Source organism: Molossus molossus, unplaced genomic scaffold (genome assembly GCF_014108415.1).
Source record: "Molossus molossus isolate mMolMol1 unplaced genomic scaffold, mMolMol1.p scaffold_m16_p_8, whole genome shotgun sequence".
Taxonomy (NCBI): domain Eukaryota; kingdom Metazoa; phylum Chordata; class Mammalia; order Chiroptera; family Molossidae; genus Molossus; species Molossus molossus.
This window is the reverse complement of record NW_023425402.1, coordinates 96,236,873-96,525,230: the sequence shown is the minus strand read 5'-3', so window position 1 is coordinate 96,525,230 and position 288,358 is coordinate 96,236,873. Positions and strand designations below refer to the sequence as shown.

The window sequence follows — 288,358 nt, the reverse complement described above, 5'->3', positions numbered from 1 at the left end:
GGAAGGTAGATTTGAGCACCATGGGAAAGCAGACTTTTCTCATAGCAGCCCAGTCAAGCCTAGGAACCAGACCCCATGAAGCGGATTGAATAGCGTCCATGCTACAACACATTTGTGTCCACCTTAAACCTCAGACTTCAGCCTTACTTGGAAATAAGTTAGTTACAGATGTAATTAGTTACAGAGCTCAATGGTGAAGTCAGCAGAGAAAAAGGAGAGCTAACTGGATGCAGAGGCATACAGGGAAGAAGGTCACATGAAGACGAGGTGGAGGTTGGAGGTATCCAGCCACAAACCAAGAACTGCCTGGAGCCCTCAGAGGCTGAAAGAGGCAAGAAAGGCATCTTCTCTAGAGCTTTCAGAGGGAGTGTGGCCCTGCTGACACCTTGGTTTCTGACCTCTGGTCTCCAGAACGAAGAGAATAGATTTCTAGAATTCAAGTGACCCAGATTGTGGTAATTTGTTATGACAGACTCTGAAACTAGTACACTCAGGTGAGGTGACAAGACCAGGTAAAGTCTAGAAAAAGAGGGGACACTCTTGAACCCCTTAGTGGTGAAGTCCCTGGTCAAACAGGAGAGCTCTGTCCAAGACTCGTGTTCTGGCTCCTTCTCTAGGGTTAGTGGCACTTTTTTTAGTTGTCTTTATAAGTCACAAGTCTTAAGCTGAGTGGTGCCTTTAGTGATCTCATCCAGGAGGTTAATGTAAATTTCTGAATGCTTACCTCTTGCATGAATTTGAAAGATACTCATGAGAGACCTTTAGACTAGGCACCAGGCACAGAGATTGTCGCATGGTGTTTTAGCAAAAGTATGCTGGTTTTCCTATTAATTTTGGTAAAGTGTTTCAATGTGGCCTTTGGGAAGAAGTAAAAGGGAAATCTCTGGTGGATTTTTCTCTTTACCAAACTGGGCTATGAAATGTTAATTTTGAGGTCCACTAGCCTCTTCTGATTATTTCTGACAAGGTATACCAGTTGGCAGGAACAAAAGCCCAATCTTCCACTGAATGAATTTCCATGCAATTGTAATAAGTTGGAGAGAAGAATGCCTATGTAGGAATTCCCACTTCTCTGCAATGTTCTTCCCTTTTTTCATAGTAAATTCCCAAACAAGACCAGATATATACTTTGTCTTGATTAACAATTCAAGCAATATGAGATTTCAGAAAATTCTGATGTCCGTATTTAGGGTTCATCACCTTTAAAAAAAAATCTTAGTAATAGACATTGCTTACAGTGTAACAGGGAACAATAAAAATCGTAACTGCCACGGTGGTCACTGATGCCCATTGGATCCTGCTGCTGGTAGTTTATTTACGGCTGTGCTATAAACTTAAGCAGAACACAGGGAAGTGGCTATTGCTTTTTAGTTATTAGGCATCAGCACAAAAGGGTTAGGAGCTTTTGGGGCATTATTCATTGACAACAATCTGTAGCTTGCTGCGAACAATGCTGCATCCTGTGCAAATATAGCAAGAGTGCCTTCATAAATAATGCCAGAAACACGAGCCGTGCCAAGGCAGATAGAATATACTGATGGCAGGTTGATGTGTTAGGCCCCTGGGTTTGCTTGCTTGTGCCTGCTGACTTACCTTAGGCAAGTGAAGAGAACTGCCTTAGCTCAAAGCAGGCTTTGCAGTCCATCATTCTGCCCCTCTGCCCCATCTCCTTTTTGAAAAGCAAAACAGAAGTTTAGATTGTAATCATATTTGTAAGAATTTGAAGTCTTGGTTGCACAGAATTGCTTCTTTGCCTCAATGATCTCCTTCGCATCTTTGAGGAGAGGGGTACAGGACTGGAGGCAAACACTTGTAAGTTTGTATCTTGCTGTCGCTCTGAGTGTGAAATATTCCATTCCTTCATTCAGATTCTGAGGAGTTATTTTTTTCCTTTATAATAAAAACAAACCCATCTTCATCCCTAAAGACATATAGATCCGTCTAATCATTATGCAATTGGGTCGATGCTCACTGAATTTTATTTTCTTAACAGTGATGTTGTCCTTATTTTGGTGACGAGAATGGAATGTATTTTCTCTTCTTGTAGGTACCTCCTACCAGCAACAGAAACGGGTTTGGAGCCTTTCTAGAGATGTCAATGTTTTCTTATTTTCAGGCTGTTTACATGCAGAGAAGGTAGTAGTCTGAACTTTTTGTTCAATTTATGCAAAATAGTGTTATTCACACCCTCAGGCCACAGCCCTGAGCTGGGAAAATGAGAGATAAATATACTTACAGGAATTTCTCTCTGAAACGTGACCATGTTTGAAAGAGAAGAGGTTTCATGGGATTATCCAGGACAAAGGTGATTTGTTTCTGGAATCATACCAAATGACAATGTGGCAAGCAGAATAATGGCCCTCACAAGAACTCATATCCTAATCCCTGGAACCTGTAAATATATTATAGGTTACAAGGCAAAATAAATTTGCAGATGTAGTTAAAAAAGGATGTTTAGATGAGATTATTCTGGATTATCCAGGCAGGTCCACTGCAGTCACAGATCCATGTCCATGACAGAAGGAAGCAGGAGAATAGCGGTCAGACTGACATAGCAGGATGAAGGCTCAGCTGGCCACCTATGGCTTTGGGGATGTCAGTGGGGCCAGGAACTGGGGAATGCAGGCTGTCTCCACAAGCTGCAAAAGGCAAGGTAACAGATTCTCCCCTAGAATCTCCAGAATAAATGCAGCTCTCCCAATACCTTGATTTCAGCTCCATGAGCCTCATGTTAGATTTCTGACCTCCAGAGCTATAAAGTAATAATTGTGTTGTTTTAAGTCACCAAGTTTGTAGAAATTTTTTATAGCAGTGGTAGGAAACTAATACAGAATACACAGTAGATAATTCATACTGATGCCTTCATAAGAAAGTGTTAAAGTGTCACTCATTCAATTACATTAAGAAAACACTTATAAGAAATATTTACTGAATGGCTACTATATACCAAGCATTTTCCTTTGGCGTTAATGGTACACCAGTGAATGATATGTCATCATTTATTTATTCTCAAAATACTTATTTAATGGCTGATATTTGCCAGGCACTGTTCAGGGGGACACAGGATGAGAAGAGACAGCCAAGATTCCTGCCCTCACATAGCTTACACTCTTCTAGAGAAGAAAGCTGATAAGAGCAAGTAATCAGATCACTACGAGTTGTGTTAAGTGCTGTGGAGAGAATTAAAACAGGGTAGCTGATAAAGATTAACTGGAGAAAAACTTCCTTTTGTCAGGTGGACAGGGAATGTCTCTGAGAAAGAGGTGACATCGAAGCTGAGACCTAAAGGGTAAGAATGTGGCAGTCTTGATATGCTTGGATGTGGCACTGAGGGTGTTTAAGGCAAAGGATGGGCAAAATCCTCGAGACAGACACAAGCTTAGCAAGTGTGAATCACTGAACCAGGCATGTGAACAGAGTGGTGTGAACGGAGAGAAGGGGGTGAAGAGACCTCACTCAGGGCTTTCTGGGTCATGATAAAGAATTTGGATTTTATTCTAAGGGAAATGGGAAGCCAATGAAGGCCTTTCAGCACTGAGTGGCATGAACTAATGAATGTTATAGTTTATTGGATGACCTTAAAATAATTAAAGTGCTTTATGGAATTATTCAAATGTTGAACCTAAAGTGAATTTAGAGATTAGATAGTTCAATTTTCCTTTTTTTTAAAAAAAATTTTTTCTTCATGATTTACCTCTTAGGGTATTATTAATTTTTGAATTAATTGAGGTCGTATAGCTTGATTCTTTTTAGTGGAAACTGGTGCCCATTGGTTAATTCACTTGTTTGGAACACAAATCTGTGTCTTGTCTCTAGTTCATACATTTTCCACTGTGCTACCTACACACATCATTACTAATTTTTCTTCAGTATCCGCTCTCTCTTTTCTTCTTCCTTCTAAGTGAGATCACTCAACAACCAAGATCTACTGTATAGATAAGAAAGAACTTACAACTAGTGGAACTAGACTCTGGCATTGAAAAGAAAGGCTTTATGAGAAGTAGACCCTCTAGTGGGTTCTTCTTTGTGATCTTATACTTATGAATGGCTCATTCTAGGTCATTCATATTGTTTTATGAAACAAGCTATTTTTAGTAGCAGACTGCATAACCTTTTGATTTTTTTCTTTTAATTTGCCAAAGAGAGAAAAGGAAAACACTGAAAATTGGATGGTTGGCAGTTGCTAGGCACCAAGCAGACATGCAGGAAGTGGCAAAGAAACACAAGGGGATTTAAAAATAACCATTTTAATCTTTAATCACAATTCTGATGGAGCAGACTACGTTATCTGATTACTAGGGTCTCCAAACAGACATTTAACAAGAGACATGGCATACTGTTTTTGAATGTGCTGTGCTCTATCAGTTGTGTCTACCTGATACAGTTATTTTTCCTTCTAATATGTTTGTCAGGTTCCCTAAAATTTACTTTTATAATTTTCAGGTTTATTAGTTGGAGGGATAGAGAGTTGTTTGCAAAGCAAAGTAAGATTGGTGCCATTTAAATTTCAGTGGAGCCAGCAGGTGGGCTCAGTGGGTTGAGTGACGTCCCATCGACTGAGAGGTCCCGGTTCAATTTCCGGTTAGGGCACATTACCAGGTTGCGGGCTCTGTCCCCAGATGTGGGCATGCAGGAGGCAGCTGAGCAATGTTGCTCTCTCACGTTGATGCTCCTGTCTCTCTCTTCCTTCCTCTCTCTCTAAAAAAATGAATAAAAATATATTAAAATAAGTAAATAAATAAATGTCAGTGGAATCGGCTTGAATATTTTCCTAAAGAAACCCTTGTAATCTGGGTAAATTCTCTTTTTGATGATCCCTGGTGTTTTTTGCTACCTCATGTAGAGCTTCATGCTGAGAGGCACAACCTCTCCCCTAAATTCTAGTAATCTCTGTCCCAAATAATGCAGCTTTGTGCACTGAACTTTGTAGCAAGAACTACAATAATAAATGAGATAGACCTAATTCTACTAGAAAGAACAATGACCTGATAGTGTTACTTTGCAAAAACAGTTACTTTGCTGATGACACAAGGCAGAATTACGCTTGAAAGAAAGTACAGCTTCCAAAGACTGAGTGCTTGGGTTTGAATCTCGCTCTGCCATTTACAAGCTGTGTGACCTTACACAAGTCACTGATCTTTGTTTCTATTTCCTCTTCTTTAAGGCAAAAAAATAGTAACTAGCTCATTGCTATTAAGATGGTTAAAAGAGATAATGTTTGCAAAGCTTTTAGAAAAATGTTTGTCCTAGTAAATATTATGTAAGTTATTTGCTAAAGGAAGAAGCACATGCAAATAATCTCTCATTGGTCCTAGTAATTTGTTCACCTTTTTCTCCCATATTATTACAGTTCCCCTAGAAAAAGGAGCTATTTAATTATTTTCAAAAGTCAGGCTTTATGAATAAAGAAGTAAACATCTCATTTCTATGTATAGCAAGTTGTTCTTTACTTTGCACAGTTCCCAGATGCATGAATTTCAGTTCCTGTGGTTTAGTTAACACTGGTCCTTCAACAGCACCGTTCAAATTTTCGTCACCATTGCACATTAACTGAGACCGTACAATGCACACTTCCCGAGAGCTCTTCAGTCCACAGTCACTACATCAATAACAGATGCTGTCGTGTATCACATCTCTTCTCTTAAAATGTGTTGGTGACTGGCCCTGCATTTCTGTTATTTAGCATGTAGTGTGTTGCTTCCTTGTCTCCCAGTCACAGACTCCTATGACATTTGACACAAATGGATAATCAACAGAGGAATCGGTCAGCAAAGAAGAAAGTATCACGGAGGGACAAATGATAGCAAACTGAACGGACATAAATGGAGCTAGAGAAGAGACAGCCGACTGCGGGAATGCCGACATTAGCAGTTGAGAGACTGTGGAAGTGTAGCCAGAGGAACTTAGTGAAGGTGAACTTATTTACATAGATTGGGCAAGTGGTGGAGATAAAAAAGATAAAACTGCTCTAGAACAAGTGACTTCACACTGAGAGAACTCTCAGAGATAGTTTAAAGTAGTGAAAGCACAAAGGGTAACATGCTTGAAGCGGATCAAAACTTAGAAAGCACCATGACAATGCCCACAGCATGTGATCTTTCCATTTCTTGAGCTACACAACGACAAAGGGAAGGCAAGTACTGTTCAAACTACTCTTGTTGGAAATACAGAGAAATTGAATTTTCAATGGTTCTAATATTCTAAACTACACTGTACTAAGTAAATATTATTCTCTTTTTAATGTTTCCTAGGCATTTGTTAACTACAATAAAATAATTTTTAAAGTTTCAACAAACATTTTAAAAGATCATGATACAGTTGTAATTTTCCCCATCCCTTATTAGGATCACTTTGTGTGATCTCAGCTGGCTTGGTCATTGTACGGCCCTGCACTGTTGTGCACAGTGAAGATTCCATATGCCATTTTGGAGGCAGTGCCAATCCAATAAGAGAGGTGGAAAAAAATCACCTGAGCAAAATGACGATGCTGGTTGGGCAGGAACATTGAAAACAATAAAGGTTTTATTCAAACATAACAAATTATTTTATCCTTGAGATGTTTTTGACCCAATATTTAATCACCATTAAAAACAATGTCACAAAACTTTATTTATGTCGATTACTCAGAAACAAGGATTCTCTAAATAGATCAAAGCACCTGGTGTCTGCATTCTCATTTCCTAGCCCTGCATTTTTCACAGGGAAGGAGTGAAAGGCATCTTTTCTTTTTCCTTCAGCAGTTCAGGAGAGCGTATCATTTGACATAAATTATACGCTCAATATAGAACTTGAATTGTGTAAGATCCCACACTAAAGGGCACTGAATGTCAACGTTCATCAGAAATAAGAGACAAAGCAGTATGGTCATTTTATCCAACTTAAGAAAGAACACACTTCTACTGTTTTAAGATGAAAAAGAGGCCTAATTAGTTTGGTCCTCAATTTGCCATCAATGACGAACATTTAAACATAATAAAATCTAATTGAAAACTTGTAGTACAAAATTTTTGCACATTTTAAGGATTGCTCATGTACCAGCATTCTCAAGAATATTGCTTCTTGATTCAGGATCATGTAATACTAACTCTGCCCTTATCAAATTGAATCCCAGCCAAAGAGAGACTTCTTCTACATTTTTTGGAATGGAGGCTATTTGTGCATCCTCTGCTAAGAGAGAAAGAGGTAGTAGGAGAGTTATAAGAAGATCTTCATGATTATCACCCTTCCAGCTGTCAGCCAATGGTCAGCGAAATTTAGAAGAATCAGGAACGCTAAATAGCTGAGGTTTCACAGCTCTGGTTATTGACTACAGCTGCCTCACATTCTCTTTTCCTGATTCTTCATTCCAGCCACTTTGGCTTCATGCTACTTGATTTCTTAAAAGTCACTTAAAAATTTCCAGAGTATTCTACATTCTAAAACATAGGAAACACTATGGTTGCAAATAGTTCTCAATCATAACTCTTTTATTTCTAACCAGAGGAAGAAAAATGCAATGAAATATATTTTATCATCAATTTAATAGGCAAAGCTCAAAAGGTAGACATCATGTCTTGTTAGTGGTGATATAGGAAAACAATCTCCCTTAATATTTTGCTTTGAGGAGTATAAATTGATGTATATGTGTATGTAAGAGTATAAACCTGGGAAAAAAATCAATTTAGCAATATCCATCAAAAGTCAAAATGAGGATCCTTTAGCCATTAATTCTACTTCTTGGACTTATCTAGCATATTGAACATGTATGAAATGAGGTATGTACAAAAATTTCCACTGCAGAATCATTTGTAATCTTAAGCAACTAAAAATACCATGTAACAAGATGTTAAAAATGACATTTTTACTAAGTTGCCAATAAAATAAGTTTTAAATTCTCAGTCTTAAGATAGATTAATGATTTTGTGACTCTTGGATCTATCAGCCTGGTTCAGAATGAAGAAGAAAGGGTCAGAGTTTGGAGAGGCTCTATAAGGGCATTATTTCTAAGAGGGAGAAGAAAAGATATGATAGCACTCTAAGTTGGGTACTCTGGAGAGAACTCCTCAGAAATGTGTTCCTTGACGTTGAATGTTGAAGATAACTTGGTGTGTGGTCTTGCTCAAGAGAGCTCAGGTGCTCTGTAGTAGTACAGTAAAGTGGCTGAGCTGGGATCAGCTAGCATTCCATTTGTCAGACCAAGCAAGGCATGAGTATTGCCTATGGACAGATGTGGCCTACTGGATAGTGGGTGTAGTAGGCAGAGTAATGGCATCTTAAAGATATCTGTGTCCTAATCCTTGGTGCCCATGAATATGTTGTTACATGACAAGAGAACTATAGCTGTAGATAGATTATTTTGGATTATTCTGGGCCCAGTGTAGTAGAGAGTGTGCTGAAATATAATGTCTCTGTCAAAAGAGAGTGCATGTTTGGAGTATGCATGGGTGTGTGCTACTCAGATGATTATCACCTTCCTCTACCAGGACTGGTGTTAGAACTCAGAAAGAAGAGGGAGCAACAGCATACTCCCACACAGCTTGTTGTGAGTAAAAGGCATTCAACACTTCAGCAAGGTGACTTGCTTGTGTCAAGGAAACAGGGCAAGAAAGCAGCAAGTGACATCAGAGTAGTCAGTATCAGGAGCAGGAGAAGATATGGTGACCTGAACAATGCGCCACAGCCCATGGCAGGATAAGAGGAGGCTTTGGTGGCAGGCTAGGACTACGACACTGTGGACAGAAGCAATAGAGGAGAAGAAAGAACATGAGAGCCGGGATGGAACTGACAAAGGACACCGTTGCCCAAATCCAAACAAAATCAAGAAATTAATCCTTCCACAGATGCAAAAATTTAGGGGACTTTGGGGCTGATGGAAGACAGCGTGTAGATAGATAGCCTTCTGAAATTTTGCTGGAGGAGACTGAGTTAGAAAAATGTGTTTTAAACAATAATCTGAGCCCTCTTTAGCTTTCATTTAGTGTGATTTGGGAAAATATAGGTAAAATAACATTAGAACCAACCCACAATTTATAAATCTAACTCCTGCTTTACTTCTGTCTTCTCTAGCAGCAAGAATAATTTTCACATTAGGAAAAGTTGAGTCATTGTGGTTAAAAAATATATCAAATAACAATATAGGTGAAGAGATTATTACAGCATATTCATCACATAATGAAGAAATTGCTGATGTGATTATGAAGCCTTTATAAATTACCTATAATTATGGAAAGTAAAGACAGCTCCTCTTTCTTTTCTTTTTTAAGTTTTCTAAGAGGAAAAAGTCTATTCTGGGGTCATATATGTGATTTAAATGCTTAATACACTTTCAAAGAGGATTGTGAGGATGTTTTTTTAGATCAAAAAGAGCTAACAGATTCACCAAGAATATATAATGTGATCTGATACGATTGAGTAGAGTATGTTTGTTAAAGTTTAAATTTCTTCATAAGTGAGATGGTGAAATGTGACTTTAATCATAGTAATAGAGTGAGTACCCTCAAACTAAGTATATGGCCTGTGCTTTTGAACTTTTTTATCTACAACTTGAATGAAGACAAAGTCATTCAATTTATCCAATTTTTGAATAATATAAAAATAGGATTCTGAATAGGGTGACATGATGGGTTAAAAATAATAAAATGCAATGCAACAGAAGTAAATATAATAATGGTATACATATATACAACAACAATGCAAAGCATAGATTTTGGTAACTTTACTGTAATTAAAATTAATGTAAGATTTTAGGTGGCTAGTACAAATTAGAATGGGTGTGGATGATAAAAAGGCATAAAAAATTTTGTTTCATATACATGATAGTGCCCACAACTAGGAAAGTAAAGGCTCAATGTTCTCTGAAAAAAGTGGACAATATCAAAATATTGGATTCAGTTTTGTTTTTTTCTCAAATTCAACCAAGACATGGACACATTAAGGAATACTTATTGAAAAATGGCCAGAATCAGAACAATGAACCAAAAAAAAAAAAAAAAGAAAATTATGATAATGCACAGTAGCTGCACTTACATTATTTGAAAGCTGGTCACAAGGAAGAATGATTAGATTTGTTCTCTAGACTTTCGATTGCGAAAATTACAACATGGTAGTTAGTTGATGACTAAGACCTGAGGTGGTGAGAGATGAGACTGGATGAGTCCAAGACATCAAGAGTTAAGCCATGTTAAGGAGGGTAGATGATGAGAAAACATAAAGGGCTGTAAGCAATGCAGAAACAAAAACAAGTGTTTATTTTTTGGAGATCTCTTGGGCTGCACTGGCCAAGCAGAGGCTGCCATTCAAAGGACATGTTGTGGAGAGAGAGCCCTCAAATAGTGGGGTTCTGGAGAGGGTAACCTTCAAGACTTTAAATTTTAACTACAAATGTATAACTTTGGAGAATATTGAAAGGCTCCTTAATTGCTTTTCCAAAATTATCTTGTGGTCACAGTTGCTCTTATAATTAACAAAACAACAGTTTATATTTCCTTGAGAAAATTTCAAAACTTGTTATCTAGAAATAGTTCACAGAAATACAGTGAATGAGAAAAAGAGACACTTTTATAAATTTTGAAATGGAATCTAATTAGCAAGGAAAATTAAGCATAAAACAGTTCAAAATTGGCTTGCTGGAGACAATCTTTTGTTTCTGAAGCTCTAGAAAATAAGGCTACACATACATAGAAAAAAATTGGGATTGAGATATTGTTACTACCATTATCCCTATCAACAAAAACAATACAATTCCCCAAGTTGTCATGAGCGCTACCAATATGGTATATATATATATATATATATATATATATATATTTTTTTTTTCTTTCAAGTAGATAACAAAATTTAAAGAATGGTGGATTCAGACTATCCAAGGTCATGTTCCTGGCAAAGTATGAGTCTGTTTATTACTTTCTGTGAGGAAGACTTAATAGGAGAGACTGAAAGACTAAAATTTGTTAACGAGGTCCTACACTTCATTTCTCAATGAGAATCACATCCCTTGTTGGCTGAACTTAACCTCATTTTCTTTATTAGCTTTATTATTGATATCAATAAGTGCCTGCATGTGTGTGATATTTCTAAGCACTTATTTTATAGCAAGATACTGAATTAGCCAAAATTTTTATGCCCTATTGAACTAGCAAGTGGAGATAGAAAGGCATGACAGAATGAAGACAAGATTAATAGAAGGTTCAATTGAATGAAGTCATGGTAAAACATGGTTTCTCTGGAATTCGTCTGAGTGTGGAAACACCTTCATTCTGGTATTTACAAAGCTATGTGACTTAGTATGAATTAACCTTTCTGTGGGACTTTTTTTTTTTTTTTTAATCAAATCAGCTATTAAGAATCTCATAGAATTGTTAAAAGGTTTAAGAAAGTTGAAATAAGTCACGTAGGTGTGCCTGATATATATTAGGTTGTCAAATACTATTAGATAGTAGTCCTGGCTCTGATTCAACTAGTTATTTTGGAGATCAAGATTATTAACGTGCCTAGATTTAGTTTCTTCAACTGTAAGATTAAGGTGTTAAACTAGATGCTGGCATATGATCTCTTTAGTTAATATGATCATTATTTCCTTTTATTACTTTCATTTATCAGTTATATATTGATTTTCTATTATGCACACGGAAGTATTCTTTGCATTAATGGGTTATATGGCTATATTTACCTTCAAGAGTTTACAAAATATAGCCCTGGCTGGTTTGGCTCAATGGTTAGAGTGTCGGCCTGCAGACCAGAGAGTCCCGGGTTTGGTTCCCACTAAGGGCACATACCTTGGTTGCAGTTTGTCCCCGGCCCAGGTTGGGGTCGTGTGGGTGGCAGCCACTCGATGTGTCTCTCTCAAGTCAATGTCTCTCTCTCTCTCTTCCTCCATCTCTCCCTCCCACTCTATCTGAAGGTAAATGCAAAAAAAAAAAAATGTTCTCGGGTGAGGATAAAAAAAAAGTTTATAAAATATAAAGAAGATAAGACATAGAGATGTAACCCCAATACAGGCTCCATGAGGCAACTTGATTTCACTGCACACGTGTATAAGGTTCATAGAAAGAAAAAGAGTAGAAAATAAGGGAGAGGAATATTTGGGCAGAGGTAATACAGAGAGCAAAATGATGAAGGTGAAAAAGAATAAAAATTATTTAGGAATGAAACATATACCGATATAATGCGGTTGAAGGTTTCTGCAGTAAGAGTAGAAGACCAGGTGGAAGGGAAGCTGTGCTTCATTGTACAGCATGTCGAATGCCTGCCTGAGAAGCATGGATTATTTTGTAAGCAGAAAGAAGCTGTTGAAAATTTCCGAGTAATATCATTGTCCTGCTAAGAGAAGAGAGAGGAGAAAGCTGAAGCAAACAGTATAAGAGCTTAGATAAGAGGTAGTGAAAACCAATCTTTGACATCCTAGGTACTGGCATCCTTCCCATGAACTTTCTTGACATTGGTCGTTTTTTTAGATTTCTACTCAATACTGGTTCCTGTTCACACCCATCCTTCTCTCCTTTGACGTTCCAGTTGGGTAGGTCTTCTTTCCAAAGACCTGAACTTTACATAACTCTATTTCCCTTTATGATGCTCTGAAGAATTGGAAAAACTGGCTGCATGAATCTTTGCTGCTGCAACTGTTTCTCCCTCTCATGGTGTACATGAGGAAACCCTCCCCTCTACCGGACGTGTGCTCTATCCAGCCACCTATAATTCTGCTTAGGTGCTAATTCAAGTGAATGCAGACTTTTTTCTACCGGAGGGTTTTGCTTTGAAACATGCTTTGCTCTTCTACCCTGGAGAACTCAGTTGGGCAATGTAGAAAGCCCAAGATCTTTTCTTTTACTTAAAGCCTTATGCATAACTAAGTAGTTTGTCACCTCTGGTCCTTTAACTACTACCAGATCTCTAGGGCTGAAGGTATAGAGCAACAAAAGGGAATACCTTGCTTCAAATCTTACCAAATTAAGAGAATGCATAGGCAGAAACGGAGATTTGGTAATTTCCTGATTCTTTCCTCCCAAAGGTTTCACTGAACAAGGGTTTACTGGGCATTGCTGCAAAGGGCTCTTTTAGGTTCTTGGTGGAATTTTCATATCTGTATTTCCTGAGGAGGTTAGAGTGACAGGTCAGGTAAATGGAACAAATAACACTCTGTAAAGAGCATGAAATTTGGAATCACAGAGGCCTGTCTGGATTCAGATTTTAGATTTACTATTTACCTGGTAGCAAACACTTCTTTAGACCTCTGTGTTCTTATCTGTAAATGGGCACAACACCTGACAGTATTGTTTTGAAAACTCAATATTTTTCCTGACCCTTGGTGCTTCTGGTTGATTTGTTAGCAATTTAAACTTGTGGCAATCTGTTAACAGTAGTTTTGATAATATCTTAAAATATATTCTCTGTAATAGTGAAATTATCTTATTCTTTATTTAAAGTGCTTCAAGCATCTTACCCTTTAGAATGTTTTGGAAATCAAAACATTGCAGTGATTACCTGCTATAACCCATCTTCTGCCTGGTGACCGACCCGTTCTTTAGGAGCTATCTCCTTAGGCATGCCTTTTGTCTGACTTCTCTCCCTACCCCTGGTACAGTCAATCAGTACTCTGTGAACTGCCTCATGATAGTATAATCATGTGTGACATGTCTACCTCTCTTCCCAACTGAGAACTCCTTCTGAGATGTCCAATAACCATTGATTCTTCTTCTTGGGCCCCTTATGTCCTCATCTCTCACACTATGCATCAGCACCCTTTGGCTTCCAAGGTCTCCTCTACAACAGCCCCCATTAGCCCTAACCTTCTAGAAGGTTCTCCATACTTTTGATCAGTCTACATTCATCTCCCTTAACGTTTCTGTCTGGTGACTCAATCCTAACAGCTAAACTATGTAAGCAGCACCCAGCTAATCCAATTAAATGATTTATTTTAGAATGTTATCAGGCAGGGGTTTGAAATGTTTGTTATATGTATGATATGATAATATACTAATATTTGCCTTAAAATGTCACTACTGGAGTCTATACCAGATGTTGGACCTGACTAAGGAGACTTTCTATCTTAAATATCATCATATGATATAGGGCAAGCACTGAGCCAAATTACCTCAGATTAAATTGTCCCTTTTTATTTGTATCACTTTAGACAAGCTATTTAACTTCTCTGTGCTTCATATATAAAGTGAGTTTTATCATATATACAGTGGGGGTAACAAAAGAAGTTAGTTCCTGTGGTTGTCCTGATATTTAATCAAATTAACACACAGAATGTTATAACAAAAGTACCTAACATAGCCTGGCCAGTGTGGCTCAGTGGATTGAGCATCATCCCATGGACTGAGAGGTCCCAGTTCCATTCATGGTCAGCGTACAGCCTGGGTTGCAGGCTCAATCCCTGGTAGAGGGCATGCAGGGGGCAGGCGATTGATGTTTCTTTCTCACATCAATGTTTCTATCTCTCCCATGCTCTCTCTCTCTAAAAAATCAATAAAAACATATAAAATAAGTACATAACATATGATAGGCCCTATATAACTCTAAAGTCTATGCTACTGCTTGCACACAAGCCTCCTAACTATAGAGTGGTAATTTGCTATACTGAGAGATTTAAGAAAATATTTTTCTAAACCCACTATTCCATAACCATGGATTTTGTGGGACAGAGAACTGGAAAGGGAATGTATTTACATAATCCCATTTCCTACAACATACATACACAGACTGGGTGTTGGTTTGAAAGAACACTGACAGAAGTTAGATGATGAATGAGAATGTCTTGATTCCACCACTTACAATTAGCAATACAAACATAAAGTCTTAGAGTTGCACTGTACCTAGAAAAAATTTTAAAAACCTGCTTGTTGAGTTCACAGGATGTTGTGGATTCTTTCACAAATTGTAAAGCACATTGCAAATAGGAAGTGTTCTATCATTAGACTGTAGTTTTTCCAGGGGAGCGACAGCTCTTACCACAGTGTCTGTCAGATGATAAATGCTCACTAGCTTTGTGCAATATGAATTCTTAAGGAGAGGACATTTGCACCAGGCCAGGAAAATATTTAAAATTTATAAGAACTTGATGTGAATAGTAAAACAGAAATGTTAAGATTTTATGCATTCTTTGTTTCCATGATGTTTGAAAAGAGTTATTTTTCAAGCATGGCAATGTTTTTATTTTTTATTTATTTTTGGTACATGCCCCTAACAGGGACCAAACCCGGGACTCTCTGGTCCACAGGCTGGCTCTCCAACCACTGAGCCAAACCGGCCAGGGCAAGCATGGGCAATGTTTTTAGGGGAGCTTTTGCTTACAGTATTACCTTTAGTAATTTCCTAGAGTCTCATAAGCACCTGTCCTTGTACCCTTGTGGCAGACTGTGATCTCGTCCACCATTGCAGTGTCCAAGAGAAAGCAAGGCTTGGCACATGCTTGCTGAATAAATGAATAACTAGGTGAGTGAATATTTTCTATATTCAGCCAACTGTATGAACTCTTGAAGTAGTCAGATCTACCTTTCATCTCCTAACTATTCATTTTGTAAGAAATTTTTTTGTCTTGATTTTTGTGTAAAGAATTCTAGCATAGAAACAGAAAATCTTTCCTTAGTGTGGTTGCCATGAAAATTATTTTATATCAGTTGTTTATGTTAAATTCACAATGTTAATTATTGCTTTTTCCACTGCAGTTTGTTTACTGCTGCAAAATCACAGCTTATCAAATTCTTGTCTACCTAAGCTCCTTGATATTGCTCACCAGAGAAACACAGAGGATTAGATGCTACCTCAGAGACATGTATACATGAACCTTGGTAAATTGAGGAGAAAAAAAATCATTAGTCAAATTTCATGTTGAGAGTAAAAAAATGAAAGTATGGATGACATCAAACACGTTTGATTTAATCAGTACTGGTTATTTTCAAATTCAGTAGATAAATTCATTTTCCTAAAATCAACAGAAAATCTAGTAAATGCACAATACATATTCGTCAACTGTTTCCCATTATAAATGCACTTGAACCTAGTTTCATGTTTTAAAGTTGTGGGAGAGAGCCTCCTGGTTCTTACCTAAAATAATTTTCATGCACAGATATTTGGTACAAAATTTTGAAATGTCATGTCAGACCAAGAACATGCCATAAATAGAAGTAATATTTATCTTCTCAGACAGGTAAGTTCTTATTAGTACCCCCTGCCCCACATAAGGTTCATTCTGAGCTTAGAAATTACACTCTGCATTAGCATATATATTTTTAATCTTAATACATAGAAAATGTGATTAGGTTTGTGACTGCTGTCCTTGGCACCTTCCCTGAGGCTTCCTCTGGGCACTGTGTCTTTTTTTCCAGTTCAAAGAATTATACCAGGCCATTGCAGGATTTTCCTGTTTCTGTCACTGAACTTTCTGCCCTTTAGTCCAAATAGCTTTTAGGAGATCAAGATTCCAAAATCTCTATTTGTGCCAGTCCCATGTTCAAAAATTGCTATGGACTCTACAGCTGTTTATGGAATAAAATCCAAACTCCCTCACTTGGAACTGAAGTTGCTTCATGGTTGTGACATTATCTATGTTTTAAATCCCAGCCCTAAACATCTCTGAAGCGAACCTGTTGGTGTCGTCCAGTTGTACTCACTGTCCCATGAGCATACATGTCCTTGCTTCATAACATTTCATGTCATTTCTCCAAATTAGAGTGACCCTTTCCACTCCCATTGAAATTCTTTAAAGGTAAGTTTAACTCTCAGGTGCCCTGCAGCTCTGTTCCTGATCGTAACACCGAGAAGAAATCTCTCTTTCCTAAGAACCTTGTTCTTCCATAAGAACCTGCCATCTGTCTTAGTGGAAATGATTCTCATTTTCTTGTACTCTCATTGTTGAGAAGTGTTGCCTATTCTTCTATTCTTAAAGAATGTATGTGTGACTTAGATTATTTCTTCTTTAAACATTTGATAATATTTTGTGAAGCCATCCGGAACTGCAGTTTTTGTTTTGTTATTGTGGTAAGATTTTTTTTTTCAAATATATGTTAAATTATTTATTTTAGATAGAAAAGAAGGCAGAGAGAGATAGAAACATTGATGTGAGAGAGAAACATTGATCAGCTGCCTCCTGCACACCCCCTGCTGGGGATCGAGCCCGCCACCTGGGCATGTGCCCTGACTGGGAATCAACCGGGACCTCGCAGTCTATGGGACTGATGCTCAATCCCCTGAGCCACACTGGCCAGGTTTGTGGTAAGATTTTAAATTAAGGATTCAATTTTGGTAATAGATTAGTGTTATTTGCGTTTCCTATCTTCTTGTACTGGCTTTGGAAATTTGTGTTTTTCAAGGAATAAACCCATTTCATCTAAAGTATCAACTTATTGGTATAAATCTGTTCTCTTAGTGTGCTTCTCTTTTGAATTGTTTATTGTTCTGCTTTTAAGTTCACTGATCTTTTTTTCTGTACCATCTGAGTGGCTCCTAAGCTCATCCCGTAAATTTTCTATTTCAGATATTGCATTTTCAACTCCAGAAATTCCATTTTGTTCTTTTTCTTCTTTAATAGGCTCAATTTCTCTTCTCATTTTGTGCACGATTTTCTAAATCCTTGAATATATTTATAATAGCTGTTAAAATCTTGTCTATTGATCCCATCACCTCAGTAAATTCTGGGCCTACTTCTATTGATTGCTTTTTCTTATAGTTATGCATCATATTTCCCTGCTTCTTTAAGTGTATAGTAATTTTTATTAGATACTGGACATTTTGAATGTTTATTGTTGACACTCTGTTTTATTGTCTTCTTTTAAAAAATATTAAGTTTTGGTCAGAAAGCTACTTATTTTGGAATCAGCTTGATTTTTTGAGTGTTGGCTTTTAAGCTTGGTTAAGGCTGTTCTCGATTATCTTTTACTTTCCAGCTAAATTAAGCCTTCTCCTAAGTCATGGTCTTCCTCTGATCTCTACCGAATATTTGGAGTGTTCATTGAGGTCTCTTCACTCTTCACACTGAGTTGAAATTTGAACCTAGTCCAACTCTGTGGAAGCTCTAATAGTTGGTGAATTTATAGTCCCCTGTAGTTATCTTGACTTTGTGAAATGTCCCTAGGCATCAGCAACTTTGTATGACACCAAAGTTTTAACAATAGTTCTGTGCAGGTTTCTAAAGCTCTTATTCCATATACTCCCTTCTCTCTCTTACTGTTTTGCTATTTCAAATATCTCAACTGTTCCAAACTCTGATTAGTGAGATCTCTGTTCTTTGCATGAATTCCTCTTCCTGCTTCTGTCTCTGATAGAAAGCCTGGGTCATCACAGGGATCATCTTTTTTATACATATTGACGTCTAGTTGTATACAGCAGAAGACTAGTCTAGTATCAGTTGTTTCATAATAGCCAAAAGTAAGACTTCGTATTCCCCAAGTACCATTATTTTAATCAGAATTTTGAAACAGCTTTCTTCTAGAAATGTAATTTCTGAATCAATATTTACATTAGCATATGTGAACACTTCTTTATTTTTAAATAAACTTATTCTTTTGAATGAGTTATTTCTCTGTAATTTCTAGAATTGATGAGTTGATCTCTTCATAAGATTGGTGCATATTAAATTTTACTGGTCATAGCCTGTGCAACCCACCATACTAATTTGCTCTGGCAAAGTTTACCAATGACATAATTATAGGCAAAGACAATGTTATCATTTAGTACTCATCTTATTTAATTTGGAAATTATTTTTTGCCTTCCCTCTGAATCATGACTCTCTCTTGGTAGTCTTCCTTCCTATTTAAACATTCTCCTTTGCTAATTTTTCTTCTTCTAATGATAGCTTAACTGTTTGTGTTCTCCAGGGCTCTGATATTGGGACTTTTTCTTCTAAATAGGCTCTTTCAGAGCAAGCTCATTACTCTCTGGGTTTCAACAATCACCTACGCTGATGACTCACAAATCCAATGTGTTTATCCATCTCAGGCCTCTCTCTCCTGAGCATGTGACTTACATGTTGCAAATGTCTGCCACTGAGATATGTCTCAGGTACTTCACAATATAATCAAAACTGGCCTGATCATCGTTCACAAGCCTACCTTTACATCTGCCTTCCTCATTTTATGAAGCTGTTCTAGCCAAAAAGCTAAGAGTCACCCTAACTTGTGTCTTTCTTTCAATGCTGATGTCTAATCATCACTAAGTCCTATAAATCATGTCTTCTTAAATTTCTACTTCTCTAGTCTTCATTAAGGCCCTTCTCATCCCTCATCTTGACTATCTATAGCAAAGGTCTCCTAATAGATATTTGTCTGCAGTTTCATACCCTCTTATGACACCCCACAACTGCTGTCATTAGGAATATCTAAAAAAATGTGAATATCTAAGGACAATGTGATACTTCCCTGCTCAAAATGTATCAGTTTCCCCTTCTAACTCTGGAAAAGGAACAAGATCCAAGTTCCAGGGTATGACTCAGAAAGCCAACTCCATTCTATTTCCCATTTATGTCCCTCTTCCTATGCTGCAGAGAAACCAAGATAATCACCGTAAATGGCAGGTTGTTTCACATCTCCATTCATGGCTATTCTCTGCCTAAAATATTCTTAACATTTCTTTAATTTTCTTCTTTTTACTCTACATACGCATAGTACTGGCACACAGTAGGAATGTCAGGTGAACAAATGAGAGAATACATGGTACAGTAGAATTAACATGAACATTCAGAATAGGCATTGATATCTAAAATTTGCTTTTGTTTACCGATATGTGAACATAAATATTGTAACATTCTTAAATTTTGTTAGAATTTTAATAGTAGTTCCACTTGCTTAGTCTCAATTTGACCCAATAACATTTTTTTTGACAATTCAAATAAATTTAGAAAGAAATTATTCACCTACTGTAAAATATCATTCTGTTATATTTATTTGGTTTTAGAGCAGAGGAGGCAATGGTATGGAATCTTTTACCGTATATTGCTTTTTATAATACACATGAATCACTGCTTCTAACAAACACTTTGCCATCTCTGGTTTATTTACAGTTTCTGTGATCATTCTGGAGCATTTGCTTTCCATTATTTTGGAATTAAAGAAATGCAAAATCTGCACTTATGGTATGAGTGCTTGCTTCCACAGTAACCAAACTGGTAATTTATAACTTTATTCAAAAAATTTGGCAGAGAATTTGATCAGAGGAAATGAAAGAACATGTCAAACATAAAATCTTTTTTTCCCCCATCTTTCTTTTTTTCTTCATTTATTTATAGTCATACTGTTCACTTTCTCAGAAATGTTTTCAGAATAAATGTCTGTCACTCCTGACATAAAGCTTAAGCCCTTCTTTTCAGAAGCTGTAACATATGCTAGAAAGAAAAACTGGTTTAAATAACCAAATAATTTTTAATTAAAGACTTCGCTCTTGCTGAGCCACAGATTAAGCATAAAGGAAAATCTAAAAGGGGAAAACATATAGAGGACCAACAATATTAAGGAATATTAATACTCATTATCAGAGAGCAGGTAAATGGAAACTAACTGCAAACAGGTCATTTGCTCAGTCAGTTCTTGCTAGGAACATATCGGCTATTCAAAGATTCAACGTAAAGAGAAATGTACTCTCAGGGTCGGTTTGAGCCATCTGGACAATCACTGATGCGCCCTCAGCACACTGGTTAATTATAGTTAAAGCTGGTTCAATAAATGTAGAGGAAGACAGAGAACAAGGGTGAGAGAAAGAGAAACAGGAAAACACTCACCTCCTATTAGTTATATAAAAAAGATATTTAACTGAGCATTTGGCTTCCGTCTGCAGTTGTGTGAAGGGAAGGAAAAGAAATTAAGAGATTCTGGCATGGAGATCATTCCATCACATTAGCTGAACTATAAATTGGGTATGAAATGATGATTGCTGCTAAGCTACGACACTCAATAGGGACTTCAGGAAGAAATTGGAGAAACTGTGAGGTGGACCTTTAGGGCAAATACTGTGAACTTGAAAAGAAGAAGGGAAAGAAAGCAGAGGACCAGTCTCCTTCCTTTGAAATTGTGTTGATTTTTCAGAGGCACGTACACAGTAACAGCAGGGCACTTTCTAAAATGAATAAAAAGACAACTTCTTATGGTGGGTTGACTTACCACCTGATGAGCCATACAATTCTATATTAAAAATAAATAAAAATCATGATAGTAAATCAGATTCAGTGTTTTGGTTCTCAGGCTTTTTTTTTTAATCCTCACCTGAGGAAATTTTTTCATTTTTTGTTCAAATAGAGTGGGAGGGAGAGACAGGAAGACAGAGAGAGAGAGAAACATCGACGTGAAAGGGACACATCGAGTGGCTGCCATCTGCATGACCCAACCAGGGCCGGGGACAAACTGCAACCGGGGTACGTGCCCTTAGCGGGAACCGAACCCTGGTCTCTCTGGACCGCAGGCCGATTCTCTAACCGCTGAGCCAAACCAGCCGGGCAGCCTTTTTTTTTTTTTTTTTTTTTTTTTTAACCAATCACCAGATTTCTTCATTGGGATAATATTTTTAAAAACTCACTTCAAGTAAAAGGAAATATAAAATACAGTAACACAACAACGAGGCTGTCACCTTGGCAGTAGTCACCTCCTTGATGAGAACATGTCTCCAACCATGCATGACCCTCCCCTTGCTTTCCCTTTCAAACTAGATTCACTGTAAATCTCAGTGGGATATAACCTCCAGCCTCAAGAGTAACTCTCACACTAACTCGTTAATTGACCATCCAATAGATTTTATTAATGATCATGATAGTTGCAAATCCTTTGCTTTTAGAAGGGAATGAGATAAAAATACAAGGAGGAAGCTATGAGACTAACCGACTATGATACGGCCCTTGAGCCGTGGGGACGTTCAGTATCAGTTCATACTACATGAACTTAAATGATTATAAAATTAAAGATAAAATTCTGAGGTCTAAAAAGAAAGCTAATATTTTATAATAATATATTATTGTATAGTTTCTGAAGTGCTTTTAGAACATTGATATTTTATGTTAATATATTATTTTATAATTTCTGAAACATTTTCACAATCCATAGATCACTGATCTTTATAACACTCCAGTGATATGGGCAGAGTCATTATTTATTCTACTTTATAGATGAAGTAACTGGAACTCAGAGATAAAATGATTTATCAATGGTTTCAAAACTTGCAAACTGAGATTTGGATGCAGGCCTTAAAATTCCCAGTCCCAGATACCTTCCCGGCCCTGGGCAGTATAAGACAGGCTACCAGGATAGATTCACACAGAAATTAGAGTTTTACTGTGAATTCCCTAAAATGGCACTGCTAAGGTACTTAGAGTCTAAATGGCTCATTTTAGTACGTTTGGTTTATGTGTTCATTTCTGTTTAGCCAACCCAATTTTCTTTAAAGCTCAAATTGCAGCCTACATAACAACATAAGTTGTAGTGAATTAAATTATTATTAATAATTATTACTAATTGATGACATCTGGAAAGTATCATCTGAGAGGCAGAAATGCTTTATCTCCATTAAATATAGAATCACTCAAAAGCAAACAAACAGTTCCCCAAATATTTCTGAACATTTTCAGTATCATTTAGTGCATCCTTGATGTGAAAGGGGTTTTTCCAACATGAGTAAATGGCTATCTCAACAAAAGGGTAAATTCTGCTTTAGCTGGTAAAATCCAACTTCTTGGCATATTGTAGACACTCAGCAGTAAATCAATGTTGAATAAATTAAAAAATAAGTGATAAAGTAGCCAAAGCCATTGAAATTGCTTCCTAAACCATCATTAAGAGTTTTGCTCTTTTCTAATAAAGTAATTTACTCTATCTTTAATATATCAGAATTCAGTACATTAAAGAAACTGTGTGTATGTGTATTGCAGAATAGGTCAGTAGAGCAAATGAAAGATGCAAATAATTCATGTTATTGTGAGAATATTGGTTATTGTGAAATTGTATGTAATATAAATAACTACCAAAACATATGACAACCTAAATAACTTGAGAACAGATTATCTAGAAATTCTTTTACTTGTAGTAAATAGGATAATGGCAAATCATGGACGTTTACAAAGTGATGTCACAACATTGTGTTTTTCTCTGACCAAGCACTTCTAAAGAATGAGACACATTCAACCAATATCATTGGCCAACAGGGGTGAAGCAGGCTGGGGAGGGGATAAGAATGGGGGATGTGCTTGATTCTGATTTGCACCTCTTCCCTGAATCCTCTCGCTGAGAATTACTTTGCCTATATTTTACTATATTCAAAATTATAGATGTGCAAATGGAAAATTTTGCTTCATTAAATTCTGGGCTACAATATCTGTTACAATTTTATAACAAACATGTTAGTTAATCATCGTGCATTTTGAAATATTTGCATACATATACTATATGTGAAGAAATTCCACTTGTATCTTTATTAGTGGAAACTAAAACCACCTGGAACGGAATCCTAGCCCTTTCACTTACAACTGTGTGATCTTGAGGAAATCACAGAACCTTCCTGTTTCTGTATCCAGAAAAATTGCCATAGTTACACATCTCATATAGTTCTTAAAACGTTCAGTGAGAGCCTGGCCAGTGTGGCTCAGTGGTTGAACGTCAACCCCTGCACCAAGAGGTCACCAGTTTGATTCTGGGTCAGGGCACATGCCCAGGTTGTGGGCCAAATCCCCACTGGGGGCCATGTAGGAGGCAGCCAATCGATGTTCTCTCTCACTGATGTTTCTATCTCTCTCTCCCTCTCCCATCTTCTCTCTCTAAAATCAATAAAGAAGAAAAAAGTTCAGTGAGAAAACAGAGTTCTTGGTATAATAACTGACATACAGTACTTGCTCAATAAAATGTCCAATGAAGTACTTGCTCTGTCCCTTATCTCAGTCAATCGCCCATATTTTAGTAACCCTGATTCAGCAGGCGATTTAGTTATTGTATTTCTGCAGTTTGTTTACTTTTGAAAACCTGGACGGGGGCTGGAGTTTCCTGAACAGAGCTGGGCCACAACTTCTGTACTCTAATAGGGTCACAGAGGGTCACAAGGTGGCCACCATTGAGAGTAAGATCAGAGGTCACCACTCCCAGGCCCCAGCCCGGTCTGCTCTGCACGTTCTCATTGCTATCTTGTCCATATTTTGCTGACCTTTGGTATTATTACTTTTTCTCTTTGCACATATTCTCTCTGAAAACAAGCAGGCTCTCAATCCAAGACATTTCCCTTCCATTAGTTATTTTTTGCATGTGAGAGGCATGCTATTTTGACCATTTTCATATTAATAGGCCACTTGGGACATGGGCACTTGTGAAGGACTAAATTAGCCTTTGCTTTAGTGGGAAAGAAGAGAGAATTTAATTCCCTTGCTCACCTCGCCATCTATTAGAAGGAAATATATGTCAGGATCAAGTTTTCAGAATTTTGTTTAATATCCTTGCTCTGAGTCAAGCATCACTTTTCTAAAATTGAACTTGTTTCTTGGTTCTTCCCCGAAGCCCAGGTCTACTCTCAATCTCAAACAACAGGTCATTGGAAAATTGCTCCTGTTGTGTCAATTTGGATTTTTCTTTAACCTTAGAATTTAGCTTTTGTGCTTGTTTATCCAATTATCTGTCTTGTCTTCCCTTCCCTGAAAAAAGTGGCGTGGTCTGATGGATGTCCAACTTAAGGCAAGGGCAGAAAACATTGATTCGAGTCTACTCCTTGGCTGTTGGGATATGGAGAAGTTACGGCCTTGTTCTAAGCCTCATGGTCCGTGGCTATAATAAGGAGAGTGATTTTAATATAATGTCTTCCTTTTAAACGTCCACTTTCACTAGAGTCTAAATGCAAGGGTCATTCTGTCTGGGACTGTGTGACTCTGGATACTCTTCGTGTGACTGGTGTTTGAAACACGCCAGGTTCGTGGTGATTAGCCTTCAGATACTGCCCGCAGTACCACTTAGTGGCAGCCCTAGGGCCCTGGAGAGAAGGTGGCAGCTGTGTCTGTCCTCCTGGTTCACGCTTCAGTGAGGGCCCCAGGGCTAATCTGACCACCAGGCTCATAAGCAGTAAAGTTCTATGTTTAGATTGTTGGTTCTGGATCACTTCGAAAGATAAAATAGGAATTTAGTTGTTTGGATAATATTACGACTTGGCATTCCAGAGCATAGAAGAGGAGATAAAATTCTCATTTTTAGAATTTTTATTATAAAGTGGCAATAACCATCTTGAGATTGTTCTAGGTGCCAAACTGATTAAGGAAACAACCAGTTATAAGCAATGTATAAAGACTTACACCTATTATAGCCAACCTTTAATTCTCTTTATCTCAAAATGACCTCTTTCCCAGGACTTTGATATGAATCTTACTCCCCTGCGAGGAAAAAAGAAATCTTCATCTTTATTCTGCTTTGTAAGGAATTTCTTTCCCCTTTCTGTGTTTATCACCCTATCATTTTAAAAATCAGCTTAGCAGAGCGACTGTGACCTTTCCAACAGAAACCGAACATCTTCCTTTTTATCAACGGGATGTTGTGGCCTTTGGCATTAAATTACCCAAGGTGATATATTTACTCATTTTAACTTCTTAAAACAGACTCTCCCAAACCCACCTAAATGACAGAACAGAAACAACTTCAAATCTAAGCTGAATCTGCTTAGGGAATTTTGACTGTTCCTATCAGATCACTCATGTTACAGTAAATTTCATGTCTGTTGTCAGCAAATACATGCGTCTCAGTGAGACAGAAGAGGACCTTAGTGAACTAGGAGCCAGCAGCCCTGGCATTCCATTCAACGGTGCAGAAACACAGGCACTAATAAAGCGGCTTTGGAACTGTCTTTCTGGGAATATCTGTGTGCTGCAGAAGGCTCGTTCTTTCTGCAGAATCTTCTGTGCTTTCCTGTGAGACAGCTATTGAAGCAGGACCTGCTGTGCTCTTGTGTTTTAATCACTTGTGCAGCAACACAGGGTAATATTATTGTATCATCCAGCCAGCTGACAAGAAGAGATTAAACATTATTTCAATAGCAATACATTAGAACTCCAAATGAGCCCATGGAACTGGGGTGACCTCCAGTGAACCTCTGCTATATGACTCAGAAGCAAGATGCAGCCAAGTTGTGGCCAAGATGGATTTGGAGAAAAGGCAAATCTCGACTTTTCTGCCTCACTGAATTCAGCATACGCCACTGACCCAGAGCTATTCAACACAAAGAGAAAACTACCAGAGTCTCTTAAAACAAGGTTACTGAAAGGACATTTATTTTAAATGAAAAGAATTACTGCTCATAGTGATTTAAAATCCTAATGGTCACCGTGGGTCCCTCCTGAATGCCACATCTCTTGTTGACCACTTACTGTGTGGGTCCCAACTGAAATGGAAACCCAAGGAAAAGGGCCACCTTGAAATCTTTTGTCCTTTGTTTTCTTCCAAGTGGCAGATCGTATTTTTGTCATTTCAGTTCAAGTCTGCCAATTTGCATTAGCATATTATCCGCCTGGTTACCAAGAAAATGTGCCCAAAGAAAAAAAAATCAGAGCGTGTTCATGGTCATTAGGTTTGTATCATGAGCATGAATCAGCAGTTTTGAACGGCACAGCTGGGGAAGAAACAGGCCCGCCAGCCAGCAGAGCAGGAAGGAAAATTCTTCACTGCCTGGCAAGCTTTGCCACATCCTTGGTGCATTGCATCCGCTCCTTATACCTCCCGGAGGGGGTGGGAAACCCATGGTGCAGACGCTCCTCATTCCCGCAGATCTGCTTCCTCCTGTCTCCTTCGCCAAATATTGTACTGACCAACTGCAAGGACAAAAAATACATTTGACAGTAGTTATGTATGAATCTTTGTATTTGAAAGAAACAAAAATGAAGGCAAACGAAGAAGGTGAAAATTCATTTACAGCATTCTGATTTGCTTTGGACATTTCATGTCACTCGGCAGTTGAAAGCAGGACACATAGTATGGCTGATTTATGCCTTGCACAATAAATGCACAAGATAGGCAGAATGGTTTGAAACTCCTGCAATGCCTGCAGTAATATAGATTATTGACAATCTGTTTTATTCCCTCACAAAACACCCTTTAAATCTCATTTATTAGATGGAGGGACCAAGGGCCACAAGCGGTTCGAGTGACTTTTCCAAAACGAGAGGAGTTACCTGATGGAAAGCCGAGTCTTGAACCCAATAACTCGTGATTTTTCAGAGCTTTCTCCTCATCCCACCACAGGGGACGAGGCTATTAGTCAAAAACTCTACCGACTACTTGTCAGCACTTCGGGCTGAGGCTTTGGGCTGCTACAACTTTGCATCTCTAGGAGAGTCTGTGATCAGGAATACAATACCTTTTGATCCCATCATCAGTCATGAACCTCTTAGCTTTTTAATTCATCAGACTGTTTTCTCAGGAGTCAAAGTTAAGAGCATTTCCCCCTAGGAGTAACTAAAGGAGATGGGGAGGGCTAGAGCAGAAATAGTGTGATAGTGAGGAGCTGGGCATGGGAGGCATATGGATGCAAGACCCTGAGTGTTCACAAGAGGGGTGGGAGGGGAGGTAAATTGGCAATGCTTAAGACCTTCTTTTCACATCTTCCCAGGACAGCCTTCTGTCTCTGTTCTGTGTGGGGTGTCATTCTTTTGTGACTGTCCCAGTCGGTTCTCTAATGCTAACAACTCCATGCCGATGGGATCACTTTGATGGCTTTGTACAAAGTCAGAATGTTATTATTAATGAATTTTTGTTGATTTTCTGAATGCATTGGGTATAAAGTTTTTTGCATTATGGTTTCTTAGAGCAGTGGTAATTCTGATTTATTTTTAATCAGGGCGCCTCTTTGAAGGATGAGCACAAACCACTAACAGGCACCACTGTCAATCTGTGTATTGAAAATTGCCTTTCTTATGTTTCTTTTTAATTTTAGAAAAAATATTAATATATATTGAAGATGTCTATAGAATTATCAGAATATCCTCTCAGCCCTCTTAGGAATGAAGAGATAGAAAATATTGTGAAGCTAAATCACATTGCCTTTATCTTAGCACTAGCAGCAAAGCAACTTTATAAAATGAGATTATAAATTATTGAAAATTCTCTTATAGACAGAAAAATATAAATAAAAGTCACCCAGAGGAAAAAAAATTATCATCATGATTTGTGTGCATTTTTAAATGATTACTAAAGTAGAAATAGAAACCAAAATATTTGTTTAGATGATTATTTGTTTAATAAATCATTTTGTCAAAAATAATTTAATAGTAACTACAACAGCTTTTATTGAAGTCCAACGTAAAATTTAATAACTGGTATACCACACTGTAGGATTCATTATCATACATTTCATCAAATTTACTTGTAGCACCCACGTTTGCTTGGTCAGGTGTGCTGGGCGGGGCAAAAATATGAAATTAGATTATATAGTTGTTGCTTCTCATTCATTAAAGCTCTTCTCTCTCAGGTCATCCAGCTAAGAAAGTATGGGCAGATTCACCAGTTTGAAGTGAGCTGTAAATGAATCCCGGGCTAGAGGGAGCCCTGCCTGAATGTGAAGTCATGTGACAAGCAATCGAATGTTTCCAGTTTGAATGTTGGGTGTTCTCATCTATAAAACAGAGCTATTAATAATATCAACCTCTTAGGGTTAGAATGAGAGTAGAATGCCAGAATGTGTATAAAAGCCCTTTATAAATGCAGAAGGGTATGCAAATTTCAGCTCTCTTTTCTAAATAGAGGATAGAGAGGCCATGGTGGTGTTTGTAATCTACTCTGTTCTGATGGAAGTACCATATTGGTCCAGACATGAAAAAATTCTCCGCATGAAGATTGATTTATATATTCAATGGGTATGCATGATCATATACATATCTGTGGAACCATAGCAAAATCCTTTTACGTATGTGGCAGCTACTAAAAAAATCAGAAAATCTGGGCTACTGTTCACTTTATTCCACAAAGTAGCTGTGTAACATTGAGTAAGTCACATAACTATTCTAGGCCTTATTTTTCTTATTTGTGAAACATAACATTGTATTGGAGCATATCACAAGTTGTAAAACTATGAAACTAAAAGAAATGTGATGAGTTGACCTTCTAAAATTCAAAAGATGGCTTATTTAATATAGCTGAAGGCCTGATAATAATCAGAAGAAAGTAATTTAATTCAGCTTTAATTTTTTAAAAAATCATCATTTTCAAATAAAGAATGTGATCCTTCCAGAGGAAAGGAAAAAGCCAAAAAGGGACCGGCCCCTTGCTATGCAAGTCCTATGGAAGACGTACATTTTGCCCGAAGAGACAAACATTGCACTCAAACAGCATTGAGTATCTTGGGAATATTTACCTTGGTGAAGAGGATGAGAACAAAGTGATCTAGAATTTATCCTTGAGAAACAATTAGCACTTGAAAAGGAATGGATTCTGCAGTTAGGAAACATTAGACAAAATTTAAACGTAGAAAAGGCAAGTGCGATTAAGTGTCATGATATGTGCCTTGTGTCTCACAGTTCTGTTGGCTGAATTCAGCATCTCCCTTGGAAGTCCACCTTATTTCCTGTTCCTCAGCTGCAGCTGAGCATGAGAGAAGTCAAGTAGAAAGACGAGCATCAACCCGAGACATGGAGATGTAGGAAGAGCAGTCATTAACAACCCAGTTATAAGATGAACTTGGAGACAAAGTCTTAGAGACAAAGGCCTAACGTTGAAAGGAGTTCTGGTAATGTTCATCTTGTGTCGACCGAGGTGGCCATCCACGCAGAACTCCACACCATCCTTGTCTCTCCTCTCTGAATCATTGGAAAAGTACAATATTCTATTTTGTCTTGTTTAAATTTTTGTTTTTATTTTTATTTTCCAGTGGAAAGAGGAATAATAAAAGGTAGGAAAGAAAAAAGTAGTAAATAATTTAGGAAGAATGTAGAGGCTAGAAATAGACTTTGTGGAAAGAATATCATATGATATGTTTACAAGAAGGCAAATTTTGTTGCAAGGGAAATGAGGAACAAATCAATATGAAGTAAGGAGGTGCCAAATCATAGGACAGAAGAGAGACAGAATCATTTTTTTGGACTTGTCAAAAAAACTCCATTGTACTCTGTGCCAAGGTCTTAAGAGTCAGAACATTTATTTATGTTTGCTCCTCAGAGCACTGTAACTGCTTACTTCCAGCATTCACCTCTCCCTACAGCATTGCTTTATTTCTAAAACAATTATCATACCTACTGCACAGATGATATTATAATTGTGCATACTTTCTTAAAAGAACCAACTTCTTGTTTACTCCAATCTTGTTTATCTTACTAGCATTGACTTTGAGATTTTTCCAAACTCTTGGCGACACCATGTACAAAACCACAGTGTACAGTGTACTTAATGTCAATGCACTTGCTGCCAGAATGATTAAGAGTTAAAAGAAACTGCACACAAAGGGCCAACATAGGAGCAAATCTCCAAGTTGCTTTACTTGAGAAGTACACCGCAGATAAATGGATGGTATTCTTCTCTACAAGTGTAAATGGATGAGGTACTTCATTATCAGACTGTCTTGTACTTCAGGAGGTCTGCATCCAACGATAGCTCTAAATGTACATAAATGACTCAGGCTCTGTAAACCAGAGAGAATGACAGGACAGAGAGAGATCAGTCAATATCTTAGATAGTTAATACCAAGAGGATGGAAGTAAAAAATGAACGGGACTATCTATATTCAGAACTGGATTTAAAAAAGAACATTAGTAAGAAAATAAACACTGGAAATTCAGAGTGTACGTGTTCAAGAGGAAGCCAACTTGGCAGAAATGGTGTCATAAAGTAATTTCTCTACATTTGTTATTGGTATTACTACACTTTTTTATTGAAAATTCTCCTGAAGGAGGTAAACTATGTATCTTAACATCAAATGGTAAACAGTTACTAATAATCATGTTTTCTTGTGCATAGACAGACTGAAGTTATTCTTGCTTAAGCAAAATACTTTGCAGGAAACAGTATCTTCCAAATATCCTTAGCTTCCTAAAGTAAATTGATGTAAAAAATAAAGAATTTACTGCTAAAAATCCCATATTTAATAGCAAGGTTTGTAGTTTTATCTTATTCACTCAAGAAATTTTACTTTTCTTGTGTGTTGGAAGGGTTTTTAGTCCTTGGGACCCAAGACCCTCCAAGAAAATCTTACATTTTAGCTCCCCGCCCCCCATCAACAAACTATTTTTTACAGACCTTAAACATATAGCTGTTCTATTTGTAATTTAAATGTAATTAGTTTTTAGCTACATTTTGAAGATGATCATTGAGTAACATCTTCCCTAGGGACCCTCAGCAGCTAAACACTATTGATGTTTTTCAGTAGTCTGACCCAGATATCTGGTGACCCTCTAAAACTTGGGCTGATTGTTCTCTGACTGGCTGGTTATACCCAATACACTCAGGATACACCTCACTGGCCGCAGAAGAAAGAGAACCCATTGTGCTAATTCCAGCCCAGCCTCAGGCGACGGGGCACACACTCAATGCCTTACTGCTTTTAGCACCACTAAATTCCTGCCCATTCTCAGCCAGATAAAAGTGAACTCTGAGTTCTCAAGGACCCATGAGTGTCCAAAAAATTCCACTCTCTCTTCTCAAATGTAAACATCAGAATCTTCCTGGGAGAGGTGAGAGACTTGAACACTTTCTTTTTGGCTAAGAAACTTTCTCTCTCTGGCGGTGTACAGGTGGCAACCGATATTGCGTGTGTTTTATACATTCCTTGTTGGGTCTGAGTCTCTGTGTGAAGGGCCAATTGTTTAGGAAAAATATAACCTGTTCTAGATCTATTTATTGAACCAGATCAAAGTTCTTAATTAAAACAATATACAAGAAAATATTTCTGATTTCTATAGGGAAAATAGGTCTTCTGTTCGAACCGAAATACTCTATCTACTTTGAGACACCAAAAAGATTTTATTTCACCTTTCACCATCTCCAAACCTTCCTGTTTATACTCCAAAATATATGTTGATTGAATAAAAAGTAAACTTTAAAATATCTTGTTTTTCTATCACCTTTTTCTTCTGATGGAGGGCAATTACTTCATGTTTGACTCACTCACTTTATCTTTCAATGTGGGATTCCATCCATATCGGTTGTTGTAAAATCTCCCAAGGTTATCAGCAGAGCCCAGCTTTAGAAGATGCTTCCTTGGCTTAATAAAAAGGAGGAAAACAATCTGTGCTTAGGTGTTTAATTCTCTTTTCACAGTGTACTTCTTTCAAAGATTTTGAAGTGGAGATAGGGGACTTGGCAAAATAATTATTAAATCTTTAAAAAGTCTTGCCCATGGAAATAAAATTGCAATAAAAGCGTGACATGAAACACCGAGGGGTAGAAGAGAGGAGGGTGTGGTATGAGGAGACTGAAAGGTGGCATCCTCGAGTCTCCATCAGTACCTGTAGTCGCCAGCCGCTTAAAGTAATCACATCCGCTAAGGACCATGAGTGGGTTTACTATGCAAATGCTACTTCATGTCAATCCCCAACCCTTCCAAGCATATGGCTACCTTAAAGCCCGTACCATGTAGAAATTCTTGTACTGTATAGCTTTTGCATTTCTTTTTCTATGTTGTTATCAAGTCATGATAAATCTTGAATTCAAGCATTTATAAGTGGGTTCACTAGTTAGTAAGCACTGACTGATGCACTTACCATCTTAAGTGCATTATTAAGCACTAACCACAGGCCAGACTTTGTTAAGGACCTTGTGCGCATTATGTCACTTGTTTCTCACAGCAGCACTTGCGTGGAGTAGATATGATTATCTCTCCCATTTAATAGCTGAGAAAACTGAATCTCAGCATAAATAACTTGCTGCAAGTCACACGGTGAGGGGCAGAGCGAAGAGGCTAGCACAGGCTGGCTGATCCTTTGTACCCACCATGTAATACTGTCCGAATGGTAAGGAGATATTTGAGTTTGTAGAGTCTGTACACAGTTGGATGGCTTCTGGGAAACAAAATATGAAAATAGCTTAGCTTGTGCAGGGCAGAAAAAAATGTTTATTTCGTTTCCTAGGATGTAGGCTGGTGACAAAAAGTAGACCCTGGAGAACAGAAGCACTTGGTTTCAGATAACATATCTGCATGAAATATTCAGCTTTGCTGCAGCTTTCTGTGCGCACACGATCAGAGGAAGGAGCGAGCTGGCAAGAGCTCAGGCTGGGCATGAACACACTTCTACTCTGGTGCTGTTGAAGGCCCAAGACGTTATCCTCTGTTGGGATCCACATGCGGGTCCGGGAGCACACAGCTTCTTCGGGGCCATTGCTGGTGTGTGCATGATGTCCGTCAGGCCTGGGCTCTGGGTTGGTGTGAATCGATGTGGGTTAGTTTCATATAGCTAATGTGCTAAAGCACCACTCAAATGCAAGGAAACTGAGCTCTCAAGGCGAGCTAAATGCTGGCCCTGGGAGCTCAGTACCGTTGCTGTTGTTTGGATAGTAGGTGTGTTTATTTGCCCCGTGTTATCTGGGCAAGTGCCAAGGTCCAGGCCTCTGGCTTAAGACACGGAGGGAGTCAAAAGGAAATTACCAAAGGGCTGGCTCCCGCTAATGGTTTCTGCCAGCAGATTTTCCATCATTCTAAACATAAAGAGGAGGGGGAAGAGCCAAATTCATTTTGCAACTGGAGTTCTTTGGGTGTTCAGTCCCTTTGTAATATACTGTTAATGCGATTAAAATGGAGGCATTTAGACTTAAACGGTTGTCGGAATACATTAGAGAGATCAAAATTGGCAGGGTTTAGGTTTTGAAGAACTCCATTCTGTCAGCTCTCTCTGAAACGTAATCACTCCAATATCAAGCTGCTTTTTTCCCCTTTCACCGTAGGAAGTTTGGCAGAGAGCGAAATCAACAGGGTCACGGCTCTGCGGACGCACCCGCTGTGTTTGGGCAGAGGAGCGGTGGCGTGTCTGGCTGGAAGCAGGCCTCTTTCGGAGGCTGGGGGGAAGCAGCTGTGCACTACTTGAAGCCTGAAGCGGGGGTCCGAAAGGTGTGTGTGTGCGTGTGCGCGTGCATGTGTGCGTGCGTGCATCTGTGTGCCCGTAAGGACATGTAAACAGAATCCAAAGCCAGGTTAGTGAAACAGATTTTTTATGCAATCTGCTTTTAGACCTTTTCCACTGGTCTTTCAAAAATAAGAAGCAGCAAAAATTCAAATAGAAAATGACTTTAAGTAAACATGTGATGCACACTCACAGAGGGAGAGAGCGTGCCAAGAAGGAGAATGCGAGAGGGGCAGCTCTGTGTCGTTCACGTGTTCAGAGTGACATTTCGGTTGCCTGAGAAGCAGGCAGGAAGCGTACAGTGTGCCATGTCTTTAGGGTCTGACATGTCTTGGGAGGTTCTGGGTAGCTCAGAGCAAAATCTCTGAAGAAGGCAAATTTGAATGTTTATTTATACCCCGAACTTTTGGGTTTTTCTTGGTTTGCCTGTGTATCCTCAGGCTCCTTCAATCTAGTGGGAAAGGGCTGGAAAATAGGGGATTGACTCATTAGTCTATGAATTAATGAGTCTCTGGACTAGCTACTTCCCAAAGAACACATCTCCTGCTTATCCAAACACACACACACGCACACTCAGATTACCCACTATTCTATATGTGTGTGTCTCCCAGATAGAAAATAACATTTATTTCAGGGTGTTTTAAAGATTTCCTTGCAAGTTACCCAAACTTGGCTTGGGAGGGCTGGGCTAAAAATGCCCTCGATTCAAAATGTCTTTTGCCCTGGCCGGTTTGGTTCAGTGGTTAGAGCGTTGGTCTGCGGTCCATAGAGACCGGGGTTCGGTTCCCGCTAAGGGCATGTACCTCGGTTGCAGTTTGTCTGCGGCCCTGGTTGGGTTGTGAGGGTGGCAGCCACTCGATGTGTCCCTTTCACATCGATGTTTCTCTTTCTCTCTCCCTCTCCCACTCTATCTGAACAAAATATCTAAAAAAAAAGAATTCTCAAAATGTCTTTTGAATGATGCCCTGCTAGTCATGAAAATCAGCTTTAACTCACGGGCCTGGGCAGTACTAAGAAAGAATCAGGAAGTGGCTTTAATGAAAACCCAGTTTGGGGACCAGGAGAAATGTAATACACTGTGTCTTTTCTCTGAGGTCATGACTCTGTCCTCAAACACGTTACAGCAAATAGTATCTAGGGGTGGGAAGCACCATGTGTAAAATACCCACTGGGAGGAGAGTTTTGGTTTACACTGCTGCTGCATCTGCCACAGAAGAAGATGGGGTGTTAGTTCCTATGATGTGAGGTTGGGCTTTTTACAAGATCAGACAAAAGGCAGAATGGGCTTGGGTCTGTGGACCAGGTTCCTTCCATTTGAGGCCTCTATGCTGTCTAGTTTGGGACTTCAGACAGGTCACTTCCCCTCCTCAGGATTCTTAGCTGTACAATGAGGATGAACATATCAACCTCCAGACCACTGTGGTTGAGAAGAACAAAGAAGATCCTGAGATGTCAAGGTAGTCTGGAATGAACCAAGTGCTGATAAATGGAAGCCATGCTGTTAGGGAGTCATACCGAGGAGAACTGGATGCAAGTGCAAGGCACACTTTCTCCTGGCAAGGGGGAGGCCACCAGAGGAAGAGGCCCCTGGAAAGGCAGGAGGGCTGGCTGCCATCACTGAAGGCCTGTGGCCTGAGAGAGCGCTAAAGGCCTTGTTCCTGTCTCCCAGGTGCCCACTTGGTTTGAGTGCCTTCAAGGTCAATTTGAGTTGAACATCCAGTTTGCTGTTGTGTGTTGATGTCACCGTTGCTGAGAAACTTGTATTTTCCCCAGCGATTATTTGATACACTTTTCTATAGAGTCCGAGTTCCTGATCTCTCCTCCCTTTTAGTGCTAATGTAATAAAAACAAAATTATTTCATTGTGACTTAAAGCCCCGGTTGATTCCCCAGTTGACTCTCATTGTGAAACTGACCCCCAGACCCACACTGAAGTCTGTTGTGGGGGGCACATCCTAACTAGAGCACAGGACTGCAGAGTACCGTGGGAGAACTTTGAAAAAAGGAGAATTAATTCCTGTTAGACCTTACTAGCACAGGACAAGAAAGGTGCTCTCAGACCTCGGATACTAAAAGAAACAAGACTCTACCATGGGGGAATGACCCTCAGTGTTTTTTTCTAAGAAGCGACCAGCTTTTCAAATTCCTTGCTTGCTCAGTCCTCTATCTAGATAGTAGTCTTTCTATAAATAGCTTATCGCATTACATTCCTGTTTATTCTCTTTCTCTTTGGTTTTGTACTTCCTCCTTGCTTACTGTGCATAGATTCCTAGGCTCCAGGGCAGCTTGACGTGTTCACCCTTTGGCGTAAGCAGAGCGTAGGTGAGAGGGAAGAGGATGAGGGCAGTGATTCCCACCCTATACCCACAAACACAATGTCCTACATACTACCTGTCCCAGTGGCCCCGAGGGCCCAAATAAATGACAATTTTGTAAAAAGTGTGATTAAATTATTTAAAAACTATGAATGATCTAGGTAAATTATAAAACCTAATAAAAATATACTAAATACAGACACGGTATATGTGCATGTGTATATACATATGTAAGTGTGTGTGTATGTGTATGTGTGTGTGTGTGTATTCTGTAATTATGAATACATCAGAAACTTTAAACAAAGGGTAGGGAAAACAATGAGTGCCATCTCGTGGAGAGACCTACCACTACATTTTCTAAATCGTCTCTACTTCAGACTTTTTGAGAGCCAAACCAATATTCCTTGGAGTATAAAACATTTCTTTCTACCTTTCCAAATTGTTCATCCAAATTATAATGTGTTCACTACGTAAACAATGTCATGGCTCAATGTGCCAGCATACACCTTAGGGAATGAACTGTGTTCTTAGAAATGGGTATTGTGTTGCCCCGGCCAGTTTGGCTCAGCAGGTTAGAGTGTTGGCCCACGGACCAGAGAGTCCCGGGTTTGGTTCCCGCTAAGGACATGTACCTTGGTTGCATTTGGTCCCTGGCCCTGGTTAGGATCGCGTAGATGGCAACCACTTGATGTGTCTCTCTCACATTGATGTTTCTCTCTCTTCCTCCCCCTCTCCCTCTCACTCTATCTGAAGATAAATGCAAAAATGTCCTCAGGTGAGGATAAAAGAAAAAAGAGAAATGGGCATTGTGGGGAGTCAGTAGAAAATACATTCACTACTGACTCCAGCTCAGGCAACATTCTTAAAAGTTGGAACAATTAATGGTAATTATGATAAGTTCTAGGACTCACAGTGTTTTCCTGATGATGCTGTCTTGTGAGCAGGTCATGTTGCAGCCACCATTCCACACACTGCAGTCCTATCACATTGTTTCTACTCTGTCCATGCACAAACGCTCAGTTGATGGTAAGACAAACATTTTTGCTTTCTCTCAATAAACTGGCATCACAATCTACTAGCGCATCTGCATGGATAGTCTTAGAAGTGGGAAAAATGCACTCTTGGGTCAGTTGCCTGAGATACACAGGCACATGCCTATTCCTACTCTCTTGCATCTAGATAGGCCAAAGAAAATGCACTTCTTCCTAGTGCAAGTGTCACATGCAAAAGAAAGTGAACTTACTTCTTCCTAGTGCAAAGGTGACTTGGGTTATAGGTTCTTCTTTATGGGCTGAAGGGGGTGAGAATCTATAGAGAAATGGGGATTCTGCTAAATGTTACATGAAGACAATGAATTAATAGGAACTCATCACTCAGCAAAGGGGAAAGAGGTATTTTTGTAGGGAATGGGAAAGGGTAGCCACATCAGAGTTTTTGACACTGAAGATAAAAAGGGCACTAATAGTAAGAGTAGCTTTTGTGCATCTTTTCATTTACTCATTCAGCAAATATTACGGAGTGAGTACTGTGTGCCTAGTCTGCCCTACAGGTACTGCAAGTGACCAAACAGACAAGAATTGACAAAACTCCCTACCCTCAGGGGCTTGCATCCTAGTAGGAAATACAGACAACAAATAGGTAAAATGCATTATTTGTTAGAGGATGGTAAGAAGGAAGGAAGGAGAAAAATAAAGCAGGGAAGGTGAAGAGGGAACATTGAAGGGAACAAGGTTGCAGTTTTATAAAAGGTGTCAGGAGAGGCCTCATTGAAAGTGTATCATCTGAGTCACAACTAGGAGGAATAAAAAGAACAGGCTTTGCAGATCCAGGCAGAAGGCACAGCAGAGCGACGATGCTGAGGCAAGCCGGTGCCCGGCAGGTCAAACCCAGATTTGCAAGTGCCAGGTGCTGGCTTAGGTTTCCACATTGTATCTCATTCTACTCCCTCCATAAGACAAAGAGGTGGCATCTGATATAAACCCCATTTTACAAATGTGGAAGCCAGCACAGCAGGGGGTAATCCAATGTGCCCAAATTGGTAAGTGGTGGCCTTAGGTCGGGACGTTTTCACACACTGAACCTGGCCACCGATCACATGCACATTAGAGAGGGAGCCGCGGCGGGCTCGGAGGAAAGACCGTTGTTAGGGATAAAGCCCGGAAATACCTAGGGATGTCTATTCTCAAGTTAGCAAGAACAAATCGGTACTTTTCCTACAGACTGTGCTCCTTTCACGAGTCTAGATATAAAATGTCAGTACATAATCACATCTGATTTTTCATATTTTGTGTTTAATGAGATATTATAAATAAAGTGAATGTTGTAACAGCATATGGACCCATCAGGTACCAACCCAGTGGTGGTCCACCCGAGTTCATGCAGAGTTCTTGCAGAGAAGGGATGAGGAAAGCAAAGTAATTGTGTGCCCGCCGCATTCCGGAGGAATTGGCTCTTGCCCTGCTACATCACTGGTTTGGGTATTCGATTTATATTCAAGAGCTCACATCACAAGCCCTTTGGCATCAGGGACAGGCAGCGCAGCCACCCTAACCAAGCACTGCCTGCAGCTCGTCCTGTCTCCCGGGAGGGATTTCTTTCTCCCAGGCCTGGGAGCAATATGAAAAGGGTAATGTTGAAGTAGACCATTCATTTCATGTTGGGACTCCCTCGTAAAGACTGCATTCACACGCCTCTTGTTCTAGGCCAGGCCAGGGCTGAGACCGGCTTCCCCTGGTGAGCGGGACCAACGCAAATTAGAACTGCGTGAACGTGGGTGAGGGCATGTTTTCCCATTATCTTTTAGAAAGAACATTGGCCATGGAATGATGTTCTCATTCCTTGATAGTGTCACCTGGCTGGTCATTAAGGGTGCCTGGGGGCTCTCCTGCTGGCAGAGTTACAAGCAAAGCTTCACAGGTGAGAATCGATTCTAGGCTGAAGTCTCTCTGAGAAGATCTAATAACCTTCTTGAAATCCCAGTTCAATATTTAAAACGGCAATGGAAAGTAATTTTGGAACCTAATTTATAGTCTTCATGCTTTAAATTTGTTCTCTTCTATTTTTGAAAATAACTAATAGTTAAAATGTTTGAAGTTAATTCATTGGTTGCTTGAAAACCATTAAGTTGTCCTAAGGAATCTGATTTCACCTCAACATGAGGTTGAAAAATCACATTTTATTTCCTCTGGGTTTTTTTTTTTTTTTTGGTTAATCCTCACCCAAGGATATTTTCCCCTTGATTTTCTTAGAGAGAGAGAGAGACACATTGGTTGTCTCCCTCATGACCCTGATCAGGGCCTGGGATTGAACCTGCAACTCAGGTACATGCCCTTGACCTAAATCAAACCAGTGATCCTTTGGTCCACATGCTAATGCTCTAATGACTGAGCCAAACCAGGCAGGGCTGGTCTCTGTTTTTAAAAGTGATCTCTGTTATATATATCCTGTTCCTTCTGGCTTCTCCCCACCCCCCTTTGGTTCTCATCTAATTGGCTCCTTTCTAACTCTTAAAAAGAAGCCCTCATTATTTAAAGAATGAATACCATTTAAAGGCTTGTGCAGAATTTTAGCAGGAAGATTCTATCATACGTGTACGTATAACCAAATGGGACGGGAGCTGCTTTAGAGACGGGACTTCCAAAACGGCCATTGGTGGCACCTTCCCCAGACTGAAGTAGCTGCTTCTGCCTCCCCTTCTGGGGGTCATGCCTTCCTGCCTTACTCCTGGGGCCTTGCTCTCCTCAGCGTCTTTCTCTTCTTCCTTCCTCAAAATGTTCAGATAATAGTACTAATGCCAGCTGCCACTGAGCATGTTTGACAAACGCTTTCTATTGTTAACCCTTATAAAAACACGTTTTAGCATTGAAGGAAAGAAATGGAGAGAGATCAAGAGATTCGTGCAATTTCCACAACTACCTAATGGTAGAGCTAGAAAAGAAACCCACATTGGGCCGACCCTGAAGGCTCTTTCCTCCAGGCTGGGGGCCCGTCTGTGCCTGGGTGATAGCCTTCTCTAGGGCCACTGGCGTTTACTCATGAACCCATTCAAACAGTTAAAGACAGATGCCAACGCCTGACTTCCAGACACTGGAGAGGAAGGGTTTAGACAGTCCCCTGATGCAGCGGATTTCCGTAATTCAGGTCAGTTCAACTGGCATCAGTGTTCGTACATGTTCAACCAGCACATTTATCTGCTAAGGTCTGTGAGAGTCTCTGGGAACAATAACACAATTGTCATAAAACACATTTCCCTTTTTCTCTTCCCAAATAATCTACTCCTCTTTTCTGGAAAGTTCAAGTTGTAGAGCAGTGTCCTCAGGACCCAGTTCTTCTATTTTACATTAAAAGTAATTCTCATCGTGCCTCGGCAGAGTCCTCTGGTATTAGTCACCAGGGATATCTACAGTTTTCATTCCATACGTAACATTGGCTGCATTCTGAAAGTCTGCATTACGTCTGTTTTATCATTTAGAAAATAGTAAGCATCTGACAGATAGTATTTTGTATGCCTGGTATTAAGCTTATATGGGAATAAAGGACAAGAAAGAATCTAAAATTTATCACCAAATTAACCAGTAGAAGCTTGCAAAGGGTCACAAAAAACACACCGTGTCTTTAACTTGGCAAAACGAATCCCTTTTCCATGGACCCTGAGGCAGTGACTGAGACAATTTTCTTGACCTTCAACTTTTTAATTATTTTTAACCCAAACGAGACATATCCAATTTCTTTACCTGCTCCCTGTATGATTGTTAGGCTCTGCACCTTTTCTGTGGCTCCCCAGTGTGTAGCTTACTTTTATATTATCCTTCTTAAAATGTCATGTTCAGAGTTAAAGATGGTATCTCAGCTAGGGGCCCCCAAGGCAAAAGTTCACGATTTCTTTGATCTGAAAACCAGCTTCTGTGTTGGGGTAGATGATGTTTATCTGTTTAGCAGTTCTCTCAAAAAACTGGTTTATATTGAGCTAACACATAGATCTTCTCCTCAGAAAGTCCTTTAAAACAGGTCCTTCTCTATTCTTAAAATTATAATAAATCAAAATGTTAAAAAATGCATATATTTAAAAATCCTCAAAAATAGACATTTCTACTTATGCAGATGAAACTTTATCTTGTTGTTATCAATATATCTTCTTAGCCTTTCGAGATGTTTTTGAATGTTGGTGGTGGTGTGGAGAGGGGAACAGGGATAATGGTACTGATGAGGCAAAAGTAGTCATAAAATAAAGAAAAAGAAACAAAATTAGTCATGTGATGAAAAAGGTTAAAGTTAAATGACAGGCACATAGGGGGTCATTCTACTATTCTATTTTTGCATGTGCTTGAAAATTTCCAAAATAAAAGGTAGAAGGAAAATTGCCCATGAATTATCTTCTTGTTTTTATTTATCCTTAGCAATCTTATCTAACAATACAGCAGAAAATTTGCCCATTGTTCTACTAAAATCAAAATACATGTCAAAAACATTCCTCTCAGTTAATTGTCTGGTAAATTTGTCAGATTTCCTCAGAAATTGAAATTGAGCATTAACAATTAAACAAAAAAGAAACTTTAAAAATTACCAGGCTTTCCATTAGTTTTTTTCCAATTTTGGCCATTACTTTGTTATAACATAACAATACTGCCTTGCTATTCTGTCGCTACCATTGCATCGAAATCAGTCATTTGTGTATATTTTGGTACTTTAGTTATTAGCCGAGTTCAGTCAAAGTATAGATGGCCTAGGGCATCCATCTGTGAGAGCTAAATGTCACTGGTGCAAATACATCAATGGGAAAGTAAGGAGAAGAAATCAGTTTTACCAGAATTGCTCTTGGGAAAGGAACAGAAAGCATTTCTCTGATAAGACTCCAGGGATGAGAGTAGAGTCTTGCAAGACTCATGCTGAGGTTACAAAATGGAATATCCAACCTGATTCTGAGGACAGTGAGTCTGGTAAGGGCAAGGCATATGTTTGCAGAGGGATTGGTAACAACATCTGGGATCTGGACTGAATCACTCAGGCCGTTCAGCACAGCTAGGAGCAGCCTCCTTAGCTTCACTCCACAGAACATCCAAACTCTCTCCTTAACACATGTTGAACACACATTTTTAAACCATCATTTTGAAGGGGCAATAAATTATTATGTCAGCCCTGGGCCTCAGGACTTAATTTTTAAAAATTAAAATTATAACCAAAGTATTTGAAAGTAGAATACTTTGCTGTCACTTTCCTAAAGGTTTACTTCTCAGAATGATTTAGCCTAACTTTGCTTCTGAATGGAACGCTCCATGATCAGACTCAGACTGTATTAACCATTCAATTTTCAAAGACATAGGAGGGGATGATGCTCACCTAAGAAGTGAAATGCCAGGGGAGGTGGGCTGAGCAGTTTAGGAACACTGTCAACACCCCCAGGGCAGAGAGAGACTCTGCCTCAGAGGACTCTCCAACCCCATGCAGCCAAAGTAGCTTCAAGGACTGTTTTCACAATTTTCCGTGATCACTGTAGACAAAATTGCTGCTATACAGAGAACATCAAATTCAGCTTACCAGGTGGAGGGTAAGAGAAGGGCAAATATAGTCAGGAAGTCAGGACAGTGAGGGATTCTTTTTTTTTTTTTTTTGGTGTGTATGTGTTTTGTTTTTTTAATCTTCCAGAAGGCAGAAATGTGAAAGACATGGCCTTGATGGACCTCTGCATCTTTCTCATCAAGCTTTTGAAAGTGAGCCTCCTCTTGTTAAATAGGAAAGGGTTAGTATTTAATAGTTAATGAAGACAAGGATATCGGAACAGATAAGAGCCCCCTTCTACTGGCTGCATTTGGACACTCCCAAATCCTCTTATCTTGTCCTAGAAAGTCTGCTGTTTGTGAGATATTGTTTTCAGCAGAAGGAAGACAGAGCATATACATAGACCCACTATCTTTCTGAAAAAATACTACAGCAGAATAAGTGAAGAGATGATGCTTTGCAATTTTATGGGGTGCTGCAACAATATACTGTATTTCCCCACCTATATCAAATCCTCTGGTAGCTAAACTTAAAATATTTACACCATTGTGGACATATTGTAAGATTCAGAACCTTTGCTATTTACCGAGCTGCTCTGTGATCTATATTGTATTATACCCAACTGGCTTGTAGTACTCATATGAAGAACTCTTCTGAGCCCAGTGAACCCCAGGAGGGAATGGAGAGGGGTGAAGCTTTTTCTTATGGAGGTATTCAGCTAACATGCCTTTGGGTTCATGGTTATTTCAGTTCAGATGGTGAAAAAGAGTACCTTGCCCGTGTTCAAAATGTTCCCTCCCTTTTATGTCACTTCTCTTGGGACAACTCGACCACAACCTCTCCAACTCCCAAGAAAGCACCATCAACACAAGTCATGATTAATTTCTTCCATGGAAGTTTTATCCATCGCTACCTGACCATATCCCCTCATTTACTGGGAACAAATGTAACAATTGACTTCTGCCCCTATTGCTTTAGTGACTGTTAAAAATGTAAGTTCCTTTTCCTCCATTCTTCTGTGCTTTTCTTCCTATTACCCAACTTTTTCCTTCTCCCCAAACTTGCTTTGGTGCACGTTCTTATCCTACATCCACAACTCCCTATGCCCTCAGCCTCTGTAATGGATAGACCCATCACATTCTCACTGTAGCTGGTTCTTGACTCACCTGAAGACGCCGTTTCCCCCAAGTGGAGATGTCCCAATCTCCCAACTCCAGGAACTGGGCAGCACACTCCTCCCCCTTATAACTGCCTACAAGGTAGGAGTCCTCTCTCTCATGTGAAAATCCTTACTCTTCTGAGACTTGGGACATCCAACTAAATCACCACATCTCCTCATCTCACTCCTTTACCAAATTCCTAGGTCTGCCCCTCATCCTTACCTGGCTTACAGCTTTATTCTCCTCCTGAAGCCTCATCACCATTATGGGATACTCTCTTGTTCACATGGATTACCCATGCAACACCCTGAGCAACTGGAAATTCTATCTTCTCAGATCCAATGACCTTCACCTTTCCCCACCTCAGCTCCTACTTCTTATTGTCCACACCCACAACGACCCTTCTCTGATCATGCTTCTTTGTGTTTTCAGCCTTCTCAACCCATGGGGTCCGCAGCTTCTGTTCTTCCACCTCATTAATAGCTTCAGTCGCTCCCTTATTCTTATTTCTGTCCACCAACCTCCTCCCACCTTCACTGCTTTTCCATCCAACTTAGACCCCAGGGTACATTACTTCAGTCACTCCAGTTCAGTGTTCTAGTCTGCCTGCCCTCCTATTTCACTTGCCAAGCTAAATCCCAGCCTTGGATTAGCCTACTTATAGATCTTTTCAGTTCTTGCCTCTCACAACTGACGATTCTGGTGAATGTTACACAGCTGAGTGTATTCGTGCCACTCAAATCGTATGGCCTCCAACCCACTCTGGTCTTTTCAGTAGTTGCCCTAAATATTGTCTCTCTGTTCTCTGATTTCAGGATAGGCCACATCTGCTTCTAGTGAGCATTTTGGGGGCTGTGAAATGAGTCCATCTGGCATGATGTCAGTTTCTTCTACTCTTCATGATATGGGCCCCTTTACAATTTTCTTCACGAAGGGTGGAAGGAACTGACAATCATGCCGGATGGACTGATAAACAGGGAAGGCTGGGTCATCTTATCAGAAATGAGAAAACTAGAATGACACATAAGCGCAAGATCACTGACTTGACGGCATATTTTTGCTTCACAGGAAAGTTTTGGAAGAGAAACACCATCCTATTTAATACTTTTATTTCCTTTGTAACCCAGAAAACACATTCGAATAAACATTTCTTAATCTAATCCAACGATTTGGCATTTCTAACAATACATGGTACATATCAGAATGCAAAGAGACGACCAGCATTTCTCTTTTAAACAAAACGCGCCATCCTTATTTTATTGCTGCAGTTTTTAGGCAACATTGGCCATCTTAAATTAGAGCTGAGTCACTCATAGAAGAGCTATAAGACATCATTGTCTGCCTCCAAACTCTTGCATGCCAAATCCCTCACTTTGCTTCCAGAGTTACTTTTCCGAAACACAAGTCAGTTTAAGGCAATTTTCTCCTCAAAACATAAGTGGCTTCCCACTGCCTTGGGAGTAAATTTCTAGCACAGTGTTCCAAACTCCCCATAATGTAGCACCTTTCTGCTTCTCCTGGTTCATCACCCAGAGCCTCTCTGGATTAATCATTAACCTCCCTCCAGAGTTGGCTCAGGCTGTTCCTGAAGCTTGTTTTGCCCTTCCCCATTGCTCTGCATTTGCAGATCCTCACTCTACTGCACCCTCTCCCTGAATCCCTATTAACAAGCTGACACGGAGTCCTCCATCCTTTGTGGACCTCATCAAAGTCTGTCACACTCAGCGGCTGCATCTGCCGTATGTGGTAGCTATTTGCACTCTCATCTGATTGTCACTACATTATAACCAGCTTATTTACTATTTTCTTGAATTTCCGACAGTGGTTTTCAAACCTTAGCAAGTATCAGAATTACCTGGTGGGCTAGGTAAAACACAGATTGCTGGGACCCAGAGTTTTTGATTCAGTAGTTCAGAGACCCAAGAATCTACATTTCTAATAGGTTCCCAGGTGATATTGCTGCTGCTGATCAGGGAACTCCTGCAATGTAGGGTCTAGCATAATGTCTTAAACATAGTAAGCTCAACAAATACCGCAGAATTAGATAGGTGATACAGCCATACTTATTGATTGAAAATCCATGTGTTTCATTAAGGCTTTTAGCAGTGTGTCTAAGAATATAAATACTATGGTTTTCATTTAAGAATATGTAGGAGAGCGCAGCCGGTGTGGCTCAGTGGATTGCGCATCGTCCCATGAACTGAAGGGTCTGGGTTGGATTCCCGGTCAGGTCAGGGCACATGCCAGGTTTGGGGCCTCGATCCCCAGTTGGGGGCGTGCAAGAGACAGCGGATGGATGTTTCTCACATCGATGTTTCTATTTCTCTCCCCTTTCCACTCTCTCTAAAAAATCAATAAAAACACATTAAAAAAATATGTAGGAGAAATGGAGTTTAGATAACCTCTAAATGTTTACAAGTTTATTATTAAGTGTTGTCCAAGCAGTTCTGATATGTACTGGGATCTTGAAGGTGGGTGACTGAAGCACGTGGCGAATAAAGTTCTGTCTACAGGAAACTGGAAGGAAAGGGAACAGCAGCTTCCCCTCAGGACTCACGTCAACCTATGTCATTCTCGCTACACACACAAGTGGGTGACCAGAAAGGTCACGGAGCAAGGACACGGCCGCACTGCAGCTCCCTCTGCTTCGGCCTCCGTGCTCACACGCTCCTTCTGGCTCCTTCTCAGAAGCAATCGCATTTTCTGTGAGACAAAATGACAGAATATTATTATTACGAACAAAATACTAAGTTCAAGCCCAAGACGACAACCAAAAAAAAAAAAAAATCCCAATTTATTTTAAGTGGATTGTTGTCATGAACAGGGGACAAATATATGACACCAAGCAAGCGCTGTCTGTTTCTCAGGGGTCCCTAGACACTACTCATTTCATGCTTCCTAAGCCATGACATTGAATGTTGGCCTTCTCTATTTGCCTGGTCAGGTCTAAGGCTCAGTCGTATTAACCTTTTTTTTTCTTTAAATGTACACATGGCTTTATTTTTCTCTTTGGGAAAATGGAAGAGATTAGAGTTGCTGCCACCCAGAGGTCAGAATAAGTCAATGAAACTGATAAGTTATCAGAGAATGAATCTGTAGCTGAATGTAGGAAATAAGGTTTAGAAGAGAATTAGAGTTTCTAAACATCATTTATCTGCTCTAAGAGATTAAAAAAAAAAAAAAAAAACAGATCTAAGCCTCTAGACAGTCAACTGGGTTATTTCTGGGTCCAGACAACCTTCTAGAGTGGAGGTGGTGTAGGGCAGAGGCCATGAGGATGGAGGGAGGCTGTCGTCCCTGGACCAAGAACCTCGGCATCATCTAGGAGGAGCATGTTAGAAATATAGGTTTTCAGGTTTTATACCAACAATGTACTGAAGGAGAAATTCTGGGGCTGGTGCCCAGAAATCTTAATTTTAACCAGCTCTCTAGGTGATTATAATGTAGGCTAAGTTTAGAATCATTGCTCTTGTTTAGTTATCAGTAAATTAGGCTACCCTCCAAACTTTAATGCTCTTTTCCATGACTGTCCCCAAATCACAAACAAGCGGTGTTTTGTGCCGAACCGTACATTTTCCAAAGTTGTTTTTGACATTCAAGAGTCTTAATTTTTGGAGAGATTTTAGAAAATGCAAAAGCTTGGGGTTTTTTTTGTTTTGTTTTTGCTTGTATGTTGTTGTTTTTTAATTTGAAAATGTTGTTTTGTATTGAGTGTACATTTGAGAACAAACATTTAAATCATAATGTAGAATAAGGCCTTACTATAGAAGTTTAAAGTTGAAAGGTCACCTAAAATATCAGATCTAATGCTTATTTTAGGGTTGAAAAAAGAGGCTTAGATGGTTGAGTCCCTGGGGTCCCAGAGCACTGTTCATCCTGTTTTCTGTATCTGCCTGCCATGAAGCACCCCACTTTCGCTGGGTTTGTGCATAAGAAAGAATATTCAATGATGATGATGATATAATAATAATAATAGTGTTTTTTTTATCTACCTTGGTCATCATTTACCTTACCTTATCAAACAATACCTAGGTATAAAGTCTCTGTTCAGTAATTCAGAATGTCTCTCTCTTTGGATCTCTTTAAGTTTGTAATTTTTATTTAATTTTATAAATATTTTGAATTCTTGAACTATCTTTGGAGACTCTAGTCACATTTTAGGATCCTATTCTGGAAATATTCTCTTCACCCCATATACACACCACATCCATCCATATCATATGATTCTGTATCCAATTGCAGAATTCCCCCATGAACCCTCAGGGCTTCCAGAAAGCCTAAGTCAGAGTTTCTGCTTTAAGCATTTCTTATTCAACACCAGGGATGAAGAAATGGTTCTTTTCAGCTAAAGACCTTCTTTAGAAAACTTTTCAATTCTCCATGAATCTCATAAAAATAACTGCTATCTTGTTTCCCTCAGCTTCACCTCCGAAGCCCCAAACTGAGCCCTGCGTTTGCAGGAAGCCAACGCAGGGTCAAAGAGGCAGGTCCTCCAGTTTGCCCTTTGTAGACTGTCTGTTTCCTTCTGCACAAGAACTCCTGCCATGAACCCCACACTGGCACTGTCAATATTATTGGAGGATGGGGCAAGTTCTGGAGGCAATTTTATTATGCCTCACTACACCAGAGATAAGCTGAGCATTCAGCCCACTGCTGCATGCTGGACATACAGATGCAGAAGAAATTTTATGCACTTTTGGAAAGCATGCTTATTTTAGGGTTTTGTTTATAAATGAGTCACTTGAGCTTTTTCTTTCTTGCTTGCTTTCTCCTTTGTGGTTCTGTCTCCAGGAATAATAAGATTTCCTACTAGCCACCACAGAGACTAGATTAGTTTAAAATGTGTTCTAGTAAAGAAGCTCATCCCATGGAAGTGCCAAGGGGCATGTCATAACAAATTTACAGTTTGCACAATAAACAAACAACCGAAGAGGCCGCAGGAAGGGCTGGAGGTGAGCACAGAGGATGCCCTGGAGCCGGGAAACCCGAGCGGATCACAGAGCCATAAACATCAAGAGGACAGTTAGAGAGCCAACAACCTCTGTCATGTACACAGACACTGGAGTAGAAACACCCTTGTTAGGATGGCCCAGGTAGAAACATGAAAGTCTTACTTAGGTATAGTTATTCTAGAGTTCCTTAACACAGATTGATTGCTTGAGCTCGTAAACCACACATCCAAAAAGAAAGGTTCATCATGGATCCAGACAGCTGAGCTGGGGTGGGTTAATGAACAAGCGAGCTGACTGTGGAGTTAGGCTGAGGGAAGCACACGGATGGGTTGCTCCATTGGATCAGGTCAACGACAGAGGCAGGAGGACTTAAGAGTTCTGATGGGTGGGTAGGACTCCATAATTCAGATCTATTTATTTTTCCTAACATGCTTGCAATTTTCTGAAACTTTTTTTTTTTTAAAGAAGTTTCCATTGAAAACCATTATTTATTATTTCAACCATTATTAACTAGGTTGAAAAAAAATTTTGTCCTAGTTGAAATCCTTTTGTGGAATGTTCAGAATGACCTGGCAGGTAATGAGTCACTATGCAAAATGGGATTCTAAATAAACAGTATTTTGAACTATGCAAATAATTTAAAAATCTTATTTAAAGCTGGTAGGTCATTTTTATTAAAGGGTATCCTTTTAGATTGAACTATCATCTAGAAAAATGGCACAGGTTTCATAGCAGGTCAGCTTTACTACCTATGTTTGGAGTAACGATAACTCATGTGTTCATTATTCATTACAATTGTACATGCACCATTTTAATCTTCATTATCCTCTCTAGACATTGGCTAATTTACCTGCAGCAGGGGTCCTGAGCGTGCAGTGTTGTTCTGTGTTGGGGCAGGCAGAGAAATAGCGCGAGTTGAAAGGCCTTGATTCTCCAAGATCCCATTTCTGAACCTTAGTCTGGCTAAAATATGAAAGACAAAAAAAGTGAAAAGTTTGATTGGAAAGTGTTGCTGGTGTTTACTGACCCAAGAAGGTTTAAATGAAGTAGGCACCTGGAAACAATGAAGAGCTCCATTTGCATTTCCACTTTAATGCTCCAATGATAATGTCGGGATCTTTGCTGCCTGTGGAAAGCACCAAGTGGTCCCCCATATCCTTCCTTCTAGGGCCGTGGTTCTCAACCTTCCTAATGCTGCCACCCTTTAATACAGTTTCTCAGTTGTATGTGGGCGTATCTGCATGTGGGCGGACCCGCCTGGAGACAGAGGAGCGGTGTTTTGGTTTCTAAGACCATGGAAAATATGTGTTTTCCGACAGTCTTAGGCGACCCCTGTGAAAGGGTCGTTCAACCCCCAAAGGATCACGACCCACAGGTTGAGAACCGCTGCTCTACGTAGACAGAGGCAGCTTGGTTTTCCTGAGAACACCCCATCTCTTTCTACTTCAGTCCTAATGAGACCTCCTCAAAGTGAACATTCTCACCCTCAGGCAAGTTCAGGTTGCTCTCTTCCCTCTCTGGCTCTCTCTCTCCTTCTTCTCTCCAGCAAACTACCTTTAGTCCTTCTTCTCACCCACCCTGCAGGCATGCGCGTCTCTCTCCTCTAATGCATTCAGAATAACAGAGCAACTGGATAGCTTTCTAGCATCCAGGACCAGTAAAACTTCACTACCTTCTCTCAGTGTTCTATTTTTGTACATTTTTATTTGGTTTGCCTAAAAGTGCTACTGATGATATTAACTAGAAGTTGATTTTGGAGGATCTGGTGGAGCCATAGGTAGGATGTTAAGGTTGTGTCACCCTTGAATCCCATGGACCCAAGTCTTTCTTCAGGAGTCTTCCTGTATTGGCTAATTCTGGTTCAGGGTACATGATCTTGAGTAGGTTGTGGAGGTTTGCATGGTTCCACCACTTACTAATTATGTAATATTGGAAAGCTGGCAAATTGTTTTGTTTCTTTAAGTTTTAGTTTCCTCATCTATAAAATGGGAGTAATCTTGGTGATAGAGGAGGCAGTTAGACAGACATGAACAGAGCAGGGATGATAGGCCAGGTACAGAAGGTCGCCTAGCAAGGGGCAAAACTGGGAAGACAAGGATTGTAGGGTGGAACCTTGCCCCAGGGTGACCTTTTCTCCCCTAGCATATTGCTGGGCATGCTATTCAGGCCCTTCCGTGACCTTCCCTTTTGTAGCATGTCACTAGTCATGTGGTAGACCCCCTTAGTGGAGAAACAAGGGGGGCAAAGAAAAGCCTCATATGACTTCCATACAAGCCCTTGCATGACCACTTCCTTGAGCATTAAGCCCTCAAGACAGTGAGGGTCTGACTTGCATCAAATAATCTTAGGAACAAATCCTCAGGTCTGTTAACTACAAAGACAGTTTTGGTCCCACTAGAGATAACATCTAGACCTCAATTGTGTTTCAGCTTTAGGCCCAGAAAAGCAGGAAAGCCAGGCAGTGCAATACCATGGCTGACATCAGGACCAGCTGCCATGACTAATGATCCTCTACCCAGGTGCCAACCAATCAGTTGAGACCATGGCCTTGAAAGAACACATCTGAAAATCTGATGAATATTCTATTGGGATCCTCCCCTGAGACCTCCAGATAAAACCCCCTTAAGAGAAAGAGCCAGTGCACTCTCTCTCTCTCTTTCTTGAGCATGCCCACACATTTCCTCCCCCTTTTTCCCCTCAAAGTGCATGCCTTTGCTTTCTTTCTCCTAAGCTCCAAAGGCCCTCCTTTAGCCTCTGTAACTTGTTTCCTGAGCCCATGCAGCCCCGCTGGCTCACTTCTTTCACCACTCTCTTCTTCTACCTCTGTGACTTTCTAAATAAACTTTTGCTTGTATTTGAGTCTTGGCTCTGATTTCTTTCTTAGCCAAAACTCAAGGACTGAGGTCTAATATCTTAAATAACACTTAGCTCATACCATCTATTAAACAATTGAAAACCATTATTTATTATTTCATAGCGATAATAATTTGATAATTAAATATAGTAAAAGAAACTGAATCTTTTTATCAGACTAACGAATTCCTTTGAAATTTGTGAAAAAAATGCCCACAATTTGTTATATTTTCTACTCTTAGGAAGCTATGACCATCCTTAAGAACAAAAAATGACTTCTCTATTGGTACCTGAACTATTTGAATGTCATTAAAATGGCAAACCAGCATCTCTCCAAATGTATGCTACCTCTGCCCATTCTTCCTTTCTTTTCTGAAATTCTCCTTCAAAACACTACTGACAATTCCCTACATGTTCCCTCCAATCTTTCAAAGTCATCTCTGGCTTACCCTAGGCTTTGTCAGCACTGTCTTTCTGCCATTTCCTTATAGTCCAAGTAACTTGTAGGAGCTAGAAGTAGATACAAAGGGAACAGGTCTTCCCAACAGGAGATTGTAACAATGATTAGAAGGGGAGAGCGTGCTGAAGGGAGACACAGTTCACTTTGATCCCCGCTGGGGAGAAAAGATCTTCAAAAGACTTAAATTTAGTTTAATTCTCCATGGTTTCCTTGCTTTTCCTCTTAGGAACAATTCTTGCCTGAGTTATTCCTCTTGAGATGGGGTCAGCAAAGAGGTACAGCAGTGGTGAGATTTTATTAACTCGGGCATGGCCCTGTCCACAGGGCAGAAAACTTTCAAAACTAGGTGGTTGGAAAAAAGAGATATGAGATCTGGGAGGGGAGGGGAGGTGGCAGGGGTATCGACAGGCCACAGGAAACCAAGTGGAGTCAACTCCAAGTGGCATCTTTCAGAGCAGTGCAGACACCACAGGGACTCTGTCCTTTTTCACAAGTTGTGCGGACTGTCCTGTAACAAGCTGGCAGAGTAGCCTACTGGGAAATCTTTTGTATTCTCTTCCATTCCGAAGCAGAATATAGACATCAGCATTGTTGGTGTCAACTTCAAAGCAGGAGCAGGTCGTGTGTGAACTGAGATGGAAGCTCCGCAGTCTGACCCCTGGAGTCGGACAGTATGAAAGAAAAGACTGGTTAGGAAGGTGGGTTGTTTCCAGAATGAGCCCTGTTTGGAGGAGCATTTTGGCAATACAATTTGAATAAAATATATTTAATGTTTACAACTGAATGTTTTAACTACTGAGAAATTGTAAGAGATCTTGTAATTGAGACACAGCCAAGAGACCTAACTTAATTTAATCATTAACAAGAGTGGTAATGGCATGGAGAGTCTGTGGAAGAGCATCCTTGTTTAGGGGATATGTACTCCCAACTCTTTACAGGGAAGTGTCATGATATCTACAACTTACTTACTTTATGTATTTGTTCATTTTGGTATGTGCGCCTAGCGGGAACTGAACCTGGGACTCTGGTCCACAGGCCGAAGCTCCAACTGCTGAGCCAAACTGGCCAGGGCAATATCTACAACGTACTTTAAAATATACCATATATATGCCACACTCACATATATATATATACATATGCACACTCATTTAATGTGTATATATGTGTGTCTATCTCCTTATATACACATAAATATGAGTCTCTTTCTTGTTATATATACACACATATATATCTATATACTTTATTGTATATATCTATATTTCATATAATATATATGTATATGTGTATACACACACACACACACACACACACATAGCATGCAAATGGGACAAGTGTTAAATATCAGTGAATATAAGTAAAAAGTATATGAGTATTTATTGTGCCACTCTTTCGAAATTTTTAAAATGCTTGCTGTGTAAATAATTTAAAGTAAAATACCTAACATCACATCAACTACCATGTCTATGCTTCTTTTATGTTGATTACCTTTTCTTCTTTCTTCCTTTTTCCTGTACTAGGTTTGTTCACTTTCCCCCTCATTATGGCTATTTAAATCTACCTTGGGTCTAGTTACATTGCCCTAAAAAAAAAGTAGTTTCTGAAAAAGCATAAAGCACAAAAGGGCAGAGTGTTGTAAAAGAGCCAGGAGTGGTGATAATTGGCAGCTCTGCAAGGTTGACCTGCTCTCCAAAAGGTGCAGCACGTGGCCCTGCATGGTAAGTGTTTTGCAGAATCAAGAGGAAGGAATCAGTAGTTCACACAACAAAAACCAATGCCCAGAATATTAATATGGCTCAAATACCAAAATAGAGTAAACGTTTTTATTTCAGAGTGCTGATTTAGTAATGCAAATACCAAGATTATCTTTTCTGAGAGCTTTCGTCCCCAAGGTAGCAGGTTTTAATGTCTGTGGAATGATGAACATTTATTTGGAAGTTGCCTCAGGGGCCTGAATTATGTGCACAGTTAATTATATACCATTGAAAAGTATTTCTGCCAAAATTGCTGGTCAATGTGATGAGTAGCCAGTTTGATGTTTAGGATAAAGACCTCAGGGTTCTGGAATATTTTTCTCTTTTTCTGTGCCTGCTTCATAAACTTAAAGCTGGGAGGGATATAGGAAGGAGACAGGAGAAGATGCTGGTCCGGGTGCCCCTTTTGGGCCATTGTTCTCTTCAATCTCACTTCTTCTCTTGGTGATTGTAAAATGAGTCCTTTTCCAATCCTATAATTGATCCTCAAAGCTCTCCTATAGAAAAGAGGGAGTGGCAAGCTATTTATCATCCCAACTTCTAAAATGAGAAAACTGGAGGTCTCAGAAGGAAATGATTTTCTAAAATTATGCAATAAAAACTCAGTTTATCCTTCTACTTTGTTTTTTCACTCCATGTATATGAAGCACTAAATGAAATATAGGAATCTTCAAGGAAAACAAGTTTTCAAGACATAGTTTCTGCTAATTAACAACAATATAAGGTGTGTGTGTGTGTGTGTGTGTGTGTGTGTGTGTATGGTGTGAAATCGCTATGCAAAACTTTTGCCCACATGCAAGCCGTGATTATTTAATTCGTCGAAGATATCATCATTATCTTCTACTTCATTATTCTCTATTCTTCAGAGTTCTCAGGAATTGAGAAGGGAAAAGAATAGTGATTTACAGTTTTGGAAACTGATAAGCAAGTTTCGAGTGAAAGCCATCATCCTGAAGATTTTTAAAGACATGGTTGGGTAAGAAGCAGGCACGCGCATTCAAATGGAAGATGTAGCATGAGCGATGAGGATGAGAAAGAGCGTGACAAATACAACGCTCTGATGGTAGAAGAATGGTAAAGTAACAGGAAACATGGCCTCAGGGCCAATGTCAGATGTGGAAGGGAGAGACGTCCAGAACCTGGGAGGAAATAAAGCCCATCCTGCTGGGTTTGAATGGGATTCGGGAAGCAATGAAGAACAACTGTAGGATTCTAAAAAAAGAAAATATTGTGACAAAGCAGTGCTTGGGGAGATGAAGTCTTTTCAAGTGTTTTGAATAGATTGTGGACCATTGAAACCAGAAGAGGTTTTTAACATAGAGCAGATTCATGGAAATAAAGATCTCGCTTTGATTAGCAATGTCAAGACTGAGACTGGATGTTTAGAGAACACAGCTGGGGCATATTCTCAAGAAGTAAGGCTTTGCTAGATGTTAGTTTGTGGGGACAAAAGAAGGCAAATGAACGTAAAATCAGAAAAGACTCCCACTGGGGGCCTGGGAAGAACAATGCACTTCTGTATGACTCCAATGTGTTCGATGAGACTGGAAACGAGGTATGAATAAAAACAGATCTGTTAGGATTTTGTCACCCTGTTATCATTGGAAAACTGATCACTGGCTCCTGCTCTCTGGTTCTCTATCTTCCCAGAGTTGTTGTGAAAGAAACTTTCTCCATCTCAGAGCTGCAGGCTCCCAGGGTCCTGTTTGGGCCTCCTGTTCTGGGGCAGGACAAAGCCAGGGCTGGGCAGTGATTGGCAGCTTGCTGAGCCACACAGTTTAGGTATTGCTCCTGTTTTCTGTTGTTTTGTTTTGGAGAATTTCTAACAGGGATGGGCCTAGAGATTATTAGGTAAGTGAAATAAGCCAGTCAGAGAAAGACAAACACCACATGATCTCACTTCCATGTGGAATCTAAGGAACAAAATAAACCAATGAATAAAATAGATCCACAGACATGGAAGCAGGGAACAGACTGACAGATCTCAGAGGGACGGAGGGACGAGATTAATCAAAGACTGTATATGCATATATGCATAGGCCATGGACAGAGACAACAGATAGGTGAAGGCCTGGGGTGGGATGGGAGATGGGTGGAGGGGGGGAAATGGGGGAAAATGGGGGACATCTATAATACTCTCAACAATAAAATAAAATTAAAAGATAATAATAACAGGGAACGTTAAAAGGCCTCCCTGATGTAACCTCTGCATTATCGGCTCTTACCCTCTCCTCGCGAAGACAGAACCGAGTCCCCTGTGTGTGAGGTACAGTCACCCATATTTGTACTCAGGAAGGTGCAGGGGATGCTGGGACTACCAAGAACTGCTGTCCCTCAGTGGCACTCACAACCTCAACATGAGCTCTTACAGTCTTTTCTCCCTGCTGCTCAGTGTTCTGGGAAGAAAGACATTCTAGAGTCGTAAAAATTTTTCTTTTTCTTTTTATGATATTCTGTTAGCAGAATATCCAAACAGGGCTCCCTCTACCGTCATATCATACACGAATCATGAAAATGACTGTTAGTGTTTTATATAAGTCCATCGGAGCCTGGGCCGGGGAACAAATCTGTGACATGCAGTAACCCCTGTACCTGTACAGAATCTTTGGAAGTAAAAAGATGCTTGCTCATTTAACCATGTTTATATAGCTCTTATTATGTGCCATGCTCTTTCCAGAGCTGTGTTTAATTCTTATAACAATCCTATGAGGTAGATATGACCATTATCATCCTCCTCATTGTTTTTAGGTGTGGAAACTGAGAAAGTAACTTGCTCTACATGAAACACCTAATAGGGGGGGAACCTGGGGTTCATTTCCAAACAGGTGGTGCCAGATGATTGGTGTTTCCACCCTTACGCTATAGTGTCTCTTGAAGTGAAGAAGGAGATGCTTGTATCTCAGCTGACGCTATCTATGTACAGACTAAATCCTGTAACTTGTAAAGTTGGAAAGAAGTGTCACACATTGAAAGACAGCAGGGCCTCTGTGCTATCCCCACCTTCCCCCATGCTAGCCCACTCTCACATTTTATCTGGCCGAGGTGCTGGGGGAGCTGAGGCATTACGGCTATTTCTACAGGTTCCCAAACCATGGGTAAGCGCTAACACCCAAGGGCCTGCCCCATGACCTTATCCTCCTCTCTTATATAATAAGCCTGGGCTCCTTGGCTTTTTGTGGACGCAAGGAAGAGTCCTAAGATATAAGGGGAGTTTAAGAAGGGTCATTGTCCATTATGGTCTCCCTGTCATATTATCTTTGCTTACTAAATTGATTACTAAGTCAATCCCAAAGGTAGCTGGAATAAATAATTTAGCTAAGCTGTTTATCTTGGCAGGGACTGGCATGCCAGGACACCAGAGTGATAATTGATTGAGTGACTTTGGAGTCACTTGCCCAAATCCAGTTTAACCAGTAGCTCTCCATTCATACAATTAAAAAAAGAAAAAAAAGTAGTGGTAGGAGGTGGCGCTGGTGCTTCTTCCCTGAGCAGAAAGAAGGCTGTGAGCCGAGCAGTTCCCAGGAGGTGTCTCTGGATACGGCAAGCCCTCGGACCTACGTTCCAAAGCACCTCCAGTCAAGTCAGTCTATGTGCTCACTGCACCCCAAACTGATTTTACGTTTTGTTAGGAATTTTACTCGTTGCTTTATGCCTGCTCTGCCATTGGTCGTGTCAACTCCCTCACTTCAGTGGACTCAATCCTTCCTCTCCTTGAAAACTCAACCGCTATTGCCCAGGACATCTTCCATGCCTACTTTAGCTGGAGGTGACTGCTATCTGATCATGTGCTTCCGAGATATTTCAATTTACATATCATTTATTTGGTATTCACTACTTACTGCTTTCCATAGTCTACTCATGAACCCATATCTCTTCTTCCCAGCTATACTGTATGCTATTTGAGGCTACATAATGTGTGACTCAATAAAGGCCTGTTAATTGAGAGTCTTCTTTATTATAATCTCTGAGAAGTCACTGGGGTCTTGGTTATGTTTTGTAAATCAATATCCTGAAGAGCTGCCCCATTCTCCTGAGATACAAGTGTTATAGAAGTAGATGAAGGAAAAACCCAAGAATAGAACCCTATCTATTAACCAGGGGAAAGGATGACATAATGATTAAGGGAAGAGGTATCAGAGGAAGCTCTGACAAACAGATGCAACGACCTTGATTGCCTACTTTTAGAGCAATAAGGATATCAGACCCCTAGAATCCAATCCATTCCAAATAAAGTCACCAAAAAAAAAAAAAAAAAAAAAAGGAGCTAGATGGGTGGATTATCAGAACTCTTCTCCACTAAGATGATGCCATCCTACAAACAAATATAAAGAAGGAAATTCATGAACTAGAATATCAATTTAAAATCTAAGGGGAAACCAATCGTTATCTTAGTTTGACCTTTAGCACATAGTCTACTGCAGACTAAGCTTCATTATAGAAGCACATTCCACAATATGCTTGTAGTGAGAAACAGAATCTAATCAGAGCTGACAGCAGCTCTAAGCTTCAGCAGAACTAACAGCCTGAGCAAGAACCTGGCTTGGTGGGAATGCAAAAGGAAAATATGGTGGACCCATAAGAAGACAATGCTCAGGGTAACTCACAGAGTGGCTGGGCAGGCACCGAGGAGCTGTGGATTAGATTGGCAATGGTTAAAAGGCTAATTAGCTCACTGCATTGGCAGTAGGAGCTAAGTAAATGCTCTTTTTGAAGCCAATCAACAAAAACGCAAATGAGAACAGAAGTAGCTAAAATATATGAACTCAAATGAGAGAAATCGCAAGAGAAAGAAAGGGGTAAGAAAATAATCCTTTGAATTAAAAGGATTAACATTAAAATATTCTGCTCCTTCCCTAAGTATCCTAGGAAACAATTTTTGAACTGTGGAGCACACGTGCTAGTAAAACCATTAAATTCTGTGGTTTATTTTACATCATTACATTTGCTATGAAAAGAAGATAGGAGTCTTATAGCCATTGCACAAAGAGGAAGATATAAAACTATAAAAAGATGAAACAACTTCCTCACAGCTAGGCAATTAGTCAGCATGGGTCCAAGTTTTGGAATATAGATCTCTTGACACCAACTCTGGAAAATGCTTTCCAACTCTAAAACCCTATAAAAACAGAGAGAATAATTACCAATAAAGCCCGATTGCCCTTCACACAGTAAGCACGTTACTCATCATGTTGAATTGACTGTACATAGAGAATTATATTTATGTTCTTTTTCTCTTCATTTTAATAGTTACCCAGAGGGAAACTCTGGGTAGCATCTGTATGTGATATAAATTAAAAAGCTTCTCCATTTTTATACCCATATGTAACCACTTTTGTGGGTTTTTTCCTAGAGATAATCCATGTAATAATAACCTTGTATGTGCAAATAGATTTATATTTGCACATCATTTGCATTTTGGTTTTATAACTAAACTTATACCATATAAACTTTTATATAGTTTTCTGCCTTATTTTTTTAGATGCCATATAATATTTTATTGTACAAATTTATAAGTTAGATACATATTTAATAGCTCTATACTGATGCCCATTTAAATCAATTCCATTAAAACATTTTTTTTATATTACCAACAGTGCTTCAATTAATAGTTTTGTTCAACAGCATTTTTCACGAGTGGGAGTATATCAGTAGAATGATTTCCTAAAATTGAAATTTACTGGGTGAATGAACGTGGTGCATCTATAATTTTGATGGATAAGACCAAATTGCTCTCTACCAACTTATATTAACAACAAAAGATGAGAATGCTGGGTTTCTCATACTCTGGTCAATGAACATATTATTTAAAATTAACAAAATTATTGCCAATTATCTCAATTATTTTACTTTTTATTTCTCTTACTTTGAATGAGAATGGGCATCTTATATATATATATAGGTTACTTTTATGTTTTTTCTTGAACAGCTAACATCAGTTTTAAAATGTATTTGTGTGTTTTTTAACATAATAAATATTTAAATTAATAAAAATTTAATAGTATTTCAAATGGATTCATAATTTATATCTTGGTAATATAAATTGTTACATTTGCACTTGACTGTTCATAATTTTCTCTGGGTCTCTTAATTTTTCTCTTTTGAAAGTGGAGCAGGGTGTGTATGTGACATGGATTATCACAAAGGTGGCTTTTATCAGCATATCACTATGTGAATCCTTTGGCAAACATATATATCGGTCCCTTTGCTATCTGTCTCTAAATGCAGAAATATTCCCGAGTACAGTCTATCTGGGTACATTAAACAATAAATGACAGGGTTGGCCTCAATGAGGAAAAATGGCAGAATAAAGCTGAGAGTTATCCATTTCCTTTTCTTTTGAAAGGATTGTAAAAAAAATTAATAGACTCTTTCTCTTGTGAGGAACACATTTTGCAAATTCTTTTTTTTTTTTTATCCTCACCCGAGGACATTTTTTTTTTTTTTCATTTTTTGTTCAGATAGAGTGGGAGGGAGAGAAAGGAAAAGAGAGAGAGAGAGAGAGACATCGGCGTGAAAGGAACACATCGAGTGGTTGCCACCCGCACAACCCAACCAAGGCCGGGGACAAACGGCAACTGAGGCACATGCTCCAAGCGGGAACCTAACCCAGGTCTCTCCGGACCGCAGGCCGATGCTCTAACCGCTGAGCCAAACCGGCCAGGGCTGCAAATTCTTTATGTGACTTCAACTCATGATTAAATTCATCTTCCCCATTTTATCTTAGAGATTCTTCTCTAGTTTCAGGAATGGAAGGAGATAAGCTATCTGAATCTTTTTGGAGGTTCTTGAGATCAGTATAAGAAACCCGTGTCAAGGGAGATGGCTTCTTACCAGAAAAGGGACTGACTTCATATTTTAATGCAAGATGTCTGACCTATCAGTGAAAACATCCCATGTGAGACCTGCTGGTGAGTGATTGACGCCCTCCCTCACATCTGCTGAAAACCTCCCGGGGTTTGTGCAGACTACATTGCTCTAATCTTATTTCCATGAAAACGCCGGTAGAGAGTGATAGCCTATGTCTGGCAACACTCATCTGTGTCACATGACTTAACAAGGCAGATCAGAGGTGGGCAAAGGAACTGTGCTGGTCTCTGTTGTCAATTGTCTTGACAGAAAAATGAGTCATTAAAAAAGGACATCTGAAATTATAGACCTAATTTAGTTCTTGTGTATTAACCAGCAATTCAATAAAACCTGAGAGCAATCTTCATGCACCTGAAGTAGCTGAGTGTAACTGGTTTAAAACTCTGTTTAGTTTAGTTCCAAGAAAAGTCAGAGACCTGCTGATTCCTCTCTCTTTCTTTAAAACATATTGTCTGCACACCGGGAAAACCTTCAGTACTGGCTACATGGCGACAGCATTTTACTACCTTCTCAACCTTTTTCCTTTGGGCACAATTTTGGAAGAAGAAATAAGCTAAGAGTCTTTTGTTTCCTGATTTGAGGAATTGGTTTTTAGTCTTTGAAATGTTTTATTAAAATTTTCAATTTTTAAACTTTTGATATCACTGTAGGAAAAGGAAATTTGCTTAAAAAGCCACCCATTCAGCTCTAGTTATATCCCTCTATTGTCTCCATGAACACTGCTGATGAAATTACTATTGTGTGTGAAAACAATTAGGAAAATACTTAACAAGCAGAGAGATTTAAAAAAAAAAAAAATCTAAATGCCTGCATATTTTAAAGTAACTCTACTGACTATTTTAGCTTTCATACACTTATTGTTTCATTTTTTAAAGAATATATCAGTAATACTTTTAGATCTAAAAGCAAGAGTGTATCAGTAATAATTTTAGATCTAAAGGTTAAAATCAAATTGAGGAAGCAAGGAGAATACTTTGTGATTCTTTCAGTAGAATGCCTTTTATACAAATATATTTTTGAAAAATAAAGAACCATGCAAATCATGTGGAATTATACTCTAAATTTATGCTGCGTACTCCCAAGCCTGTTATCCAACTGAATCTGTATAATCTAAACCAGCCCTCCCTGCCTAGCACTAGAAGGCTTTTTGTTATACCAAAGTTACCCCATCCCTTTTCATGAGCTTCTCCTTGGGAAACTTGGTAATTTAGAATACAAGTAATTAAACTTCAAATGCCAAAGTTCTTCAGTTTCTTGCTTCCCTGAAGCCTCCGGGATTTTTATGCAAACAAATACACCTTCTCTTTAGGATTTGGGGAGGGCAGCCTTCATCGCTGTTCTGTTCTTCCCCCAGGACTATGATCATCTCTGCAGCTTACATAGGCACAATCAAAAGGGGCTTCAGATAACCCTGGGCAGAGCCAGGAACATCTGCCCCAAGGTACCCCGACACAGAAGAGGAGGGTACGCTTATGAAAGGGTGCTCTCCCACTCAACACCTGGTAGCACCAGGCGTTCCTCTGCTTTGTGCAAATTCTAAAAGTCAAGGGTAGAATTATCCCCGGGTCATGTTTTTGCTCTAGCTCCTGTTATTTGTTGTGACCTTGGGCAAATCCCTGAATTTCTCTGTAGGAATGGACAAGGAATTTTCAAACTTCTCTGTGGAATACATCAGAAGTTTTGAAAGTTTGTTTTAAGCCTCAGGATCTTTTTATTCACCTAAAGTTTTACAAACAGAAACTTGACCATGATAGTCCCAGGTGTTACTGAACTATAACTTTATTTTCTAAACCTAAATTTAAATGCATGACTCTGAACTCTCAAATTGTTTTATGTAGAATACTTAATTCAATCAATTCCATTTAAATTTAATAAGATTTGATGACTTCTCAGTTACTCGGGGTTGAAAATTCAGACATATTCAAGGCCACTTACATTTTCCTACTTCCTCCTCTGGAGAAGAACATGGCGAAAGTCAATGTGGTAACAGTGAACGGATACAGCGTTTCAGAGAGAAGGAAGGACGCTTCGTAGTTTCTCATTTGTATCCCAGCTCTGGAAAATGTTCCAGGATTTGTTCATAGGGCCAACTTCCCCTCCGGACACACATTCTCAGCTCACTCTTTTCTGTTCCTGGACTCACCACACTTTCCCACCTTATCTATTGCCACTTACAAGGCTTTTTCGAACAGAATTGAGCCCAGTCTTCATTCCCCCTAAGTGCTGTGATGGTTAATTTTACATGTCAACTTGACGGGCCATCAGTGGGGGTGGAGGCCCAAATTAAACATCATCATTTCTGAGTTTGTCTTTAAGGGTGTTTCTGGGTGAGTTTAGCATTTAAGTTGGTGGACTCAGTCGAGGAGATTGTCCTCCCCAATGGGAGCTGACCTCAACCAACCTATTGAGGACCTGAATGGTACAAAAGGCAGAGAAAGGAAATATTTGACCTTTTTACCTCCCTGACTCATTACTTGAGCTGAGACATCTCATGTCATGTTCTCTGGCCTTTGGATGGGGATTTGCACCGTTGGCTTCTCTGGTCCTCAGAACTCTGGTCTCAGACCTAGACTGAGTTACACCACTGGCTTCCGTAGGTCTCTAGCTCACAGAGGGCAGGTCATGGAACGCCCAGCCTCCATAATCGTATGAGCCAATTCCACCTAATAAATACATCTCCTTATATAATATATATTTATTTTATTTATAAATATATAAACCTCACATAAAATATATAAATATCTCTACATATGGGGATTTATATATTTATCCATATATAGAGTTCATATATATCTATATCTATGTATTTATATCCTATTGGTTCTGTTTCTCTGGAGAACGCTGATAAAGTGGATCAAGACTAGAAAGACCCAGCCCTTCCCCATTCCACTCTCCAATGATCCTAGCCTTAGTTTCCTCTCTGAGCCTTAATTTCCTCATTGGTAAAACAAAGAAGTTAGATGATCTCAAAGCATCTCCCACTTCTGAAAGTCTGTGACTGATGACTTCTGAACGCTCAGTGTCTTGGGCATCCCCAAGCCCTTCAGATCCACCCCTATAAACTCCTCTAATGAATATTAGCACAGACATAACCATGACCATTTCTGCAATTTGCTAGCAGTTCACGCAGCCCAAGCACACTGGGCTTGCTGTTACTTGTAACCTGTTCTAGTGCTCTCTGGACAGGACGCTCTGCCCTCCACTCTAAAATCAGCAATGGGAGGTGTTTCAGAGCCGCAGTGTAACGACCTGGATTTAAGAATGAAAGTAAGAGCATGGGAAGTCAGCCAAGAGAGACTCAGGTATGAGTTCCTGCTCTGAAGCCGACGCCCCCAAGAGCTCTTGGTTCAGTCACTTAAGTCTCCTGCGCCTCATTCTTACCACTTGTAAACTGGACAGAACAGTACCTGCAGTACCTCCATCATCGGATTGTTGTGAGGTGCTGAACCCCCAGAGCTGACCAGACCATGCTCTCTAGCATCCATTTAATCTGATGTATCACTTAGCACATAATAGAAAATGTAAATTATTTATTATTGATAGCAATCATTTTTAGAATCTTTAACACCTTCAATTACACTATTTGCTCCTTCTTGAAGGCCTTTTTCTTCAGTGCATAATTATCCCGCAAAATCCTAACATTTTTGTAGAAAATGAGGGAATGTTTGGGCTCCTATGACTCAGACAGTGCTATCACACCTATTTTTATTGTGGTTATTTTTTTGTGTAATATTTTTCTACTACACATCATCTCCTGGGTGTTACCAGACTGCATCCTATATGTTTTCATGCAGTCCCAAAGCAGCTGCCTACAACACTTCACATATAGAACGCAATACATAATTGATAAAGAATTAATGAAAACAGACCCAGGAGCTCAGAAATCATTTTTTTTTTTTTTTGGAATTTTGGCTTGTTGGGTTCAGGCAGGGCAGAGGGCATTTTCGGACTTGCCTAAATTGGGAGTTATGTACCTGATGTCATTAAACCAATAGCCTCATTGCCCCAGAGTCCATTTCTTTTCTGAGTATGTCTAGTGGGCTGAAAGCAAAAATCTTTATAATAGGACTAGACAGTCTAATAGCCCCTTGGGAAATAAAAGCACTTCTTGAAGGTTATTTTTTTTTTCTGAATAAAAGCAGTCTATGCCTAGAACAACTAGAAAATGTATAGCAACTAGAAAAATATTATTCTGTTCCCCTGAAGTTGTAATAATGATAGGTGACATTTATTGAATTTTTGTCATCTGCCATATCATCAGATGCAATATTTCATTTAAGCGTCACAACAACTGTGTTGTAGGAATCACCATTATCCTAATTTTACGGATGTGGATGAAAAGGGGCCACATATAAAAACCTGCCAAGCTCAGGGGAGCCCTCTTTGGAGGCCTTACAAACTCAGACACCTAAAGTAACCGCAAAGGATGGTCTGAAATTAAAATTTTTTAACAAAAAACGATATGATTGTAACTAACTAGTTAATAACAGAAAAGAAGAAAAGGGATGCTCAGATGTTATAGGCATGTTCCTTGCGAAACACGCAGGGAGGGACCGCACAAAGGGAACAGTCAGTCACACCTGGGAACACAGATCATCTTCAGAATGGGTGTGGCCATGGCAAGGGGTTGAAGATCTGGGATATATAATCCCCTAAACAAAGAAGTTCACTCTCTTGGTTCCTCTTGGCACTGTGGGCTCTTGGCTCACACTGGCTTCCTGGGCTCTCCCGTGTGGTCCACGGCCACACAGACCCCCACGTGCAGTGGACTGATGGACTGTGCTGGACCTGACTCCAGTGGAACAGAAACTCTGGACACTGGCTCTGATTTTAGCCCTAATAAAAACCCAGTGCACTTCTTCTATGACTGGACTAAAGAAAACGGGACTCTGGAAACCCAGGGGCATAATTCCATGAAAAAAGGCTTTCTAACATATCTCATCGTCCCGTGGGGGCCTCCAGAAACGCTTATTCCAGTGGTACCCCAAGAACCTTGCTCCCTCTAGCAATAAGGAAAGATAAGTCACGTTTTTCTCCAATAACAAAAGCAGTTTATGGCAGGTAGTCATGTCCTCGGCTAGCGTTTTCCCCAACAGAAGTCAATCTTAAATTAAGCCTGTCCCTGACCTTTTGCATCTACCATAATATACCTTTGGAATGTCAGGAGGACTTCTCTGTCACCAGACCCCTCAGGGCACGGCCAGTGCACCAGGCAGAGACCGCAAATCCTCTCATTGCTGTTATTATCATCATAACTCGTCACTGTCAACTATTCTGTACCCACCTATGTAAAAGATGTGTTTATCATTTTACTTTTTAAAATATATATTTTTATTGTTGACAGTATTGCAGATGTACCCACCCCACCCAATTTGCCCCCCTCCACCAGTCGCTGCCCTACCCCAGGCCTTCACCACACTATTGTATATGCCCATGGGCTATGCATATATGCATATATGTTCTTTGGTTAATCTCTTCCAGTCCCCATCACCTGCCTCCCCTCTGAGGTCTGTCAGTATGTTCCATGCATCCATGCCTGTGGATCTATTTTGTTCATCAGTTTATTGTGTTCATTGGATTTCACTTATATGTGAAATCATGTGATATTTGTCTTTCTCTGACTGACTTATTTCACTCAGCATAATATTCTCCAGGTCCACCTATGCTGTCACAAAGGGTAAGATCCTCTTTTTGATAGCTGCATAGTATTCCATTGTGTAAATGTACAACAGCTTTTGTATCCACTCATCTCCTGATGGGCACTGGGACTGTTTCCAGATCTTAGCTATTAATGATGCAATGAACATAGGGATGCATATATTCATTTTATTTTTTATCCAATCCCAGAGGTTTCCCCACTCTGTTTTCTCCCACATCTCTAATCTGTTACCAAAGGATTTCATGTAACCCACTTATATTGTCTCTTTTGATTGTAATGTATAAAATAAGATGCAAAACTGCCCTTCTCTGGAGCATTTTTTCTCAATCCTTTGAGATTTTTCTTCGGGGCAATCATTGACAGTTTTGCTCAAATAAACTCACAAAAATTTTTTATAGGTTTGAATGTTTCCTACATTGGCAGAGATGAGGAATTTTTCAGTTGCTCAGGGTGATACAAGTAACATGACAAAATAGATAATTTGGCTATAACTAGAGTTCTCTATCTGGACATAAACATTTAAGAAATTTAAAAAAATTAGTTGTTTCCCTATTCTGGGACTCTTACCCTTTTGTCTCCAAGGTATCTGAATACGAAAATGGATAGTTTTCAAGGTCACTGTGCAGTCTCTGTTCATTAGCCTTGAGCAGCTTATTATTTCGTGTTCTCTCCCTCTCCACTGTCTTCTCTCTTCCTGTCTGGTTATCTTTGGAAAGAAAGATGAAAATAAACTTGGTTTCCCACAGTTGTTATCAGTGGTCGCTAGAGGTCTTTTCCAATGCTCAAGAAAAATAGGTCCCCATGTTCTACCAGGGATTTTCTGCACATGACTCAGGCATCAGCAGCAGTCACAGCCCAAGCAGCAAGGATACCTGTTGTGGGCTGCTCCACCCACAGAGGATGGGGGCTCCTGACTGCCTGTGCCCACTGGGGAAGCTGAGAGGCAGTGCTGATCAAGGCAGGTGCTGGAGGGCAGAGAGGAAGAGAGGGCTGCGGTGGAGGGGCTGCACGTGACAGGAGAGCGAAGGCCCTTCTTCCCCATCACCGCGCACTTTCTATTCAAAGGACCTGCAGACTGTGAATTCCTGTTGATGAAAGTGACATCCACATGGCATAGAAAGCATAAGTAGCTGTTGAATCTTCCACAAGAGGACCTCACTGTGACTCAATGACCTTTAATCCATCACACCCTGAAAAACTGCTCCCGTCTTGTTCTATCACCTAACCCAGCCCCAACAAGTGCAGCGTGTCTATTGTCCAGACAACTCTGGAGAATCACTTAAATTACAATTGATTTTTCTTTTTACCATTACCTGACAGCTCCATCTGTTATCTATAAAAGATACTGATTTTTGTGCATTTCATGCATTTTATAGACATGGGCAGCACTGGGCATTTTCCTGGTTATGCCTCTCTCCATCATTTTTTTTCTCTCAGTCCAGTTCCTAGGCAGCTATTTCTTGCTTCTAATAACACAGGCGAGGCACACGATATCGATCCGACTGCAGCATAGAACCTCCTGAAATACTGAAAGCCAGTGACCTCATATTGCACTGTACAGTACAATTTAGGATAGCCTTAGCAAAAAGAGTGAGTCAAGTGTTTCATAAGACACGAAACTATAAAAAAGAGTGTTCTTCATGTTCTTCAGCGTTTTCTCTTGCTATTATCCAGTCAGGTCATATTTTATTGGTGCTCATTACCAAGGTAGAGAGTGATAAGTGTGGAAACCATGGAAACATATTATGGTCAAATTGATGTTGCTTCGAAACCCATGCTGTGGAACACTACATATTATCCATTAAGGTGCCTCCTGGACTTTCATCAGGAGGGCTTTTTACATGCTCATTCTAAGTTCAAGTTCAGCCACAAACTCACTGGGAGACGGAGCGTGTCTCCGAAGCAAAAGGTGGTGCAAGTCATCGGGCTTTGTTCAGAACTAAAGAAAGGATCAGCAAATTGCACATCATCCCACTTTTATTCGATTGAATACCTTGAGTTACAAGAAATGTTTAAATATTCCTAAATGTTTAAGACCTGTACAACATGCTCGCTCTCGCTCTCTCTCTCTCTCTCTCTCTCCCAATAATTTGGCTCCACTCTTTAAATCTTCAAATAAAAATCTGCATTAGCAATGTCATTGTAGCCATGAAAATGTGACATTTCAACCCTGGCTCAGTTGTTGGAGCATCATCCGTGCACCAAAAGGTTGCGGGTTTGACTGCTGGTCAGGGCACATACCTAGGCTGTGGGTTTGTTCCCTGGTCAAGGTGTGTACAGGAGGCAGCCAACTGATGTTTCCTTCTCACATCTATGTTTCTCTCTCTCTCTCTGACCTTTTCCTGTCTCTCTCAAATCAATAAACATATTCTCAAATCAGGATAAGAAAAAGTCAAAACAAAAAAGAAAATGTTGCATTTTAATATTCTATATCTAAAAATAAATAAATCTGTCAATCATGAAACTGTACAAATTCCCCAAACTTATGAACACATAAAGCCACACCCCACCTCAGAGTGTCACTCAAACAGATTAGATCAAGTATTTCTCCTTCTATATATAATCCTGAAAGTTACATTTATTTTTTAACTTAATATACAAAATTAAAATGTAGCTTTCAGTGTTTCTCAACCTTCCTAATGCCACAACCCTTTAATATACTTCCTCATGTTGTGGTGACCCCAACCATAAAATTATTTTTGTTGCTACTTCATAACTGTAATTTTGCTACTGTTATGTCTTAGGTGACCCCTGTGAAAGGGTCGTTTGGCCTCCAAAGGGGTCACGACCCACGGGTTGAGAACTGCTGGCTTAAATAAACACAAACTTTCAGGTAGTTTACATATAAATGATGGTTTTAAAATTTTTGATTGCTATTTTTGTCAAGATCAATGATACAAGATTTCTGCAATGTAAGTGAGCAACAGTGGGAATTTTCAAAGACATCATCAAATGTCTATTGGCTGGGGACAAGCTACTTTTATTCAGGTGATGCCATCTCAGTGGGACACAGCAAAGCAAGAACTGACTAGTTGGCTAATGCACAAGTCCCACTGAGCGTTTCTACTCCTTCCTCCTCATCCTATCTTGTAAACTGTGCCGATCTTCTGTGATTACAGCAAATCAGTAATCAGGAGGATGATTCGTCTGGGGATAGGAACCCTACTATGTGGCCAAAGTTTGAATTACTCATTTAAATCATGTTTATGTAAGTGTAGTTGAAACGCAACAAACTTTTTCATTTTTTTTTTTTTGTATTTTAATAACATGTTTCTTTTAAGAATAGTTACAGAGCCCTGGCCCGTTTGGTTCAGCGGTTGAGCATCGGCCCGAGGACCAATAAGTTGCGCGTTTCATTCCGATCAAGGGCACGTATCTCGGCTGCAATTCGTCCCCAGACGTGGTTGGAGTTGCTCTGGAGGCAACCACTTGATGTGTCCCTTTCACGTCGATGTTTCTCTCTCTCTCTTCCTCTTTCTCCCTCTCACTCTATCTGAACAAAAAATGGAAAAATGTCCTCGGGTGAGGATAAAAAAAAAATGTTACAGAAGGAATACATGTTCAGTACAAATAACTTAAAATATAGAAACATCATAGAGAAGAAACAATGGTTACCCATAATCCAGCGCTGATATGAAATCAATTACTGTTTACTATTTTGCTGTTTACTATGTTTTTCATTTGTTTACATATTATTTTTCAAAAATAATACCCTTACATCCTGCATTTAATTACTTGGCTTTATTTTGTGCATATATTTTCTTATCAGAAAGTATTTTCAGTAACATTTTAAATGACTAGAACTCTATAGTTAATATATAACACATTATATAATCCCCTACTTAGACAATATTTAGATTTCTTCAAATTGTCCCTTTTATAAATTAGGCTGATGGGATATATCTAAACTTTGATTCCATCTTTAATTATTTAATTAGAATGAATCCCCAAAGCCACTAGGTAAAAATGTATGAACATTTTAAAAACTTAGGAAATCTATTTTTCAGTGAAATGTTAATTTCAATTCACTTACTCTTCAGCAATGAATGAAAGTGCTCAATGCCCAACAACCAAGCCAACCTTAGGAGTCATAAATCTTTTTATCTTTGTGAATCTCACTATTTTTCCACTTCACATTTCTTTATTATTAATGATCTTTAACATGTTTTCATAAGTTTGATGTTTTTTAAACAATCACCTGTATAAATGCTTGTTTATGCCTTTTGCTTTTTAAAATATGTAGACGTTTATTTTTTCCTTATAGGTTTGTAGGAGGTTTCCATTTGTTCACCATTGTCTGACACATACACCTCAGTTTGTCACTTGCCCTTTATGTCTGTTGTATTCTATGGGGTACAGAAATCTTCATTCTAACCCATTATATCTCATCTGTGTTCCTTTGAAATGTCTACCTTCTGTTTTATTCTTCCAGAGGCCTTTGTGAACCTAAGGTTTATGTTCATATTTTCTGGTAGTTCTTTTTATAGTTCTTTTTGCACTTTGTTTTAAATCCATTTTAAATGTATTTTGCTATATAATAAAAGGCAGTGCTTTCTATCGTATTTTGCATTATAGTGCACATAGAAAATGGTTATTTGCACTGCATTCTGTGGTAAACATGAGGCTGGTGTTGCAGAGTTTATCAGCACCCTAATCACTAAAAGGATCACATCCCAGCTCATCTGTAATGCACTCCCAATATATCATTGACACGTGTGTTCTAGTATAAAGAATGGAAACACAAAACCCTTTAAATAATAATTAACAAATCATCCAAGCTAATGAATAATTCATCATTTCCTCCACTCATTCAAAATGTCATCTTAATTACATACCAAAAAAATTCTATACTTGGGTCTGTTTCTGGTGTTTGTATTGTTTCATTGATCTGAATACCTATTGCGACACTGATACCATACTGTTTCTCATTTTGAAGCTGTGTAATATGTTTAAATCTTGGGCAATGCAAATCATGTTGATCACTTGTTCTGATTTTTTTTACCCCATGAACACAGTGGCAGTTTTTCCCATTTTTATGTGTGTAGACAGTGTAACTGAATCATGGTCAATGCTGAATTTTAAATTTTGATTATTTGAATGTTGGTAAACATGTTCTTTCTGATGGATGCAGATCTTCTAAGCAATCTATAATTTACTTTGTCACTAGGCTCACCTTTAAAAGGTAGAAGAAAAAAAACTACCATTGTGGACTTAAGGCTTAGCAACTGGGAAGAAATGCAAGGTGAATGAAATAGTAAAAAACTTTGGGAGAAAGTAACTATGTCATTTTTGGGCTTATGCTAAACCAGGAGAGAAATACAGAGAATAAATAACACAATCCACAGACTGACTGCAGCTTTTGCAAAGTAAATACAGCTCAAAAGGAACATTCTAGTAATAAAATCTTGGAAGACATAGACAATAAGGCAGTTTAAGAAACTAGTGCAGTAGGAGAGGGCTCAGTGTCCACTTTTAGAAGGATTTGTTCTGAAAAAGGAAGAACCAGTGAGTAAAGAACCAATGTTTGCAGACCTATAAGGAAGGGGCAGTGTCTAAAAAGACAAAAGCATGGCTCTATTTTATTTATTTTCATAACTCCAGCACCTACTATAATTCTATGGTCACCACATTTCTTTGACTGATTCTACAGTTTGGAGAAATTTTATTGCAGATTCTTATAATAACTTGTTGATGTAATATCAGCATCACTGTTGATGATATATGATGAAACATGGAGAATGAGTGAGGTGTCAAAAGATGCAAAAAATATTATGGCAGAGATATTTAGTTGCCTACTCCAATGGCTAGTCTTCTTTCTTTTTTAGTAGCATGACTCTGATCCCGTTTAGGGGGCAATGGATCCAATGAAAAGCATGCATTTCCCAGCTTCTCTTATGGTTTATTGTGACCATGTGACTATATTTTCTGGTCAATTGAATATAAGAGCTGATGTTCATCTAATTTCTGGGTTGACTGAGATCAATGACCTGGAAATGGTGGCCCTTTGGTTTCTTCGCTGTTTTAACTACTGTAATGAAGCCTTCTTAGACCATGCCATAGTCCACAGGAGGAAAACAATATGCTGAGAATAGTGAAAAATGAAAGATTGAAGCCTAGCTCCTTGATGGCTCTATGGTGCCATCATACCCAACCCTGAACTGTCTACCTCTGGACTTCTTTTATTTCAGAGAAAAAACAAACTTTTGATTAAGATTATGTTATTTTGGAGGATCTGCTATGCAGCTGAGCTTAATCCTAACTGATAAAATTTCCAGAGACCATAAATAAATTTTAGAGAATAGAAATAAATTCTAGTGCATACATTCCAGAAAAAATCTTTAAAAAAGAATTTTGTAAGGCATCTGGGATTTGCTTTAAAACAAATCTAAGGAGGAGGAAAACTGGGTGAGAATAAAGGCGGAATAAGATTGATCACAAATTGGTATGTTTGATTTGCAGCTGGCTGTAGACTAATGGGGCATTCATTACGCTATTACATGGACGCTTGTACATGTTTGACATTTTTTCATAATAAAAAGTAAGAGTTAAAAACAATGTCCCAATTTAAACTCAAATAATTTGCTAACAAAAATAGTATTTCCAATTGAAATGTATTAATGCAGATCTTTAAAAAAGAAACTCACCAAGAAAATAAAAAGAACTTCTTAGGAAAAGACTAATTGAATTTAAGCACAGGTCCTTTATTTGATTTGTAGCAGAACTAAGGAGCAGATATGGGACTCCAGAAGCTACCTCCAGTGCTCTATTCTACGGCTGACGTTCAGGCAAAGGCTCTGATGTCAAAGGCAGCACAGTGTTTCCTGGATCTGTTCGAGGAGAACCAATGAACTAAAGTTATACAAAGGTATAGATTTTGACTCAAAATAACAAAAACATTTCCTACAAATGAGGCTATTAATCAGCATAATGGGCGTCTGTTTAGATTTCAGACAGCCCAGGACTAGAGGGCCCCTGATAGGTATGTTGTGAAGTGAATTTCTATATCAGCTTGGAGGCCCAGGAGGTGACCTTGAAGCTCCCTTCCTATTGGATGATGCCATAATCCTACCATGAGATGATCCTGTTTGTGTTGACACGTAACTCAGAGCTCTTGCTGGCATGCACCACCAGCAGCATTAGAACCTGACTTGAAATAAAAGCACTTGATTTTCAGATACAAACTGCTACTGTTCTTCACAAACTAAAAACTTAACAAATCGTTGATGCTAAATAATTATAGTTTTAGTGGTTTGAGCTTTAATATATATATTGAATTCCTAGAAACTTCAAGGTGCTTAGATTCTAGAGCATAAAGGAGACCCAGGTGCTGGTCCGCATGCCCAGGGCCCAGGTGGGTTGGTCCCTCTGAGCCCTGCCTCCCCTCTCCCTGAGCCGCCCATGAACTCTGCCTTTGAACTCCTTTTCCTGCACGGAAACCTGCTCTGGACAAAGTTCTAATACCCACCTCATACAGCCAGGAGTGAACTAAAACACATCCCCATTCCCATCCATTGTTCTTTAAGCTTCAATTCTAATCATAATAAAGGAGTTCTTCCTCTGAGAAAAAGAAGTCCCAGTGTCAATAAAAAGTGAAGCAAGGGTTGAGGTGCATGTTCTGCTGCCTCAGGTTGAAGTGACGGACCACCCAGGACCTCAGACTATAGTCTCTCTCTCTCTGACATGAATCCTAACTCCCTTTTACATGGAATATATGTATCTAATTCTAATAGCCCCCACATTTCAAGAGATGGGTATAAACACCAGATGGACATTACAAGGAAATTGAACTGCTCTGCAGTGAGTGAGATACGGAAAGGCCTTTTCCCAAACCAGCAGCAGACAAAATTGTAACAGTAAGTTGTGTTTGAAATAAAGTGGTTCATAGGTCAGAGGTGACGTTGCCTTTTGTAAAGCGTGAAATTGTTCCTTCTGTTGGGCAGAATGAGTTTGGAAAAAAGAAAAAAAAAGAGCATGAATCGTTTCCTGTCTATTTATTATGGTATGATCTGCCTCAACTCACAATTCACAAATATCTACCTCTACCTATATCTGCAAATACAGCAATATAATTCTTCAAAAGGCTACATGTTTAATATGTTTTCATGCTTCGTCCAGAGCATGTCTGGTTCACCCTGCGGGTAAATTGCCCCTAGTGCTAGAATTGTATATGGTTGACTTGAGGCACCTGCTCGATTCCCACCATGACAGATGAAAGTGTTCTGCATCCATTATTCGATGATCATACTTCAGACCATATATTAGTGTGCCCTGGACACTGTCTCCCAGCTCACCCTTCCATTTTTCCTGATCATTTCAGCACCTGACTCACAATTTTGTTTCTTATGTCACCTCTGCCAACATCCTTGGTGTCCCAGTGAAGTTCATGACCATTCTGGTACCTTACCATTTAACATCTAACACCTTGCACTCAAGTTTTTGTAAATATATTTTTATTGTCCTGTACACTGTAACTAGAACCAAGTTTCTATTTCCCATACAGAGACGGTAATAGTGTGCTGCAAATTATGGGAGTTTAACCAGTATCTGCTGTGACCCAAAGAGTGGCAGGGACAGCTTTTATCTTGGATTCATCCTTCTCATCATCCCCATCACCTTTATCCTCTCCAGAGCCTAGCATCTAGTAGAAGAGGGCTTTTAAAACCTAAGTAGGCTGACAAGGAGATGTACTTTTATTTTAGGAAAAATCTTGAGAAAACTGGCAGGAAGCTAATCTTAGTGCAAAATGGCTTCTCATTCCTTTGTCTTTCCTCCATAGACAAGAGCACAATGAGGGACCCGCTCTCCTTGCTAATAATCTCCGGGCTTTCCAAGGTCTCTGTGCAGCGGTGGATCAAACCTCTCGTAATTCACCCCAGGGGCAGAGGCAAGTGGAGGCAGCAGTGACTGTTATTTATATACTTAATCATTTTGATCCTTAAGTGGTGACCAGAAGGGCAGGGACTGCAGGGAAGGGTTCACAGGATGAAGAGTTGGGGTGCTCTCTGTCCAACAATGGAGCTCATGACCATAGGAGCTGGGCATCAGGTCAGAATAAGTAAGATTAGTTGTTTCCAAATGATCATCATATTGTGAGCTTTAAATGTATTGTTAGACATTATTAAAGGTTCTCTAAGATTCCACAGAAACATTTAGTCAGTTAACAGTTAAATCTTTATGTCCCAAAGCAAGTGGTGAATGTTGGGATTATTATGTTTATGAATAGCATGATCTCGAGGTCTAGGTGAAGTGCAACTTTGTGTGAAGAAGGACTGGGAAAGGAAAAGGAGACATTTCCAGAAGAAGGTGCCAAAGCAGGGCTCTGGGCCAATCTGTTGAAAGCCAATTTACTAAAATTAACTTCATGAATGACCAATTTCTTAATTTATTGAGGGGCTTGACCATAAATTTTTCTGCCTCTCCTTGCTCCTACCTCTGAACTTGCCCCTGCCTCTAACAAAACCAGCCTAGGCAAACCATCAAGACAGGACAGGACAGATGAAACTTTTAAAAACAGCTTTCCAATTTTGCAATTTGGGGCACTTGGCAAATTATTTTTCAGTAAATTTGTGGTTCAGTAAATTGACTTGTCTCCCCAAAGCAGAGTTATCTCCTAATTGTCTCTTTCCTAGCACAAACTCCTGTCTCATTCACATTCCATTAAAATGAGGAGGGATGACATCTGTGAAGACATGCACACCCAATTACACACATATGCACATCACAAAATGACATGTGCATACCTGTAAGCACACACAGTTATGGAGTTTGAGTCACAAGGTGAAGGAAGACTTCTCAAAAGTCACCTCTTTCTCCACGCTACAATGTTACCTTATTACATTGGGACCAAGAATCACTAGAATCCTCCTGTTTAGTCTTTCTGACCATGGTGGGTCTTTCAGTGATTAAAGCTGAATAACCAAATTTAAGAATGATTCCCACTTGGATCCCCATGCACAGTTCCTCTCTAATTTTCTTGGCTGTGAATCTCTCCTAGTAAGGCTCCTGATTCCTATAAAAGCATTAATTTATTCAAGAGTCAATGTTTCATCAAATCTCAAATACCTTAAATGCCAGCGCATCTCACTGCATGTACCTTGTTTCTTTGGCTGCTACACACTCTTATCTTTTGTTGCTTACATCAGAATCTAAGCCTGTTGGAAAAGTCCTTAAAGGATATCTGAGACATCCAAAAAAAAAGACAGTGGAATACAAGTTAGAATAACAACAAAATATTATTTGCAACCTATAAAACTGGCAAAGCGTAAAAAAAGGAGTTATACTGGTGCTGGCTCATAATTGATGGTGAAAATGCAAACGGGCACCATGCTTCTGGAAGGGCATTTGCAAACACACATTGAGTATCTTAAAATATCTGTTGATCTCGGCCTTGGCTGGGTAGCTCATTTGGTCAGAGTATTGTCCTGAATGACAAGGTTGCGGGTTCGATCCCTAGTTAGGGCACATACAAGAATCAACCAAGAAATGCATAAATAAGTGAAACTACAAATCTCTCTCCTCTCTCTCTCTCAAATGAATAAATACATTTAAAAAAATCTGTTGATCTTCAATTTCTCTTCTAGGATTTTCCCAAAAGAAATACAAATATATAGAAAGATTATTATCCCAGTGATGTCCCCCACTGTGAAAAAATAGAAATAGCTTTAATGTCCATCCTTATGTAATTAACTGAATATATTTGCTACATTTATATGACACATAATTAGAGACCCTATTCAGGCATTAAAAATTATTACAATATATTAAGTGAGAAAAACAATAGATTTTTAAACCAGTATTTATAATATTATAAAATTTTTTTTAGCCCAGCATATGTAACATTAGGAAAAAAACCCATTAGTTCATTCACTAAATTACATAACAATCATAGCTAAACTAAAGGATTATGGGTGAATTTTATCCTGTTTTTTACAGATCTATATTTTCCAAATTTTCTACAGTTAATATGTCTTCACTGAAGTAAACGTGGTTTGGACTATTTTCTTATTTAAAAAAAAAATCATGATTTTCCTTACAGCATAAGAAAGAAAAGGGATGGTAAAAACAATAAAACAAACAAAAAACAGCCTTTCACCCTACCAGAAAAAACTCCACGCTACCTTTTCTCTCCCTTTTAACCAGTATCCTTCTTTAGAGTGTGGTATCAGAAAAGATGAATACAATTGGGGAAAAATGATAAAACCACACACACACACACACACACACACCCCTTAAAATGCAACTGATTTCGAAATAATAAAATCAAACAATAAATAGTTTCAGTTCATTCTCTAAACTCAAGCTCTGGTAAGTCTGTCGTGTCTGGAGGGACTGATTTCCTCCCTTGCAGAGACGAGCCGCAGTGGAGGCTGCAGCCAGGTGTGCTGCCAGGTGCCGGCCGCTGCCGCAGGATGGGGCACGCAGAGCGGGACAGACAGCTCCACGGCAGGCCCCTCGTCCAGGGGGGCACCCAGGGACGGCTCGGAAAGGGGGCCTATGACACCCAGTCTATTCGGTCTCAAAAGTCAGGGCAGCGCCTTTTGGAAAACAAACAGGCGCAGCGAGCTCGCGTCACCCGGCCCACAGGCCGCGGACGGCTGTACGCAGCAGCAAGTCAACCAGAAGAACTACGGAGCCGTTGCCAGGGTTTCACGGGAAGGACGCAGAGTCCTAATGGCTTGTCCTCCCCTCTGGGGAAACGGGCCACTTGGGCCCTAGATGTGCCTCTTCCCGACTCAGCCTGCGTCAGCACCCGGGCTGGGCGGTCACCGGGCCGGAGCATGCGCCCTGGGCGTTGCATAATCATCCCGGCCGCCTCTCCCCGCGCGCTTGTCGTAGGCTCCCCCTGCTGGACAAACGGGAGAACACCGCTTTCGCCGACATCTGCTCCTTGCCCCAAGCTTTCTCCACTTGCTACAGTGTTTTCTCACTAGGCCACCAGCAGAAGGAAATTTTCTGCAGAGCAAGGGAAGCGATGAAACTTAACACTGCAGCACAAAACATTTACTGGAGCATCACAGTAGACAGTTTCCGTGGGAGGAAGGGCTCATTCTTTGCAGTTTCCCCACATTGCTCCAACTCTTGCTTTAAGCCTGTACACTGAAGGATGGAGAGGCCAGGCAGAGAGGGAGCCAACGTGAAGGGGCCGAGTCTGTAGCCTTCTCTAGCCTTGAAGTCCACAGCAAAGTATCCTAGAAGCAGAAAGACCCTCAGACCACGGGCATGCCCCTCACTTCTTTGTCTGCCCTTACTCCAGTCTTGACAAATTGCCTGCCACTTGTATAGAACTGCAGTGATCTCCCTTGGAGTGCAACCTGTTGCTCTCACCTAGCCATAAAATACCACAGGTATTCAGTCTGACCTCCAAATCGTCTCCTTCCAAGTTTTATAACTCCTGAGCTTGGGTGGGCTGCAGCATCACAACTCTCATACCACTGTGCACTGCCACTAGAGAAGGTGGCATCCTTACTGTTCAGCTGAGAAAAAGTCAGCAACACTTTTCACCTTCTCCTTGCTCAGCTTGTGGCAGATGTGACAGGTCTCTCACCTGAGCTGTGGCCTGGCTGAGCAGAGATTCAGGGGTGAGCAGTGCTGTGCAGGCAAAGAATGTGGGCCCCAGAGTAGTCTCTCTGGATCTTTGAGGGAATCCTTGCCGTTTAGTTTTGGTCCAAGCTATTTGTGCTCTTGTCTTCTCATGGTTCTCCATCCTGACTGCACTTTAGAATCACCTGGGGAGCCGTTAAAAACCAGTGATGCTCAGGCTCTGTCCCAGAACAATTAAATCAGAACTTCTGGGCAGTGCAGACAGAACATGTGCATTTTTAAAAAGGATTCTCAGATTACTATAAGGATAATCCAATAATTAGAACCACTGTTCTAGTTTTTATCCCCCCAGTGTGTAGGACATGACCTTATGCAAAATAGGAACTCAGCAATGTCTGATGGATGAATGAATGAATGAATGAATGAGGTCTGGGAAAGGCAAAAATGGATGTAGGCTCCTTTATGGCAAGTAGGCTAAAACATTGTAATAAATGAATTAAGGGATAGCTAATGCAATAAGGCAGACCCCAAACTAGAGGTGGCAAGCTGCAAGGGTAGACTTAGGGAGATGGGCAGATGGCCAACGCTGATGGAAAAAGGCCACCAGCAACCTGTGTTTGTTGTTGGCATTGGTCTATAAAATTCTCCCTTCCTTGAGGGTAGAATTGGTGGGTAAAAAAGAGAAGACGCAGGACAGAGAGATGGGGAGAGGTGAAGAATTTGAAGTTATCTGATTAGGAAGAAGGGATGACCTGCTGCCTGGGTTTCAGAAAGGCAGTCAGCAGGAGGCCTTGCTGAGCACACAGAGCATGTGGAACTTGGGGTGCTCTGGGGTGATTGAAGCAGAGAACAAAGGTGCCATATGTTTAGAGGAGGCAGGACACAAATCCATCAAAGAGTCTCAGGAACAAGAATACACATTCAGAAAGTCCAGGCAAGTCCAATCTCCTGCCCAAACTAAAAGGTGAACTCCTTGAGTCCAGGAGTAGTATCTTCCAGAAAGTCTCTGTTTGCCCACGTATGTGGGACTGGACTAGCTTCTCGAGTGAGTACAAGCAATAGGTGAACAGACCAAAAAATTAAGGACAGAACTAAAAATAAATGGGCTTGTAAATGGTAAAAATTCCTGCAATGAAGAGTGCAACCAGAAGTAAGGGAAGCAAAATACCCATAAAGTCTCAGTGGATTAACAAAAAGTGTTTATTTCTTGCTCCTCCACAATCCACTGCAGGTCAGATGGCTCTCCATGGCTATCATCTTCCACCTGTGACTCAGAGAACCAAGCTGCTTGGGTCTTACAGCTCTGAAGGTTTAATGCGTGGCCTCCACACTTACTGCAGCAGGGAAACAAAGGCTGTGAAGTCACAAAGGGGCTGCTTTCTGCTCCAGCATGGAAGTGACACCCCCATCACATCGACGCATGTCCATTTGTTACATCTGCCCGGAGGCTGGGAAGCATGGTCTTCCAGATGGATACCTAGGCAGGAGAGGAGATTGGGTATTGGTGAGCACTAATGAAATCTATTACACATACTTTAATAAAAGTAATTTTTAATTTTTTTTTTTTATCCTCACTTGAGGACATTTTTCCATTTTTTGTTCAGGTAGAATGGGAGGGAGAGAGAGAAACATCGACGTGAAAGGGACACATCGAGTGGCTGCCACCCGCACGACCAGCCATGGCTGGGGACAAACTGCAACCGAGGTACGTGCAGGAAACGAACCCGGGTCTCTCTGGACCCCAGGTCGACGCTCTAACCGCTGAGCCAAACCAGCCAGGGCAGTGATTTAAAATTTTTTTTGCCTTTATTGATTTTAGAGCAAGAGGAAGTGAGAGGGCAAGAGAGACAGAAACATCGATGAGAGAGAACATCGATTGGCTGCCTCCTGCATGCCCCTAGTGGGGATCAGGCCCACAACCTGGGCATGTGTCCTGACCGGGAATCGAACCTGCGACCTCTTGGTGCGTGGGCCAACGCTCAACTGCTGAGCCACACCGGCCAGACAAAAAAGTTAATTTTTAGATATATCTAATATAAACTACACGTTGTAAGCACAGTAGAAAAAATATTGACTATTGCTCGTGATAATTTAATGATGGATGAATCCTATTTAAGCAAGACAAAGAATTCAACTACCATTAAAAAAAATTACAAATTTAATTACAAAATATGTTAAAATGTTTGTATATTAATGAACACCATAAACAAAGTAAAATTTAAACAAATTAAAATGTAATAAAATATTAATGTCCTTAATGTATAAATAATCTCTAATAAATGGATAATGAAAAAAAAAAACAGAAAAATTGAGAAAAGATACTTGTAGGATATTTATAGAAAACATACTTGAAGAGTATTTATAGAAGTGGCAATCAAATTGACAATGATGCTTATACCGATTAGTAATTAGTAAAGCATTTTACCTATCTCAACTACAGAATTTGTTTAAATTGGTTTGATTCACATACTATTGGAGGGAATGTAAATTACACTAACATTTTGGGAATAATCTGATATGATGTATTAAATTTTTACATATGTCTGTCCTTTAACTCGGCAATTTTATATCAGGGAATCTACATAAAGTTAGTTTAAACTTTGTAATAGTATAGAAAATAAGTGCTAACTTTAATATCTATTAATAAGGAACTGGTTAAACAACTCAGAGTCTATTCATTATGTGCAATTCTGTAAGCCACCAAAACTATACATTTTCTTCACAAAATTATTGTTTAATTACTAATTTTTCACCATAAAGTCTTTTGAAAATTTATACTACATTTTGGGTGACTACTTTTTAAGAACATATTTTTATTGATTTTTAAGGAGAGGGGAGAGGGAGAGAGATAGAAACATCAATGTGAGAGGGAAACATGGAGTGGCTGCCTGTAGCACACCCCCACCAGGGATCGAGCCTGAAACCAGGCATGTGCCCTGACCAGGAATCGAACCAGCGACCTCTCAGTGCACCGGATGATGCCCAGCCAACTGAGCCACACCAGCCAGGGCTGGGTGACTGGTTTTTTGTTGTTGTTGTTTTTTGTTTGTTTGTTTGTAGTAATAATGCTTTCCCCTATAATCATAGAAAATAAATATAATCTAAAAAATATTTGACTTTATAATTTTAGATAAGGTCACATTCCACATTTACTCAACACATCAAATTCCATGCAGAGAAAATATGTGAGGCACATTTGAATCGTTGTTAGATTTTTCCTTTATGTGGACACACAGACCAAGAGGAATAAAGAAGCAGCAACTTCTATGACTCACGGTCTTTCATGCATACACACTCCTCTTTCTAAATGTTTCCACCCACTCTTGTGTTTAGTCTTCAGTTTCAAGTCCACTCTGATTTAAGTTAACCATGGGCACCCGAATGGCTCAAAAATCGACAAAGCAAATGTTGCAGAAACAAAAGTGAGAGAAACTTTAATCATGGAGCAAAGGAAAGAGGATCGAAGAGGGAGAGAGAACTAAAGAGTCTGCAACCTTGAAGGTAGTTCCCTCTACTAATATATGATATAGAGCGCCTGGCTGACAGCAAGTTACCTGCGCTTTGTCACACTCCCTTCCAACACCTCCCTGCACGGCCCCTCCACCTCACATTCACTACTCTGCCTCCTCAGTGAGTCCACGACCTTTATGACATGATTACATTGCCTGCTTTTCCTCAAATTGCTTCTTATTGCTTATACACACTTGGTTTTATTGCCAATTAATCTATTTTTTCTCTGTAAAAATCATTTTGATATCTTAGATTGGGTTGAAAGGAATCATAGTCTTACCCATTAAAATGGATATAAATATCTGTTTTCAATTTAATGACTTCACACTTAGTCTCACAGTTTCAGTTATGAATTAGAGTTGTTAAGCAGGACATGAGGGTATTGACAAAGTTTATGCATAATGGTGTGCAAGGCTGTCTGTGATTGGTGAGTGAACAAAACAAGTTGCTGAATATTATATGTTATGACCTAATTTTTGTGAAAATTATCTGGAATGACCTGGATTAACAGTATTAATCGTGATGATGTTTGGGCTTATATAGCCCAGCATGCTCCTTACTAGTTCTAAGACTGAGACACAGTGCTAAGGATCACATCCCAGCGCCATAACTTGTTAACTGTAAAACTTTGGACAACATAACCCTCTACTCCTTGCCTCACCTTCTTTTTTTTTTTTTAACCTGAATATCAGAGATAATAATTATTCTATTTCACAGCATGGTTGTGACAATTAAATGAAATAGTTAACTACTAGACACAGGAAATAACCTACACATTGCAGCTATTGCTATTTTTTATATAAATCTGTAGTGTTCAAGTGTTTTTGTTGTTGTTGTTAATCTTCAGCCAAGGATAGTTTCCATTGATTGTTTTAGAGAGTGGAAGGGGGGAAGGGAGAGAGAGAGAGAGAGAGAGAGAGAGAGAGAGAGAGAGAGAGAGAGAGAGAGAGAAACATCAGAAACGTCCATGTGAGAGAGACACATGATTGGTTGTCTCCTGCATGAACCTGCAACCCAGGTACCTGACCTTTTCCAGGAATCGAACCTCAGACCCTTTGGTCCACAGGCTGATGCTCTAACTGCTGAGTCAAACTGGCCAAGGCATCAAGTTTTTTTTTTTTAATTAATTCTCATTCGAGGATTTGTTTTTACTGATTTTACAGAAAGGGGAAGGAGGAAGAGAAAGAGAGAGGTATTGATGTGAGAGAAACATCAATCAGCTGCCTCCCATACACACCCTGACCAGGAATGGAACTTTTAACCCAGGTATGTGCATTGATGGAATTGAACAGGCAACCTTTTGGTGCACAGGATGACACTCCAACCAAATGAGCCACAGCTAGAGCCAGGGCTTTAGTTTATTTTTAAATGAACATGTATTAACTTTGCAAAAATAAATTAAAGTAAATGTATAATGTGTGCTGAGCTTTTGGATTAAGTTTTCCTATACCACATCTGACTGCTCTTTCCTTGAACATTTGAATAAATGTAGATTTGAATAAATTTGAATAAATGTTTACATGAACCAACCATGGATCTCTGGGTCTGGTGCCAGTTTTATTCCACACTCCTGCTGCTGCCTGATAGCTCTGGACTTCTAGGGAAAGTAGGTCTTTTCATTTTGAGTACTGTAATTTAAAAAGATAATATTCAAATTTAAAAAGGAATATATTTTCTCTTCACAAAAGGTATAAAATATGAACCATTTATTAATTCTTGCTTCTGTCTCTTGTTTTTGTTTTTACTTTTTGAGGGGAGAAAAGTCTTGATAATGAGAACATTTTAATATGAAAACCCAAGTTCATGGTTTCTATTCATCTGCTGTCCAGGAGGACTGATAACGGGTTGGGCAAGGAAGTTGGGGAGCTTTTGGAACTGTGATGGCAAAACTGTCCACTGCCACACCAGAGACAGAGGGACCTTACAGGTAAATTAATGAGGGTTAAGGGAAAGCAACATGACACTAACTAGACTTAGGCGATCAAGCCTGTGACAACATCCTTTGCTAGTTGGTCCATATATGAAATACTCAAAGAGCATGGAGCAAACAGGCCTTCTTTCCCTTGAAATACACACAATGCACATCTCCTAACAGTTATGAGGAGGAGGAAGGATAGAAGATGAACATTAAGGGAAGAATGTAAAAAAAATGAGGGAAGAACATTGAATCACTGCAGATTCATAAAGTTGTAGCTTTTATTTCCTGCTTTGTTGGTGAAAATATTTACACAATGGACTTTAATTTCAGTGGGAATTGAAGTAATCAGTTTGCAACATCAAACTTTCTTCCCCATGGCCTTCACTGGATTTTGGCTCTCACCAATAGGGGTTATTCTGGGGGCTCCATTACTCAGTGTAGTAGCTGAGTCTTGGGAATCATTTCACACTTGAACAGATCTTTAAATGTAGATTCAAGTTATCTCATAATTGACTTGTCTCCACTCTGTTGTAACACACAAAATTCCAGCCCAAATAAAGTAGGACAAAAGGGAAAAGTCACTTGGAAAGTAACACTAATGAAGTAGCTCTACTTTCTCTTTGAAAGCTGGGATTCATGTACTGATTTCAAATAACAGGATACATTTCATGTCCCTGGGGTATGGGGAATATAGGCATGTGTGTTGAAAATAAAAAAAAAAAAAATTAGTTCTTCATTTGAGCTTTTAAGAAAGTCTCAGCATTTTAGATGGTTCTTTATCCTGGTCATTATGTATTGTCACCACCACCCCAGTTACTGAGCTCTTGCTTGGACACTGTACTAGTCACTGCTTGTGACAGCAGATGATACTACCAGTGTCAACTTTGTCCTTGTTAACCCCCTTCATACACAGAAAGAAAGCAAGAAAAAATTGCTAGTCAGGACAACTCTAAAAACCCCCTAACCCCAACCCCCTCAAGGACACAGCCTTCTGCTGTATCATAATGTCATATCCAGGATATTGACATGGCAAAATCCCCCAATCTCATTCAGACTTCTATAGTTTTGTTTGTATTCATTTGTGTGTGTGTGTGTATGCATATTATTTCATTACCTGGAAGATGTGCGCATCCACTACCAAAGTCCAGATGCTGAGCACTTCCAAACCAAGAGGGTGCTTTGTGTTGCCCTCTTATAACAAAGCCAAGCTCCCCTCTCCAAACCCTGACACCCATGGGTCTGCCCTCCATTTCTGAAGTTTTGTCATTTCAACGGTGTTTTATAAATGGAATCATACAGTCTGTAACCTTTTGGGGTTGGCTTTTTTCACTGAATATAATTTCCTGGAGAGTTACCCCTGTTATTGCGTGTATGACTAGTATATTCCTTTTTATTGCTGTGTTGTATTCCATGATGTACATCTACCACCATTTATCTGCTGAAGTACATTTAGGCTGATTTCATTTTTTTGTCTACTGTGAACATTCACGTAAAACTTTTTGGGTGAATCTAAGTTTTCATTTTCTGGGATAAATGTCCTGTCTAAGAGTTCAGTTGCTGGGTCATATGATTACATGTTTAGTTATTTTTAAGGAACTGCCAAATTGTTTACCAGAGTGTGCACTATTTTTCAGTACCACCAGCAATATATGAGTGATCTAACTTCTTCTTATCCTCACTGACATTTGATGCTGTCAATATATATAAATTTAATTTTAACCATTCTGATAAGTATGTGGTGATGTCTCATTGCAGTTTTATTTTGAACTGACCCAACTGCAAATGATGTTAAACATCTTTTGTGGTACTAATTTGCTATCTCTCTCTCCTTTTTGGTGACATCTCTTCATGTCATTTGCCCATGTTCTCATTGTATTGTTCATTTCCTTCCTTCCTTTTTCCATTCCTTTTTTTCTTTTCTTTTTCCTTTGTGCTTATAGATATTTTGTTGTTCTGGCACCATTTTGTTGCAAAACTATCCTTTCTCCACTGACGTCATTTTTCATTTTGTTCAGAAATCCATCAGACATATTTGTGCATATCTATTTTTAGGTTCCCTGCTCTGTTCTCTTGATCTATTGTCTATCATCCTGTCAATTCCATGTCATTTTGACTAGAATAGCTAGAAAGTTAGCATTAATATTGGATAGAGCCATTCTTCCTTTGTCAATATTGTTTTAGTTATCCTAGGACTTGTGTCCTAGAGAATTTGGGACCATGGGACAAAGACTCCTCCTCGACCGGGTCCCTCCTGACAGCCCCAGTGATCTGCCTCCATATCTCGGTGAAAAAGGGGAGCAGGTCCGGCAAAGAAGAATAATGCTTCCTGTAGCTGCTTATCTGTGACGGGGCTCTGAACTTACCATCCTGGCCAGCGTCAGCTCGCCTGATGTTCTCAGGACTCCCATTCTGACCAGGAGAATAATGACCCTACCTCGACTGGCTCCCTTTGCTAGTTTGGTGATCAGAAGACAATGGGCCCGGCTGGTGTGGCTCAGTGGTTGAGCATGGACCCATGAGCCGAGAGGTCACCAGTTTGATTCCCAGTCAGGGCACATGCCCAGGTTGTGGGCCCAATCCCCAGTGTAGGGCATAGCAGGAGGCGGCCAATCGATGTTCTCTCTCATGAATATTTCTATCCCTCTCTCCTTTTCCCTTCCTTTCTCTCTAAAATCAATAAAGAAAAAAATTAAAAAAAAATAAAACAATGGATCTGGGTGTGGAAGGAGGATTTCCTGCTGCTGGGCTGTTTCTCCAGCCCCGGGACTCCAAACCAGTTCATCTTCTTACCACTCCTATGAGTTCTCCTTTGGTTGTCTGGGGCATCGTTTCCAGAGTTTGTAGTTGTGCTTAATGAGGAGAAACAAGGACAAAACTAGAAGTAAGGGTCTATCAGATAGATATTTTAAAAAAACAAATAGATAAACAACTGATTATTGAAACAAGAAGATACTGGTATAACAAGAACAGCCCCTGACTCTTTATGCAGAATGGAACAGAAATTTCAGAGCCTGGAAAATGTTTGCCACAACCCCAGTTAACCAATGCCCTTGCACTTTATTAAAATGCTTAAACTTTTTTCTTTCTTTTTTCCCCCTTTGACAAAAATAGGGTCTGGGCTACGTTCCAATTTGAGTAAGAATACTGATCTTCCAAATTCCCTTGTCAGTGTAAATCACAGGCCGTTCTCTTCTTGTTCTGTCTTTAACTAGTGGCTGTGCACCCTGAGATAGATGTTGTGTTCTACTGAGAGCTTCCTGGAGATGAAACACCTCTCGATTAATTATCCCGCCAGATTTACAACAACACCAGAGCCTGTAGCGCTGTGTGCTTGAGTCAGCACTCTGTGTGTTCTCCCTAATTGAACCTCTCTTATTTCCTTTGCCCTTGTTTTTGTTTCTAATACTTCTATGAAAATAAAGAGATCTGCTTGTTGAATAAAACATCATGTGGACATTTCCAAGTGCAACATTTGGGTAAGTGTGCTAACTCCTGCCAACAAATCTATACACACCTCACCACTTGACCCTCCCATACGATAGTTCTACTGCAGAAAGAGTCTCCACTTTTACTTCTCAACCGAACACCTTTCAGTTGAATCTTTTTGCTCTTACTTCCTTAATGACTTCTTTCCCAGAGCTCTGACAGCGTGCACTATTTTCTATTTAAGCGACATTCTATTTTTCCCCCAGAAGACAGAATCTTACAAACAGGATTAGAAAGTGTTCAAAATTCACAAGATGTCCAATTCGATCTTTTTTTTTTTTTTTTTATCCTCACCCGAGGATATTTTTCCATTTTTTGTACAGATAGAGTGGGAGGGAGAGAGAGGAAGGGAGAGAGAGAGAGAAACATCGATGTGAAGGGACACATCGAGTGGCTGCCACCCGCACGACCAACCAGGGCCGGGGACAAACTGCAACCGAAGTACATGCCCTTAGCGGGAACCGAACCCGGGTCTCTCCGGACCGCAGGCCGACGCTCTAACCGCTGAGCCAAACTGGCCAGGGTCAATTCGATCTTTTTAAGGAGGACAAATTTAAACCAAACAATTTACATTGTATTTAAAAACTTCTGAGAATTAACTTTCATGTTACCTTTTGCAGATAGATTATAATATTTAGTAGTTTGATTTGCAAGTCGATTTCTCCAAGTTTATTAGGTATTAACTAAGCAGGTCTCCAAAGGAAAAAAATCATTTTTACTAGAACAAAATATTTTACCATTTTACTTTCCCTCATGCAAATTGAAAACAGAAAATAAGTTTCTAGAGCAATAGTCATTAGAATGTTATGGGATATCTATATATCTATATATCTATATCTATATCTATATCTATATCTATCTATCTATCTATCTATCTATCTATCTATATATATATATATAATATATAATAACAGAAGGCTCAGGTGTCAGTCACTTAAAGCCCACCCCAAGCTCCGAATTAATATCCTCTGCTTAGAGTATAGGTAATTTTCTCTAAGAACTCCCAAAGTGTCTTGTCTAAATTTCAAAATTTCTCAAATAGAAACTAAGTCAGGAAGTAGAATCCAAAATGAGGTTTGAGTGTATCAATTATGATTCTTTGGTTATCTATCACAGAAACAAAACCTAGCTAACTTAGGGTGGGAAAGTCACTGATGACATAGTTGAGTAACTCAAGGTTTGAAGAAAAGTCCTACTGGAAAGGGTAAGTAAGGACAATGCTAATGGGATAAAGAATCTCTTTGAGATGCTCACAGTGATTCGGCTTCAGCTTTTTTGTTGCTGCTACCAAAAAACAGTAGAGGGGATTCAGGGCAGGCAGAACCAGAAATGTCCACTATAGAATCCATGGACTTCGGGGAAGGTGATGATTGTGGTGACAATCATTCTCTTGCTTATTATGTCAACACACAACATATCTGTATGAATTTCGAGGAACCAGAATACAAACACTAGTCAACTTCCCAAAACGATATACTTTCAGCCACTTTAGATGTGGCCAACGCATATAACAGAGAAGAAGAAACTCTCGGAGGACAGAACCGGGGGTCATGGAGACCAAGTGCACAGAGAGGTCCTATAGTACAAAATCAGACCTGATTAAGCATCTTCCCCATCTCGGTGGGGATCCTGGAATTGCTATGAAGCAGTGTCTCCTGCTGGTCTCCTTTCTGCAGGAAAGTGTGTTTTGATTATTCTCTGATCTACAACTGTTTATTGAATTTTTGGGGGGGAAATGGACAAAAAACAAAGGGATGTTTTGACCAAAGACACCAGTAAAAGATACACACTGCCATAAGTTTGTAACATTCTCACTTTAATTGCATGGATATGATCTCCCTGTTTGCTTTAAAGGGGTGTATAAATTAAGATCCTACTTGGAAAATGAAGCTGTCTCAACTAGACGATGACACATGTCTTCTGTGAACATTGCAAAATACCATTGTTAACAACCAGCCATCTGGTATTATCACAGTCTCTCAAGGGTGTGAATCTTTTTGTTTTGTAAGCTCTGTAAACGGTATTTTACAATATTTTCACTTGAAGGACAATCTGATGCATTTTTGAAAATTATCATAAGCTTTTATGCAGACCCATTTTTCCATCAGCCTAATAGCCCCCAAAATATAAATAGTTTAGTTTATTCTACTGAGAGACTACTCTATGAGGTTTCGAGTTATGACCTGTGGGCAATTAAAATGCATCATATATGTCAATTATGATATAGTCCTTGCACTTAAAGAGAAGGTAACAGAGAAATAAAATCTTTATAGAAAGTATTCTAAATGGTCTTAATACGACAAACTAGTCAAACAGCAATGGCACAGCTGAAGTAATAAAGGTTAGCCAAATTTGAAGCATTCAGGGTACTTGAGGCCAGTGGTTATTGAAATCTGCAAATGATATATGAGCACCTCATGATGAATTTTAACCTTCTTTCAAGAATTCTTTCTTTTTGTCTTTATGGAGCCAGAGGTGACTTTAATGTTGATAAATGAAAAAACCAACAAGCAAACAAACAAACAAACAAAAAAAACCCCAAGAACAAATATGAGGAGACTATATAAATCATAATTGGAAAGCAGCTTTGAGTTCAAGTTGACTGTTCTAAAAACTATTTTCATGGAGTCTTATTTTAATAGTTTAATTTCTTGAGATGATTTGCTATGGGGAAGATAGTCCTTAGAAAAATGTTAATATTATTTGCCAAAGCTTGTTTTCCAGACATCATATGCAGACTTGGCGTATGCTACTCCAGAAGTAACTTGGTTAAGACTGGACCAAATTTCAGGAGAAATACATAAACATTCCTTGAGGAAAGAGATACATAGCAACAATTTTGTATCCTACTTTTATTAATCAATGGAATAGTTTTTGGTCAGGTTATTATATCTAATATGATTTTGGTCATTTGAACAAGTTGAAACTAATCTTTCTGGTGAAAACAGCATGTAAATTTTTTTTTCAAACCTTTAAGATGTTATAGAGATGTTAACTCTATATTTTAGCCCAATTTCACCAACAAGGTATAATCATGATTTATATTATTTAGCCATTTAAATATTAACTGATCAGTCTTTACTACATAACATATTAATCGGGAATCTTTTCCACAAAGGCAAATACCATTTTTATTAGGTTTCATTGTATTTGTCTAAATATATCAACCACCTACAGTGGAATAAAAGAGACATCCATATGCTATTTGAATTGTTGATTCTGAAATAAAAAGTTTGATAAACATTGAAAATAAAGAGTGTCATTATATTATATACCAGATGAAAAGGGTTTTACAGATTAGGTAAGTGAAGTTTTAAAATGAATAAAATGTGTTAAAAATGACTTTCGTTATTGTGTGGTGATGCTGCTATCTATGCCCATATCAAACCAAGGATGTTTAACCTAAATTTGAAGTTCACGCAATGCCTTCAGCATGCAATGAAACTATTCCATGAAAACACACCTGTGGTTGAAAACGATTTTATCTAAATTAAGACAAATAAAAGCTGTTTTATAATTTACTAGGCAAAAAATAACAACAGCTTGAAACCAAAGTTCCTTCATAATGTTAATTTCAGAAATGTTCTGTAGGGGTCATTGGAAACTTTCCTTAATCTGGCATAAATAATCCCATCTGGGATATGGCCAAAGTTGGGGGTTAGGAGGGGGATCGTGGTACACACGGTTTCTTTTCTGAGGCAAATTTCAATACCACATGGCTCTTTTTGCCACGTCTCCCTCTATTTTTCTAGAGGTAGTGGATGCAAAAGTTTCTCTTGAATGAGAGAGAGACACAAGGAAAATGTCAGCATATTATAATACTATACATCTTTTTAATGTGTGAAAATAATCTAAATATTTCAGGGGCACTCAGAGACCAGAATTCAGTTAAAGTTCACTGAAGTTGTCAGCAAATCTGATTCATTTAACTGGACTTTCCTTTGTTAACATTTCACAAAGCACTTAGTAGACCCTTTGATTTTGCAAGAGGGACAGCCACAATCTGTTCTCCAGTGGAGGTGTTGGGGGCACTGAGGAATTAAATTTCTCTTATAATGATGTTTCATTACCACCAGAGTTGCACCTGGGGATTATTACTATGGACTCAGAGGCAGGTCTGGGACTGCAGAAGAGGAAAACTACGTTCTCTGCTCTTACAGGAGGCCTGAGAAAGAAGGTGTTGACCTTGAAGTACTGGTGAGGTGGGGAGTGGATGTAAAGAGGTAGATGATAGGAGACTGAGGAGAAAGAAACTGAATGGAAGGCCATACACTCTCCTTTATAGGTATACTCTGGCTAGTTCAGTCAGCACAGTGGAGGATATTTTATATCTGTGTATTCTAAGAGAGTTATTTATAACTGGGATCCACAGACATTACAATGTTCAGCTTCTCAGCAATCTCTACTATTCTTTTACATTGGGATGATCTCAGTGGGGACAGTGCCACCGCTCTAGAATATGTAGATACTATGAGTGGGCATTTTGGGCTGTCCCAATAATGGGAGAGAACTTCTGCTATTTAAAGGTTGAAGGTCAGCTGTGGCACATATAGTCAATGGAGTACTACGCAGTTATAAAAAAGAAAGATCTCTTATTCTTTGAGATGACATGGAGGGACCTGGCGAGTGTTATCCTAAGTAAAACAAGCCAATCAGAGAAAGACAAATATCACATAATCTCACTTATTTATGGATATAATGAATAAAACAAGCTGATGAACAAAATAGACCCAGAGACATAGAAGTAGAGTACAGACTGACAAACATCAAATGAGGGGGGTAGAGGGGAGGAAAGAGATAAACCACAGAACTTATATGCATGCATGCGTAACCATGGACACAGACAACACTGCCGGGGGGTTGCGGGATTGGGAGAAGGGTGTCAACGGGAGAAAAAAAGAAGAAATATCTGTAACAAAAAATAAAAATAAATAAATAAATGCATGGTGCACTTTAAAAAATAAAGGTTGAAGGTCAAGAATGTTAGACATCCCCTCGTTTTTGAAAGAGTCACATGCAATAAAGAATTATTTGCTATATGATTTGAATGGACCATTATTCTTGTAGTCTAAAAGCAAGCCAATGATCCAAGAGACCAACTCTTTCAGAAACATAAAACTAGAGTGTTTTTTGCAGTTTCAAAGTTCACTGAATATTTCAGAAATGCAACCACTGTGTACAATAAAGGCAGACTAAACATTGTTATCTTAAAAATTTACCAAGGGTTGTTTAACATTTTGAAAATGTATCACTAATGGCAACCCCATTCTAAATATGTGAGTCACAGTTACAAACCACCTGTAAATTAGTCTGCATTTGACTGGTTTAGATTCTCCATGTAAGGAAGATCATGCAGTATTTGTCTTACTATGTCTGACATAATATCTTCCAGATTCACGTTTTACAAATGACAAGATTTTCTTCTTTTTTTTTATGGCTGAACAATATTTTATTCTCTCTCTCCCTCTCTTTCTCATATAAAGTAAAATGGAACAACTTGAACTTTCAGAAACTGAGGATATCTGTATATCATTTCATTATAACAGCAAGATACATTTACAGATGAATTCTATCTAACTTGAAGAGATATACCAGTGTAATACTTTAAGCTCTTGACACACACATACACACACACACACACACACATTTTCAAGTATATAGCCTATATGGCAAATATCTACAAAGTAAATATTCATCAATGAAGAACTAGTTGACACTTGGAAGAAGGGAGATCAATGGACCAGCTTTGAGATGCTCCAGTTAACCAGGAGCCCGCTGGACAGTGTCCGACCCACGATTTTGGGAGCTTCCTTGATTCAGTGCCTAAAATTCATGTTGGAAGTGTAGCAAATATTCATTTTGGCTGAATGCCAAATGGCCTAGTGTTAAAATAAATATTGGGTCAAGCCAAATATAACTAATTTAGAATGACCTTCTAGAGCAGGTTGTTTTCTTTAAAAACTCACAGCCTGAATGAAATTAAGTAGCAAAATAAAAATGTGATTTATGAAGCGTATTTTGTTAATGTCATTAATACTAATAAACTAATATTTTTGCAAAGACTATAAAAAAAGAACTAGTTGAATAAATTGTGATATATTAATACTATGAAATTTTACACAGCAAGTAAAAAAGTAAACTGCTTTTGACTCAGATTTTGTATTTTTTGGTGAGAAAAATGAAGCATAAATAATGAAATGACTTTTTGTAAAACAAGCTGTAATATTATATAAAACACTGATATATTATTATATGAGGTATGTGAAAAATTGGAAACATGCTTATTAGGTTACCAGGTATTATAGAGGGGCTGGGAGATCATAGGGTTGTGAAGGAAAGTGTTGACAAAGTAATAGAGCAACACGTGCATGTGTTTGCATATTTTATTAAGTAAAATCACATATACATATGTATGAGAAATTAACTTTAAAACAATAACAATGTACATAAATGTAAAAAGTAAAAATCACCTACCACAGTGAAATAGCTTTGACTGGTTAAAAAGTACTATGGGAAGTTTCATCTGAGAAAGTCGTGAATTGGGTGTGCTTTTTGGGAAACTCAGTTTCCTTCTATGTGCCTCAGTTATCCACTCGTATTTTTCTAAAACCAGCATACAAGGACATGTTCTCTGTCTTACAAAAGATACGATTCGGGTACACGTGACGATGTGTGTGTGTGATCGCGTGCGCTGTGCCTGGGTTATCGTGACTCACTGATACGATGCAGAGTTCTAACCCTTTTGGTGGGCTTAACCCACAATAGTTCTTGCCCAATGAGGGAGGTTTATTGACATTCAGCTTTTTAAGAAAAACACAAGTCTGAAACATATTTTTTAATATTTTGAAGTCTTTAAAGTTAGAGACAACATTTTCCCTAAGAACAATAGCTATTTCTCTCATTGTTGAATTTTTCAAAGGCAATTCTGTTGGCTCATTTATGATCCTGTTTCAGTATTCACTAAAAATGGAGCAGTTCAGAGCGAGACACGTTTTACGACATTCTGTGTATTTGAGGCATTTTTATTAAGACTGGAAAAATTTAAACTCAAATGACTACCAAGAAAGCTTTCTGCAGAAAACTAACGAACGAACATTAAAATACAGAAACTATGGCTAAGGTAGGACAACTATTTTTTTAACTTCCTATTTTTCTCATCAACAGGCCAAGCCAGAGATAATGGAACATGGGTCTTCCTTCTTCAGAGGGAGGGTGGTATTGGGCATCCCCTGGTCACTTTTTCTTTCCTTTCTTCTTCTTCTCTTTGTCGGAGGCGGAGCTCTTCTCCAGCTCGGCCCGCGCGGCCTCCTCGGCAGCCAGGGCCTCCAGCCGCAGGCGCTCGGCGTCCAGCAGCTTGTTCCTGTACTCCTCCCGGACAGCGAAGATCTTCTGGCGCGCGTCATCCAAGGAGTCCTGTTTCGAAACACAAACTCAGCAAGTAAGGGCCACCGATAAAGTCTCACGTCCCAGAGAAAAGAAGGAAACAAACAACTGCAAGAACTGTATCCTTTCCTCTTGCCAGCAGATCCATGCGGGGTGGGGGGAGATTACTGAAGTCGGGGTCTCAAATGTGTATCAAGACATACAACATGAGGCAGCAACAAAGGGTACATGAGATTTTAACAGAATAACAAATAAAAACGTCAACAGGAGGAAAATAAAGACAAAGGTTAAGAATGAAACAGGCAGGAATGTGGCAGAGCAACTCCCTGCTTTCTATGAGTTCAGATATAAAATGTATCAAATGTACATGCCATGTGTCTCATCACCAGTTTTCACACATGTTCTAGTTCTGACAAAATATATCTGAGTTGCGTTTCCAGATAATATCACCGACACCATTGGTTATCTTCGATATCGTCAGTTTGGCTTTCATTCTTACATTCATCAAAGACACCAGTGGCCTATATGTAGCTAAATCCGAGATCATTTCTGGCTCCTATTTTGACTTAACTGTACTCTTTCCTCCTGAATCAGCTGCCTTCACTTGGTTTCTTGGACATCATACTCTCTTTACTTTCCTTTCACTTCACTACCTGTTCCTTGTCAGCCACTTTTGCTGATTTCTCTTTTTCTCCTTCATCTATGAATGTGAAAGTGGTCACACCTCAGATCTTAGGTCTCATTCACTGAAAATCATCTAACCCTATGGCTTTAAAGTCCATTTATAAACCGATGCCCCCCACCCCTGCCCTTTATTTTTTAAATCTTTAGTCCAGATCTCCCTCCCAAATTCTAGAATCACACATCTAACTTCAATTCAATTATACACGACTGTCTGATAAATAAAAATGTCTGTTTTGATATAATAAATATGGTATATCAAACAAATGTCCCAAATTGAAATCCTTCCCTTCCCTTCCAACCCATCAGGAAATCCCGTTGATTCTGCTTTGAAAATGCATACAGAATCCAAGTGCTGCTCACCACCTGCACCGTAGCACCTCAGCATGAAGCACAGTTGTTTCTCACGTGCTCAGTGAAACAGTCTCCTCGCAGATCTTTTTCACCCATGACCCCGGGCTTCTGTTTTTATCTGTTTTCCACACTATATCCAGAGCAATCCTTTTAAAACTTGTCAAATTATGTCACTCCTCTGCTGTTTGGAACCCTGTCATGCTCCATGTTTCCCTTATAATAAAGGCTAATGTTTTCGTGGTGGCCTTTACAGTCCTACACGATGACCTTCCCTGTGCCATGACCCCATTATTCTCTGACCTCTTCTCCGGTCACTTACCTCGGTCACTGCTCCTACGGCACAGGCGCCCCACTGTGCTTCCTCTCGTGCACCAAGTACATCCCGTCTCTTCTGAGTCACTGTGCTCCGATCCCATCTACTCTGTTTTTCTCAACACGTATCCCTCTCTATCCTATTACACAATGAACGTACGCATTGTGTTTATATTTAAGCATCTATTTCCTCACTAGAATATAAACCTCACAGGGCAGGGAGGCATTTATCTCTTTTGCTCATGCTGAGGAGAGTCCCCGGCACAAAACTGCCCGGAAATATTTGTTCAGTGAATCAACTGTGGAAGTGAAAAGTGTCCGAAGACTAGAAACAGGTAAACATTAAACTATTTAAAATAAATATTTTTTAAAAAGAAGAAGAATTTTCAAAAGTACAGACTTGGACACTTAATGTCAGTTCCAGGCAACATTCTAGAAACAAATTATGAAATGACTTCTCAACAGATGCTTACAAAGAAGGCAGTGATTACTGTCGATGGAGGTTGCTAGGAGGCCATGGCTTGCTACTTCCCCTTGGGTTTCAGATAGTAGGGCCGCAATTATGGTTCGGTGTGTGGATTGTTTACTGTTTCAAAAGGATATAACGAGAGAGTAAGGACTAATGAATGGATGCTGGCTGGAAGAAAAGTTTCTAGAAATGTTTTGTCTTTATCGCTAAATTCTTCAAGAAATTTTCCATAGTTTTGCAACTTGAATGACTTTGGTTGAGATGGCGAAACAGCTGGACGTTTGATGAGAGAAAAATGCTGTATCTACCATAACAAAATCGACTTCTCTGAACTATTCGTACAAGTACAGAACGACAGTAGTGACATAGATCAAAAAAAATAGAGACGGAGCCGTCGTAAGGGTTCCATGTAAAGTGAATTTAATGTATGTCAGTAATCCCTGAGGACGGGTGCGTTCTCCTCCCATCGCACGAGAACATGTCGCTGCTGATGTTTCTTTCCTATGGCCAGCCGGTTTGGGCTGCCTCAAGCCTGTCAATGCCACCTTCATCCAGCTGTTTTCCAACCTCACAAACATTCTGTTGTCTTCTCTCCCTTTCTTCCCACTTTGTGGACTGATCCCCAATGCTGCACTGTTGAGGGATTTGGGGGAGTGACTGGAATTAGTGTGTACTATAATCATTTTGCCATCTTTTCTGAGAAGCTGGGAACTAAATGTTTTCAAGATGTCTTTCTACCCAGGTACTGTGTGATCTGACATCTTTTGAACAGTGCAAAGGAATGTGTCGGCTGTGATCCATGTATGCACTTTGAGACTCACCCGCATGTCCGAATACATCTCCAGGACTTTATCCTGTAACTTAACCCGTTCTTCTTGGTCAATGTCTCGAATGCTAAGAATTCTGGCCCTATACTGTCGAAACTGATGAATCTCCTCTGCCTTCTGCATTGCCTGCTGCTGATTCAGTTCAGCCGTTTGCAGCAGAGGCTCAGTGTTTGTTTTCCTTGAGATGGAAACATCAAAAGAGATACTTAATAAACAGTGATGAAAAGAATTAAATCCAATTAAATTAGAATTTTAAAAAAGAGACAAATCATTTGGGAACTCCAGAACGAACTTTATAACTCAAATAATTTAATATCATATCAACAGTATGAGAGTCTGAATAAAATTAAAATCAAATATTAGGAATAGAAAGAATAAACCACTATTTTTATATGGGCTATGATTCATCCATTGAATCATTGATATTTTGGAAAAATGTTTTAAAGAAAATATTGGTATAACTAGATGCACCATTTGATAAGATGTTCGTGGAACTGGTGTTTGGAGCTGTGAGCTTGTTTTGCAGGTCTTCTTTTTAAATTTAAGACGCTGAATGATTTTGAAAATGTTTCCAGAGTTATACAGATGCTTGAGTAGCTAGCTTCCTATTAATACTATTGTCTGGTTCTTAAGAAAACTGAATCTACCTGAATAATGGCAGCAGGCACAGTGAGAATTTTCTGTAATTCAACTCACCTTAATCAAGCTACACAATAAATCTTCACAGAAAACACTGAAATACTTTTATGATTGACTTAACACTTGCTAAATCTGAGATGTAAAATCATGTACTTCTAAATATTTAACTACACTGAAAACATATTTAAAATTTCACTTGTTTAACAAATGCCCATTAGCAGCATATCCAAAAGTCCATGAGCACAGATGTCTACATTAATCACGTCTACTAAAACTTACCGTACATATTGAGTTAAATCTACACCTTCTAGTGCTTTTCGAATAAGTCGTGGAGACATTTCCAAAATTGTTTGGGATCGTGAACTTGGCCCTGTTAAAAAAAAAAAGAAGAAGAAGAAGAAAGAAAGGAAAAAAAAAAGTCTTAAGCTTCCAAAAAAATCAGCAACTAACTAAATGACTGTTATATCTCATTTTAATGAAAGATAATATTTTCTGTTAAGAAAACAACCATTGATTTGGACTTGCCTTATTTAATGTATTTATTATGACTTAAAATATATTTATGTTTTATATTTATCTTTTGGTGTTACTATACTTATAGTTAAATGAAAGAGATGACAAAATGAATAGAGTCTGTAAGACACCTAACAAAATGGTATTCTAATTATAGTTAAATGAAGGCAGAAACAAAGAGCGGTCATGTGTAAGTTATGAAGCTACATTATAAACAATTAAATAACCCAATATTTAAAGAACTTGGTCTATATGTGAGAACTATACTAAGCACTATAGGGTTGGAATATAAAAATATTTAAGATACAGTATTCTACCATCAAAAGCTTTTAGTCCATGGAGTAGGCGACATGTAATAGAGAAACAATGAATATCAAATTAGCAGGAGTTTTTTACTCCACAGACCCATATGAAACCACAAGGACAGATTTACAAAAGATTTTAGAATCTAAGATACTAGCCATTCAGTCTTTCTTTTTTTTTTCTTTCTTTTTTTTAATCCTCACCCGAGGACATTTTTCCATTTTTTGCACAGATAGAGTGGGAGGGAGAGAGAGGAAGAGAGAGAGAGGGAAACATCGATGTGAAAGGGACACATCGAGTGGCTGCCACCCGCACGACCAACCAGGGCCGGGGACAAACTGCAACCGAGGTACATGCCCTTAGCGGGAACCGAACCCGGGTCTCTCCGGACCGCAGGTGGATGCTCTAACCGCTGAGTCAAACCGGCCAGGGCACCATTCAGTCTTTCTAGGCCATTTGGTAAACATGTAATTATTAATTATTTTAAAATTATGTTGACATACAATATTATATTACTAGTTTCAGATGTACCACATAGTGATTTAACATTTATATACTTTACAAAATTATCAGCACAATAAGTCACCCATCTGACACCATACATAGTCATGATATGATTGACTGTATGCTTCTGTAACTTATTTTATAACTGGAAGTTTGTACCTTCTAATCCTAATCACCTTTTTGCCCATCCCCTCCCCATGCCATTTGCCTCTGCCAACCATCAGTTTGTTCTTTGTTATCTATCTGTTTTGTTATATTTGTTCATTTCTTTTGTTTTTGTTTTTTAGATTCCATATATGAGTGAAATCATATGGTATTTGTCTTTCTCTGCCTGACTTACTTTACTTAGCATAATACCCTCTAGGTCCAGCCATATTGTTGCAAAGGGCAAGATTTTCTTTTTTATGGCTGAGTAATATTCCATCTTTCTAGACCATTTAGTCTCATTTAAAAAAATTACTGAAGTATAATTTACATACCATAAAAATTTCCCATTTAAAAAATATAATTCAATACTTTTTAATAAAATTACAGAGTTGTGCAACCAGCACCGAAATCTGATTTCAAACCATTTCTATTACCCAAATGAAGTCCCTTCTGCCTTTTACCGTTGTTCCCCATTTCCTGCCCCAGGCAACCGGGTATCTACTTTCTGTTTATAGATGTGCCTTTCTTGGACATTTTATGTAAGTAGAAATGGTAAACTTACGTTTAACTTTTCAAGAAACTGTCAGATTGTAGTGTTTTGATTATTGTTGGCTTCATAATAAATTCTGAAATCACAAAGTAAAATCCTCCCCCTTGGTTATTTATCAAAATTATTTTGGTCATTCTGGGCCTTTTACATTTTCATATAAGTTTGGATTAGAAATCAGTTTATCAAATTGTGTAAAACTTCTACTAGGATTTTGATAGGGATTACACTAAATTTGTAGATAAATTTGTAGAGAATTGAATCTGAATACACAATATTACTATATTGAGTCTTCTAGTCTGAAAGTCTGAAGCATGCACTACCTCTCTATTTAGATCTTTGGAAAATTTTTTTCAGTGATGTTTTGTAGATTTCAGTATATAATTCATTTTTATTAAAGTAATTTCCATGTATTTATTAGTGATGCTAGTGTGAAAGAAACTGTCTTAGTTTTATTTGTGATTGCTCATTGATAATATGTAGAAATAAAAGAAATTTTTGTGTATTAATTTTGTGTCATGTGACCTCACTAAACTCATTAGTTGTATACTATATTCTTGGTTCTTTTTCCCCAATCCCTTAGGATTTTCAGTATACAGGATCAATTTACCTGAGAATACAGTTTTACTTCTTTCTTTCTAACGTGGGTGTGTTTTATTTCTTTTCCTTATTGAAATGGTTAGAACCTCCTTTAAAGTACTGAATGTAAGTGGTTAGAGTAGACATCCTGCTTTGTGCTTGACCCTAGGTTGAAATCACTATGGTCATTTTGTTACCCAGATCTCCCTGTTCAACTGTTGACTGATTGGTTGCCTGCCTTGACCAGCATCACAGTACCCAGACAGACACAGATTCTCCCCTAGAGCCTCCAGGAGACAGGCAGCCCTGCCAACATCTAAATTTTAGAATTTCTTTCCCACAGAACTGTAAGAAATTAGTATTGTTTTAAGTTACTAAGTTTGTGGTTGTTATAGCAGCAAGAGAAAACTAATACAATTAAGAAAATGTATTAGTTGTTCTTTTTTGTTGTTAATCCTCTCCCGAGGATATTTTTCCATTCACTTTTAGATAGAGTGGAAGGGAAGGGAGGGAGGAGGAGAGAGAGAGAGAGAAACATAGATGAAAGAAATACATCGATTGATTGCCTCTCACATGATCCTAACCAGGGCAGGGGATCAAACTTGTAACCTAGGTATGTACATGCCCTTGACTGGGAATCAAATTCGTGACCCTTTGATCTGCAGGCTTTAACCACTGAGCAAAATTGGCAAGGGCTGTTTTTATTTTTAATAAATATTTTTCATTTAGTTGTATGCCTTCAGTGTTTCAAATAGTTTAGTCTTTTTTCTTCTTCTTATCACTGCTTTTTGGGGAGAGGGTATGTCAAGTCTTCACTCCATCATTTAAGAAGTCTCACCCCCCCCCACACACACTGACTAACCTTGATTTTTAACATGTAGTTATAATAGTCTCCAAAAATATTGCAAAGTGCCTAATTTTTAACATCATGTTAAGTGATTATTCAAAAATATAATTTAACATAAACCTTTAAAAATACAAAAAATAACATGCAAATTAATTTTTCTTTTAAAAAAATACATGAAGTCATGATACACATGAGAAAATAGAACATAGTAATACAAATCCCAACTCTGCTCCATTATCAAAACACGAATTCAATCACACTTTTCATTTTATAACATTAAATAAAATACCCCTGAAGTATTAAAAATTTTATTCTATGACTCTTAGAAACCAGCAGCCAGTAACTTTTCTTTTTGCATCATGGTTACAATGGGACCTTAAGTTTCTATTGTACATTTGCTTTTCTCATGAACATAATCTACTATGCTGGGTATATTTTTGGCATTTTTACTTGAATTGTTTCTATAACATACCAACTGCAGACTTTGGCTGGAAAGAAAATATTTTTCTAATTAATTCAATGTTTGTGTTTTTCTTTCTTCTTCTTCTTCTTCTTTTTTTTTTTTTTTTTTTTTACATCCAGTCAAATAATATATATTTAAACACAGAGGGTGGAAAAAGGGTGGAGAAATCATGTTCATCTAGAAAACTCTGTTTTATCCAAACAGGGTTTGAGTGTAGTATTACGGTCTTGGGCCTCCAAACAGTGTGGCTTGGTGTGTGTGTGTGTGTGTGTGTGTGTGTGTGTGTGTGCGCGCGCGCATGCGCATGCCATCCTCCAACTGCAAACTGGTCCTCTATGGGATAAGTTCTGAAAGTGACAGCATGCACTTAATATTATTTTTACAGCAATTGGTCATCACTGGGTTATTATTATTATTATTATTTTGTATTTTATAAAGTTTCAGTTTGCATCAGACTGGGAGAGAACTTCTTTCATCACAGTTAGCATGAGAATTACTATTTAAAAGATGTGGCAAAGCTGCATAGTATTCCATTGTGTAAATGTACCTCAACTTTTTTATCCACTCAGCTACTGATAGACACTTGGGCTGTTTCCAGATCTTAGCAATTATAAATAGTGCTGCTATGAACATGGGGGTACACATATTCTTTCTGATTGGTGTTTCGGGCTTCTTAGGATATATTCTCAGAAGTGGGATCACTGGGTCAAACAGCAGTTCCATTTTTAATTTTTTGAAGAGACTCCATATTGTTTTCCATAGTGGCTGAACCAGTCTGCATTCCCACCAGCAGTACTAGAGTCCCCTTTTTCTCCACACCCTCACCAAGCGCTTGTTGTTTGTTGATTTATTGATGTTAGCCATTCTGGCAGGTTTGAGGTGATACCCTATTGTAGTTTTAATTTGCATCTCTGTGATGATTAGTGACATTGAGCATTTTTCATGTCTCTTAGCCATCTATGTGTCCTCTTTGGAGAAGTCTCTATTTAGGTCCTTTGCCCATTTTTAATTGGATTGTTTGTTTCCCAGTTGTTGAGTTGCATGAGTTCTTTATATATTTTTGAAATTGACCCCTTGTCAGATGTATAAAAAGATGGGGTACATTTACAAAATGGAATACTATGCAGCTATAAAAACGAAAGATATGCCCTGGCCAGTTTGGCTCAGTGGTTATAGCATCAGCCTGCGGTCCAGAGAGACCTGGCTTTGATTCCCTCTAGGGGCGTGTACCTCGGTTACAGTTTGTACACGGCCCTGGTTGGGTCGTGTGGGTGGCAGCTACTTGATGTGTCCCTTTCATATCGATGTTTCTCTCTCTCTCTCTCTTTCCCACTCTATCTGAACAAAATAGCAACAAAAATGTCCTTGGGTGAGGATAAAAAAAGAAAAAAAGGATATCTTACCCTTTGAGACAGCATGGATGGACCTGTACATTATTATGCTAAGTGAAATAAGCCAGTCAGAGAAAGATAAACATGACATGATCTCACTTGTATGTAATCAAATGAACCATATGAATACATGCATAACCCATGGACACAAGCAATAGTGTGGTGAACACCAGGGGTGGGGCAGGAGCTGGCTGGAGAATGGGACACATCTGTAATGCTGCCAATAACAAAAATAAATTAAAAAGAAAAAAAAAAAAGACATGCTGAAGAACAGTTTGACTGATTATACAGCCTGGGGAAAAGATGTTGGACTAAAGACAATGATCATCTCCAACCTCTGGAAGAGGCACTCTCCAGAGGCCCCCAGAAATAAAAGGGAAGTTGAAAGCAATGCTTGGAGTCTGGGCCTTGGTGATGGCTCGGAGTGGAAGCAGAACGCTTGGGAGGGAAATTCCTAGTGGTATTGTTTACATGACCTCTCGTATTATGAAGTAAGTTGTTCTAAGTTACGTACTTTAAGAAAATAGGAAGTAGCAAGAATAAGGTCAGTTTGGAGGAGTCACAAATATTGATGGGGAGGTAGAGGCCGCACCCCGTGAGGTCCCAGGGGGTCTCTGATCTCTTACAGGCAATGCATTTCTAGGGACGAGGGCCAATTTGTGGTGCACCCACAGCAGAGGTGGGAGTAACGCGGCGGGTTCCAGACCACAGCGGACAATTGGACCCACGTCTCAAGCAGGGTTGGTTCCTTCCGCAACCCGAGGAACAGGGCCATGTGCAGAGGGTTAGGCTGTATGGTGACCACACAGCAACATGCCTCTTATTGGAGGGAGGGGGAGCCACTTTTTCTTGATGGTGTATAAATAAACGTATCATTTTATATTAAATTAAAATTATAATACCACATATTTAAGAATGTTTTTGAAAAAGTTTTGCTTGAGGACAGGCTGCTTTGGTCCTCCCTTCCTGCTTTCTCTTACCTTTCTCCCTGTTTGCTGACCCCTCCACCCCACCCCAAAGCACTCTCCTTTACCAGTATGCAAACTTGAAGGCAAAGGTCTGAAGACTAGTTGCCAAGAGTGTGAGGGAATGAGAAGCAGGAGAGCCTAGTCTGGGACAGAAATAAACTCACACCCTGACTGAGGGGTCACAGTCCTAGGCTGCTGTGGTTGCATCGCGTTTTCTCAACTGAAACAGTGCCTTGTTAGCGTGTAAGTCAACAATTTGGTACCAGAATTTAATTTAATTTTTATTTTACAGATCTTTAAATGTGGGGGAAAGTTTATATTTGATTAGAGATCACAGTATGTAGAATAAAAAGCATGAGGGTTTGAGTGCTGATTCAGCCCAAACTCCATCAGCTTCCTCTCCTTGGTGAGTCATCATTTATCAGGTCCCGAGTTTCCGAGGCAGAGATACCACATGCACCCTTTCTAGTCCACAGAGGCTCAACCGAGACAAATGCAAAAGCACTCTGTCAACTGAGCATGAATGTGAAATGATGTTTTACTGCTACTACCATGTGTATTACCTATTGAATGAGTGCTTACTTTCATAATACTGGTTCAAAAAATATCAGTATCTCTTTTTAGTATAGTAAAAGAGCCCTTTGAATTTTCCTCTCCACAGTGGAAATCACCCAAGGACATGTCTTAGTCAGAAACTGTTTTTAATTTTAAAATTCTCATACTGGTTTAGCCATTTTGAAAAGAGAACCGTTGTTGGCATTTCTGAGGCTGCTTCCTTCCAAAACATTCGTCTCTCCTGCCTGGGTTCTGAACAAGCAGAGAACGAGAGTGAGAGTTTACTACTGACGTAGGTGTAATGGGAGGATGTAGCCCGATGGGCATGATCACAGGACCCTGGAACTGGCTGGCCGGTCAGCACCCCACTCGCAAGTAGTGCTTCCAACTCAGGAAGGGGCAGTGAACTTGGGCTCCCCACGGGCAGGCCTATTTATTCTTTCCTAAGGTGCCAATCAGATGACATACCAAGCTCTGTTAGTGGCAGAAAATCTAACAGTTGCTTCGGAAAAGTCCTCCCCCTGGAAGCCAGGACTGTGCAGACATTTCTCTGTAACACCTTCCACGAAGGGCTTAGGTTCGGTTTAGTGAATAAATGCAAGTCTGTACTGCACGAAAACGCACTAGGTCAGCATGGACTGTATGCCACTGAAAACGGCTCTCTCCCAACCTTTCGGAAACAAAATATTTAAAATTTGTTACAAAAGGTAAAGAAGAAAATCTAGCATGTAGCTCACTATAGATAAAACAAAAAGAATCTGTGTTTAGTGACGATGTATATGTGATCATTGCAATTTTACTTTTAGTATAATTACACAAATGATACCTTCTACTTACAAAACAAAAACTTGTCCCCTTTTATCTTTAGGGTGTGTTTAATAATCAGATTCTTGAGAAGACCATCACTCTGATAAGCCAAATGAAGACTGATGAATCCAGGAGACAAATTTTTCTATGGTATAACCCTCGATGTCCCATTTTTTTAAAAGTTAGTATATTTCAGAGTATGTATTTATCTTACCCACGAGAGCGATACTCACTGATATTTTCCTTCCGATAGGTCTGTTCATGGTCCTCCTTCCCTCTGCTCTCACTGCTTACCGATTTGGTCAGATCCTTTAAGGTCTTGGTCGTGTGCCACTTCGTCCACAGCATAGTCCCCGACGGTGTTTCCTCTTTGATCTCCACATTCCCAGAACTCTTTTTTTCTGGCTCTTTTGCAGCTGTTTCTGTTACAACATGGCATGTGCATTACTGGAAAAACTTGCGTTCTAGGAAATCACATGCAAAAGGTAACAGAGCACGGGGCTGCAGCCCAACACCTGTGAGCTTTGCAACGTCTAACCAGAGAACTAGCAAAAACAGTCATTGCTCCCTCAGCGGATGGCGTGGATGACCCGGGCAGCCAGCCAGTGGGTCTGGACGTGGCCTCAGGGTATAAAAAGGTCACATAAAAATTGAAGCTGTTTGGAGGTGAGACGGTACAAAAGGAAAGGGGGTTTCGGAACCACTGGGCTGCTGACCCTGCGGCCCTGGTGGCAATGCAGCCGGCCCCACGTGAGAGCTGCGAACACATGGGGCCTGTGTGCAAACACCTGTTTAAAACTGTCTGAAAACACAGCTGGAAAGGAATCTTGTAAAGCTGCAAAGCTGGAAGAATTTTTCTTACAGCTGTAATTCTCCTCCCACTGTTCCAGATCTCCATGCTTAGGAACAACAGGAAAACCTCCCACAACCTCCACAGTATGTGGACATTTTCCTCTACTGACCAGTTGCACATGTTTTCTTTGGTGTTATATTCTACTTTGAATGAAATAGGTTAGTGCTTAAGAGTATGGGGAAATGTTAAAACAAAGAGGGAGACATTCGGTAGTCAATGTTGGTTCTTTAAAAATATTATTAAAATTGATGCAACCCTAGAGCAAGACTGATTGGAAGAAAAAAGTTGTAATAAAACATTTTCTAGGAAGTTTAACTTAGATAAAATAAACACATGTTTTGTAAAACACAACTTACTAACCTTGAGGCAAGAAGAAATAGAACAGGTAAATATACTGTGTGAGTTTATCTGGACTGCTACAGTACTTTCCTAAATAGTTTCTCCATTTCTATTCTTTTCCCCTTTAAAATCTTACCCTTACAAGTCACCAGGGATCTGCAATGTGAATTTGATCATGACAATACACTTTTTTAAGCCCCTGACCTCCCAGCCCTGCTTAGCTTAAGCAATGATCACAAATGATGGGAAGAAATCTTCCTCATAGGTATTTTGTTTTAAGGTCAGTGTTTAAATAACTTGAATTTGAATATCTTTAAGCCTGTGCTTGTGCTCCTCAAATTTTCCACTCACATCATCTTCTTTGCCATACAGTGTATGAGTTCAAATATATAAAGTTCAAGAACAGGCAAAATTAATTCGTGGTGATAGGAGTCAGACTGGTAGTTACTTTGAGGAAGGAAATGAGGAGGACTTCAGGGATGCATTAGGTGTTTTATACCTTGACCTGAATTTTCTACATATGTGAAACTTCATGAAGCTGTGGATTTGAGATTTGTACCTTTATTGCATGAACTTTGGATGATTCCCCTGAGCCCTGCTCCTTACTAGGTCTTGTCCTTGGTTTCGGAAGAATTCCAGTTTGTAGCACAGAATCCTGCTAATCAGTTTACTGAGAACTCCCCACACCCTAGGTATCCAATCAAGTTCTCTTTCTCCCATCCTTGATATTCAATCAAGTTCCTCTTCCTTGACCCTTGATACCAAAGGAAGCTCCTCTGAGTTATTTGTTCTCCACTTCCGGCCTATTGGTTGTAAATGCCCACTTGTCCCTGTGGTATTCAGAGTTGAATTTAATCTCTCTCCCAATTACAACAGCCTTGACTCCTACTGCAATAGTCTTAAAGTTTTCCTTGTCATTTTTAACAAGTATCCAGTGCAATACTTTTTCTTTTACATATAACTTAATACATTTTTTTTTCATGAGGATAGACAGGAAGGTGTGGGATGGAGAGAGGGAGAGAAACATGAATGTGAGGGAGAAACATCCATCATCAATCAGTTGTCTCCGATATAAGCCCCTGACAGAGGATTGAACCCACAACCTAGGTATGTACCCTGACTGGGAATCAAACTTACAACCTTTTGGTGTATGGGATGGTGCTCCGACCAAGTAAGTCCCTGGGTCAGGGCTAACTTAATACATTTTTAAAATAATAATAATAAAACCTAAAGTTTAAAGAACAAGAATTATATTCTATCCACCTTTTATTTCTAATATTATTTAACTCAAGTTGAGGAGTGAGTACTTTAGGAATTAGAAATATTTTAAATCCCAATGTTGTCACTTTTTAGGTCTGTGTGCCTTAGGAAGAATAAGATGACCTTCTGAGCGTTGGTCTCTTTAGCTGTAAAATGGGAATAGAATGTCTGTATCATAGTTGTGGTAGGTTAAAGTGAGATAATATTCATGAAGCATTTTGAACAGAGCACCTCCCAGGATAACAGGATTAGGGTGATATTTACTGTTTAGATTGTTTATGAGAAGTTAAGAGACATTATTTTCATAACAATAATTGGATTATTTTCCTGAAGCTGTAAAAGTAGAGAAGTGTGTTCTGGGATGGGAACGAGGCGCCTAGTACTGGTGAGCAGACCCGGGGATGATGAGGAGTTCTGTCGGCCTGCTGGGTCTGCCCCTGCTATCTGGTGAACTGAGCAACTACTGAGCACATTACTCTGGGCTTTTGTCCTTATTTGTAAGTTGAAAATAATATTATATATTAATGAGTTGTATGAGTATTAAATAAAATCATTAGTATTTCACAGTCCCATGTCCAAGGCAATCACCCCATAAATGTGGTGAACTTTATTACCATGATCCTATCGCCATTATTCATTTTTATGGTTATTAGGGAGGGGCCAGATTTATAGTAGGACATTGCCTTCAAGTTTGCATACTGCTACCTTCTAGCCAGGTCACAATCTTATTCCTGGTTTTACTGCGTATTAAATGGAGAAAATCGTATCTACTTGATGGAAAAAGTAACTGTATACTTGGTGGAAAAAAAAAAAAGGAGATCTATTTTTTATAGGATTGTATGTGACTTTTTACAACCCTTAAGAAAGTAGATTCTGAAATGTTTTCTCTTTACCCAGCGTGACGTGCTGACTGTCATGTAGGAGGAGCAAGTGCGCCGAGGCAGCTGGGGTGGGTTTACCAACCTTCCTCCGCTGCCCTTGACTGGCTTTCTGAACTGGGCACAGGCACGCTCTCGGCGTCCGGGGTTTTCTTAAGGAACTGGCTGAGGTAATGCAGACGGGCCTGGGAGGCCTACGGAACAAACATTGTCAACAAACAGCACGGACAACATCTGAATGGTACTAATAACAAAAATATTAAAAAACCCAGGAAAATGTGAATGAATCAGGCAGTTGGAACCAGGCCAGCATGTATTCATTATCAAATAAACTCAAATTCTAAACCATCCATGTTTGGGACAGCAATTTTGAGAACTAAGGAAGGGCATCCCAAAATTGATGCCCTTAAATCGCGTTTTCATCCACCTCAGTCACCCTGCCTGAGGACATGAAACACAAATAAATAATACTGTTTCACTATGGCAATAATTCCTTCTTTTTTTTTTTTTTTCTTTATTGATTTGAGAGAGAGAGGGAAAGGGAGAGGGAGAGAGAGATAGAAACATCTATGAGAGAGAACATTGGCCGCCTGCTGCATGCCCCCCACTGGGGACTGCGCCCAACAACCTGGGCATGTGCCCTAACCAGGAATCGAACCAGTGACCTCTTGGTGCACGGGTTGATGCTGAACCACTGAGCCACACTGGCTGGGCAGCAATGATTCTTATATAAAATATAGGGGGAGGGAGACATGAGATATACAGGGGTAGGCAAAAGGAGCTTTACAGTTTGGAGTACATGAAACAGAGTTTATTCTTGTATTATTATTTATTAATTATTGTATTATTTATTTATATTGCAACTGTAACTCTACCTGTGCCCAGCCCTGTATGTACTGTATCACAGAGGGCAGCATGTGCTTTTTTATCCATAAGGCTGTTCAAAGTACACGAAAGCACATATAAAGCAGTTTCAGGCTGTCTTAGCTGGGAGCATTAAGGGTAGACAGCGTTAAGCCCAGGCTATGCAAAAGAATGAGGTAACCCACAGTTTGGGTCAATAAATGGCACTATTATGTGCTTTGCTTTTGCAAGTCATCATGGTATCAGGAGGGAAACATTTCACAACGTGTCCAAATGTGGTCTTAACATCTAGTCCATGTCCAAGAAAGTGCCAGATACAGTTCCTAAAGGAAAGACTGTGTGGTTTCACCAACACGGCTCCTCCTTCCAACCATGCCTGGGGATGAGAAGGAAAAGAACGACTTTCCAAACTCAAGTGACCTTGATGGCTCTTCCTGGCTCTGCTGTCTCCCAGGCTTGCTTCATGGCTCGGATCTCATCGGCTCGTTCTGTATCTTTCTTCACTTCTAGGGAGTCGGCGTCATTGTGTTCAGTGACCAACCTCAAAATCCAGTAGGGTTTATTTGGGTCTCCTTGTTGGGATTGCACAGTGGATATCTAAGAAAACAAAATAAAAACCTTTGGGTCAGATACTTTCCTCCTTTCAAAAGGGTTCAGATGTAACCATATGATCCATAATTTCCCTATTAAGTAGTACTAAAGAGAAATAAACACATTTATTCACAAAAGCCCTGGGCAAGAACATTCATTATGGCCTTTTTCACAGTAGTTGTTTTTTAAAAAGAAACAATATAAATGTCTATTGATTGGTGAATAGACAAATTTTAATATGCCGTATTATCAAATACTACTTAACATTAAAAAGTAATAAACTACTGATGTACACCACAGTGCAACTGAATCTAATAGATAGACATGATACTGAGATAAAGTTGAAGCTAAAAGAATACTTCTTGTGTGACATTATAGATCAGGCAAAGCTGCTGCCTGGGGATGAAGCATGAGGATGACAAAATCCACTGCAAAGAGGTTGGAGGTAATTTCTCAGTACATGAAAATTGTCTATAATCTGTATATCGATAGAGATGTGGGTTACATGGTGAATGCACTTTTCAAAACTCATTGAATTATATATTTAAGATAGTTGCATTTCACTTTATGCAAAATTTTCCTAAAAACATTTTGATAAATTAGTTTATTAAAAACTTTTCAGGGATCAAGTTTTGATCAGGGAAGAAAACACTATGAAAAACTAAGGGAAGGCCCCAGCTTTATGAGAATATATGGATTAAGTTAAGCTTATCTATTTTAAATTGCAAAAAAAAAAAAAAACACAAAGAAACCCAAAAATCAAAATTATAGTTAGGCTCATAACATCTCTTCAGAAAAATGAGGGCAGGAAGAGTTTTACTTGATATATATTCATTTTGAAAGTTAACATTTTGATGTTTCACAAGGTCATTTTCATGGGCCTTAGTCTGGGAGCACAATGACATAGGACTTGGAAGTGTCCAGATAAGTGAGGTCTGATTGGGAGAGAGGCTTGAATCTGATGTGGTTCTTAATGAGTTTTAGGTAAGAGAACACCATGAAGGACTAAGGGGCGGCTCCAGCCTTATGAGAATGTATGGATTCAGTTAAGCTTATCTATTTTAAATTACAATAGTTCCTTTTTTTGTTAATGAAAGGAATATTTTCTCAATGAATTCAAATGATTAATTTTATAAGAGTGAATGAAAAACTGGAGCAACATATAGAAAAGTTAACATATACCATTATCTTGAAGTTTCAAGGGGAAAAAAGTGGTTGATTGGAACATCACTAATGTTTTTGAACCAAACAATGTTGAAACTAGCAAATTTTGAATAGAAAATTGTATCTGATTCTTTCCTGTTTCAAATGAAATCATCCCGTGATAGACAAACCTTTTTTTTCCCCACATCCGTTTAGATGATATTGCAGGAAAAGGAGGCATTTGGGTTGTAGAACATAGATAGTGAAAACATAATGCAAATTTAAGAAGAAATTAGCTTTTCCATATGAAATAAAATCAATGATCACATAAATTCAACGTGATTATAATGACTAAAGCAAAAATACAAAGTATAATATGATAATTTTCAGTTTACTGTTTGGTACATATCTTAATACATTTTAAAACACTGAACAACATAATACCAATTATCTACTAAAACCAACTAGCAAAATATCAAGATTTCTGAAGCTAAGTTAATTTTTAATGTCATAAAAACTTAATTTCCATATGAATGTTGTAGCCAAGCATATACTTTGTGCTGTGCAAAATGGTCCAAGATTCCCAGAATTCATGAGAATTTCAATGTTAACTCATGCTGAATCCCATAACTCCTCATTAAGTTTGATGGACCAGGACTTTGGAAATAATGGAAGGCTGTCATATATGTCAGTTTTTAGTTTTATTCAATCATTAATACATTGAAGAATTGTTATTTCTTGGCTTAATATTTATCCAAGTCTCCCCCCGCCCCCCCCCCCCCCCCATTTCTTTCTATACACTTCAACTTTTCAACTGCAGCTGATCCAGCTTTTCATTTTGACTTTCATCTACAGGTATGTTTTCAATATTATAGGAATGTATCTAAAATAGTTGTTAGGAGACTCTTTCCGTATCTGTAGCACTGTTGATAACATTAGACAGTTTGATTTCAGGCATGTGTATGTCATGGTGTTTCTTAATTCATTCTTATAATGTCCAATGCCCAGGTATACTATGCACTGTAATGGGATACCTGGCCAAAGACATTTAAGTCATTCACTGCTAATCTTGAGGAAGATCATTTCCCAAACAGGCTACTCTGCAAAGTAGCCTGGAGCAGCAGATGAGACGCTAATGGCCTGCTGCATCTTATAACAACAGTCTCCCACATGGTAAGAGTTAGTGCCAGGAAAACAATCATAGTTCCTGAGCACAAAAGCTGTGGCATTCCCTCTGTTTTTCATGGTACTTACTGCAGCTACTTGAAGATGTGGGGGATTTCTTGCTCTTTTGATCATTACTGTGTTTGACTGTCATACAATGCCTGACTCCAGCTCGTTTTGACTGTTCCGACTGTGACATTTTGTGAAAACTCATCTGATCCTACTTTTCTATAGAATTCCTCACATTTATCCAAGAGCACAGGAAACAGTCCCAACAGGGAGCTCGTATGGGCCCTGTGCTGGTACCACAAATGCAATGAAAGAGCGATGAACAGGCTTCTGAGTGAGTCCCACTCCTTTTGGCTGAGTCTGAAGAGCGACCACACACCTTGTTCCTACACCATTAATTGCTCTCCCTTTCACCAGACTCATGCAGCCAATTAAGGCCAACAGTCTCTAACTGTGTCTGAAGAGTGCCATCCTTAATTTGTCTCAATTATAGTAAGTATGGAATAATTCTTTGCTTGGCAGCCCCTCCTTTTCCCTCAGAAAATTCTAGAAGATGGAAAGTCAGTTTTTCAACCCTACTGATGCAGAGCTTTGGGTCATTTGTTCTTGATACTTGAACTAGTGCCCAAGTTCTATCCTCAGTACTCACCCTGGAAATCTTTCCTGGTTGAAGAGAAAAAAGCTTCTTCCCCTCTGTGTGTCTCTTTGCTTACGGTGACTCAGCCTTCACGGCCACTTGCTGTTCTGCCAGACTCTTCTGACCGAGTCATACTTCAGTGTGGAGTCAGGTCCACCAACTTCACCCCCCACGGACGCTTGTGTGCCTTTGGTGGGAGGAGCAAGTTCGCAGTGCCCCTTGTTTAATGGAAACTGCAAGAGCCTGGGATGACTCCCTGGCCCTGCGGCTTGTCTTCCGGGCACAGGGAAGGCCCACAGGTGTGCTGCCCATCAGTCGGGATGCTCAGCTCAGCGGAAGAGCACTTCCCTGCTCCACGGTTTCTACCGCCAATCTCTCATTGGTTCTGGAAATGTTCTTTTCCGTGAGACATTCCCCCCCCCACATTTGAAGTGTGAATTAATATGATTTGGTAAAGAGCAGAATGATTGTCCCCATTTTGCAGTCCAACTGTTTGTGTGACAAAAAGGGGTGTGTTTACTATAGCTTCATCTTTACCGATAGTGTGACTTCTCTTTCCTGGAAAACCTGTTTCTTCTGATTTAACACTAATTGTTTCAGAGATATGATGGTTTGTTTAACAACTCTCTGTTTCAACTAGCCATGATCTGATACCATTTAAAAATATATATATTTGAGAACTAGGCTTAAGTTGAGCTAAACGTAGTCACTTCACTCTGATTGCCACAAACAGCCTTTGAAACAAAGGTCACAGTACTTTTAAACAGGAGGTGAATGCTCACTTCTGTAAATCCCGGGAAAGCAGAAGCACTAAATTTCAAAATCCCAGTGTGTGTGTCATCGTTGCGTGGAGAGTTTCTGTGCCTCTTCCAGTGTGGGCTTCACTTTCCATCCTTTTACATCTTGTTTTGCTTGTATGACATCCTTTCGTAGACTGACTTACATCCAATAATGTGTAGGTGAGCACAAGAAAAACTCGCTTCTCTGCTTCCCCAGAAGACTTTGGCACTGTGGGATGTCGGCTGCCACATGTCAGCATCAGTGCCTTGCCTCTTCCTGGCCTTGACGTGGACGGGGTGGGCGGGGGGCGGGGCAGCATCAGCTGGGCTTCCAGCACAGAGGAGTGGCAGCCTCAGGGTTAATCCAGCTGGTAACCGGGGAGATGGCCTTAATTTGTTCTTGCTTCTTCTCATCCACTTTGGATCTTGTTTGTTTCCTAGATGCCTCCATATTTGTCCTTGTCTTCCTTTCTTTTGATCTGCACCTGGTTCACCTTGCACTCTTTCACCTGGACTACTGCAGTACCTCCTGAATGGCTTCCCCATCTCTATTCTTTTCTGCTTTAAATTCATACCCTTACAACTCATCAGGGATATGCAACGTAAGTCTGACCACGGCAATACACTTTTTAAACCCCCGGCCTCCCAGCCCTGCTTAGCTTAAGCAATGATCACAAATGATGGAAAGAAATCTTCCTCATAGGTATTTTGTACAGAGGTCAGCGTTTTTAAATAGTTTGAATTTGAACAGCTTGAAGCCTCTGCTTGCACTCCTCAAATTTGCCTCCCACATCTTCTTACCCCTCATCATTATAATGATCTAACTGGCGCAGAAGGAATTGGGATTCAGGATCCCTGGGTTATAGATAGAGTTCCAGCTTCTAATGGGGCTTAAAGGCTCTCCTCCATCTGATATCTACTTAGTCCTCCAGCCTCATATCTCATACCTTAACAATAAAAAAAAACATTGTGTTAGACTTTGCCTCAGCGTGTCCTTACTCACTGACGCGGTTCAGGACCCTGCTTCTCTAGGAAGAAGCTAGAATAGGTACCTATCCTTCCTACCACTGCACATTCGATCTCTAACTGAAACTCTTTACCTTCAGTGTCCTCCATTAGACAGCACTTTTTTTTTTTTTTTGAGAATAGGACCTGTATAATATTAATATCAGAAACCGAAGTCTTCCAAACAGTGTCTTACATATTAAAAGCTAATTGAATGCCTTTTGATACTAAATTAGGGAAGGCTGCTTGCAAAAGGTGTCCAAGGAATATCTACCTATAAGCTGTCTAGAGGGCCACTGGAGACGAGGTGAATTTTGTCACGAATTTGTCCCCAGGAGAGATGGGCACGCAGGGACCCAAGGAACCTACATTTATGAAGTGATTCCAGTAAGAAAAAACACCACACCCACCTGAGACTCAAAGCGAGGTGCTTGCTTTTCTCTGGCTGCCTTTTCTTTCTCAGAAGACTTTTCTTTGCCTTTCCGTACTGTTTTGGATGTTCCTGAAGATTTTTGCCCCTCACTAATAGCGTGGGAATCCGGGCTTCCCAAGGAAATAAATTCCTCATGTTTTTCACCATGAGCTAGAGAGACATAAAATGGAAACCAGCGAGTCATAATATAACAATAAAATCATGTCATGTAGAAACAAGGGAAGCAACTCAAGAAAAAGTGGTTAGTCTAAGGCATTTGCATTTCTTTTGTCTTTTTTTAAACAAGCAAACAAACAAATTGATCTTTTATAAAAATCTGTGACTCTCTTTTATACAATTGAGAAATAATTCACATACTATAAACTCACCATTGAAGTGTATAAATCAGTGGGTCCTAGAATATTCATAAGGCTATGTAAACATCTTTACTATGTAATTAGTTTCTAATGTGGATATTTTCAGTTCATTTTCTTGCCTTATTGTCTTGACTAGTATCTCCAGAACAATATTCAATTGATTCATCTCTGCTTTAATATTTATTATTACCTTTCTTCTGCTTACTTTGGGCTTAGTTTGTTTTATTTTGTCTAGTTTTCTAATTATTTAAGGAAGCTTAAGTTACTGAGTTGAGATCATTGTTCTTTTCAAATGTAGGCATTTATAGCTACAAACTTCCCTCAGCATTGGTATTGCTGCATTTCATAAATTTTGGTATTTTTTATTCATCTCTAAATATTTTTAAATTTTCTTATGGTGCATTTTATTTTTTCATGTGGATACAAGTTACTGCCTAGTGTTCTTTTATTTCAGCATGAAGGACTTTAGTATTTCTCATAAGACAGGATTATTAGTGACAATTTTCCTGTTTTTGCTTTTCTGGGAATGAGACTTTGAAAGAGACGGTTCCATTCTACTCTTTCTGGTGGCTGCCAACCCGCATCAGGAATACAGGCTGTTTGTTTTCAAGGCTACTGCTGAGTGGAGACTAAGGGATGGAACTGGGGCACATTAAAATGTCATAAAACTCACTGTTCTTAAAGAGATTTGGCTGTTTATTTCTTTGTTTTAAATAAAGTTTTTGTGAATTTCCAGAGCTCTGAAAAAGTCAATTCTGATGATTTCTGCCAATTTTGTTTGTTTGTTTGTTTTCATGGTGGAGTTGGTTTTTGGAGTCCTTATGCTGCCATTTCCATTGTTCTCCTGGATTTGTGTTCTCATTTGAACCATCTGAGTTATCCCTGCATCGTTTCTGTCTGGGGCAGAGTCCTAACTGAATGGAGAATTCACATAGACCAGGTCTCTCACAGTTGCCTGGAGAGACCTTGTTGCAAAAGCATGCAATTACACAAAGCTCTGTGGAGGTAGGCGAGATGCCGTGCTAAGCAGCTCAGCTTGAGTGTGATGAGTAGAACAAAAATAAATAAATAAATAAACAAACAAACCACCAAAATAAAATAAGGTTATTATAATAAGAGGAGGACGAGGCATAGAGGTAGAGATGATAAGCCATTGAAGATAAATCAAGAGAGGAAGTACAAAGATTTTTATAGAAAGACACAAGGTAAAATCGCGTTTTATTAGATAACAGGTTTCAGAGGACACATTTTTTCCTTTGCATTTTGGCATCCTTTGTCAACCCCAAACTTTGAGATTGAAGAAACACTGTGCGGGCATAAATGGGAGCCTGTGTGTTTCAGTCTCCTCGTATTGTCCATGTTACCTAAAGATGGTGTGGCACCAGCTGTGTCATCCTCAGCCCAACATGGAATAGCTGGGTTTCCTCTGGTCTCAGTGGCCACAGCCACCACCTCAGCTTCTTGCCCAAGTAAAATTCAGGTCCCAGAAATTTCAGTGCTAGCAAAGTCGGGAGTTAACTATATCGTAGAGTTCCGCTTGTGGCCAGTGCCAGATAAAAGAATCTCATAAAAACGGGGGTAGAAGAACTCATTCTTTTCACCTTGTGCTGCCAGATAACTGAGTTACCCGTAATGCTAAGCTTGCAGTGATCACAATTTCAGTGAACAAAAGAATCACCTAGGAAGCTATAAAATGTAAATATTGAAGCCCTAACCCCCGAGATTCCAACTCCTCTAGTCTGATATGGGCCCAGGAATATGCAACTTTTATAAACTACCTCAAGTGTTTCTGATTCAAGTGGCCTGTGGACCAGACTTTGAGAAACACTGCTTTAAGAAATGGGTACGATTCTCTCTCTTGTTAGAAACAAGTATTGCAAAAGGATGGGCTAAAGGGAAGAATACTGATGATTCGGAATCCAGTGAGGCTGAAGGCCCCTTCACAAGACTCGTTCTGTTCTCAACTGTCAGTCTGCATCAAAATTATAGGAAGGCTTGTTAAAAAAACGATTTCTGCCCTGGCCGGTTTGGCTCAGCGGTTAGAGCGTCGGCCTGCGGTCCTGAGAGACCCGGGTTCGGTTCCCGCTAAGGGCATGTACCTCGGTTGCAGTTTGTCCCCGGCCCTGGTCGGTTGTGTGGGTGGCAGCCACTCAATGTGTCCTTTCACATCGATGTTTCTCTCTCTCTCTCTGTTCCTCTCTCTCCCTCCCACTCTACCTGAACAAAAAATGGAAAAATGTCCTCGGGTGAGGATAAAAAAAAAACAGATTTCTGAGCACCACCCTAACATTTGTGATTTGGTAGGTCTGAGATGGAGCCCCAAAATTTGTATTCTAACAAGTTTCCAGGTGGTGCTGAGGCTGCTGGTCCAAGGACCACATTTAGAAAACCACTGGTTTCCATTTAGAAGTTATAATTACCTTTTCCTAACATGAGGGTTTTTTTGCCTTATGTTTTATTGATTCTTTCTAACACCTAAATATCTAAGTGGCAGGGGGGCAAATAATTTTTGTTGAATCCCTACTATGTTTCTTTCTCTTTTATTTCTGAAAGCATCCAGTAGAGCAACTTCAGAGAGGTTATGTAATTCTCCCAATTCATAAGAGTTGAATCAGCATTCAGATACAAGTTTAAAGGACATGTTCATTCCTTTCAAAAAGTCTTGTAAGTCACCCATGAGCAAAGTAAAATAGTAATTGTAAATAGCCCGGATTTTATCATTTACTTGGTGCCAGTTATTAGGAACTTTCAACTGGGGGCAAATCTTCCTGCCTGACTGCGAAGGGACTGACTGTAAGCACCATGCTTTTGCAAGGGGCAACTTGCTTTTCTGCCCACATGCCCAGATGCAGGCAAATAGTCAAATGACTTGGAGGTTGAACCCTTGATCAGCCAATGCATAGGTTAACTTTGGCAGGTTTATGTCATTCTTAGAGTTTGTTTCCTCTGCTTGAAGGAAAAACTAACACCATGCCCACAGGGGTTAACATAATCAATTTAGAGCATTTAAAATAGGGTCATACATGATATACCCTGGGTTTTTAAGATGCTAAAAAATGGCAGATAAAACGGAATCTCAAGCTGCCCCATTAGGTATTCCTGGAGCTTTCTTCTTGCCACCCATAGGTCTTAGTGTCTGAGGCATACACGTAGGTGTCCTAGATCCCATTCAAAGACCATATTTTAATATTCAAGTTTGCATAGGTGAGCACCTCCTAGAGTGCTTGGAACATACCAGTTGTATACCACCCTCTTTTCTTACATTGTTAATATATAGACTAAAATAATTTCCATATTTTAGTGGCATGCAGTGTGGTGATCTTTTCTCCCATAAATTACAGTTTGCCAAAGGCCAGAATATCATTATTTACTGCATTTTAAATTCCTAGTTTCACCTGAACTCATAGCATGCAATCACTATCAGATAGTTTAACTTCTGTATGTAAAGCTTTATAGGGAATCCGCATGTGTTGGGAGTATGTATCAGTAAGAATTAAAAATTATGAAGCATGTGACCTGTATATTCACGTAATTAGAAGAGCTGTAAAGGAAATGACCCTTGGAATAAACAAATATACCTCTTGCAGAGGGCATGCTCAGGGAGCATTTATTAATAAAATGAGCTTGAAAAGGTCTTTAGCATTATGCCTTCTGCTATCCCCCTACATTATCTTACACAAATCCAGAATACAGTAGACGGAATTCTCCAGTGAATAATAAAACTTATTACAGAAATATAATTTTGATTGTATTATTATAATTCAATGCTTAAATTTCCATGTCCAGGAACTAAGAACTGGTTGGTATTTGAACATTAATATAATTTCTGAACTAGTATACTAATTTAGATAAAGTATATATTTACCAACTACAATTACATCTGATAAATAGAAACAGGAATAGACATATAAAAATTACGTTTCTTCAAAGACTTTGAATAGAGAATGGCGACAAAGTTTATATGTGTTTTTGCAAAACCACTAATAACATAAAAGCAGATAATACCACTAGATACAGTACTACCAGCTCAAGATCCTCTAATTCCTATTTCCTTAAGTGAGAGCTGTCTCAGTGAGCAATTTCTATTATAATGTAGGTCTAGAAATGTAACTAAAGGTGGCACTGTTGTCTCATGTTAACCAGAGGCCAAGCTACCTAAAAATTCATATTTATGACACAGCTATGCTAAGTTGAATGTGCGTAGTTGTATTTCAGGCCTTACTTTTTTTTGTTAATCCTCGCCCGAGGATATTTTTTCCACTGATTTTTAGAAAGAGTAGAAGGAGGGAAGAAGAGAAAGAGAGAGAAACGTCGATATGAGAGAGACACATCGATTGATTGCCTGCTGCATGCAGGGGCAAACTTGCAACCCAGGTACATGCTCTTGACTGGAAATCAAACCTGCAACCCTTTGGTGCATGGGTGGACGCTCTAACCACTGAGCAACACCAGTCAGGTCCAAGCCTTACTTTTTTATCGTGAGTTATAAAAGTGTAAATTTAAAAAAAAATAATTATGTATCTTACTTTTCATAAAAGGTAATTGTTGAATTTAAATGAGTCAAGTGGGCCAACATTTCCATTGACTTCAGGATGTATCTATAATTTTCAATTGGGTCACCAATATACTGAAGTGAACAAAACACCTGCCCAATTTCTTCTTGATATGAATATTTATAATTAAAAATTGAGCTAAGTTATGGTCAGAAGAAATAAGCAACTTAATTTTTCTAAAATATATCATACCCTTAAAATGAAAGTTTGTAGTTTCTGAGTTATAAATATAATTTCTCATAGAAATTGAAATATTGACATGTTTTAACTCAAACAAATTAGCTACCCCAAAATTCACTTTTATCAACATATTACCAACATTATTCTAAATATTACCAACAATATTCAAAAGTTGCTCAGTTTTCAGAAAGATTGGCCTACATATTCTTTCAAGTATAAAATTTTCCTAGTTTATTTTATTTTATATTTTTGGTACGTGCCCCTAGCAGGAACCGAACCCGGGACGCTCTGGTCCACAGGCCGATGCTCCAACCGCTGAGCCAAACCGGCCAGGCCTCCTAGTTTATTTTAAACACAATTCAATTCTCAATTTCTTTGCTTGCTGTTTTCAGCAACAAATGTATTACGCAATGCAAGGTGTGATTTAATTTTAGCAGCTACTCATTTACTCATAATATTGTCAAATGTGATGTCAAAAAAGAAAATAATTATTTCTGTAGACATGTTTTCTAGTTAGAAAATAAAATAATAACACCACTTTTTAGTGTTACTAGATTCTAGAAAATTTATATAAACTGTCTTGAACCTTCACAACAACCTTAAAAGATAGGAATTATTATTCTAATTTTACAGGAGATCAATAACCTTGGTTTAGGTAGCCAAACCTTGAGTAGTTTAGTTGCTACATTATATTTCTTTATTTAATATTGACTTTCTTTTAAAAACTTAATTTATATTAATTTTGTACCATTATCTAATTCTGTTGTAATACTGTTCTATTTCAGGAATTATACCCCTGTGTTAATTTCAGTTATCAATATTTTTCTTTGGTTTTCCTCTAGAATTTTTAACATTTATTCAATTACATACCTAAATGTGTTAAATATGTAGTTTGATATAGTGGTTTGTTTACTGGAAATCTGTCTGTGTTGAATAACTTGAAGTTGAGAAACTTAAAATATCCCAAGGAAAAATACAACAAGATCATTTATACAAACTTTTATATTCACTAAAAAAAATAAACAGCTCTTTAAATAAAGATATTTATTGAGGATACAATGAAGATCTGAAATGGGTCTTACTGTAAATTTCTTTTTTCCTGTTCAAAAGCCCTAGCTGAATAGAAAATTCCCATTCAAAATTCTAGCTCTGCTAGAAACTAGCTGTGTGACCATGGACAAGTTACTAAACAGTCTGTGCCCCAGTATTCTCATCTGTAAAGTGATGACACTGATAGTGTCTACCTCATAGGTGTATCGTGAGGAATAATGGTGTCGATATATGTAAAGCCCTTAGAAGGCATCTGGAGTAAATGTTAGCAGCTACTACCAGCACCAGCATCTCACCATGGCAATATTCGAGCTACAAAGTTTCTGAAGAGGTTGCATGGTACCGTGGAAAGGTTCTGGGCTTTGGAAGCAGTCAGACTCAGGTAAAAGCCTTTAATCTGCTCCTTTCCAGATGTGCAAATTTAGGCAAATTATTTACAGCATCAAAGCTTTCTTTTTTGATATGTAAAATGAGGATATAATAACTGCCTCCCAGAATTTTTTGTGAGAATTGAGAATAATGTATAAAAAGTACTTAGTAGAATAAGAAGCACCTATTAACATAAAAAGAAATAATCACGATAGTTAAACTTCTTGGTCTCTCTACTTTTCTTTTTTTTTTTATCCTCACCCGAGGACATTTTCCCATTTTTTTTGTTCAGGTAGAGTGGGAGGGAGAGAGGGAACAGAGAGAGAGAGAGAAACATCGATGTGAAAGGAACACATCAGTGACTGCCACCCGCACGACCGACCAGGGCCTGGGACAAACTGCAACCGAGGTACATGCCCTTAGCGGGAACCGAACCCGGGTCTCTTAGGACCGCAGACCGACGATCTAACCGCTGAGCCAAACCGGCCAGGGCTCTACTTTTCTTTTTGTTTACGAAATAGTACATAGTTTATTTTTTATTTTAAAAGTATCTATGTGTTCATTTAAAACATCTGATTTACACATCATAAATTTTAATTTTGTTTTTAGATAGTGAAACATATAAATGGTTAAATTACTTATAATCCTAGCACCCAAAAATGATCACTTTAACATTTTTGGGAAATACTCTTTCATGTATTTTTTCCACTTTGTATTGTCTCATTATCAGAAGTTTAAATAAGCTGTTCTACTGCCATTGTCTTTTTTAAAATTCTCTTTTTTTTTTTCTTTTTAAAAAATATTTATTTTTCAATTAAAGTTGACATAGAGCCCTGGCCAGTTTGACTCAGCAGTTAGAGCATCGGCCTGCGGTCCGGAGAGACCCGGGTTCGGTTCCCGCTAAGGGCATGTACCTCTGTTGCAGTTTGTCCCCAGCCCTGGTTGGTTGTGCGGGAGGCAGCACCTCGATGTGCCTCTTTCATGTCAATGTTTCTCTCTCTCTCTCTTTCTCTCTCTCTCTCTCTCTCTCTCTCTCTCTCTCTTTCTCTCTCTCCCTCCCACTCTATCTGTGCAAAAAATGGAAAAATGTCCTCGGGTGAGGATAAAAAAAAAAAAAAGTTGATATAGAATGTTATATGTACAGCCCAGTGATTAGACATTTATATAACTTACAAAGTGATCACCCCAATAAATACAGTGCCCATTTGACACCATACATAGTTATTACAATATTATTGACTATAGTCCCTGTGCTGTACTTTGCATCCCCCTGACTGTTCTGTAACTACCAATTTGTATTTCTTAATCCCTTTTTCACCCATCCCCCTAATGCCTCTCCCGTCTGGCAACCATCAAAATATTCTTGGTATCTATGAGTCTGTTTCGGTTCTGCTTGTTTATTTTGTTTTTAAGATTCCACATTTAAGTAAAATCATATGGTATTTATCTTTTTCTGACTTAATTTACTCAGCACAGTTCTTGCTACGTTTATCTATGTTGTTGCAGATGGCAAGATTGGTTTTTTCTCATGACTGAGTTATATTCCATTAGATATATTCATCACTTCTTTATCCATTCATCTGTTGATGGACCCTAAGGTTGCTTCCATATCTTGGGTATTGTAAATAATGCTGCAATGAATATACCGATGTCTATGTCTTTTTTTATTTAATGTTTTGGGTTTCTTCAGATGAATATCCAGAAGTGAAATTGCTGGGTCCTCCTTTGTCTGTTGTTACAGCTTTTGTTTTATAGGCTATTGTGTTTAGTATAAGTATTGTTATCCCAGATTTTTTGTTCCCATTTTTTTTTTTTTTTTTTTATCCTCACCCGAGGACATTTTTCCATTTTTTGTTCAGGTAGAGTGGGAGGGAAAGAGAGGAACAGAGAGAGAGATAGAAACATCGATGTGAAGGGACACATCGAGTGGCTGCCACCCGCACGACCGACCAGGGCCGGGGACAAACTGCAACCGAGGTACGCGCCCTTAGCGGGAACCGAACCCGGGTCTCTCAGGACCGCAGGCCGACGCTCTAACCGCTGAGCCAAACCGGCCAGGGCTGTTCCCATTTTTATGACAAATCATTTTCTATACTTTACTTTCAGTCTATGTGTGTCTTTCAATCTGGAGTTTCTTGTATACAGCATATGTAAGGGTCTTGTTTTCTTATCCATTCACCCTCCCTATGTCTTTTGATTGGAGCATTTAACTCATTGGCATTTAAAATAATTGTTGATAGATATATATTTAGTCATTTTATTATTCAAAATTTTAATCTTTTTTTAAAATTTCTTTTTCTTCTTAAAGAAGACCCTTTAACCTTTCTTGTAATACTGATTTGGTGGTGATGAACTCCGTTAACTTTTTGTAGTTTGGGAAGCTTTCTCTGTCCTTGAAATCTAAATGGTAGCTTAGCTGAGTAGAGTAATCTTAGCTGTAGGTCCTTGCTTTTCATCACTTTGAATATTTCATGGCAATCTGTTTTGGCCTGTAAAGTTTCTGTTGACACACACTCATATATTTCTGAAGAAGAGTAGCAATTTGAGTTGTCAATGTCTAACAGTATTTGAAGTTCTAATATTAGGAATAATGAATTTTTGTGAACTAAGCATGGGAAAACATTTCTGAATTTTTCTTTCCTACCATTCCTGACCTAGAAAGAGAAGGGGAATGACCTTGAATAGTCAGACACATACATAAAGTTTTCTTTGTTGCATTGTTTCTCATGTTTCTCTGATAGAAATCAGTTAATTTTTGGCCACACTGGATGCCTGGTGGATGATCTTGTAAGTGAGGTATGTCCAAAACAAATTCTTGGGTATCTTCTGAGATTCATTCTCATCACCAAGTCAAAGGTTCATTACCCATGCTTGGTATTCTTCAAGACTTCATTGTACAAACTATTTTATACCTTTCTTCCCCATTTCAAAGTGGCATTTCTTCTTTTTTGAAATATCCCCAATTTACATAATTTTATATAATTCATACAGCTTACATATATTGAGAGCATATTTCTAATTATGAATAAAATTTTAAAAATGTCAAAATATGCATTTAACTAGACTTAGTGGTATTTTAAGGTATTTTGCACCTTTTTTAGACATTACATGTTTACTTTGGAGGGTTGAGAAGAAAACAACTTATTCAGTATTCTAGCAGCATTGTGCTGTATGGTCCTCTTTTCCTGAAAAGCTTAAATGTTACTACACATATTTCTTCCTTTATCATTGCATGTTCTTGCATCTTGTTGGAAAATTATTTAAAAACAATTTTCTCTGGGAACAAGATCTCCAATTGAATTTCATAAGACTGTTTCTGTAGGGTTTTTTTTCATGATTTATGCTGTGATTATTTATTCTTGATCATGTGAAATCTGAGTTCACATTTGTAGCTGTTAAGAACAAGAATAGCATGATTATTTTTAGTTTATTGAGACAGGCATAATGAAATATTGTAATATAGAAATCAGAAGTGTAAAGAACCTCAGATAACTCCTAAAAGTGTCCACATAGGTAAAAGCGGGGTTTGATTCTCACTCTCTAATCTATTAAAATCCCTGCTACCCAGAAATGTAATGTAAAATATAGTAGTATTATGAATTTTCTCTGGATACAAAAAAGAAATAAGAATTGCTTTGCTGAACACATATCATATACCCACGCCCAGAAAACTGTATATTTTCTCTGTTATTTTGATTTATTTCTATAATTGTGAATAATTTATATGCACATAGATATTTAGCATAAAATATTTATTCCAACTATTAAGAGCATACTATCCACTGCTTTACAGGAGGAGAACACAGAACCACTAACTAGTCTTCACCATCCATTATTTCAAGCAGATTTTAATTGTCTTATATAGAAAAAAGAGATCTAGATTTTTTTTTTGGCACAGTATAAGCTAATATATTTTGATTTGGACAACAGAGGAAGTGGAGGTAAGATAATGACTAATTTAGGGGAGACCAACAGTGACAGCCAGACAGGAAAAGACTACATAGAGAAAGAAAAAATGGTAATGTATAAAGAGGAAAATAAAAACAATAGATTTTCCCCCTTTATTTTCCATTAGAACTTTCTGAGTGTTGGTGGTCAGTTTCAAAATAATTAAAGAACATATATTCATAGCTATAGGTAATCCTTAAGGCAGAGTTAGCGAGAAGTAGGTGGGCTCAGAAAGCCTTTGTGGCCAAGGACACAGAGAAGACAGTGCTCCGAGTATCCGCAGGAAGCACGCCACGGGGCACTGAGAACCTAAGCCAACCGCCTTTGCAACCACAGCGGGGAGATGAATATATTCAGGCTCAGAGGTGGCCTGTAAGTTTTCTACTTCTGTGACATTCATTCATACAATAATTGGATTCTCTTCCGGTAGACAAGAATTCTAGATTGAAGTGCTGCCCACTATATTTCAGATTTTCAGTGGTTGTTGGGCAGCAGGGTTGTTGGCTTTGGGAGGAGAGGTTGAGGCAGAATGAAGAGATATTTCAGCAAAGTATATATTCCATGAGTTTATCTAGAGAATGTGCAAAAGGCTACCTGCCTTGAGGTTTTTAAGTAAATCACCAGTAAGTATTAGGACAACCACTAATTCAAAAACACAAATTTTGAGCCCCTAAGCACACCTGCCCTGGATTATACACAAACATATGTGAATTGCAAAGAGGTGGTGACTATGAGGCTCGGTGTTTCTACCACTTTCTCCACATGTGTTATGACAAGTCAGCGAGACAATCAGAGATGCACAGCCATATTGTAAATGAGAGGAGTGCTTTATTCTCTGGCGGGCTGCAGGGACAGCATTACCCAAATCAGCAGCCCTGATTGTTCTTACAAGTCTGCTTTTAAAGACAGAAACCACATTCCCTTTTGGCTCCCCCTCAGGGAACTGCTACAATAGTGGTTGCAAAAGTGGTTATTACAGAAGCCAAGATAAGCATTAGTCACTGGGTTCATGATTTTCAGTTCCTGATACTCAGAAACTGCAAGATACATCCCATTACCTAGGTCAACCATAACCTTAGGCAAAGTTCCTTTACTTCTAGGGGTAGTCAACCTATTATTGGAAAAATACCAAAGAAGGTCCACTGCTGATAAAAATGAAGTCACTTAGTCGCCTTAGCCAAGGGGCCTAGATAAGAATGGAGTTGCTTAGCCATCTTAGCTAAAGGGGCCTAGCACACATGTATCCATGTTAGACATTTTTTTTTCTTTATTGATTTTTAGAGAGAAAGGAAGGAATAGGGAGAGAGAGAGAAATGGAAACATCAGTTAGGGAACATCAATTGGCCTCCTCCTGCATGCCCCCCACTGGGAATTAGGCCCACAACCTGGGCATGTGCCCTGACCAGGAATCAAATTGGCGAATTCTTGGTGCTCAATCCACTGAGCCACACCAGCCGGGCCACCATTAGAATTTAAACACTCCTGCTGTCTCTCACAGTTTCTGTCTGGTTCTGGAGATGTAACAATGAGGCTGAGGCGGCCAGAATCCCTGTCACAATGAGAGGGTACAGTGAAGGAGGCAGACAAGCTAAGGATTTCCAGAGTGTTCTATGGACTCACATTCAACACATTCCAAGGAAAATGCAGACTCTTAGTGTTATTTACTCTTAAAAATTATTTTTTTGAGTTTAACTCCCACACTAGAATCTGTCACTTCTAATAAAGTTTTAGCTCAATAATAATAGTTGTCTCCTAAGTTTGCTAATAAACAAACCTCTATTAACTCTTTAAATAAGGAGACCCATGCAGAGAGTACAAGCAAGCAAATACATAAACAGAATTTTTGGCAATTAGTGAATGAGGGCAACAAGTACAAGAATAGCTTACATGTGTGATTTCATTCACCCATTCAACAAATACTTTGGAGCAATCACAGTTTTGTGTAGTCTGCACTATGGATAATGCATGAGATCAAACAAGCAAGAATTGACACGACTCTCTGCCCTTAAGGGGCTGGCATTTTTAGTAGGGAATGCAGACAATAAAGAAAAGCATATCATCTGTTAGAGGATGATCAGAACTAAGAATCTGTGTCTTCTCTGATGTAGGATATATAGGCATTAATAATTCTGGAATATAACAAAGTAAGCTTTGATGGTGGTTATTGTGGTATTTGGATTGAGGATTATAGAGTCCAAAAAAAATGGAGGTCTTTACATTTTTGTGTTAGGTTGCTCTATGTTTTTTTTCATGGCTTGATAGCTCATTTCTCTTTAGATATGAATAATATTCCATTGTTTGTATGTATCACAGTATATTTATCCATTCACCCAGTGAAGGACATCTTAGTTATTTCCAAGTTTTGAAACTTGTGAATAAGGCTGCTATAAATATCCATGTAAAGGTTTGTCTGTGGACATAGTTTTCAATGCTTTTTGTCAAGTTTTATTGAGATGTAATAGAAATATAACACTGCATTAGCTTAAGGTGTACAACATAATGATACGATATATGTATATACAGTGAAATGATTTCCACAATTAGTTTAGTTTACAGCCACCACCTCACATAGTTATAAATTATTTTCTTGTGATGAGAAATTTTAAGATCTACTCTCTTAGTAACTTTAAAATATATAATACGGTATTGTTAACCATAATCACCATGCTATACATTACATCCCCGGGACTTACTCACCTTCTAACTTGAAGTCTGTAACTTTGGACCACCTTCAGGCATTTTCTTTACTCTCTTGCTGCTTCTCTGGCAACCACCCATCAGTTCTATATTTCCATGAGTTCTGTTTTTTTTCAGATTCCACATATAAATTAGACCATACAGCTTTTGTTGTACTCTGTCTGATTTATTTCACTTAGCATAATGTCCTTAAGGTATATTCTTGTTGCAAAGAGAAAGAGCAGATTTTCCTTCTTGTGGATGAATAATATTCCATTGTGTATATACACCACAATTTCTTTATTCATTCATCATTGATGGAGACCTAGGTTGTTTCCATGTCCTGGCTGTTGTAAATGATGCTGCAGTGAACATGAGGGTGCAGTTATTTCTATGAGTGATTTCATTTCCTTCTAATTTATACCCAGAAGTGAAATTGCTAGATCATATGGTAGTTGTACTTTTTTTTTTTTTTTTTTTGAGGAAACTCCATATTGTTTTCCACAGTGGCTACACCAATATACATTCTATCAACAGTGCACAAAAGTTACATTTTCTTCACATCCTTGCCAACATGTTTTTTATTATAGCCATTGTCACAGGTAGGAGGTAATGTTTCACTGTGGTTTTAATTTGCATTTCTCTGATGACTAGTGATGTTGAGTACCTTTTCATGTACTTGTTGGCCATTTGTATGTCTTTGGAAAGATGTCTATTCAGTTTTTCTATCCATTTTCAATCAGATTTATTTTCCATAGAGTTTTATGAGTTCTTTATATATTTTGGATACGAAGTCTTTTCAGATAGATAATTCACAAATATTTCCTCCCATTCCATGAGTTGGTTTTTCACTGTGATGGTGGTTTCCTTTGCTGTGGAACAGTGTTTTAGTTTGATATAGTCCCACTTATTTATTTTTCTTTTTCTTTTGGTGTCAATAAAAAAAAAATATTGCCAAAGCCAATGTTGAGGAGCTTATCCCCTGTGTTTTCTTCCAGGGTTTTTATGGTTTCCAGTCTTAGGAATCAACTCTTTAATCCATTTTGAGTTGAAAATGTTTCAATAACTACATGATAAATTTACTATTAAATATTTATATAAAATACTAAATGCATAAAGAACATTTAGGGTGACATACCTTTGTTATCATATTTCTCCAAGTCTTTTAGTGCTTGAACAAACATCTGTTGACTTTCAGTGAGCTGCCAACTGTCATACAATACTAAACACTGTATAATATACTTGGAAACCTGTGAAATAAAATGCAATGTTTAAGCAAAATCAATAAAAATAAACATATGTGCTTAAGAATGTATTATTTTAGACATGTAATAAATAAATATTTTTTTCTGAATCATATTATTATAATTTAATTAAATGCTATCAGATGTTCTCCAAAATTCTGTAACACCACAGTGTATAAAAGTTTATCCTCGCATCTCACCAATACCTGCCATGGTATAGTCTAGTATTTATAATTTTTGTATCCATGTATATAAATAAACTATTTTACTTATGTTACATTTATTACTTTTGAATTAAGACTATATTAATCTCTAAGAAAAGATTGGAAAGTTTATTATTTTTCTATTTTTTAGAATAATTTACAACTTGAAAGCTTTTTAAAGCTAACCTGTAAAGCCAGCTGGATCTATGGTTTTTGGGAAAGATAAGACTTTATTATTTAAGTTTTATTTCTTCTTCTTCTTCTTCTTCTTCTTCTTCTTCTTCTTCTCTTCTTCTCTTCCTCCTCCTCTTCCTCCTCATTATATTTTCTATTTCCTAGTGAAGCAGCTTTACCATTCATGCTTTCCCCCCAGAAACTTACCATATTTTTTCTTTTTCAGTTTTAAATTTGCTAGAATAGAATTATATATAATATTCTAATTTTTTAAACCTATTGTTTGGAGTTGTACCTCCAGTTTATTTATTTTTTGTTCTATAAATGATTTATTTATATTTTCTTTCTTGATTGGTCTTATAAGAGGCACATCTAATTTATTATTGTTTAAGAAAATTAGCATTTATTAAAATTTTACAATTTTGTCCTCAATGTTATTAATGTTATTTTTTTCTTTTTTCTTCGAGTTAATTCTTTGCTCTTTTTCTGATTTTTTGTTTCCATAGCTTAGCTTATTATTTTTATCATTCATGCTTTCTGACGAATTAATTTAAAAGTCAACATTCCACTAAATGGTACTCTAGATGTGACCTACAAATTTTAATCTCAAATGTTTTATTGTTTTGAGTCCTTTGTATTTCATAAATTCTTTTTGTTCTTTTTAACTAAAAAATTATTTAGAGTATTTTATTTTGTTTCCACATTTATGGAATTTTAGACTGTTTATTAACATATATTATTGCATTTTGTTCCAATCTATACTATATAGTTTGTTTTTTATCGAGGCTTTCAGTCTGTGCTATGAAAAAAATATATTTCCTACTTATAGGTTAAATATTTATATAGATATCTAAGTTTGTACATACCTACATTTTTCAAATACTAGTGATCATAAGCATTTTTTTTTTTTCAGCTTGATCTATCAGTTGCTGAGAGGTGTGTATTAAAATCTTCAACTATTAATTGTTAACATTAATTTTTCTTCATAGTTCTAATAGTTTTTGCTTTTTATTTATTGAGTCTGAACAGTTAGATATTTACATTTTTTGTACATATTTATTTGTTTTATTCTTCCTTTTATTTTTATGTAATATTCATGACTTCTATATATTGAGATATTAAAATACCATCATAGCTCTCTCTTGCTTCAACTTTAAACTTTCTATGGATCCTGACTTTCTCTAACTTTAAAAATTTATCTTTTTAATTTATTAATAATCTTATATTTATTGCATTACTGTCATATTAGGATTCATTTCTGACGCTTTATTTTCTTAATTTCTTATTTATTTTTCAATGGCTAGGTCTTGTTTTCTTCTGTTGCTTTAAATTATATGCACTATTTTTTATTTCTTTAACTTAGATATACAAATCAGATTTTATTAATGTATGACCCTTTTCAAAGTTATGTGGTCTTTTATAACATAAGATAACCATATATGTAACATAAGATAATTACATCTACATTATAGGGTCAGTGTACAGACTGAATTTGCCACACATGTAAATTTTTTGGCATAGCAAAACTGTTCATTAATGTCCAATTCTTCAACTCCGGTTATACACCTATGGCATTGCATATACAGAGAATTATACGTTGACAATTTTTGGGAAGATAATAAATGTGAGATTTTTAGCAGAGGCACTATTGAATAATTCTTATAAATGTAAATATACCTGCTGTAGTACGCTAGCATTTTCTTCTATGGTGGGTATACTGATAGTTTCATCTTCCAAAATAAGCTGACCAGTGTCTACTACTGCACTTCCGGGTCTACCCTTGTAGGATTTCTGACTTCCCGGGGCAGATTTCTTCTTAACATAAAATTCTTGCTCTTTCTTGGTTGGAGTATGAACAGAAAGAATTTGCCTGCTGGCTGTATAGGGAAAATATTATAGTCAAGTTAAAATATGTGAAATGTATAGTTATTGCTGACTGTATTATGTAGTCATTTCCCTTTATAAGACACTCAAAAGGATAAGTCAATTTGTTTTGTTTTAATGAGATAAAAACCAACATTACTGGCTTCTTGGCAATATTCTGGTCTTAAAGAAACTTAACTATAATAGTATGTGACTCATACAGGGCAACACATCTTCTGTGCAACCACTGGTTGCTACAGGAATATACAACTCAACAATTTCTCATTCATCCTATGCCGCGCCGACGACACGAATACCACACAATATGACATCTTCAGTGTTTTATAGTATGTGTGTTACCACACTTTTAAAAAATTTTCATTTTACTTTCTAATTTCTACATTTAAAATTGTGTAATCAATGATGAGTACCACTGGGAAAAATAAAAATGTGTGGATTGCTAGTAATTAATGCATTAAATGTATATTGAGGGAACATAAGTAAATAACATAGAGATAGTCTGATTTCAGCCATGACAGAATAATGGGCATTGGATTATTCTCATATCATAAAAATGATAAAATTGGACAAAACATATAAAGCAACTGTAGTCACTGGGCAACAGACAGTCCATGACTATGATCCTGGAAAGAAGAGGCACATACAAGATGATCTCTCTACTTCCCCAGGTTTCTGTTTGTGAGAACCTTCTGAACTGGGCACAGTGAGCAGCAGTGCTGTTATGTCCAGGAAGCAAAGACTGGAGTGTGGACCTTGTAAGACAACTAAAATTTGTGAGGCAGGGTACCAGAGAGGAGTCACCTGAGAAGCAAAGGAGCTCAGAAGTGTGCATAGAATTCTACTCGAGTCTTCTCAATTTCATTTGCACAAGCACCTAACAGTGCCTGGCCAACAACTACTGGGATTTCATGAGCGTAATGGAGATTCTGGAGGTTGTGCAGGAAGATCTGAATGAAAAATGATACAGTGGTGATGTGAACTGAGTACTGAAAATGATGCAGGGGATATTTAGGAATGAAGGGACAATGGTGGAAGAGAGAAAACATAAAACAAACAAAAACAAAAACAAAACCCCTGCTTAATTTGCCGTTTTACCCAAGCTCAGCCTCACTAATCTAATATAGTGCATGTTCCATGTCTCTGTGTCTACCACACTACCTTTGTGATGTCCTCACAGTGTGGTGTCTTTTCAGTTCTCTGCTCCTCCAAACTCCTATTCATATTGCGAAGGTATATGCCTGGGCTACAGTGACAACAGGTGGGGCAACTGCAACCGTGTCAACATGGAATTTTTTTTAACGAAATGAAAAAAATAAATAAATAAGCCACACTTACACTGGGAGCTCAGAGATTTTTCATTCCCCAAGAAGTTAAACACTGGGATTATAGCTTGGCCTTTCCCAGTGGCGCTCACTACAACTTCTTCATTTTCCAGGATCTGTAGCTTGATGAACGCGTCCGGCTTGGACGTGCGCACATGAATTGTCACAGGATGTGGTACGGTCGCTTTCACTGAATACCTATGAAGAAGACACATTCAAGTGTATACGCAAGCATATTGGTCTTTCCCTCAAATCCGTGAAGGAAACTATGATTTACTGATATGATCATCTAAAAGGAAAACCATTTTGCAAAGTCAGCTAAAATCCTGGAAATAACTAGTGCTATTGTACACTTTGGCAAAATTTCCAATAAGCAATGGTAAAATAAAATAAGTATGGGACCTTTATTACCAGTAAACCTCAAAGAGATACTTTAACTTTTTGTTTAGATATGATAAGCAGTCACTTATAAAATTTGTAAACTACTACTCAGCAAACCTATACTCCATCCTCCTCCTCTCCCGTCAGACTAGGATACAGCTGGCAAGGGCAGTGCCCTGGAAGGCTTTGCTGTTAAGTGTTCTCCGTGGTTCTCAACATACAGAGAAGTCCAAAGAAGTACCCACCCCCTGTACTCTCAGCCTTTACCCTGCAGCTTGGAAATCTCTTGCAAAAGACTGGACCATGCAGTCTAACTCCATCCGTGCTCCTCTCTTCATGCAGTTGAAGAGATTTTTTTGTTTCACATGCCCTCCCCTTATTTTTGTTGAATCCTTGCAAATGCTCAGGATCCTATCAACTTTCAGTTTCTCTTAAAATTAGCTCCTGTAAGCATCCTCTCTCCCCTGTATATTAACTGCCCCCCATTCCTCATTGTTGTTGGTTTTTGGACTCACGCAGTCCCATCCAACTTAAAAACAGACCGAAACAAAGCAGAACAAACCAAAAAACTCTTCAGCAGCCCTGCTGTCGGCCTGGACTCTGGCTCCCTGCTCCCAGCTCGCCATCTGGGAGACTCGTCCGCTCCCAGCGTCCTCAGCTCACCACCGCCCAGTGGCGCCCAGCCTCCCCTCTGGCCCTGGCTGAGGTGCCAGACGCCCGCTGACACCCTTTGCATCAGCTTGTCACCACCCTACAGAAACTCCCGGTTCTCATGTTCTCTGACCTTCCGGGAGAATTTGAAAAAGTTCAATCAAACCTCATTTCCTCCTCCTCCTCTGAAAACTCTTCCACTAGAGCATAACAACGTTTGTACCTCCTTTCAGGGCCTGTTGTTGTTGTTGTTTTTTTAGACTTCTCTCCCACTGACATTCATAGAAATATCTGTATAAAGTTCCCTGGGCACGTCCATGGGAAGAAACAGAGCACTGATTTGTACTGTTTCCCAAATCTGTGTCTCCAGCCCAGTGCTCTGGGCAATGTCACTTGGACATTGTCACCGGCTTACCATATTTCACACTTTATTTTTTGTTTGTTTTTATATTTTTATTCTCACCCGAGGACATTTTTTTCATTTTTTGTTCAGATAGAGTGGGGGCGGGGAGAGAGAGAGAGAGAGAGAAGCATTGACAGGAAAGGGACACATCGAGTGGCTGCCTCCTGCACGCACGACCCAACCAGGGCCGGGGACAAACTGCAACTGAGGTGTGTGCCCTTAGCGGGAACTGACCTGGGTCTCTCTAAATAGCAGGCCGACGCTCTAACTGCTGAGCCAAACCGGCCAGGACACACACTTTATTTTTTTATTTTTTTTTTAATCCTCATCCGAGGACATTTTTCCATTTTTTGTACAGACAGAGTAGGAGGGAGAGAGAGAGAGGGAAACATCGATGTGAAAGGGACACATCGAGTGGCTGCCACCCGCACGACCAACCAGGGCCGGGGACAAACTGCAACCGAGGTACGTGCCCTTAGCGGGAACCGAACCCGGGTCTTTCCGGACTGCAGGTGGACGCTCTAACCGCTGAGCCAAACAGGTCAGGGCCAGGACACACACTTTAAAATGAATACATTGCCCAACCTGCAAAGGGGTCCTCTCTCTGTAACCTTTATCTAAGTAAATGACACTTACTGTGAACCGTTCCCTGAGTGAAACCCCAAGTGTCCCAATCAACCAAGGCTGTTGGTTTTACTTCTCGGTTTCTTAAAATCCTTTCTCTTCTACCTCAATCCACTGTCACTGCTTGTTATGGGTTAAGCTATGTTGGAGTCCTAACCTCCAGTACCTCACAATATCGCCTTTTTTTTTTTTTTTTAAATAGGGCCTTTCAGAGTTAATAAAGTTAAAATGAGGTCATTTGGGTGGGCCTTAAACTAACTGGTATCCTTAAAAGAAGGGACAATTCGGAAATAGAGAGACACAGGGAGAATGCCCCATGAAGATGAATGCAAACACCGGGGTCATGGATCTCCAAGGCAAAGAATATCAAAGATAGAATTCCCCAGAAGCTAGGAGAAAGCATGAAATAGTTTGTCTCTCACAACCCGCAGGAGAAACCAACCCTAGAGACACTTCGCTCTCAGATTTTGAGCATCTAGAACTGTGAAGGGGTAAATTTCTGTTGGGTAAGCCACCTGTTTTGCCAGTTCATGGGACTTTGTTATGGTAGCCACAGCAAACTAATAGACCAACTGACTTCGGTTGTCATTAACCCCCACCCGGGTTATTTCAAAACTTCCTCCTGGCTGGTCTCCCTGTCCCCAGTTATGCTCCTGTCATCCAGTCAACACGCTGAGTCTTCTGAATGAGTCGCACCCACACACATTCCATATCTTTTATGATTAAATATAATTTCACAATTGCATGGTTTTAAGATTTTTCTGTTCTCAGAAATTATATTTAAAGCTTTATACCATTCATGCTTTGCAGACATAATATTTTAACACAAGTCTATTAATGCCTTTTTTCTTAAAATTCTTCAAACCATCTCATGGCCCCTAAGCTAAAATCTAACGCTTGCCTTACGAAGACCTTAAGGAAAGGCATCCAACCTCTCCAGCCGTGCCCCTGGCCATGGCACCCTAGCGCTTCACCCGGCAAACCAAATGGATGTCTTTAGTTCCCTGAAATGTCATTTGCTTTTTAATTTATGAACTTTCACGAATGTTAGCCGAGCAGTTCCCTCCTCCCCTGCTCAGCTCGACAGCTTTAGGACCAGCTTCTAGGAGCAACTTAGGTATTAGGTGAAAGATCACCTCTTAGTTTACTGGTGATTCTGCCATGTCATAGAATGACTCCTATCAGAGCAACTGAAATATTTTATCACAATTGTTATTTTCAGTTACTGCTATGTGTCCTTCCTTCTTTTCTTCTTTTTCTTGCTTTCTTTCTAATAGGCAAATGCAAATATATTACAAGCAGCAGATTAAAGAGAATCCTTCACCCTTCAGATTGCCCTCATTTTGTATGTTTTTTTCCAAAACTTTTACATATATAAAATATTTAAATAAACATAAGCTTAAGTAAACATTCTTAGCATATACTGTGTATATAGCTCTGTAATTTAATTTTATTGCTGGTTATTTTCCATTATGAAAACGTATTATGTTTTTTAAAGGGAAAAAAGTTTAAAAGTATAAAAATGAAAATTAGAGGGAAAAATCAACTAGAATACAATAAACTATTATTGGTTTATTATTGTCAAAAAGACTTAGATTTTCATTTTGAATATCAATTTACCAATATGTATAAAATTTTTAACATAATCTCTTTAATATAATAAATCTTTAGATAATAATAAGACATTTAACAATTACAATAAAGTATGCCCATCTCTATTAATACTATAGAAAAAAATAAAAATTTATCACAATGAGGAATAACCAATAACTAAGAAAATTATCATATATCCATATGAATGATTGCTAGGCAAACATGAAAAAGAGTTAGAAAATATCTTAATGGCATTGGCAAATGCTCATATCATAATGCTAAGTTAAAAGGTCAGATCACAAAACTGTATGTTATTATTTTAATAATATTAAACTGTGACTAGAAAAAAATACCATAAAAAATACAACAGAATACTAATAATTATTTCTAGTTTTTTAAATTATGTGTTACTTTTATTTATTTAATAATATATTTATAGTTTCCAAATATTTTGTGTAGACTAATATATATTAAAAAGAGATAATAAGTAGTCTAACAGCTCATCTAATAATAACAAATATTTAATGAAAGCTAAGTATGTATTAGTCATTATGTTAGTTCTTCCGTGAGACATGATTTCTGCCTTCAGTCGATATTAATTCTCATGGATGTTGATGTGAAATTAACCAGCTAATGCCCTGGCCCATTTGGCTCAGTGGTTAGAGAGTTGGCCCATGGATCAAAGAATTGCGGGTTTGATTCCGGTCAAGGGCACATAACATGGTTGCATTTCCATTCCTGGCCCTGATTGGGGTTGTGCAGGAGGTAACCAATCAATGTTTCTTTCTCTCTCTCTCCCATTCTATCTGAAAATCAATGGAAAAATATCCTCAGGTGAGGATTTAAAAAACGAAAAAGTAATTAACCAGCTAAAATTTGATGTCACATTTTCAGAAAGAAGAAAGGGCTGTAGGAAATTACCAAGACCAACTAATTATATCAGGAAGTTTGAGAACAGAGGACTTGACAGCTGAAAATCATCATTAAAGTGATAGATTTTTACAAATAATAAAAATGAAACCAGTCTACCCCAAGACAACAAAAAGGCACGGGCAAAGCAAAATCGTGTGGCACATACATCGGGAGATGGTGCCTAGTTCCACCAGGAGAGTGCACGGTGCATTTGATGGCTGGGCACGAGCATTAAATTTCATACCCTGTGGTTTGGATTTTATTCTTTAGTCAGCGGCAAAGGTCTTAAAGAAGGAAATCACATTTTAAAATGTGCGTTAGAAAGAAAATTCTTCTGTTAGAGAAAGGGAGTTAAAAAGAGGGAATACAATGGAGCCATGAATTCCAGAAAACAGCATTTCTACAGACAAAATATAACAAGGCTCTGAAGTAGTGGACAGGAAATAGAGAGCAGGGCTTAGAGGTGAGAGGCAAGGCGGAATAGGAATCAAAGGGACTGATTAATGAAAGAGAGTGGAGTCCATAATGAGACTTTCATGGAAAGTATACAGATAAGCAGGAAAAGAAGGTTAGCTGACAGATAAGGAGAAACCCACTGGTCAAAGAAGAAGCAGAACAAGGGGGAAGTACTAAGAGGAAAGAGTGTTAGGAAGGATGTTTAATTAAAGTCAAGTGATACTAAGATAGTATTATTATCATTATATGCAACCACATAGGCTTAATATTCTGTACACCATCTATATAATCAAATTACTCTCTAAATTAATTGTTTCTAAGGGAGTGTGAAAATTAAAATTCCAAATGACTCAGAGTTTTGCTACAGAATGTATTATTGTTAATGATATTAATATGTAAAAATGTAATAAAAATACGATTTTTAAAAGGATGCATTCCTCCTTCTGTCATGCACTTGTACCTGAATAAAATTTTCTTATCATTGGGTATATAGTAATCTCTGATTTCTTTTGTGACAAAGGTGCTGCATGGAAAATCTCGAGAGAGGCTTGGGAGTGGACTATAGGAACCGATGAGACGCAGTTTCCATCGTGAGGATGATGCATAAGTGTCACCAGTATATGCTTCAGCCACAAATGCGTATCCTTTCTATAAGAAAAAAGAATTACACAGAACTAAGTCACGTTGTTGCTAGTTTCTTCAACGTACAATATGTGTGTGTTTTTTAGTATAAAAACGTTTTATTATTTTGTTATACATAAAGATCCCTAGATCTTTGATAAACATTAAATCAGTAGCATTTCTTTAAATCCCTGTAAGAAAGAGCCATCTTACTTGTTTCAAAGAACATGAATAACTCAACACTTGGATTTGTGTGGTTCCCTACTTATAAAATAAACTGCTTAACTGTAGTAATAAATACTACTTTTTCTTCTAATTCTTTTAATGATTCCTAAAATAGATTTTTATCATTGCATCATCATGGAGTAGCCTAATAGCTTCCTACTTGGTATCCCCGTCTTCTCAGAATTGTCTTTCTAAATGCAAGATGAGAAAAGAAGAGTTTGTGGAAGTCTAGTTCCTTTGGGCTGACAATTAGCAGCGGAAGCTCTGACATTCACAACAGATCTGGTTCCAGAAACCTGAGGTGTGAGCCTGGAGGTGAGTTTTTTAGGTTGGAGAGAAACAGCAGCTAAGGAGCCTGGGAAGTGATGCCATCACGAGGGGCAATAGCTCGGTTCAGCATCATTGGATACCTGGCCAAGGACTCAGGGAAGTAAGGGCTGATAACGAGATACAAACAAGGATAATATCATAAAGAGACACAAGAGCTCAAAGTAATTCTGAGTTTATACTTCCAGACACTTCTAATAAGAAAGAAAACGATAGATTTGTATTCCAGTTGCCATCAGATGTGAGGAAGCTCTCTGCGGTGTTTAGATTTCCAGAAACAAAAATTAAGAATACGCCAGACAGGATAAATTAATAAGATTGCAATAAGTGTCCAGAAATATTCACTAGAATTCTAATACTCTTGAGATGAAAACTGCACCTCCACTAAACCTTCCGATATGTTTGGAGCAGGGGGAAAGGAAGATAAAGCAGGTATAGGAAAGTATTTTTATTTGCAAATTGTTATGCAAAGATTTACTGTTATTTTCATTATTATTTGAACTTGTGTATTAATGCATCAAAGAAGCAAAACAAAACCACAGGACTTTTATTCTGTGTTTGTCTAGACTCAGAGAATAACTTTGAAAGGGAAGAATTATACAAGAATAGATAGATGGCGGTACGTGGAAATCTAAAGCTAAACCATTGATGGGACTTTAAGAGAGCACCTGGCTTATCCTGAATGATTTCTTTAGAGGCTACATTCAGTTCTGGAAACCACAATATAGAATGAGTAAAAAGAGTAACATAATAGTATGCTGCATAGTGAGAAACTTCATAAATGAGTGTTCCGAATCACAATTTTTAAAGTATTATGAAAAAAAAAAAATACAACAAACAATTCTGAATGAAACTGTTTAACCCTACTTTATTTATTTTTTAATCTAGAACACCATATTGAGATAAAGCAAATTAATATCATAAGGGACACTAGTTCTGTGGACATACATTGAAAAATGCTGACCTAATGTCAAAATACCTTGCAGGTGTTAAATGCCAATGCAATCACAGCTACCAAACAATGGAATAACTATCCTTCTTACATTTAGGTGGGTCAAAATTTTCTTTTGAGCTACATTCAGTTCTGGAAATCACAATATAGAAGAAACATTGATACTTTGGAGAAATATTCAAAGATCAGGAATTATTAAGAAAGAAAGACCACGTCACAAAAGAGACCACTGAAACTATTGTGTGTCATTCTCCTCCCCATTCCCTCTTCTCTCTCTCTTTCTCTAAAATTAGCTAAATGAGAGGATGGAAGAGGTGAGTTGGAGGGAGCGAGTGCTATCTTTGTTGCAATCCTGGATTTTCAATGAAAAATTACAGTTAAATGGAAATAGAATAGTCTTCTGCACATTGATGAAAAATGCAAGATTTGGAGCTCCCCCAAAACTCACACTTAGGGTTAATAAACAAAAACCAAACCCAAACAAAGTTGCTATATGTAAATAAGTATCAGATAAACCCTACCAAAATTAAATGTCAATGACTAATATAAGTTTACTTATCTAATAAAACAAAGAGCTCATAATCTAGAATTTGATGACATCTATGAGCTTAATAGAGTCTCTCCTTGAATGAAATAATCTTTTCCATATGAATCTTTGTGATTATTAATTTCCAATTGCAAGTTAAATAAATGTTTCTATTCAAAAGAAAATCTAGGTCTCAGTTTTGCTATAAACCTAAAACTGCTCTAAAAAATAGTCCTATTTTAAAAACCTCTAAAACAACGCAAAAGAGCTATTAGAAATTTTATGGAGTCATTACATTTTTTATTTCCCCTATAAATCAGTACTTATTAGATAGGTATGTGTTAATTTCCTCAAAATAAGGCATAGAATCACAGTCTGATGTGAACTTCAGAAGTCAATTACAACCACAACTCAAAGAGAAAAATTAAGTTCAAAGCCATACGACTAAAAAATGGAAGATGACAGCTAAAATAGATCACCTGGTTACCAGTGCACGAACACACTATTTTTTGTCATGCTTCCCCCTCAGAGGAAATGACCAAAAACACAAAGATGAGATTTAAATAAATAGAGAGGCAACATGATTTTAGTGAACATCAGGGTCTGTCACTCGGCAGGAGGAACGTGCCAAGTGTTCCTCTCCTCGGAAGCTACCGGTGCCCTAGAGAAGATGCGGTGCTGGGTGTGGAGCGGCTGTGCAATCAGTTTTCTGAAATTTTTAGGAATAGAAGAAAGATCTAACTGAGACACCCAGCTGCTCTGATGTCGGGAGAGGACTAAGTGAGCTCTTGAGCTCCATTTCCATGTTAAGGGTTTGTATGATTTTAATAATGAGAATTTCTATTGCTTTCCTTCTTTTCTTTGGAGAGAAGGAAGAAGAGGGTTGAGAGGCGAATGTTCTAGCACTCACATTAGTACCTGCTGTTGTCAAATAATGGAACTTCTACAGAACGAGACCATGACCCTCTTCCTCTGTTAAGTAGATTGAAGGCCTCTCTGCTCAAACCCCTCCTGAAGCTTCTAGCATGTGCAGGCTTCTCCTAGCCATCCCACCGTGTGGGAGAACACGCCACACCTACCTTGTTCTTGGTGTAAAGGTGAGGCACCACTCTTTGGAATATCTTTGGCACTAGCTCCATCGTGTCATTGTTAACGACATGGAGCATACAGACTGGAAGTGTAGTATATACTTTGGGAACCAAAAGCATGTCTTGATGAATGAAAAATGTTTCTCTGTAAGGACAAAAGCATAAACTTTCCCTTGACATGAATCATGAAGAAAGTTTGAAAGTAGGTTTGATGTTAAGAAATAAAAAACATGACTTTAATGTTCCAAATAACTACAAGATACACGTATTTTCCTTTAAAAATTATGATTAACCTGTTATTTCCTCATGTAAATGCAAATGTTTTAAGAAATCCAATTTTGTAAGTAATTTGTGACTTCTACCTAATATGCTATTGCTTAGAAATTAAATGATTTCTTTCTATACTAAAAGCACACCAATGTATTATATTATGGTTATCATATTCATATAAAGTTCTAACAATTAACTTTGCAGTTTTCATATTTTAAGGAAACATGGATAGATGCTTCTATATATCTCATTTATCCACAGCGCATGTAGGAAAAATTTTAAGCTGTGAAAGCAATCTAAAAGTTCATACACACTACTATCATGAATAAAACTCTACACATATGGTATTGATGCCGTTTGAGGGAGACATTGCTTACCAATATATGACAGCCTCACCTGAATACTATAAACCAACTATTTGGTGGCTGGTCTGCATACGTTACAGTATAGTCAGCAAAAGCAATCTTAGTTTCTTCATCTTGATAGCATGGATAAGATTCAATGGACTTGCACTTGCTTTTAAACATTAGTCTAGAAACATAAAAATAATTTAAGTACCAATGGCAAAAGCAACTTTTAAAATAAATTCTATTTACAAAAAGAAATGGGCAAAATTAGCATAAACTTTTCCAGTCCATTTTTGGCTGGATTAAGTCCTTGATCAAAGGGGAGCCTTGGGGTTCATGGTGCATGGCACCAAAGTAGGGCAGACCACCCCAGGTCACCCATGAATGCTGTCTCTCCAAGGTGCCCAAAGTTATCTGAAGTTCTTTGTCAGAGAAGAACCTAACTCATGATTGAGGGAGTAATTATGTTTATAGGTGAATAATCAGTGCCAACGTTCAAGCTATAAGGATAGAAAAACTAGAAGCAGGCAAACTAGCAATTAAACTGGGCAGCAGCCACAGAAGTTATGGAGTTAAGATAGAGAACTTGATACTAGAATTGAGTTTCAAGTGAGGAATGGATTTGGACAAATAGATTAAAAAACAAAAACGAAGGCCTTGACCAAGGGACGAGTGCAGAGTTCTCCTTTTACATGGTCTCTGTTGCATGAAAAAGTGGTCTGTGCAACTGGTTAAATTACGGGCCGACGGGTCTCCGTGCTTGCCTGCTGGGCTTGCCTCCTGGAAGGCTGTGGCATATTCCAAACGTAACAAAAGTGAGGCGAGGGATTCTCCGGGCCCTATTCTTCCCACTCCACCAGGAACTGATCTAGAACCAGGAATCTAGGGTCTGTTATACAATATCTCTGGTATTAGCTGGGATGGAAGCCATAATGACCACAGAAAAGGGTTCCCTATTAGAGGTCTAGACAGCCTGAGGTGCTCTTGGCTTCAAGGTTGTTTAATTGTCCTGTCAGTGGAAAGTAAAGCCATGGAGATGATCATGGGGGAAGTATTCACAGGTCCATGTGATCATGTCTTTGGTGGTGAGAGGGAATTGGTAGGTTTATATTCAAAAGGGTTTTAAGCTTTTTAAAGTCCTCCATAGAACAAAGGCTGACCATATATCCTGGTTTGCCTGAGGCAGCCTGGTTTACGACCATAGTCCTAGCATGATAATAAATGGTGTTCCCTCAGTCTGCAAGAGTGTCCCAATTTGGATGATAAATAACCTAATCACCCTCACAAGGAACTGCAAAGTGGTGTTCTGGCAATGCAGAACACCATGTCAATCACCTGAGGGCGGGCCTAATCACTGCTCCTGTCAGTTTCGTCCCTGTTTCATACACCTCAGGAAATTCTAATGAATAGAGGGCCATCAAAATCTTGACGAACTGTGTGGACTATCTTTTTTTTTTTTTATCCTCACCCGAGGACATTTTTCCATTTTTTGTACAGATAGAGTGGGAGGGAGAGAGAGGAAGAGAGAGAGAGGGAAATATCGATGTGAAAGGGACACATCGAGTGGCTGCCACCCACACGACCAACCAGGGCCGGGGACAAACTGCAACCGAAGTACGTGCCCTTAGCGGGAACCGAACCCGGGTCTCTCCAGACCGCAGGCCGACGCTCTAACCGCTGAGCCAAACCGGCCAGGGCTGTGTGGACTATCTTGAATGACCCAGACAGATATCCCTGACAGACTTGAAAGGTTTTGTTTTAACTTTGCATCCTAAGACAGAGGGAAGCGTCCTATTGGTAAACTGAGCCCAAAGTAGACTTGGGAAGTTCTGCTCCTTATGATCTAAGAACAAAACGCTCAGCTCCCAGACCTCAAAGCCCCCCATATAGCAGTAATAATAATAGCAATATTTATAATACTTAATGTACACTAGATATGATTTATAATAGTATTAGCTCAGTAGGCAGCATTGTGATTAGTATGTTTCTTGTGATACCTTAATTTATCTTTACAACTTTATAATGAAATAGTACTATGAGGTGGATGTTATCCCTAATATTGCAGATTTTTTTTTTTTTTTAAAAAGTAAGTTCACAGAGGATAAGAAACTTATCCTAGGCCATGCATCTGACAACAAAGCTGAAGTTAGCATTAGGTCTAATAGCAAAAGATGTACTCTTGACCATATAATTAATGCCTGCTAAAATGAGGAGGTAGCTTTGGATGCTCCCTGGCATTTAAATTTAAAGATCAGTCAGACTTGTCCATTTCATGGGTCCAATAGAAATGGGTGTGGAATTCAAACTTTCGAAAGAGCATGGCCTCTGTATTGGATATTCGCTTAGATTCTGGGAAATGCTCCTGACCGTGGCGGACAGGTCTGAAAAAGTTACGCCTGTGTTTCAGAGACATCTCCACAGGGAGCCGATCCGACTCCCTAACAAGGGAGCTCGTGTGTTTAGCACTTCATTTACATGAAAGTAAGGCTTTAGGTGAAATTTCTGGCCCAGAGGTCATCCCCACAATGCAGAATCTGGTTGGAGAAGAAGTTTGTGCTCTCTGTGCACCTCCATGCTATTGGAATACTAAGCACAGGAGTACCCGTTTAGAAAACAGAGGTTCTGGAGCAGAAGCGAATCAAGCTGGAGTGGCTGACAACGGCAGTTCCCTACCCGCGGGCCAGGAGCAGGGGGAGGTGCATGAAGCATCCACTCTCAATGTGGGGCAAGCTCAGACTTAGAGTTCCTCTATATTTCAAATGCTGATATTTGGTTCATCACTTTTTTAATTAATTCTGGTTGTTTTAAATTTTTACATATATATGTAATTTTGTATTTGTTTCTTGCTTATAAATAAAAATGTAATTGTTCATTTATGTTGATCTTGTATCCAACAATTTTTCTTAATTCTCTCAATAATTCCAGTACCAAGATACTACAACAGTAAGTCAAAGACAAATACCCTATGATTTCACCTATATGTGGAATCTAAAAAAAACAAAAACAAAAATAAGTAAACAAACAAAATAGAAATAAACTCACAGATAGAATAAATTGATGGTTGCCAGATCGGGGGTGGGAGGGATGGGTGAAAAGGGGGAAGAGATGAATGAAGAAGTACAAATTGGTGGTTACAAAATAATCACCGGATATAAAGTACAGCATAGAAAATACAGCCAATAATAATGTAAAGACTATACATGGTGTCAGATGAGTACTAGACTTATCCGGGTGATCACTTCATAAACTATATAACTGTCTAATCACTATGTTGTACACCTGAAACTAATATAATATCATCTGTGAACTATAATTGAAAAAAATTTTTGAATTAAAAAAAAAGATTATTACTATATTGCTTTACCTTAAGAGGGAAACTGCATACTGTTCTATATTAACTTCCATTGCAGCCCAAACTTTTTGGAGAGTATCTGCAACAATGGCATTTTCCTTTGTGTCTAAAAATGACAATGAAAATACACTATACAAGCTATAAGGTGCCTGAAAGATTACTTTATTCAAAGAATTCCTTCCTCAGAAGAATCTGAAACTCATGAGTCAGGTGGTACCATAGGCTTTATTAGCAGCAAAACTATGCTTACAATATAAAGGAACATCCCTCTGGTGGAGAAGCTGTGCTCGCCATTATACGCTGTTCCACTTAACTTTTAGTTCAAAAATCACAAAATGTTCTTGGATCTCATTGAAATACTCATTAATGAGTTTACTTCATATCTTTCTATCACACCTATAATTCCTTAACGAAAGTTCTTTTGTCAGAAAAAATAACCCATCCAATTTTTCTAAGAAACAGTGCCTACTAGGATTCCACTAAAGTTCAATCTAAAGCACAATCCACAGATGGCTTAAGAGTAAATGATTTGGCAAGAAAAATGCAAATCCATAGTAAAAACTTCACATTTAATGTCAGATACTGACATTTTTCCTAATGATCTCATCTCAATTTCTTCATAGTCCTTACCAGTATCTGAAAGTAATATTTTAGCATATTTATCTGTCTACCAAATGCCACCACCACTAGACCACAAGGCTCGTCAGGGCAGAAATCTTGTCAGTGTTACTGATTTCTGTAAGGCCAGAGTTTAGAACAGCACTGTACACAAAAGAGCATTTTAAAAATGTGCTGAGTGAAAGACATGCAAATACTATCAAAACATTTTTAAATTGCTCAAATTTCATCTCCATCAAGTGAAAACAATTATTGTAAGAATGTAATTTTTGCAGTAAATGAACAACAAAAAGTATATTTCACCATATGGTTAATTTGATACATTTATAATTATTTTTCTAATAGAAAAACATACAAAAATCAGCAACAGTAATATTTTTTGTACCACAAAACTGTGTAAAGTAATTAGATTGTTTTACATGTGTGTATGTGCAGATTTTACTGCTTAGGTAAACATTTTGATGCTTCTTATTAATGTTTCAAATAGACATTTCTTACAACAAAATATTTCCAACATACTCAAAGAATTCTTCTAGAGGTGAGGCTTTTCCTGTGGAAATGTAAGGAAAATTTGCAGAATAAAAAGAATTAAATATTATTTTTGCCTCTGCAGTGTTTTACTATAGATCTTTTCACAAAATAGTTTATTTTATATGCACAAATATATTTGATTTAATAAATACATTAATACACTTAAAACACATTTTTGGCCTTCTGAATGTATGTCACTGTGGACATACAAGGAAACCTCTTCATTCAGTTCATTCATTCTTCAGCAAGTACGTGTTGTGTGCCTACTCTATGCCACCCGCTGCTAAATTCTGAGAACAAGAGACAGCCTGTACTGACAATGCCCCTTGATCTCAAGGAATTTCAGTACTCAGAATTAAAAATGATCAGCCTATCCATAAAGTAAGATGACTCTAAAATAGTTTTCATTAAAGACCCAAACACATATTTATATACAGGCAAATTCATTTTATAAGTGATTGAAAAATTATACCTGGCGTCCTAGCTTTCATAAGCAATCTGATGTAAGTCCCTCTCCACATGGCTTGGATTTTAGTCGCTGCTATTACTGCCCCATTATCACTTAATGGGGCACAGTATTTAACATCTACCCATTCCCCTGGAAGGAGAAAAACAAACGTTGTACTGAAAGTTATATTTAAACTCTTCCCCGATTTTCAATGCCTTTAGCTACCAAAGCCCCCTGGCGTAGTGCACAACCATAGACTGGTCATTAGATTGAACACCACTCTGCACATGATCCTTCCTTAGAAAGCAAGTTTTCTGGGGAAGGTAACACTCAATATTGACATCTTAGTGAACTATTGATTCTTCCATAAAATAAGCAAGAGGGTTTTTCTCAGAATTAAAAGAGAATGTTAAAATGGTGGAAATAGGAGGAAAGGAGTATTACCAGGATCCGAAAAATTCCCAGAATTCCTTAAATCATATTGTATGTGTTATGAAGTTTCACAACTTTTAAGGTCAGGAACGAATGAAAGGGGACATTCTGGATGGGTGTGGGCTCGGGGACACGCGTGAGCTTCCCAGAGCACAGCTTCAACTGGACACCCGTGGGCGTAAACCTCTTCTAACTGCTTACTCCACAGACACGCTGAGTACACTTTTCTAAAGTTATTTCTTCCACATGAGCCAAGAAATTCCTTTGCCAAATAAATATCTAAAATTAATCAATACCTAAAGGAGTGTCCTCTGAGGAGGAACCGAGTACATCCAAGTCCAAAACCATAGCACGGAATGCAAATTTAAAGTTTGAAGGAGGTTTTGTTACTTGAGCTTTTTTCATTAAACGCCATAAGGAAATGTGAAAAACCTTTAAAAAAAAATATGTTAGTGTGTTTTTTAAACAAAGAAAATACAATACCATTATCTGGTCAGAGAAGTCTAAAAATAATTAACTGCTCTAAAACTTTTAAAATATATTTCTCCGATATATACACACTCTAAAAGAAGACTCTTCAAAGTCATACTCACCCAGTAAGAAACCAATATTAACATTTAACTGTTTCTAATTTAATACAGTTTTATCACTATAACAATGTTTATAATGTACACTCAATCAAAATATAACATTAAACTGGTTGAAAAGATACAACATACGATAAAAAAATAATATGGTCCTTGAGCTTAAACAAGTTAAATACAGTATTTCACTGATTCTAAGATGCCATGGATTGTAAGACACTATCATTGCATGTGCTACAAGAAAGAAAATAAACTACTTAGAGTTTTTATCACTTTCTTATTATCTAAGAGTATTTACTTCTTACTGAAAAAGCTGTTTCAGATTTAGACAGTTTTTCATCATGTATCACACTTAAACATACATGAGAAAATAAAGCAAGCTACATAAATCGGTTAAGTATTCCAAAACCTTATTCACATTCAAACTCCTACTTTTACAAATTATGTTTTGAAAATACTTAACACCTGTTTTTCTCACATAAGTTGTCCTTTATGTTGTCAAAGGCTTTGAAGATGCACCATTGGCTAAAAATGTTCTACTTTTGGTTCTGGGGTTTTTCTCAAGCCACTGACGCCCATTCAGAAAGCTTGGGCCCTGGCTCATCATTGATCTTACCAAGGGACCGATGGAAAGTTTTCAGAGTACAACACACACACATTCCTTCTTTCAATATTTTGTCATGGTTTTTATCCTGAAATGCTGAGGGATTCCATTTATCCAGTCAAGCCACCGAGAATAATAATGAAACCGCAACACTTCTCTGCTGGCTAACTTCTGGCTCTTCACCTGTGCATGGGGAGTGGGCTGCTGGGTGGATTATGCAAAACCACCCGAGAGAAAAATCTCTCTTCCTTCATGTTGTTTTGCGAGCCTCTATTATGCCACTGGATCTTCTTCCCAGAAGGATTAGGTGTTTGTCAAACAATACATATAAATACACACATTTCTTTTGAAGCAGTGACAATATGAACCCTTAGGATCACTTCCACTTGTGCACAGAGAATTCTGGAGGTTACCTGACCAGCAGCAATGATACAGAACCAGCAATTATAAGGCACACTCTGTTTCCATTCTGATGTTAATGGGTGAAAAGAAACGAGCCTTGGGATTGGTGAAATGCAGTGCCCTTCAAAGGCAAGTGGCTATCTCAGTTCCTGCTCTGTCCATATTGTCTCTCAGCACGTTGTCCCTCCCCACATGTGTGAAAACAGGCACCTGGCCTCACTACCTGCATGTGCACCTGCCCCATCAGCTGGCAATACCAGGCCAGCCTGAGAGCCAAGCAGTTAACCCACACTGAGCAAATCATTGTCACTTTGGCCAATAATAAAAATCAGGACGAACATTCTAAATTGGTTTCATATGGGAAACGGATCTAAAACTTAGAAGCCATATTTTCCATGAGGTGAACTTAGGTGTAGAGAAAACGTGTCTATAAATAGAAAAAGAAAAAAAAAAGGTGGTAAGTTCTAAGGGTCTTCTGTTCCCTTACTGAGTCACTTATCTTTATGTGTCAAAGAAATGTCCCTGTATACTTATAATAGATCAATACATCCTCATCCAGCTTCTTGATGTTTTCTGTGACATGCTAAAAAAAAAGCCCTAAATATTTCAATATTCAAGATGAAATTTAAAAAAATTAATACATAAGTAAGTTAATTCTTTTATTCTATTACAATTGAGTATTCAGGGTTCTTGATCATCTTGACATTCTACAGTACATCACTCTGGTCTACACATGAATGATTGATGACTCAGTTAACTCTTTTGGTAGGCAGAAAGTGTCCAGCACTCTGTCTGAATTCCTGATTAAGACACACGCATGCTAGAAAGTGGGAGTAAACTCCTAGAGATTCATGAATTCACCCTATCAATGGAGGTTTTATGTATCCAAAGGTATGGATATGCTGAGACATTCCCTCTAAGGTAAAGAATAAGACATTTCAATGAAGAAGAAGGACAGTTCTTTGTGGTCCTCTCTGGATTTTGATAGTAGAATACTTTGCTTTGGAAAATATTATTCCAATGAACTTACTGAGCAACTCAAAGAGCCATCGGCCTTGAGCCAGATGCAGAGCACGAGAGCAGTCTGCAGGGGGTTTAGGTGGCCCAGGAAAGAAGAAAAGATCACCTGGGCCAATTCTGTCATAAACCTGCTAACGGAAGACCTTCCAGCACACACACTAAGGTTATTTACCAATTAGAGAGTTCTTATCTATGGGATGATAATACAATGCACCTAATTTGTCAAGAATAACTTGGAATTTATTGATTTTTGGCTCTTTGAAAAATGTCATATGGATGTGCAATTTTCAAAGTATAAAATGAAGATGTTTTATTACCAAAAAGCTCCCTCTTACAAGGAGCTTGCATGCACTAGGGCCCCTTTCACATGGGATCCGGGCTAGTGACAATGGGTTCCTGCACACGTAAGCTTGGAGGCAGGGATGGTGACTAGGAAAGGGCCCAGCATGGGCTCTCTGTCACCCAGGCTTAGCTGTCTAACCTGTCGGCAGCGGAAACTGACCAATCCTTCCATACGGTGCCATCCTCTGAGGAGTCAGCCAGCTGTTAGTGGCAAGTTAATTTCAGCGGACTTCTATCAAGGAGACAGCAGACCTCACTAGCATTAACACCAACCTCCGATGACAGTTTGCTTTTCCTGTGCTTAGTACCTCTGCCAGCATCATATCCAAAGGGTTACAGAAAATTTGATTTGCAAACATGGGATCCAGCCTAACATCCCTTAGACCGAGGGTCACATTACACAGTGAAGATGTAACCACTGGGGAATGTTCGGGACACATCGGTCCTAACATATAGCATAGACAGAACTGAGAACACTCCTGGTGGACGGGAATGGCATACAAAGGGCTCAGGTAAGAGAAGCACCTGGAGCGACCCCTGCAGAATGGAGGCAGCATCCTCCAGGATGCAGTATGTATGTACAGAACCAAAAAACATTGCAGAATCCTCCAACTGCAGCAGCTAAAACATGCAGACCAGGGTTTTAAAAATGAGAAGTAGGACTGGTCTCTCCTATTATCATGTCCAGTGACCCATTTGCAATAATTAGTGTCCCCAGAATAGGGAGTTTGCTGGAATGGAGGACCTAATTCCTGGAAGTAGGTGGCGGGAAAAGTTCCCATCAGGGAACACAATATAATTTACAATAAATCTAAAGTATGACACATGCCTCATTTTAAGGACGAGTTTGAGTTCCTCATCCTAGTCGACAAGCAGGAAAATAAAAGAACCAATATATAACTGACTTGGGGGAGAATTGGGATTCTGCTACAAAATGGGGACAAAAAGAATTATGTCTGCATTTTCAGGGACACTTCTCGGTGCTTCTACAAAGAATGATTGATTGTAGCAATCACAGCCTGAACGGAGTAGGACAGCCAAGGTCTTGTAGCCATCAGGATGGAAGGTCTGAGCCACCCACCGGACAGCAACTGGATCAGATGGAACACTGGCTGGGAAAAGGGAGACCTAGCGTGGGATGGGAGGAGCAAGAGAGATGCTGAAGACCAAGTATAGCCTTGAGGCCAGCAGCAGACACTGTAGCTGCCTTGTCACGTAAGTTAATGATTCTTAGAGCTTGAGGCAACCATCCTGAGCCACCTGGAGCCATCACCTTTAAGACTGGGTGACAGAGTTCACCTAAAGGAGGCACAAGCCTACTGATGTAAGAGGCAGCTCATGGCCGAGATTTCTTGTATATTACTCGTGCCCCAGGTGAGTGGTTCTTGACTGGGAGTGATTTGCACCCCGGGTAAGGTTGCCAAGTGAAGAACAGGACACTGCAAAGAAAAATATGAATAGAAAATGAGACACTTAATTTTCTTTATGACAAACAAGGGAAGATAACCCTCTCTTCCCTTTTCTTAGAGCATTTCCTTTAGATAACTTATACTTGTAAGTTCTTTCTCTCTCTTTGAAATGTATGTGAATCTTTTAAAAACGCCCCAGCCAGCTTTACGAGCCAGGCATGTCTTTCACGAGGACCTGGGAACCATTTTCTGGAAAAGTAATCATCTGGGAGATGATGCCACAATGTCCCAGCATCGGCGGAGGGTCAGTGCCTCACTTTGTCGGGCACCCACCTCCACAGCGCAAAAACGACCTTTCGTCTAAACACAGGAGACTTTTATTTTTCTTTTGGATAGAGCCAATTAGTCCACTCAATCAACCATCCCCGACACCAGGTGGATTTAGGATGCGCTCTGTGTAATGAATGGTGCTCTCAACGCTTTTTCTTTGAGCACCGGTGATCGTTTGTCTTGAGAACATGTCCGTAATCACTAGATCTGCTTGGCCATGCAAAAGGGTGAGGTTTCTTTCTGTCCTTGCTCTCTACGTAATGGGTTGCTGTGACGTGCTCTCCTCCTGGTTTACTGCTTGTCTTTTTCCTCTTCTATCTTTGTGGAGAGGTTTTCTGAGTTTGGAGATTTTGTTTTTAATTACCTTTCCCCAACAACACCATACCCAGTTAAAGAGGAGGAATAAGTAAAATAAATTCTTCATATAAATAATTTTTAGTATACGTATCTCCTATTTATTGCACATGCTGTCTGTTCATATAAAATTAACTTGGCGAGATGAGACACAGACTTGTTGACCCCTTTTCAACAACGAACTCAACACTAATGACAGCCTGAAATGTAAAATGAAAAGCTGTAAAACTCCTAAAAGACAACGTAGGAGGAAACTGTGAGCTTGGGTATGGCAATACCTTTTTAGATATGATTCATGAAAAAAATTGATAAGCTAGACTTCAGAAAATTAAAAAATTCCTGCTTTGTGGAAGAAAATGTTAAGAGAAAACAAGCCATACAATGGGAGGAAACACTTGCTAAAAGACACATGTGATAAAGGACTATTATTCAAATTATACAAAGAACTCTTAAAGCTCAACAGTAAGAAAACAAACAACCTGATTTTAAAATAGACCACAGAGCTTAACATACAACTCACCCAAGGAGACACCCAGATGGTGACTGAGCGCAAGACAAGAAGGTCCACGTCGTATGTCAGCAGAGAAATGCTACACTACACGTGACTAGAATCGCCGGAGTCTGGACACAGCAGCACCGGATGCTGCTGAGGGGACGGAGGACAGAGCTTCCCTCCACTGCTGGTGGGAATGAAAAACGGTGCGGCCACTTCGAAAGAAAGTTTGGTGGTTTCTTAGAAAACTAAGCGTACTTTTACTATGGGATCCAGCAGTCGTGCACCTTAATGTTTACCCAAAGTAGTTAAAAACTTATGTTCACACACACACACCTAATACATGGATTTTTTTAGCCACTTTATTCACAATTGCCAAAACTTGAAAGCAACCACGATGTCCTTCAGCAGATGAGTGGATGAACTGTGGCACATCTAGACAAGGGAATATTATTCAGCACTAAAAACAAAGAGCTGTCGAACCATGAAAAGACATGGAGGAATCCCAAAGGTGTATCACCAAGTGAAAGGAGGCAACGGGAAAAGCCTGTGTACTGGCGATTCCAGCTATAAGACGTTGTGGAAAAGCTAAACCACGGAGAGTGAGCAGCGCAGTGTGGCCAGGAGCTGGGGGAGGGAAGAACGGGTAGGTAAAGCGCAGAGGATTCTAGGGCAGTGACAGTATTCTGTGTGCAATCACAGTGATGGATGCAAGTCATCGCGTGTTGGTCTAAATCTCTAGGATGGATAACAGGAGAATGGTCCCTGGTGTAAGGTACAGGCTCTGAGAGATAATGATGTGTGAATGTAGGCTGATCGACTGTAACAAATGTCTCACTGTGGTGGAGATGTTGATAATGAGAGAGGCTGTACCTGTGTGGGCTCAGGGAATATGTGGGAAATTTGGACCTTACTCTCCTCGATTTTGCTGTGAACCTAAAACTCTTCTAGAAAAAATAAAGTCTTCAGTTAAAAAAGAAAAAAAAAATTAACCAGGTGCCGTGGGTTTATTTGCTATGCCTCTGCCCAGGGGACACGTCACAATGTCCGAAGTCATTTTTAGTTGTCAAAACAGGATGCTGCCGGTGTTGCAGGGGTGGGCCAGCCACACTGCCGTCTGCGTACAGTGCACAGGTCAGCCCCACAGAAGAAATCATCTGGCCCAACATTTCAAGAGTGTCTAAGTTGTAAAACCCAGACCTAGGGGTACCACGAAGCCTCTCTGTTTCACTCCCTCAGGACTTCCTGGGAAGCCTGAAGGGCACTCAGCCCCGGAGGTTGTATCTGGGGGTGTCCTGGGAGCAGCCTTCTGCCAGTGGGAAATAGTTGGTGGATGTGTCCGAATCTCCCATCCTTTAGGGGGACCCTTCTGAGCGATGTCCTACCGTCTATCAGAACCCCTTGGACAATTCAGGCCCAGCAGCCCACAGCAGCCAATATAAAATTCTTTTAAGAAAATTTTTTTCCTTTATTGATTTTAGAGAGAGAAGAAGGGAGAGGGAGAGAGAGAAACATGGATGAGAGAGAACACTGATTGGCCGCCTCCTGCATGCCCCCCACTGGGGATCGGGCCCACAACCTGGGCGAGTGTCCTGACCAGGAATCGAACCAGCGACCTCTTGGTGCATGGGTAGATGCTCAACCACTGAGCCACACTGACCATGAGCCACACCGGCCAGATCAATAGCACATTCATTAACACATTTTTCTCATTCTGCCTACTCCATCATTTCTGCTTCCCAAAGTCACTTCCCCCGCAAATTGTCTCTATTGAAAATGTTTCTCAGGCTCTGATTTGGGGTCACTTTGTATAATGCATGTAGTGAGCGTGCTTACCCTGAAGTGCTGTGCGGTTAGCTCTTTGTTGTGCAGGGGCACCGGGTAGAGGGCTGTCTGCAGGTCCTTCAGAGCTGCAGAAAGTTTACCCTTATCTCTGAAATTAGCGATCACATTTCCAACAGCCTTCAAGATCATGAGAGACTGCTCCGTGAACCGGTAGCTCTCCTGTGAAGACAAAGCATCGCAGCCAGCCTCACTTTCATGTAATTGAATGTAATTAGGTTCTTAAAAGTGTGATTTGTTACATCTCTACTACATGGCTGATGCAATAGTTACTTATGGAGAAGGTATTTCATCAAGGCCGTTTGCTGGGTGATGCTGTCTCAGAGACGCAAAACAAGGAACATGTTTCCTGCTGTCGTGGGAACACACAGAGGACTACCTACCTGATATGGGGGCCAGGCGAGATTTCTCCGCAGCATCACTACCCAGACTGAGTTCTGAAGAATGTCTAGGGATTCGTCTGACAAACACCGTGTGGGGACAGATGGGCAGAGATGAGTTCAGGGAGAGAGCAATTGAGACTCAGAAGACAAGAGGGAGAATTAGTGTGGGCTGCTGGTTCCCTCCTGCTCTCAACGAGGAGGAAACGATGAAAGCGAGGAGATAGGGACATGGGAAAGCGCATGGAGGGTCCTCAAAAAGTTAAAAATGGAATGAACTATACCGTATGATCTAGCAATCCTGTTTCTGGGTCTATGTCCGAAAGAAATGAAAACAAAGTATTGAAGAGGTATCTGCTCTCTCATGTTCATTGCAGCATCATTCACATTAGCCAGGACATGGAAACACCTAAGTGTTCACACACACATACTCACTCACTCACTCACTCACACTCATAGAATGGAATATTATTCAGCCATGAGAAAGAAGAGAATCCTGGAATTGTGACAACATAAATGGACCTTGAGGACATTGTACCAAGTGAAATAAGTCAGACAGAGAAAGACAAGTACTACTTCAAACTATCACTTATAAGTAGAATCTTAAATAAGAAAACAAAACAAAAACCAGTCAAACGCAAAGAAACAGGGGCCAGGGGAGGGGGCAAACAGGGAGAGGTTGGTTAAAGGGTATAAACTTTCAGCAGACAGACGAGGAAGATCTGAGGACCTGACACTGTATTGTATCATTGGAATTTGCTAAGACAGTAGAACTTAAATGTTCTCACCAAAAAATAAAAAGGTGAATATGTGAGTTTATGGATGTGGTAATTAACTAGATAGGGCTATCCTTGACAATGTAAATATATATCAAATCACCACAATGTACACTTTACATATCTTACCATTGTATTTGTCAATTATACCTCAATAAAAGTGGGGGTGGGGGTAACAACTGGATGTCAGAGTGCAATTACTCTGTAGCTCGGAATAAAAAGGAGAAAACCCTGAGGAGTTTGCCCATTATCTCGACTGGTGTGTGGAGGGTAGCGGAGGAGTGGCCCAGAGCAGAGGGTGCTTGGAGGCAGCCTGCAGAGAGCGGAATTGGAGGGAAGCTTTGTAACAATGCCCATTCCCTTCCTTCCCCTGGTGGGCACCGCGGTGCAACCCTTGTTCCCTGGTGTCCTGGACAGCACGGATTCCCGGCTGGGTGAGAAGCTGATGAAAAGCAATGCAACTGACTTGCCAGCGACTTCTCCATCACCTCCTGCCAACTCCGCGAAGCCTCGGGAAGACTTCCTCCAGGGCGGCTCTCCCCGAGGGGCCATGGTCGTGAACCCCGCCTGCGCAGTGGGCAGCGCCGGGGGTGATCTGGCTCGGCTCGAAGGAGCTGGAGCCTCGCTGCTGTTGAACCAGCCTGTCCCCTTTCGCCTCTTCATTCGAGCTAGAGAACACTGGGGCCTGTCCTGGAACCCTAATAATTTGCATAAGATGGAGGAGCTGATAACCCCAGGAAGATATGAGTTCACAGATCTAAATAACTAAGCACCTAGGGAGTTAAAGCGCCTAATGAAAGAAACAAAGTAGATAATCCATGCTATCTAAAGCAGTTTTTTTTTTTTTTAAGAGAAGACAAAACAAGAATTAAAATAAGAGAATCGGGGTAAACACATTAAGGGAACGAGGGGCATCTGTTTACATGGTGGGCTCGCTGTCCACTGAGCAGGAGGGAGAGGCCTCGTGGGAGATGGTGCGGCCAAGACTGCAGGCGGCCACGGGGAGCCTGCTCAGCCACGGCCCAGGGGGGCAAACACGCGTAGCCACGTGTTCTGGGCCACGGAAACACAGCATGAGGGAGTTGGTCATCAACGCTGTTACTACCCTTACAGTCTGGCTGAGAAAATCCCATTTTATTAATATGCAAATGTGCTGTGTGGAGCCAGGTGAGGGGGAGGGATAAAGCTGACTTTTTATAGTGGGAGGTCCCCATGCAGATCTGTCCCCCAAATGTACATTCCTACATATTTAAAGAGGACGCCAGTTAGAGGACATCTAAAGCCAAGACGGCCTTCAGGGGAGCCGCTGACCCCATTCACCTCTCTCCTCTTTCAGAGACTAAGGAGAGGCCAGGAGCAGAGGAGAAAGTGAGGAAGTGATAGGAATCGTCCATGGATCCTCTCCCCCTGGACCCCAGGGGCACACACTTAAAGTTGTTTAGGCCCAGGGAGAGATAGAATGTCAACAGTTTAAACTGTATGAAGAGAAACTGCACTGACCCCTTCTACCTCCCAAAGGACCACAAGTGCTGCGGCATCTGTGTGCAACGTTAGACGAAACACAGTCTGAGAGAGCAGAGGTGGAGGTAGTTTTTGGAGAGGAGCTACAATTATTCGACTTGTGTCCCTACAGAGTTTAGAGTGTTTATCGTATGTGTCATATTCAAGAATTTCTTGCAAAATATACTTATGATAGTTTTTAAAGGTTACAAAAAATGGGTAAGTTGAATAGAAAATAAGAATATGGTTTAGTTTAATTTTTTGGAAAATAAGGCCCCCAGAAAAAAGTCACAGTGGCCAAAATATTTACCGGCTCAAAGTAGGGCAGCACCGTGTCCTCGTCGCCGATGACAAAACTTGCTGCACTGCAGACGTGTAAGGAGTGTCCCACCACGGAGCTTACAGTGAGGAGCAGCAGGTGTCTCCTGGGAAGGGGGGGTGAGAATGGGTGAGGACCAAGGGTTTCTTCTGGTGCAATTCTTGCTGTTGTGTGTTTCTTTATCTTTTTTATCCTCACCCAAGGACATTTTTTTCCATTTTTTGTTCAGATAGAGTGGGAGGGAGAAAGAGGGAGAGAGAGAGAGAAACATCGATGTGAAAGGGACACATCGAGTGGCTGCCACCTGCACAACCAACCAGGGCCGGGGACAAACTGCAACCAAGGTACATGCCCTTATCGGGAATCGAACCCGGGTCTCTCTGGACCGCAGGCCAACGCTCTAACCGCTGAGCCAAACCGGCCAGGGCTGTTGTGTGTTTCTTGCTGATCATCTGTGCTCAGAGTCAAACTTTAGTAAGCACTGAATTATTTAACACAAATGGAATAAAGACGTTTGCACTTTCACTGTAAGGAACCATCAGGCATCCCGGAATCTACATTTCACTAACCGTCAGGCAAAAATAGTTACACTAAGTGACACATGTACACACACTGGAGATACCTCCTCTACCCTGCAGTCACATTGTGAAAGGCTCCTCTTGATTTTTCCCTAATTCATAATTCGTGGTGGTGTAGGACTTTGTAGATTTCACAGTTATTTTCTCAGAAACACCTAATTTCATGAATGTTGCTTATGTCTCTCCTACCAGGTTGCAGTGGTATTGAGAGCAGGGACATTCATTTTCCCTCAATTATTGAGCAACTAGAGCATGTTCAAAATACACATGTTGACAGGTTATGCCCAGTGGAGGAAAACATTAAGAAGATTCTTTTTTTTTTAATTTTTTTTTTTTGTTACAGATGTTTCTCCTTTTCCCCACCATTGACACCTTCCTCCCCCTCCCCCCAACCCCGTCCCCAGCTTTGTTGTTCGTGTCCATCGGTTATGCGTACATGCATATAAGTCCTGTGGTTTACCTCTTCCCTCCTCCCATCCCTCCTCTGAGGGTTGTCCGTCTGTACCCTACTCCCATGTCTCTGGGTCTCCCTGTCCCTCTTTATTAGTTCCCGGACCTTAGTTATCTTGATGAACGAACACTCAGGAAGAGGGATGATTTCTCTCCAGGTCAGAGTTTTTAGGGCAGATGAGAGAAATATTAAAGTTTTAAAATTTGTTATTTTTGAGAAATATTAGATGCTTGCCACAGATTATTTTAGCATTTGATTTTGTGGCTTCTGCTTTTCTTTTTGGACCAGAGCCATAACTTGTCATTGATCAGATAGAATTAGCATGATTGATCTTGGGAAATCCAGGAAAAAAATTTATTTCATCTGAAATATGAGGTAATATTTTGCATTTTATTTATCAAAATGAAGAAAACTATTTGATTATACCCATTTTCTTTAAAATGGAAAATGTGATGCAATTAGTCAATTTTATCTTGATCACAAATAAAATTACAAGTGAAATTGAAAATAAACTACAGCTAAAACTATAGATTTGCAGGGGAAAAAGGCTCTGTTTCTCCATCTGTTTTAAATAAAATCATAATTCTTGCTAAGGAATATAATGACATTTATAAGAAAACTAAGAGGATTTTTCAATAAATGATTCTTAGCGAATGCTGGATTAAACAGGCTTCAACATATGTTTTACTAAAGAAATTACTAGACTGACAATTATGAATCTTCCAAAAGGGGCATTTATTTTACAGCATTTTAAAAAAATGTATTTGTCCCCAAGAACCATCATGATAGACCTGTTCTTCCTCAAATCACTTTAGAGAACACTATCTGAAGTTTCATATTGTTTGATTATTTAATAATTAATAGCTTAGTAGGCTTTAAAGGAATTCTTACTATGGGAAAAATAAAGCCATTCCTTACCCAATGGGCAGGCGAACCACAGACGCCTTGGTGTTGTAAGTGTGGATGGTCAGAATGAGATCACGTGGCTTCAGAGATTTCCAGGAAAACGTTTCCACTGTGAGCAGTCCGGGCTCGACGGGGGGGCTGTCCTTCGTAAGAGCTGGGAACAGCAAAAAGTGTTAGAAGTTTATTATTCGAGTGTAGCTAGCCTTCACTTCACAACATTAATAATAATAATGATAATAATAATAATAATAGTGATCATAATAATATCAAGAAATAGAGATGTTCTCAATGTTCATAAAACATTAGAAATTATTCTGGGTAAATAATTGTTGGAAATCATCCTCAAGTGGAACCCAGATCTTCCGCCCTGTCCTGTGTTCTTCCCCATAATCATCCCCCGGGCGAAGACCCCAGGAACGGGAGAGCCAGGAAAAGGAGGACAGAGCAGGACATCGCATCGCAGTATGCGATCATCCTTCTTATCTACGGTAGTAATTACCATATGCCTCGAGATGCAATTTAAAAAAAGGAACACAGACATCACACCTGGGAAGATAAGATATTTTCAGGAAGATCAAAATAGTCCATTGTTTACCTAAGTTTTTACTTTTGATTCTTAGCTTTGACTGGGTGTAGAAATAGCAAATAATGAACATTAATATTTAATTGTAATATTAAGTGTTTCCTCTAAAAATGAATAAAGAATATTGACTGTTCTTCATTTGTAGCTAAGGGTAAAATATTTTTTTAAATTTAAGAAAATATTTAGATAAAACTGATATATAATATTGCATTAGTTTAAGGTGAACAACATAATTATTTGATATATGATATATTGTGAAATGATCATCAAAATGAGTTCAGTTAACATTCATCACCACACATCTTTATTTTTTTTCTTGTGATGAGGACTTTTGAGATTTATTGTCCTAATAACTTTCAAATATACAATACAGTATTGTTAACTTTAGTCACTGTGCTACACATTAGACTTCTGGGACTTAGCTTTTTACCTTATTTCTAGATAACACTCAAACTGAGCATAATAAGGCCCAACATGACCTGAAACACCTCTATGCACATAGAATTTACATGTTTTAGGACATGCTGTGGCTTAGGAGCTCTTAGGTAGGTAGAAATACTAAGTCTGCACCACTAAAGCTTGACCAGTTTAATTAAACAGGTATCTATTGCCCACTCACTACATACTAGACACCATTCAAAACACTGGCTACATCTTGGTGAAAAATCATAGTCTCTGCCCTCAAATTTGGTAAGATACTCAATATTAAGCACTCAAAAATATTGATTGAACCTCTACAGTGCCAGGTACTGTTCGTCTGAGTTGGAGACAAATGATTTTGTGTACATGTGTGCAAGGGGCTGAGGAGAGCCCATTTGGGAAGGCGAGGCGGGTCATTTATGATTTTTTGTTTCTTCAGCGAAAACAGCAGCACACTCATCAGTTGGAAATGAGTAAGCATGAGAGTGCGTATTGGACACCTGAAGGGAGAGATGGAAGGTCTGAGACAGTCATCCAGAGAAGAGGGCGGGGAGAATCAAGGCGCTTGAGAAGTGTCATCAGTGCCCAGGGGCCTTTCTGAGATCTGTGGCCCTTGATTTAAAGTGGGGTTAGCTGGTATGGTTCTGTTTTTCCTTCAGTTACATTCAGCCGCTCTCATGTAACCGCAGGTTTGGTGCAGAGTTCCATTGTTGAGTTCAACCAATATTGTGATCTTCCCAGGAAAGTAAGACGAGCGGATAAAAAGAATTGTGTTGAGGTACATGTGAGAATGCAATCACAATGGTGGGCCATGGTAAATGTGCTGGGAATGAGGAGAGTGATGGAAAGAGAAAAAGCGGTGGGGTGGATGGATGTTGGTCCCAGTGGACTCAAACAGTCCAAGGAGCGAGATTCCAGAGAGAGGGAACTGGAGGACCAGGTGGTCGGAGAGCTTGAAGTTGAGATGGTGGAGATGATGCCGTTATTGGTACGATGAGTTCTAAAGTATACTCACGAAAGGAGGGGGCCAAAGTGGGATGAGGAAAATATCTTAAGAATTGTCAAAGTAAAGAAGAAAGGTTCATGTTCTTCAATAGATTTTGAAAGAATCAGAAACAGAGGGCCTGGGTGTGCCAGAGGTGAACAGATGACTGGGAAGAGGTGTGGGTGGTGAGAGAGAGCACAATGCCTGACGTCTGAGAGTAGGACGATCACAGGAGGTGGTGTGTCCCTCTCCCAGGGAGTCTGTAGAGGAAATGAATCCCTCATCCAGAGCCTAAAAATCGTATCATTGTATTTCCCCTGGAGAGAATGAAAGTGAGCTTGGCTTTCAGTCTATAACTTCAGAGTCCTCTTACCTCCAGATTCTCCCCAGCGTACCAACGCAGAAAAGCAAATGAGTAGTTCAATAGGTTTTAGACTATCCACAAATAGATAGTAGGACACACGCTCATCTGAGAACTGCAAGAGATCAGACCAACAACTGAACTTAATATTAGCCTACAAATGCTGTATTCCCCACTTCTCATAATAATTCAATACCTAATATTTACAGAGAACGTACTCTGTTCTAGACACCACAAAAAATGCTTTACAGGTTTCATGATATGAAGAAAATCATAGCAAGTGAATGTTGTCTGGGTCTGCAGGGCCTGCGTGGGACTGGTCCCATAGCAGGTAGTCAAAGCTGGTCTCCATGAGTAACGAGAAAGGATATGCTTGTCCCAGGAATGACGAAGAGAAGAGGAGACTGCACCAAGGCTGAGCACTGCTCAGGGAATGGGTCCCCGATATGCAGAGAGGCCACAGAGTGACTTTGGCAAAGAATGGAAGTGTCTAATAGAACATACTCAGGTATTTACAGGGTGTCATGTGATATTGACCCTCTCCTTCCTTCTTTCTACAAGACCTTCAGAAATATGTCCATTACATGCTAATGCACCAGGCTGGATTTTTGTGTTGGACATGTAAGAAAGTACTGAGCAAAACCAAAAATTCCCTTAGAGGACAGCCATATAAGAGTTACATGTAGAATCCATCTTATAGGGTACTACTAATATCCGTAATTATGGATGAAGAAACTGAAACACAGAGAAGGTAAGTAATTTCCAAAGGTCACAGAGCTTGCAAGTAGCAAAGCTGAGATTCAAAAATAGGTCTTTCTGTCTGCCTGACTCCAAGACTAGTAATATCGACAGTTGTGCTATGATTGCATCTCAAATCCTCAGTGCTTCAACATAATTTTGACTGATGGTATATGGTAAATGTGTTAAATTGATTTAACTGTCACTATGCTTTAAAAGCTTTTCACATTATTTTACTACAATATTTAAATAACCAGTTAAAATATGAAAGAAAAAACCTCTCATAATACTGTGAAAAATGAAACCTTGTTATTTAATCAAATGTAACAAGATTGCTAGAAATGCTTGATAGAATGTAACAGTGGTTCAATGATGGCTTCCCCTAGTATTTTGCAATATTTCGCATTTGATGCTTTATTTCCTTTGTTTCTGTTTAGCTACATGTTGGGATAGAGACCATTGTTTCAAATGTTCACTATTTAAACCTATAAAGGACCCTGGATTGACTCGCCCTATGCGTATGCCTGAGTGGATTATCCAAGCAGAGTTCATTTACTGTCAGCTTTAAAAATCTGAGAATTTGGGGGTAGGATGGTCCTGGAGATCACATGAGAGGACAGCCCTGGTGCTACACAAGACAGCTTTGGGAGCCCCTGCCTCACCCCAACACTGAGCACCAAGGGGACATCTAAGGAAGGTGCCCAGGAGAGGCCTCAGGCTCCATGCCCCCAGCTTATTGGGCAGTACTGTGGCCACTAGAATCAGAAATCCCGGCCTCAGGCCACAACCAATCCTTCCTTTGGGGCCACACTAAAGGTCGTTGAGTTTGGGTTCCAACAAACTTTAAGAAAAAGTTATCATTTTCTCATATCATTGATGTTTTTAAAAAATCAGGGTAATGAAGAGACTCATATAGAGGTGCCATCGTTTTATTTTACCAAGCTGGGACTTTAAACGAAAAAAATATATATTTACCATCACTTCATAAAAATAGGATCAGCATAAAGAACAGTTGGCCATTTTTCAAACACATACACATATATATTAGGATGGTGATGTATAATAAATGCCCATATGCAAACTGCTCTCAGTAACTAATAATGACAGCCAACATTTATTTTCACTTACTAAGTAACAGGCAGAAGAAGTAACACTTCTAAGTGTTTTACATACATTATCCCATTTATTCCCCAACTTTGTTGTGTGGGTCTCTTACTACTGTCATTTTACAGAGAAGAAAACAAAGGCAAAGAGAACTTAACTAAGCTCCTCAGAATCCCTCCCCGAATGGAGCACAGATTCCAAACCAGACTGTTGCTCCAGACTGTTGTTCTGCTTCTTCCAAAGGCCCCCCTGTGAGAACAGCACCCGCTCCACGCCACGCAACCCCGTCCTCGGGACGCTTGTGCCACTCACTAGTTTGGTGATCTTGGGCAATTTACTCAACCTTGGTCTGCCTCAGCTTTCCTATCTGCAAAGTCATGATAACAATAGTCTTTTCATAGGGTGTGCCATGAGGGGTTAAGGTGATGAAGAGCTTAGTTCAGGGATGGCAATAAAGTAAGCAGCCAGCTATAAATGACTGTCATTTATTTTTACAAATCGTTTGAACATGGATATATTGCTAAGCTAATTGTAAGCTGTGTATTACTCTCATGTCATACTCTGGGTTCAGTTATTTCCAACGAAAAGTTTTGTTATTTTCATAAAGTCAAAGCATTCCTTTGGGTGTTTTCATAGATACACTCTCCAAGACTTGGTTGTACATTGTTTCCGCTACCCTCACCCGGAGTCACTACTGCAGATTTGATACTTTCAAAGCAGGCAACCAACCACATAACACCTCTTAAGGAACGATCAAAGCTTTTCGCTTTCTGTGTTTTCATCTAATCCAAGTGCAATGGAAAGTCATCTAGAAGATTCCTGACTTCCCCCAACTCTGCCTGCTGCTCACGCCACGTGGGACTATCCCTGGGGCAGAGGGCAGCTTGTACGGCCCATGCAGGCAACAGGCAGGTTTCAGGGCAATTTACTTTCCCAGAATGGGTTTCCTAGTTTTCCAAAAAATTCCACTCAAGGTGACATTTGTTAATTTATTCATTCATCAATATTTTATTGAGTTCCCACCTCATGCCAGTACTGATATTGCCTAAAGAGGCTGACATCACGTGGGTGGGTGGGTGGACGGGCATATACTTCCGTAAACAATTAATTGAAATCAAATATAGTGAATTGATTTATGCTTCTCCTTCATTTATTCCTAAATCAAAACTCTCTTAATGTGAATTTCTATAATAATGAACCACTGCAACATAATCAGATGGATTCCACTTGGGGATAAGAGGTAGCAGAATTTTGCTTGTTATATGGATAATAATGATCTGGAAACCTTAAGAATTAATTTTAAAATATATTATGTCACAAGTTCAGAAATGCTAAATTTAAGTGTATTTTTACTATCACGATTCTATCAAAGATTTAAGTGTAAGACGGGAAAGAGAAGACAAGATCATACTATATTTACCTTAAATTCTGATTTTTGAAAGTTAAAGCAATATGAATTTGGCTTGTGGAAAATGAATAGATTCCTGAAAAACATTATTTATTACAGGTTATTGTCATTATATGCAATAGACTATTATTACACGTTAAATTTGTTAGACTCAGTTATGGGCAGAACAAGGCAAAGACAGATGAAAGTTACAAAATAATAACACAGAGACAAGAAAAGTGGTTGTCAGGGGCTGAGGGGTGGGAGAATAGGGAAAGGTTAATAAAATGGTACAAACTTTCGGTGCTAAGATAAATAAGGTTTGAAGATCTAATAGTATGTGACATGCTGGCGATGGTGGATAACACTGAATTGTATAATTGAAATTTACTAAGAGACTAGAACTTAAATGTTCTCATTAAAAAAGGTAAATATGTGAGGTAATAAATACATTAACTTGATAGGGGGGAATCTTTCATAATGTATTCATATACCAATTCAAAACCATGTACACTTTAAATATATCAAAATTTTATTTGTCAATTATACCTTACTAAATCTAGGAAAAATAACAACTCTATTAAAATAATTGCCTGAAAGAGACAAAAATGATCTCAGTGGATAACTGCTTTTATCTTAATTAACAAATAAGTCTTTGAGGATAAGCTAAAACTGGCCTAAAAAATGGGTTGGCTCTTAATGTTCTGTGTGAACAATCAACTTAGACATTTTTCCTTCTAACAATTTTGTTTGATATTATATCAACACCAGACTAATATTGGCTTAACTCTTTTAAATAATAGCTAGAAATTAATAGTTTATATATGCACTATATTAAATGCACACACACACACACACACATACTTACTGAAAACATACACAGAAGTCTTCAAAATCTAACCATATTTCTTTAGAAACACTAGTATTCATTGCTATAAGATCCTCCTGTGATTTATCTGGTATTGTTGGCATCACGCCGAGCAAATCTTTTTCCAAACTGAATCTGTCAATTGTACGGGCTGGTTCATTCAATCCAAGGTCTATTAGTTCTTCTGTGCATGGAAGAAGACAACCATGTCAAACACACCTATGTTGTTAAGTATTAAGTTATTAAGGCATGGAAAATTAGAGAGGGAGGTTCACGTATCAAAGTCTATTTTTTTTTTTTATCCTCACCCGAGGACATTTTTCCATTTTTTGTTCAGGTAGAGTGGGAGGGAGAGAGAGGAACAGAGAGATAAGAGAAACATCGACGTGAAAGGAACACATCGAGTGGCTGCCACCCGCACGACCGACCAGGGCCGGGGACAAACTGCAACCAAGGTACGTGCCCTTAGCGGGGACCGAACCCGGGTCTCTCTGGACTGCAGGCCGACGCTCTAACCGCTGAGCCAAACTGACCAGGGCTCAAAGTCTATTTTTGAGAAAACATTACTGAGATAATCATTTCCATGTAGGCCTCACATTTGTGGAGGTCCCTACAGAGACACATTTTCACACACTCAAAAAATGTATTCATAACATGTGCATGATAGAGTCTTTAGAAATTTCTAATTCCTTTCGTAAATTTGCACACAGATGCTTTAGAGATTATAAAGTTATAACAGAAATCAGCTGGTTTTCAATACCTTGGGAATTGAAAAAAAGTACATTAAAAAACCAATTTTAATGCACTTAAAAACTGCTCTAGATAGACTTATTCATACAACAGGGGATGACTCAGACAACAGAAGGAGAAATGAGAACTTGAAAGATCTATTATAATTAATGTATTTCAGTAAGAAACTTTATTGGTCCCCACAGTTGGTGATTACCTGATCTTGTTTCATGCTCATCAAGTAATTCCATAAAATTCTTACAGACTTCTTAAACCTAAGTTTTCTACCTAACACTTTTTTGGGATTTGAGGTTGGGACAAGTCTTCTTTATTTAGGAACTAGAAATTTGCAATAGATTTAGTGCTTTGATCACCACATGCATGCATTAAAACACTCAAATTTTACTCGTGGAACTAATCAGACAATCTTTTATTTTAACTTTAAGCTTGAATGAAAACAAGTGAGATTATCTGATTTTCCAGCCCAGGGCAGATTAGACTCATTACATCACAGGAGACACTGGAGAGAGGCTTCCGAGAGCCAGGAGGAGAACACACAGCTGTCAAGAAGCAACAGTCATGACAAGATTATTAATTTACCTTTTCCATGCGTAACTTGTAAAGCAATGTTACCCTGGGGATTGAAAAAAAGTACATTAAAAAACCATTTATAAATTCAACAAAACATGATAGTTGTGCAGTGCCACAGTTTTTAAAAGAGTTAATACAGTCTTCTAAACACTGAGGAAATACATTTCTGAAAATACTTACTAAAGCAAACAGCAAAACAGAGAGTTTGTTTTTAACCTTAAAATTCAAAAGATGTGAATTTGATTAAATGCTTCATGGAAGGTTTAAGTTTGACATTAAAATACAGAATACCTGAGTGTATTAAATGAATTAATCTCACAATAAAAGTTAAATTGAGACAATAACAACCCTAAGTAGATATATAACTTAGTACCGGCACCTATTATTAATATGGATGGAATATAATGAGCGTATGATTGGCAATTAATGGACAGAGCCTAGAAAAAACTGGTTTTGAATAATAAAAATGATTCCCCCAAATATTAACAGAAATTAGGTCAAATTCACATTTAACTCTGTTTCCTTTTGAACACAATTAAAATAAGTATAAACGTTAAAATGGTGTACATGTGTACATCCTGATAATGGGTAATGTCGACAATACTTTGGATGGTATAAAGTGAAAATACAATAAAGACAACTGGATACTAAGTGCTGGTGAGAAGGAAGCCCACATAAGCCTTAGGACCCCAGAAACAATTAGCAGGTATCTGAGAAGTACAGGATGAGATAGGGGCTGAAAATCCAGGAATGGGTTGAATATCTCTGTAAAGAACAGATCAATCTCCAGTTCTCTCTCATCCACTTAACACCTAGTGTTGTTCTGCTTGAACGGGACACTGGAGGTGGCTACGAGTGAAGAAATTGCAGGGGAGACCTGCAGATCTCCGTTCACAGGCACCATGGAAAGCAGGGGAGTCTACAGTATAGAGAAGAGAAGGGTTAAGTAAAGGTCCATGTGCCGAACCTTGGCTTCAATAACACTGATGGATAAGAGTGTGCCTATCCCTGTGACTCCATCCCACCTCAGTAGGGAGATTGGAAGACCCTCAAGTGGATAAACTGCCAAAGCCCAGGGAAAACCTCAGGGCATCTAACATTTGGAGCTAATGCACCCCCAAATGACGCTCTTTCATCCCCAGTTATCCTGAATTAAAGCTCCCAGTGGACAAGGTCTGTCAAGGTCATAATGCTGCTTCCAATGGGTAGCTCTTTATGGTCATAAATTCTTTAAATGTATATATTCAGCAAAGTTTCACAAGACAACTGAGGAATGATTCTTATATAGTACAAAAAACAAGTGGGTGTGGGTGGGAAGATTCATAGAAAACAAACGAGCAGGAGAAAATTTTAAGTTAGTAACTATCAGAAAACCAAGAGGATATTCATCTATTAAATAATAAACATCTGCAAAAATGTAATCAAGAACAAAAGAGAGCTCTTAGAAACTAAAATATATTCAATAGAAAGTGTGGCTGGTAGAGTTGACACAAGACAAAGAGACTAAAACTGTAACCTGGAGAAGGAAACATAGGGGGGGAGATTTCTTTGCTATGGCACCAAAAGCACAGACAACAAAAGTAAAACAGATAAATTGGACCACATCAAAAAAAAAAAAAAAAAAAAAAACCCAAACAAACAAACAACAAACGCCTGTTACTTAAAGGTCACAATCAATAGAGTGAAAATGCAACCTACACAGTGAAAGAAATTATTTGCAAATCATGTATCTGATAGAGGGTTAACATAAAAACATATAAAGAAGTTGTACAAGTTGTACAAAGAACAACATAAAAACAATGTTTAAAATAGGCAAAGGACTTGGATAGACATATATCCAAAGAAGATATACAACTGGCCGACAAGCAAATGAAAAGATGCTCAACACCACTAATCCTTAGGGGAATGCAGATTAAAACTGCAATGAGATAACTGCTTCATTAGGGCAGCTACTATTTAAAATCACACAGAAATACAAGTGTTGGTGAGGATGAAGAGAAACTGGAACCACTGTGCTCTCTGGGTGAGAATATAAAATAGTGCATCTCTATGGAAAACAGTCTGGCAGTTCCTGAAATAATTAAAAATGGAATGACCATATGAGCCAACAATTCCACATCTGGTATATATCCCAAATAATTGAAACCAGCATCTCAAAGAAATATATGTACACCAATGTTGATAGCAGCATTATTCACCAAGTGTTTACTGATGCATGAATAAATAAGCAAAATGTGGTACATACGTACTGTGGAATATTATTCAGCCTTTATGGGAAGAAATTGTGACACATGATACACCATGGATGAATGATAAGGATATTATACTAATTGAAATAAGCCAGCCACAAACCCCAAATGCTGTATGATTCTATTTATATGAGATACCTAAAGTAGATTTCTAGAGACAAAAATTAAAATGTTGGTTTTAAGGGCCCGAGGAGGTGGGGGATGAGGACTTGCTGTTTGGCGGGTATGCTGTTTTAGTGTTGAAAGACGAAGTGAGTTCTGGAGATGGTTGCACAGCAGCGTGAATGTACTGAAGATTGTAACGAGAAAACGGCGTTCAGAAACCCCCCAGAACCAAAGCACACGAGTTCCCAGGTTGAACGGGCTCCGGCAGTGTCTAGGTGATTCATTCAAGAAGATCCCCACTACGGCCAAGCGCTGTAAGTGTCATCATGTCAAGAACGAGGAGGAAATTCTAAGACCTGCTAAGAGGCCAGAAGAGCCGCAGAACCCGAATGCGGCTGTGTTCTCAGAGCTGGGCTGGGCGGGAGAAGCCCGGGACGAAGGAAGAGGATCCGGATTCTGCACCCCACCACCGTCTGAACCAGGTGGGCGGTGGCGTGCGTCTCTGAAGACACAGTCCCCGGAGTTCCCACTTCCCGGGAGCAGTTTCTCAGGAGGTATCGGAAGATGTGCGCCATCGAAATGAGAGGATAAACGAGGAGGAGAGCATGGCTTCTGGAAAATAAGTAATCCACCCGAACAAAGAGCTGAAAGGAGTCCCAAGATGAAGGTGCAGGTCTCCATCCACGTGAACCGAACCGAAACCGCAGGGCACAGGTCCCCGGGTGACGTCACACCCGTGAGAGTGTATGACAGGTGGTGCTCAGGAGGAGCCCCGCCCCGCCCCCAGGGTTTAAGAAGGACTGGAAATGTGTCATAGAAAAGCAAATACATGGAGACAACGCAGTATGTAGCTTGCACAGGAAATTGCATAAGAAGAGCCATGTTCGCAGTAGTGATCCTGACATAGCTAAAATAGCGACTCACCAAAACTTGTGAAGTGAACCAAATCTGGAAGATAGAAGAACGCAGAGGTATGGGAGGGTGAGCGAGCACAGGAGAGCTGAATCCTGTCACCTGTCAGAGGAGGTCAAGAGAGGATGCCTAACTGGACACATTTAGCAGAGATAACAGAATCTGGTCATGTAAGAAGTTTGTAATGGTGTCTGCCATGTAAGATGTATTTTCATAGGTGCTGAGGGAGAAACAATATATAATAAAGCCAACATTTCTGCCTTCTTGAAGCCTACAATTTAGAAATATGAAGATCAATAGAGAAAGGGAAAAAAAAAACACTTCAATAAAATAAAAGTTATCACACCCTGGCCTGGTTGGCTCAGCGGTTGGAGCTTCGGCCTGCAGACCAGAGAGTCCCGGGTTCAGTCCCCGCTAGGGGCACGTACCAAAAAAATAAAATAAAATAAAAAATAAAAAAATAAAAGTGATCGTGAGGAGGAAGCCTAAGGGTTGAAGAGGGGTAAGACAGACTGCTCTTAGGATCGCATTGATAATTTTGGGCTCTTTAATACTATTGCACGCAATGGTTTAAACTTTTTAAAATCCTTAAAAATGTTAAAGTCTATTCTCCTTTAAAGATTTCTCATCTTCAAGTTTCTGCTTTTCAAATAATACTAAAAATGTGTTTATGTCTAAGAGGGTGTGCTCTCCAAGGTATCTTAACCAACAATGGTTCATTCATATAATAAGTTATGCAACTTTAAGAACAAAGACACTGTGTAAGTACCCATATGAAATTATTTCCAGTGTGTGTTAAGTAAAAATCTTTTTTAATTGTTAAATTTTAAGTAGAAAAAGAGGTAGTGGAACAGCGTGTGTGGTTCTTTTTATTTAAATAAGGAAACCCTGGCCCTTGCTGGGTGGCTCCGTTGGCTGGAACATCGTCCGGGACTCCACAGAGGTTGTGGGTTCAATCCTTGGTCGAGATGAGTACAGGAGGCAACCAATCGATGTTTTTCTCTCTCCCCCACTCTCTCTCTCCGCACACACAACACCCCTTCCTCTCTTCTCCAAATTAATCACCATGACCTTGGGGGAGGATAAAAGAAACAAACCCTGAAAGTGTCCTACAAGGGCAGAGCAGTGAAAATGCGGGAGAGGTTCATAGAGGAAAACAAGACTTCTAAGACTTCTAAAAGCATGCCTCATCGTTTTTATTTTTGAAAATGTGAATAGATTCCCTATTTAAAAACAAATACATTTTCACACCCACCACACTGGCAACAATTGGAACGTCAGCCAATGAAAGTTTTGACCAGGATGTGGACACAGAAGACTCTCCTCCAGTGCTGACGTAATGGGTGTGCACACGCCCATGCTGAAAACCGCTTGGTGTTTCATTTCAGCATTAAATAGATGCACGCCCTGTGCGACACCAGTCACACTCCCAGAGTCGGGTCTCAGCAGCTTCCTGGTCTAGCATGCACTGGGGCCAGCACGTAGATTTCAGGAGTTCGTGAACATGGATCTTTTTGAAAAATGACATGTTTAGCCAAGTTCAACATTTTCTTCAATTATCAATGTATCAATGGACACGAGGTGCCACAATATTATGAGTAACTGTGAGTTTATCCACAAAAGAAATAAAAATATTTTACTTCATATTCCAATTGTTGCAAATATCTTAAAATATCACTGATCACTACTTTGAAATTACAGCACTAATTAGGCCCATTGTTAGCTTTCAGGTGGTCATATCTTTTTGTCTACAGATATTCCTGTGACCTGTAGCTGGCCTACTATCTAGCAACTATGTTCAGTAGTCATTCAACCACCAAATAGTGACCTTGTGTGTTCTCCCACTGCTAACCCAGACAGCTACATTGCCTTCCCCTGTTCCCTAACAAAAGTGCTCAACTCATGCACAGAAAGAGATGATTTGTTTCTATTGTGCGTCAAAGTTTTAGAAAATTGACAAAGGGAGCCATGAAACATAAAATTTACCAACTCCGGAGCTAAAAGACTCTTGCACATGTGTGCAGGGACATTCAGGGACAGTCTGGTACCACTGCTTGCTCCGTGATAAGCAACAAGCAGTGGGTATAGCATTGCCACCGTGAAAGTTACGCCTCGACTCCCTGTGACCAGTGAAATGAGTGAACTGACCATGCAACAAAAGACATGAATCCCATGAACCAGGTTAAGTGAAAGGCAGCCCAGGAGCATTAATGCCAGAGTCCATTTAAACAAAATTATATAACAATGAAACAAAGCTACATATTGTTTATAAACGTCTGTATACTTTGGAAAATGAGAAGTGTACAGAGTTAATATCAAACTCTGAATGGAAAATAGGAAATACAACCGAGAAGAGAGACAGACACACAGGGGACTTATTGTAAGAGACGAATATTCAATTTGCTAATACCGGTGATGGGTACATAAGAAGCTTGTTGTAATAGTGTTCTTTATTCTGTTCAGATGCATGTTATACAACTTTTTATGTAGAACATATTTAAAATTGAAGAAAAATGTATTATAAGTAAGAATTGGGTCAATAATAAGAGCAACATAGTTACCTGAGATGTAGTTCCTGTTACTTGACTTATGTCTGACATGGTCAAGGTTGCAGTTTCATCATTTTCAGTAAGGGAAGATAAACCAGACACCAGGGGCATCCCTTTCTTAACAAAAGATTGTACAAAATGACTAATGGAAAACAAAAACAAACTTCCGTTATCTTAATCTCTTCTTTAAAGTTACTATTAAGTAACTGCAATTTTCATTGCGATGTAATTGGCATCTAACATTATATTAGTTTCAGTTGTATTGTTAATAATTTGATATTTATATACATTGTGAAATGATCACCACAAGTCTGGTTAACATCCACTGCCATACATTGTTAACATTTTTTTGTGTGTGACCTACTCTTTTGGTAATTTTCAAATATACATACAGTATTATTAACTATATTATTCACCATTACAAATTGAATCTCCAAGACTTACTCATTTTATAACTAAAATTTTGTACTTTTTGACCCCCTTCACTCATTCTTCCCACACACCAATCTAACCAATCTGTTTTCTGTATCTATGAATTTGTTTTTTGTTTTTTTCTATTCTGTTTTCTTCTTTAAACTTCACATATAAAGTGAGATCATACAGTGGTATTTGTCTTTCTCAGGTTGACTCACGCCACTTAGGATAATGCCCTCAGGGTCCACCCATGTTGCAGCAAATGGCAAGATTTCCTTCTTTATTACTGCTCAATGATATTTTATTGTATATTAAGTAATTACAGTTTTTCAACAACAGAACGTTATTTTGTTCATCATTCTTATTATTTTACAACCAATCATATTTCTGTCCTGTCAAGAACATAAAAATTATTTCTATACTACCAAAGAAATATTCTCTATCAGTCAATGCATTTGTGTAAAAATGTTCTGAAACACTATTTATTTAAAGCAATGGCTGTCAATTTTGAATGATAAGAATCAGGACGTAGGAATTTGACAACATTTAGAATTGCTTTACCTAAGTACCAGGGTAATGTATGAGTGAAATAGAAGCTCAGAGTCAGATTTAATTATGATTCTTGAGCACTTAAGTTTATAACTGAGACTTTTATAATCACTACCCAAAGTTTACAGTATTTCCTTTCAATTACTTGTTAATATGACCCCATTATCACCATTGCATAGCTAGAAATTTATAAGCACAATGAAAAGACATTTGCTACAGTATATATGTATACATATATAATTTTAGGCAAATGTGTTCAGAGTTAAAATTAAATTTCATGTATACAGACTTCCTAAACTTTTTTTTCCTTACTAGTCTAGTGTACAGTAAAACGAGTCACCTCAGGCTCAACATCTCTGATTTACCTGAAGCTGCCACTAGAGGGTAGCACAAACATATTTATGAGGTTTCCATTCGCCAGTCAGGAGCCCAGAATGGGTCAATCTGGCCTGTTGTTCCAGTGACTGCTCCAATGAAAGGCAGTGGTGGCAACAGTCACTTTTGAGGGCTCCCCCCTAAAAGACTTGCTTTTATATTGACCTGAGATCTGTGACTACAGCAAAGCGGGAGAAGGCACATTTCTTTCACAGGGTAAATTGCCATTCACGTATTCTTGTTTTTGTCTCAGACAGATAAAACAAATACATACAGTAGCAAATTCTTAACAGTTTCAAGTAGTAAATAGGTTAGTTGAATTTGATCTAGTGCTAAAGCCACCTGGATCTGGGTTATAGAAGTTAATCCATCTTAATCAAGTGATAGAGCTGAAAGAAAGCATATGAAAATCAAGTAAGAGAGTAAACTGGGGAATTCAGGTTATAAAACCAATCCATTTGTGGTCCCTATTGACATAGAGATTTTAGAAGTCTGGGTGGCATTTGGAATCACGAGAAATCTGTCCTGGTGGTTTGCAGACTCTGTTCTTACAATCTACAAAAATGTCTGACTAATATGCACCCTAAATAAGCGGAGAGAAAATAAAAAAGTATCTGAAATGGTAACATCATCTCCTGGGTCATTAATATTGATCATATGATTAATTAGAAAAATTAGGAATCATTTATATTTTAATGTTAAGTTTAGGAACATTCTGTGTATATGTGGAACTTTGCATTTGTAACATATGTAATAATTTGGCATGTTACATTATCCAACGCATTAATCTTAATTTTAATTTCAGCTTTATGATTAAGTTAAAACATGAGAAAAGTTTGGTTTGTAAAGATCAATAATATGTGTAGAAAAAAATTAAGGCTCCACAAATACAAGAGTTTGATTATTTGAATTTTTAATGTGATGTAGCACTTGGTGAGATTTTGTTTGCTATAATTTCTGGCATTTAAAGTACTTAAAGAGAAAATAAAATATACAGTAGTAATGTTGTAAATGCAATTAAATATGCTTAAATTCAGCTAATTAAATTTATTTAAAACTTTCATAGAAATTGATAGGGTTGTGCCTGAAATAAAATTTACTATAAATGAAAATGAGAGTTTGAGGAAAATTAGATTTACAAATTAGTAACAGTAACACATTTTAAAAAACAGAAGTAGCAGCAAACGGTCTTTTCTGTTTATGAAGCTGCCCCTGAGGCCTGGCATTGCTAACCACCCGTCCGCCTCCTGGTGCGCCTCTGGCCCCTCCCCACCCACTCCTCAGGGCCCCACCATGGCTGCACGGAAGTAGCAGGAGCCTTCAAGGTAACAGATTTGAAATATCACTCATATTTTCAACCTTAATAGAGTCCATAAAATGTAAATTAACTGGCTCTAACGTAGAGAGGCTTTAAGAGTAAGATAATACAATAAACAGACCTCTGAGCTAAATGTTGACTATTTTTCTTCATCAGCTTATGCTCTTATCATGGATTTTAATATATCCAAGAAAAGGCTAAAACCATAGCTAATGGTCATTATAAGTGTAAACTATAATATGTCATTCAATAACTTTAATAAAGTTTTATTGAAGTTTAAAATACATTCAAAAAGTACACAAAACATTAATGTACACCTTGCTAGAAAACTTCAAAGTAAACATGGCCAAATCAGCTTTATTCAGATCAAGGGATATTAACACAACCAGTGCCCCTCCCCCCACCCTACCAGATGCTCCGCCCAGTCACAGCCAATACTCCTCGCCCCGATGGCCACCGTCACGATTTCTAATGCCATAGACTTCTTTTAGTTTTCTTAATGTGTATTTGTAGAATAGTTAAAAGTCCTGAATCTTGACTTGTTCTTTTTTTTTTTACTTTGGGGATAATTTCAATATATATATATATATATATATATATATATATATATATATATATGATTATTCCTTAATTTCTATGCTTCAGTCTGGATATTATTTTGGACCTTTTTCCATTTTGCCATTTCTCTGTTTTGCTGTATCTATTCCAAGATTAAACACATGCATGTGTTTCTAGAATTCTTATTAGATTTTTAAACCATTTTACATGCTATTAGTTATTTTTACAATTTTATTGAGGGATACTTGAAGTACAATTAATTTTGAAGTATAAAAAATTAAGTGTAGATTTGATCATCTTTGCTATATTTACATAACCATGTATTTGTTATCTACTGCTGCATATAAATTACCATGATTTTAGTGAAAATCATCATACCTTCCACTCATCATCCACTATCCCCTTTTATTACAGCTGTTAGTGGACTGCCTGGTCAGTTCTCTGAACTCATTAAAAACTTCAGACCTAGGATTACAGTCTTTCTTTCTGCTCCTCTTGTCACTATGAATAATATTAAATCTGAATTCCACACCCTCCCCCAGCTCCTCTTCTTCCTCCTCCTTCTTTGCTGTCTTTGTCCTTATGTTCAGTTCTCCCCCCACCCCCGAGGATGACAGACTTCATCTCCCAGGTTTCCATGACAATCATCTGATTTTGTAATTTAATTATCAGGTAATAAGCCAAAACATTTATCAGGGCTAATGTATATATAAAACAAAATATTTTATTGTTCTAAAACAGTAACCAAAGCTGTAAAACCAGACATATTTAGGTCTTATTTTTAATGAGAGAGAGAGAGAGTAGTTCTGTCTCCTTATGAGGGTAACAGATCCTGTGATCTCACTTAACCATATTCACTTCCTTAGAGGCCCTGTCTCCAAACACAGCCACACGGGGGTCAGTGCTTCAACATACGGACTTCAGCAGGATGTAGACATAAGCCCAGAACACTCATACATGAAAGGTGAACAAAACATGTCTGTTGATTGAGTGGGTTAGTGAAAACACAAGCTATACAAGATCCAAGAAATGTCCTTTAACAGATTTTATATATGTAGTTCATCTTTTTATTAAATTAATATTTTTCAAAATGCTCCCATGTAGTGTTATTTTTAACCACACAAACCACAAACTCCTTTTTTGAGAGCAAGATATATCTGTGGGAAAGAATGTAACGTACTTACGTTTCTGTTGGAATTGTAAACGGAGTCATTCTATAGTTCAAAAATGGACTTGATATCTCAAGAAACTGTTCAGGCTTCTTTACAATTATTTCTAAAAAGAAACAGACAGCGTGATATACTTTTTTTTCTCTCATTTTCTAAGATTACATGCAATACTAATTAGACTACTATTTACCCAATAAAATGCAATAGAATATAGGAATGTCTTAGGATACATAAGGTTTTTTTTTTCAATTGAAAAAGCTTATTGTTCATGCCAATTTGAGATTTCTTTAGCTTACTCCTCAATTTTTTTTTTCAGCTTTACAGCATGAAACAATAACATCTCAGTGGAGAACATTAGCAGTGTCCTTTGGTATTATTACTTGGCATTTGCTATTTCAGATACAGGAGTGACTTTTCTAGAAAAGTCTTTTACCAAAAAAAAGGTGTTTTCTTAGTTAATCCCTATGCAATAGTTTTGGGCATGAAGAGAAAATGTGGACTAATACATGGATGTAGCAGTGCAAGAACAGAAATGTAGCAAAGTAAAGGTCATGAGTAGCAAAGAGAGCAATGTGCCGAGGAAGGACATGTGGACGTTCCCAGGAGTCTGAAGCGGATCTGGAAGGAACTGTCAGTGGATATGGGACAGACTGTACACTAGCCTGGTGGACGCTAAATGAGAGGATGCCCACTGGAGCGAAACTGAGGCTGTGACATATGAGCATGACTTTTCTGTGCGTGTTCTGGGGTAACGTCTCACGTGACCTCTCTCTCCACTTCCTGTTAGTGTTCATTCCAAATATTCAACCCAGTAGAGGGAAGGAAGACAGACAGAGGTGAGCCTTGAGGTGGGAAATGCATCTATAATCCTACCACTCCAGAGATTCTCTTGCCGTTAGCAAAAGTAGAAATTACACATGAATCAGTAATGAAATCAGAAAATATCTGTATGTGTAATATGTTTCCTTTCATTTAGCAACTCCTTGATGATCTGAATGAACAATGGTTTTAGGTGTGTCTCCATGTATTCCTCTAAAATATTCTACTTAAAAGTCAGAGATTTTCTTTCCTTTCAAGAGTCTTACGACACTTTTGGCAGAAATGGCCCATGGCGGAGACACAGGAATGCACAGAGATGACTGAAATCCTCTAACGGGAGGGAGAGAGGCAGTCAGGCCTAAATAAAGAATGCACTGCCCTGGCCAGTTTGGCTCAGCGGTTAGAGCTTCGGCCTGAGGACCAGAGAGTCCCAGGTTCAGTTCCCGCTAAGGGCATGTACCTGGGTTGCAGTTTGTCCCCGGCCCCGGATGGGGTGGTGTGGGTGGCAGCCTGTCGATGTGTCTCTCACGTCAATGTTTCTCTCTCTCTTCCCCCCTCTTTCTCTCCCGCTCTATCTGAAGATAAATGCAAAAATGTCTTCAGGTGAGGATTAAAAAAAAAAAAAAAAAAAAAAGAATGCACTGACCACTCCTCCTCTCCACCCAAACCAGATATTTCTTTATTCTTTGTTCCCTTTTGGCAGGGATAAAATGTTTGGTGCTAGAGAACTCTTTGCTACAAGCTGTACAGGTTGTAGAAATATAGGCAGAACGCAAATGTGAGGAAAATTGCATGGTTAACAGTGGTTATGTATATGTTTTAAATGTGGGAATGATGGTTGGAAGAGGGAAGTAAGGAAGAGGTATATATTCCAATGCCCGAGGCTGCTGCAGCTTTAGGACCCTGCGTAGCACTGAGAAATGTGTATAACACAGTGGCTGGGAGGTGCTCCTCTTGCCACCGGCAAAGGAGAATCAGCGATGCCTAAATTGGTAGCAGGGGCCACACCAAGAATCACCACCAAAGAGGTTCAAGCCATGGTTCATGGGACCAAATGCTCGCAGCACATTCATAGCTTCACAGGGATGCTTTCTATAAGCTCGCTCTAGGTATGTCTCTTGTGGCTTTGTCTTCCTTGTTCAGTCAGGTGACAGACCTGGGAACACAGCCCCTGACGGGTGAATACACTAGACAGTAATGAGGTCTTAGAAAAAGCAGAGGGAGAAAATGCAAAAGCGAGAAAATGAATGCCACAAAATGACCAAAAGCTGTTGTTACTATTAAACACAATTTAAGTTTTGGTGAACTATGTATTTCATGGAACTCCAATTTTCTTCTCATCCTTCATGATAAACTACAAGTGCTGAAGGAATAAGGCTCTGTATGCTGAAACATGAACCCATTAGGAGTTGTTCAGCGGGGTCTCAATTTTTAAATCGTGAGTGTTTTCTGGTTTGAATTCCATCTCCTTGTGTTTGTACGTCTACTTGAACATTGATTTTTCATTTGTGGTTTCATTCATTTCTTCTCTGGCCATCTTGGTCTCCCTTCCATTCAGAGTTGGTGCCCACGGAGAAAGGAGTAACAGTGAAGACTTGGAAAGAAAAAAAATATATTGAAGGACTGAAGACCTCGAGGTGAATTGGGAGGAATTCAGCAATGAGCTGAGAGTAAGAGCGAGGTGGGCACAGTTTTCCTGCCTCGTTCAGTCTGCGTGGATCTATTTATTCCTGAGGACAATGCCGCCACTCAGTGCCTGTGTGACCACCTTAACACAGGAGGCCATCCAGGACGGGAGCTCTACTCCTGCAGAAGCTCACATAGAAACCAGTTATCCAGTTATGTCAAAGGCTGCGTCTTACAGGGCACCCTAGAGTGATTTCCATATCAGAAACTTACTCCAGTGGCTTAACCTATACCACCTAAGTTTCTACATACTTACTACAAACTACTTCTCTACCACAATAACCATAATACCATCACTCATAGATTGGCCTTGATATATGTTTAGTTTTAGACATGAACCAAAAAATGTTCTTCTTTTGTGGAGAATTCATCCTTTAAAGATAAAAAATTTAGTCATAAATTTTCCCATTTAATCAAAAGTATATTTGTTTTGTTTTGTTGTTGTTTCTTACATTCAATATAATTTTTTATTAGTTTCAGGTATACCTCATAGTGGTTAGACAATAATATACTTTACAAAGTAGACATCAAGTTGAATGAAGCTTCAGGTGTAATGTTGGGTAGTTTGCCTTGACATACATTTCATTACGAATGAAACTACGAGATCTCCATACAGAGTGGTGTTCATTTGGAAGACGTTCAGACAACGTAAACCATACCTTGAGGTTCATCTGTTATAACAGTTTTCCTTTTTTGACGAAAGAGTTTCCAGGGAGGCACTGGGGGTGTTTTCGGGGGTGCTATAAGAGGGCAAGACCTGGTTCTGGTCACCAGCACAGGATGGCTGCAGATGTGGGACAGGCCATATTCTCTCAGCTTCTCAGCAGAAGTGGCCTAACAGGTGAAAGACGGATTTAAAAGGATGCTGGCTGTTGGCTCGTGCATTTAAAATAATACTTTTTATCATTATAAAGATACTATCACCACTGTAGAGATGTAGGGGTAATAACGGGAAAAAAATAACCATCTACATTTCTATGTCTCTTAACATAAGCACTGTTACCATTTGTATTTGTTAACACCTTTTTGTTTTTCTGGGGCCCCATTTCCTTATACAAAGTGAGGTTCTAGAACCAACCGTAAGCTACTTTTGAGTTCTTAATGTTTGATTCTATGAGATTGCAAAAATCTTAGCACATGAGTTTTGGTCCAAATTAATCAGTCATTATATTTATAGGTTAAAACTCTGAAACAGATACTTAATATGTAAAGTGTGTGTGTGTGTGTGTGTGTGTGTGTGTGTGTCACCAGCAATCGCTACACAATGTTCCTGAAACCGACCGCACTGAGGGCGTGAGGTCAGGGAGCTGATAAGCAGTTGCCTTGCCCAGTTTATGCCCCCCGCCGGCACACAGCAGCTCCCCACAGGAAATCCCCGTGCTTCCTCGGACAATGGGGCCATTCACAGCCCGTAGAGGCTGCCCAGTATCCTGCCAACACAAGTCGTGCCCCACACAGCCGCTGCCCGCATTCCACTGGTCAGGTCCCCCGGAGCTGCTGGGCTTGGGAGCAATTCAGAAGAGCACTGAAGCGGAACTTCAGTAGTGACTGGTGGCTGAAGTACACGCCATAAGAAATCAATAGGTGTGTGAAAATGAAAGGAATCTACATTGTAGTCAAATTCTGATGTCACAGTCTAAGTGTTGACACAGTTAGAGTAAAATAAAATATTAACTGCATTCAAGTCAGCTTTACCAATAACTATTATTCTTCCTGGTGCTTTTGCATCAGTGATTTCTCTGTGAACAGAAATGCTTGAAAATATAAATTTATAAAGTTGTCATTAGGACCAGAAGCCCACCTTTTAGCCTATTCCAAATTTTCCCACAGCTAGAACATGCCTCGCTCTCGTGACTTTGTCTAGAGCTCAATCTAAACTTCAGGGAGGCGCAAAATAGGAGGGGATCTGTGAGCCAGGACAGTGCAGCCTGAATCCAGGGGTCGACTAATCACTGTAACAACCAGTAATTGTAAGAAGGAGGTAGTCCAGGTGAGCCATTTACAACTGGTATAAATATTCAAAATAAAGAGAGAGTGACTTGATTTTTTTTTTTTAAAAAAGGACTAATTTAAAAGTAGGTAAAATTGTCACCTCTACTTAATCACTTGTGAATGTTAGTAATTTACTGAAAAATATATCAGAAACTCTGGTTTCTGGTTTAAGCCCTATAGTAGCTTAAACATTTTTATGGATGTTTTAAAGTCTAAACCTTTTTTCTACAGTTTAAACCCTGTCAAATTTTAGAAGTTTCCCCATAGTTGAAAGTAATTGTTTTCACAGAAATTTGCGGAAAAAAAATGATGGGTGTTACTCGAAAAGACAATTATTATAACAAAAACTATATTGCTATACAATGTACATTTAAGTACTGTCCAAAGGGAAGCCATATTCAAAGTAGCCGTTCTAAGCTGTGTATTTCCCAGAGACTTTACTATTCATAAAACTTAGTACAAATCTCAATTCCTTCTCACAACTGCAAGCCAGCTGCAGTCTATTTACTTTCTGTTCTTGAGCTGTCAAACATTGAAAAACAAAACAATATAAAACATTTCGAAAAGGTAAGGTATTGTGTGAAACAATTAAGCTTGGTATTAGTACTTATTATATTTGAATAATTCACAAAAGCCCTGGCCTGATTTAAGGTAGCAAGCCGATTCCTCAGGCTGCATTTTATTTCTAACACACAGCACTCTGAATGGTGTACAGTGATGCTATCAATAATAGTTACAGGTTGATGTTTAGAAACTTTGTTAAAGGATCTCAAGTTCCACTAGAATGAGGGGCAGAGAGGAATTTAGAATAGTGAAACATTCTAGTGAAATGCTAAGCAGGCACTCAGAAAACGTTTTAAGATAATCCCTGTGTTGATGTGACCTTGGCCACCAGACCGGTTCGCTCCTTCACCCCATCCCACCTCAAACATTCCGAAAGCAGGGGTCTGAGCAGCGGAAAGAAGCTTTTATAGACCTGCCAGGTCCCCCATTTAAATAAAACGAAACCAATTTATAACACCCAAGAGCAAGAAGATGGGGGAAATGTGGAGTGATTCATGACACCTCCCTTCCTCAGGTTTGTCCCTCCCCTGCCCCCCCCCCACTGCATTCTGGATTAATTCTTTAAATAAATGTAAGGTACTGTCTTTATTTTACAAGTTGGTCTCATTATCTCTGGGGCTATAATTTTTTATCAGTGTACTCCATTTAACAAAATTCTATTAGAGGAGGTTTTTTGTAGATTTATCTTTAAAACATTATATAGAGCTTACCCTAATGAGTAATGTAAAACAACCAGCAACCAGTGGGCCCATTAGGAAGATGTGACACTACAGTCAGTTCATTACAGCCTGGAAGTTCATTTCATTACTGCTACCGACACTGGGCAAATTCCTGAGCCTCGGCCCCTTAAGCCACTTTCAACCCCCCTCTGAGGAATTATAATACTTTCTGTCCTGACTCCCTTCCACTTCTCAAACTGCCTTTAAGATCCCTTCCCTTGCAGTCTATTCGACCTCTAGCAGTTTCCTGAACCAAGTGGCTTCTCCTTCACCTTCAAGCTCTCCTCTGCTTTGAGCAGGTTTTCCTCTTTATTAGGCTAACTTCTTAAGGTCACGGCTTGAACATCTCTTCTTTGGGACGACTTCTGTGGTCAGTCATCAGAAAGATGTGTTCCTGCTACGTGTGCCCTACTCTTCATTCATTCATTCATTCATTCATTCATTCATTCATTCATTCATCCTTCCTACACATTATTTGAACACTATCTCTACCATATGCCAGACCCTTAGCATGCTCTTCATTATACCGGTTTTCCAACTTTATTACTGTTGTTTGTTTGTCTGCCTTCCTCATTAGACACTGAACTCTGGGGGGAGGCGCCTTGTTAATCTTACTCATCATGGTGTCCTCAGAGCCTAGATTACTGTTTAGCACATAATAATAGATAATCAATAAACATCTGTTGAATTAAAGAATAAACATGTCTTTTTTGTGTTTCTCATATCTTTTTCAAAATTTTCTTTGTGCTTAAATGTTAGTTTTTAAGTAGGACGGCCAGAAGTTCACACGGATTATTTTGAGCCCGTTTCTTTTTGTAATGCGCTCATCCATCCTTACATTTTGCACTTTTAAAAAGTGTCTGAGTACTTCCTGTGCATGAAACCATGACACTCCACAAAAAAATGGCTCGTATTCTTTTGTAGTCCAGGGTGTTAGAACATTTAATCTCTCTGGAACATCTAAAATAGCACCCAAGACACTGCCATGAGAAGAAATTAAAATAAAAAATAAAACAAAAGCTAGGGCTGAGATGGCCTATTTGAATCTTCACCAGAGACTCAAGTTGGAGGGAGGCCTGGGAAGCACACTTAGATTTACCCACACTAAAGTTAATTAACTTTTAATTAGAACAGGGAAACTGCCACTATATGTTCATAATGGCATAGTATGTCCTCTTAGCTTACAATATTATCCCTGTTGTGTGGCTGACTTTTGCAGGAAGGAGGAGCTTCTATCTAAAATGAAAGGAGGAGGAGGAAGATAAAATGCAGAGGCAGAAGCAATGGTAATGTTACACTCTGAATCTTCAGGAGACAAATAATCAAGCACAATAATCATCCTATCGGGGTATTTGCATTTCACCCAAATTTCCATTGACTTTTTAATACTTTAATGTTTCTAACTAGCCAAGTACACATTACAGAAATAATTACAGTTGGCTCTCCTTATCCATGGGTTCTGCATTCACACATTCAACCAGCCTGGCATTGAAATATCCAGGGGAACAAAATTAGTTACACTGTTGCTAACATGTACTATGTAACTAGGTGAACATGTTTGCATCTATACTGAGCATGTGCAGACTTTTTTCTTGTCAGTATTTTCTAAACAATACAGTATAACAACTATGTATATAGCATTTACATTGGGTTAGGTATTATTAGTAATCGAGAGATAATTTAAAATATAGAAGAGGATGTACATAGAGTATATGCAAATACAACACAATTTTATTTTTTTATTTTTTCATCCTCACCCGAGGACATTTTTTCATTTTTTTGTTCAGATAGAGTGGGAGGGAGAGAGAGGAAGGGAGAGAGAGAAACATTGACATGAAAAGGACACATCGAGTGGCTGCCACCCACATAACCCAACCGGGTCCGGGGACAAACTGCAACCAAGGTACGTGCCTTTAGTAGGAATTGAACCTGGGTCTCTCTGAACCTCAGGCCAAGGCTCTAACCGCTGAGACAAACCGGCCAGGGCACAACACAATTTTATTTAAGGGAGTTAAGCATCCTCGGATTTTGGTATCGTTGGCGGATCCTGGAACCAATCCTCTGTGGTTACTAAGGGTTGATGTGCACCATTGTACTATCTAGTCTCATACTTTGATGTAGTGATTTCAGAACATGGAATTTTGAAAACAAAATGCTAGATGTCTAAAAGTTCCCCAAAGTATTAGGATTCAATAAACCCCAAATGCAATAGGGCTTTTGTCTAAGGAAACTGAAGAGTAATCTGGTGATCTTTACCCTTTATAAGAGAAGGAGAAAAATAATTTTTATGTGCAAGAAAAAAAGATATGGGAAACCTACGTATCTCATGCAACTACTTAACATCATGCAAATATTTAACATCATGGAAAAATTTTAATGATACAGTGTCAAGTGAAAGAGCTGGTTTTCAAAGAGAACAGAACATTTAATTCTACTGTGCAAAAAATAAATAAAAAGTATACACGTATCCACAGACTATATGCAGAGAGGAAAAAATCAAAGAATATATGCTAAAATGTTAGCATTACCTATGTCTGGGTGTTTATTCTATGAATATTTTAATTTTATTATCTTTGTATATATTTGCTAAATTTCCTATAAATTGTCAGATTTATAGGAAAAAAAGAAGTTAATGTTTTTGCAGATGTATTATTTTAAGATATAAGGTGGTAATAGCATGTTTTACTGGCTCTGTGTGTGAGTTCATTTAAGTCACATATTGAGAAAATATGTACAATCTGTTTATGGAAAGGTGTTTTATAATTACTTAGAAATTACTTACATGACCTATATAATTTTTATGGTTTTTATTTTGCTTATATTGGAAGGAATCGATACCAATATATAACTACTTTTTTAAAAGATGGAACTACTGTAATTATCTAAGACAATTTTGGATGTTCTAAGTCCCTGTATTCAGGTGCCTAATATTAAAGATAAGGAGACCAAAATTTAGTAATAGGATTTTAATTAAATTCTGGTATATCTTCCATCACAAGAGTAATCCCACACATACACACACAAACCATAAATGATAGTGTACCTCCTGGACATGAGTACTTACCATCCTCTCTAATGAAAAGATCTTCTTTTCAAACAAGTAGAGAGGTGTAAAGGTCGCGTATACAACCATGTAAGGGGGCTGTATTCCCGAAGAACCTGCAAGAACAGACATATATTGTGCCATGAAAACTCTAGCCCAAAAGGGCCACTCCAAACTTTCTTAATGAACAATAAGATAGAATTAAAGGTTAAAGAATTAGAATTAAAGATAATTCCTTATCTTTGCTGGTGAAAAATAGGTAAATGGTTCTAAATTTATTTAATAAATGTTAAATTTCAAATATGCATTCATTTTATACAATATCTCATTCATTTTACTTTCATAATATAGTACCATTTAATTGCTTTAAAAATCGTTTTATGTCACTGTAAAAATGCTATCACATAAACTTACTAGTTCTTAGTCAATGTAACAAAATGATCCACAAATAATTATGATCAAAGGAATGATTTTAACATTTTGACATTTATTAGCTTTCATAGATAAAAATCTTTATTCTGAATTTAAAGAAGTCCAGGAGTTTATATGTCATTTCAAGATAAAGAAAACATAAATAAATGAATCCTTCTACAAAGAAGGAAAACATAAGTAACTTAGCTTGGAACATTTAGTGCATGTAGACTTTGCTTCTGAGCATCACTTATTTATTGACATGTTCCTGAACATCCCTGATAGTTCTATATTTTTGTTCTTTAAAGATTCTGACCAAAACAATGGAATTTCTTAGCCCTTTTTTCATCTTTGTTTTTAATTAAAAGTTTTGTTTTACTTCTTTACAAATTCAGTATTTATATGTATGTGTATTAGATATGTTTATTGAATTCTAACCCTATCTTGAGATTAACCTTAACTATTAGTTTGGGGGGGGGGGGAGAAGCAATTGTTATCTTAATTGTCCCAAAGAAAGAAACTCAGAAAAGTTTGGTAATTTTCACAGTAATGATGAATTATTGGTAACTTTGGGAGTGTTATGTCACCCACTATCAAAAAAGATTGCTTAAGGCACCAGTATAAGAAAACAATTTTTAATACAGAATTAAAAATATAATGACTAGTGACTCATTTCTCTAACAAATTACCAGGCATGCTTCTGTAAAAAAAAAAAACAAAAAAAAAACATAATTATTAAAACGTCCTCACAGAAAACATAATAATGTATTAAGAAAGAAGACAAGCCCTGGCCAGTTTGGCTCAGCGGTTAGAGCGTTGGCCTGCGGTCCGGAGAGACCCGGGTTTGGTTCCCGCTAAGGGCACGTACCTCGGTTGCAGTTTGTCCCCGGCCCTGGTTGGTCGTGCGGGTGGCAGCCACTCGATGTGTCCCTTCACATCGATGATGTTTCTCTCTCTCTTCCCTTCCTCTCTCCCTCCCATTCTATCTGTACAAAAAATGGAAAAATATCCTCGGGTGAGGATAAAAAAAAAAAAAGAAAGAAGACAAAATGAAAAAAAGAAGAAACTAGATAAAACATAGTGCTAGAAGAAAATGGATGAGTTTCCAACTATCTAACACATGGGAAGCTGAAAATTATAACCTACATTCTGGAAACACAAGATAGGTGAACCAATAGTAAGAATATAAAGTATTTAAAAATATAATATGTATAATATGCCCTGGCCAGTGTGGTTCAGTTGGTTGAGCATCATCCAATGCACTGAGAGGTCACCAGTGCAACTCCTGGTCAGGGTACATGTCCGGGTTGGAAACTCAATGCCCTGTTCAGGGCACGCAGGAGGCAGTGGATAGATGTTTCTCTCTCATCGATGTTCCTCCCTCTTTCTTCCTCTCTCTCTGAAATCAATGAAAACCTTTAGAAAAAGATAATGTGTACAATATATATAATATAGTCTTTAAAAGATTATATATGTCGCCCTGGCCGGTTTGACTCAGCGGTCAGAGCGTCAGCCTGCGGTCCAGAGAGACCCGGGTTCGGTTCCCGCTAAGGGCACGTACCTTGGCTGCAGTTTGTCCCCGGCCCTGGTTGGGTCGTGTGGGTGGCGGCAACTCAGTGTGTCCCTTTCACATCGATGTTTCTCTCTCTCTCTTCCTCTCTCTCTCCTTCCCGCTCTATCTGAATAAAAAAATGGAAAAATGTCCTTGGGTGAGGATAAAAAAAATTAAAAAAATAAAAAATAAATAAAAAGTAAAAAAAAAAAAAAAAGATTATATATGTCCTATATAATTTATACAGAGGACATATACAAATATATTATATATTGCTTATGTTTACACATTTTGTATAATTGTATATTAATACATAGGTATATTATATAGAATATATAACATATGATATATTTTATTTATGTAGAGTAATATATATTTTACAATATACTAATATGTTATTTATTAGTTAGCATATGTATATATGTTAGCATATGTCCTCCTTCATATGAGCACTTCTCCTGTGACTGCTGTACCATAAGGACTTGGGCAGCCTTGGCTATTGTCTCATATGTAGAACCTTGCCCCAGTATCATTACCCATGTGAGGCCTGATGATTATGGGCAACCTCCAGCAAGCTTATTTAGATATGTCTAAGGATACACTTCTATGATCCAGAGAGTTTCAACCTTTTAGGAAACAGTGAAAATAGTTGTTCTACAAGACTGAGAGCTTACAGTCTGACAGAGACAGCAGAGAGTGTTGTACATCTGAGGAGGGTCTGGAACCGTGAAATGACCATTTGAATTTTTCCTTTTCCTTTTCTCCATCTTTACTCTTCTTCTTTCCAAAGTCTTTTAAATCTGCTTTTTCTAACATATTAAAAATATAATAAATCTTTAACTATAAAATCTCAAATACAAAAGCCACAAATTCCCCCAAACACTCTTCATCTCTAATTAGAAACATTACAATAAATAAAGAAAAAATTTTGAAAATCAATGGGTATTGTGAAAGACCTACACCATTATTTATTATTGAATACATATAAATTTTATGTTAAGGATAGATGATCATTTGATAATTTTTGTATATTAAATTATAGTGTGAGGCTAATTTTCTCATTTTAAATGGATATCAAAGCAACATCTTTTTGCCAACATGACTTCTTTAATCACACCTTGTACACAGAATTATATGCACTCTTTGAATTTCCATTTATATTTCCATTTCTATGAAACATGTTCTCCTTCAACTTAAAAAAAAAAAAAAAAGCAGTGGTACATATATACAATGGAATACTACTCAGCCATGAAAAATAATTAAATCTTACCTTTTGTGACAGCATTGATGGATCTGGAGGGTATTATGCTAAGTGAAATAACTCAGAGAAAGACAAGTACCACATGATTTTACTTATATGTGAAATATAAAGAGCAAAATAAACAAACAAACAAAATAGAAATAGACTCATAGATGCAGAGCATAGATTGACAGTTGCCAGAGGGGAGGAAGTTAAGGGGTTGGGTGAAAAAGATGATTAAGTAGTTCAAACTGGAAGTTACAGAGTGGTCATGGATATATAAATTACAGCATGGGGAATATAATCAATAATGTCGTGATAACTGTGTATGAGGCCAAGTGGGTGTTTGAAATATCAGCGGAATCACTCTGTAAAGTGCAAGATTTCCTAACCACTATGCTGAATATCTGAAATTAATACAAAATAATACTGAATGCAAACTGTAACTGAAAAAGAAAAAAGAAAATTTGAAAAAAAATGTAGTATATAAAGGCTGAAAATAAAAAATCCAAGATTTTTTTATTCCCTAATAAAGCCAATTCAATTCTGAAACCAAAAAAATCAGATTTCTGCCTTTTTATTTTCCCATCATCTGCTAAATTTGTAATCAGGTTTTTTTTTTTTTTCAATTTGCGAAAATGAAAACTGTGACATTAACAAGTTACAATGTTCCTTAACCTAGAATGTAAAGCTGTTTCGTATTTTAGCTTTTACAGTAGATTAATCACCTATGTCAGATACAAAAGTAAAGATAACTGTTAACTTTAAGTGTAGAAGGAGATATATAACTAAGAAACTAAAATATAAATACAGGTTATCAAATTTTATTTTGTGACTTTTCTATAAATATTTTACTTCACTCAATAAAGTTAATTTTAGGTAGAAATATATACAGTGATACCTCGGTTCTCGAACGCCTCGGATTTCGACCAAATCGGTATTCGACCAGGAGATTCGAGAAACTTTTGTCTTGGAATCCGAACAAATATTTGGAACTCGAACTTCCGAGATGAGCCAAGTTGAGCCGAATGGCGTTCATTCGGCCCAGCGCGCCTTGCTCGCGTCCTCAGTGTGAGTGCAGAGAGAGAGTCACGCTTTGTGGAGAGAGTCACGCTTTACACTGAATTTAACCCTTAGACATACTGTACACTTTTATTTCTTGTTGAGACTTATGTTTTTCTACATATTATATACAAATTAGGCCAGTAAATAGGCATTTTCTGGGGCTTGGAACGAATTAATCCAGTTTCCATTATTTCCTATTGGGTTTCATTGCTTCGGTTCTCGAACAATTTGGTTCTCGACCGTCCTCCTGGAACGAATTATGTTCGAGAACCGAGGTATCACTGTATTTCATACATGATTTAAAAAAATTTTTTTTCTTTACTGATTTTTAGACAGTGAAGAAAGGAGAGAGAGAGAGAGAGAGAAACATAAATGAGAGAGAACATCCACTGGCTGCCTCCCACACACCACCCCACTGGGGATCCGGCCCACAACCTGCGCATGTGCCCTGGCTGGGAATGGAACCTGCGACCTCTTGCATGGGTCGATGCTCAATCACTAAGCCACACTGGTCGGGCTCATATATGATTTTAAAATAGGGATTTAAAACCCTTCAAACTCCTATTCTGAATTCAGAATTTAGAAATAATATAATTTATAATAAAATGTGTAAATAGAAAAAATACACTTTCACATAGAAATTTGGGTAATATACAACAGTGTTTATCAAAATATGTTTTGCCAATAATGTGTTGCTCCTCTGTCATTTCACCCCATCCATGTAGCAAATGCCCAAAAGCCTCTTTAAGTAAAGTTGGCAACTGAGTGCTACTGGAGATAACTTTTCCTTAGTTCTGCAAACCTCTGCTACATCTAAATCAAATCACCATGAGGACTTTCACCTTGCCCCTCCTCCACCTCATTCTCAGCTCATCCGTAAGCTGCTCAGAAAAAGAGAAAGTTGAAGTCTTTAGTAAGAAACACTCAGCTTTTCCCTTTGAAAGCCATCCACCCACCAACATTTACATCCATCCTCTCCCATGGCATGTGCCCATCTGGTAGGATGGAGGAGCCCTTGCTCCCCTGAGTTGGTCCAACCTCTCTACCTAGGTTCTCTGGATCCTCCTCTTCCTGCCCTACCAGGAAACATACACTATTGCTGTAATCTCAGCTGAATTCTCTCAATCAACACCTAAAAACACTCAGTTCTCCATCGACAGATTAAAACATAAGTATCCTGTGTCCACATACTCCCTGTCAGCTTCCGCTTTGCAGCACTCCTGTTCACAAACTTCTAACATCATTTTTCTTTCCACTTACTTCTTAACACTCTCAATATGTCTTCCACCCCCATCCTTCACCAGTGCCTAATGACCTTCACATCACAACGTTCAACAGGGAAATCCAAGTTCCCTAATATTTTAACTCTCACTATTTAACACAGACTATCTCTCTGATTCTTGAGACCCTCTTCTTCTGACTTCAGTAGCAACAAGCTCTGCTTGTTTTCTTCCTGCCTCTCTGGCCATCCCTTAGCCTCCTTTGCCAGATCATCACTGTTTACCTGGCTCTCAGATGTTTAACTTCCTTAAGGCTCAGCCTTATGCAGCCATGTGTTCTCACTCTATGCTGTCTCCTTGAGAATATCATCCACAGCTAACTTAGCATGTATTTGTGTTTCCAAAATGTATATCACCACTTGGGAACTCTTGACGTTTCTCAAAAGGCACCTCAGATTCAATATATTCAAAATCATTTTATGTTCTCGCCTCATAAAGCCATTCTTTTTTTAGTATCCCCTATCTCCATTACGGGTACCACATTTTTTACTTTTTAAATCTCTCTCTTGTCATTCACCTTATTTGTGACTTCACTGCTACTACACTATTACCCTAACTCCCAGCTCCCATTGTCTCTAACATGAGCTGGTGCAAAAGTCTCCAGACTGTGTGTGTGTGTGTACACTCATGTCACCCACCCCCCTACTGTAAGATCTTTTCTTCTCAAAGATCCAGAATATTCTTTTGAAACTGTGATTTAGATCATGTATGACTCTAGTCTAAGATTTTCCTTAGCTGCTAATTTTTCTTAAGATAAAGATCAATAATCTTAACATGACCTGGAAGATTTTGTATGATCATTCTCCTACCTATTTCTCCAGGTGTGCTCAAACTATCCTTTACTCCTCATATCCTTTCCTCCAGTAAATATATCTTCTGCCAGGTCTTCCAAAATAATGCCATTCCTCCAGGCTATTTCCTCGACACAGAACGTCTTCCCTCCATGGTTTGTCGTCATCTTCCAGATATTCCTCTCATCTTTGCAAAAGCAGTTCAAAAGCCCTTAGGAAATTCTGTCCTTAGCCTAGGTCCCCCATATGAACTCTCATAGTTTCCTTCATTTGCATTTCAGGCTTATTTCTTAGTAGATGATTATAATTTTTAAAATTTGTGTTAGTCTTTATCCCTAGACAATAAGGACTAGGAAGTAACTTTCACATCTAATTTTGTTCAACAAGTTATCACTAATTCCTAGAACATTTATTGGAATTATACTCAGTAAATAGTATATTGGATGAATGAGTGGCTGGATGAATAGATGAATAGATGAATGTTCATTTGTTATACATGAGAAAGGGCTTCTAAATTCAGATTAGTTGGAGATATATGGGATGAAACAAATTCAAGCAGGCTTTTTTTTTTTTTTTCTTCTTTTTCTTTCATACTAGCACATATTAGGTGATTTCAAAAAGGAGCCTATGATAGGCAGATATCACTCACACACTTAATCTTGCTATATTTTTGAGGAACATTTACATAATACTTTATATGCATTGCACTGTAGATGAGACCAGGATAAGAAATAATTGGACAAAATGTAAATATTCTCTAAAACATAAATATTTGGAAGATCATAATAGATATTATCAAAGTATACAAAAAAGCCGAGTATTTTCTAGAATATTTAGTTCTACTACTTTAGTATAAAAGCATTATTGTTTATTTGCATAGCTATATAAAATATTTTAGAAAACATAAAATAAAAAATTAATACATTTCCCACCTCAAGAAAAGAAAGAATCCTACACTTGTAAAATAACTAGAATTTTTTCTTCTCATATTTGAATTTTCACAATAAATGATCAATAAATCATCATCTAAGCTCTGTCCACTTCACATTTCCTGAAAAATTAAACAGGACAACTGTGTCCTTTGCTATTTTAGTTCATTTCACCCTACATATAGCATATAAGAAAGATGCGTTTAATGAACGTTGAAACTTAATATTTCTTTCTATATTTACTATATATCAATTTAGTATCAAATTGTATAATTGCCTTTGATATTTAGAGTACAATATGGAATGATAATTAATATGTGGTAAATACCATTAGAAGTTCTGAAATTCTATCAAGGAAGAATATTAATTATTTCCACAACACTTAATACACGATAATAACAACAAAGAACCATTAAATTCAGCAAAGATTATAAAATATTTGTATACAATATTCATACTGGATGCTGTTATGATATAAAACGTCTTACCCTTTAGAACTTTATCACTTTTCTCAAGTGATTTTAGTGTGGTAGCGGAAGGTTCGGGTTTGAATTCTTTGCCATCTTTTACATCTTTCCCATCCTTCACTTCTTTCCCTGGTTCCTTTAATTTGGCATCTACTTCTGTTGTTCTGCTCTCAGAGCAGGACACATCCATCAGCTTAAATTCAGGCAATATTTCTTTCAAAAGCTCCCAAACTTTGTCCTTATATTGTGGGCTTTGATAAAACACATCATCATTAATTTTCAAATTGAGCTTTAAATTCCACATCGAGATATTACTGACAGAAAAAAAGTCAGCTTACTATTTCACAAGACTAATTTCTATAGTTACATAAAATATTAGTTTAAAACACCATGATGCATTCATTCATTCAACAAGCTTTGACTGAGTGCCTTATGGTGTGCTGGGATTTGTTGATGAAGGAGACCAAATAAGGAATTCTGGTTCAAGATGGAGACACAGGAGGACCTTGACTTCACCGGTTTCCATGAACACACTGGATCTACAGGTACACGTAAAACAATTGCCTCTGAAGAAACGCCCCAAAACTAGCTGACTGACTCTTGCACATCCGGTGAATGAGAAAAAAACCCCACATGATGCAGGTAAGAGAGCCTAAGGCACAATATCGCCATAAGCCCAGCATGGTGACCCGCAACTGGAGGCAACTCACAACCCTGGACTTCCCCACGAGTAAAGGGTTTAAAACCCACATCTGGCACCCCAACTTTCAAGACCTTCCCCTGGGAAATGAGCTCTCAAAACATCTAGCTTTGAATGCACACAGAGACTGTATCCAAAGACCCATGAGGCAATAGTAACCTCAGAAATGGTTCTAAAAGAGCTCGCAAAGACTCACCCAACCCAAGCCCAGTGCAGAGGCAGCAGACTTTCTGTGAAAGAGGCTTATTTGTTTATCTTAAAGCATTGGCCCAAGAAGCAGGCTTCTAATTAAACCCACAGCTAAGAGCCAACAGTAATTCTCCCCACTGTCCTGGAGGGCAGGCGCTCTCTTAATGCACTCCCTTTGCCATTTATCATTCATTTATGATAAATACTCTCAACAACATGAGTATAGAGTGAACATACCTCAATGTAAAGGCCATATATGACAGGCCCACAGCTAACAGCCTACTCAGTGCTTAAAAGCTACAATCTTTTTCTCCAAGATAAGTAATAAGATGAGGATACCCACTCTTACCACTTTTATTCAACAACCATTAATTAATATTTGTTGAATAAAAGTCCTAGCCAGAACAATTAGTCAAGAAAGCGAGCTAAAAGGCATCCAAATTAGAATGGAAGAAGAAAAACTCTCACTATATGTAAATGACACGATATTGCTATATATAGAGAGAAAACCCTAACACCACCAAAAATTATTAAAACTAGTAAAATGATTCAGTAAAGTTGCAAAATACAAGATCAGTATACAAAAATCTGTTGTTTCTACACACTAATAACTATCAGGAAGAGGATTTTTGTTTAAGTCCCATTTTTAATTACATCAAAAAGAATAAAATACATAGGAATAAATTTAACCAAAGATGTGAAAGAACTATTCACTGAAAACTATAGGGCATTGATAAAAGAAACTGAAGAATACACAAATAAAGGAAGGGAACCACAATGACCCCAAGTAGCAAAAGCAACCTTGAGAAAAAAGAACAAAGTGGAGGCATCCTGCTCTCTGATTCCAAACTATATTACAAAGCTATAGTAATCAAAGCAGTATAGTATTGGCGTAAAAACAGACACATAGATCAATGAAACAGTCTATTAATTAATGACATATACAGTCAATTAATGGCAAACAAAAAAAACAAAACAAGAACATACAACGTGGAAAGAATAGATTCTCTGGTAAAAGGTGTCAGAAAAACTGAACAACCAGATACATAAGAATGAAACAAGGCTATTATCTTACACCATACATAGAAATCAACTCAAATTGGATTAAAAACTTGAACATAAGACCAAAAACTATAAACTTCTTAGAGAAAATATAGGTGATAAGCTTTTTTATAATGGTTTTGGCAATGAGGTTTTGGATTTGACACCAAAAGCAAAGGCAACCAAAACAAAAATAAACAAGGGGATCAATGTGAAATTAAAAAGCTGCACAGCAAAGGAAACCATCAACAAAATGAAAAGGCAATCTATAGAATGGGAGAAAATATTTGCAAATCATATATCTAATATTCAAAATATATAAAGAACATATACAACTCAATAGTCAAAAAAACAAAACAAATCAAACACACCCAAACAATGCTATTAAAGAATGGAAAAGGATCTGAATAGACATTTTTTTCCAAAGGGGACATACAGATGACTAAAGGGACATGAAAAGATGCTCAACTCCACTAATCGTCAGGGAAATGCAAATCAAAACTACAGTGATATTTTACCTTACACCTGTTAGAATAGCTGTTATCAAAAAAACAAAAAACAACAGTGGTTGATGAGGATGTGGATAAAATGGAACCCTTGAGAGCTGTTGTAGCAATTCTAAATTGGTACAGCTAATATGGAAAACAGTATGTAATTTCCACAAAAGATTAAAAATAAAACTACTATATAATTTAGTAATTTTACTTTTGGGTATTTCACTGAAAGAAGTTGAAACACGAACTTAAGAATATATATGCACCTCCATGTTTATTGCACAATTATTCACAATAGATAAGGCATGGAAACAACCTGGCTGTCTCCTGATAGACGAATGAATAAAGAAAATGTGATATATATTGAGATGTATATGTAAAATGTGATAAATGTGGATGAATTAAGTTCTATGTTCATGCTCTGAGTTCCCAAAGAATCTTTACACACTTCTTATAACCTTTAAAAATACTTCTTAAATTACTCAATCAACAAACATTTATTGAGAACATACTGTTTGCCAGACATTCAGTGTTATTGTTCTAACTCATAGAAGGCATAACACTGAGCAAGACAGAAAGGGTCCCTACTCTCACATAACTTCCTATCCTAGTGGATGGATGAGAGAGAGAGAGAGAGAAAAAAAAACAGGCAGTGATAACTTCCATCGGGAAAATGAAATAATAGACAATGGGTTAGGACAAAACTTGGGGAAGGAATAATTGAAATTGAATGATCAAGAAGGTTTGTCTGAGGAGTTGATGTTTAAGCTTGGTGAGACCTAACTGCTATGTCATCCTCAGCCAAGTGACTATCTGATAGAAGATTATTCTAGGCATTTTAAAACAGCAACAGCCCTGCCCAGTTTTGTTTAGTGGTTAGAGCACAGGCTTGAGGACCAAAGGGTCACAGGTTCAATTCACGGTCAAGGATACGTACCTGGGTGGCAGGTTCAATTCTCGGCCCTGGTCTGGGTGGGTAAGGGAGGCAATCAGTCGATATGTCTCTCTCACATTAACGTCTCTCTCTCTCTCTCTCTCTCCCTCCCGCCCTCCCTCCTCTTCCACTCTCTCTAAAAGATTAATGGGAAAAAATATCCTCAGGTGAGAATAAATAAATAAATACATACATAAATAACAACCACCACCTCATATAAAGACCCTAAGTGACAATGAGTTTAGTATATTTGGGAAAAACAACAAAGGTATATGTGGCCAGTGAGTAGTTGCCTAGACAGAGATGAGGGGAGAGATGTGCAGATCCCTAAAGAACAGCAGGAAGCTTTCAAAACTTCAAGTTTAATGGAAAGGATTTAAGCAAGGCAAGTGATATTATCTGATTTATGTTTTTAAAAAGTATTCCAAATGCTATGTCGAGAATTCAGTACAGGTGGCTGAGGTAGACACACAAGGTCCAGTTATGAAGCTAGTACGTCATCTATGCATGTGAGCAGTGATAGTTGATCTAGGATGGTAATAAAGAAGATACGAAATAAATAAATAAATACATTCATAATGAGTGGAGAAGACACTATTGACAAAGATCAGTAAGGGTTTGGATGTGGGATGTGAGAAAAACGAGTGATTAAGGATGACTCCAAGTTAGTTTGCTTATTTATCTGTTGCTTTTTAATTTGCATAACTGAGTGAACAATGGTGTAATGTACTGAGGTGAGGTACTGTAGGAAAGGTAAGGTTTGGGGACTACAGAATCCCGAGTTCCTTTCTGGATATTTTAAGTTTGAGATACATTTTTGACATCCACATAGCTATGCAACTGAAGCAGTTGCATATAAATACAGACTAGACTACAGGAAAAGGTGACAGGTATGGCAATATAAACTTGAAAGTCATTATCGAATAGTTATTTACAGTTATGGGACAGGAAGGAGCCCTGTTATATATCACATTTTGTGGTTGAGGAACTATCCAAGAAGGCAGAAAAAGGGCAGCAAATAAGATAGGAGAAAAACCTGGAGGATGTGCTGTTGCAGAAGACAAGCGAATTAAGCGCTCCCAAGGAGAGTTTTTTGTTTGTTTGTTTGTTTAAGTCAAATACTAGAATGTCAAGTAAATGGGGAAAAAGAAGCGACCATTGGATTTGACAATATTAAGGTCTTTATTTGCCTTAGGAAGAACCCTTTCACTAGTGTGGAGGAGGAGGAAGCACAGAGAGTCAGTGGGAAGAGATTGAGAGGTGTAAAGATAGAGACAGTGTATAGATAACTCAATTGCGAAGCTTTTCTGAGGGAAAAAACAAAGATGAACTGGTGACTTAAAAATAATAATTGGTTTCCGTATGCACCTGTGATCTGCTTCTGTTCTTGAGCTCCCTTGTTCTCAGCATTGGATCCCCAGTGCATTTTATTTTTGCATTTAATCCCACAAAATTTCTGCAACATAGGTATCACAAGCTAATTGAGGTTTAAGAGGTTGTACATTTTATGCTATCATACATCTCTCAAATGATAGAATCAGAATTCAAGCAGATCTGAATGCAAAAACCCATGCTTAGTTTTTCTTTTCATCTACAATATGAAACAAAAATGCTAGGCAATGGAAGAGAAATATTCAAATACCACATGATCAGACCAAAAACTTCTTGGGACAGGTAGGCTTAAATATTGGGTGTGGGGTGCTCTATTCACAAATGCACTACACCGAGATCAGATGAGTTTACTGAGAAAAGTCATCTATTCGATTGGAATTTTGACATCTAATATACACTCAGACATGTCATTGACTGCGTTTCTATTATATATGGGTAGTTAGAAGTTGTTTTTGTTTTTAATGTAAAAACTGTACTAATTGTAGTAAAACATAAAAGGCAAGGTCAACAACAGCAAATAGTTTCTCAAGTTGGTGTGCCTATGCAGAGCGCAAGGGAAGAAGTTGAGATACTACAAAACATTTTCACCCCGATTTTCACATGGAAAAAAAAAATCAGAGGTGAACACATATTTGGAACTCTAATTCTCTAATTCTCCTTGACCTCTGTAAAACCATGACCACACTGGCCAAGCTCCTCGGGGCTTCCCCTGCACACTCTAATCCTCCTTAGGAATGGAAACACCCCACTCTTGAACAGACCATAGCTTTGATCATATTGTTCTCCTGCTTTCAATAGTCCTCGCCTTCTTTACCTTCAAATCAACCACAGCCAACAGGAAAGGTTCAGATCAAGCCAGAACTTTCTCCATGAAGCCCCACCTGACCCCTCTCTGAAACCCTGGCAGATGGTGACTGCACCCATATTTTAACTTAAAATTTCTTGATAATAATTTATGGATTGTTTCATGACATTCTTTTCATTTAAAAATTAAATACATGTACACACATGAATCGATTTTGTGATTTTATAGTATACTATTCATTTAAAATTACATGAATAATGTGGCAGAATATAAGAAAAAATTCTACAAATCATAATATAGATCAAAGATAGTGTATATATTTTCACATTTTGGTTGTATTTTAAAATAAATTTATAAATTTGAATGTCTGGGTCATTCTTGCTTATTCTTCCTTAGACTTTTTTCTGTCTCCAAAGGTTGATTTTTAACTATCATACATATTTCTAGATAATAATAAATTGTGAAAGTCATTAGAGAGGTAAACAAACTTCCACTAATTATGTCTCTACCATACACAAGTGAATTTTTCTGACACCCTCACCTGTTCACTTAATCTTCAGAACAACCATAGAGAAAAGGTGATTGTATCCTTCTTTAACATAAGAAGAAACTGGGGCCCAGAGAAGTTCATTACTTACAAAATTCACATAGCTTGAAATTGGAAGTATAAGAATGTAAATTTAGTGATATAGTTCTGACTCCAAAGCTCAAGCTTCTCTCTCTTATATCATTTTCATAGATACTTCATAAGCAACCCATAAATGCATGCAAATTAAGTATCTATAATCAAGTTTTGTATTAATTATTAAAGCGATCTTAAAATTATGAAAGTATGTGAACACTTAATTTATGTATGATTCTAGCAAGAGACAATTCAAAATGTATAATTAACTGATTTTATAGTGTGAATAATTCTGATCTACTATTTCTGATAGAGCTCTGATGATTTCATGTCTCTGATATCTTTATTGACCACTGTGCAGGGAAAACAAAGGCAAAATTGTAAGAATACCATCAACACTTGAAGACAAAAATTTAGAGAAGTCCATACTTTTAAATCCCATTGTCTCTCTATTTTTCTACACTAACAATGAGCATATTATACCAGTTAATAGCACCTTCTCTTAGGTATTAGAAAAAGATTTTCCACAAAAAGATGTCAAAGGGTGCCATCTGGACCTTTTCCTCAGATAAAAATGTAAGGTCAGCTTCCTTTCAGCAAAGTGGCCCTTCAGGAAGGGTGTCTACTCTTCCATTTTTTTCTTCTGAAAATATTTGTATTTGAATCAAGCAGCAGCTAGTTGATCTTGTTCAATGTTGAATTCAAGTTCCGGGGCCTGTCTTCGATCTCCCTTTACCTGGACCAGGGGAACTGTAGCTTCCCAACATCAGTCAAAGATCAATGATGATTCAAACTGATAACTGTAGATGGCTTTGATCTTCTTGTAAAAATAAACATCTGAATTGATGATATGTCCAGATTTATTCATATAGTCTTTTCTCTCCACTTTAACCTGATTAGTTTCCGCTGTCAATAATATTATCAAATGTGTGAAATAAATTATCTATAAAATTTTAAGTAAGCATTATGTTAAATAGTCTCTCTTTATTTGAATGTAGATAAGCAATCTTTATATAGCTAGACTCATATGAGAGAAAGGCTGTGGGCTTTGAACCCAAAAAGACTTAGATTCAAATTTTATCTCCTCCAGTTACAATGTACACAGGCTTGGTTGGCCACTCTGAGCTTCAGTTTCCTCTCTGATAATGACATGCACCTAGTTGACGGGGTCATATGGATGACTGAATGAGATCATTTACCAGGACTGTGGTTTTTAATTAGAAATAATATATTAAAGTGTATAATGTCTAATAATATTATTTTAATATTTGGAATTCAGATATTTTAGGACTAAATTTATTTTATATATATATTATATATATAAGCAGAATTTATCCTGGAATTCTCATGGAATTTTATATAAAACTAGAAAATGTTCTCCCAAACACTTTTGTAAAATGTAATATTTCTTGAAATTTATTTATTGGTTTGCTTTTAATCCTTATCCGAGGATATTTTTTTCCATTGATTTTCAGATAGAGTAGGAGGGAGAGAGAGAGAGAAACATCAATGTGAGAGAGACACATCGATTAGTTGCCTCCCACAGGACCCCAACCAGGGCCAGGATTGAACTGCAACCGAGGTACATGGCTTTCACCAGAATTGAACTTGAGACTCTCTGGTCCATGGGCTGGTGCTCTAACCACTGAGAAAACTGGCCAGAGCTCTTGAAATTTTTTTAAAAACCGAAAACATTTTGGTTAAAGAAACATTACTAGGGAAGAAAGAAAAATAAATAAGTAGGTTAATGGTCAAACCTACTGGAGAGGAATGACTTCCGGCAACCATCCTGTAAGAGCATGAATAACGGTGGTCTCTCCCAGTTCCCTCTTCTCTGCTATATGGATACTAAAAAAGCAAATACACAGAAGTACAGTTAATACAATTTGAAAACACAGAAAGATATAAAAGAAGTAGGAATCTCTAATAAATAGTGATGATATATTAATAAATGTAGGGGTCGTACTTTTTATACATTATAGAACAAGGCAATACTGTTCCAATGGTCAGATGCCTTGTTTTATTAAAGCACTTGTTTTGTTAAAGCATTTTTTCCAGTGACAAAATGTCATGTCTATTTACAAAAAAGGATTATAAGTTTTATTTTAAAAAGATATAAATTAATATTAATGTCATATAAATAAAAATATTCATACATGTGATATATTTTTAAATATGTATGGATAATATATCTTCTATATATTCAATATGGTGTCATGATGTTCTTTAAAAAATACAACAGTGTCATTTGTGCTTTTGATTTCAGTAATTATTCTAAATGCTTATTAAGCTATGCATGGTCAGTGTCATATACAGCAGGTCAAATGTGCATCAGATACCTTCGATTATTTAATTAGATAATTTATTAGACAATTTCAGAGAAACCAGAAACATCTGTCCTATCTTGTACAAAACAGTAGATTTGCTACCATAGCATAAAATCAAATGACACTGTGATTGACCAAATATCACTCTTCTCATTTTAGTTTTTTTGTTTTGTTTCTGTAGTGATTAGTCTGTTTACACCAGCAACACACACATCCCTGTTTTGCCCACGAGTCACAGCTTCCATAGACCATGTGCCAATGGTGGTGACTGATGGACTGACGTGTCTACGTATCCCAAAGATAACAAATATCTATTGTGATAATTCTCAGTCTAGTCTAAATTCTTCTTTGGATAATCACGTTTAGGAAGTAAATGTACAAATCTCATAGAAATAATGCTTCCTCCTTTGAATATCTCATGGTGATATTGAAACAACGACTAAATACAAATTTTTATATGGAGAAAGCTAAAACTCATATGACAATAAATAAAATCTCAGAATAACGACTAGACAAATATAAATTATACTATGTAATGCAGGGTTCCCCTAGAAAACCTAAGAAATGTGTTATGTTTAGTCTGATCTTTTATCCTCAAGCTAGATATATATATATATATTAAAAATAACAATAATTATTATATTACTCAAGTTGCTATAAAACTCTACTGAACTATATAGCTTTAAGAAAGTCAACATGCCACTCCAATTATTCATGTCATGCCTATAATGCCTCACTGGCCTTCCATTCCAATTCTCAGAGCTTCAAGTGAGGTTTGACAATCAGGAACATTAGGAACGTTACTTTCTTTCAAAATAAACAAACATAGTTGTCACCAGTGTGAATACTTTGTAGTGTTCAACTACCTAAAAAGATCTGGGATGAGTTATTCATTTATTTATTTACTCATTTATTTTACAGGAAGAAAATATTCTAACTTAGATTTTTTATATAGAAAATAAAACATAAATTAAGATTTGCTAATATTTAATAAATGGATTAACACTAGTATACTCTCTCAGTTCACAAGGTCAGAAGGTCAGTTGCTCTGGACAACAGAAGAGAAAACCTGAGGCAGTCTGTAATTTAGAAAGGTTAATAGCATCACCATAAATTATTTGTTTATAGGGTTAGTTTGATCAAAACTAGATTACAAAACCTGTAAATCCTTGTAACCTATCACACATAAACAGCAGTATGTCTTAGTATACCCAAAACAAATACATTAATGGGATAAGTTTTTCTTAAAAAAAAAAATCATTGAAATTAAGGGCTGCAAACTGGGTGAAACTCATCCCCAATAAAAAACTGAGGACTGGTAAGAGAAAAGGGAGATGAAGGTCAGAGTGGTTGTTTTGCTGCCTAGCCTTGGGAGAAAAAAACGGAAGCTGAGCTAAAGAAAATACAGGAAAAGCAAAACTGGTTTATGGGTGATGTTGCTGCATTAATAGGAGAGGGGGCTGAGCTTTGAGCAAATGGCAGATGTGATCTGTTAAAGCATGTGAGGGTGTTCTATTGAATACTGAGATGCTATGACACACTGGGGGATGAGGGGGAGGGTGTCAAAGTCACACTGGTGCAGTGGATGTGAGCACTCCCACCAAGCAAAGCCCCGGAGTGGCCGTGTATTGGCAACTCAAGCAACTCACGCTTTTTTTTTGCATTGCTAGGGCCAAGATGGAATGACCACAGGTCTCTGCATGTGGAATCTCCGAGAATAAACAGAGTAGAAATGTCTCATCTGTGTTGGCGCACAAGTGATGCAGGAATATGACACACAAGCAGATTTCACAAGAATATTGAAGAAATAGGAATAGTTTTCATCATGAATATATTAAAAGGGACCAATATTATCAAAACCATGAGGAGCATGTTGGTGTCCTGCAGAACTGTTTAGGTTTTTCAAGATTAGCAAATTATTGTTGCATATACAGAACCTCAACCTCTAACTGGATTGCAGCACATATTATTCAGTATTTAGAACCAATCTTTTCCTCTACAAAGTAACTTCTTTCTCCCCATTTGCTGAAACATTATATTCTGCGGTTGACTTTCCATTCATAGAGAGCATTGAATATAGAATCGTTTTTTGAGTACTTTTATTGGGGGGAGAGGGGATTTTTTTCGATAGCTGACTAACCCAATATTTCAAATCACTGGCTTTGGCATATTCATTTTTATATAAGAAAATTTACACTGTTTGGAAAGAAAACTTCTTAAATTAATTTTTAAATAAATACAGCTATGAAATATAGATGAGGTATGATTGTTTATACTGTGGTTTGCCTTTTTGTTTTTATACAAGTGATTTATAATTCCACATTCTACGTACTCAATATTTGCCAGCTTGATGATAGCTTTAGACAAAAGCATTGGCCAGAGTTCAAATTCACAAGTTGTAGCTGGAAGTAATAGATTGTTATCTTCATCAAAAGGCATAAAGTCATCAATGGTTATCTTTCTCCAGCAACCCTAAAAATGAGGATAAATAAATATACCATCAAGGCTTTATATTATTTTCACTCATGCATTATTATAGAGGGTGGGGCAAAAGTAGGTTTACAATTGTATGTGACAGAGTTTATTTTTGTATTTTTATTAATTATTGTATTATTTTCCAAACAATTGTAAACCTACTTTTGCCCCACCCTGCATACTGCTGACATTATTATTGGCTGTTTAATAATTTTGTTTTAACTTCTTACATCCAAAGACTGACATACTGGTCTTCAATACTACTGTGGCTGAGAGTTGTAATTTATTATTTTATTTAATGAAATTAAGGACATAGATAGATGGCATCTATCTTTATTTATGAGGTCTTGTAAACACATTTATGGGTGCCCCATTCTATACAGAGCAATAAATTAAAGTGTTTCAAATAGCAGAACCAAAATATTATACAATGATGCACGAGTCTGGCATAATAAATGTAATATAGTCATAATGAAAATTCTCCAAAGATAACTTTAGTAACTATTACTTATCCTGATAAGCTCAGTGATCTTAAGCTTCCAATGATAATATCACTCCCACTTATAATTAAAGATCTAATTTTTAACATAAAGTTAATTAATATTTTATTTAATAAAATCATTATAGGTTAATATTTATGTACATTTCTTCATAACTAAAAGCTTGGAACAGTCTGGCCAGTGTGGCTTAGTGGATGAGCATTGACCCCTGCACCAAGAAGCCACCAGTTTGATTCCAGGTTAAGGCACATGACCAGGTTGTGGGCCAAATCCCCAGTGGGGGCATGCAGGAGGTGGCCAGTCGATGTTCTCTCTCATCAGTGTTTCTATCTCTCTCTCCCTCTCCCTTCCTCTCTCTCTAAAATCAATAAAGAAAAAAAAAAATTAAGTTGGAACAATGATAACATTAATGATTGTGAACCCAAAGATTTTTAACTTTGGTTTTACGTATGAAATTTATTCTAAATTCATTCCTTTGCCCAGTAAATATTTTCAGCAGTGATAAGAGTATTGTGAATCCCAAGACTGACACAACACAGGGCCTATACTATTGAATTCTTATAGTTTAATGAGTTAGGAAATATATGCAAACAGTATAAAATACAATATGTTTGAAGTGCTCTAGGACCAGAAAAGAAAGTGTAACTGATTTTGCTAATGTCTTCACAAGAAAGTGGCATTTGAACTGAAGAATCAAGGAACAGTATATTTTCCCCACGTAGATAGGGGCAATAGAATAAAAATGTTTTCTTCACATGACACTTATAATCCTAAACTTATATTGCTTAGTTCAGTTGCTATATATCTTTTTTTTTCTTTCCTAATAGACAATAAATCAAAATGGAATCCTATGAAATGTTCAAGAAACGCACAGGAGGACAGGAAAAAGGAAACAAATACCAAAAAAAAACACACAAAAAAAAACACACACGCAACAAAGTAAACAATAAAATGGCAGACTGAAATCCCAATATCAAATATAAAATACACACAAATTAAAATAAAAGAGCAACTAAACATACTTAAGTTAAGAATTTGCATATATTTTGACAAAAAAAAATTAATTACACATGTAGAAATCCTAGAAAAAATAGTCATGTCAATGGGCAAAATATACACACAAAGATGCTATTTTAGTATTATTTGTATTGGTTAAACACTGGTCCATAACCCAAAAATCTGTCAATATGAAATTAGCAAAATATATAGTCATTGTTACATTCAAACAATAGAGTACAAGGTAGATAAACTGGTATCAAAAAATGTCCATAGTCAGGAAAAAATACTTTACAGAACAATAACTACTACATGATCTTACTGTTACTACAAATTATATATAGTAAATTTGCATTATGTTTATAAGAAAAAAGTTTAGGAGAATACACATAAGTCATTTACTTTGATTGTTTATGTAAGCAGAATGAGGGAACTTTCATTTTCTACTCTGAATATTTTAACAGTGTTTGAATTTGTTTTACTAGAAGCATGTAGAATCTTAAGAATAAAACATTTGCATTTTGTAAAAAACTAATTGAGTGTTAGAAAAATAATTTGTCATGGTATATATCTTGTTTATATAGTTTAAAGAACAAAAATAGCACCAAGTGGGAGAGAGTTTGTTTCAAACGCTGACTGTAGGGTCTGCCCAGAGACCGACTCAGGGGTCTGAGTTGGCACATGAGAAGCATATAAAGTTTTCTGCACTCCCACGTTTCAAGAAACTCTGAATTCAAGCCCTGGCTGGATAGCTCAGTTGGTTAGAACATCGTCCCAATATGCCAAAGTTGCGGGTTCCATCCCTGGTCAAGGTACATAGAAGACTCAACCAACAAATGCATAAATAAGTAAAACAACAAATTGATGTTTCTCTTTCTCGCTCTCTTTCAAATCAACAAAAAAAGGAAATGCTGAATTCTACAATAAGTACAAATTTTAATCAGAAACAAAAGCTAATACATTTTTTATATAAATAAATGGATGGCAACGGGAAAATTATTGGTCCCTATGTGTGTGTTTTCTCTGTTTATTCAGAGACAAATGAAAGCTGGGACAGGCAGAGAGAGGCTGCCAAGAGCAATGAATATTTCAAGTGGAAAGCAATAACTTGTTTATTTCTTTCAAGGAGCCAAAAGAATGCTGACATTGGAAAGTACCTGATGAGACTTGTGTATGTCCCAGAAGCGGTATTATCACTGCAGGGGAAAGAGAGAGAACGGCTATTTCATAACACTGCTCTTTATGCTAGTCAGTACATCTTGTCTGGCTGATGTCAAAGAACCCTGATGCTATTTACTTAGAATCCAAACTGGAAATAATGGGAATACTTTTATGGGAAAAACTGGTGTGAAAATATGAACTTTAAATGTCATGAAGACATTTAAAAGAGGGTCTGAGAGGTAGATTTGCCTCTTAGGAGTTAAGGTAAATGTTTCTTAGAAACAACAGGAAAGAGGGAGAGGAGTATATATAACAAAGCAGAGAAGGAAAATCCATGTCCAATCAGAACAAAAGGTTTAAAAACAGCATCGATAAATTGAAGGGGGAGGGGAAAACGGAGAGGAGGAGAAGAAAAATCAGCATAGGGCAGAAGACATATCTCCAGCATAATGATAGTGAATTAAGCAGCAGAAGGAAACAAAGCATATTTTAATGAACATGATTCTTAAATATTTGCAGCGAAAAGCAAAGAATAGACATTAAACACTGAACTAGAATTGGAAGAGAAAAAAATAAAAAATTAAATTGTTTATGTCTGAAAAGGAACAAAAAAAAAGAAAAAAACAAAACAATATAGTTGACCTTGTCAGGAAGAATTTACTTGAATCCTTACTACACCTAATAAGCACATAGGCTTTGACTGAGCCCTACCAACTGGACTGGATGCCAGAGCATTGAAACAGGACAGGAACTGCGCATGTGTGGTCACGGGAACCACAGCAAGGCCATATTGCAGAGAGAACTGTGCAGAGCCCTGCCAACAACACTGCACACCCCGCTCAAGAACCACTGCTGGGTGAGTGAACACCCGATTGTATAATCATGTGCTTCCCCCTGGCTCCACCGAGGGCCAGGGAGAGAAACGGTCTGACATAGTAGGAGACAGCGGTGGGAGAGAGAGAAGAGGAAAGAAGAAATGAAAGAAGGAAGGGAACTAATAATGCTGAGAATCTGCTCTTTGTCAGGATCTTTGCTCGGTTCTTTTACATAATTACCACATTTTATCTTCACCTCTATTCGTCCAGGATATGTTTTCTATCTATTATCTTGAGAAATGTGGACCCTTTGCCATGTTGTACGTGTGGCCCTGAAGGCCTCGCGTGGCCCAACAATGGATCCAGAAAAGCTGAGGGCCCGCAAAGCTTTCTCTCGGTGTCAGTGAGTGAGGCCATGGCCATGAGCTTCAGTGCCAGCAAGCTGCCTGCCAGAATAACTCACATGGAGCCAGTTGTAGCTCAGTGCTCAGTGTCTGGCAGCATCCCCACCAGACACTCCTTAGATGAGAGCGACGAAGAAACAGGACCACCGCACGCGCGGGTCAGGCTTTCTGACTGCCACCAGCCCGGCCCACTTCTCTCCAGCGCTGACCGTGTTCTCTAAGGACATACGTTGAATGATTGAATCTGTTTGAGCTCTCCAAACTGGGCTAAACACCTTTTTAAAAAAAATCTAAATCTAAGTAGGTTTGGGCTTGTGAGGAATCAGTATATTTAAAGAGAAACAAATCACTTTTTTTTTTCAAAAAGGAATGTAGTGTTAGTAAATGTTGACCCCTACCTGGAAGGGGATTTGAAAAGAAGGAGGGATGTCAGGAAGCTGAGAGAGAGAGAGAAAGAGAGAGATTGAAGCTAAGAGGGTTGGTTTAATGATCTGTTGATGCTGTTTCTGAAATTCTTAATAATTTCGAACTCCATCTAGATTCAGGTTTAGGTGAATGTGCAGAAGTGGGGACCAAATGCCCAGGCATCTGACCTCCTCACCCTTCCCAGGTTTACCTTCTTTCTATCACCCCTCAACCCTGTCTACGGGCATCCACTTTCTCAATGCTGTACCTTCCTCTCACGCCATACAAATCTGCCTCCTAATTGATAACTAAAGAAGATAAAGAAAATTAAGAAGTTATTCTCTCTTCCAGTAATATTTTGGTTTTCCGTTTCTACTGTCTTGCTGTGAATATCAAACACAGACCCTCAAACCCTATTTTGGAAAATGGAGGCTGAGATCACCCCCTCCCCTTCTGCCTTCCCCCTGTAACGATCCAATTAGTCCCTAAGCACTGGTCTGTCAGTGCCTCCACCCCAGGAAGATAGACAGCTTGGGCTCATTAAGAAAAAAGTCATGTTCTGAGATGGAGAATCCAGAACGTTCTCAACAACTAGGACCGGTTTCATGGGTACCTGGCCTTGCACACAACACCCCGTGCTCAGCAGGGCCTCGTCTTTGGTTTAAAGCACTGCCATCACTGTCTTGAAATTCCTAACAATTTTTGAACAAGGGGTTCTGCTAATCATAGAGCTGGGTCTTGCCTGTGACTCTCGGTCCTTAGAAAGAGCACCCCACCACGAACAACCCAAAGGTGTTTAATATAATCTCAGCATTGGCAAATGTAGTGTGAGTCTGCTTTGCCAGGTTTTAAATTCTCTATTTGTACTTCTTACTCTCCCATTTGCTTCCTTTTAGGCAGAGTTAAAACTTTTGTGTCAGTGTAAGATTTGTTAACATGAAAACAAATCTCACGTTTAAGACAAAAACAAACAAACAAACAAAAAACACCAGATGGGACCAGGTCCCCCAGCAGCAGCAAAATCCAGGAGAGAAGGAGCACAACACGCTCAAGTACTCCCTCTTGCTCATGACCCTGACAGCGTGTCACAAAGAAGAAAGGGAGGGAGAAAGTCCCGGGCCCCACCTGCCTGTACAGCCCTCCCTGCTCCAGGAAGCACCAGCTTAAAAAGCACAGGGAATTGGTATCAGAGGAGAAACAACTGTTTTTCTTATTAATCCCACATTACATCTGCAGGACACCCTCCACCCCAGTAGCTACCTGATTCATATCCTGCATAAACTGCATCATTTTGTATTAGCCTAGGTGTCAGCCTCTAAGGCACATCTATTTCAATATTAAAGACAAATGAATTTTAATGCACATGAACATAAACTTACCATCCAGTAAAGCTTCACAACATATTTGCCATAGCTGTTGTACAAAGGCATGTGACCCTTCACGGCCTTGCACAGAGAGTATATGTGTTCCCAGGGCTTCCAGAAGAGAAGAGGAGGTTCCCCTGTGGTCCCTTTAAAATTATTGCTCATAACAGACCCATTGAATATCTTCCACACTGCATAGATTTCACTGATAATCCATCTCATCAGCTAGAGGCGAAAAAAATTTGTGTTAATTAGTTATTTTTTCAGTTTTGGCACTGTAATTTAGGGGAGAAATCAGCTGAAAACCTATTTCCAATAATAATATTAAATTATATATATAATGTGTTCTACATTTTGATTTCTGACCTGCAGAATAAAGTCATAGATCCTGCTTTTGTTTTCAGGAAATATTGTCATATTACAGGCTAAAAAGTATAATATTAAACAGACTCTTAGCTAAGAGCTATCTTGTGGAGTAAACAACTAATGACCTTTATTTGACATAGATCTTAATTTGAATTCTGTAAGAGAGAGAGAGAGACTGAATGCTTCTAAAACATGATTTACTTTGGAATCAACTTTTTATACATGAGGGAGCTACTATTCTGTAAGTATTGAGAAGTTTGAGGGGGAAAAATATCTCTTTTTTGTCAATAGGACAAATTAGACAAGGAAAAGAAATAAAAAAATTAAAATTTCATCCACTTTAATATACTTTTTTTTTTTTTTTTTATCCTCACCCAAGGACATTTTTCCATTTTTTGTTCAGGTAGAGTGGGAGGGAGAGAGTGGAACAGAGAGAGAGAGAGAAACATCGATGTGAAAGGAACACATTGAGTGGCTGCCACCCACACAACCAACCAGGGCCGGGGACAAACTGCAACCGAGGTACATGCCCTTAGCGGGAACCGAACCCGGGTCTCTCAGGACCGCAGGCCGACACTCTAACCACTGAGCCAAACCGGCCAGGGCCACTTTAATATACTTTGAACTCATATTTCACGTGTTGATCTATAGGTGCAGAAATGCTCCAAGTAAAACTCCCACGTGCAGTGTTAAAACCCTGCAGTAAGGCGCAGAGGGGAGCTGAGCTTTGAAGTAGATTTGAATCCTCCTTCAGATCCTTCTGTTCTTGGGCAAGTCATGTCAGCCTCTCTAAATTTTCATTTTTCATCTGTTAAATGCAGATAAAACTCTCTATTTTTCAGCATTTTTGTGAGTCATAGAAACAATGCATACGAAATCTCTGGGTCTCGTGGGTGTTAAGTAAGGCCACTGGCCACTGCCCCTCTATAGTGCTGGCTTTTCTGAAATATTCATCTCATGTTTTACTGCCTGGTCTGCATGGAGATTAAATACTTGAGACTGACCTCATGAAATCTGTTTTTCTCAATTTTCTTTATCTAGGAACTTTCTTAAATTTTGGTTAAGTGGAAAAAGGCCAATCAGGTATCCTCTTGTGTATATAAAGATATTATATATTATTTTATACTTTTCTTCCCTTGAAAAATAAAAAGGTTAAAGTCCATATATATGTTTAGGATTCATAAATTTGGAGATAATTTTGTCCTAATATTGGTTAAGATATTAAACATAAGAAAAACAAAGGGTTTGAATCAATGATGGCTATGCTCCACTCCTCTGGCTGGTCTTAAAAGAAAATAATCAAAAATCCCCTGTGTCTGAAATAACTACCTTAGGGAAGCAGAACAAGTCTGCTTCTGAACTGTAAAAGCCAGGGTGGGGAGGTGGGGAAGTGCACCCCCACAGGAAGTATGACAGCTGTGGTGAGTATCTGGCGTGTTTAGAGGAGGTGTTGCAATCAAACTGCACCCCAGGATTTTCCCCACGTTAGCAAATCAAACAATATCAGACCCTACTTTTGGAGGCAACTTTAAGTCAGTTGCTAGGCGGGAGGATCTGCAGGAGAAATGCCTAGATTGAGAGGCCAGTGCCCTGGGCAGAGAGGGGACAAGCAGTGCCCATGCTAACTCTTTCCCACACTCCGCTTGCTAACCTCAGTGGGCTTCTCTTTCCCTTCTAGTGCCTGGTGAATTAAGTGCTGGCTGACACCAAAACGTGAAGGTGAGCAGGGAGACACGAGAGGGGGATTGTTTACGCAGGCCTGGAAGGCCTTCTGCACTGAGGCTTTAGTTCATACTTCGTACACACCTCACTGCAGAGCAAATGTTCATTTACTGAAAACAAGTCAAACAGGCTTTCATTCTTCACAACTACTGGAACCTGGAATTAAAAATCGTAAAGCAGATATTATTCCTTAGGAAAAATAAGGGAAATGTAACTCATGCATCGTCCACAGGCCCAACCTGATTTCATTTCTCACAACCAGAGAATTAGAAGTAAAAAGTAAGCACGCTATTTCTGTTACAGGTCTAGGTGACATTGATTTAATAATAGAGGGCCTATAAAATGCAATCTTTTAACACGCAAATAAAATGTTATAAGATATAATACATGCAGATAAACTGAGCATGCATAAACTGAGTTTGAAATTGTGATTTGAAATTTAAATTAACCATGCAAGTAAAAACTAATGCTCAGTTAACTTGTGGTAGCTGAAAAAAAAAAATCTTCATCTTGGATAAATAATTATTAATTGTGACAGCTTTTAAAATTCTTGCCCAACTTTAAATCCTGTTTTGTTTTAAATTTTAATTTGATGGTCATTATTTAATCAGTATCATCTAAGTTGCTTTTATATATTTAGTCCAGTAAGGAATAAACATAATAAGGAAAAACAAACTTGTAACTGTTTTTAAAAATCAATTACTCAGTCACAAGAAATGATAAAACATTGCCATTTGTGACAACATGGATGGACCTTGCTAAGCGAAATCAGTCAGAAAAAGCTAAGAACCATATGAGTTCATTCATTTGTGGGATATAAAACTGAAACTCATAGACACAGACAACAGTATGGTGGTTATCAGAGGGAAGGTTGTGGGGAGACTGTAAAGGGAAAAGGGGGCCAAGTAAATTGTTAGAGATGACAATTTGGGTGGTGGGTACACAATGCAATATACAGATTATGTATCATAGAAAAGTATGCTCGAAACCTATATAATTATTAACCAATATCACTCTAATCAATTTAATAAAAATTAATTATAATTCATATCAAGCGTATACATTTAAGACACTAAATTAACAAAAAATGGTTTTGATTATTGAAAAAAATATTTTTAATCCTCATCCGAGGACATGCTTAGAGAGAAGGAAAAAAGAGAGAGAGAGAGAAAGAAACATCAATGTGAGAGAGAAACTTCTATCGTACGTGCCCCCTCCAGGGATAGACTTTGCAACTCAGTTGTGCCCTGACCAGGAATCTAACTGGCAACCTTTCGGTGCACAGGACGGTGCTCAACCAACTGAGCCACTCTGGCTGGGCTGTAAAAGATTTTTATGAAAACTAAGGCCATCAATTATTCTTTTCATTTTTTTTATCCTCACCCAAGGACATTTTTCCTTTTTTTATTTTTGTTCACATAGAGTGGGAAGGAGAAGAGGAAAAGAGAGAGAGAAACATCGACGTGTAAAGGACACATTGAGTGGCTGCCTCCCGCATGACCCAACCAGGACCGGGGACAAACTGCAACTGAGGTACATGCCCCTAGCGGGAACCGAACCCGGCTCTCTCTGGACCGCAGGCCGACGCTCTAACCGCTGAGCCAAACCAGCCAGGGCCCATCAATTATTCTTAATCATCTGTATACCTAACATCTAAAACCGCAATAAAATATTTGTTATGTCCAAGAAAAATTTCTTAAAACTACCTTAAAGGCCTGAATTGACTATGTTCAGAATTTATAAACATAGTTTTATATATATTTATATTTTATATTATATTTACATTTTATATATATATTTATTTATTTTGGTTTGACTGATTATGATGTAACTAAAATATCCATACCTTTCAGCAAGTACCAATGTTTATTAAATTTTATTAACTAAATATTAATTATAAATGATTATAATTAATCAATTAATTCATTAAAGTCTTGAATACCTCAAGTTTGAAGGGTTAGATTTAATGGACACCTGCTGACAAATGAAAAGGAGGCGCTAACAGCTTGTAAAAGACACAGACAATAAGGCAAAGTCTTCTACAATGCTGTTTTACCATCTCTATCCCCTGTGTTTATACCTGGGACAAGATAAATCTTCAGACATCTTAGATGTGTTCAATACAACAGTTAAGGACCTGGGCCACCAATATTGGGTTCTTAGAAATAACAGATCTGCTCATCCACTCTGTGATCAGGGCTTGTTAACCTTCTTGGTTAAAAATGGCCCATGTTGACTCTGATATCTCAAACCCAGGCTTTTAAGTTGTTTAATAACTTAGCTTCTCCATGACTTAAATCATGTCCTCTGACTTCATCTTTTGTTTAGAATGTTCTGGGCATGTTTCTAGGCTCTACTGTGCTTTTTAAATTGTGGGTTGCAATTATTTACTAATTCATGTAATCAGTTTAGTGAGTCAGGACCATACATATAATGGTCAGGTCCATCTATCTACCTACCTATCTGTCTATCTATATATCTGTCTCTCTATCTGTCTTTCTGTCTGTCTGTCTGTCTGTTCATCTCTCCGTCCATCCATCTGTCTGTGTCTGTCTGTATATCTATCTATCTAATCTTTAAAAAAATTTTTTTCTTTATTCATTTTAGAGAGAGAGAAGGGGAGAGGGAGAGAGAGATAGAAACATCGATGAGAGAGAACATCAACTGGCTGCTCCTGCACACCCTCCACCGGAGATCAGGCCCACAACCTGGATATGTGCCCTGACCGGGAATCAAACCAGTGACCTCTTGGTTCATGGGTCGATGTTCAACCACTGAGCCACACGGGGCGAGCCATATCCATCTATCTATCTATTATTTATCTATCTATCTATCTATCTATCTATCTATCTATCTATCTATCTATCATCTATCTATCATCTATCTATCGTCTATGGAATAGACTAGAATAGAGTAAATCTTACATAGAAAAGTCAGTACTATTTTGTAAAATTTTTGTCTAAACTTTATATAGTCTATATTTAATGAGCCTCGATGTAAAATTTATTTATCACTGTGGACCTAGACATTAAAACTTAAAAAACACTATCCTAAAACTTTCCTACATAGCTAGACTTTCATTTCTGGCTGTTCTTGTTCATACACCAACATAATGGATCAAGAGAAGGAGTCAGTGCACAGGGGGAGTGGAAGCAGATGGACAGCAATATTGTGATAAATGTTGGACCTATCAACAACAATGAATACATTTGTTTTTAGCATAAGTGTATCTCTCAGAACTAAGGTATGCTAAAAAGAAAAAAATGATCTATAAAACTTTTCTCCTTACTCAAATTTATGGCACTCCCATTTTATGGAATTCCTATCCTTTATTGGCGTGGAATGCAAACTCTGCATTTAAGTTGAGCAGAGCTTAAATATTATTAATAATACATTGATATTAAGTGCATCGTATTAACAACATAGATTGGTATTATTTATGTCAACATTACCTAACATTGTAAGTAAAGGCATGCTTCAGCCTCGGCTGGTGTGGCTCAGCAGTTAAGAGTGTCAGCCCATGGAGCAAAGAGTTGCAGGTTCAGTTCTGGTCAAGGACATGTACCTAAGTTGCAGTTTGGGGGTCATGCAGGAGGCAACCAATCGATGTGTCTCTCTTACATTAATGTTTCCCTCTCTCTTTCTCCTTCTTTCTCTCCCTCCCTCCTTCCCACTCTATTTGAAAATCAATGGAAAATATCCTTGGGTGAGGATTAAAAATATAAAAAAATAAAGGCATGCTTCATAAATATTTGATTCTTGTATTTAAAATGTCTTTCAAGAAGACATTCTATAAATACTCTGATCAAAAGAGATGCATCTTTCTACTTTTTCATTTTAGTATTTTTAAATTTAGGATTATTTTACTTTCTCAACTAGTAACAGTAGTTTAAAAATATGGTGGGAAATTGTATTTTCTTGCATTGGTAGCAGTGCTTATAAAGAATAAAACTTTGCCCTGGCCAGTTTGGTTCAGCAGTTGGAGCGTTGGCCTGCGGCCCAGAGAGTCCTGGGTTCCATTCCTGCTAGGGGCACAAAACAAAAACAAAACAAAACAAACAAACAAAAAACCTTTTAGGAATACAACTGCTTCGTGTAGAAACAGAGATCCAATATGGATTCCATAATGTATGGAAGAGTCAGCTTCACTCCAACTATCTGACTAGCTAACTAGTAACTAACTAGGCCTACGAACTTGCTGTGCTTTATATGAAAATAATAAAAGATCTGGGAAGGTGGAAAAATAGGCATTCATGATAATTAAGCCCTTGGAAACACCAAATATACTGAAATAAGCATAGCTCTTAGGAAGATAGACCAGTGGGTCTCAAGTTTAATGTGTGTCAGTGCTGTTTGAAATAAAGGTTTCTCAGGCGATGTCCCAGTCAATGTGATTCACGAGGCCGGGCATGGGGTCCAGAAATGAAGGTGGAGTAGAGAGACCCAAGTGCAAATCTCTTGGGCTGGAAAATTAATGCTAACACACACCAAAGTAAACAGACCTTCACGACATATCAGTTCTTGCTAAAAAGTAGAAAGGATTCTGTCAGAAATTAAGGAATAGTTTCTCACAACACTTTAATCTATAATTTGAAGAAAAAGAAAACTTTAAACTTTCAATATTCTATAAATAAAATTTCAATATTCTTTTGGAAATCAGTATAAGAAATATTCAGCTGTACTGATAAACATATTTCTAATTTTAATGTCAAAATGTAATTAATTATTATTTACTGGATATCACAGGCAAAAATTACTGTAAATTTAGATTTTCATAATTAGCATATTATATCTCATTGTTAATATATATTTTGTTTAATAATAAAAAATACTTCTTACCTGATTAATTAAAAAGTCCTGTGGACGTTTCCAGGAATACATTTTCAGTGATGGTGGTAATTCAATCTTGCCCTCAGGGTCTTCAAAAAAATGCTACATAAAGATATATTGAGTTTTATCTCCATATGGTTTTATTAAAATAAAAACAACTCAACATTAACAACAATTAATAAATACATAGCTTAATAAGTAGGCAATTATAGAGCACTGTGTTTGTTCTCAGAGCTAGTTCATAGAGTATTTGGAAAATACTGAAGTTAACAATGGCATTTAATTAATGAAACCTTGATTGTTTAGTAGCACTTTGATTGAAGAAGAATAAGTACAAGCAAGCATGAGCTGCTTTAGATGTGAATTAGGTGTGGAGGGAAAGCAATTTCAGATGGGCCAGATACGAACTTATACTTCACTGAAAATACTGGCTTTTTTTTTCCTGAATAGAAAACATGGAACAAATTTACTTGTCAACTGTTAGAATCATTGACAAGATAATACATAAATGAAATGGGTATCTTTGATTTGACTTTCATTTATTAATTGTTTTGATTAAGCTTGTTATTTTTAGATAATTATGCATACACATTCCATTGTATAAAATAATATGGGAGTTCCTGCTTTCTCTTTCCCCAGTGGTAACATCTTGCAAAACTATATATACTATAGTATCACACAGCCAGGATATTGACATTGACCCAGTCAAAATACAAAACAGTTTCATCAGCACAAGGATCTCTCCTATGCCCCTTTATAGCCACACCTACCCTAACCTCCCCATTCAGTGCTTAATCTCTACTACCTGGCAATCACTAACCTGGGCCCTATTTCTATAGTTTTGCCATTTTGATGTCATATGAATGGAATCATATAATATGTAACCCTTTGAATTGGCTTTTATCCCCTCTCAGCCTAATTCCCTGGAGATTCATTTCACCCAAGTTGTTATATGTATCAATAGTTTGTTCTTGTTTATTGCTGAGCTATAGTTTATACTATGGATATTTGTTTACCATCCGTACACTGAAGAACATCTGGACTGTTTCCAGTTTGAGGCTATTACTAATAAAGCTGCTATGAATGTTTGTGTACAAGTTACAGGTTTTTGTGTGAACATGTTTCCATTCCCCTCGGATAAATGCCCCCAAAGTCAATTGATTCATTAATTTCCGAGCCCCTAGTAGAGGTCAGTTAGTGAGCTCTGAAGAAAGAATGATATCTAAGAATGTACTCACAAATGCTAGCAATCTAGTAAATGAGAGACTTCAGGTAGCTACTATGTAAAAATTTTTACAGCTCATAAGGCTTTGTGTGTGTGTGTGTGTATCCTTACAAGAAATAATATGAAAAGTGCTAGTACAAACAAAATGCTCAAGAAATATGAACTATCTGTACAGAAAAAAAATGGGTAACTAAATTTCACCCGAGTGAATGAGGGTTGGCGAAAATAAATACCGTTTTGTGATTTTCTGAGTAATCAGAGTTTTACCCCAATGCTGATGTGTCCTGAGAAATGGGTTATATTTTAAAGGGTCTCAGGGTATCTGGAGCATATGATTTATTGACACATTTAGGATATTGGAATAATTTGGATGAAGATATAGGCAACCCCAACATCCAAACTGAGGTTTCCAGAAGCTGTATTAGACTTCTGGGGTTCCTCACATCGTTTTCATCTTTGCAAATATTAATTTAGTTATTTTAAAGTCTCCTATCTGACAACTCAAAAATCAGAGTCACCTGTGGTTGTGTTCGTATTACCTGATTTTTCCTCTTGGCTTTCAGTTGCTTGATTTTGTTTTTCTTCATGTCTGGTAAACTTGATTGTATGATATGTACTGAACATAACATGTATACAGGCTCTAAATGATAATGTCTTCCTCCAGAGAGGGGAATGCTATTCTTTTCTAGCAGACAGAGTACAAGACGAACTTGACCCAGTCAAGACTGGGCCTCAGTATTCTGTAAGGCTAGTATAGACTTGGTTTGCCCTCCTCAATGCAGAACACTGTGGCCACGGTGGAGTCCTAACCGGAAGGCTGGAGACCCTCCCCTTGGTGTGCCCTGAATTCCAATCTCGCAATAGCACCAGGAATTCTTCTTTCAGTTATTTAGCCTTCGAGCTGCTGCTTTTTACTCATTTTCTCAGCAGCAAAAGCTTCGCAAACATAGCTTAGGAGTTGGGCAAATGTCTCAAAGTGAAATGATACACAAAATTTTCAGATCACTTCTCTGTAGTGACCTCGGGGATTCGGGATAAGTTCTGGCTACTTTGGTAGCCCTTGGCAATATCCTCTCTCCCTTCTGATATGAGCCCCAAGACATCACTCTCTACTTGGCATCTAATTACCATGTCTTCAATTAATAAATGTCTTTGAGCCCTGGCCGGTTTGGCTCAGCCATTGGAACGTCGTCCCGGGTTTGGTTCCCGTGAGGGGCATATGCCAAAATAAATAAATAAATAAATAAATAAATAGTCTTTGAGAGAAACAAACAAACAAAAACCAAGGTGAATGTGGGGCTCATCCTGGAATGACTCTCTTTTCTCTAGCCTTAAGTCAACGGTAATTGTTCCATGACACTTTGTGTTAGGTATATTTCCATGAATGTTGAGGCTGAGGAACAGAACTAGGGGTGGGGAGCAAGGTTGTGCCCCAGATGGTACCACTTGGCACTGTTGTAATAACTAGGGTTTGAGCTGGTGCTCCACTGAGGATCTGTAGAAACCACCTTCCTGGTGTAAATTAACACATGATCTCAATAAGTCTTGAATTGCTGTTAAAAATATGCAAAATATGACCTTTTTCATTCAAACACATAGAGTTCAAAAGCCCTCTGCATCTAAGTTCCATAATTACCCTAGGTATGGTACAAAGAATGCATTCCCACATACAGGCTAATGTGAGGTTGTTCAAGTACCAAGAGGCAGAAATTAGTTATATGTATTGAATAGCTTTTGTAAACAAACTATTGATATGAATCATGCAGCTTATGATTCTGCATTTTGTGAACAAAATGTAAATGCTACTAAGTACTCTTTCAGAGTACTATGTAAATAAAGACTCCAGAATTCAACCTAGCCATTCTGCAACGTCTTTTCTTTATGATCTTCCCTGTAATCTCCAAATAACAGCTCACAAGCCTTCAGAGGTCTCTCATTTTGTAAACCACAGTCGCCAAAGGCCTGGTTCCCAACGCTGTTCAAAACCCACCAGCTACCCTGTCCCATCAATTCCCCCTTTATTTCATTATGACTCTTTGGTCATCCCCCTCCTCCCACTTACTCAGATGGGATTCACGGAAGCTCAGAACTGAGGCTTGGAAAGACAAGGCAGTACGGAGGACAGAAACTAAGTTCTCTTTGAATGGAGGCTGTGGAGGAGGATGTGCACACCCACAGGTGAGCAAGTCTCACTCCACTGTAAAGTTAAAGGCAAAATGAAGTTGGACACATTCGAGCTTACTCACAAATACAGGGCTTTTCCCCATTTTGTCCTTTTCTTTTACTCCTTTTCCTGCGTCCCACTTTTCTGCATTTATGTCAGCTTCGCTCCATTCTGGCCAGATCGGGAATTTCCCCTTCCTCTGCTCCACAGAGCTCTGTGCACTACTACTAAAATAGAATTGACTAGAGACAGAGGGAAGAGAGGCGGGTTAGTTTTCATTCAAATTTCTGAGACAACATGTTAGATTGATTGCATGACATAAATGTAACGCTCCTGTCAGCAGTCATGTTCAATGCACGTTTCAGTACAGTCACACCTGCGGCCACATGGGCTCTAAAGACAGAAATATACAGAATAGACTATTTCCTAAATAAATTGTGTGCATGAGTCCCTACCTACTCATTCAGGACATTCATCATAAACATATAAGATGCCATATGGGAAAATATTTATATACAACTCCCATTTAAAGAAAATCCTTTACAAATTTAATACTAATAGTTTTTTGAAGATCAGTAAAAACGTCATTTTGACTTTTCCCAGTATAACAGTTCTATGTGATCATTACTGCAAAAGAAAATTTAAAAACGCAAATTGGGTAAATAAGAAAGGCATACCCAATCCATTCTATAAACCACATAAACAACTGTCCATTTTCTCAGACTAATATACAGAAAAATGCCTCTCTTCTTCAAAGATGACATCATTCAGCACACTCTTTTTATAGACAGATCTTATCCACTTATCAGTATATTGTTAATAGTTTCCATGTCAATAAGTATTTATCTATGTATAAATTTAATGATTGCATAATATTTCATTATATGAATATATTGTCTTTCATTTAACTAAGATTCTACTTTGGAAATTTGAGAGTTTTGATTTAAAATATTTTTCCACTATTAACAATAATACTTTAATGGCTATTTTATTGCTAAATATTTACATCCATTATTAATTATTTCCTTAGAATGGCTTTTAATAAAGAGAGTTACTCTACCAAAATATATGCATATTTAAAGTTTGTGATATATTTTGACTAATTTTCTACAGAGAAGTTGGACTTGTTTTATACTTTCATTATTAGTATATTGCATGTTCATATCTCTAAACCTTGACTTTTTATTTTTATGCAATTTAAAGTCTCAACTAGGCTACTTGTTTAATTTTTTACATTTTAACTATACATGAGGCTAGAACCATGCTCTAGATCCTGGGATAAACAAAAAAAAACAAAAAAATGCAGACTAAAATCTACCCTTATGGAGTTCGTATCTTAATGGGTGGAGACACAAAATAAACAGCATAAGTAAGTAAAATACATAGTTTGTTAGAAAGTGTGAACTGGTAAGGGGAAACACAAAACAGGAAGAAGAAACTGAAGAGTTAAGTTGCAGAAGTTTCAACACAGTGGATAAGGAAAGTGCTTCATAACAGGGAAATATTTACCTAAATAGTGAAAGAAAAGAAAAGATAAAGCTGCGTGGATATCTGTGGAAAGAATGTTCTGGACACAAGGAACAGCAAGTACAACAGCAAGGAAGCGCATTCCAGATGCAGAAAGCATTCTGGCTTCTCTGAAGAATGACAAGGTCACTGTGGCTGAAGGGAAGGTAGAGGGAGGTGATTTCTGAGAGATATCAAGAGATGCAAAGATTGTAGAGATGATCTAAAGGAAGGGCATTGGTTTTTACTCTGAGTAAGACGGGAAGCCAGAGGAGGGTTTTGAGCAAACGTTTAAGATGGTATGACTACAATTTTGTAATCATTTTTGATGTGATGTCTACATAAAACTAGAGAAACAATGTAGAAGTCTTTGAAATAACAGTTGAGAGCTAGTGGTGGTTTGGATCAATTGATAACAGTAGAGGAGGCAAGAAATACTCCGCTGTGTATATTTTAAAGGTAGAACAGTAGACTGAGATGATATTTCCAGGCAGACAAAGAGTGGGGAATGGGGCAAAACTGAAATAGTAAACAAAGCTGCATTTCACTTTTTATGAGTTGTGGTTTAGATGTTTACCACATATCTATGGAGATGTTGAACAGGAAATTATAGAATTCTAATGTTTGAGAGAAAAAAAAAAATTTAAACAAAAAGTGCAAATTTGACAGTCATCAGCATTTGGATGATATTTAAAGTCTTAAAACTACATGAAGTCACAAAGAAAATTACTATACAGAAGGAAGATGCACTCCCAGACACTATTCAAAACATGTAACAACTAGTAGGGAATGAACACTGACCAATCTTAATGGACCCTGGTCCCCATGCTGGGCCATGTCCTCAAAGCTACAAGCTAGACATACATTCTTTACTTTAAGTGGTGGGTCAGGTGTGTAAGGTCCTCAGGGTAGGTAAGGACCCAGAGCAGGAGGCAGAAATGTCTGGTAAGGTTATTGTTAAGGCTACTCACTAATCAATATAAAAACATCTCCGTGTTAGAACTATCAACACAGCGATATATATGTTCTGGTATTCCCTGTTAAAAGTCAGAGAGAGTATGTGAAAAGCAGTCAGTGTGGTAGACAAAATAATGCCTCCCCCACACCCAAAAAAGAATATATCTATATCCTAATCCTTGGAACCAGTAGATACATGTTCTTTTTTTCCATAAGACACTTCATAGATATCTTTAAGTTAAGTAACTTGAAATGGGGTGAGTATCCTTAGATTATCTGGGTAGTCCCAATGTACTCCCAAGGGTCCTCAAAAGTGAAAGAAAGAGACAGTAGTCGTCAGACGGAGATGGACTCCGGAAGAATTCACAGAAATGCAAAATTTCTGGTTTGAAGACGGAGAAAAGAGGCCACAGCCAAGGAAGGAGGAACCTGTTCAGAAACTGGGAAAGATCCTTTCTTTGAGCATCCAGAGCGGATGCTGCCTACTGACACCTTGACACTAGCTTGGTGAGGCTGATGTTGGACTTCTACAAATGCAAAATAACAAATTCATATTGTTTTACGTCATGAGGTTTGTGGTGTTATGTTACAGCAGCCAGAAGAAACAATGAGGTAGGAGAACTTAATAGAGGGTGATGCCTTGGAAGTCAAGAAAGGCAATGTTTTCAAAAATGAAAGCCTGAGCCACAGGTCTAAATGTTAATAGATGAAACAAGATAAGGTATAAACAAATAAATGTTGTACTTAGCAACAAGAAAGTGAAAGTCTCCCTCAAATGTCACCTTTTGGGGTTGGAGGTGGAAAGAACTTTCCTGAACACCTATCTTAGATAGCAACTCTCGCCTCTCTGCTTGCTGGTGTATTGATTCACGTCTATAGCACTTGACAATTCTCTCACTACTCCTTATTTATGTGCTTGGTGTGTGTTTCCACAGGCAGAGTTTGTACTGTCTACCCTGGTAGGAAGGTTGGGTGTTTTTGTTCACTCCCTTCATCTCCAACAACAGGAAGAGTGATGGACAACATAGGCAATCTATGTGCCTCTCTGTCATCTATCTGTCTATATAAAATAAAAGAATGAATGTCTTTATATGTATATCATTTCTAATTAATACTGTTTCAAACTTTTACAGATAGGTAGAGATTGACCAAGATGTACACCTATTCTGTTTTCCATTTCCTACATTTCCCATACTCCTTTGCAGTTTTATACCTTGTGATGGTGTTTTAGAGAATAGCATGTGGGGAGGTATGTTGTATCCCACCTTTAGGTTCATAAAACAGTCTGTGAGATGCTTCCTCACTATCTTCTTGCTTGATGCATGGCTCAGTCCTTAGGAGAAGACCTCAGAAAATGGCAACACCCCAGGATAGAAGAAGCCAGGAATCCTCAGTCATTGCATTCAAATTTACCAATAAACTCCTAATCACATACCAGTATGAATAAGAAATACCTTTTGTTGTGTAAGGTCCCTGAGATTTGGAGGTTGTTTGACACTGAAACCAGCATTGATTATTTCCTACTTGCTACTTTATATTCTAGCTAGCATCGATTACTAGCATTGACTAATAAAGAGGATGTAATTCTTTTCTTAGGATTTGGATTTCTTCTTTTGTATCTTTACAAACATATACATAGTAAATTACTTATAGATTTTCTTTCTTTTTTTCAAAATTATTATCATTATTATTATTTTTTGGTGACACTTGATTCTCTTGCTGTGACTTCTGCCTATCCTTTGCATATTCTTATGTTTTAGGCCACTTTCATTGTGAACTTATCCTTAACAGGGCTTTCTTTCCCTCCAATCCCCTTTCCCCAAGGCAATCCTGTGTCAAAAGAATATTTTTCAATGTAATATTGAATTTTATTCTTTCAGAGATGCCAAATAAATAAGTGAGCTAGTAACTCGTAGGTGCTTTAAAACCAGATCTCAAACTTGTCTAAACCTCATTCCAAGAATTTCCATTTCTCAAGGAAGACTGCTTTTTTTCAGGCCGACATCAGGCAAAGAAAAGTTACCTTTCTTACAACCTTTGTGTTTTCACATTCATCTCTCGAAAGAGAACTAAGCTCTTGGAAAGCCATGCCTTTATCTAAGGTCGGATCATCCCCTTTCCTACGTGGGCTCAAGACCTTCACCAAATATGTTTTAAAAAAAAAAGATTCTGCCTTCATAGACTGATAAGCCTTCCCTGGAGAAGCAGCAGCGTCAGCTCACAGCCATGACATTTTGGCCTTCAGTTTCCTCCTAATTTCTGAATTCTGGACATTTTTTTCTTTATAGAAGCATTTCTAGATATTTTTACCTAAAAAAAATCTTAATCTACCATCTTGCTGGAGAAGAGAAATCTGAGAATATATACGTAGTAAAGAATTATTCCTAAGTAACATGTAGGAAAATATGAGAAAATGATGATTAGAATAGTTTTTAGGAAAAAGGGGAAATTTTTCATGATATTAATGGAAAAGTCAAGAGTGTTGGTACAACATAAAAAGAAATAGTGATTTTGTATCCATTCAAACCATAATAAAATTACCTCATTAAGGAAGCTCAAATTAAAGTTTTTTTTTAGAAAAGGAAGATCTAATTTCTTAAAAAATAAGGACCCTGCTAGATCACGTTTCGCTTTCCTTCCCTTCTGTCAAGTGTAAGGAAATGTCCTGCCTCCCTCCCTTACGCTGTTAAACTTTGATACTAATTGGCTTACTTTCCTTGTAACGTCCAATTTGTTTTCATCTGTATTGAAGATTACTTAAAAAGACGCTCACTATGAGGCAGGACAGTAAGAAGCCAGGAAAATTCCTTGGCAAGTGGTATGGGAAACTGAGACAGATCGCTGATTCAAACTAGCCTTATCCAGCACCCTGACTCACCTGCCTCCTTCTCCCTTTTACAACCACTCCTTTAAGCATTAAGTCATCAGGACAATGAGGTTCTGATCAGTATCAAATTATGGTAGGAACAAAGCCTCAGGCCTGTTGACCACAGTGACACAGTTTTGGTCAAACTAGAGATAACATCTAGGCCTTAGTTGTGTTTCAGCTCCAGGTCCAGAAAAGTAGCAAAACCAGATGAAGTTACACCATAGCTGGTACCAGGACCAGCAGCATTGATCAATGACCCCCTACCTAGCACTGACCAATCAGTAGAGAGCATGACCCCAACCCTATCTGCTCATTTTGATGAATCAGCATATTAAAGGACAAGCCTGGATAGCTGATGAATATTCTACTGAGATATTCCCCTGAGACCTCCTTTAAAATTTCTGCCTTTAGAAAATAAATAAAAACCCTTAAGACAAAGGACCTAGTACATGCTCTCTTTCCCTAGATCACACCTGGGTGCCCCCTTTCTTCAGGCTTGTATCTTTGCTTTTTTTCTCCTAAGCTTTAAGGGTCCCCAGGAGACTTGCAACCAGAGGAGCAGAGGGCAGTGGCAACTCATCCTGGGCTAGCCCCCTGAACCTCTCTACCCTTCTTTGGCCTCAGTAACTTATTTCCTGAGTCCACACAGCCCAACTGGCTCACTTCTTCTGCCTCTGTGACTTTTTTCCTAAAAGACCAAGGCAGCTCTCTGAGCAGCCTGCTCAAATCTTCTCTTCCAGTGGTCTTTCACTTTGCATGCTAAATAAACTCCCTCTTGTGCTACAGTCCTTGGCCCTGATTTCCTTCTTTGCCGAACTCAAGAAGTGAGGGCTGCCAGTCCTGGTAAAACTATAGATGAGTAGCTCATCTATAGTGCTATACACATAATATAAACAATGGTCAAATAATCCCAATGGCAAATATACTGCAGACTTCAAATGAGCATGTACAAGTGTTGAAACTCTCAGTACACTGTGCCTTTGAAGTTCACTGCTAAAGTGCACCTATTGTTCTAACATACTTGGGATCCTTTAAATAGTTGAATCACATTATTTCTGGTCTCATCAATTCTGAGAATAAGATAATCTATAAAAACAAAAGTAGCCTAGGACTTCTGAAGATTTAAGAACTAGTAATACTGGGAAATAAATGTTGCCAAACCTTAGAAAATGTACACATGTAAAGAAATCAAACCTGCCACACTGAAAAAATCAGGGATATACACAGAGTTATCCTACTCACAGCAATATACCCAAACATTACAAATGATTAAATCCATTAAAATTACAAGTTGTATAAAAGATTTCGAAGATAAATATATTCTTTTTGTATATAGCTAAATGCTCCATTCTGCACAATCTAAATATTCTACTGAGCTAGGAGAGTGTTATTGTCCCTTTTAGCAGAGACTAGAAGTCTGTATACAAAACATATTTGTGGAACTTTATTTTTTTAAAAGCAATAAATGTCACGGGGGAACATTTATAATATAAAATATGTATATTCCAAATGTCAAGTGATATTCCAAAGGAAACCAATGTTTGGAGAGAGGAAAAATTTCAGGTAGCCAACCAAGGGGCTAATTTCCAGAGTAGAAATATAAAATACAAAGGTGTTCCAGGGGGAAAAAAGAAACATGAAGCAAATTTATAACAGCAGGCTAAGTCGGACAGTATCTGACATGAAAATGACATATGATGTAAGCCGCAAATACAAAGATCAGTTCATATATATGTACAATTTATGATTGAAATGAATTGATTATGATTGAAGCCACTGAAAAATGTGGATGACTGGTTGCCAGAGGCAGAGGGTGAGGGGTAGGAAAAAGGGTGAAGGTGGTCAAAAGGTACAAACTTCCACTTATAAAATATGTAAGTCATAAGGATGTAATGAACAGCAAGTTGTTGATAGTTAATAATACTATATTGTATATTTGAAAGGTATTAAAAGAGTAGATTTTAAAAGTTCTCATCACATGAAAAAAATTTTCTAACTATATATGATGACATATATTAACTACTTTATTACAATGATCACTTAACCTTTCATACAAATATCAAATCATTATGTTGTATACCTAAAACTAATATAATGTAATATGTCAATTATACCTCAACTTTAAAATGTTAACGGACTAATTATAGAAATAACCTGTAGTTGTGGACTCCGGGCTGAAATAGTGAATGAAATCCACAAGTAGGTACTAGGAATTCGATTTGAGCAGAGGAAGTCCAAGTTTAAAAGTCTGTATGTCTATTTTTGGAAAAGAAGATGATTTTAACTGGCATATGTCAGGACACCAGAAACAGGCTTTGTAAATGAGCAAGTGACTATTTACTCATGAGCTCCTGGCTGTGGATTAAGGCTGGTATAACTCCCCCTATAGTTTATGGCGTAACAGGCAACGTGCCACTTCCCTGTGAATCTGTGTGGAAACAGGCTGGCCCAAAGAGGAGAATCGGGGATGGGGTGCCCTCCATTACTATGGATGTGGTATCAGGGATAGCTCTTCCCACATAGGAGAAACTCCTCCAACCTCCCAAATTTAGGGCTTGGGTAGGGGCAAAGGTTACATAAAAGTGCAGCCACCAATTAAAGACAGAGTTTTTGTATTGGAACAGAGTGTTAGAGGTTCCTATTGGTCCTTTAACCATTTAATAACTGAATCATAGATTGGTCCTGAGGTTCACAAAGAGGAATCAGAGTTTTTAGGGGAAGAGAGACGTTCTTCAGGGAGCTCAGAAAAGCAGCTATTTGCCAATTGATAAAGAAGCATTTCAGTATTGCAACAACTGTCCCTTCCTTTTAAGAAGGGCATCCCAGCTGATTGTCAGCAATTGGTAAGGAGCAAATCATCCTGGAAAGCCGTCTAAACCACGTGGCAGAGAGCAGTATGCATGAGTTTTGAATATCTATGAAATTTGAACAGCAGCAACAACAAGAAAAACCCTAGCATTACAAAGCAAAAAGAGAAACTTAAAAACTTGAGGAACAGTCAGTAAATCTATCAAAAGAAAGAAATCACCCCTAAGGTTAAAGAATTGTTAAAGAGGTATTTAAAATAAGCATGTTTACACAGCCATTGTGGCTCAGTGGTTGAGCGTCAACCCATGCACCAAGAGGTCACTGGTTTGATTCCCAGTCAGGCCACATGCCCAGGTTGTGGGCCTGATCCCCAGTGAGGGGCATGCAGGAGGTGGCCAATCGACGTTCTCTCTCATTGATGTTTCTATCTCTCTCCCGTCCCCTTCCTCTCTCTCTAAAATCAATAAAAAAAGAAAGTTTATTTTTAAATTTTTATTATTATTATTTTTTTATCCTTACCCGAGGACATTTTTCTATTTTTTGTTCAGATAGAGTGGGACGGAGAAGGAGGAAGAGAGAAAGAGAGAGAGAGAGAGAGAGAGAGAGAGAGAGAGAGAGAGAGAGAGAGACATCGACGTGAGAGGGACACATCAAGTGGCTGCCTCCCACAAGCATGACCCAATCAGGGCCGGGGACAAACTGCAACCAAGGTACATGCTCTTAGTGGGAACTGAAACTGGGTCTCTCTGGACCGCAGGCCAACGCTCTAACCACTGAGCCAAACTAGCCAGGGAAGAAAATTTTTTTTAAATAAAATAAGCATGCTTAGAACTACCAGAAAGAAAAAAGAGGGAAAGGTTCTGCTTTGCAATGAGAACAGGAAGATACTAAACACACACAGAAAAAAAATAAGACCAATATGAATAAAGAGACATTGAAAAATTTTAGTAGTGAAAACTTCAGATATTGAAAGACTACATAAAGCTGAAGAGAGAAGAGGACTAGTTTAGAAGGTATAGTTTTTAAAATCAAATGTTTGTACTGGTAGATTAAAAAAATGTAAAATAGACAAGTGAATAGATTGAAAAACTTCAGTATGCTGAATATTTATCCTAGAAAAATAAAATGGTTAAAATGAGCGTGGGGCGAGGGTTGAGAAAAGTATTTGATGATATATCTGCAGAATAATGTTTCGAATTGATGAAAGACATAACTTGAGATTGGAAAATGTAAATCAAGCAGTAACAAAGAACAAATGGAAGATGAGGGGATGGAAATCTACATCTATATCTATCAATTGCAATTACAGATCTATGATAAAAATGAAAATCTGTCCTCTTAAGGAAATGACAAATTACCTCAAAATAAAAGGCAATCAACCAGCAGCAACAGGAAACACCATAAAGCAAAGATAAAATAGCTATCTATCTGGAAATTAGGACCCAATTAAACTCTTATTCGAAATTGAGATAGAAACATTTATCTTTAATTAAATGAAAATATTTAAAACTGTGAGCTTACCATGACAGATTCTTGGCCCCCCTAACAATAATTACCAAATAATTGATCTCAGGAAAATAGGATATGAACCCAGAAAGAAAGAGTGGGATACAAGTAACAGTGGTAAACCAATGAGTCAATAGAACATTTTGCCAAAATTCTAAAAAGCATTTCCAAATAATGATAATAGTTAGCTTTGTGCTTTTAAAGATAACAAGGGGGTCAATTGTATGAAGGTGAAAGGTGACTAGCATTTGGGTGGTGAGCATAAAATAGGATATACATATGGTGTGTTGTAAAGTTGTATGCCTGAAATTTATACAATATTATTAACTGTTACCCAGCTAATTTAATAAAAAGTAAATGAAGGCTATCAAAAATTAAAGAGATGGGTAAGAGAATTCTGGTGGACACGTGTGCCTGTTTTGTTTTTATTTTCCTTTAGGAATAATATTTAATAACTGTAAAGTTTGTAGGAAAGTATTTAAGGATTAGTGTATTTTTAAAAATTAAGGATTGTCTTAGTTCAGGCTGCTATAACATAATGCCATGGACAGTGTGGCTTATAAACAACAGAAATTTATATCTCATAGTTCTGGATGCTGGAGGCCAACATCATGCGAGCATGATCAGGTTCTAATGAGAACCCATTCACAGACTGCAGGTGGTGGCTTCGCAGTGTCCTCACATGCTGAAAAGAGTGCCAGCTATTTCTTTGGTTTCTTCTGATAAGGGCACCAATCCCATTCATGAGAGCTTCACACCCATGACCTTATTACCGACCCCACCCCCAAAGGCCCATTTGGGTCTAGGGTTTCAACATATGAATTTTGGGATATACAGATACTCATATCATTGCAAAGCTATTCCAAGAAATAAAATATAAAACTTCCAAACTGAGAGAGAACAAAGTGGATGTGGCATTAGGGAACAGCTCACTGTAACTAGGCCTTAGATAAAAGAAAAATTGGGAATGCAGAATTCTTTTAATTAGAGTCAAATCAACCAATATGGATGAAGACATAAACATTTTAGGAAAAGACTGTTTCAGAATGAGAAAGGAACCTCATTCAACCAATAGTTCACTTCTTTTCTACCAACATGTATGGGACACCTGCTCTGTGACAAGCACTGTGGTAGATGATGGAGTTACAGACATAATTTATATCTCTGCTCTCAAATTTATTTTAGAATGCAAACAGGTAAACATGATTTCAACATAATGTGATATGCACAGAGATCAAGTATTCGTCAGTGGGAAAGAAGGGGGTATTATGCTCAAAGAGAAGCAATAAGAGAAACTTTCTGCAATAAATAGCATTAAGTGGTTTTGGAGGATAACTAGACATTTTCTAGGTTTAAAAAGGAGAACGGGCATCACTAGAAAAAGAGAGCAGCATGAGAGACAGTGTAGAAGCAAGAAGCCGAGTAGGTGCAGAGAATTAGCAGATCTGAATGAGCAGGTGTTATGAAGCAGGGAAATTAGGCTGGAGAGAAACCCAAGGTCCCACTGGGGGACCTGCTGAGGACTGTGAACCTTATTTTCTAGTTAATGTTGACTTTGCCCATTATACAGAGATAAACATTTTATTCATATATATATATATACACTTTAATATTTACCCATAATAGACAATTGGTTTAAAATTGAGAGTTTGAGAAACACTGAAGTTTCAATACAACTCAAAAATGAGCACAATGATAATAATTAGGAAAATTTGATATAAGGTTTATCATATCTCATAGTTGCATTCTTTTAATTAAAATTCTTGTATCAAGATGTCACTACTACGTCAAAAACTAGTTTTTTTGTTTTTATCCTCACCTGAGGACATTTTTCCATTTTTTTGTTCAGATAGAGTGGGAGGGAGAGAGAGAGAAACATCGACGTGAAAGGGACACATCAAGTGGCTGCTACCTGCACGACCCACCCAGGGCCAGGGAGAAACTGCAATCAAGGTATGTGCCCTTAGCAGGAACTGATCCTGGGTGTCTCTGGACTGCAGGCTGACACTCTAACCCCTGAGCCAAACCGGCCAGGGCGAAAAACCAGTTTTTAGAAAAGATAGTATGTACTGGCAATTATATCTCATGTGGGATCTCATTTTTAGGCAAAGAATTCTACCCCTACCTGCAATATTTTATTTGTGGATTATATTTGTGTACACTGATTAAAATCTCATCTTAATATTTAGAAGTAAAATGTAAAATTTCAGCAATAAACCTGAGAGATATTACATCCATCTCAGTTGGAGTAATGAGGATTGGACTTGCCTTCTCACTTGACACAATTAAAAGCCTGGGCAATCCACATAAAGCTGGTGTTCAATTCAGTCATTAAGTGATGAAGGAAAATTATATCCGAAAGACAGGAAACAAATGAGGTTTGTTACGGCCCTAAGAGATTGTCAAGCCCGTGCTGAAGAGGTAGCCCAGACGTATCCCAGCAGACTTCTTGAGTAGAGGAGAAGGAGATGAGAGTCTGGGGGAGAATTTGGTCACAACTAGAAATAGATGATTCTGATTTCTCAATTGTAACATCTTAGTTTTTTTTTTAGCTCTGTGAACAGAAAATCAGATCACAAAGGGAGGGAGAACTGGGGCTCAATCAAATTCAGAAGGACTGAAAACCAAGCTGGGTAACTAAACTATGAACTCACATTTAATAAACAAATGGTAACTGCTAGCCACCATGAAAGGCAAAAGCCAGACATGGCCCTTGTCCCCAGTTTGACCAGAGTTTTAGGGAATAAAAGATGTGTTACGGATGGCAGCTCTAGATGAGATTCTATGGGATGGCCATTTTCAAGACTCTGACAAAGTTTTCCTTCATTTCTCTCTCCAGGACCATGTTATATATGTTGCATTTATTGGATGTATAACCACAAGGTGTTGTAAAATGGCATATCCATCTTATTATATGTTTACAGTATACTCAAATGACAATTATAGTGGAGTGTTGCTAGACTTCGATCCCTAGGCCCCATGCTGGGTTACACTTTATTTATCTTTTATCTAGGACTTAGCCTGGTATCTATGATGGTCCTTCAGTAAAACTTAGAGGATAAACTTGATTTATGAAGAACTTGACAACCTATCGTATAATGCTACAGCAAAATGATATGATGTTTAATGCTCAGTAGATAGTTTCTAGCAAAGCTTAGGTTTTGTATAACAATTTGCTTTTATTCTTCCATTTTCATAAATATACACATATATATTTATTGATTTAATTCAACTGAAATATTTTCTGGAAAAAACACATGTTAGAAATAACATTACCACCTCGAAAAGAAATAGAAAGTACAGGCGAGGAAAGAGTTGGCATCTTACCATCAGGGACATTAGCAACGTCACAGGACCAGGCCACATACGGTGTTTAATGACATCTGGGTTGATCAGTTTCGTATAGGAGTTACTCTCATCTCTTTCAGGATATAAACTCTACAGTTAAAGATTTTTTCCAAGTTCCTTAAGAGTTGTGACCCTTCAATGTGCATTAATTATAACCATCATTGATTAAGGTTGTTAGTGTATTAAAAAATTCTCTTACAATCATTTTATAATCTCTTATTTAATCACTGTCACCCATTCGTTAAATAAAAATTTTAAGTGTCTACTATGTATGACCCAAAAATCTGTTGAGGTACTAAGGATTCAATAGTTTATAAAATAGAAATAAAAAAATCCCTGCTTTTATGGAACTTGCATACTATTAGGAAGACATATAAATACACAACATTTTTAGAGAGTAAGATAAATAGCAGTTAAATAATCAAAAAATAAAAAATAAATAAAGATGAAAATAAGAGAGAAATAAAGTAGCAAAGGAAAACAGGGAGTTTTTTGGTTTGGGCAGAAAAGTGAGGGTTGTGATTTTAAACCAGTTGGCCAGAGAAGCTGGCATGAGACGATGTCATTTAGGTAAACACCTAAAGGAAGTGAAGGAGAAAACAGCATGAAAAACTGGGGGAAGACCTTTCCAGCAGAGGAAACAGTAAAGGCCCTGAGGCAGGCACAAGCCCCAGGTGTACCAGGGAAGAGGATGTGAACAAGGGGGAGGCAAAGTCAGAAAAGTAAAAGGGACCTGATCTTGTAGGACCTTGTAGGTCTTGAACCTATAAGAATGGAAACTGTTAAAAAATGTTGAAATGACCTCACTTACATTGGTATGCAGCAGGGAAGCAACCCTGTTAAAATTATACTTATGTATGTAATATAGTATCTAGAAAGTGAGTTAATACAATGAATGTATCCTCTGCCAGGTATCTGGAAGCCTTCTTACGAGAGAGGACAGAATGAGGAACTACGGCATCAGGAATCCCAGGCATGGAAATGAGTGTGGAAGAGAAGTTCGTGGAGAGAAAAACACGAGGGACCAGAAGTCCAAGGTGGGATTTTTGTAGACAAAGGAGGAGAAGAAGTAGGCAGCCAATATGTGAGAATCCAGTTAAAAAGAATTTACTGCCTGCTTTCCCCCACCCCACAGGGACAGCCAGAACATGAGTGATCCCACCGAGGTAGGATTGGCATCTGGCAGTCTCTCGCATGGAATCAATTTCAGCAATTTTGTAACTTCAAATAATAGCCCAACGAGTGTGCTATTAGTGACTGGGTATTTCTAGAGAAAAAATAAGACGAAAGGGAAAAAAATAATAATGAGGAGGTACATACACAGACACCACAGGATAGAAGGCATACAGATTCCATGAGCTAGGCTCTGTATAATTTCCGGGAGTAAACATTAGTGACATGAACTCCATATTTATATAGTTGTAACTTTTTGATCCGATTTTATGTCTGATGCCATCTGAATAAAGGTCTTTAGATGTTGGAATGGGGCAGACTCAAACTAGGGAAGTCAGTCTCTCTCTCTCTCTGTCTCTCTCTCTCTGTCTCTGTCTCTCTCTCTGTCTCTGTCTCTCTGTCTCTGTCTCTCTCTGTCTCTGTCTGTCTGTCTCTGTCTCTCTCTCTGTCTCTGTCTCTCTCTCTCTGTCTCTGTCTCTCTCTGTCTGTCTCTGTCTCTGTCTCTGTCTCTCTCTCTGTCTCTCTCTGTCTCTGTCTCTCTGTCTGTCTCTGTCTCTCTGTCTCTCTCTCTGTCTCTCTGTCTGTCTCTGTCTCTCTCTCTGTCTCTGTCTCTCTCTCTGTCTCTCTCTGTCTCTGTCTCTCTGTCTGTCTCTGTCTCTCTGTCTCTCTCTCTGTCTCTCTGTCTGTCTCTGTCTCTCTCTCTGTCTCTGTCTCTCTCTCTCTGTCTCTGTCTCTGTCTGTCTCTCTCTGTCTGTCTCTGTCTCTGTCTCTGTCTCTCTGTCTCTCTCTCTCTCAGCTGCAACCTGTCTGAGCGTGTGAGTGACCTATGAAGGAGAGGAGCACCCAGAAGTGCAGCCCAGAAGCTGAAGCAGAGAAACTAGGGGCTCTGGGGAGCAGGTGGGTCGAAGGGGGTTATGGGGGAGGAACGGGAGCAGTAATCTCCGGGCTGAGTTCCCACAGAAGTCAAAGCTAAAGCCCCGCGGAGGCAGAGCGGAAAGGCCCAGGGGTCAGCTAGGGCTGAGATAAGCCGGCAGAGGTCTCTTACTCCTTAGATTTCTCGGAGCCATGCGCTGAGTTGATACGATGCACCTCTTTCCTCTTGGCTTGTTTGGTGGTCATGGCTAAGGCCGACCCAGGCGGGCTCCGCTGGGGCACCCGGCCTTCTGGGAGACCCGGCTCCGCGTCCGCCGTTGCCAGGAGACCGCGGCGCGTCCTGCAAACGCCTGCGCGGCTCTGCCCCCGCGAGCGCTGGCGCAGACGCAGAGGGCCCGGCTCTGCGTGCAGGTGGAATCCCGGGGGGAGGGGGGGGGTCTGCGGAGGGATCCGGGCTTGACAGCAGGACTGATGACAGCAGGACTGATGACAGCAGGACTGATGACAGCTGTGCTAGGTCGGAGTTCTTCTGTCAGGTCTAGCCTATCTGGCTCTGACCTTCGGAACCATAGACATATATGTATCTCAGATTTTCAACTGCTTGAAGATGGATGGCATGAGAGGTTCCTTCTCCCCAGGTCTTCTCTTCGCTGAACAAGTTCCTTTCATAATAACTAAAGGGACATTGTGGGAGCACTGAATTTGCCAGTGATTTGAATACAGTGGCTGCAAGGGGATCCCTGCAGAGAAGGCAGGATCATGACACCTTAGTCACTTCATGGTTTGATGTCTGTGATTAAACAAGTCCAGGGTCTTGATTATTCGGTCGTATGAAAGAAAAAGTCCCAGTCAGAGAATCGAGTGGCCCTTGAGACACTTACTGAAAAGACATTGGAGCCAAATGACACAAACCAAGCAAACCAAGACCTATTAGTCTCCAGATTAATGCTCATCCAACCCGAGGTTTACTGATGAGCTATCTCACCTTGGGCAAGATCTTCCTTCTGCGTCCCAGTTGACTCGTTTATACTTATACCTACTCACTATTCTGTTTTGAGGACAAATAAGATGTTTGTAAAATGTTTAGCACACCATGAAAGCCTAAACATGGAAGCCCCTGTTTCCGAAGAGCAGGCAAATAAAGGAATGAATGAAGCTGAGAAATGCTTAGACTGGAAAAACTTTAACATTCATTAAGACAAAACAAAGCATTGTGCTGGCCCAATACAATCTCACTTCAGACAGATTTCACCATACACAGGCCTGAGGTTTATATTCTCTGTTACTAGTTGGCCTCTCCCATGAGCCTAGACATAAACACCTTTAAATAAAGAAACAACACCCTGCTTTTGGAATGGGCAATGCCCAGAGGCCCAGCTCTGCAGGGGAGAAGCAGCTTCCTGCAAAGCAAATCTTTCTACTGCTCTGACAAGTCTAATCATCATTGGGGGTTATACAGATGACAACAGACAGCAACTTCGTTGTATTTCTTTCTTTTTTTTTTTTTTTACTTTGATGTATTTCTTTTTTTCTTTATTGATTTTAGAGAGAGAGGAAGGGAGAGTGAGAGAGAGATAGAAATGATGAGAGAGAGATCATCGATTGGCCGCCTCCTGCATGCCCCCCAGTGGGGATCGGGTCCAAAACCTGGGCATGTGTGCTGACCAGGAATCAAACTGGTGACTTCTTGATGCATGGGTCGACGCTCAACCACTGAGCCACACCAGCCGGACAACTGTGATGTCCTTCTATATGCAAGATAAATAACTTCAAAGAGAGCAGCGTTAACGTTACGATGGAAGAAGTGCCCTACAAATATCTGTTTTTGTGAAGACAGTGAAGATATCTTTTTTTTTTTTTTTTTTTATCCTCACCCTAGGACATTTTTCCATTTTTTGTTCAGGTAGAGTGGGAGGGAGAGAGAGGAACAGAGAAAGAGAGAGAGAAACATGGACGTGAAAGGGACACATCGAGTGGCTGCCACCCGCACGACCAACCAGGGCCGGGGACAAACTGCAACCGAGGTACGCGCCCTTAGCGGGAACTGAACCCGGGTCTCTCTGGACCGCAGGCCAACGCTCTAACCGCTGAGCCAAACCGGCCAGGGCGACAGTGAAGATATCTTAAGGGCTCTACCTCACTTAGCCCAGAAATGAAATTTCTAGAGAACTCTCCTGAATGAAAGTAGAGGACTAAAATTTGAGAAAATGTCGTTTAATAGAAAATCTTATCAGAGTAATCAAATGCATAGCCATAGTCATAGATGAAGACTACTGGGTAAAAATAGCACAATTTTAAGCAACTAACCCATGGACAGGCCATCCCTGCAGTCATGGTTAATGACTGGAAGATGCCAAGACATTAGAGAAGAAATGTCTTAGGAATCAAATGATCAACAGCACACCTATCTTATACAGGTAATGAACTCTAGACCAAGAGAAGAGAAAAGAAGTGTCTTGCTGGACGTTATACAGCTACTTAGTGGTGGAGTGTGGACAAGAAACATTAAAGGCAGGAACATCTGTGTAAGGTAAACAGCATTATTATACTCAGAGACTGTTTTCTCATGTTAAATTAAGATAAAAAAACAAGGGAGTTGACACATGATGGGAGAATAGTAAGACTTGGAACAACTCTCCCCAATCATACCAAACTCACATGTTTATTACAGAACAGAACTGGCTCTGAAAAAAATTATTCCGCAGTGCATCTCACAACAACAACAACAAAAATTGCTACTTAAACTCTTACCAAAATGATTTTTATTTGTATTTCTACAGAAACAGTGAGTGGTCACTCATGGCACTTGGTAATTTGTCCCAACATGAAAGAAAGTGTATTAAATCAGTAAATGCCATTTTGAAGAGTCTTTGTCACAAATTCAAGATAGGCCTGTTTAGCAAAATCCAGTACTATTCCTTCAGTACTTTATAAATGGAATTTTCTTCTACTTGTATCCATTTCCCAGGGCTCATGGCCCCATTCATATTCTCCATATTTAGAATCAAAGCCTCCTTTCAGAAGCGATCTTAATTTTAGGGTGAAACGTGGTCCAAGTTCCTGAATTCCCACTTTCTTTTCACTGTTGAATATGTATCCGTGAAATCTGAAAGTCTGTTGATTGTGGAATGTGCCAACCTGCCTTCCGATACACTGAGGATTATAGGGAAAGAGAGATGCAAGTATCCATCCAACAGAATGACCCCGCCATGTTGTAAAACTATTCAGAATTATTTCAGGTGTGTGCTCTGCAGAGTCTTTGTCTCTTCTCTTAATTTCTTCACCCAGATGAACACCACTTAGTTTAAAATGAGCAGTTGGGACATTTGGCAAGTGACTCAGAATTAATCCACTTGGTGTTTTATGATCTTCATTAATAACAATCAGATCTGTGAAATCTCTTGAAATGCACTGTGGGGTAACTTTTTTCAGAGTTTGTCCTCTTCTGTAATAAACATCAGTCTAGTATAACTGTGGAGAGTTGTTCACCGAGTCTTACTGTTGTCCCATGAGGTCTATCAGATGTTGTAACGAGAATCTTGGGAGAAGTGTGTTGAAATAAGAAGCAAATTCATCTGTAGCTTCATCATCAGCAACCTCTTCATCACTAGGGTCTACTGTGATTTCATCATACACTCGCTGGTGGTCAGTGGTCTAGGGTATAGGCTTTGGTGGAGCCTTATCACCAAGAGACTCTCTCTCTCTCTCGAGTTTTTTTCTTAGCTGCCAACTTCTCCTTCTGCTGCTGCTGTTTCCACTGCGTGAACATTAAGTGTCGCCACTGTTTGTTCTTGATCTCCGAAATGCCGAAGCCTGGAGGAAAGGCAAGCACTACTGGGGGTTGGACCCTGTTTTCCGTCACCCCATCCTCAATGACGGCATCCTCCTGAGGTCTTCAGCAGCGCCTTTGTGTCTCAGGCCTTTTTATCTGCTGCCACCAGTCTTCTCCATGGTGTTTGCTGCTTGAGGTAATAAAATTTTTTGGAAAAGTTATAAAGTGCTTATTTCTTTCTTTCTTTTCTAGATCCCCCCCCTTCCCCACCTACTCACCTTTGGCAACCACCAGCTTGTTCTCTGTATCTATGGGTCTGCTTATACTTTGTTTATCTATCTTTTTAAATATTTCACATGTAAATGAAATCATACAGTATTCATCTTTGTCTGACTTAGCGTAGTACCCTTTCATTCCCCCCATGGGGTGGCCAATGCAAGATTTTTTATGGCTGAGTAATATTTCATTGTATATATACCACATTTTCTTTATCCATTCACCCATCAATAGATACCTAGCCTATTTCCATATCTTCACAATTGTAAGTAATGCTGCAATGGACATAGAAGTGCATATATTTTTTCAAATTAGTGTTTTTGTCTTTTTTCAATTAAATACCCAGAAGTAGAATTGCTGAGATATAGGACAGCTCTATTTTTAATTTTTTGAGGAAACTTCATACTGTTTTCCACACTGGCTGTACCAGTTTACAGTCCCACCAACAGTGCACAAGGGTACCTTTTTCTCTTATTAATTTCTAGTGCCATCTTCTTTCGCCTTTATTATATTATATATGCAGCACGCATAAATGGAATTCTTTTCCTTATGGATTTAAACTCTAGTCAAACCATAATTCTAAGAGGCAAATATTTTCCTCAATAACCTTAAGATGGCATTTTTATGTGCCAGTATGAAAAGGACAATTGGTCCTACATCTATCTTTTCTTTTTATTTGATCCCATATTCTTCAATACTGATGGTAATCATGGTCAATGCCATTTTGAAATGTTAATGGTAGCTGTGATTTATTGAGTTCCTGCTACATACCAGGCTTGGGGGGTGGGGGGGATGGTTCTAGCTCCTTAGAGCATACATTTTAGAGACACCTGAATGTAAAGAGTGTAAGTACTGAGTCTTGCCCTGGGTAAGTTACTTAAACTCTTTGAATTCCATTTTCCTCCGTTCGTGGAAAGGAGAAAATAGTGCTTACCTCAAATGTTGTGTTTGGAGCATCATAAGCACTCAAATAATGATGGCTAATATTATCATTACTTCATAAGTGAAAAAGCCTGAACTGCAGACAGGTAAGGGACGTGCCTGAGCTGGGGCAGGTGGAGGAGCAAGAACAACCTGACTGCACAGGCTTTCCTTCCTGCAGGTCTTCAGGCTGACTGTCCTCGCTGTGACCTGACTCCTTCCTGCAGGTCTTCAGGCTGACTGTCCTCGCTGTGACGTGACTCCGAGTCACCCCTGAGCAGGGCAAATGCAGGTGATTGCCCTGAGGCTCAGCCTCTCTCCACTCTATACTTAATTTTTGAGGAAGAACTCTTTGACTTCCATAGCCCTCGTAGGGAAGTGGTAGAAATGCTCACTTCCCCATGCCAGTTCAGGCCTCTTTCTGTGGACCACTTGGGAATTGCTGAAATGGGGAAGTGAGCTTTGGTAACCACTTCTCCACCCACCACTGGGAGTCCTAGACGACTGGAACTGGGCAGGGGAAAGGGATGGGGGTAGGGCCGGGAGAGGGGCAGCATTTCTGTTCCTTAAAGCCATAGCTCTAAGTCGCTTCAGAAACTTGGACTCACAGTCAGAGGAAATTATATAGATAGTGCTGTTCAGCCACCTCTTTTCCATTAGGTCACTTATAAACTTGCCTAGAATTTACCCAATCAAATGAGAAAGCATAAACTCTACATGTATGATTAATTTTGACCTGGCCCTTCTCATTTACTAGATTGTATGGGCCCTTAGAGCAGGCAGGACCCACTTCTACTCTTCAGCAAATCCGATTTAAGCTTTGCAAGCCTCTTCAGCATCTAATAGTCAGAGCTCCCACTTTTTTCTGTGTTAACTCAATCCTTATAAACACCCTAGCACTTTATTTTTATTACAGTCTCTCTTTTTTAAGTGAGAAAATAGGCAGAGGGGGTTAATTAAATTAGTGAGGATCCAAGCCAATGAGGTTAACACCAGACCAATCCTCCATATAACCATATTATTCTGCCTCTGACTCCTTAATGCTCACAGTCAACCTATTTTACAGAGAAGCAAAGTGATTTATAGAAAGGCATAGCAACTTGTCCAAAGCCCAGAGCACAGAGGGAGGAGGGCCAGCATGTGAAGATGAGCAGTCTGGTCTCCGAGCGCACACATATGGTATGGTATGGTATGGTATGGTATGGTATGGTATGGTATGGTATGGTATGGTATGGCATGGCATGGCATGGTATGGTATGGTATGGTATGGTATGGTATGGTATGGTATTATATTTTCTTGTCATGTATTTTCTTGTGTTATATTATGTTTTTTATTATGGCATGGACACTTAACACAAGATCTACCCTCTTAACAAACTTTTGAGTGTACAACATAGTATTGCTAATTGTAGGTACAATGTTGTAGAACAGCTCTCTAGACAATATTCACCTTGCATAACTAACATTTTATGCCTGTGAACACTCAAGCTCTCCACTATACTGCCTCCTTGAATCAGTAGGAGTGCAGAAAAATTTTACTACATGTCATTGAAAATATTATTATAAATTGCCACTTAGTTTTGTCCCCTAATATTCAGTCTCTACAGAGCCCACAGTTATGGAAGATGTGGACCCTGCAGACATGAAACCTGTTGTCCCTGCCAGCAAAAGCCTCGTTATTCTGGGCAAACCTTAACTTATAGTTTAGTTATCTTGGAAAGGAAATTCTGAGTAGAGAGTCTTAAAAATGGGATAATGAGGAAATAAGTTGTTTTCATGATACTAGCTGAAAAACAATTTCCACTTTCATAAGCTATTGAAATAAGAAGCAATACTTTCCCTTATGTAATAAAACACTTCGTCAGGGTGCAAACTAACCTGCATTTGAATAATATTGCAGTTACCCACGCAGCGGGTGGTACTAATCCAGATCCCCCTTCTAGACAAAGGCACTCATTCCCCTATCAGAGAGAGCCACCTCACTCAACCCAAGATTATACCTTCTCCCTGACAGCCTTGTGCATCTCACTAGGGATACACCTGGGACAGCCCTGAAAGGTCATTTTCTATCCAGAGCTCCCTTACTCTTGGTACAGGCATCTGTCACAACATCGCACTTTAACGTCTCCTCCTGTCCAATCCTGCTTGCCTTTCATTCTTGGAGATGTTGCAGAGAACACTGTACATGCAAATCTCAGGGTGTTAGGATCTGTTTCCTGGGAACAGGCCTGGAACAGCTGATATCAGGTGTGACTCTAGGAAGCTGACTCTAAAACGAGATTTGGGAAGACTTCTGCTTCAAAAGGAGATGAAGTTACAGAGAGTGAATTTAGCCTCTCACATGCAATAACTAATAAAGAAAATAAAATATATGACAACATCGGTTAATAAGCAATAAAAGGCAGTGATCCCCAAGAGGTGGAAAACAACAAAGGTGGGCTTCATCATTGTCCCGGCTTGCAGGGAGGCTCTGGCACAGTGCGGGGAACTCACGCAGAGCCTGGTGGCGCACCTGGCCTGGGGACACTGGAGTCCAGTGAGGGTAGGCAGTTGAAGTTTCCTGAACAAAGTATGTGGAGGGGAGAGTGGCAGGGAGGACACCCTCGGAGGCCAGACCCTCAGTGTCACCTGAGTACGGATCTGCGCATGCTCACGAGGAAATGCTCTGAGACCACAGAAAGACCCACATGAAAGGGTTCAAAGCGCACCTTCTCTGAGCTCACATGAGCCTGTTCTCACGAGCATGACTGGAAAAACCTCATAGTTCACAGGAAACGGGGTATGAAGTTTTGCCCCCTCAGTAGTGGGAGAAATCTTATCTTAGACTAAATGCTTCACTGGTCCCATCTAATAAACCTTAAAAACAGGACCTGAACTGATCAAACTATTTCTAAGTAAGTCAATAGCTTCACTGAACAAACCTTAAGGATATTTATGAGGGATATAAAAATAACCAGCACCCAACAGGTAAAACTAAAAATGAATGCTGTTCAATAAAAATTCTTAGGCATAAAAAGAAGTAGGAAAATACATCCCATTAAAAGGAACAAGATCAAACCATTTAAAATGACTCAGCAAAAATATGGATGGTGGAATAAGCATACAGAACATTAAAATACTTACAGCTGTATGCCATATGTTTAAGAAGCTATGTTAAGTTCATCTTCAGAACATCTAAAGCTGCAAATACAATGTCGATGTTGAAAAACTACACTGGATGGAAATAATGGCAGATCAGATATTCCAGAAGAACAGATTAGCAAATTTGAAGACAACAACAGAAACAACTTAAAATAAAAAGGAGGAGAAAAATGATTTAGCAAAGAAGAATAGAGCATCAGAGAACTATCGAACAACTTCAAGTGGACTAATATATGTGGAGTTGGAGTCTCTTGAACAGACAGGGAAGGTACGTGGGTAGGAGAAAAAGATATGGAAAAATGATTGAAAATTTTCCAAATTTTATAAAAGCTATAAATCCCAGAAGCTCAATAAACCCTAAGTCTAATGAACATTAAAAAAAAATAAAACTACATCCAAAGACATTTATAATCAAATTGATTAAAATCACAGTAAAAGGGAAAATCTTAAAATAGAATTTCAGGGCTGACCCACGGGTCAGAGTCTGTCACCAGTGCTAGACGGAGCATTGACGTCCCTGACATGAAATCGCACTGCTACTGTTCAACTTTGACCTGTGGTAAACTAGGACGGTATTAGCGTAAGAGGATGCACTGACAGGTACATGTCAGGCCTATGACAGCTTGGGGAAACAGCAATTATAAAGACACTGGAGGTCTGTTGCCATCTTAAAAATATGAACTATAATTATAATAACTTTTAATGACCTATTTATCACCTATGCCATTTATCACCTATGCCATTTCTGGGTCAGTTTCAGTTGATTTATATTTTCTCCTTGTAATGGGGAATATTTTTCCTGCTTATTTGATACATTTTTTTTAGCTACAAGACATTGTAAATTTTACCTTGTGTGATGCTACTATCATATCTATGAATAATAATATTTCTTTCTTTTGCAACTTTCACTTAATTGTATTTTTATGGAGATTTAATTTATCTGGAGAATTAATTTTATGCTTTGGGCATTCCTCAGTGGAGTCATAAGATTTGGTTCTTGCCCCTGAAGAACGTATAATCCTGTGGTGCAAACAGAAACTAGAACCGATACAAGACAGCACAATGATTTCTATAGAAAAGATGTGGACCAAGCAATGGAAGCCCCATGTGAAGATATCCAAGGGACTGTCCTCAGTGCGCTGGACTGGAAACGAGTATCTAGCTGAGGTCAAGGACACATGGGCACAGGACAGAGGAGTGACAACTTCAGGATCGTAGAGCAGCCCTGGGTGACTTGCTGCAGCAAGAAGGTGTGAACAGCGAGAGAGAGGTGGTTGCTCTCAGAGGCCCAGCAAAGAGTGAGAGAGGAGACGAAAGAACCCTGGAACCAACATCCCTGCTTGGTCACTTGTGCACAGAAATGCCACCAAATTAATTTAAAACATTATATGGAGACAGTATAGCATGACTTGATTGGCATGTTGACTTGGGTTTCAACCCAGCTCCATTACATACTATTTACACTCTCTGAACCTCATTGTACTCATCTAAAAAATGGTTATAACTGATTATTGTGGTGATTGATTGAGATACTTATTAAATACAAAACAAAACAGCATAGTTATTCTCCTATATACACCATTGCTTATCCATATGAAAGTCCTAAAATAACTTGGGTTGCACAGAATTTTGTGTTATGATGATCTATAAGGGCTTCAAAATATTTCAAAGATTTGGGGGAGGGTAAAAAATAGTTTGAACTATAATTTTAAGATGGGCATTACAAGGAAAAAAATAAGGTTTCATATTATAATAAGGTTTATATTTACTCCAAAAAATCTTCACCTTACATAACTGGTTAAGATCATTAAAAGTTATTCTCTCTCCACTTAATTTCTAGTAGCTCTTTACATCTATGAAGTTTGTTCAATTTTCCACATATTGATATCTCATATATCTTATGAATGTTATTTATACAAAAAAATTAACATTTATAAATATATCTTAGTGTTTAAAAATGAAGACTTTAAAATTAATCAAAAGTATGGTGCAGGGGGAAAGTTTAAAATATTCCCTTAAAAATACTCTTTTATTATAAAAGTATTAATTTTGGAATTATAAAAGTGTAAAGACAAGAAAAAATCTATACTTCCATCTTCCAGAAATTACATTCAATAACATTTTGATGTATGGAGCCTTCTCATTATATACACAACAATTTTGTAAAATGGAGACTATACTATTTTTTTTTTTTTTCGGTTTGTTATGTTGCCAATATTTGCCCATGTCATTTAATAATTTTTAGTAGTTGTGTAGTAAACCATCATTTGAATATACTTAACCATTGTTTTGTTGTTGGACATTTAGGTTATTTCTTTTTTTTTTTTATCCTCACCCGAGGATATTCTTCCATTTTTTGCTCAGGTAGAGTGGGAGGGAGAGAGAGGAACAGAGAGAGAGAGAGAAACATCGACGTGAAAGGGACACATCGAGTGGCTGCCACCCGCACAACCGACCAGGGCCGGGGACAAACTGCAACCGAGGTACGCGCCCTTAGCGGGAACCGAACCCGGGTCTCTCAGGACCGCAGGCCGACGCTCTTACCGCTGAGCCAAACCGGCCAGGGCTAGGTTATTTCTTATATTTAATTAATATGAAACCAGGCTGATGAAATACAGGGCAGTACAGACTAACAGGAATGGGCAGGAATGGGGAACTGGAGGGCTCTAGGGGCACCTCTGAGGGGTTTTGGATAAGTCATTTCTCCTCTCTGAGTTCCAGTTTCCTCACTTAAGAAATTGTCAGGCTGGACTAGATGGAGTTTCAGATCCTTTTTAGTGCTAACACAAACACCAGCACTCCCAGGATTAAAAATCACTTTGGTGGGGAAGGTCTTAGTAGAGTGCTTCAGTGGAGAACCGATCGACTTGAAGAGAGCATCAGGGCTTACACTTTGTGGTTGTTTGCAGAACTAAAGCAGCAAGAAGTGAGCATTTGTACTGGGAACAGTGGGAGAGCATCGAAACACTCCGGACTGGGCCAGCCCTCCGCTCTCCTCTGAGCGCTCAGGACGACTGGTACCGCCCTTGTCATCGGCCTTAGGTTTCAAGCGTGTGTTTGCCAGCGAAGGATGATTCTTACAAGTGTGATTGGGCACGTCACCCTGTTTGTGCCTATTTTCAGCTTTATAGACGAGTTTTTGTAAAAAACAATTTAAAAATGCACATTAATTTAAAGATAACATTTAAAGTAAATGTGTTTCATTGAGTCTTTTTTTAATGAAACTAAAGTGAAAGACTGGAAGAAGAAGGCATTAGATAATAAATGTTCTGTTTAATAACTAGATCCACTCGTTCTTTCATTTAAGGACTATTTATTGAACATTTACTATGTTCCAGTCTCGGTTTCAGGGGATGGAAAGAGAGAGCAGCTCAGCCCTCGGTCTCATGAACTTACATTCTAGGTGAGAAAGACAGACAATAAACATATACAAAAATATATTGTGTTGTTACAGATGTCAGATGGGGCCAGTTACTAAGCGCGAGAAAGGAATTAGGGTAAAGGAAATAGGAAATCGGGAACTAGGGAGGAAGCTGATATTTTACATGGTGGGCACAGGAATGGCTCCTCTGATAATGTGACATTTGAAGGGAGACCTGGTGTGTAAGAGATCAAGCCATGCAGACCTCTGAGGCGAAGAGTATTCTAGGCAAGGTCAGTAGAAAGAGCTTTCTGAGGTAAGAGGGTATGTGGTGTGTTCTATGCCTCCATGAGCAGAGCAAACAAAGCAAGGAGGAAAGTTGTACAACGTGAAGAGAGGTGGTGGAGCGGCAGATCCTAGAGGCCCCTGTGGGGAACACTGCATTTGTTCTGAGTCAAATGGAAGCAATTAGAAGAATTGGGACAGGGAATTGACATGATGTGATTTAGGCTTTAAAGCAATCTTTAGGGATGCTGTGATGAAAATAAGCATGGGTGGGCATTGAGGGGTAAGGAGGGCAAAAGCTGAGAAAAGTCGTTACAACGCTACTATGGCAATTCAGACAAATGCAATATTGTCTACACTGCAGATGTGTAGAATGGTGACAGTGGACTGACCCTCAGTGAATTTGAAGGTATAGATAAAATGATATGCTGATAGAGTGATGTGGGATATGAGATAAAAGGGAATAAAAGGATGACAGTAAGGATTTTGTCTTGAGCAACTTAAAAAATGAAACTGCCATCCTCTGAAATGAGATAAACTTTGGAGCATTAGCTTTTGAGAGAAAATGAGTTTAGTTTTGAACATGCTCAGTGTGAATGGCCTACTAGAAACACAATAGAGAGTTCACAGAGGCAGTTAGATATGTGAGTCTGGACTTCAGGGGGCTGTCTAACTGGAGATAAAAATATGGGGGTCATCCGCATAAGTAATTTCCCTGAATTACTTTACCCATTCCCATAAAAATATATTTTTAATATAACTGGAATGTAAGGAAACAAACTTAATTAGGTCAGAAAATAATTAAGAAGGGTTTTTGCTGGAGTCTTCTGGGAAGAAAAATCACCCTGGTTATTATTTTTAAGTCAATTCATGTTGCTTAGATGAAATTTTGGAACAATGTCTTTTATTGCTTTAGATGATGACTCTAGTTTATGATAAACATTGCTCTACTGTTCTTGCTCCACACAGAGCAACTGTTGACTTAAATGAAATTTGTATTAGCAAGGAGGTTTCACATGTAAGCATTGTATTGTCGACCTGGAATGGTCTTAACGACCTTGTTTAACCTATGAGTTGCCTTTACAGAAGTCCAAAAGACAGAGTTCCCAAAGTCTTTCAGTTAGTATACTTATTAATCATTTACTTAATACAGCAAATATTTACTGAGTACTAGGTGCTGGGTGATGTTTGAAGGGTTGAAGATAAAACAGTCAACAATAAAAACAGACTCTGTTACATAAAATTTACAGTCCCCTCAGGAGAGCTACAAAACAAATTAACATGAGGATGTCCCATATGACACATAATGAATAAATGCCATGAAGAAAAATGAATAAGGATAAAGGTAGGTGATAAATCATTTATTATTCAAATGGGTACAATTTTTTAAAACAAAAAGAGTTGAAAGCTGGATGCGATGCAAGGCCAGCAGGCATAAGCAGGGGGTGTCTAGCCTGAGCTAATCAAAATGTAAAGTCGCCCAGAAAAATTGGACATGATGAGGTGGTGAGTCATGTTTATTCCACATAAAGTGGTCAAGAGTAGGGTGATATGGTGACATCTGAAGAGCGACCTGAAGACAGCCAAGAAAAGAGGCACGGGTATATTTGGAATACACTGTTTCAAACAAGGGAAACAACAATGAAAGTCTCTGAGGAGGGAGGCATTGAAGAAACAGCAAAGAGGTCAGTGTGTTGCTAGAGAGGAAACAAGGGTAACAATTTCTTGGAGGCCATGAGGCAGAATGATGTAGGACTTTTCAGGTTATTAAACATATTTAGGTTTACTATGCTTGAAAAAAGAAGCCATTTTTTTTTAGCTATGAAATGAGGAGTGACATTATCTAACTTTTATTTTGGTAATAATAATCTGGCTGCTCCATTGAAAATATATTGAAGTGGAGTCTGAATTTAAAATAATACCATTTACAATGTCAGCAAGAAGAAATAGTAATAAATTTTTGAAAAGCTATATATGGCTTCCACCTGAAAATTTTATTGCTAAAGTTAAAGGAAGACCCAAATAAATGGAAAAATACATCATATTCATAGGTTAGAACACTCAATATTATAAAAATGTCAATTTCCTCCAAAATTTTATAGAATCAATGCATTTTCCATAAAACTCTAGGAGGTTATTTTTTGGTATAAATTGACAATCTGGTACTGATGTTTATATCAAAATGCCAATGACCTAGAATAATATCTATCTATCTCTATCTATCTATCGATATCTCATTCATTTTAAATTTAACCAATTTGGAAGAATTTTTATTTGAAGAATTACTATAAAACCATAATAATTATTGATATGGAAAAAAATTCATTAATCAAAATAGGAACTCCAGGAATAGATACATATACAAGGAAATGTGGTTTAACATAATTTTACAAACGTACCAATTAAACTTAATGTGGATAGAAAAGATTGTATGTGTTTTTCAACATATAGTACCAGAACTGCATGTCTATACAGAAAATACTGTAACTTAATCAATACATCACTTTACATACAAAAATGAACTCAAGATGGAATGTAGATCTAAACAATAAATTTCATCTAAAAGGTTTCTTAAAGAGAATATTAGACAATATATTTGCCACCTTTAGGTAGTCAAAGACTTTTTAGAGCACAGAAATAACTAACCATAATAAAAATGTGATAAATTAAACTTCATTCCAATTAAAAACTTCTGCTCAAAAATAGTCATTATTAAGAAGAATTAAAAGGCAAGACTTAATGGGATAAATGCATTGCAATATATTTATGCAACAAAATACTTTTATTTAAAATATATAAAGAATTTTTTAAATTCAACAATAAAAAGATGACAAACAATAAAAATTAGCATACACTTTTGACATTCACAAAATAAAGTACATAAATGGCTAATAAGCACAGTCATTAGGGTAGTGTAAATTAAAACTCAATGAGATAAAATGAGTAGCTACAGATTTTCTACAATGCTGACACTAGAAAAAAAAAGTTATAAATAATATATTGGATTATTCTATGTCAACCTGGTTAAACTGAGGACTACATTTCTCAGAATTTTATTTCCTGTTTTAGATTTGTTCAAAAGAGTTACTTGTGTATGACTTAAAGCATATAAATAAAGCAGTGGTCACTACTGTCAAAAGTTTATTGGTGTCAGGTTTAGTACCAGAGTGATTCAGCTGCATCCACTGGGTCACAGTATGATCTTATTTTGCCAAATTGTTCAAGTTTTCATCCAGCTGATCAACAGTAGTCGTCCCAATTCTACCATCAGATGCTTGACTGTGGACCTACAAAAATGGTAGCTACACAAAGGCAACAGTTATCCACAGAGCTTGCCATAAACGTCCTCTTCTTTGTCCTACTGCAGTGGCTGGACGTGCCTGTTTCTCAGAAGTCCTTGCAAGCTCTAACTCATCTACCTGCACCAGTACCATAGGTAGACTTGTTAGTGACTCTTTTCCTGATCCTTCTAAAACCTGTCCATTTAGTCCATCCAGTCTCACTTTTGTGTAAGGTTTAATTTCTCTAGTAAATGCTTTGTTCCAGTAACACTCATGTTAGCTCTGCTTCCCTGGCTAACCCTTGATTACTATAGTTCTTGACACTTCATCTGCATTTGGATCTGATTTAGCTGAAGATCCTCAACTCTGAGTCTGATGACATCATTGAAATGAAGCTTTTGGGAGTTCTGGAATGAGAATACTTATCATTTTCATGTGAAGAGAATAAAAATGATTTGTGGCCAAAGGGCAGATTGTGGTAGATTGCAAAAAGGCCTCAAATACTTTCTGTCCCTGTAGCAGTACTTTCTTCCGGTGTAACCTTTCAGTTCTTCCTATTAAAGGTGGAGTCTATTTCTTCACCCACTAAATATGTTCTTGGTCATGAGACTTTCTTTGGCTATTGAAACATTAGCAAACATGAGCCAAGCAAAGGATTAGAAAGTGAAAATGTATTAGAGCTTGCTTGTTCTTGCTGATTTTGCAAGCCAGCTGCCATGTGGATGACTCCTCTCTAGACTTGGAAACACACAAGGCCGAGCAGTGCCTGTCCTCCCAGCGGACGATGAGATAACCACCAAGACACAAGGGCCATCCTAGGCCATCCAGTTCCAATCCGCTGGCTAGAGCAGTGTTATTTTATGACTCTAAGTTAAGTAGATGTTTATTATGAAGCAAAAACCAACAAATACAAATATTGAATGTTGAGAGGAGGCCAAGCAACTGCAGTTCTAAGTCACTGACAATGGGGAACAATTCTAGAAAACTATTCGGCAGTTTCTTATAAAGTTGAACACACATATAACTTAATAGCCAGCAATTCCAGAATTAGCTATTTACCTAAAAGAAATGAAAACACATGGTCACATAAATATGTGTAAAAGAAAGTACAGAGTAGTTCTATTTATAATAGCAAAAATTAGAAATAACCTAAATGTCCATCAGTAGAACAAACAAAATATGATAACTCCAGTAATACAATTCAGAAATAAAAAGGAATGAAGTATAGATACATGCATAGATAAATCATAAAAACATTAGGTTTAGTGAAAGAAGCAAAATATGAGTATTTACTATGTAATCCTACATATATGAGGTTCCAGGAGAAATGCATAAGGAAATAGAAGTATGGAAGTAATGCTACAGTTAGTCCCCTTTTTTCCATGAGGGCTACTTTGTAAGTGGATGCCCGAAACCACAGATAGGACTGAACTCTATACAAACTGTTTTTTCCTGTATATACATATCTATAATAAAGTTTAATTTATAAATGTGTTATGTTAAGGGATTAACCATAATAATAATATAGAATAATTATAACATATTCTGTAATAAAAGTTATGTGAATGTGGTCTCTCTCAAAATATCTTATTGAACTGTACTCAGTGATGGTTATCGTACATTTTTACTGTCTTGCTCAACATGACACAGCCAGCAGTTTCTGCTGAAAGCCGCCCCCAGAACACAGGTTCCAAGTCCAAGCGCATGGCGACACTCAGTGGACCACATGGAAAAGGTGTCTTGTCAATCCACAGAAAGGTGTTGGCGTTCAACTCCACTCCGGGTTCCGAGATCAAATCCAACCACCTGAGAGACAAACCAACTCAACGTTATACCGCCAATTCATTCGGATTAAATATTGAACAAAAACTCCCAAACTGTGGAGGACAGACTGGTCCAAGCCGTGACCTTTGCCTGACCCACGAGCTGGACCAGGGCCAAAATGGGGGGCTGGCTTTCTGCAGCCAGTTAGACCGATGGTAAGGATGTTCAGTCTGACACGAATCAGCCCCTCCGCGGCCTCCTGCCATGTGCTGCCTCTTGGAACAGGGCCTTGTCCTGACCTGCTCACACACGTGACTATCTCCCCCTTTATAGAATTTCTGTTGGTGCCTGTCAAGTGGCATGGGGGTCTCTTCTGTGCTTCAGTTGCCCAAGTTGGCCCTCGTCTGTAAGTTTCCCGTAATAAACTCTATTAAGGAGCCGACTGGAGCGGCCAGTCTGACTTGGGCCCTTCCCTGCTCTCTGCTGATGAAGGTAGATTTCAGGCTCAGAATCTTCCGCGGGGTCTGCCTGAACTAACCGAAATGACCTTCAAATGTGAACTAACACACAGCGATTTCTCGTCACAGTTTACTCAATCTGAAGTGTTTTTTTGCACATCTAAGCAATGCTGCAGTGAAGAGGCTTCTCTGTATTCTCCCTTGTACACATAGGCACGTTTATCCTGGGTTGATAGTGAGGGCAAATACAAATGAAAAATATGGCTTAATTCTCCTGTTGAAATTAAGGCAAGAGACCTGACCCACCCCTGCCGCCTCCCTACCGTTTTGGAGAGTATTTACTTTCAAACCAGGTTCTTTCTCTCTTGGTGTGTGAAAATGATGTATGAAGATCATTTTTAAAAAGCTAAATAAGCCTCTGCCAGCTTTCTCAAGGACCTTGAAGCCATCTTTTAGAAATATAATTATCAAGGGAGATGGGACCCTTATTTCCCAGTGTCTTGGAAGGGGAGGAGCATAACTTTGAGAGGAGCCTCCCACCAACTTGCAAAACTACTTCATGCCCTAAAGAGAGAAGTTTCTTTTTCCTTTGGATAAAGCCAATTAGCTAACACAGATAGTCACCAATTATCAAGCCAGTTTAGGATGAACTGTGCGTGACAAATGGCTGCTGGCAAGCCCCGTTACCTGAGGGCTATTGTTTACCTTGAGAATTGGCGTGGAAGGAGTTGTGTCTGCTCGGCTCCTGAAGGGCCTTTGCAACCTCTCCGAGGACTGCCTGTGATGCCAACGGTCTGGTCTCACGCTTTCCCAGTGATAACTCTGCTTTCCCTCTCTTCTACCTTTTGGGAGAGGTTTTCTGAGTCAGGAGATTTTGTTTTTATTATATTTTTCCAACAATAGCAATTCCACTTCCCTGCAAGACATGGTCTAAGAGTGTAAAGTGAACAGCAACACAGGAGGGAAACTTGGAGGAAGCTATCAAAACAAATCTGCTCAGCGGAGTATGAACACCTATTTTCTGGTATGCTCACCATCAGGGATACAACCAAAGCCATACATTTCTTTGTGAATCTGATAACACTTTGCTTTATTTCTTTATGCCTACTGGTTACTAAGATTTGATGCACGAATTGCCTCTTTTGTAGGATGCTAGTTTTACATTCTTTGCCTATTTTTACTAATTGTCTTATAGTTTTTACTATCCTGCTTATTAGCCCTCACTGAATAAAATGCATTTCAAATAATTTTTGTCTGTTGCTTGTTATAATTTTGCTTATATTGTCTTGCTCTACAAGATATATTCATGTACCCAAATGTATCAATTTTTTCCTCTTTGGCTTTAAGCATTTGAAGGTGCAAAAATAATTTTCTGAATCCAATATTAAAATTGTTTTTTCTATTCATGCTATTAAAAAAACAGAACTCAACTAGGTATATTTTAAAAATATAATTGGCTTTATTCAACAATATATGAATCTGCCAGCAACTCATCTAACAGACAGAAAGGCATTCTGAGATGCTGTAGAAAATGACTTTCAAAAGCGGAGGGAGCCAACCAAGATAGTTATACTAATAAAAGGTATACTGGCTTTCCTTTAGGACATGACAAGGGTCAGTCAAGAAGATTGCCTGCCTAGTGACTGATCAGGTGATTCCTGATCAACTGGTTTAAGATTCCATTTCTGGGAGAGACCGAAAGTGCAATTACATTTTGGTTTTGGTGATGTAGGGCTTAGAATAAGTGATCCCATTTTGGGACTGTTGTCCTAGTTTTAAAAGTGCTAAAGTTTCTGTAGTTTTATTTCTTGCTTTTACATTTAAATTATTAATTTCTAGGTTGTATCATTTGGGGGTATAGGCAAGAGAGATTTGAGTTACTTTCCTCCAATGGCTACCAGGTATAGTGACATGACTAGTAGCTTAGTCCAGCCTGTCAGAACTCTTAAACTTCCATTGTCTTCAGTGGATGAAAACAAGTTTATCCCGATTATTCATTGTTTAAAGACTTTTTAATAATGCTGATTTCTACATGACAATAAGGTGCTGTATTTTAAGAATGTTCATGTTTTGCCCTGGCTGGTTTGGCTCAGCGGTTAGAGCGTTGGCCTGCAGTCCGGAGAGACCCGGGTTCGGTTCCCACTAAGGGCATGTACCTCAGTTGCATTTTGTCCCCAGCCCTGGTTGGTCGTGCGGGTGGCGGCCACTCGATGTGTCCCTTTCACGTCGATGTTTCTCTCTCTGTCTCTCTTCCTCTCTCTCCCTCCCACTCTATCTGTACAAAAAATGGAAAAATGTCCTCAGGTGAGGATGAAAAAAAAAAAAAAGAATGTTCATGTTTTGAGTAATACCATAAATTTCAAATTGAATAACACTTTTAACTATTGCTACTTACTATAGGAGGATTTCAAAATTAATATCATCAGATTTTTTTAAGCAGATTTCTGAACCTCATCCTCAGAAAACTATTTTAATAAGTCTAAAATGGGGCTGGAGGATTTTCATTAAGCAATTAAGTGAATAAGACAATGTTTTCCTCTTCCCTTTAACTATTTATGCTGTTTACCCTAAATTCAAATTTTACCTTCAAGTTACAAAAACAAATTCTAGTGAGAGTCTAAGAGTAAAGCAGAGTTACTCAGTTTTACTTCTAAAGTATCTGGAATAAATAGAATAAACTAACACTGACTACAGAACTCTGAGTGATAGCTAAAAGACAATTATTTAAAGTACTGTCAATCCTTGAATGTATCCTTAAGGAGAAGAGAAGATAACTAATGTGGTAAAGATGGGCAAATTTTTTGTATTGTTTTAAGTATTACAGAAGTCCCCCTCTTTTCCCCATTGACCCTCCCGCCCCACTCCCACTCCCTTTCTGCTTCCCCCAAACTAATGTCTGTGTCTATTGGTTGTGCATATATGCATAGACATTCTCTGGTTTATCTCTTCCCATCTCCCCATCTCCCCATCCCTCTGAGGTTTGTCAGTCTGTTCCCTACTTCCATGACTCTGGATCTACTTTGTTCGACAGCTTATTTTGTTTATAGTAAACCACAAAAAGTGAGATCATGTGGTACTTTTCTTTTTCTGACTGGCTTATTTCGCTCAGCATAATACTCTCCAGGATCTTCCGTGTTGTCTCAAAGGGTAAGAGATCTTTCTTTCTTATAGCTGCATAGTATTCCATTGTGTAAGTACTTCTGATTTTTTGATTCACTGCTAAGTCAATGTAAACAATCAATACATATATTAAAATTCCAAGCAGACTTAGTCTCCTTCAGTGACTACTTCAAAAAAGCTTTATATTTCTAACATTTTTGATTTGGCACCAACATTTTATATTACTTATACTATTGGATTTCAGAAAATTTTTATAAGGTTAGAAAGGTATACTTTGTACCTAGAGTAGAAAAAAAATCTTAGAATATGACATATTTCTTAGAAAGCAAGATTTAATACAATATTTAAAAAATTAAAAGGTGTTATATTACTTAAGTGATAAGTGATATTTAAATCGGGGTCTTCTTACTATTCCTTAACTTTGGAAAAATCTGATTCTATATAGAATACATGTCAAAAAAGGTGGAAGAGTTTATTTACTTAAATATATCACATATAAACATATGTGTGATTCCTAGGCAAAGCTTACTTTTAATAAAAGATTTAGCTACATTTGTGGACCATGACTACGATTTGTTCCCAGAACTGTCAGAGCAAATGCAAATCTGTGCTATTTTTTCTTTCTTGCTATTAACAAATGCTTGGATCTTTCCTATCCAAATTCATAATGTATAAGACAACTTGGTCAATGCCTCATTTCACATTAGCTTTGGATTATGTCACAAACACCTTTAAATATTCCTTTGAAAGAGAGATGTTGGAACTTTCACGTATCATTAAGTTCTTTAACAATAAAAGTAAAAGTGAACAGACAAAGTTTTCTAAGGCATAAAAAGATACCTCATATTACCTTGGTGGAACTACATTAATTCAAAACAAAGATTTCAGTCAAAATATTTATTCTGTTCTTAATTGGGTTGAATGGTAATACAAACATTGTGAGCCAGACTTAAGTTTCTCATTTATTATACTTTAAATGTCCAAAACTTGATATAAAACCACCTATGACCTAGTGTCTTTCGCAAGTCACAATACAGAATCTCGGATATAATCGGATGTGCTTTGAAATCAGTTCTCTCCTTAGCCATGACTATTATAGATTTGAAAAAAAATAAGCTCCAGTTCCTGAGACGTTTTGAGAAAAAACAAAACAAAACAAAACTGCTGAACAGAAACTTCAAGCCTTCTGTGGCTAACAGTCTGAAAGCCTCCCTCAAGACTGAAGATGGAACACAAAATTACAGACTCATACAATTACTGTAAGACTGCTGGGAAAGTCTGATTAACTCCCGGGTGCTTACACCAAGAGCTACAACTGGAAACTCTGACCAAATCCTGAGCACTGTCATTTTAAAAGATGTTAAGACGGATGTAAACATTATCCTGGATACGATGGCAGCAGCAACAACAACAGAAGCCTAAGTGTCCGCTCTAAGGGGTACAGCCACCACCACGCCGATGCCCCGTTCCAGCGAAGGCCCCCAGGGTGCCCTCACTGCCATGGCAAAGCCCAGCCCTGGGAGCCTTCACAGAGCAGCTCATCCACCACCTCAATCCCTTCTCAGGATTTGTTCCAAACGGAGAAATCAAGTCAGGCTGCATCTCACAGACACGAGAGAGGCGCCAGAACATGTCAGCAACACTGGGATTTGCTCTCCGCTGGCAAGGCCCTCTCGTCCAGTTTAATTTTGTCCACATCGTTGTCTTCATTGGGAAAGCTTTGGTGCTGCACAAGGATGTTCTCCACCAGGAACCGGGCTGCTTCGTCTATATTTATGTTATCCTGTAAAGCAGAAGAAGGAAACAATTCAGAGGATTAATTCTTAGACCAAAGCATTAAGAATATCCATGGGAACTAGGAAACTCCCTCGGAGGGGGCATGCTAAGTACACCAGCTCTCATCTCAGTCCGAAGGTGTCTGCCGAGAGTTCGACGCTACTGAGTAATACGGCTCCGGAACCCTCTTCTTTTCTCTGAAAGTGGAGAAGCGGGTCTCATGGAGCAGAGATGACAAGCAGGAAAAGCCGCTCTCAGAGTAGGGCTTCCTCGTGAGAGAAGGAAGAGACCCAACCAACCACCTCTGGCGCTGGTATGGGGAAAGAGGGGGAGGAAAAACAGTTGGGATTGACTTTAACCATTACAAGGTGCAGTGCACTCTGTGGCCTGGCGTTTGCCTTTTATGGGACGGGTGCATGGCCATGCCTGGGCGAGTGGCTATAATCAATCTCCACAGGGATTCTCTTGGTTTGGAGGCTCTTTCTGGTCTGCGTGCACTGCTGCTCAGCCCAGTTCTGTGTCTGGCAGCGTTAGCAGGCTCCTGACTTATGTTTGACTTTAGCTGATTTGTATAGTCTCGTGCCCTGTTCCTGCATCATTAGTATGAATTACTGCTTTTAGTTGTCACATGTAAATTAACCAGAAACAATAGTGTAGGCGTAATGTGCATAAAGACGACCCAAGGAATCACTAGCTATTGCATTTGTGTAACAGATTTATAAGTTGCCATCAAATACACAATAAGTAACACATAGCAAATCAGTGATCTTTAAAATCTTTTACTTAATATTTTAAAATAATTTTATGTACAAAACATTGCAAGAATAGTAAGAATTCCTATACACCCTTCATCCACATTCCTCAAATGTTAACATCTTAGATAACTGGAGTACAGCTATCAAAATCAGTAAATTAGATAATATTATTGTCAGCATTAATCTGTCAACCTTATTGAAATTACATCGACAATCTCAACATCCTATTTCCGACCCAGACGAGAAGCTGAATTTCCTGGTCATGTTCTTGTCTCCTTTAATCTGGAACAGTACCTCAGTCTCCTTACTTTCATGAACTTGACATACTCGGAGAGTACTGGCTAGACGATATCCCTTAATTTGGGTCTGCCTGATGTTTCCTTGTCATTAAATTCAAGCTACTTATCTAGGCCAGGGACAAGGCATGAGTGATGTGTCCTTTCCAGGGTATGGGGCACACTTGCCTAAAGTCCTCTCTGCCAGGTCTTCTCCACTGAAAAAGTCACTCTTCTTCCTACTGTGCTTAGGAAGTAAAATATACAGCTATTCTATTTTTCACCATACATTTTGCCATTAATTTTAGCATCAATCGGTTCTTCCCTCTAACAATTATGACTGTGGTGTTTAATGGTGATGTTTTATTTCCAGCATTCCTTCTACATTTATTAGCTGTACTTTTACTGTTAGGAAGAACTTTTTCTTCTTTCCCACTCATTTATTCATTTTATTCATAGTGTGGATTACTATTTTATTCTATGGATTAAATCCATACCAGTACTATTTACTTCGTTGCTCAAACCGTCTTAGACTTTAGAGCTCCTATAGGTAGACTCTTGTCTTTTTTCTTTCTTGCTTGCTTTTTGGCATGTCTCCATCACACTTTGTAAGTGTCCCTTACTTTCTGGCACCACTAAATATCTCAGGCACGTCTTTCCCTTCCTTGTCCCACAGTCCTGAAATGAATTATTTCTCCAGGAAACCCTGGTTCTTTTTGTTGGAGAACAACAGTATTTAAAACTACTGAGGACTTGGTCAGCTCATTGGTCCTGTGATGTCATGGCCTCTAAGCTCTGTCAGCAGAAGACCCAGTAAATGCACGTGTGTGTCCCTGCACACACCGATGCCTATTTCTATGTTTACCTCCCTGTTTATACATGTACAGTGTGTGCATATGTGTGCATGCATGTATATGTGTATATATATACACACACAAACACAGAAATATACACATAGAGTATATATGTGAACACATATAACATTATGTTCATACTGATCTCTCCGATTCCAATCCAATACCTCGAGGGGCATTCTCATCCTCTCCCTTACTTGTTATTCCTTTCTCAGACAGTGAGAAATCTACAAGACCTGTGCTATTTCTTTAACTATCTTTTCCAGCATCAACACCAACTTTTTTACCTCCACTCCCAAGATAAGGGTTCATTTTAATTAAAGTATTGGTCTTTGAATGTCCAAATGCCATTCAGTTCCCACCATCCCCAGTATGTCAAGTAATTATAATATTCGCTAACTGTATTTAGTAGCAATTAACAAAAAATCTCCGTGTTGTACTGTAACTAATCACACATTCTCATATTGGGAAGGTATTAGACACCGGAAGGTGAGAAGATGAAATTCATGAATTCAAAACTGTCCTTTGGCTATGTTCCTATTAGAATTCCGATCACTGGAAATCCAAAGAAACCAGATTTGAAGGTAGCTGCTGGCCAGCTCAGAAGTATAGTGTTAGTGACACTTGGATATTGATAAAATTTTTAACCTAGGGGTGCAAAAGAAGCCAGTCAGAGAAAGACAAATATCACATGATCTCACTTATATGTGGAATCTAATGAACATAATAAACTCATGAATAAAACAGAACCAGAGGCATGAAAACATGGAACAGACTGAGGAGTCTCCAAGGGAAAAGGGGATGGTGTGGGGAGGAAAGAGATGAACCAAAGAATATATATGCATACATGCATTATCCATGGATACAGAGAGTAGGAGGTTAAAGCCTGGGCAGGGTGAAAACCAGGTAGAGGGGGGCAAGGGGGGGAGTTAAAGGGGATGGGACATCTGAAATACTCTCAACAATAAAGATAATAAAATAAATAAATAAATTGTAAAAAAAAAAAATTTTAACCTAAATTTTACATTACTGTTTTCCACATGGAACCCCCCAGGTTTACTGGTAAGGAAATTCTGCAGGAGGTGTGCCTCACTTATCTGTGGGAAAGCGCAGAGCACACCTGAAACTTTTACTCTTAACCAATGTTATTCTCTTCATCCCTCTACATGATGCTATCTATAAATACTTATAACAAAATTGGTGACTTACAGTCCCAAACTACAGGCCATGACTCAATTATTTACAAATCTTCCATCTAGATTCTGCAGTCAAATTTGGATTTATTATTTGTGTTTTTTGTTTTTTAATGTATCTTTATTGTTGAAAGTATTACAGATGTCCCTCCATTTTTTTCCCCATGGACACCCTTCTCCCCACTCCTGCCCCCTGCTCCACCCCCACCTTCACCACACTGTTGTCTATATCCATTGGTTGTGCATATATGCATATAAGTTCTCTGGTATATCACTTCCCACCCCACCCCCCCCACTTCCCTCTGAGGTTTGTCAGCCTGTTTTCTACTTCCCGTGTCTGGATCTATTTTGTTCATCAGCTTATATTGTTTATTATATTCCACAAATAAGTGAGATCATGAGATACTAGTCTTTCTCTGACTGGCTTGAATGAGTAATTCAAATAAAACCTAATAGGAAATTTTATCTGCAATACATACATCTCCTCCACCAACTCATGTGCTATATTAAACATTTACACATACCATTAATTTTGGCCAACAATGTTGGAGGCAAGCAAACCACCTGAACCGCCTGGCGGAGGAGACAGAGGGTCTGGCTCCGGGAGCAAGTCCCTCTGTGAGCAGCCCCCCCCCCGCCCCCCGTGATTTCTTCCGTCCTGTCTGCTGTGCTCGTTCAGCGTCTTCTCTGGCTTCAGCTCTCTTCTGCCACTTTCTATATAGGAAATTAAATTTTAAGACGCTGCAATATATTGATTTAAATGAAGTCTTTAGCTTGGCGGTAAAGGCTTCTGGCTCCAGTGGACACTACTTTTCCCAATGACTGTCCTCACTCTGTTCGGAGCAGCCTTTCTGTGCAGTCTCTCCCACCACCGCTTGTATTATCCTGAGCACAAGTGGCACCGGCTTCTCCACTTCCAGGGTGGCTTCCTGGTGCAGCGATAACAGCCTGTAGTACGTAGGTGATAGGAGGAGCAATGTTTTTTTTAAAAATATGAACAAGAAATTCACGGAAGGCATACGAAACTCTGGAACTGTGTTGGGATTACACCAAATTTATGGTTTGGAGATTGTCATCACAGAATTTCTCAAGCATTTCATCATTCTTACATAAGTCTGACTGTTATTTGACCTCTAAAGTGAAACTTCCAACACACATAGACAAGACCCTCCACCGTCCACTATTTTGTGCTTGTGATTTTTACCTTTTCTTTCTTGCATATCTAGACTGTTAAGATTTTCAACACCCAACTGATGTGCGTGTGTGTTTTTAAATTTTATTTATTGGTTTTAGAGAGAAAGAAAGGAAGGGAGAGAGGAAGGGGAGAGGGAGAGGGAGAAGGGGAGGGGGAGAGAGAGGGAAGGGGAGGGGGAGGGGAGGGGGAGAGAGGGGGAGGGGGGAGGGGAGGGGGAGGGGGAGAGGAGAGAAAAACATCGATTGTTGTTCCACTTATTTAGCCATTCATTGGTTGATTGTTGTATATGCCCTGATGGGGACTGAACCCACAACCTTAACATATTGGGGTGATGCTCTAAACAACTGAGCTACCTGGCCAGGGCTCTATGTGTGTTTGTTTTGCTTAAAAAGAAACAAAACAAAACAAAAATTTTTTTTTTTTTTTTATCCTCACCCGAGGATATTTTTCCATTTCTTGTACAGATAGAGTGGGAGGGAGAGAGAGGAAGGGAGAGAGAGAGAGAAACATCGATGTGAAGGGACACATCGAGCGGCTGCCACCCGCACGACCAACCAGGGCCGGGGACAAACTGCAACCGAAGTACGTGCCCTTAGCGGGAACCGAACCCGGGTCTCTCCGGACCGCAGGCCGACGCTCTAACCGCTGAGCCAAACCGGCCAGGGCAACAAAACAAAATTTTATCCAGCTTCCAATAATGAATCAAATAGAAGTTCTCACTCTACTATTCATGAAGAAGGATGTCCTCTTGTTCAATTCTTTCATACACAGTTAATATAAAACTCTTCAAACATCACCATGTTTCAATGCTTGTGTTAGCCTTGCACATGGACTGCACCTTCACCAGGGCGCAGCCCTATGTTTCATTAAGTCTTCTGTAAAAATAAAAATTGCTTATGCTTCACCCCAAAAACTCTAGGTCCATGAGACTCAAACTCACAGAACACAGTGTTTGTAATTTGCTCTAAATAATAGCTCACTTTTATTTTAATGTGAAATCTGTCCTTCTATTCACCTCCCCACTGACTGTCTTCGAAAGCGTGGTTGCTGCTGACTGATAGAAGCTGTGACGTATCCCTGCTCTGCTGCACTTTTCCAAGGCTTCCAACAACTCCTCGCGTAAATCCATCCCAATGCTTCACATTTACAAGCTAACTGCAGAGCGCATACACAGGCAAAGAAGATCTCACCTTTGCGGAGGTCTCAAACCATCCAGTGAAGCCATGCTCTTTGCAGAACTCGTTCATCTGGGAGGGATTCTGGCCCCCTTCCTTCTTCTGGTCACATTTATTAGCTAAGAGAACAGTAGGAATAGGACCACCACTTGGCAGATGGACTTTACTATCCAGATCACTTTTCCATTTCAAGACGGCCTCAAACGTGGAACTTCTAGATAGATCAAAGACTACAAAAGCACCAACAGCTTCTTTATAGTAGACTCGCGTCATGTTGCCAAACCGCTCTTGCCCTAGAAATAAATATAATAAGAGGTTAAAAACTCTTAATTTAGACAGGGTCTCTATTTAGATACAATCCCTTTGACCCTAAGAATAATGCTATAAATATGTATCTCCCATTCCATAGCAACATAAACTGGTGAGATTAAGGACATATACACAGAGCTGACTCACAAAGCAGAAGGGGTTGGTCATGTGGTTTGAGAACACAAGTAACTAGTTTTTGTTCTGCGTGTGCACAACACGTGCTCCACAACCACCAAGATGACAGTGCTTAAAGCTACAGAATCCATCATTTTCCTCTCCCCTTGCTCTAAGAGAAGAGAGGTACTACAGGAAAAAAGAAAGCTTGGAGTACAGGAAGAAGAGACAAGAACAGATGAAAATGAAGCTCTCAGGAAGAAGATAAGGACAGTGGGTTAAATGCTATCCAAAAAGATTAGGACTGGACACAAGATAAAGAAACACATGTTCTTCACTCATCTTTCCTTCACATCTCTACATGCTTTTGATTCGATCTGCAAGGTTACTGTCTGCTAAGAAGGCAGACACATGCTACTTTAGAACAAAAAGTGGCACGATGGTTGTGCTGTCAAAGAAGGATTGATGGCATACTATGCAGCTGTAAGAAAGAAAGAGCTCTTATCCTTTGAGATGGCATGGAAGGACCTGGAAAGTATTATGCTAAGCGAAACAAGTCAAGCAGAGAAAGACAAATATCACATGATCTCACTTATTTGTGGAATATAATGAGCTAAACAAACTGCTGAACAAAATTAACCCAGAGACATGGAGGTGGGGTACAGGCTGACAAGCCTCAGATGGGGGGTGGTTGTGGGGGAAGAGATAAACCACACAACTTACATGCGTGTATGCATAACCAATGAACATAGACAACAGAGCTGGGGATGGGGTAGGGGGAAGGGGAGGAGGGTGTTAATGGGGGGAAAATGAGAAATATCTGTAACAAAAACAAATTAATAAATAAAAAATTAAAAAAATAAAAGAAGGATCGATTATAGAGTTTGTCAAATATTGTACTTGGAAAATAATTTAACAGACTGAAAACTTGGAGAAAACATCTACTGCTGCACATATTACATAGGACTTTGCAAAGCATGCTCTTACTATTTGATATCGTGCTATTCTTTATTGGTTTTAGAGAGGAAGAGAGGAAGAGAGAGAAGGAAAGAAGAGGAGAGAGAGAGAGAGAGAGAGAGAGAGAGAGAGAGAGAAACATCGATTTTTGTTCCACTTATTTAGCCATTCATTGGTTGCTTCTTGTATATGCCCTGATGGGGACTGAACCCACAACCTTATCATATTGGGATGATGCTCTAACCAAGTGAGTTACCTGGCCAGGGCTCTTATGTGTGTTTGTTTTGCTTAAAAAACAAAACAAAATAAAACACATTTTATCCAGCTTCCCATTATAGATCAAAGAAAAATTCTCATTCTACTATTCATGAAGAAGCATGTCACAAATACTGGACATAGAAAGGATTGTTATCTTCATCCGACAGAGGAAAAAACACGCAAAGAGTTGCTCCACCAGGGTTCTAGTACCAATGAGTAAAGACTGGACTCGAACCTGGTTCTCCTGACTCCCACAAGCCTATGGAAATATGATGCCAGCCATTCTGAACGGTCTTGCAGGTGCCTTGACTTGTAAAGCTTATACCTTCAATCAGTCAAGTTACCAAGTAGAGGGCTAAGGAACCAGGAGTAGCAATCAATGTAATCTAAGATTTATAACTCTGCCCAATGATAAAAACACTAGGAGAGGTCATTTTCCTGTTAAAACACATGATGAAAAGCATGCTTTATCTACACGTTATTGACAGTAACAAACGCAAAGCTACCCCCAAATTAATGTTTCTCCTTCAAATTCTACTATGCCATTATACAATTTTAGATACTGCTTCATGGAATAATGGAAGAATAAAATAATCAGGTTCAGTTTAGTCCAAAAAAAAAACCTTTATTATTTTGGGTTCTACTTCCCACAAATACACATATAAAATGCAGGCTGTTCCTGCCACGCTGCACGCTCCTGGGCTGTGTCCATGACAGGCGAGGACTGGGTGGAGAAGAAAGTCAGTTACTCACCACAAAGATGACTGCATAAATTTTGTTCTGTGTGGTGTGTGTATGTTAAGAACGAAAGCTCACAGAAATATGGAAACTCGGCAGAACCCAGATCTTCCTCTTAATAAGTTTGCAGAAGTAGTTCAGATAGTGGGAGAACTCTAACACGACACCACCTTCTCTGACCAGTCCTGTGGCCATTTCTTACTGGGGAGGCCAAGAACACGTTCACGCTTTCCTGACAAGACACTTGAGTGGACAATATTATAACTGGAAGGCGACAGCCCATATCATGTAGTCTTATTTCTCTTATTTTATAGGTGAGAAAATAAAATCCCAGGGAGATCAAGTTACTCAGATTTCCTAGGATGGCTGGTTATCTAACATGCTGTCTGATATGTCAGTCAAGTATTTTCTGGGGTACACACTGCTCCATATATCCCTGTTTCCAAACATATCCAAGGCAGTGAGTACCAATAGCCTAGGAGAGACTTTCCTTAAGGACAGCACAGCCCTACTACAGAAGTCACCCCCTGCTGCTCTGTCCCCTAGGTCTTTACCACGGCAGCTAAGGGAAATGTCTCGATGCTGAGTACCTGAGTGACCCCAATACCAAGGACAGCCTTTTCATCCCTATTGCTGTGGGCACATTGCCAGCATATTCCAAAGGGCTCTAAATTGTTTTACCTTTTAAAAAAGATAAGTTAATTCCTTCTCTATAAGAAGGTACCTTTATTATAATTACACATCTTAGCATTGAAAAATGAGAAAAAGAGCACAGTGCTAATCATCTAGGTTTAAAGATATTTAAAGGTGCACAGCTTACACCCTCAGATGGATAAATTCTAAGGTGCAAGTGTTGGCAAAAGATTAAAATGCTATCTAACATTTGGGAGTATATAACATTAATAACTTTGAAAAGGAGTTGAGAAAACATAAGTTATATATTTCCAAGAATATATAGTCCAATGAAGGGGGCAAAAGAACCCACTAACCTTTGCCTTATCTCTTATAGCAATGCAGGTTTCCAACAGGATACTTCCCCTCATGAAATGGAAAGTACTGCTTTCTGACTGTTACCAGAAACACTGGCCAGAGATGCGTTCTCTTACGATTTTAATCACTGTTTTTTTGTTGTGTTTTTTTAAGTTTGTTAATGTTTGTCTCAATATTTTATGTTCATGTCCCCATTTGATAAATAATCTAAATGTTTCTTAATGTTGTTTGAAACTCAAAACATAAATTTCACAGTGACAAATCAGGGCAATAGGACAATGGGTGCTTAGTTTTCCAAGTATAAGTGCTTACCTTTTCCTACCCACTGAGAATCACTGAGCTACACGTTCTTGCTCAAGGTGATTGGTTGAAAATGTCATTTTTAGTTAGTGCATGCAAAATCATCTATAAAAATCCTAAATCTCACTGTGCACTTCAGAGATGAAGCTCTTCTCGCAAGCCCGTGTGCTTGGAGGTGAGGGACCCAGACCGCCAAGCCCTCCCACACCGGCACAGTCACGCCCCTTAGCGCGGGGCCTGGAGAGCTGCCAGGCCTGCCAGCCCCGCTGCTCCCCCTGGACTCCCACAGAGTGGGCGAGCCCGGGCCTTCCAGAAGCTGTGTAAGCAGGATCCGAGTGCTCTGCATGCGGGAGAAATGCGCTTCCTGAGGGAGTGGGTGGAGAGCATGGGAGGTAAAATACCACCTGCTACTCAGAAAACTGAATCAGAAGAAAAAACAGTAAGAAGGAGGAGGAAGACACAGGATAGTCAAAGCGTCAAGTGAGGAAAGTGATCTAGAAATCGACAATGAGAGTGCGATTGTACCACACACTGAGGCCCCTGGAGAAAGGGCAGATGAAAATGCAGACATAACCGAGATGACGGATCAGGCAAATGATAAACAAGTGGCTGCCACTGACGCCCTAGGTGATGGACCACAGAAAGCCATTGGCTTGGTCACAGATGCCATCAAGCTGCATCCTGCTTGGCCATTCAGTATGCCAAGAGGACCAGAGTCTTCATCAAGTTACAGAAGCCAAACGCTGCCATCCAGGACTGTGCCAGACCTATTGGAATAAATCCTGATTCCGCTCCGCCTGGCAGGTGGGGAGGGAGCGCACACAGACTTCCCAGCCACTGGGAAGAAGCGGCCCATGATCTGGCCCCTGCATGTAAACCGGATTATGCTGCTGCTGCTGCTGCAATGCTGGAAGAAGTTCAACCAAGGACTGAACATTGAGAACATCAGAGAAAGTTGGAGTGGAAACGGGAAGAGGGAGAGATCAAGGAAATGAAGGCTCCAAAGAACGGGACAGAGCCCAGAGGGAGGAAGAAGGCGGACGAGGAGACAATCGACAATGGGGCGCTCAGTGTGGCTCTTTGCCAGGTGGCTCTCCTGGGGGGTGCCCGGTGCTCGTACAGAGGAATGCCTGCAGTGGGAAGGCACGCCTGGAACGGCAGGGAAGCCTGGGCTCAGAGACGTGCTTAGTGATCCAGGGGTTCTTGCGGCCACGCTGGGTCCACCGCCCTCCAGGATGTGACTCAGAACCTGGCAACTCTGTCAGAACATCAGAGCAACCTCAAGGTTATGATTCTCATCAGTAAACTGTCAGCCGGATTTGGAGGTCACATGTAATGCCTTTCTAACATATGAAGCCTTGCTGAAGGAAAAGCAACTGGGCTCACCCAATGGATGTTGCAATAATACAAGCCAGTGCACCTCTGGCCTTCCGAAGAAAGCTGGGTGCTTTGACGAGAATCCCTACCCCTCTGCCCCAAATGCAGCTGTAGCACTTGGCAGTGGTTTGCCACTATGACATTTGGTCGGATGGTGTTTTCCTACCAGAAATTATAAAGTTTAATCACTTTTAAACCTTAAAAATATTTTTAAAAAACTAATTTAAAGGGTGTGTTAAACCCTACATTTTTCTTTACTAAGCATTTTGGTGTTTTCCTTTGAATTAATTGGGCAAAAGATACTTCAGTATGGAATATTTATTGCTCTGTTTGAGTGAAATAAAGATTTATTGGTGGGAAGCAAATATAACATTTAACTAGATAAACTTTAAGTTGGATATATGGTTACTTCAGTAACTATATATTGTAACCATTTTGATGTCTCTTTTTAAATGCTTTATTTTTTTTAAGAAATGGTTTATTTCAATAAAACTACTGGTTCCCCCAGTAGAGCAGTAGGACCTGGGTAGGGACTGGAAGTACTAGGCAGGGCAGCAGCAATATTATCACATTTATATAACACGTCCCCTTGTGCCAATGCATTTAAATCTTACACGGTGGTGAGGGGATGACTTGTATAATGCTGCTGTAGAGTTGGATTACTCAGCTCTGTTCTTGTCTGATATTAAAAATAAATATTTCATATTATTTCCACATAGGGAAAATAAGGAAATACTTTCCTTTTTTTTTTTTTTATCCTCACCAGAGGATATTTTTCCATATTTTGTACAGATAGAGTGGGAAGGAGAGAGAGGAAGGAGAGAGAGAGAAACATCTACGTGAAGGGACACATCGAGTGGCTGCCACCCGCACGACCAACCAGGGCCGGGGACAAACTGCAACTGAAGTACGTGCCCTTAGCGGGAACCGAACCCGGGTCTCTCCAGACCGCAGGCCGACGCTCTAACCGCTGAGCCAAACTGGCCAGGGCAGGAAATACTTTCCTTTTTATGTCTATGTTTAAAATTACCATTTCTGGTTAGAAAATGCCCAACTCTTTGTCAGCTGTCTATTTGTTTTTACATTTCTTCCCCCTTACCCTTGGACTAAAGAGAGTCCTTTTTCACTAGCATCTTCACTGCTATCATTCACAGCATAACTGTGCAACCTATTTAATGCTGGGTTTAATTTAATATGCAATACATGTAGTGACTGACTAAGGTAATATCTGAAACAGCTGTAGTTTCCTACTTGGCCAAGAGATTTCATATTTAAGTATTAGATTTCTACTTATGTGAAATCTTATCATATTGAAAGATGTTGCAAGGAGGGATTCCCTTCAGTTTGGTCTTCTGCTTAGGAAATACTAATTGAGTTTATCTTTGTATTTTGGAGAGAGTATGAGGTTTGAATTAATTGAGATACATAGAGAGGAACCTAAATTTTTGATCCAGCACAAATTATAAAAGTGATGACATCCATGGTTACTCTTTATTATAGAGTTGCTGTTATTATAAGAGTCATTGTTCTCCCGTGCAGCTTTTTCTTTTTTTTCCTTTTAATTTTTTTTTCTTTATTGCTTTTAGAGAGAGAGGAAGGCAGAGGGAGAGAGGCAGAAACATCGATGAGGGAGAACATTGGCTGCCTCCTGCATGCCTCCCACTGGGGATTTGGCCCACAACCTGGGCATGTGCCCTGACCAACCAGGAATTGAACCAGTGACCTTTTGGTGCGTGGGCCGATGCTCAACCACTGAGCCACATTGGCTGGGCTCCTGCGCAGCTCTTAAATACCTTTTTCCCTCTCCTAGGATAAAGAAAATGATAAATGATAAAATTTTCTGTTGTATATTCAGTTCCTGTATTAAATAAGACTAAGTCCAAACACTGTGCCAGGAATTTCTAAGTTTCTACCTATCTTTCAATTAAAAGGCTGTCTGAAAGCAGTTTCAAGGGATGAGGCCGTATGTACTTTGCTTATTTGAATCAGTGGTAGGAGAGTAAAGTAAAATCCATGGAATATATTTTTGAAATTGCACATATCTGAAATCATAAGTCAGTTCAGGTTCTAACCCTTTGCTGTACACAAGCAGATAGAAATGCATCTGTTATACAAGTGAGAAAAAGCTGTATGCTAATTGAGCATGCTTTTTAAACCCTTTAAAAATACTCAGCATATAAACTAGCATTTGAGCTTGCCAGTGTTCTTTTTGTTAATGTGTGTTCTTTCTCAAAATTTCCAATGTACACTGTGAATAAATCAAGAAGACCAGTTGCTTTTGAGTTCCTTATTTGGTTTTATTTACTTAACTGTACATTGCCTAAGTACACTCTAACATTGCAAATACTAACCATAAATTGATAAAAGTAAAATTAGTCTTCTGAAAAATGTGTTCTATGCTGTTAAACATTTAAGTTCCACAAATAAAAAAATATATTCATTTTCATAGAGGAAAAAAAAAGACCCAGTCAAAATTTAAGTTCAGTCATTGGTTCTAAAAGGATAATTATATCTCCATTAAAAACGGTTACAGCTTGATATAGGTAATAACATTGTAATATGTCTTGGGTTTTATAAGTAAGAGGCTATAATTTGTAGCTTCACGGGTTTTGTTATTTTTAGGCATCAAGTCTGTGACTCATGGTACTACTTTATCAAGCTATCATAAATTTGCCTCAACTTTAGTATAAATCAGAACACCCATGAGGCTTTAGTATAAATCAGAAATTCCAAATTTCCAGGCCCTACCTCTGGAATTCTAATTTGCTAAGTATAGAGGGTGGCTAGTTGCCTACTCCAATATCCCATCACAGAATTTTATTTGAGAAGCAGTGTATCCAATTTTTTTTTTTTAAAGCCCCAGATTTCCTAGCTGACCTTGCAGCATTTCATTGGACCATAAAGACATGGAATATAGTCAGTAAATAGCTGAGTGGTGAAATGTCCGCTTCAGTCCCTGAAAACTTTATGGTTCTGCTCACCAGCCTTGGATGCCCAACCACACACCAGGCGAGAGAACTGACTTCTCCCTTAATAAATCAAGATGAATGGTGATGAGTGTCAGATGAAGCCAAGTCTATTGATACAGTTTGATGCTACGAAAACTGCATTTTAAGCACATTGCATGAGCCTGATGGAAGAGTCGCCATATAATCCTACTAAAAAAATCCATATATTTAGCTTAATTTCAAGAAGTAATACAAAAATCATTGCAGAAGATGCTTAAGGCAAATATCTGGAAAGAAATGAATGTAAAGAATGTGGAAAAAGAGAATGCAAGGTCATCTATCAGAAAGACCAACAGAGATCCTTAAACTAACCCCCTGCTACCAATTTATTTTTATGTAGTTCATCTCTCTCAAAAGAAGAGTGAAGAAATTAGATTCCTATTCTTCTGAATTGCAAAAAGTCAAAAAGTTTTTCTGAAAATATAGTTGAATAAAATTCTTAAGCCCTCTTTTCTTGAACTTCTATGTCCTCCAGAAATCTCCCTACACTTATGTCTTCATTTTTTTCACCATCCAAAAGAAGATTCTACAACCATAATATGACTTAAACCTGTTGACTTAACCACTCTCTATTAGGTACGTGTTGTTTAAGTGTGAAACCCTCACTATTTTAAGAATATGCTATTTGGGGTTTACACATCAAAGGCCTTCAAAGTCTTCTTTGCAAGTGTTATTTCTCTCAATCTACTTTAATAAATGCCTAGAAATATGTATTAATCATGTTTTTTATTTTCTATATTTTATGAAGTTTTGACATCTTGGAATCTTGTGGACCAGAGGAGGGAATGACCCACCCAGGGTTAGCTATTTCTTAGAGATAGCAGACAACTTGCGGAGAGCATGTCTTTGATAAGCAAACCAACCATTCCAGAGTCTATACCCTCCCTCTGCCTCTTGTTTTCAGGCTCCCGCAGTCTAGGACTCTATCCTCCTCTGGTCCTAAATCACCCTATGGCCAGCTATTAGACCACTAGAGACCATCCTATAGCCCAGAGCCCACTGAAATCTTTGCAGCTATCCAGAATTAAGTTTGCTCAGCTTGTCTATGCTGCCTCGCCCATTCCTTCCTGCAAAAACCATAATCAAGGTTCATGAGCATGCTTTCCCCTCATGCATTCTGCCACCTGACCAAACCTGCTGCTTCCCCACGAGGTCCTGCATGGTGTGGCCTTCTCCTGCCTCTTGGAAACTGTACATAACAAACTTTGTTTTCAATAGTTCTAGGTATCCTGATGTGTTGACCTCATTTTACCAGAATAAAAATGAAGTCCTGGGAACATTTTAAAATAGAATAAGTATCACTGAAATTTCCGTATCGAAAGCTTAAGAAAATTGGAAGACTGAGATAACACATAGACAATGGGGAGAAATTCTCCTAAAATATATTTGAAAATAACAGTGCATCTCTAGACTAATGCATGGTTTACAGGTTTGATCAGTGATGTCACCGAGTAGGCCAGGCATGCATCTGTAATTATCACCTTGCTTTTCCTGGGTGTGCTCTGCAACCATGTATCATCAAACAGTGTTGTTATCTTCAAAAAGCTGAGTTAGGAAACAATCTTTCAAAATGGACACACACAAAAATGATGGAGCTAAACAAAAAGTGCCTACCTTAAAAGTAGTGTTTCATAATTAAGAGGAATATAATAACTGAAAATTCTGGATTAATAACATAAACAGAGGATAATTGTTGCAATGGGTATAAAATATGAGTCATATGCTCTAATATAAGGATGATCAGAACATTTGCAAATTTAGACAAGGATTTATATTACTGTTTTGACACTGGCGAATCCAAAATCAGCTATATTTATTAACAGCTTACTGTTTTCATTTCTCAGAGTCATGAGACCTGTCTCTGTATAGTGTTGTTGATTACCTATGTTTTATTGCTCAAGTTCCCACACCTCACTGTATTTAGATTATAGGATCTCTAAGAGTTTACAAGTCAATTAAAATAATAGAATAATTATGCCAATGGTTGGGAGCAAAGTCAAGTTTTAGTACTTCTTATCAGTGTTCTACTGTCTCAACTGCCTCTCTGGGCATCTTATTGCTTGTGTTAATAGAGACAAGAGTGATAACACATTTAAAAAAAAAAGAGGGAAACTCTTGGAAGATGGCAGTGGGCAGGACCAGAGGGAGGGTGAGTGTATGAGAGAGAGAGCGAGTGTGTGAGAGAGTGTGAGTGGACATGAAGGTGGACGACCAAACCTAAGCAGTGTAGCGATGGGAGGAGAAGGTTCCTGTGCTGTGGAGGAGCAGCCTGCTACCACATTAAGCAGCTCTTCAGGGCACTTCTCCCTGTGCCATGGGGAAGTCCCACCATTTGGAAGATCCGGGTCTTCCCTGGGAGGAGGCAGTGGGAGCGGCTAGGGCCCAGCAACCTGAGCCCACCAGTGCACCTGGCACCATCGGACCAGTGGACACTCTGTGTCAGCACAGACCGGTGCACAGTAGTGGAGCTCCCAAGGTGCTGGTCCTGAAGCCACGGACAGCCGGGAGCCCAGCACCATCCCCCATAGTAGCAGCCCGATCAAAGTCAAGATATACCCCCAGCAACAGAGGCTGGAGAGCAGACATCATCCCCAGGCAACAGAATCATAGACCAGCAGCTGAGACCCATGCCCAAAACCTACAGCAAAAGCTGAGCAGGAGTTGAGCCTCAAGGAGCAGCAGCACTCCCCAGCCGCCAGCAGCGGGACCTGGGGCTCCGCAGAGGCCTGTGCTGTCCAGCAGCTCACAAGAGCAGTGGGAGGCTGGAGCCCCCAAGAGACTGGTGCCAGCCAGCTGCCCACCCCAAGGACCTGTAGCGTGCGGGGCATGAGAGAGGCCAGTGCGATGCAGCAGAGACTGTGCAATCCAGTTACCCGTGGGACCTGCGGGGTGGTGAAGCACCAGAGAGGCCTGTGCGACTCAGCAGCCCATAACATAGGCATAGAGACGGGTCACCAAAGGGACTGTGTGATTCAATTACCCATGGGACCTGCAGGGTGCAGGGGCACCAGAGAAGTCTGTGTGACCCAGCTGTGCACAAGATAGGCAAAGAGAATGTGAAAATGGAGGCAGAGTGAATAAAAGCTACATAGACGATTTCCCAGGACCAAACGGGAATTACAACTAAAATAAAGACAAATCCTCAAAAAAAGCAACAGAAAAGCAGCAGGACAGGACCATATAACCAGAGACACTGGTAGGATCTGTGGAGGTGCAAGAGGGTGGCAGGCTGGGAGCCCACAGACAGCAGCAGTCTTACCTGTGAGCAGTGCCCTTGGAGAATAAAGACCAAGCCTGCTCCAGAGCACAGAGCGACTGGACAGAGCATTAAAATAGCCACAGCCACTCACCTGGGGGCTACAGCAGAGGGAGGGCAGACTGGGCTGGAACTCTGTGAGGACACCCGGGATTTGGAGGGCACTCAGAGTTTTGCTGAGTTGTGGCCACAAAGGACTGTGGCCAGTGTGCTTCTTCCCAGAGCTGTGGGGAAAAGCAGCAGCACCCCCGTTGGAGATTCAGCCTTTCCCAGGTGAGGCAAGGAAATGCCAATTGAGGCTTATTAACAATCAGCATCTATCTGACCCTCTGTAAATTTTCTTATGCAGAACACCAGGGCTACATTCCAAGGTACTGAGTAACTGAGACTACTAGCCTCCAGGAAAAAGCTAGAGGATAACTTGACCTTTCCTGGGCTTACAAATCTACCCAGAAAAGTAAGACTTGATGGTGGTGTTTAATGTGGGCCCACCCAGTCTAATCCAAATTCAGTAGAGGGAGCCACAAACAGCAGAACACCAACACCCTCAGGGAAAATTTGGCAGGTTCCAAAACCCATTGAGATAGCCAAAATGGTGAAACAAAGAAACTAATCCCAAATTCAAGAACAAAAGAACTCTATCGAAGATCAGATCAACGAAATGCAGTTAAGCAAATTATCAGAGGTAGAGTTCAAAGCCACAATCTTGAGGAAGCTCAACAGCATGAGTAAGAGCATCAGCACCATGAGTAAAGATATAGAAACACTGAAAACCAACCAAGTGGAAATGAAGAATGACATAGGAGAAATTAAAACACATTGGAAGGACTAATCAGCAGAGCACAGGAAGCTGAAGACCAGATCAGTGAATTAGAAGTCAGGGTAGAAAAAATCAACCAGTCAGAAAACCAAAACGAAATAACAATTAAAAAAACAAAGACAGCTTAAGAGAACTGTGGGACAACTGAAAACGTAATAACATTTGCATCATAGGAGTCTCCGAACAGGAAGAAAAGGGACAAGGGTTAGAGAATATATTTGAAGAAATAGTGACAGAAAATGTTCCTAACTTGGTGAAGGAAGAAGGCATTCAAGTTCAAGAAGGACAAAGGGCCCCAAGTAAGAAGAAACCAAACAGACCCACACCAATACACATAGTAATTAAAATGCCAAAAATTAAAGACAAAGAGAGAATCCTAAAAGCAGCAAGAGATAAGCAGCAGGTTACCTACAAAGGAAACCCCATAAGGCTCTCAGCTGACTTCTCAACAGAACACTACAGGTCAGAAGGGAGTGGCATGAAGTAATCAAGGTCATGAAAAACAAGGATCTGAATCCAAGACTACTCTATATACCAAGGCTATCATTCAAAATAGAAGGTCAAATAAAGTACTTCCCAGACAAAAAAAAAAAATGGCTAAGGGAATATATCAACACCAAACCAGCACTGCAAGATATGCTAAAAGGACTGCTGTAATTAGTAGAAGAAATAGGAAGAAAAATATAACCACACTAAACAGAAATGGCAATAAATAAGTCCATATCAATTATTACCTTAAATGTGAATGGTTTGAATGCTTCGATAAAAAGACACAGAGTAGCTGACTGGATAAGAAAGCATGACTCACACATATGTTGTTTACAAGAGACCCACGTCACAACAAAAGACTCACATAGGTTGAAAGTGAAGGGATGGAAAAAATCTTTCAAGCAAACGGAAAGGAAAAATAGCTGTGGTAGCAATACTCATATCTGATAAAGTAGATTTCAAAATGAAGGCCATAACTAGAGACAAAGAAGGCCACTACAGAATATTGAAAGGATTTATCCAACAGGAAGATATAGCCTTGGTAAACATATATGCACCCAATATAGGAGCACCAACATATATTAAAAATCTTCTGGAGGACTTCAAAGGAGAAATCAACAGCAATACAATCATAGCAGGAGATTCAACACCTTGCTGACATCACTGGATAGATCCTCTAGGCAAAAAATTAACAAGGAAACCAGACTCTAAATGAAGCACTAGATCAAATGGATGTAATAGATATCTAAAGAGAATTACACCCCATAACTACAGAATTCACTTTCTTCTCAAGTGCACATGGGACATTCTCAAAGATAGATCACATGATAGGACACAAACTAAGTCTCTACAAGTTCAAGAAGATTGAAATCATATCAAGCATCTTCTCAGATCACAATGGCATGAAACTAGAAATCAATTGCAATAACAACATGCAAAGACATTTGAACACATGGAGCTAAATAGCATGTTATTGAACAATGAATAGGTTACCATGGAGATCAAGGAAGAAATTAAAAACTTCCTGGAAACCAATGAAAATGAACACACAACAACACAAAATCTATGGGATACAGCAAAAGCAGTTCTGAGAGGGAAGTTCATAGTATCACAGGCCTATCTCAAGAAACAAGAAGAATTTCTAATAGACTATCTAACCTCACAACTCAAAGAATGAGAAAGCAAACAAAAAGAAAACTGCAGAGCAAGTAGAAGGAAGGAGATAGTAGGATCAGAGCAGAAATAAATGACATGGAGACAAAAAAACAATTCAAAGGATCAATGAAACAAACATCTGGTTCTTTGAAAAGATAAACAAGATTGATGGACCGTTAGCTAGACTCACCAAGAAACAAAGAGAGAGAACCCAAATACACAAATTCAGAAATGAAAGAGGAGAAATAATAACTGACACCACAGAAATACAAAGGATCATTAACAAATATTATGAACAATTATATGGCAACAAATTCAACAATCTAAGCAAAATGTACAAATTTCTAGAAACACATAGTCTCCCAAAACTGAAACCGGGAAGAGATAGAAAACTTGAACAAACCCATAACAACAAAAGAAATTGAAGATGTAATCAAGACTCTCCCAGTAAACAAAAGCCCAGGCCCGGATGGCTTCATGGGGGAATTTTATTGAATGTTCAAAGAAGAACTAATAATCATTCCCTTCAAACTATTTCAAAAAATTCAAGAAGGAAGACTTCCAAACTCCTTTTATGAGGCCAGTATAATGCTAATTCCAAAATCAGAAAAAGACACTACAAAGAAAGAAAACTACAAGCCAATATCCCTGATGAACATAGATGCCAAAATCCTGAACAAAATACTAGCAAATCAAATCCAGCAATACATCAAAAAAAATTATCCACCATGACCAAGTAGGATGCATCCCAGGGATGCAAGGCTGGTACAATATTCACAAATCAATAAATGTGATATACCACAAAAACAAAATGAAGATAAAAATCATATGATTATATCAATAGACGCTGAAAAGCATTAGACAAAATACAGCACCCATTTCTGATAAAAATGCTCAGCAATCTGGGAATAGAGGGATCATATCTCAACATATTAAAGGCCATATATGAAAGACCTACAGCCAATATCATACTCAATGGGCAAAAACTAAAAGCATTTCCCTTGAGAACAGGAAGAAGACAAGGATGCCCACTTTCGTCACTCTTATTTAAGATAGTAATGGAAGTCTTAGCCACAGCAATCAGACAGGAAGAAAAAATAAAAGGGATCCAAATGGGAAAGGAGGAAGTAAAATTGTCATTATTCACAGATGACATGATACTATACATGGAAAACCCCAAAGACTCCACCAAAAATTTACTAGACTTAAGAAATGAATTTGGCAAAGTAGCAGGATACAAATTTAACATCAAGAAATCGATGACATTCTTATACACCAATGATCAACTCACAGAAATAGAAACTAAAAAAAAAAATCCCATTTACCATCAAAGCAAAAAAATTGAGATACCTGGGAATACACTTAACCAAGAAATAAAAGACCTATTTGTAGAAAACTACAGGTCATTGAGAAAAGAAATAGAGAAAGATATAAAAAAGTGGAAGCACGTACCTTGTTCATGGATTGGAAGAATTAACATCATTAAAATGTCCATACTACCCAAAGCAATCTATAGATTCAATGCAACCCCCTTCAAAATACCAACGACATACTTCACAGAACTAGAACAAATACTTCAAAAGTTTATATGGAACCAAAAAAGACCCTGAATACCACAGCAATCTTGAAAAACAAGAACAAAGTTGGAGGGATCACATTACCAGATTACAAAGCCACTGTAATCAAAACAGCCTGGTACTGGCACAAGAACAGGCAGGATAGATCAATGGAACAGAACAGAGAATCCAGAAATGGACCCAAGACAATATGCTCAATGAATATTTGACAAAGGTGGCAAGAGCATACAGTGGAGTAAAGACAACCTCTTTAATAAATGGTGTTGGGAAAACTGGACAGCTACAGGCAAAAAAAAAAAAAAAAGAAACTAGACCATCAACTTACACCATACACAAGAATAAACTCAAAATGGATAGAAGACTTAAATGTGACTCATGAATCTATAAAAATCCTAGAAGAAAATGTAGGCAACAAAATTTCAGACATCATATGCAGCAGAATTTTCACTGATACATCACCTAAGGCAACAGAAACAAAGGAGAAAATAAACACATGGGACTACATCAAACTCAAAACCTTCTGCACAGCAAAAGAAACAACCACCAAAATGGAAAGGCAACCCACTGTATGGGAGAGCATAATTGCCAATGACATATCAGATAAAGGGTTAATTTCCAATATATATATAGAGTGCTCATACAGCTCAACAAAAAGAAGACAAAGAACCCAATTAAAAAATGGGCAGAGGAACCAAATAGACACCTCTCCAAACAGGACATACAAATGGCTAAGAGACATATACATATACACAATGGAGTACTATGCAGCTGTAAGAAAGAAAGATCTCTTATCCTTTGAAATGATATGGAGGGACCTGGAGAGTATTATCCTATGCGAAATAAGCCAAGCAGAGAAAGACAAATATCACTTTATCTCACTTATTTGTGGAATATAATGAACATAACAGGATGAGGAACGGAGTAGTCCCAGAGACGTGGAAGTGGGGTACAGACTGACAATCCCCAGAACAGGGGGTGGGGGGGTGAGAGATAAACCACAGAACTTAAATGCATGTATGCATGACCAATGGATATGGACAACAAAGCTGGGGACAGGGTGGGGAGGGGTCAGGGTGGGTATCAGTGGGGGAAAAAGGAGAAACATCTGTAACAAAAATAAATTAATTAATTACATTTAAAAAATAAAGTTAAAAAAAAAAAAGAGGGAAAGCAAAGGGCCTATCATTGTCGGGGAATTTCAATGTGTGTTACATAAACAGGCTGTCTTGCTGACCATCCTGCCTGTGCAGTTGTGAATGCACAGTCTCGATGGGGGCACCCAAAGTTGTCTCCGGACTCACAACTTAAGGAAGATCGAAAGATGTGAAGTGGGACCATAGGCTTTGCTTGTAATTCAGCAAAGCACTTGAGCCTGAATAAAACTGAAGATGTCAAGATTGTACAGGAGTGAGATAAAGATTTTTAAAATTTTTATAACTGAGTTATTAAGTAATTGGCTACTAGTTAGCCCTAGGAAAGTTGTTGTAATATTTATTCACTGTTTAAGACAGAGACTACAAATAACTACATAGACTAAGTCCTCAAAGCACTGTTTCTTCCTATTTAGAAAAAACTTGAACATTAATACTCCCTGACTGATAGACACGTTGAAGGTCAAGAAAGCATCAGAGGCAATAGTCTAGATTCTTGCTCATGAAGGACTAAAAGAAAGTTATGGAATGACAAGAGACCACTAGGTATAGTAATTGGCAATATGCAAGATGGAACAAGGAAATCAAAGTGAACATTCTAATTTAGAATGGAAATAAAAAAACAAAAACCTGAATCTAAGTATGGTTTATATAATTTAAAATGTCTTCCAAGCATGTATTTTATGCTTTGGTTTATAATATTTACAAGAACTTCAGAGTAGGTTGTTTCTGATTTGTTCTAGGGCCCAAAGGGGTGTTACTCAGATTTTTATAAAGAAACTGTAATCCTAAAAAGCGAAAGGTGGCAGAATAGGCCACCCCCCAAAATATGTCACTTGGCATAGGATTATTTTGAACTAAAGGCCTCTTTTTGTTCAACCTAGTGTAAAAGTATTTATGTGTTGAGCAGCAGTCTCAAAGTAGGTATGAATTAAGAGATAGCAATTGCCTAACACAAAAATGGTATTAAACTGCATCTATATTTTGTAAAAAAATTTTTTCTTCATTGATTTTAGAGAGAGGAAGGGAGAGAGGGAGAGAGAGACAGAAATATCGAGGAGCGAGAACATTGATTGGCTGCCTCCTGCATGCCCCCCCACTGGGGATTGGGCCCACAACTGGAAATTGAACCGGTGACCTCTTGGTGCATGGGTCAATGCTCAACCACTGAGCCACACCAGCTAGTGTTGCATCTATATTTTAAAGCTACATTCATTTGATGCAATAAGAAAGGATCTGTATGGCCTGTACCCAAGAGTCACTATTTTTCTTAACTTGAAGCGTTTAGCTCCAATTGCTTGGCCACATTTACAGAAAACATTTGGACGACTCCTGCCTGTCACAGTTGCCAAGGCTCTCGAGTAGAGAGGTTGGATGTAATCTCTTTACCACCTTTCCCATCTCTAAAGCAACAACAGAAAAACTAGTAATAACACCACACCTTTAGTTAGTCATATCAAGTGGCCAGCTCTACCTACTATTTTGTAATTAAGGAATATTTCTATCCTTTGATATTTAATTATGATTTAACGTTGTTACTATCTAAGGCAAATATGTTTAGCCACGAGGGAATTTTTTGAAGTGGCCTCCAGTTTGCCTTCATTACATCATTAATACTTAATTCCAATGGTATGAGCTAGGCTTTACTGGTAGCTCAAATACCCAACCCAAACATAATGATGTAGCTCTTTATTTTTTTATCCTCACCCGAGGACATTCCTCCACTTTTTGTTCAGATAGAGTGGGAGGGGGAGAGAGAGAGAAACATCGACGTGAAAGTGACACATCGAATGGCTGCCACCTACACAACCAACCAGGGCTGGGGACAAACTGCAACCAAGGTACGTGCCCTTAGCGGAAACCGAACCCGGGTCTCTCTGGACTGCAGGCCAACGTTCTAACCGCTGAGCCAAACCAGCCAGGGGAACGATGTAGTTCTTTAAACCTTAAGTTAAAGCCAAGTTATCTTTGTCTCCCAGTTTCCTTATATATTAAGACTCCATCACTGAAAACCTTATTTATAAGGTTACCCTAATAGTATCCAGTTACCTTATAAGTTTAACTCTAACCTTGTTATTTGCTGGTGTGTATGGGCTGGATGGTCTCTAACATCCAGGAATCCCTTTGGGAGATCTTTAAGTTCTGCTTTCTTTGCTGGCAAAGCTCAAGGTTGTTTTATTGTTGTTGTTGTTTGATTGCTTTTAAAGGCAAAAGTGCAAGGATAGTCCATCTAGGCTGATATGTACCAGAATCCAATAAAGACTGACTATGTCACCCTGGTCAGTGTGGCTCAGTTGGTTGAGCATCGTCCTGTCCACCAAGAGGTCACTAGTTCGATTCCTGACCAGGGCACATGCCCAGGATTGCTGGTTCAGTCCCTGGGGTAAGGCAACCAACTGATCTATGTTTCTCACATCCATGTGTTTCTCTCTTTTTCTCCCTTTCCCTTCCTCTCTCTCTAAAAGCAACAAATATATATATATATATATATATATATATATATACATATATATATATATATTTTAAAGACCCTCTGAGAAAGACTATGCTTCCTAGCTGTATGGGTTTGTCCAAGAAGAATGAAAAAGAAGAGGTGATACCCAGGAAGAACACTCTTACTGATGTTTTTGCTTTCCCAAGTCTCCAAATATCAGCCTTTTTCCTTCAAGCTTAAAAACACAATGGTGCATAAAAATATTTTATTTACCTGCAGTGGGATCCAATCATAATTTAATAGCTAAATACCACTCTACTTTACATGAAGACCAATGCAAAGTCAACAAGCCTCCTAGGTGGGGGCTTAAAATCATCTTCATGGAAATCCACAGCTACACTGAAAATTCCTGGAGAATAAGTATCATCACATGGTAAGGTAACCGTTACAATCCATGCGTTTGTCATAAAGCAATACTACTGTTCATAAGTGTTCTGTGAAATAGCAGGAAGTGTTTCGAAAGAAGCCACTGGCTTCAAAGGATGACTTTTCAAACGAACTTTTAGTTTTCTGGAACCAAAAAAAAGAAAAAGCTGAGCCCAAGGCCAACTACCCTCCTTTCTCTGGGGGATTGATGAACATACATGTATTCTCATATCTGGAGTAGGGAAGTCTGTTCTTCACTGGGTACCTGGGTTATGATTTGTCAATACGTTCTCATATGTAATAAGCTTTGGACGAAAAGAGCGCTGCCCAGCTCCCAGACCTGTGCCCCCACCGTCCCCTTCCCCTAGCAGCAGGGTGAACAGACCCAACATGAGCTTCAGTTTATCCATCTATCAAATAAAGGATGTTTCTCCAACCCTGAACATGCTCCCGGCCAAATTCTGAGGTTCTTAACACCACTTCCTTATCTAAGCTTTCCAACAGTTACTATTTTAATGCCCACTTCCCACCCACCAAACCACCCAGGGTTCAAGTTTTCACCAATTAGAGCAAGGGGAATATGTGCCCCCTCAAAGAGGGGTATTATGCTCCAAAATGACAACTACAAGCAAATGTTTGGAAAACATATTGCGGGGGGGGGGGGGGGGCACAGGAGTGAGGCTAAGTGTTGGTTTAGAGAAAGAAGGAGCATACAGTTTCAGAAGCTTTCCCAAATCTTCACCTGCGGGGCCTGACCCAGGAATGGGAGCCTATACCAAGAAGGGAATTTCACTCACAGGAGGGGTCTGGGTTCCCAGGTGGGTGATGAAAAACGCTCCGTAAAGGAACCTGGTTTCTAGTTTTAATGTCACTAACTAGAAGTGTAACTTTGGGTGAGTCAGGGACCTCAGTTCTCACCTGTGAATGTTAAAGCTGAACGGCAGCAGCCAGCCCCCCCGCCCCCGCCCGTGTACTATATAACCTTGTCAATATTCAGACTTAAAAGTTTTGGAAAGTTCCCTGGACGCCTTTGTCCCGTCAGGTCAGGTGACAGCGCTGGAGTAGAGGGCTCTTTTCCATCTCTTAAATACAACAGGCCTTGGCAGACTGGCAGAAGCATCTAACCAGGGCTATTTATTCGCGCACTTATTTATCCTGCCCATTCCATTGTCCCGCTCCACTGGAGTGCGCCGACCACATCCCTGTCCCTTGCCATCGGTCTCTCTTCTAAAGGTGCCCAGGCGAGTGGAGGCTGAGGACAGGGGAAGAAGCCAGGAGCCCGAGCGCAGTCGAGGGGCCCGGCTCCCCCGACGGTTGGGGCCCCTTCCCCAAAGCCACCGCCCACCCTCCCGCCGCGGGGTCCGCGAGTCCGAGGCTCCGCCACGCTTACCCGCGATGTCCCACAGCTGCAGGCGCACCAGTGTCCTGCTGTCCAAGTTCAGGACCTTGAGCGCGAAGTCCACCCCGATGGTGGCCCGGTAGTGCTGGGAGAAGAGCTGGTGGACGTAGCGCTTGATGATGCTGGTCTTGCCCACGCCGAGTTCGCCGATGACCAGCACCTTGAAGAGGTGCTCGCGGATCTCGGGCGCCGCTCCAGCGGCCGCCGCCTGGCCCGGGTCCCCGGCCTCGCCGCCCGCCATGTGCGCCTGGGCCCTGCTCCAGCCGCCGCTGCGCTCGGGGAGCCCTGCGCCCGGACCCGCGGGCTGGCGAAACTTCCCCAAGGCCGCGCCCGCCCCGCGACACCGCCACCGCCTGAGCGTCACAGGACCCGGAACCCGCTGCTCAGCCCGTGCAGGGCGGGGAAAGGGCCGGGCTGGCCTGGCAGGGGAGGTCCCGGCTGGGTGGCCGCCACCCGAGCGCCGCCCCGCTCCTCCCGGGGCGTCTCCCCCTCGCAGGGGCCCGCACGCCCCCTGGTGGCTGGCCCCGGGCCACCCCAAACTCGCCCAGGGCCAGGGAGCCCAGGTGGTTCAAGGTCACCCTGAGAAAGTGCTCAGGACACCCAGCCAGCTCTAGAAAGCCTGGGTCAGAGGGAGGAGGGCTGGAGGTGGGGTGGGGTGGGCTGGGGTGGGGTGCACAGCTGTTGTTCTGAAACTCCCCTTTGCCATTTTTCTGGGTTCTTTCTTCCCTTATCTAATATGTTGGAGCTTTGACTTCTTGGATCCCAAATCTACTTCATCTTACTGGAGCAGATTCTTTAACAAGTTTCTGAGAAAAGGTGCTTTGAAAGTAAATATTTTTGAGTCCTGGCTTACATGCTTGAAAATTCTATTACTCTACCCTCGCATTTGATTCATGTTTGAATAGTTATATAATTCTAGATTCAAGTTTTGACCACCTCAATTTTAATTTCAGAAGCATTTGTTTACAGAATTATTTATTTCAGCACTGCTCTGTCAAGTCTAATGCCATTCTGATCTACGTTTTTTCATATGCAGTCTGTACTTTGGAAATTTCTATCATCTCTATTTCTGATATTTTGAAATTTCATAGGATCTGCTTTAGTGTGGATATTTTTGTAATCCCTGGCTCTTTTAATATAGAAATTTAGATCACTCAATTCTGACATTTTCCCTTGTATTATTATTTTTTTATATATTCTCCCCCTTATTTTTCTTAGTTCTCTCTTTGTGAAACTTCTATCATCTGGTTGTCTAAACTTTTAGATTGAGTCCTTTTTTTTGTATTGAATTTTATATGTTTTGTCTTATAGCAGTCAACAAACTTCTCTGGGACTCAGTGTTACACAAAACAAGCATTTAGTGCTCATTAGTCTGCAGTTGTCTGGGGCTCTGCAACATTTGGCTGCATTTGGCAGATGAGGGTCATCTGCTCCAGATATTTCTCTTCTTCCCTGGACCAGTATCTTCTCAAATGGCAGATGTCCAAGAAAGCAAATGGAAACACATGTGCCTGTTAAGACTGTGGTTTGGAAGCAACACACTGTCACTTCTGCGCACATTTTCTTGGCCTTGTCATAGTCCAACATCAGTGAGAATATGGCCTCTACTCAGTGGGGAAGAGGATAAAATATTTTCTGAAAAATAATCCAATTTATCACACTATTGTTACTTTTTTTTCTTTATTGATTATTTAGAGAGAGAGGAAGGGAGAGAAAGATAGAAACATTGATGTGAGAGAGAAACATCAATTGGCTGTCTCCTGCATGCCCCCTACTGGAGATAGAGGCCATAACCTAGGCATGGACCTTGACCAGAAATTGAACTGGGACCTCTCAGTCCATGGGAAGATGCTCAGTCCACTGAGCCACACAGGCTGGGCATATTGATGTTATTTTATATTTTTGTTTGTGGGAGGTTCTTCTTTCTAAAAGACTTCCTGTTGACTTTTTCTTACAGTCATAATTTTGATTTCCAAGAACTCATCTTTGTTTTTTTTTTTTTTAAAGCACTATTTTCTTTTAAACAAAACAGTATTTTTTTCTCATATCTATCTGAACAATTGAATATTTTTTCTCTGCTTTAAAAATGGTTTTTTTTTTTTCTGCTTTCTAAATTCCTCTTGGATTTTTTCCCTCTCATCTTTCTGTCTTACATATTGGAGGCTATATTTACACGTCTTACGATACTGCATTGATTCAAGAGTGAGACACCCTCATTAAATGGAATTCTGTGAGCATAGGTAAAGATTATTCACTGGTGGGTTTTACAGTAGAATGATTGGATGGGAGATCCAGCTATTATGTTGCTCTTCTTATGTCAACATGTGTAAAGCTTTTCTGTTT

At 38.8% G+C, this 288,358-nt stretch overlaps 2 protein-coding genes and 2 pseudogenes across 2 annotated transcripts; all 4 read right to left on the bottom strand.

Annotated features, from left to right (window-relative positions):
• Window positions 1-95,145: 95,145 nt before the first annotated feature.
• On the bottom strand, window positions 95,146-237,901 carry ADGB (androglobin). The gene is made up of 36 exons (XM_036249050.1): window positions 237,828-237,901; window positions 222,698-222,857; window positions 219,236-219,328; window positions 214,481-214,552; window positions 212,324-212,533; window positions 206,521-206,660; window positions 203,623-203,709; window positions 195,706-195,935; window positions 190,587-190,721; window positions 187,971-188,065; window positions 182,291-182,465; window positions 179,142-179,232; window positions 174,756-174,885; window positions 168,934-168,971; window positions 167,609-167,794; window positions 166,774-166,837; window positions 163,524-163,626; window positions 161,175-161,316; window positions 159,219-159,333; window positions 156,247-156,414; window positions 149,169-149,304; window positions 148,465-148,590; window positions 146,856-146,949; window positions 143,541-143,675; window positions 142,866-143,019; window positions 139,596-139,783; window positions 134,129-134,313; window positions 132,587-132,786; window positions 130,427-130,538; window positions 116,134-116,306; window positions 110,816-110,992; window positions 109,617-109,725; window positions 106,434-106,623; window positions 98,857-98,952; window positions 97,933-98,116; window positions 95,146-95,325 (listed from the first exon to the last, which is right to left on the bottom strand). The coding sequence occupies exons 1-36, from the start codon at window positions 237,899-237,901 to the stop codon at window positions 95,146-95,148; spliced, it is 4,947 nt and encodes a 1,648-aa protein (XP_036104943.1).
• LOC118621266 lies at window positions 112,742-115,834 on the bottom strand (annotated as a pseudogene).
• Window positions 237,902-240,583: 2,682 nt separating the features above from the next.
• LOC118621953 lies at window positions 240,584-241,606 on the bottom strand (annotated as a pseudogene).
• Window positions 241,607-258,911: 17,305 nt separating this feature from the next.
• On the bottom strand, window positions 258,912-286,266 carry RAB32 (RAB32, member RAS oncogene family). The gene is made up of 3 exons (XM_036249247.1): window positions 286,007-286,266; window positions 265,273-265,550; window positions 258,912-259,817 (listed from the first exon to the last, which is right to left on the bottom strand). The coding sequence occupies exons 1-3, from the start codon at window positions 286,254-286,256 to the stop codon at window positions 259,668-259,670; spliced, it is 678 nt and encodes a 225-aa protein (XP_036105140.1). The 5' UTR covers window positions 286,257-286,266; the 3' UTR covers window positions 258,912-259,667.
• Between the last annotated feature and the right edge of the window lie 2,092 nt (window positions 286,267-288,358).

Excerpts from the sequence above, each read along its gene's own strand:
- ADGB (XM_036249050.1), bottom strand. The coding sequence starts at position 237,901 with ATGACCACCAAACAAGCCAAGAGGAAAGAGGTGCATCGTATCAACTCA. Across the intron at positions 190,722-195,705 it reads AAGTGATAAAGTTCTAAAGG|AAAAAGCAGATTTAAAAGAC; the intron begins GTAAGACGTTTT and ends TTAATATGTTAG. Across the intron at positions 166,838-167,608 it reads GACTTCTGTGTATGTTTTCA|GAATCTATTCATTTTCCACA; the intron begins GTAAGTATGTGT and ends AATGTTTTTCAG.
- RAB32 (XM_036249247.1), bottom strand. The coding sequence starts at position 286,256 with ATGGCGGGCGGCGAGGCCGGGGACCCGGGCCAGGCGGCGGCCGCTGGA. Across the intron at positions 265,551-286,006 it reads GCAGCTGTGGGACATCGCGG|GGCAAGAGCGGTTTGGCAAC; the intron begins GTAAGCGTGGCG and ends ATTTATTTCTAG. Across the intron at positions 259,818-265,272 it reads GGTTTGAGACCTCCGCAAAG|GATAACATAAATATAGACGA; the intron begins GTGAGATCTTCT and ends TCTGCTTTACAG.